The sequence below is a fragment of the Paracoccidioides brasiliensis genome (assembly GCF_000150735.1).
Source record: "Paracoccidioides brasiliensis Pb18 unplaced genomic scaffold supercont2.2, whole genome shotgun sequence".
Taxonomy (NCBI): Eukaryota; Fungi; Ascomycota; class Eurotiomycetes; order Onygenales; family Ajellomycetaceae; genus Paracoccidioides; species Paracoccidioides brasiliensis.
Window position 1 is genome coordinate 2,206,006 of NW_011371359.1, and position 252,168 is coordinate 2,458,173.

At 46.2% G+C, this 252,168-nt stretch overlaps 84 protein-coding genes, 3 non-coding genes and 1 pseudogene across 88 annotated transcripts; 40 read left to right on the top strand and 48 right to left on the bottom strand.

Moving 5' to 3' along the window:
• Positions 1-396: 396 nt before the first annotated feature.
• Positions 397-2,012, bottom strand: PADG_01886 (adenosylhomocysteinase; the record flags this gene model as incomplete). Its single annotated transcript, XM_010758810.1, has 5 exons — positions 397-839; positions 896-1,497; positions 1,570-1,696; positions 1,777-1,909; positions 1,974-2,012. The coding sequence occupies 5 exons, from the start codon at positions 2,010-2,012 to the stop codon at positions 397-399; spliced, it is 1,344 nt and encodes a 447-aa protein (XP_010757112.1).
• A 960-nt stretch (positions 2,013-2,972) lies between these two features.
• Positions 2,973-3,185, top strand: PADG_01887 (uncharacterized protein; the record flags this gene model as incomplete). Its single annotated transcript, XM_010758811.1, has 1 exon — positions 2,973-3,185. The coding sequence occupies one exon, from the start codon at positions 2,973-2,975 to the stop codon at positions 3,183-3,185; it is 213 nt and encodes a 70-aa protein (XP_010757113.1).
• Positions 3,186-4,823: 1,638 nt separating this feature from the next.
• Positions 4,824-5,949, top strand: PADG_01888 (uncharacterized protein; the record flags this gene model as incomplete). The annotated part of the gene is made up of 3 exons (XM_010759317.1): positions 4,824-4,884; positions 4,958-5,390; positions 5,457-5,949. The coding sequence occupies 3 exons, from the start codon at positions 4,824-4,826 to the stop codon at positions 5,947-5,949; spliced, it is 987 nt and encodes a 328-aa protein (XP_010757619.1).
• A 695-nt stretch (positions 5,950-6,644) lies between these two features.
• PADG_01889 (uncharacterized protein) lies at positions 6,645-7,901 on the top strand (the record flags this gene model as incomplete). Its single annotated transcript, XM_010759318.1, has 2 exons — positions 6,645-7,179; positions 7,267-7,901. 2 exons carry the CDS (start codon positions 6,645-6,647, stop codon positions 7,899-7,901), a joined length of 1,170 nt encoding a protein of 389 aa, XP_010757620.1.
• Positions 7,902-9,244: 1,343 nt separating this feature from the next.
• PADG_11336 lies at positions 9,245-9,315 on the bottom strand (annotated as a pseudogene). The gene has a single exon. The product of its transcript is annotated as a tRNA-OTHER (tRNA).
• Positions 9,316-10,723: 1,408 nt separating this feature from the next.
• PADG_11337 (uncharacterized protein) lies at positions 10,724-13,006 on the bottom strand (the record flags this gene model as incomplete). The annotated part of the gene is made up of 2 exons (XM_010759591.1): positions 10,724-10,838; positions 10,953-13,006. 2 exons carry the CDS (start codon positions 13,004-13,006, stop codon positions 10,724-10,726), a joined length of 2,169 nt encoding a protein of 722 aa, XP_010757893.1.
• Positions 13,007-13,017: 11 nt separating this feature from the next.
• Positions 13,018-15,399, bottom strand: PADG_11338 (uncharacterized protein; the record flags this gene model as incomplete). Its single annotated transcript, XM_010759592.1, has 1 exon — positions 13,018-15,399. One exon carries the CDS (start codon positions 15,397-15,399, stop codon positions 13,018-13,020), a length of 2,382 nt encoding a protein of 793 aa, XP_010757894.1.
• A 1,516-nt stretch (positions 15,400-16,915) lies between these two features.
• Positions 16,916-19,695, top strand: PADG_01891 (translation initiation factor RLI1; the record flags this gene model as incomplete). The annotated part of the gene is made up of 8 exons (XM_010758812.1): positions 16,916-16,935; positions 16,994-17,018; positions 17,124-17,135; positions 17,197-17,599; positions 17,671-17,832; positions 17,891-17,987; positions 18,043-19,114; positions 19,225-19,695. The coding sequence occupies 8 exons, from the start codon at positions 16,916-16,918 to the stop codon at positions 19,693-19,695; spliced, it is 2,262 nt and encodes a 753-aa protein (XP_010757114.1).
• Positions 19,696-20,697: 1,002 nt separating this feature from the next.
• On the bottom strand, positions 20,698-23,377 carry PADG_01892 (uncharacterized protein; the record flags this gene model as incomplete). Its single annotated transcript, XM_010758813.1, has 4 exons — positions 20,698-21,795; positions 21,861-22,941; positions 23,001-23,152; positions 23,225-23,377. The coding sequence occupies 4 exons, from the start codon at positions 23,375-23,377 to the stop codon at positions 20,698-20,700; spliced, it is 2,484 nt and encodes an 827-aa protein (XP_010757115.1).
• A 470-nt stretch (positions 23,378-23,847) lies between these two features.
• Positions 23,848-25,960, top strand: PADG_01893 (uncharacterized protein; the record flags this gene model as incomplete). Its single annotated transcript, XM_010759319.1, has 4 exons — positions 23,848-24,010; positions 24,097-24,381; positions 24,464-25,655; positions 25,795-25,960. The coding sequence occupies 4 exons, from the start codon at positions 23,848-23,850 to the stop codon at positions 25,958-25,960; spliced, it is 1,806 nt and encodes a 601-aa protein (XP_010757621.1).
• Positions 25,961-27,066: 1,106 nt separating this feature from the next.
• On the top strand, positions 27,067-28,047 carry PADG_01895 (uncharacterized protein; the record flags this gene model as incomplete). The annotated part of the gene is made up of 3 exons (XM_010758814.1): positions 27,067-27,225; positions 27,297-27,884; positions 27,976-28,047. The coding sequence occupies 3 exons, from the start codon at positions 27,067-27,069 to the stop codon at positions 28,045-28,047; spliced, it is 819 nt and encodes a 272-aa protein (XP_010757116.1).
• Positions 28,048-28,973: 926 nt separating this feature from the next.
• Positions 28,974-30,427, top strand: PADG_01896 (phosphoglycerate kinase; the record flags this gene model as incomplete). Its single annotated transcript, XM_010759320.1, has 3 exons — positions 28,974-29,039; positions 29,139-29,559; positions 29,661-30,427. The coding sequence occupies 3 exons, from the start codon at positions 28,974-28,976 to the stop codon at positions 30,425-30,427; spliced, it is 1,254 nt and encodes a 417-aa protein (XP_010757622.1).
• Positions 30,428-32,573: 2,146 nt separating this feature from the next.
• Positions 32,574-33,149, bottom strand: PADG_11339 (uncharacterized protein; the record flags this gene model as incomplete). The annotated part of the gene is made up of 2 exons (XM_010759593.1): positions 32,574-32,921; positions 32,979-33,149. The coding sequence occupies 2 exons, from the start codon at positions 33,147-33,149 to the stop codon at positions 32,574-32,576; spliced, it is 519 nt and encodes a 172-aa protein (XP_010757895.1).
• Positions 33,150-34,366: 1,217 nt separating this feature from the next.
• On the bottom strand, positions 34,367-35,376 carry PADG_01897 (uncharacterized protein; the record flags this gene model as incomplete). Its single annotated transcript, XM_010759321.1, has 2 exons — positions 34,367-35,006; positions 35,078-35,376. The coding sequence occupies 2 exons, from the start codon at positions 35,374-35,376 to the stop codon at positions 34,367-34,369; spliced, it is 939 nt and encodes a 312-aa protein (XP_010757623.1).
• A 978-nt stretch (positions 35,377-36,354) lies between these two features.
• On the top strand, positions 36,355-37,750 carry PADG_01898 (uncharacterized protein; the record flags this gene model as incomplete). The annotated part of the gene is made up of 4 exons (XM_010759322.1): positions 36,355-36,525; positions 36,609-36,717; positions 36,807-37,280; positions 37,395-37,750. The coding sequence occupies 4 exons, from the start codon at positions 36,355-36,357 to the stop codon at positions 37,748-37,750; spliced, it is 1,110 nt and encodes a 369-aa protein (XP_010757624.1).
• A 678-nt stretch (positions 37,751-38,428) lies between these two features.
• Positions 38,429-40,150, top strand: PADG_01899 (uncharacterized protein; the record flags this gene model as incomplete). The annotated part of the gene is made up of 1 exon (XM_010759323.1): positions 38,429-40,150. One exon carries the CDS (start codon positions 38,429-38,431, stop codon positions 40,148-40,150), a length of 1,722 nt encoding a protein of 573 aa, XP_010757625.1.
• An 877-nt stretch (positions 40,151-41,027) lies between these two features.
• On the bottom strand, positions 41,028-41,457 carry PADG_01900 (proteasome regulatory particle lid subunit SEM1; the record flags this gene model as incomplete). The annotated part of the gene is made up of 2 exons (XM_010759324.1): positions 41,028-41,173; positions 41,331-41,457. 2 exons carry the CDS (start codon positions 41,455-41,457, stop codon positions 41,028-41,030), a joined length of 273 nt encoding a protein of 90 aa, XP_010757626.1.
• Positions 41,458-42,514: 1,057 nt separating this feature from the next.
• PADG_01901 (uncharacterized protein) lies at positions 42,515-45,150 on the top strand (the record flags this gene model as incomplete). Its single annotated transcript, XM_010758815.1, has 6 exons — positions 42,515-42,563; positions 42,649-42,666; positions 42,741-42,817; positions 42,930-42,996; positions 43,064-44,181; positions 44,257-45,150. The coding sequence occupies 6 exons, from the start codon at positions 42,515-42,517 to the stop codon at positions 45,148-45,150; spliced, it is 2,223 nt and encodes a 740-aa protein (XP_010757117.1).
• A 696-nt stretch (positions 45,151-45,846) lies between these two features.
• PADG_01902 (uncharacterized protein) lies at positions 45,847-46,062 on the bottom strand (the record flags this gene model as incomplete). The annotated part of the gene is made up of 1 exon (XM_010758816.1): positions 45,847-46,062. The coding sequence occupies one exon, from the start codon at positions 46,060-46,062 to the stop codon at positions 45,847-45,849; it is 216 nt and encodes a 71-aa protein (XP_010757118.1).
• Positions 46,063-46,804: 742 nt separating this feature from the next.
• Positions 46,805-51,113, bottom strand: PADG_01903 (uncharacterized protein; the record flags this gene model as incomplete). The annotated part of the gene is made up of 3 exons (XM_010759325.1): positions 46,805-48,084; positions 48,159-50,297; positions 50,402-51,113. 3 exons carry the CDS (start codon positions 51,111-51,113, stop codon positions 46,805-46,807), a joined length of 4,131 nt encoding a protein of 1,376 aa, XP_010757627.1.
• An 824-nt stretch (positions 51,114-51,937) lies between these two features.
• On the bottom strand, positions 51,938-53,213 carry PADG_01904 (DNA repair protein rhp51; the record flags this gene model as incomplete). Its single annotated transcript, XM_010759326.1, has 4 exons — positions 51,938-52,749; positions 52,815-52,882; positions 52,969-53,048; positions 53,127-53,213. The coding sequence occupies 4 exons, from the start codon at positions 53,211-53,213 to the stop codon at positions 51,938-51,940; spliced, it is 1,047 nt and encodes a 348-aa protein (XP_010757628.1).
• A 698-nt stretch (positions 53,214-53,911) lies between these two features.
• On the bottom strand, positions 53,912-55,225 carry PADG_01905 (uncharacterized protein; the record flags this gene model as incomplete). Its single annotated transcript, XM_010759327.1, has 3 exons — positions 53,912-54,246; positions 54,336-54,966; positions 55,181-55,225. The coding sequence occupies 3 exons, from the start codon at positions 55,223-55,225 to the stop codon at positions 53,912-53,914; spliced, it is 1,011 nt and encodes a 336-aa protein (XP_010757629.1).
• Positions 55,226-57,778: 2,553 nt separating this feature from the next.
• On the top strand, positions 57,779-58,838 carry PADG_01907 (uncharacterized protein; the record flags this gene model as incomplete). The annotated part of the gene is made up of 4 exons (XM_010759328.1): positions 57,779-57,956; positions 58,049-58,077; positions 58,182-58,310; positions 58,401-58,838. 4 exons carry the CDS (start codon positions 57,779-57,781, stop codon positions 58,836-58,838), a joined length of 774 nt encoding a protein of 257 aa, XP_010757630.1.
• A 1,664-nt stretch (positions 58,839-60,502) lies between these two features.
• Positions 60,503-62,651, top strand: PADG_01908 (uncharacterized protein; the record flags this gene model as incomplete). Its single annotated transcript, XM_010759329.1, has 2 exons — positions 60,503-60,857; positions 60,931-62,651. 2 exons carry the CDS (start codon positions 60,503-60,505, stop codon positions 62,649-62,651), a joined length of 2,076 nt encoding a protein of 691 aa, XP_010757631.1.
• A 1,326-nt stretch (positions 62,652-63,977) lies between these two features.
• On the top strand, positions 63,978-67,119 carry PADG_01909 (uncharacterized protein; the record flags this gene model as incomplete). The annotated part of the gene is made up of 3 exons (XM_010758817.1): positions 63,978-64,970; positions 65,063-66,572; positions 66,644-67,119. The coding sequence occupies 3 exons, from the start codon at positions 63,978-63,980 to the stop codon at positions 67,117-67,119; spliced, it is 2,979 nt and encodes a 992-aa protein (XP_010757119.1).
• A 930-nt stretch (positions 67,120-68,049) lies between these two features.
• On the bottom strand, positions 68,050-68,141 carry PADG_11340. The gene has a single exon. It is a non-coding gene; the product is annotated as a tRNA-Leu (tRNA).
• A 1,179-nt stretch (positions 68,142-69,320) lies between these two features.
• On the bottom strand, positions 69,321-72,057 carry PADG_01910 (uncharacterized protein; the record flags this gene model as incomplete). The annotated part of the gene is made up of 8 exons (XM_010759330.1): positions 69,321-69,430; positions 69,536-69,725; positions 69,823-70,215; positions 70,302-70,675; positions 70,742-70,853; positions 70,919-71,140; positions 71,228-71,448; positions 71,544-72,057. 8 exons carry the CDS (start codon positions 72,055-72,057, stop codon positions 69,321-69,323), a joined length of 2,136 nt encoding a protein of 711 aa, XP_010757632.1.
• A 730-nt stretch (positions 72,058-72,787) lies between these two features.
• PADG_01911 (DNA-directed DNA polymerase IV) lies at positions 72,788-75,118 on the bottom strand (the record flags this gene model as incomplete). Its single annotated transcript, XM_010758818.1, has 4 exons — positions 72,788-73,957; positions 74,017-74,391; positions 74,447-74,619; positions 74,698-75,118. 4 exons carry the CDS (start codon positions 75,116-75,118, stop codon positions 72,788-72,790), a joined length of 2,139 nt encoding a protein of 712 aa, XP_010757120.1.
• Positions 75,119-75,450: 332 nt separating this feature from the next.
• Positions 75,451-76,580, top strand: PADG_01912 (uncharacterized protein; the record flags this gene model as incomplete). Its single annotated transcript, XM_010758819.1, has 2 exons — positions 75,451-75,818; positions 75,932-76,580. The coding sequence occupies 2 exons, from the start codon at positions 75,451-75,453 to the stop codon at positions 76,578-76,580; spliced, it is 1,017 nt and encodes a 338-aa protein (XP_010757121.1).
• A 249-nt stretch (positions 76,581-76,829) lies between these two features.
• Positions 76,830-77,695, bottom strand: PADG_01913 (uncharacterized protein; the record flags this gene model as incomplete). The annotated part of the gene is made up of 3 exons (XM_010758820.1): positions 76,830-77,333; positions 77,431-77,544; positions 77,633-77,695. The coding sequence occupies 3 exons, from the start codon at positions 77,693-77,695 to the stop codon at positions 76,830-76,832; spliced, it is 681 nt and encodes a 226-aa protein (XP_010757122.1).
• A 375-nt stretch (positions 77,696-78,070) lies between these two features.
• Positions 78,071-78,717, top strand: PADG_01914 (60S ribosomal protein L35; the record flags this gene model as incomplete). The annotated part of the gene is made up of 3 exons (XM_010758821.1): positions 78,071-78,073; positions 78,140-78,282; positions 78,483-78,717. 3 exons carry the CDS (start codon positions 78,071-78,073, stop codon positions 78,715-78,717), a joined length of 381 nt encoding a protein of 126 aa, XP_010757123.1.
• A 744-nt stretch (positions 78,718-79,461) lies between these two features.
• PADG_01915 (uncharacterized protein) lies at positions 79,462-82,850 on the bottom strand (the record flags this gene model as incomplete). The annotated part of the gene is made up of 10 exons (XM_010758822.1): positions 79,462-80,159; positions 80,230-80,352; positions 80,435-80,701; positions 80,767-80,877; positions 80,939-81,058; positions 81,126-81,345; positions 81,437-81,915; positions 81,992-82,235; positions 82,307-82,652; positions 82,705-82,850. 10 exons carry the CDS (start codon positions 82,848-82,850, stop codon positions 79,462-79,464), a joined length of 2,754 nt encoding a protein of 917 aa, XP_010757124.1.
• A 4,431-nt stretch (positions 82,851-87,281) lies between these two features.
• Positions 87,282-89,053, top strand: PADG_01916 (uncharacterized protein; the record flags this gene model as incomplete). Its single annotated transcript, XM_010759331.1, has 2 exons — positions 87,282-87,627; positions 87,684-89,053. 2 exons carry the CDS (start codon positions 87,282-87,284, stop codon positions 89,051-89,053), a joined length of 1,716 nt encoding a protein of 571 aa, XP_010757633.1.
• Positions 89,054-90,535: 1,482 nt separating this feature from the next.
• PADG_01917 (uncharacterized protein) lies at positions 90,536-91,742 on the bottom strand (the record flags this gene model as incomplete). Its single annotated transcript, XM_010759332.1, has 3 exons — positions 90,536-91,133; positions 91,276-91,409; positions 91,617-91,742. The coding sequence occupies 3 exons, from the start codon at positions 91,740-91,742 to the stop codon at positions 90,536-90,538; spliced, it is 858 nt and encodes a 285-aa protein (XP_010757634.1).
• An 829-nt stretch (positions 91,743-92,571) lies between these two features.
• On the bottom strand, positions 92,572-94,375 carry PADG_01918 (uncharacterized protein; the record flags this gene model as incomplete). The annotated part of the gene is made up of 3 exons (XM_010759333.1): positions 92,572-94,092; positions 94,205-94,299; positions 94,363-94,375. 3 exons carry the CDS (start codon positions 94,373-94,375, stop codon positions 92,572-92,574), a joined length of 1,629 nt encoding a protein of 542 aa, XP_010757635.1.
• Positions 94,376-94,834: 459 nt separating this feature from the next.
• PADG_01919 (uncharacterized protein) lies at positions 94,835-95,906 on the top strand (the record flags this gene model as incomplete). The annotated part of the gene is made up of 3 exons (XM_010758823.1): positions 94,835-94,937; positions 95,240-95,344; positions 95,428-95,906. 3 exons carry the CDS (start codon positions 94,835-94,837, stop codon positions 95,904-95,906), a joined length of 687 nt encoding a protein of 228 aa, XP_010757125.1.
• An 8,125-nt stretch (positions 95,907-104,031) lies between these two features.
• On the top strand, positions 104,032-106,326 carry PADG_01921 (uncharacterized protein; the record flags this gene model as incomplete). The annotated part of the gene is made up of 2 exons (XM_010759334.1): positions 104,032-104,367; positions 104,452-106,326. 2 exons carry the CDS (start codon positions 104,032-104,034, stop codon positions 106,324-106,326), a joined length of 2,211 nt encoding a protein of 736 aa, XP_010757636.1.
• Positions 106,327-108,499: 2,173 nt separating this feature from the next.
• Positions 108,500-111,013, bottom strand: PADG_01922 (uncharacterized protein; the record flags this gene model as incomplete). The annotated part of the gene is made up of 4 exons (XM_010758824.1): positions 108,500-109,464; positions 109,499-110,485; positions 110,568-110,720; positions 110,911-111,013. 4 exons carry the CDS (start codon positions 111,011-111,013, stop codon positions 108,500-108,502), a joined length of 2,208 nt encoding a protein of 735 aa, XP_010757126.1.
• A 356-nt stretch (positions 111,014-111,369) lies between these two features.
• Positions 111,370-114,256, bottom strand: PADG_11341 (uncharacterized protein; the record flags this gene model as incomplete). Its single annotated transcript, XM_010759594.1, has 3 exons — positions 111,370-111,912; positions 113,454-113,781; positions 114,177-114,256. 3 exons carry the CDS (start codon positions 114,254-114,256, stop codon positions 111,370-111,372), a joined length of 951 nt encoding a protein of 316 aa, XP_010757896.1.
• An 8,149-nt stretch (positions 114,257-122,405) lies between these two features.
• On the bottom strand, positions 122,406-125,753 carry PADG_01927 (uncharacterized protein; the record flags this gene model as incomplete). The annotated part of the gene is made up of 3 exons (XM_010759335.1): positions 122,406-124,499; positions 124,570-125,454; positions 125,598-125,753. 3 exons carry the CDS (start codon positions 125,751-125,753, stop codon positions 122,406-122,408), a joined length of 3,135 nt encoding a protein of 1,044 aa, XP_010757637.1.
• Positions 125,754-126,752: 999 nt separating this feature from the next.
• PADG_01928 (S-adenosylmethionine synthase) lies at positions 126,753-128,131 on the bottom strand (the record flags this gene model as incomplete). The annotated part of the gene is made up of 4 exons (XM_010759336.1): positions 126,753-127,718; positions 127,776-127,841; positions 127,923-127,980; positions 128,043-128,131. The coding sequence occupies 4 exons, from the start codon at positions 128,129-128,131 to the stop codon at positions 126,753-126,755; spliced, it is 1,179 nt and encodes a 392-aa protein (XP_010757638.1).
• Positions 128,132-128,792: 661 nt separating this feature from the next.
• PADG_01929 (uncharacterized protein) lies at positions 128,793-129,686 on the top strand (the record flags this gene model as incomplete). The annotated part of the gene is made up of 1 exon (XM_010759337.1): positions 128,793-129,686. The coding sequence occupies one exon, from the start codon at positions 128,793-128,795 to the stop codon at positions 129,684-129,686; it is 894 nt and encodes a 297-aa protein (XP_010757639.1).
• Positions 129,687-130,218: 532 nt separating this feature from the next.
• PADG_01930 (uncharacterized protein) lies at positions 130,219-130,809 on the bottom strand (the record flags this gene model as incomplete). Its single annotated transcript, XM_010759338.1, has 2 exons — positions 130,219-130,718; positions 130,794-130,809. 2 exons carry the CDS (start codon positions 130,807-130,809, stop codon positions 130,219-130,221), a joined length of 516 nt encoding a protein of 171 aa, XP_010757640.1.
• Positions 130,810-133,227: 2,418 nt separating this feature from the next.
• Positions 133,228-133,332, top strand: PADG_11342. The gene has a single exon. It is a non-coding gene; the product is annotated as a tRNA-Ser (tRNA).
• A 2,114-nt stretch (positions 133,333-135,446) lies between these two features.
• On the bottom strand, positions 135,447-138,486 carry PADG_01931 (uncharacterized protein; the record flags this gene model as incomplete). Its single annotated transcript, XM_010758825.1, has 4 exons — positions 135,447-135,534; positions 135,618-137,083; positions 137,151-138,042; positions 138,158-138,486. 4 exons carry the CDS (start codon positions 138,484-138,486, stop codon positions 135,447-135,449), a joined length of 2,775 nt encoding a protein of 924 aa, XP_010757127.1.
• Positions 138,487-138,925: 439 nt separating this feature from the next.
• Positions 138,926-139,207, top strand: PADG_01932 (uncharacterized protein; the record flags this gene model as incomplete). The annotated part of the gene is made up of 1 exon (XM_010758826.1): positions 138,926-139,207. One exon carries the CDS (start codon positions 138,926-138,928, stop codon positions 139,205-139,207), a length of 282 nt encoding a protein of 93 aa, XP_010757128.1.
• A 1,669-nt stretch (positions 139,208-140,876) lies between these two features.
• On the bottom strand, positions 140,877-142,479 carry PADG_01933 (H(+)-transporting V1 sector ATPase subunit H; the record flags this gene model as incomplete). Its single annotated transcript, XM_010759339.1, has 3 exons — positions 140,877-141,489; positions 141,567-142,092; positions 142,185-142,479. 3 exons carry the CDS (start codon positions 142,477-142,479, stop codon positions 140,877-140,879), a joined length of 1,434 nt encoding a protein of 477 aa, XP_010757641.1.
• A 749-nt stretch (positions 142,480-143,228) lies between these two features.
• Positions 143,229-145,970, top strand: PADG_01934 (uncharacterized protein; the record flags this gene model as incomplete). The annotated part of the gene is made up of 3 exons (XM_010758827.1): positions 143,229-143,433; positions 143,501-144,945; positions 145,008-145,970. 3 exons carry the CDS (start codon positions 143,229-143,231, stop codon positions 145,968-145,970), a joined length of 2,613 nt encoding a protein of 870 aa, XP_010757129.1.
• Positions 145,971-146,351: 381 nt separating this feature from the next.
• Positions 146,352-147,520, bottom strand: PADG_01935 (uncharacterized protein; the record flags this gene model as incomplete). The annotated part of the gene is made up of 6 exons (XM_010759340.1): positions 146,352-146,408; positions 146,495-146,824; positions 146,933-147,055; positions 147,149-147,277; positions 147,386-147,411; positions 147,463-147,520. 6 exons carry the CDS (start codon positions 147,518-147,520, stop codon positions 146,352-146,354), a joined length of 723 nt encoding a protein of 240 aa, XP_010757642.1.
• A 452-nt stretch (positions 147,521-147,972) lies between these two features.
• PADG_01936 (pre-mRNA-splicing factor prp46) lies at positions 147,973-149,337 on the top strand (the record flags this gene model as incomplete). Its single annotated transcript, XM_010759341.1, has 1 exon — positions 147,973-149,337. One exon carries the CDS (start codon positions 147,973-147,975, stop codon positions 149,335-149,337), a length of 1,365 nt encoding a protein of 454 aa, XP_010757643.1.
• Positions 149,338-149,683: 346 nt separating this feature from the next.
• On the bottom strand, positions 149,684-152,329 carry PADG_01937 (origin recognition complex subunit 1; the record flags this gene model as incomplete). The annotated part of the gene is made up of 3 exons (XM_010759342.1): positions 149,684-151,220; positions 151,283-151,410; positions 151,475-152,329. 3 exons carry the CDS (start codon positions 152,327-152,329, stop codon positions 149,684-149,686), a joined length of 2,520 nt encoding a protein of 839 aa, XP_010757644.1.
• A 550-nt stretch (positions 152,330-152,879) lies between these two features.
• Positions 152,880-154,485, top strand: PADG_01938 (uncharacterized protein; the record flags this gene model as incomplete). The annotated part of the gene is made up of 3 exons (XM_010758828.1): positions 152,880-153,582; positions 153,644-154,299; positions 154,390-154,485. The coding sequence occupies 3 exons, from the start codon at positions 152,880-152,882 to the stop codon at positions 154,483-154,485; spliced, it is 1,455 nt and encodes a 484-aa protein (XP_010757130.1).
• Positions 154,486-155,045: 560 nt separating this feature from the next.
• On the bottom strand, positions 155,046-155,445 carry PADG_01939 (uncharacterized protein; the record flags this gene model as incomplete). The annotated part of the gene is made up of 3 exons (XM_010758829.1): positions 155,046-155,156; positions 155,301-155,332; positions 155,433-155,445. 3 exons carry the CDS (start codon positions 155,443-155,445, stop codon positions 155,046-155,048), a joined length of 156 nt encoding a protein of 51 aa, XP_010757131.1.
• Positions 155,446-156,024: 579 nt separating this feature from the next.
• On the top strand, positions 156,025-157,552 carry PADG_01940 (uncharacterized protein; the record flags this gene model as incomplete). Its single annotated transcript, XM_010759343.1, has 4 exons — positions 156,025-156,463; positions 156,552-156,634; positions 156,720-157,198; positions 157,300-157,552. The coding sequence occupies 4 exons, from the start codon at positions 156,025-156,027 to the stop codon at positions 157,550-157,552; spliced, it is 1,254 nt and encodes a 417-aa protein (XP_010757645.1).
• A 1,017-nt stretch (positions 157,553-158,569) lies between these two features.
• On the top strand, positions 158,570-159,357 carry PADG_01941 (uncharacterized protein; the record flags this gene model as incomplete). The annotated part of the gene is made up of 2 exons (XM_010759344.1): positions 158,570-158,610; positions 158,682-159,357. The coding sequence occupies 2 exons, from the start codon at positions 158,570-158,572 to the stop codon at positions 159,355-159,357; spliced, it is 717 nt and encodes a 238-aa protein (XP_010757646.1).
• A 1,274-nt stretch (positions 159,358-160,631) lies between these two features.
• Positions 160,632-161,900, bottom strand: PADG_01942 (uncharacterized protein; the record flags this gene model as incomplete). Its single annotated transcript, XM_010759345.1, has 2 exons — positions 160,632-161,522; positions 161,763-161,900. 2 exons carry the CDS (start codon positions 161,898-161,900, stop codon positions 160,632-160,634), a joined length of 1,029 nt encoding a protein of 342 aa, XP_010757647.1.
• Positions 161,901-162,701: 801 nt separating this feature from the next.
• Positions 162,702-164,311, bottom strand: PADG_01943 (uncharacterized protein; the record flags this gene model as incomplete). Its single annotated transcript, XM_010758830.1, has 4 exons — positions 162,702-162,962; positions 163,045-163,569; positions 163,629-163,775; positions 163,841-164,311. The coding sequence occupies 4 exons, from the start codon at positions 164,309-164,311 to the stop codon at positions 162,702-162,704; spliced, it is 1,404 nt and encodes a 467-aa protein (XP_010757132.1).
• A 1,423-nt stretch (positions 164,312-165,734) lies between these two features.
• Positions 165,735-166,220, top strand: PADG_01944 (uncharacterized protein; the record flags this gene model as incomplete). The annotated part of the gene is made up of 1 exon (XM_010759346.1): positions 165,735-166,220. The coding sequence occupies one exon, from the start codon at positions 165,735-165,737 to the stop codon at positions 166,218-166,220; it is 486 nt and encodes a 161-aa protein (XP_010757648.1).
• Positions 166,221-166,598: 378 nt separating this feature from the next.
• PADG_01945 (protein SEY1) lies at positions 166,599-169,467 on the bottom strand (the record flags this gene model as incomplete). Its single annotated transcript, XM_010759347.1, has 4 exons — positions 166,599-166,912; positions 166,992-168,739; positions 168,827-169,285; positions 169,370-169,467. The coding sequence occupies 4 exons, from the start codon at positions 169,465-169,467 to the stop codon at positions 166,599-166,601; spliced, it is 2,619 nt and encodes an 872-aa protein (XP_010757649.1).
• Positions 169,468-169,784: 317 nt separating this feature from the next.
• On the bottom strand, positions 169,785-170,643 carry PADG_11343 (uncharacterized protein; the record flags this gene model as incomplete). Its single annotated transcript, XM_010759595.1, has 2 exons — positions 169,785-169,887; positions 170,354-170,643. 2 exons carry the CDS (start codon positions 170,641-170,643, stop codon positions 169,785-169,787), a joined length of 393 nt encoding a protein of 130 aa, XP_010757897.1.
• Positions 170,644-171,964: 1,321 nt separating this feature from the next.
• Positions 171,965-172,404, bottom strand: PADG_11344 (uncharacterized protein; the record flags this gene model as incomplete). Its single annotated transcript, XM_010759596.1, has 2 exons — positions 171,965-172,215; positions 172,323-172,404. 2 exons carry the CDS (start codon positions 172,402-172,404, stop codon positions 171,965-171,967), a joined length of 333 nt encoding a protein of 110 aa, XP_010757898.1.
• A 1,722-nt stretch (positions 172,405-174,126) lies between these two features.
• On the top strand, positions 174,127-174,507 carry PADG_11345 (uncharacterized protein; the record flags this gene model as incomplete). Its single annotated transcript, XM_010759597.1, has 1 exon — positions 174,127-174,507. One exon carries the CDS (start codon positions 174,127-174,129, stop codon positions 174,505-174,507), a length of 381 nt encoding a protein of 126 aa, XP_010757899.1.
• A 1,161-nt stretch (positions 174,508-175,668) lies between these two features.
• On the bottom strand, positions 175,669-177,424 carry PADG_01948 (uncharacterized protein; the record flags this gene model as incomplete). Its single annotated transcript, XM_010758831.1, has 5 exons — positions 175,669-175,735; positions 175,806-176,117; positions 176,234-176,734; positions 176,846-176,933; positions 177,106-177,424. 5 exons carry the CDS (start codon positions 177,422-177,424, stop codon positions 175,669-175,671), a joined length of 1,287 nt encoding a protein of 428 aa, XP_010757133.1.
• An 867-nt stretch (positions 177,425-178,291) lies between these two features.
• PADG_01949 (translation elongation factor Tu) lies at positions 178,292-179,886 on the bottom strand (the record flags this gene model as incomplete). Its single annotated transcript, XM_010759348.1, has 5 exons — positions 178,292-178,479; positions 178,547-179,226; positions 179,298-179,560; positions 179,630-179,658; positions 179,721-179,886. The coding sequence occupies 5 exons, from the start codon at positions 179,884-179,886 to the stop codon at positions 178,292-178,294; spliced, it is 1,326 nt and encodes a 441-aa protein (XP_010757650.1).
• A 416-nt stretch (positions 179,887-180,302) lies between these two features.
• Positions 180,303-181,115, bottom strand: PADG_01950 (uncharacterized protein; the record flags this gene model as incomplete). The annotated part of the gene is made up of 1 exon (XM_010759349.1): positions 180,303-181,115. One exon carries the CDS (start codon positions 181,113-181,115, stop codon positions 180,303-180,305), a length of 813 nt encoding a protein of 270 aa, XP_010757651.1.
• Positions 181,116-181,746: 631 nt separating this feature from the next.
• Positions 181,747-183,557, top strand: PADG_01951 (guanosine diphosphatase; the record flags this gene model as incomplete). The annotated part of the gene is made up of 2 exons (XM_010759350.1): positions 181,747-183,380; positions 183,500-183,557. 2 exons carry the CDS (start codon positions 181,747-181,749, stop codon positions 183,555-183,557), a joined length of 1,692 nt encoding a protein of 563 aa, XP_010757652.1.
• Positions 183,558-185,506: 1,949 nt separating this feature from the next.
• Positions 185,507-187,771, top strand: PADG_01952 (asparagine synthase (glutamine-hydrolyzing); the record flags this gene model as incomplete). The annotated part of the gene is made up of 3 exons (XM_010758832.1): positions 185,507-186,241; positions 186,295-186,550; positions 186,633-187,771. The coding sequence occupies 3 exons, from the start codon at positions 185,507-185,509 to the stop codon at positions 187,769-187,771; spliced, it is 2,130 nt and encodes a 709-aa protein (XP_010757134.1).
• A 450-nt stretch (positions 187,772-188,221) lies between these two features.
• On the bottom strand, positions 188,222-188,836 carry PADG_01953 (uncharacterized protein; the record flags this gene model as incomplete). The annotated part of the gene is made up of 2 exons (XM_010758833.1): positions 188,222-188,510; positions 188,610-188,836. The coding sequence occupies 2 exons, from the start codon at positions 188,834-188,836 to the stop codon at positions 188,222-188,224; spliced, it is 516 nt and encodes a 171-aa protein (XP_010757135.1).
• Positions 188,837-189,488: 652 nt separating this feature from the next.
• PADG_01954 (uncharacterized protein) lies at positions 189,489-190,290 on the top strand (the record flags this gene model as incomplete). Its single annotated transcript, XM_010758834.1, has 3 exons — positions 189,489-189,533; positions 189,606-190,079; positions 190,168-190,290. The coding sequence occupies 3 exons, from the start codon at positions 189,489-189,491 to the stop codon at positions 190,288-190,290; spliced, it is 642 nt and encodes a 213-aa protein (XP_010757136.1).
• Positions 190,291-192,996: 2,706 nt separating this feature from the next.
• On the top strand, positions 192,997-193,081 carry PADG_11346. Its single transcript has one exon. It is a non-coding gene; the product is annotated as a tRNA-Asp (tRNA).
• Positions 193,082-194,457: 1,376 nt separating this feature from the next.
• PADG_01957 (uncharacterized protein) lies at positions 194,458-195,390 on the bottom strand (the record flags this gene model as incomplete). Its single annotated transcript, XM_010759351.1, has 2 exons — positions 194,458-194,673; positions 194,815-195,390. 2 exons carry the CDS (start codon positions 195,388-195,390, stop codon positions 194,458-194,460), a joined length of 792 nt encoding a protein of 263 aa, XP_010757653.1.
• A 1,622-nt stretch (positions 195,391-197,012) lies between these two features.
• PADG_01958 (uncharacterized protein) lies at positions 197,013-197,846 on the top strand (the record flags this gene model as incomplete). Its single annotated transcript, XM_010759352.1, has 2 exons — positions 197,013-197,457; positions 197,596-197,846. The coding sequence occupies 2 exons, from the start codon at positions 197,013-197,015 to the stop codon at positions 197,844-197,846; spliced, it is 696 nt and encodes a 231-aa protein (XP_010757654.1).
• Positions 197,847-198,605: 759 nt separating this feature from the next.
• Positions 198,606-200,809, bottom strand: PADG_01959 (uncharacterized protein; the record flags this gene model as incomplete). The annotated part of the gene is made up of 2 exons (XM_010758835.1): positions 198,606-200,495; positions 200,606-200,809. 2 exons carry the CDS (start codon positions 200,807-200,809, stop codon positions 198,606-198,608), a joined length of 2,094 nt encoding a protein of 697 aa, XP_010757137.1.
• A 542-nt stretch (positions 200,810-201,351) lies between these two features.
• Positions 201,352-201,651, top strand: PADG_01960 (uncharacterized protein; the record flags this gene model as incomplete). Its single annotated transcript, XM_010758836.1, has 1 exon — positions 201,352-201,651. One exon carries the CDS (start codon positions 201,352-201,354, stop codon positions 201,649-201,651), a length of 300 nt encoding a protein of 99 aa, XP_010757138.1.
• Positions 201,652-202,266: 615 nt separating this feature from the next.
• PADG_01961 (Zn(2+) transporter ZRG17) lies at positions 202,267-203,737 on the bottom strand (the record flags this gene model as incomplete). Its single annotated transcript, XM_010758837.1, has 3 exons — positions 202,267-203,340; positions 203,405-203,502; positions 203,569-203,737. 3 exons carry the CDS (start codon positions 203,735-203,737, stop codon positions 202,267-202,269), a joined length of 1,341 nt encoding a protein of 446 aa, XP_010757139.1.
• Positions 203,738-204,236: 499 nt separating this feature from the next.
• Positions 204,237-206,720, top strand: PADG_01962 (ubiquitin-protein ligase TUL1; the record flags this gene model as incomplete). The annotated part of the gene is made up of 1 exon (XM_010758838.1): positions 204,237-206,720. One exon carries the CDS (start codon positions 204,237-204,239, stop codon positions 206,718-206,720), a length of 2,484 nt encoding a protein of 827 aa, XP_010757140.1.
• A 543-nt stretch (positions 206,721-207,263) lies between these two features.
• On the bottom strand, positions 207,264-208,089 carry PADG_01963 (glycine cleavage system H protein; the record flags this gene model as incomplete). Its single annotated transcript, XM_010759353.1, has 3 exons — positions 207,264-207,592; positions 207,788-207,850; positions 207,930-208,089. 3 exons carry the CDS (start codon positions 208,087-208,089, stop codon positions 207,264-207,266), a joined length of 552 nt encoding a protein of 183 aa, XP_010757655.1.
• Positions 208,090-208,834: 745 nt separating this feature from the next.
• PADG_01964 (ribosomal protein S6) lies at positions 208,835-209,324 on the top strand (the record flags this gene model as incomplete). Its single annotated transcript, XM_010758839.1, has 2 exons — positions 208,835-208,911; positions 208,973-209,324. The coding sequence occupies 2 exons, from the start codon at positions 208,835-208,837 to the stop codon at positions 209,322-209,324; spliced, it is 429 nt and encodes a 142-aa protein (XP_010757141.1).
• A 714-nt stretch (positions 209,325-210,038) lies between these two features.
• Positions 210,039-212,969, bottom strand: PADG_01965 (uncharacterized protein; the record flags this gene model as incomplete). The annotated part of the gene is made up of 3 exons (XM_010759354.1): positions 210,039-210,472; positions 210,562-212,583; positions 212,672-212,969. The coding sequence occupies 3 exons, from the start codon at positions 212,967-212,969 to the stop codon at positions 210,039-210,041; spliced, it is 2,754 nt and encodes a 917-aa protein (XP_010757656.1).
• Positions 212,970-213,941: 972 nt separating this feature from the next.
• PADG_01966 (glutamine amidotransferase subunit DUG3) lies at positions 213,942-215,508 on the top strand (the record flags this gene model as incomplete). Its single annotated transcript, XM_010759355.1, has 4 exons — positions 213,942-213,956; positions 214,109-214,204; positions 214,311-215,043; positions 215,174-215,508. 4 exons carry the CDS (start codon positions 213,942-213,944, stop codon positions 215,506-215,508), a joined length of 1,179 nt encoding a protein of 392 aa, XP_010757657.1.
• Positions 215,509-216,044: 536 nt separating this feature from the next.
• Positions 216,045-218,144, bottom strand: PADG_01967 (uncharacterized protein; the record flags this gene model as incomplete). Its single annotated transcript, XM_010758840.1, has 1 exon — positions 216,045-218,144. The coding sequence occupies one exon, from the start codon at positions 218,142-218,144 to the stop codon at positions 216,045-216,047; it is 2,100 nt and encodes a 699-aa protein (XP_010757142.1).
• A 2,278-nt stretch (positions 218,145-220,422) lies between these two features.
• PADG_11347 (uncharacterized protein) lies at positions 220,423-222,638 on the bottom strand (the record flags this gene model as incomplete). The annotated part of the gene is made up of 7 exons (XM_010759598.1): positions 220,423-220,598; positions 220,672-220,737; positions 220,856-221,003; positions 221,130-221,777; positions 221,857-221,952; positions 222,230-222,283; positions 222,333-222,638. 7 exons carry the CDS (start codon positions 222,636-222,638, stop codon positions 220,423-220,425), a joined length of 1,494 nt encoding a protein of 497 aa, XP_010757900.1.
• A 1,739-nt stretch (positions 222,639-224,377) lies between these two features.
• PADG_11348 (uncharacterized protein) lies at positions 224,378-224,809 on the bottom strand (the record flags this gene model as incomplete). Its single annotated transcript, XM_010759599.1, has 2 exons — positions 224,378-224,680; positions 224,786-224,809. The coding sequence occupies 2 exons, from the start codon at positions 224,807-224,809 to the stop codon at positions 224,378-224,380; spliced, it is 327 nt and encodes a 108-aa protein (XP_010757901.1).
• A 293-nt stretch (positions 224,810-225,102) lies between these two features.
• On the top strand, positions 225,103-226,593 carry PADG_01969 (uncharacterized protein; the record flags this gene model as incomplete). Its single annotated transcript, XM_010759356.1, has 3 exons — positions 225,103-225,174; positions 225,294-225,419; positions 225,511-226,593. 3 exons carry the CDS (start codon positions 225,103-225,105, stop codon positions 226,591-226,593), a joined length of 1,281 nt encoding a protein of 426 aa, XP_010757658.1.
• Positions 226,594-227,185: 592 nt separating this feature from the next.
• Positions 227,186-229,468, bottom strand: PADG_01970 (uncharacterized protein; the record flags this gene model as incomplete). Its single annotated transcript, XM_010758841.1, has 2 exons — positions 227,186-227,917; positions 227,990-229,468. The coding sequence occupies 2 exons, from the start codon at positions 229,466-229,468 to the stop codon at positions 227,186-227,188; spliced, it is 2,211 nt and encodes a 736-aa protein (XP_010757143.1).
• A 5,908-nt stretch (positions 229,469-235,376) lies between these two features.
• Positions 235,377-236,839, top strand: PADG_01973 (uncharacterized protein; the record flags this gene model as incomplete). The annotated part of the gene is made up of 2 exons (XM_010759357.1): positions 235,377-235,950; positions 236,031-236,839. The coding sequence occupies 2 exons, from the start codon at positions 235,377-235,379 to the stop codon at positions 236,837-236,839; spliced, it is 1,383 nt and encodes a 460-aa protein (XP_010757659.1).
• A 5,476-nt stretch (positions 236,840-242,315) lies between these two features.
• On the top strand, positions 242,316-243,482 carry PADG_01974 (chitin synthase export chaperone; the record flags this gene model as incomplete). Its single annotated transcript, XM_010759358.1, has 3 exons — positions 242,316-242,556; positions 242,640-243,211; positions 243,291-243,482. The coding sequence occupies 3 exons, from the start codon at positions 242,316-242,318 to the stop codon at positions 243,480-243,482; spliced, it is 1,005 nt and encodes a 334-aa protein (XP_010757660.1).
• Positions 243,483-244,382: 900 nt separating this feature from the next.
• PADG_01975 (uncharacterized protein) lies at positions 244,383-247,021 on the bottom strand (the record flags this gene model as incomplete). Its single annotated transcript, XM_010758842.1, has 4 exons — positions 244,383-245,634; positions 245,724-245,872; positions 246,038-246,265; positions 246,485-247,021. The coding sequence occupies 4 exons, from the start codon at positions 247,019-247,021 to the stop codon at positions 244,383-244,385; spliced, it is 2,166 nt and encodes a 721-aa protein (XP_010757144.1).
• Between the last annotated feature and the right edge of the window lie 5,147 nt (positions 247,022-252,168).

A 252,168-nucleotide genomic window follows, 5' to 3' on the forward strand; every position in this document is an offset into this window, starting at 1 on the left:
CAATCACCGCAAAAGAAACAGGCAAAACAAAAAGAAATATAGAAAGAACTTAAATATCTACCCAACACAGAAAAGTTTGATGCCAGTTAAAATCAGTAATGGAAAACCCCGAATTGACATCTATGTAATATTTCTGCCGTTGAAGGACAAAATGCTTTTGGTTTGTTCCCGGCACCAGATCTAAAGATGAATTAAAAATTGATCCTCCGTTTAAGTCATAACATCGTAGCCTCATGTTGAAAAGTCTATGTGTCATGCATCCGTACTCCAGCATTTGCGCAATTGTATATGCACTGAAAAATAGAAGAGGAAAGGTTTAATACCGGTAACTGCGGGGCAAACTTGTTAGAAAAGCGTTTTGGTGACAAAAGAATAGAAAGATAAAATTTGGGCAGCTTACATCTCAGCCTTATAAGGGCCATTAATCTCGAGACCCAGGTACTCAGCCTGCTTAGGGGTGAGTTTGGACAATTTGGCATTGACGTGGTCGAGATGCAACAGAGCAACTTGTTCATCGAGGACCTTGGGGAGAACGTAGACACCAATATCCCGCTTGCCACTAGTAATACCGAACTCGACGTACTTGTTGCCGAAAGCCGCATCCTGAGACTTGTAGAGCAAGATTTGGGCAAGGACTTGGTTCGAGAAGGAGCAGGACATGACAAAAGAAGAATGGCCAGTGGCACAGCCAAGGTTGACCAGGCGACCCTCAGCAAGGAGAATGATGTGACGTCCGTTGGGCATCAGGAAGCGGTCGACCTGAGGTTTGATGTTCTGGACGGACTTGGCGTTCGCCTTGAGCCACGCAACATCGATCTCGATATCGAAATGGCCAATATCTAGCTTCGAGTTAGAAAAATTTTATACACACTGTATCCAGACAAGGGACACTTACTGCAAACAATGGCGTCATCCTTCATGACGGAGAAGTGTTCGCCAGTGAGGATATCGCGGCAACCGGTGCTAGTAACAAAGATTTGGCCGATAGGGGCAGCCTCCTCCATGGTAGTGACCTGGTAGCCAGAAATAGCTGCCTGAAGGGCATTGATGGGGTCGATTTCGGTCACGATGACACGGGCACCCATGCTGTGCAGGGCCTGGGCACACCCCTTTCCAACATCACCAAAGCCAGCGACAACGGCAACCTTGCCAGCAATCATGACATCGGTGGCACGCTTGATGCCATCGACAAGAGATTCTCTGCACCCATAAAGGTTGTCGAACTTGGATTTAGTGACAGAGTCGTTGACATTGACAGCAGGAACAAGAAGCTCATTGTTCTTCAGCATCCGATACAGGTGGTGGACGCCGGTAGTGGTCTCCTCTGACACTCCATAGCAGTCCTTGAGCATCTCGGGATATTTCTTGTGCACAAGAGCAGTCAAGTCGCCACCGTCATCGAGAATGAGGTTAAGCTTCTTTCCATCCTTGAATGCCACCAACTGTTGTTCAAGGCACCAGGTGTACTCTTCTTCAGTCTCACCCTTCCACGCGAATCTGTATTTAATTACCTGGTCAGGGTCTGTTCACGGAATGTAGAACAAACGTTCTTGGAACTGGGGTACTTACACAGGGGTTCCTGATGCAGCAATGGCAGCGGCAGCGTGATCTTGAGTAGAGAAAATGTTGCAGCTCGACCAAGTGACTTCGGCACCAAGAGCTTTAAGAGTCTCGATCAAGACGGCGGTTTGAATGGCTGGAGGCCGAGTATCAGTCACAAAAGCCCCATCTACAGATCGCAATAAAAAATAAAAATAAAAATAAAAATATACGTACTCATATGAAGGCATCCGGCAATTCGGGCACCCGCCAATGGCTGGTCTTGGGCATATTTTGAACGAATGGCCATAAGACCTGGCATCTCAGCCTCAGCGAGCTCAATCTCCCGGCGGCCAAAGGCGGCCAGCGACTACGTAAATGGTGAGTACAATGGATCAATTATCCGTATCAGCAGCAGGGGGAAAACAACGTACGATGTCAGCGACTTTGAACTTGTGGGCTGGGGCACTCATGATGGCTGGGAAACGGACTGAAAATTGATGCGGGGTATGGTGGTCTACGCAGCAATCGGCAAGCAGTTAATTTGGAAATCCATTGACACCAAGTGTACCGAAGTTGGGAGCAAACAGATACGGGGAACATACAGACAGGTGCCGTAAGCAATAGATCTCGCAGAAAGACTTATGAGTGGGGAGAGAAAAGGTTTGAAGAGCGTACAGCACAAGTGATGAAATGAAGGTTGAATGGAAGCTGTTGCTTTTTTTTGGAGGGCTTCACTTTTGAGTTGTCCGGCTTTTCCCGCCAAGCGAACCGGGCCATCAATATTCCGGCTAAAGCACGGGGTTGAATGATAGTTAAAGAAAGACGCAGTACGGAGCAAACTACTTAGACAGGGCTTTATTCGTACCTTTTTCCATTCTATATACTCTATGAAAGCATCAAATTCGGGCTGGTCTCGGACTTAGCTCCCTACACTGATCTGCATGAATAAGAGAATAATGTTGCAGACTGTAACTAGGCCTCCGGAAGGTTATCAGATCGATAGATAGTTAGCCTAACCGTTGTTCATCCCGGTTGTCTTTTGATCTGCTTGGTTTTTGTATCTTTTGCGGAAACGATTTTCTAGAGCCCGTCGTGACCATCCCCATTACAGGCATGCCTTGCCCAGCTACGCCAACTGAGGTCCTGGAGCTGGGGAGGATTACGCTTATGCAACTTTCCATAACTATCCATCAAATGCATTTGCGAACGCAATAACGAATCTAACGAAACTTTAGGTATAGGGGCTCTCTGCGAAAAGTCGACAAATGAAGCCACGGGAAAATCAGGCTCTGAGAATAGTTGCTTGTGCCATGCTGAAGAGATATCATGAAGGAGATCATGTCTCATTTTCACCGGTATCGAAAGGCGACGGTGCAAAAATCATCACTTCAAGTGGTGGGATTAACGAGACGAATAACCCCCCTGGATAAATGGGTGCAGAATGGAGCTTCACACCTGCCACACTACATTCCAAGACTGGAGATGTTGATATCGATATCAAATTAGTATCCGACTGGGATCTGGCTTCAGTGGCCGTCCGGCCAGATCCCACGTTAAGCAAACTTGGTCTTGCTACCCAGTGTATCTCGCGGCTCGAACAGGATTTACTAGAGCGGCTAGCCAGGGCCGAGAAAGAGAAATGAGGACGACTCATGCGCACCAGCTAGGGAGCAGTAGCGTCTGAAATTCTGAGTGAAAACGACGGAGACGATAAATGGCCCCGTATTGGAAGAAGAGAGGGTTTGAAAGAGCACGCACAAACCACCCCCCCCCCCCCCCTTGGATTCTGGGGGGCTTATCGGGAGTTTACACTCGCGTGGATGAAGAGAAGTATACCGCATAGAACAAATTTTAGTTCATATGGATCGAAGAGGCATCGTGCAATTATTACACGGGCTTGACAAGGGCTTGCCATGTGGATATGGCTGCGGATCTGGAAGAATGAATTTTTCGCTAGTTTAACAATGCTGAAAACTGGTGTTGTAGTTGAAAGCCAAAACAGATAGACGAATCAGACGTTTAGAGACTATAACCAATGCTAAATGATAAAGGGAGTTCATGTTTTCCTGTAATGCCGAAACCTCCCTATTACATCACGTATTCTCACTTCAATGCTTAAGTACGGAGTATGTCACTATGCCATAGACAAGCGAACCAACGATTAATCCTCAAATCAAGAAGCTATCTATAAAAGAATCCAATCACACGCACCAATCAGGTAACCGGTTTGGCATTCAAGGCGAAACGAGGGCGTCAATTTGTAGCAGACCTAAAGTTTTAAAGCTGGCGATCACGGAATTAATTCAATGTCTGCAGGATTGATTAGTTACATTTGCTCCTAGATTCAGATGGCACGAGATCCTATGTAGAAACACAGTGGGACCATTGAACCCGCAGAATAACACCTCCAAGTAAGAAGATATCCCTGAATCCCAGCAAAAGTATCCCAGCACCCACTTCATGCAACCATCCTCAAGGTTGGACCCTGCGGATGACATAAATCCTGGAACCGAAATGATCAACCTTCACCAAGCCGTGGAGTCTGGGATCCAAAAGATCGCGAAATAGCCCGAATCCTGATATGGTTTGTATTCGTGACACCCATTTTTCCCTTAACAATGTCAAATTCCATCCTCGATTTTTATGCGTAAGCTGGAACAGAAATCAAGTCGTACAACATTCAGTCCATATGATCATTTTATTTATACCATCCATTGACTTGGTGGGGGTCATTCCTTCATTACACGCGCTAATTACCGGAACAATCACCAGCCCAAGAAAAGCCTATTTGAACCAGAAATCGCAATTCCGAGAACATGGATTATGATGCGTAAGATCAAGGAGACGCCGACTATAACTACCCAATTTCAACATAGTCAATTCCCAGCCGAACCGCCGGTAACGGGTATAATTTGCACATTGTTTGTTGCAGGCTGTCTAAATCCAGAAACTCTCTAGCAATCAAAATCGACTTAGCTTCTGTCTGAGCTGGGATTAAAAAGGACGGATTTTGTTTAACGGCGATACGACTATCTCCCAGGCGGCTGTTTGGGTGCTCGTGAGATGAACATAGGCACCCAGGCAAGAGACCCTAAGGTTGGAAGAATGTATATGTTGAATGTAAATTCTTCCAGATGTTGCTGTTCAGAAACCTGTGCCAAACTATCTAGATAACAGAGCTTCCAACCAAGCTTCAAAAAAACACAAACCACCACTCCACCATTTACATTCACCATTCACCATTCACAGTTCACAGTTCACAATTCACAATTTCCACAACCATGATGAAGCTGCCTACTCTGGCTGGGAAAGATGTTGGCCACACCGGCTACGGCCTCATGGGTAAGGACTCAAGCTCCTTGTACAGCATGGCTTTCGACAGCCTTTCGCTCATACGTTGGCGATCAAAAAACAGGGTTTACATGGCGTCAGGTACCAACTTCGGAGCCCCAATACACAGAGGCGATGAATACAGCTATCTCTCTCGGAGCCAATTTTTGGAACGGTGGTGAAATATATGGAACTCCGGAGCATAATTCTCTCCACATTCTTCGAAATTATTTTGCGAAACACCCAGAGGCTGCAGAGAAAGTTGTTCTTAGCATAAAAGGAGGAATGATAAAAGGGCAGCTCAAACCAGACGGTTCCGAGGAAAATCTCCGGCGGAGTGTAGATGATTGTTTATCGATCCTAGATGGTACAAAGGAGATAGATATTTTTGAATGTGCCCGACTGGATCCTAAGTACCCAGTCGAAGAAACCATTGGCCATCTCGCAAAAATGGTCAAGGAAGGAAAGTTTAAGGCTATCGGTCTAAGCGAGGTTGATGCAGAGACAATACGTCGCGCGTGAGTAGTCGTATACAGATGGACCCAGACCAAAACATCAACAGAACTGACCTCGGGAAATTACAGACACAAAGTCCACCCGATTGCGTCAGTCGAGGTTGAATTGTCCTTGTGGACTCCAGATATTCTCAAAAACGGAGTTGCTTCGACCTGTGCGGAGCTCGGGATACCCATTGTGGCCTACTCTCCGCTTGGCAGGGGTGCGCTGGCGGGTGGAGCGACTAAAGCCTCCGATCTTCCTGAAGGCGATATACGACGCAATTATCCAAGATTCCAAGATGAGGCTATGGCCACAAACATAATATTCATCGAAAATGTTAAATCCTTTGCTCAAAGGAAGGGCATAACAGCCGCTCAAGCTGCATTGAACTGGGAAAGGACGCTAAGCAACAGCAGCAACATGCCAACCATCATCCCGATACCTGGAGCCACCACCAAGGAGCGGGTGATGGAGAATATGCAAACGATGCCTTTGTTTTCCGCCGAAGAAATGAGAGAGATTGACGAGATGATTAGCGCAAGCACTATAATTGGAGGAAGATATCCTCCTGCCCACTAGTTCCATGTGAGCACATAAATGTCCATATAATTTTAATAGCATAGATAGATAGATAGATAGATAGATAGATAGATTTTCGGGTACGTTGCTCGAGAATTGTTATCTATTTTTCATGTTCACTTTCGCGCAAACCTACTGTGCTGCACTGTGGCAAGTCAGATAAACTTATACTAAAATACTTCAAAACTGCGAGAAGTAAATCAAGGGGTACGAAGTGGAGCAATCAGATCAAGTGTAGGAATTGTGTCAACAGCCAATTTCACAAGATAAATGGAAATTGTCAGTATTGCAGAATTCTCTTATTTCATCATTTGTAAATTTTAGAAACGCAAAGAAAAGTGCAAGATCATCTTACAAGAATGAGAACCCATGTATCCCGCCAGAATCCCGCCAGAAGTTCTGTCTAGGTGGCATTATTGTGACACACTGCTTCCAAACATCATCATCCAGGGAGGAGAATGACTTTAGGTCAAATGAACGGTGAAGTTGTTGCAAGATAAGTGGGAAATTGTTGAAAATTGAAGATTTTTATAACCAGAGTTAATACTTGATCATGTGACCTTGATTGCCATGAAGCTGCGCACCTCAACCATTCAACATCAAACATTCAGCCATCACAGATTGCGGTAATTCACAGGGGATATTTTGCTCTCTCACTGCTCAAAGATTGGATAACACAGACGTTGCCCCTAACAATGGCTGACTCCCCCGGCTCTCCTCTCTCCTCTCTTGCTTCTGATGAGTTCGCGGAGGACATGAAGTTCGAGGACCATCACTCACCAACTGTTTCGTCATCCCAAATGCCTCCTTCAAAACGTCGTCGAACTGGTATCGCATCATGGGATCGACATACACCCATCTCATCCATTCATGAAGATATCCCACCAGCATCTCCTACCGCTTCGATCTCATCCGATACCTCTGGTGAGCTGCCAAATTCACCTTTCACCCTGTCCCTAATAGGCGGTGGTGTAGAGGACGACTACAGCGGACAGGGACGGGATCAAGTCACTGTTTGCCAATGGGAAGGATGCAATGCGAATGATCTGGGAAATATGGATGCTCTTGTCAAACATATCCATGATGATCACATTGGATCTAGACAGAAAAAGTATCTATGCGAGTGGAGTGACTGTGCTAGGAAGGGCCAGACACATGCGAGTGGGTATGCATTGCGAGCGCATATGAGAAGCCATACAAAAGAGAAACCGTTCTATTGTACTTTACCCGGTAAGCTTTCTTTCGTCCTTGCGCCAGTAAGAAGATGTCAATACGAGATGCCAAGTTCATCCCACTAACAATCTTTCGTCAAAATAGAGTGCGATCGAAGCTTCACACGTTCAGACGCTCTTACAAAACACATGCGAACCGTTCATGAAACTGATGTCCTTCGCCCTACGGATGCTACTTCAAAAGGAGGTGCCAGCGCGACGACAACAGGCAACGCTAAACCAACCCGGATCAAACTAAAGCTCTCCCAACCCGCAAAGGAGGGTAGCCATGACGGAGACAAAAACGATATCACGAAAGAATCGGATCCGTCAACAATTCCCTATCTCGGTCCCGAATTAGGATTCGACGACCACGAACTTTCCCTTTCCCCGGAGCAGTTGTGTCATCTTCTATGTCGCCAGATCCACTGGGCGGAGCAAGAAGCTGCCCAGCTGAAACGTGACTGGGATATAATAGAACCTATTAGAAAGGAGTCATGGAGAGATAAAGAGTTAATTTTCGAAGACGTCATACATGCGGAACTTCGTGTGTTCAGGTCCGCTATATCTGCAGAGGATCTGGCTATTGCTCCAGGGAAGAATGGGGCCATGCCACTTAACGAAGCCTCGTTGTCGGTAATAGCGAGTAAAGGGACTGAGGTGTCGAGATCGAATGGTCCTCCAGACTCTATTAGGCCCGATACAAAAAATTCACAAGAAACAGGACCCGTTGAGGCTTGATTATTGCACTACTGGCAAATTATTTTTGTAATTTGTGAACCTTTTTTCCATTTTGTGTTTCATTTGTAATGAGAGATTTATCTGGTGAACAGGGTATGGGACACGGTTACTGAGCGAAACCTGAGCTTCTCTTTTTGATATTGCAAAGAACATTGGCATGCTTTCCTTTAACTTAATGTAAAATTATTCTTGTCTGACAATTTACTACCATTCCCACTTTGTACCCTTTTATCCTTCAAGTTCTCGGATCAAGCATGATCAATGCGAACAGTTATCTCCTTCACTTTTCATCCAACTTGACAAGCTTTGGATTGAAATAATTAAAACAATACTTAACTTCACCCAACCAGCATGATGAACTATACTCATGATCAAATAAGTATCAAACCATGACATTTCAGAAAAAGGGCTAGATCCCATCTAGTAAGGATGTTTGGCAACGGATCTACGGGGAAACGCCTGTGACAGTGAAAGAGTCGCATCTGGAATGGGTTTTCAAAGTAAGTGCAACAAGTCAACTGGCCCATCAAAAAAGATTGGTTTCCCCATGCGTAAATCTCATCTGTCTTGGAGATATTAACCTCAAGTAATTGAAGCAGCCCAACTCCAGTTCCGTAACCGAGGTTGACCAGAATGGTAAGGCTGCTTGTTGAAATGAGAGCCTCCATTTCAGAAATACGGTTCTTTAGAAGGAAGGATATCTTGCACAAACAAGCATTCATTGAGATTGAGCTTCATATGCTGGGCAAAGTTGGTAGTTCAACGGGCCAACCACACAAAGGATGGGCTTGTGTCGGAGTTCCGGCTTGAAGCCATGTAAAATGGATTCGCGAACCTCCGGTTCGAGAAAAGAGCAACACGAAATATCAATCACCCCTATTTAAATAACTGATGCCCCTGTCGACCGCTTGAAGTAGAGAGATGAGGAACATTTCTTCTCCAACCAAGAGAGCGGAAACTATCATTATAAAACCTCTATTATATAAAGACCCCGCACAATGTGTATGGATAAGCCCTGCTGCAACCCTAACACTATGGGAGATAGGGCAACCGCCTACCTCCTTGCTCTGAATCTTTTCGCCATTGCTCCTCACCACAGGCTCTCTCAGGATTACCGCTCATCATAGGTCCAAAAGGTTCATCTCCACTCAAGACGCACGTCAGGGATCTCAGATATGCTCGGCCCCATTTCCCTGGAGGCCGCAGGACTCTCGCCCCAAACTTGCCCAAACAAACTCGCTAACTGTTTGCCAACCCTGACACCCTCAAAAAGCTAGCAAAACTCGCTCAAGCAAAGCAAGCACAAAAGTGCCGCTTGCAAGAGTTGCTCCCAAGCGTCAAGGAGCATTTGCTGGGAATTGAGCCTAGGCTGGCGCGGCCACAACGTGACATCTTACCACTCGACCACACCGTCGATCTGTATAATTCGATAGCTCCACCTGCTTGGTAACCACCGTGCAGCCAACGTTGATAAAAGTAACTATATTTTGTGCTCTACTATTGATGTCAATCTGGTTACTTGAAGTTGGTGATGACGAGAAGAACCCTTACATTCTGTAGCATATTATCCATTCGCTGGTAGGACAACACGCAAAAGCCCTTGAAGGAGATTGCAATCATCTCAGAAAAAAGTAAAAAACCACGCGGACAAGTGGGCAATGATCAGGGAAAGGTGTATGAATTTGATATCTCAGTCTGCTTCTGCTCTCATCCAAACCGTGCGATATGTTCAGCTACCAAAACTCGTCAAGATCAGTATCGTTGGCTAGCTCTGACGACACCTCTTTTTGCTTCGTCAAAAAAGTGAGGATACGGATCCGAGAAACAACCAAGACCAACTTAAAAGAACGAGAAAGAATTCCATATTTGGCACAGTTCAACCATAGACTAAAGGTGAAAGGATCGCATCGTTGTTAATGGCATCCCTAATATTTTTTGAATTATCCGTCCCTGCCTCCCAAAGCAAGTCGAACCATTGTCGGGTTGAGAAGATTTGTTAGCTCCCTAACAAAACCCGGTGATCTGCCTTTCTCGCGTCAGCCCGCTAGACAATGACCCCACGAGAGATACGATCAGTGCAGAAAATTGTTGGAGACAAAACGATATAATCAGGATATATCTAGCGAAAAAAAAAGATGGTTCCATTGGTTGCGGGCAAAATTTTTGTAGGGCTGTCAAGAGATAAACAGTCCCTAGATGGCACGATTCTAACGTGCCGTAGTCACATATATCAAAAAAAAAAAAAAAAAAAAAAGGAAGGGAAAGAAAAGAAAAGAAAAAGAAAAAGAAAAAAGAAATAACAATGAAAGCATGTTGTATGAGACAGGAGACAATAATCTCATATGATAAAAATAATAAAATGAAGTACACCATAGTGAAAACTCGTGACGCAAAATCTCAAGTAAATATCCCACAATTGAAATGTCTCCTGTAGAGTTCCAATGAGATAGAAGTTAGAACGCCGTCGCCATGCAGGAACAAAAAGAAGAAAAATGGATGAAATAAAAATAAAGAGATGATAGATGATAGGATAGAAAATATAATCCGCAATACACAACTGCGACAAAACTCTACAGAACATAAAGGGACCGTATATGAGCCACGTGCTGCTATAAGACCACAAACTCCAGGCTGAGTAGATATATGCTGAAGAAGAGAAAACGCAAAGAGTAGAGTCGGAAACCAGACATCCTATCAAATAGTTGTTAACAGATAGATGCCCCAAGACAATCGCAAAAGTTGTCATTGACAGGGCTGCCCTGCTCCGCACATTTAAGCTTTGCAATATTGTTGACAAGCACTCGAGGTGCCTTGATCGTGGATTATTGACGTTGTTGGGCCGATTCACCGTTTTCAGCAGCGACAAGACGATCGAACATGTTAAGGAGAGCTGTTGCTGGAGTACCCTTGTTGGGCCAATAGGTCGCAGCGTATCCCCTATTGGAGCTCGTTAGTATGTGAATAAAAAACATATGTTGGATACAAGTGAGAAAAACGGGGATAGAGAAAGGAAAAACAGAAAATAAAGAAAGAAAGAAAGAAAAGACATACCACAACCGCTCCTCCAACGAGGCTGGTGCCTCTCTACCTTCCAAAGTGTCACGAATAAACTCTCCAATGAGACGCAGTAACCGGCGCAGCTCCCCTGCTCGATCAGTCTTGCTTGGGATGTTCTCCTTGGTGACCTGCGATACCCGCTTGAGATGCTCCCGGATAGGCTTGAATATAACCCTGAGCACGCCGTCATTGCTACTAAAGCCGCTTCCACCATGGTCGTTGCTATGGCGGTAACGATCTCTCTCATCCCGACTTCCCTTCATGCGAGGACGGTCAGACCTGTAACCGTCAGCAGCGGAGTTGTTGGTAAAATCAGCACTCTCTCGAGATCTGTGGTGAGCACGAGATCGTGATTTGTCCGAGTCTCGTGGCTTGCGGGGTAGGGAGGGTGCCGGGGACGCCGAGACACTCCCACTCGCATGACCCTTGGAATGCAACCCGTTCTTCTTGATATTGCGGTGATGGTTCTCTACGGCTCTCTTCGCTATCATGTTCGAACCATTGGTCATTTTGTCCTTCAAGACTGACAAGAGATAGTCTGCACGGCGGACCAGATGGACAGCTCCGGGAGACTTAGTTGCACCTTTCACACCACCGTTCATGCGTTCCGCTTTCCGGTCAACCCGATGTTCCTCGAGAAAAAACTTGTCGGCAAGGGCAAGATCGGGGTCATCGCGAATCTGAGCCCAGGCACCGTAGCCGTGGCGAGCGATGCCAATGCAAAGCATGCCATCTTCGCGAGCACCCCATGGGCATGTATAATCAGCACCTTTCGTAGCTTCTGGGATACGAAAGCTTTTAGGATCAGCAAGATCAGCAGTTGCATCTCTCAGGATACGCATTTCATTAGGTCTTTCCACAATCGTCTCTGCATTAAGCCGTTTCACACCTTGATGGTCGAAAAGAATCGCCTTCCTCTCTTTCTTGGTGAAACCCTTCCCTTCGCGCTCAAGGGCATTGAGTCGGTTATTCTCCTCCTTGAGAAGAGCATGTGCTTTCTCGATCACATCACTCAAAGCAGCTTTCACCACAGCTATATCCCGGCCAATAAGCCTAGCTTCGCGAATTAAATCGTCTTGCCGGTCATGAATGTCACCATATCGAAGATATGCACGGATAAGATGTCTATACTCCTTTTCGCTGAGTGGTCGACTGGGGTCTGGAGGAGGCGGTGCATCAGACACATCGTCAGCGTCAATGTTAACTTGCTCTCGTGCACGTCGCTTCGCCTGGCGCTCCTGTCGTCCATCCAATGGTTCTTTCCGTTTACGCGGCTGATTTCGCTCGATCTCTTGTGCCAGGAACTGCTCATGGGCCCGGCGTTCTTCCTCTGCTTTAATCTGCTCAAGCTCCTCCTTTGGAATGATCTGGTCCCAGGTAAGCTCATCCACTTTCACATCAACAAACTCAAAGGCTTTTAGGAACTCTTCTCCACCATCAGCCTCCATGCCTTCAGCTTGTTCTGTTTTGTGCTCTTCAGCGTTCTCCAGCACAGAGTCGATATCCAGCTCCTCCAGTTTCTTTTGGTTCCCAGATTGCTCAAACATACGCTGACCGCGACGCTTGAGAATGCGAGATATGTCGTCAGAAGAGGTGGGTTCGCTGATTTGGGCACCAGCACGGGCCATTTTGTCTTTGAGTTCAATCGCTTCTTTATCAGTAACTCCTCGCTGTATAGTAATGAATTCAAGCAGTAGCTTATTTCGCGCTCTTTCGAGGACCTCTTCTTCAACAGTGTCCTTGGACACAAGACGATACACGCTGACGGGCTTAGTCTGTCCTATTCTATGAGCGCGTGCCATTGCTTGCAGATCAGCTTGAGGGTTCCAATCTGAATCAAAGAGGACAACTGTATCGGCGGTCATGAGGTTAATTCCCAAGCCTCCCGCACGAGTGGAGAGGAGGAAAGCAAAATCATTGCTATCCGGAGCATTGAAGTGTTCGATAGAAAGGCGTCGGGGACCAGCAGCGATTGTGCCATCTAACCGTTGATAGGCGTAGCCACGTACATCCATGTAGTCGGCTAGGATGTCAAGCATCCGAACCATTTGGCTGAAAATCAAAACACGATGGCCATCCTTAATTTGGCCAAAAGTTGATCCAACAACATCATTTTGCCACTGCTCGTGATGATGGCACGCATCATTTCTTCACGGCCAGTCTTCCCCTCTAATATCCTAGACTCAGCGTTGGGAAACATAAACGGATGATTGCTGGCCTTCTTTAGCTCCATCATGATATTTAGCAAGGACTGCTTCTGGCCTTTACTTCCTTGGTTTAGAGCAGCGTAGTTTTTCGTCAGGATGTTTTTGTAGTATTCAAGTTGGACATCTGATAATTCGACTCGAATAATCTTCTCTGATTTCGGGGGCAGATCCGATTCGACCTTTGATTTAGTACGGCGAAGCATGTAGGGTTGAATGGATTTGGTAAGTTCCGCTAACTTCACACTGGCCGCTTCACAACTCAAGTCCATGTCATCGTCAATTTGGATGAGCCCGGGGTTTAAGAAATCCATCAAAGCAGAGAGTTCACCAAGGTTGTTCTGAACCGGGGTCCCAGTGATGAGCAGTCGACTAGGTGACTTGAATTCGACGAGCCTAGAGTAAAGTTGCGAATCCCGATTCTTGAGTCGATGAGCCTCATCCACAGCCATAAACTGCCACTTGATTTGACTGAGGAAGGTAGCGTCAACGAGAACGTATTCGTAAGTGGTCAAAAGGACATGGAACTTGGGCCGCCTAACATTCCCATCCATTAACAATTCATAATCCTTTATGATATTCCGAGAAACTTCGTTGCCATTGTAGACAACGTAGTTCAGATCAGGCGTCCAATTATCAAAGGTCTCCGCCCAGGAAGGCATTGTAGATAGCGGAACAACGACAATGAACGGTCCTTGCTGATTTCTAACATGCCGCAGCCAGCTTATAAAGGCAACCGTTTGGACAGTCTTCCCCAAGCCCATCTCATCAGCAAGGACCACATTTCGACCACGAACCCAGTTATACGCCATGAAGTTCACACCTTTGACTTGGAACTCCTTGAGTTCGCCGTTCATAACATAGCTTGGGGTGCCATGGATAGGCTCGAAGGGAGCTCGCGTTGCAGGGTTTGATTCCATTTTGTTTGATATAGGTGGATGGGAGCAGCGGTCAAGATAACGATCGATTTCCCGCTGAGCAATCTCGCTGACGAGGGACGCAGGTTCCCAAGTACAGGAGTCATAAAAGAGCCGTTTCCATTTGACGTAGTACTGCGTTTCACCATCGATCTCACGAGAACCGATGACACGTTCTGCTAGTTTATAATCTTCAATAGCATCCACATCACGTTCCCGGTCAAGGTTCCATTTCTCCTTTTCCTCGGGAATGACTTCAGGGTCCCTCATGTACTGTATGGCTTGGGACAAGGTTTTGCGGATGTAGTTCTCTAGCCGACGCACGCCCCTACAGCTGGCAAGAGATTCTACAGTCTCCCAAGTTGCATGATAGTGGGATTTCCCTTGCCATTTAATATAGAACTCACAGTCATGGCGACTCAGGTCGTGTCGTGTGATGTCAATGCCGTCCTTGAACCTATGGTTGAGCACGACGTCAATGCCAGGAGTTGTGTCATCGACTGCCGTAGCCCATTCACCTGGTGTCATCATCCCTGATTCATCTTCGAATTCATCGTCATCGTCATCTTCATTATAATTAGATACTCTATTCGCGCGTCTAGTAGAAAAGCGGATTTCGGCATGGGTGGGTATTAGGTTGTCGGCAGACTGAGCCAGTCGTCGACGTTTGGATTTTGAGGTTCTCCTACGCGAGCCTTGATATTCATCGCTATCGGAGTCAGACGCAGATTCTATTGATTGGGAGAGGGAGGGACGTTGTGATGAACGATTTGGGGTGCGTCGTCTCCGCTTTGAAGTGGGTGCAACAGCGTCAGAGTCGGAATCGGAAGTGGTATGGGCTGTCTGGCGCACAGATCTCGCACGGCTACTGCGACGCAACCCATATAAACTTGGATTATTTCTTATAAAGTCATCCTCGATTATGGGGGATTTTCGCTTTGTGCCCCTCTTCAGGTTATGGGTCGATGAGTTGGCCGAAATAGAAGCGAGATGCGCGCCAGAGGCGTCTTCGACAGCGGAATCAGCATCATTCTCACTCATGACCCTTTCAGAAACTGGAGAAGCTAGGCCATCGGTATAATTGTCATTATCCGATGAGTCGGAATTTATCTCCGCATTAAACTCCTCAGCGGGGTCATCGGACTCCGCATCCCCACTCTCAAGGTGCTCTGCGTCTTCATCGGAGGAGTGTTCCTCGTCAGCACTGGCTGCGGACATGTCGCTCACGTTACCGATGTTTGAGGAGGATTGATTATCATGTTTCTCGTTAATATCATTTGTGAGGGAGGACTGGTGGCCGTTGGGCAATGTAGACGGCATCGAGGCGGATGGGATCACCATGCTACAAGCTATGAGATTGAAAAGTCAGCATTGGGGAGCAATTAAGCCTGAAAATGCATTTTAAAGCATGGGACGAGCTACAGGACACATATGCGACTGGAGATACGAGTTGCAGAAGTTCTATAACTGGTAAGAGAGGGTAGCATATGTAGATTTGATGGAATGTATTGATTTTATAGATGGGTTGATGAAATAAGAATGAAGAAGAGATGGCGCGCAGCAAAAGCCAGAATAACGAGACAGCAAGAAGGGCAATCAATACTGTAACAATCACAGCATCGATTTCATCAACATAGCAAACAGCAGAAGGCCTCATCATCCAAACGAAGAGTGTCAAGGGGTAACAGGGTGGGTCGAGGATGGTAGATGGAGAAGTACACAAGCGAGCGGCGCGTGACGGGATTTAGTCGGCGGACAAAGGGAGAAAAGAGAAACTTACGATCCATAACTTGGTGGCCCCGAGGCAGAAATACGTAGCTAGCAATATGGAGGGAAAAAAGAGTGTGGGTGGGGGGTGAAAAAAGGGGGGAGTGGAAAGGGGAGGTTGCTGCATTGGAGTTCTGGTTGGAGAGAGTTTTTAGGAGGAGGGAAGAAACGAAGATGAACGAGCGAAGAGTTGGTGGTTGGCGGTTCCCAAGACTCAACAGCCGCTCCATTGCCAAGGCTTGGGTTTCGCAAAGGGTTTAGCGGCTGGACAAAGGCCGCACTGAGCACCGGGCCAATGACGCTAGGCTGATCTGGGTTTAGCGGAGGTCATTGCAAGCGACTTGGATGACTATGCCATTGGCACTCGGCTTATCGCCTCTGCCCGGTACAACGCACTATGATTGGTCAACTGCCGCGAATACTTATTAGTGTCACGTGAGAATATCTTCCCTTTCCGGTTAGAGGATTGAAACTTACAGAGGTACCACGCAATACGGAGGTGTATTATGGGATAATAATAGTTAAAATGTTTTTAAATCAAGGGTTATCTTTTTTATTTTATATTATATGTGAGGTACTCCCGTGAAAGTGTTCAATTATCGGTGGGTATCAGCAATGGCTGCTTGAGTGGCTGATAGATGGTTTCGCATGCCCCAGTGGCTCTCGGATGTCCAGCCAGTAGAATCCGCTGCATTTCTGCCTGACTAATTTCCAGGTTGGTTTGGCTCTGTTCGTCGCGTAGTCCGTACCGTACGGTAAAATATTTCCTGGCAGCCAAAAAAATGTCCCACTCGCACTTTTTGAGATCCCACAATTCCTCCTCTGTCCGCCAACTCCCTCCCTTCTATCTCTTGGGTCTCTCTCTCTCAGTTGACTCGATTCCTTTTTACTTGGCTTCTTTTCTTTTTCATATACATCCCCCGGTTGGTCCTCCTTGTGAGGCTTCACCTGCTATTTTGGACGGTTTTCAGCGCATATCTCTCGACGTCAAAGCAGGTGGAGGAACAACATCGTCTCCATATTTATTCCTCGACTCTTAACCACACTCGAAACATTCACTACCGTCATCATGTCTGACAAACTGACTAGGTTAGAATATAGCTGTCTATTTCATTATTTATTAAAATTACTGACTGTTGTCCTCCAGAATTGCCATCGTCAATAGTGACAAGGTGTGCAATGCACCTAACCATTCCCCTCAATTTTTTGACCCGAGAAGGGTATCGGGGATAAATATCACAACTACTGCTAATCAATATACTTTATGATTCATACAGTGCAAACCCAAGGTATTTCATATCCCTCCATTCATCTGTCTGCTCTAAACACTTCTCTAATATATCCCTTCAGAAATGCCGTCAGGAGTGCAAGAAGTCATGCCCAGTTGTTCGCACCGGCAAACTCTGCATCGAAGTCACCCCTGAATCAAAGATTGCTTTCATTTCGGAACGCCTATGTATAGGATGCGGTATCTGCCCAAAGAAATGCCCATTCGGTGCCATCCATATCATCAACTTACCCACCAACCTCGAGACCCAGGTCACCCATCGATACTCGGCAAATAGTTTCAAACTGCACAGGTTGCCTATGCCGCGGCCAGGACAGGTTTTGGGTTTGGTTGGGACCAACGGTATTGGCAAGAGCACTGCTCTCAAAATTCTCAGTGGAAAGCTGAAACCAAACTTGGGCCGATATGACAATCCCCCCGATTGGGAGGAGATCTTGAAGTACTTCCGTGGCTCAGAATTACAAAGTAGGACCATACCAAAAAGAAATATCCCTTTTCATTCCCTTTCAACCAAATGTTAACTGAAATTTCTCTAGACTACTTTACGAAAGTCCTTGAAGACGATTTGAAGGCCGTTGTCAAGCCGCAGTATGTCGATCAGATTCCCCGGGCAGTCAAGGGCCCAACCAAGGAGGTGGAGCTCCTTATCAAAGCACGCTCTCAGATGGACAATATGGACCATATTATGGAAGTCCTTGGTATGTGGTCATCTCTTTCATCTGTCGCATCACATCCACTAATGAGGTTATCCCATAGAACTCAATCAAGTTAAGGATAGAGATGTTGGGCTTCTTTCAGGAGGAGAGTTGCAGAGATTCGCCATCGCCCTTGTTTGTGTCCAGCAAGCTGATGTGTAAGGCCCCACCTCCATTCGTATATCTCCAACAGGAAGCTCACTTCGAGTTTAGGTACATGTTTGACGAGCCGTCATCCTACCTGGATGTCAAACAGCGTCTCAGCGCCGCCCGTATCATCAGAGAACTCCTACGTCCAGATGATTATGTCATCGTAGTTGAGCACGATTTGTCCGTTCTTGACTATCTGTCTGACTTCATTTGCGTTCTCTACGGTCGCCCTGCTGTCTACGGTGTTGTCACCCTACCTTCCTCCGTTCGTGAAGGTATTAACATTTTCTTGGATGGGCATATTCCCACGGAGAACTTGCGATTCCGTGAAGAGTCCCTTACATTCCGGATCGCGGAAGCTGGAGATGAATTCTTGGTCGACAAGGGAAGAGCATTTAGCTACCCGAAAATGGAGAAGACACTGGGTGGTTTCCATCTCTCTGTCGCCCCCGGTCAATTCACCGATTCTGAAATCATTGTCATGATGGGTGAAAACGGAACTGGAAAGACGACATTCTGCAAACTCCTTGCTGGTGCAGAGAAGCCAGATGGTCGCACAACTGTTCCTCCAATGAACATCAGCATGAAACCGCAGAAAATCACACCCAAATTCCAGGGCACCGTGCGCCAACTGTTCTTCAAGCGTATCAAAGCGGCTTTCCTGTCCCCTCAATTCCAGACTGACGTCTACAAGCCACTGAAGCTCGATGACTTCATTGACCAAGAAGTCCAAAACCTCTCTGGTGGTGAATTGCAGCGTGTCGCTATTGTTCTCGCACTCGGTATTCCCGCCGATATCTACTTGATCGATGAGCCTAGCGCCTACCTGGATTCTGAACAACGTATCGTGGCTGCCCGAGTCATCAAGCGTTTCATCATGCACACCAAGAAGACGGCTTTTATCGTCGAACACGACTTCATCATGGCAACTTATCTTGCTGACCGCGTCATCGTTTTTGACGGCAAGCCATCCGTGGATGCCCGAGCCAATACTCCAGAGTCCCTTTTGACCGGATGCAACAAGTTCTTGAAAAATCTGGATGTAACATTCCGCCGTGATCCAAACAGCTACCGTCCGCGAATTAACAAGCACCAGAGCCAGCTTGACCAGGAACAAAAGTTGAGTGGAAATTACGTAAGTTTTAACTATCTCCTCCCCCAAACAACCCCTCCACACTTTATTTGATTTCCACGACATTTTTGCATTTTACTAACTTCAATTCCAACGACAGTTCTTCCTGGAAGAAGAGAGTTGAAAAAGGTGTTCCACGAGATCATGACCGTGACGGTCCCCACAACCGACGCCATCGTATACGACACTTGGGTAAAAACGGCGTTGACGTGTTAGCATTTTCTGGCGTTAGCAAAGGCGCTGGAGGCTGTAAGGGGAAACGCAGCTCCGCGGGTCTCTCTGACGAAGACTCATCGGTTGGAGGCGACGACGACGATGAGGACGATCTGGAAGTTGGCATGGACGGCAGTTCGTTCTCCAGCCTTTTGTCCAGATCCTCCTGTGCGATGCATGTCCGTCTACTCCTGATTACGAAGCCGCGTCCCGTACCTTTCATTGCCCAATGCATTTGTTTAGGCCAATCTCAGTTTAATATTTTGTTACTTACTTATTCCCCTGACAAAATGGGTTGGCGTATTTGCATGCTTCGGTACAGGAAAAATAAATGGGTAGAACTGGGAATATGGACTTTAACGAAATTATGAACTTCTCGTATTTGATGAAAAGTTTTCCTCTTTTACGGACTCGACTGGACTTGGTATGTGCTACAAAGGAGGTTAATGGTCAAACAACATAAAATAAGACGACAAACTTGGCTGCCACTCAATACCCCGCGCCCACTTAGTTTACTAGAAGCAGCCTATTTTTATCTCATCGGTCTTTTTTTACATCCTTTGCAACACGATGCGAATATTGTTTGTATTTCCCTACGTGGTTTGTTTCCTATTCCAAGCTTGTTTTTAACTTCTTTGGCGTCTTGCCCTACCAACCCCCCCCCCCCCCCCTTCCATTGCTTTTTAAAGTCATCCCTTTGTCCACGTTCCTGAAGCTCAAACATCAGGGCATCCCCTTTACCCGCCAAAAAAACAAAAATATTCCGCGGTAGGATGGCGTTGTGGATTCTGGGAAGGGAAATGCTCCCTCAGCGGCCACGGAAACTGGTGACGACTGAAGATTCAAAAAATGCACTGTGGCAGCCTTCGAATTAGTTATATAACAGCTTGTGTCCATTGTTTTGCTTGATATAAAAACAAAATTGTCAAAGATATCAATGAAAAGAACTAATCTCAACCTTCGTTCACTTGACATATGTTTATACTCTGTAGAGCCATAAGGAAAATATGCAAAGTTTTCACAAGATATCCGTGTTATGTTTGGCATCCCCTCATCTTTCGGATTGTGGGGAATTGTAGATCTTGTTCTATAAGTTTTCTTTTAAAATAACCTCATTATGGGGCAGGGATCGCTTAACCTAGACAAAATTAAACCCAGGAAGCACAAGTTCAAATATCGCACGGCGACTAGGTGAATATCCCCACACCGTACCTTGACCCCTTCAACAAATAAAATATTACCTAGAAGAAACAATAATACATCCCATAACCTAGCTAAACAAAGCTAAATCGGTCCTCATATTCCATCAACTCAACCTACCCTGTCCCTGGAACGCCAATCACCATCACCTCACCACACCTACACCACCACAATCATTCCTCCTCAATCTCCCCCTCCTCACTGCCCGAATGAACCGCTCTCTCCTCCCTCACCACGTCTGTAACCTTATCCGGCGTCTTCTCACCCTCCCTCAACCTCTCCCTCTCCTTCTCCCTCCTCCCCCCATCCCCATCCCTCCTATACCTTTTCACCCCTCGAGTCCCCACACTCTCCGTCTCACTATCCCTCCTCTTCCTCCGCTCACTCGTAACCGTACCCGTAGTACTACGAGCCGTCTCCCCGATTCCCCCACCACCATAATCCAACTCATCCCGACTTCCCCTAGGATCCGCACGGGAGCGATACAGCCGCTCCCGCTCATCCTCCCTCTCACGCCTGTCACGCTCATAATGGCTAAGCAAATGACGGCTGCTGGGCCTATCTCGGTCGCGCTCCCGGTCGCGATCCCTCTCTCTCTCGCGTCCCCGGTCACGATCACGCTCACGCTCGCGCGATGGTGCGGGGGATAACCCGCTGGCTTTCCGGTAGGATCTCTCGCGATCAGCCTGCGCTTTTCGGCGGTCCGCTTCGTAGGCGTCTGGCTCTGGCGTGCGGCTGAGGCGGCTTGCTGTTGTCCCCCGTCGCTCGCCTCGGTACAAGTGACCATTGCGATAATTGTGATCGCGCTCACGGTCACGGTCAGAGCGATCGTAATGATCGCGACGGCTGTTGGTGCGCTCGCGGTCGCGCTCACGGTCTCTTTCGCGGTCACGATCTCGTTCAGCGTCTTCTTCCTTCTCCTTGAGACGGCGGATGACTTTATCAAAGGCAGTGCGGCGCAGGTCGTCCGTGTCGAGGGCGCGGTATTCCTCTGACTTCTCGACACGGGGTTTTACTTGCTCCCAGGTGTCGGAGGCGCGGATTGGAGGATCGAGATGTTTGATGCGGGATCGGAGCGCGTCAATGGCACGGCGCTGGTGGCGATCTGCAGCATGTTTCTCGTCTTCGGTGCGGCGAAGGACCTTTTCCCTGATGCGGTCGAAAATGAGTTGGAGTGTATCACGGTCGATTCCGGCGGTGCGTCGGTCAGCAGCCATGATTTCGTTGAATTCTTCATATGTAGTCTTTGGTGTAACCTCGTATCGTTTATCCTAGTCTTATGTTAGAGCTGGACTGCAGACAAAATAAATTATAGGCGTCAAGAAGGGGTTCCTACATCTAGAACATCCAACACATCATTTCTCGGGCCTCTCAGAGCTCTCTCCTCCTCTTCCACGATATCCCAGAAGAGATCCAAAGGCGTAGACCCTGGTTGGCCAAGCATTGTGATATATCGAGGATCATCCTGTATTAAGGGAAGAATATTCATCCATTTGCTGCCAGCTTTGATGTTCCCTTGCTTCCTCAACTCCTGCAGTAACTCAATGTACTGATCTCTATTCTTGCGCTCCCTCCTCGCCTTGTTAGTCTTCTGCTGCTGGCGGGCATCATTGAAATTGCGTTCAAGAGTTTTGATGTGGTTTTCGAAAGCAGTTAGAATATCTGATTTAGTCAGGGCTTTGAACTTATCATCATTCTTAACCCTTTCATTCGACTGTATAATCCCCTGCGCCTCTGCCCATCTGGTATACGGCTCCAGTTCCAAAGCCTTCAGAATATCCGCAAGGTCTTCCTTGGCCGTCTTCCGTGCCGCAATTTCCTTTTCGGCATTCTCTTTCTTAAGCTCGAGAACATACTCCTCGAAAAGCTGCCTCCTCTCGTTCTCATCACTGGTCGATCTAAAAATCGTCTCCCCTTCGATGATGGGTCGAATCGTCTTCCATCGCGAGTAGTGTTTGATTTCCGGATGGCTTCTTAGCATCGTACCAAAATCTGTGCGGAGTTTAGCCAGTCTCTCTTTGGCGCGATCCTTTTCCTGCATGCGAACCTCAACGGCATATTTCTCGAAAGCCGCCTTGCGGTCCCTTGGATCTCTCAGGGCGCGGAACTGAGGATCCTTGATAATCGACCGGATTGTCTGCTCCCATGTCCAGTCCGGTTGGACATTGCTGCGCCGTAGCAGCTTCATAAACGCAGCCTCGGCCTCCTCGAAGCTGGGGTATTCTGGTTCATTCTGCTCGGTTCTAACGGCGGATGAGGCTACCATACCATTTGTATCGGGTGCGCCAAACCCACCACGTCGATCTGGTGCGCTCCGGTCATGGTCGTCACGGTCACGGTCACGGTCACGATCACGATCACGATGTTGGTGATAGGTGGGAAATGCGGAGGTACCGCCAGCGACGAAGGTTGGGGCGCTAGAGTTTGCAATAGTTAGAGATGCAACATGGGGGGAAAACGAACAAACCGAACTTACGCAGGAGTAGGTCGTTGAGGAGGCTGCTGAGCAAGTGCAGCTTTGTAAACATCAGGCATCTCCCATGAACTCTGCTTGGTCTCCGTATTATACCAGTACTTTCGCCCGCCCTGCGCGGTATACTCTTTCCATGGTTGATTTGCCAAAGCGCGCTGTTCAAGGAGTGCATCATCAGCAACTGATGCTATTAGACATTTAATACGGGAGGATGATATCCAACTCACCTCTGCCGGAGTCATTAGCTCCAGTGGCTTTGTCCACTGGGTAGCCTTGGTCTGGACATTATAGTAGTAGACTCTACCGTCAGCATTCCTGGCTTCCTGCCACAGCGCTGGAGGAGGCGCTGGCATGCCATTGATGACATTCATGGCCGACATGGGTGAGCAACTATAGATCAGACCTGAACCTGCGCTGCCCTGTTAGTCACAATCTAATCTGTGGAATATTTAGCCTCAGCTGCATGAATTGTGTTCATGGATATAAATTTGCAGATGTTGAAGGCCGCTAAAACGAATTGAGATCGGGGTTGGCTGCATGCTGCTGACTAAACATCTTACCTCTGCCAGTTAACTAACTATAACTAATAAACTGAACCAAGTTAACTGGTTACTCAGAATACTGTCTTCCCCTCAATATTCTGCCTAAAGACTTACACGGTTAAAATGATGCTTTCATACACCCAGATACAGCTGCCCTGAAAGTCCAATATATTGGGTGAGTCGAGAATTGGATCAGGCGTTGACTTGGGCTGTGTTCTCTCGAACTGTTTTAGCCATGATTGTATGTGCTGTGCCATCTCATACACCAACTGTGCATGGTTTCTGCGTACACCTACCGTAATACAATTATGGCCCCAGAGGAATTCCTGCGCCGCGCAGTGCTGGATACAATAGTACCCTATGCCTCCGAAATCAATTTGGAGGAGGCCCTGGATTCCTCAATCCAGGAAGCCATTGACGAATCTTCATCCCTTCTACCTACAATCCGCCAGCGTTCCCTTCTCTTCTTTGGTATTCCTCAGTCCTATTCAAACCCTCCCTCTGCGGCAAAAGACATTGACGCAAGAATCTTACTTATTCTTAGATATACTGAATAGATGAGCTCCTCCCCGTATACATCGTTCTACGCCTTGCGAACTGCTCAGAGCATGCGTTGAAGACCCAGTTGCCGAGATTGACGGTCCAGTTGGAGGCTTTTGCGGTCAATGGAACTATTGTTGAAGATGGTAGCAAACGCAATGGCTCACAACAAATCAGGGACCTTATATTCTCTGGCACAGTGAGCGAGAGCGAAGATCCTCTGGTGGTTGTCAATGAGGTCGAGGGCGATGAGGATGTGGAAAACCATGTCTTTGTTATTTGGAAATTGGATACGTTTCTCAGTCAGTTGCCGCCAAATGGAGCCCAGGAATGAAGAAAATAGTATGAACATTGGAACTAATAGTTTTCCTTTTGTTGTTGAAGGCCGCCCTCGAGTTCGTCTCCAGCACCCATCTGTTGTGTTTAACGCATCTGCTATCCTGAGCCCGATCAATATATCGTCTCAACAACATGAAGATGAATACCTCCCAAGTGGCGTGCCGGGATCTGTCAATGTATTCCAGTCTCTATCGGCCATTTCTTCCCAAGGGCGAAGCAATCCACATCCCTTTCTTCCTGCCTCAAGGCTTCTGCGAGTGGTCCCAGCTACGCATGAAAAAAGATCAACATATCGCGTCCAACAAGTAACAGAACGCTCCATCCGTATCATACCCATTGCCAGCGCGAGAATCCGATATTCGCGGCTGAACACATACTCCAGCAAACCAACCACAATCGCCAGCCTCGACTTCGAAGTCACGCCCTTCACAAACTTCGACGTTATACTAGAAAAGATAGATCTAACCCTCCACAACGGCCAGGTAAAAAGCCTGACAAGAGACAGTGGCTATGCGGCCCCAGTAACCTGCCGCCCACGAGACGACATGACATTCATATATAAACTCACACCAGACCATGACATGTATGGCGCCTCAACAACCGCCGCATCCCCCTACGCCCTAGACATATCCCTGGCAGCCGTAATCCTCGTTTCCGAAACCTGCCGACCACGAATATCCATGCAATGGCGCACGAACGTCGACTTCTCCATACCCCTAAACCCAACCTACGGCACACCCAGCCAAGCCCTCCAGCGAAATAACGGCCCCGCCAGCCTCCCCATGACCCCCAGCCAAAGCGGCGAAGCACCCACGCCCAGCCGCACCACTAACACCAACTCCAGCAGCGCCGCCACCGCAGCAATGGCGATGACGAACCGACGATCCCCTTCGTCCTCCTCCTACCTCGCGACAGAGCTAGACGTGACGATTTCATTCTCAGGCCCGACGAGCGTGGAAGTCGGCAAGCCGTTCCTATGGAACGTGTTCATTGTCAACCGCTCACAGAAACAGAGGAAGTTTGCCATGGTTGCGCTCCCGCGGAGAAAGCGGGTGGATGTGCGCAGGTATATTGCGAGGCCGTCATCGTCGTCTGCATCTGGTGCTGGGGGTCGTCGGAGGGATGAGCAGCAGATTGCGGAGGCGGTGACAGATGAGAATATTGTGTATGCGATGCAGAAAAGTGCTATTCCGTATGAAACGGAGTTGATATGTTTGAGCCCGGATGTTAGAATGGGGTGAGGAACACCTGTTTTGCCCTTTTTTTCTTTCTTTCTTTTTTTTTTTTTTTTTTTCTATTTTCTTTCCTACTTTCCTGCCTATCTATGTTTAATGGCATTGGCTTATAATGAGATTAACTGAGCTGACAACAAGTAGCCCCCTTCTCCCTGGCACATGCCACTCGACAGAGCTCAAGCTTCTTCCGCTGATCGCAGGTGCGTTGCACGTTGAAGCTGTCAGGCTGGTGGATTTGACTACGAATGAGACGATGGATATAAGAGACCTGCCAGATATTGTAGCGTTTGATCGACAGGTTCAGTAATGCATGAGCTGTATATGCATACTACGGTACCTAGATAAATCTATACCCATTAAGTTTTAGAGTTTTCGAGTTCTTCCAGTTGACTTGCAAGTATTATCAAATCTGTTGTGCCTCTGCAAGAAGTTAAATATCCCCATAAAAGCTTGAGTGCCTTGTCACAAGGCTTTGATCGCTTCACGTAGTTATTTGTACGGGAGAACACACGAAAAATCTGTAGTAGACATGAATATTCAGGAAAATACAAGCAACCCATCATTTCTATTAAAGATACCTTGATCCAATATTATTTAGACATCAAAGATATCTATCAGGGTTGTGGCCACTGTACGCTCTATTTACGGGAATATTTAGAGTATTGTTTGTCAACATCGCTGTTTGGCTGTTGGGTCTCGGTTGGATTCAGTCCAAACTCTCACCTCAACCATCCAAACCTCACCATCCACCGCTAGAATCTCCCATCGCCCACCCATCCGTCGAAATCCCTTCATCAGCCTACCAAGCAATAAGTCAAACCCCTTCCTTACATCACCTCTCACGCTCGTACCTCGTTTATCGCCCGTCTATTGCTGCCTGGTCAACTTCCACCTCTCCGGTCCACTCAAAGCTTACCTGCCCAGCTCCGTTGCGTCATACAAAAAGCATATCCTGTCTTCCCAATCCCATCCCATCGTCATAATTATCTCGACAGTTCCTGGTAGAAATCAAGCGAAAATCTTTTCCTGTCTCTCTACCCGCCGCTTCATCATTTCCCCACTCTCTTATTTTTATATATCTCGACACCAGCAGGGGTTTTTTTTTCCCTTTTCTTTTTTCTTTTTTCTTTCTTTCTTTTTTTTTTTTTAAAATACCACTGAGCTCCTCTACATGATGCTCGACTCAGCTAGGCGGAAAGTGCATGATGATTTGAATAGTCGATATATATATGGTCGTGTGGTGAGTAAATTTTTTCTATGGAACCGGCAAACAAGAATTTGTCTTCACAAGGAGATTCATCTCCTCTACCCCTTCTTTCAAGAAACGGATACAGTTTCGTCCTGAGCTCTGGTTAACTGCGCTCCCGACATCGAATTTAGCCGCTCTTGCACACAATTATCTTCCTGGTTGAAATGGCGATAACAATGAGACTGGCAGCCAAGTTCAACTCTTACTATGCGGAGAAGCCAGGTAATATCCCAATTTCTGCTAGCAGTTGGGCCGTAATTTATGAGCTGTCTAAGCTGACAATATCGGGGCATCCAGTGTTGACCACTATGGTCACCAATGCCGTAAGCATCTCCATCTACCACCTTCATTCATTCCATACCGTCCGCTAACACGTTCCTGTGCATCTCCCCAGGTACTGGGCGGCATCGCAGACACAGTAGCCCAATCCATCTCCGCCGTACGGACACGCATGGCCGCCCGACGCCGCCAACGCACCTCCCAAAACAACGACCTAATCTCCATAGAAATACACGACCTACATAAAAAAAAGCCGCCCGTCGTTGGCGAGCTAAGTCACCACAGCAGCGGCAACGGCAACGGCAATGGCAACGGCAACGGCAACGTCAACGGCAACAGCAACGGCAGACACGTCACACCAGCACCGTTTGACTTTGAGCGGCTAACCCGCTTCATGACGTATGGGTTTTTCATGGCCCCGATCCAATTCCAGTGGTTTGGCTTTCTGGCGCGGACGTTTCCGATTACGAAGATGCATGCGACTGTGCCGGCGTTGAAGAGGGTGGCGATGGATCAGTTCATTTTTGCGCCGGTTGGGCTTGTGTGCTTCTTTACCTTCATGACTGTGGCGGAGGGAGGGGGACGACGAGCGATCGTGCGCAAGTTGCAGGATGTGTACACGCCGACGCTGAAGGCGAACTTCATGCTATGGCCTGCCGTGCAGATTCTCAATTTCCGTGTGATGCCTATCCAGTTTCAGATTGTAAGCTCCTCGTTTTGTATCCGCGCTCTCTGGCCCTGCTCCATCTCTACTTGTGAATACCACACTCTCTAACCGGCTTCTCTTTTAACAGCCATTTGTATCTTCCGTTGGAATAGCCTGGACGGCATACCTGTCCCTGACCAACTCTGCCGACGAGGAATAACGAGAAACAAATTTACAAGACAATGTGTTGCCTAAAACGTTGATTTTAGATGGAGAACAACAACCTAGAGTCATTTGGCTTTTTGCTTATTTGTCGCCACCGACTTGTGCAAATTGTTTGGGCCACAGCTGCATACCTTCTTACTGATTTCACAATGGTGGTGGTTTTCTTCTGTTTCCAACACGATATCGATTGTTCGCGTTGACAATTCATTCCGGAGTCCAGGCGGGTTTGCGGAAGCAGGGTTGTATTTTTAACCACTTCTTTCCCTAGGTCTTTCTCTCTTTATGTTTTCTGCGTCGAGATAGGTTGATTTCAGATCATTATTTGCGGGGTGGTAATGGTGCAGCGGATGGGATGTTTTAAGATCCGTTTCGGCTGGTTTCTATCGGGAGTGATCTACTGACGCAAATAAATAGCAATAGCTAACTAGTGAATTTTAGATGTTTAGTGTATAGTTAAAAGCAACATATGATTCATACAGCGCTCGAAAATAAATATCCAAATCCCAAAACAGCTATAAAGCATTGTCTAGTCCTCACTTATTATTCTGATAAATCTCCTTATAAAAACCCCTGTTAACTGGTTCCGTGCCTCCCGAACTGTTCCCAGCAGGTTGAAAAATGTTGGCCAGAATCCAATTGCCTCTATCCCCAACATCAGTCCAACCCGAAAGTAACCCCAAACCCCACCAATGACAGTAAACCCCCCCTCCAAATATTTATATAAACACAACAATAACCTGTATTTTCTTTAAAGATACATACTCACCTACCCATATCAATTATCTTTCCTCACTCCTGGTTCGTTGTTCTCTCCCTCTCTAATATATATCTTTAACTGAAGTATTAATTCCAATTGACTAAATAATTTACTCTTACCTAGTTGAATTGACCAGCCATACCATAGGCAGTTCTGCAGCCGCCATGTCTCTCTCCAACAAGCTATCCATTGCCGACGTCGACCTCAAAGACAAGAGGGTGTTGATCCGAGTATGTTACCTCTCACTATCCCTCTATGAACTGTACCGAACCATGAATACACAAACCCAGGCTAATCACCTACTCCCATAAATCAACATTGAGATACAGGTCGACTTCAACGTCCCCCTCGACGGCGACAAGAAAGTCGCAAACAACCAACGCATCGTCGGCGCCGTACCCACCATTAAATACGCCATCGACCATGGCGCCAAAGCCGTCGTCCTGATGTCCCACCTGGGCCGGCCGGACGGCAAGCCAAACCCCAAATTCAGCCTGAAACCCGTCGTGCCAGAGCTGGAGAAGCTACTGGGCGGCTCTGTCGTTTTCACAGATGACTGTGTTGGGAAGCAGGTCGAGGAGACTGTGAATAAGGCTAGTGGGGGCCAGGTGATTCTGCTGGAGAATTTGCGGTTCCATCCGGAAGAGGAGGGGAGTTATAAGGATGAGAACGGGAAGAAAGTGAAAGCTGATAAGGCCAAGGTGGAGGAGTTCCGGAAGCAGTTGACGACATTGGGAGATATTTACATCAGTAGGGTTCCCTTCATATCTACCCGCATACACAGGGTGTGAGAAACATATATATATATATACACGGTCGGGGAGAATATACGTTCGCTAACAATATCGCAGACGACGCCTTCGGCACGGCCCATCGAGCCCACAGCTCCATGGTCGGCATTAACCTCCCTCAAAAAGCAGCAGGTTTCCTCGTGAAAAAGGAGCTAGAATACTTTGCCAAAGCCCTCGAGAACCCCACACGGCCGTTCCTGGCCATCCTCGGTGGCTCCAAGGTATCCGATAAGATCCAGCTGATCGACAACTTACTCGATAAGGTCAACACGCTCATCATCTGCGGCGCGATGGCGTATACCTTCAAGAAGGTGCTGGACAACGTGAAGATTGGCAGCAGCCTGTTCGACGAGGCGGGCAGCAAGATCGTTCTAGATATCGTGACCAAGGCCAAGAAGAATAATATCAACATCGTCTTTCCTGTCGATCATCTTATTGCAGATAAGTTTGCGGCGGATGCGAATTCGGAGTATAAGACGGATGAAGAAGGGATTCCGGATGGGTGGTGGGGGTTGGACTTTGGGGAGAAGAGTATCAAGTTGTTTGAGGGCGCGATTGCAGAGGCCAAGACGATCCTCTGGAATGGGCCGCCTGGGGTGTTTGAGTTCGACAAATTTGCAGGCTCAACGAAGGCGATGTTGAATGCCTGTATTGAGGCTGTGAAGAAGGGGAAGATTGTCATTATTGGCGGTGGGGATACGGCGACGGTTGCGGCTAAGTATCATGCTGAGGATAAGTTGAGCCATGTATCGACTGGTGGAGGGGCATCGTTGGAGTTGTTGGAGGGGAAGGATTTGCCTGGTGTTAGCGCTTTGTCGAGTAAGTAAGACTTGTGTCCTGGGCACGGAGGGCTATTAGAAAATAAGTGTATAAAAAGCAGGTAGGTTACGTTGTTTTTACAATTGATTGGTGACTGGAGAGGATGACACTCAATTGATCTCCTTTTCTGCAGCTCAGGAGACCAGATGTCCACGGTGAAAACTGCTGAAACTGCAGATTGAGGATTCAGTTCATCAAATACCATTTACTTAATAACACAAAATGACAAAAAAATCCAATTTATTTTCTTCTTATCAATAAATGCATTGCAAGTGGCCTGCTCAAATCACGGTCAAAACCAGCCGGAGCCGTTGAGATAGGGCTGCGCAGAGAAATAGATTTTGCTTTGGAAAGGGGGAATCTTTCCCTGCGCTCAAACACAATAATCACCCTCAACCTTCAAAGAGGGCAGAGCTTTTGGTCGACAACAGATCTCATAGGTAGATGCAACTGAGCTGGAGGTGGATGGGGTAACTCTCAGCGATGCAACATCGATCTCCCTTGGGCAGTGTTTAAATCCAACAACTTCGCAATCTGGAGGTGATAATCCTCTTTAAACAGGTATCCAGCACATACGACCACGTGGAGTGGAAAACAGGGCTTCCCGTCCGCTCAGCCGTACTTAAGCCACTCTTCAAACGTTGGCAGATACGCATTTCTGCCAATTTTGCATCGCCGCCTCCAGGGTGATGGTCGCGCGAGAGCCAGCCAAATGTGGGTGAGTTGATTGATCTTGACTATCTTCTATACTGCTCATTCAAGAATGATGATCATGATCATCAATATGAGATTATGAAAGCATATCTTAGACTCAGTCTGTCACTCTTCTCAGACTCTGAAGCACAATTGAGTGCAGTGATAGAGACAAGTATCAATCATGATTTCAATAAGTGTCTCGACTACAAGGCATGACTTATTCTTATGATAAACATACCTAAACTCAACTAAGCGCTCAAAGAAGCATCCCATATTTAGCATGAAGTGGTCTAAATCTGAAGAGATGAAAGCTGTTGACATTCAGGCTGCCTTTTGAGACTTAGGGCCAAATCTCAGATGCCTTGAAATGGAACAAAGCATGGCACATCACAGGGATATCAATGCACTGCAGCACCTCTGCTCTGCTGCCATCGCAAAATTGGAATGAGACCCAGAAATGGTTGATATAAAGTTGAGAATTGCTGAGTTAATGAAAAGAATAGGCAAACAGCCCCAGGTCCATGATGATCTAAACCACCAGTGGGAGAGACTTTACAACATTTTCACATATTGAATCAAATGATTCATGAATTAGTTAATGTGTAACGTGTTTTGGATTAGTGAGTGTTGTGCTTGCTTGTGGATTCTGTTACTGTATGTGAATGATAATTAACAGAGACGAGAGAACAATGACGAATCAGACATCTTGTGCATGATTCCTCCAACAATGACCTACCATATATCAGGCACCAATGCGTGGAGGGGTGATTGGTGCCGGGTTTGATATTTGGGTATGTGACCTTCCCTGGCCATCTGACGGGGGGTGCAACATCAATGGTAAATTGCGGGATTCTTAAAATTTCCCCAACCCTCTCGACACAGAATTTAGCTCCACAACCCCAGACCCGTCCCGAATAATTACTCATAAGTTGGCAACATTTCTCTAATCATCTGCATAGGAGCCTCATTCAAAGGTGCACAATTGACTGTGTGAATAGGGCACGGCAATTTGAAACCAACAAGATCTTCGGTAATCCACAGCTCGAGTCAAGCCTTCTACGTCCATGATCCAATTTGTACCAGCAATTGACAAAGCAGACATAAAGAAGGATTCCCTCACGGTATCGTATGCGAATGAAAGGTATTAGCCACGAGAACAGACCATACAATGAGTACCAGCTCCAGCAGAAATGGTTGGTGCAATGCATCCGAATGCGGCCACTTGAACAACGTACATACGTACGAAACTTGTAGAGCTCTGAATTGCAGAACATAGTGGAAGCGCCGTCAAGTACGCCCTAACTACGATGGGGTACACTAGAGGATTTGCAAGAGGTGTCGCTCACATCCTGGAGGAAAGCCGGAGTTCTGGGGGCCATCCCCGAACCCTCAACCGGACAGAGTGGCTACCAGATCTCTGCTTGAAGGGATTTGGGGTCATGGCGAGTGTCCAGGGCGCTATATAATCTGGCCATGCCACTCTCCCAGTCTATCTCCTCGCTCATAGCATGCACTATTGTCATCATTTGACACATCCGCCTCTTCATCACTGTCATCCCCAAATTGTACCCAAGCGTCCCTGTATACTTTCTCGGGGGGAGTTCCTTCGCCGTTGACTGTAACCCATCGAAATATGTCAAGGGACGCCTCCCGAGATGCTTCTTGATTGAGTGATTTCTGATGGAACACTAGATCTGCTATCATATCCGTATCTATATTACTCTCCTCTGGAAAGCTGTCGCCAGCCGTACTTTCATAGCCTTGATCTTCAATGACTGTTCCATCCTCCAAAGTCCAGTTCCAGTGCTGGTACCCAAAGTTGTTGGCTCGAACAATTCAAATGAATGATAACACGAGACACACAGTTACGGACAGTAGTGTACCCAATCGGAGCCCATGGCGTAAACGGGCGGCTTTCATAATGTAGATCATCTTCGGTGGCTGTGATAGGTGTAAAAGACGCCACACATCTGCTCTCCGAACCTTGTCAGTCGATCCCTCACTGATATATGATCCTGAACCTGGGACATCCATGAAAGACTGTGGACAACCAGTCCACGGGAAAGCATTCGCATCAAGGGGTGGTCTCTACCCCTCGCCACTTGACAAAGAATTCTTGGTGTCAGCCCACTAGCAACAGCACCGAGCCAAAGTGTGAAAACCTGCGGTTGACGAAAGCTGCACATGATGCCCCTGATTTCCCCCCTTATTCCCTATATACCCCTCTCCATCTCCTCCACCATCTCCCTCCCGTCCCACTCCCCAACATCCAACGCAACCGAAAACCAACTATTTAATACAATTATACGCTGCAATCCTCGCCGTCAGCTCAACAATCTCCCACTCACCTAACACCCTTCCCACACCCACTTCCCAAACCCTGATTTCCCTCGTCATGAGTCCGTATAGATTCCTCCCGTGATAATATCCCTTCTCCTTCCCCTCCCCACTCAAAACCTCCACCTCCAACAACCCCATGTGCATTCCACTCATACACCGCCCCATTCGACACCGCAATGCGACAAATTAGCCAGTTCCATCAGCGACGGGGGGGGAGAATGGATGGAGAGGTTTGATTTTGGTTTGTAGTTGCGTTTTTTAAGGAGAGTTCAAGTGATCCGGGTGGTTGAAGAATGTAGTACCATAACATGTATATAATACCACGGAAGAGGATTCGGGATTGATATGTCTTTGTAGTAAATCACCTATGTATCATGGCATTTGTTTACAGCTAAAGGTGCTTCATTTTTTATTAGTTACTGGCTTTCTGATGACACCCTAATGGAGTTTCACGATTAATTCAGATATGTGAGAAACAAGACGAAACAGCTCCTAATGGTCAAATTTTCAGAATGGCGTTGACGTGATATATTAAAACAGAATAGGGGACATAATTTCGATAACCCATGCATCACTGCTGGACAAAGAAAATCACAAGAACATGAAGGGAAAATGTAGCTGAGGGACAAGGAGGTATTCACATATCACACAAGGAGTTAGAACTTAGAAGTGCCACTGGCACGAGAAAATACAAAAGAACCACCCAGAAGAAATCCCATTCCATGCCCACGCACAAAATAAAATAACAACAATAATAATCTCAGCCGTAGAAAGAAAAACATTATGAGCTAGGAAATGCCATGTATGTTTGAATAAATCACTGTTCAAAAAGAGACGAGAAAAAAAAAAAAAAAAGGGGGGGGGGGGCCAAGAATACATAGGCAAGGGATCGGGAGTGGAGGGAGGTAGTATTACAGATGAGAAATTGTCTTCATAGTATTCGGTGCAAGCCTGATATTGTACTCCAGCTCCAGTTCAGCCTTCGGATCACCCTTGAGCGGCTTGAAGTCCACAACCAGGTCATTCTTCACCGCAAACACCGTATCGCTGCTGAGATACTGATCATCCCGCGGGAAAATCTGCGTCGTAACGCTTTTATACTCCGGATGGCTAATCATGAGATGTATATGCGCTGGGCGGAATGGGTGTCTATCCAGCAGATCCAGCAGGACACCTGCTGGCCCATCGGTAGGTAGGGAGTAGGCGGTTGGATGAAGGATGTAGAGGTGGTAGAAGCCGTTGTTGTCTGTGCGGAACTTGCCGCGGAGGTTATTTGGCTCCTGGTTCTCTGGGTCCTGGAAGTCGTATTTGCCGTTCGAGGAGGCTTGCCAGATGTCGAAGATTGCGTTGGGGATTCCACGCTTTGTGACAAGGTCAGTGATGCGGCCGCGCATCAGGGAGACTTGCCCTGTGTGCGGGCTGCGGACGATGGTGTCGCCTATTTTGCGGAAGGGGGCGTGCGGGCTCCAGAAGGGGCCGAGGATGGAAGAGGAGGTGGGGGATTCGGCGCCGGATTCTAGGACGAGTTTGTGCGCGATTTCGTCGACAAGGCTGTATGGTTGTTAGATTGGTTCTGGGGATTTATGATACTACTGTAATCAAAATGTTTTCCACAAGCTCACGTTTCCAGCCCGATGACGTCACAAATGCGATGTCCTTCATTTCTTGTTGGAGTGCTGATTTGGCCAATGGTGTTGATGAAGTTTACGCCCATCAGCCACTCGTCGTTGGTGAGCTCGACTTCACGCGCGAAGTCGTGGATGTGGCGGATGAGAGAGCCCAGGACTTGTCTGGTTCTGGGGGCTGTTCTGGGACCCATGAGGTCGATCACGGCCTGTGTGAAATCCCGATCATATTTGTGCATACTGGCCCCGTTTGTCTTGACACCGCTTGTGCCAGCGCTGTTAGAAGCGGTGGCCATATTGTCAAATTCTGATAGGTACTAGGGGTAGGATTATCACTGGGAGAAACGAGATATCTGTTGGACAGATGAAGATTTTAAATGGAGAAAGCAGAAGAGAAAGAGGTTAGTTAGAGAAATGGAAAGAGAGAGAGAGAGAAAGAAAATAATAGCAGGGCTAGCAGCTGTTAATATATTTATTCTGGGATGGGCTTGATCTTTTTTTTTTCTCTCTCTCTTCAATGTTGCGTAGAGATAGTGACTATTACCAAAATCCTGGCCTCTTTCACCCGGCAGATCCATCGGGTGTTTGCAGAGGGGAGACCGATCCAACCAGTTTGCGGTGGATCCTCTTTGTCAGGGGATCTCTAAGGGTAAAAGAGAAGCAAGAAGAGGCCATAAGCCATCACAAAACTGGGTAGCAACTCTGTTAGTTAGCTCACTGTCTACTCGAACAACGGGGACAGCCACAAATCCCATCTCCTGACATCCTCATCGCCTTTCATCTTTCGTATTCCTCCGCTGTTGTCTGGTTTGAAGGTTGAATGAGGTTGAGTTTGGCGGCAGTAGCTAGCGCTGAGTCAGCACAACTACCGAGCGCATTTGCCGGGCCCTTATTCCCGACTCGACAGGTGGACAACAAAATTCTACGATTCTAGGATGGATACGCTTGGGAGTATCTTCGGCAAAGGGCTGCGGGTTGTGCGTTTGGCTCCATCCGGACCGTTTGGCCTTGGGAAAAGTCAGTGCGGTTTAACTAGTTAGTTAGTTAACTAACGGATGTGGGAGTCGTTTGATCTCGCCTTTGTCAACCCACCCCCCCCCCCCCCCCTCCGGTTTTGGGTGGTAGTTTCGCCTGCATTCAATCAAGAAAGTCAAAGTCAAGGAATGATGGGGAATCTCCTTCTAGGGTTTACTAGTCTTAAGCATTAATAGCTTAAGTTGATGTTGCTTCGATGATTTAATTGGATTGAATTTATTCCTGCGTATCTTCAAAACATGAAGCACCACTTAATGATTGGCACCTGGACACCACCAGGAAATATCTACACCGTTGAATTCGATGATGAAGCTCTGACGCTCAAATTGGCCAAGAAGACCAGCATTCCGGAAGATGAACCCATTTCGTGGCTGACCTTTGATGTGAGAGATTTCCAGCTCCTTAGCTACGTATATATATATATATATACATCGATATGTATGGCCTGTTTTGTTGCTGACCCCTTGTCGACGTAACACTGCTACATCTACAGCATGCGAAAAAGAACATATACGGCGCCTCCATAAAGAAATGGTCTTCGCACTCCGTTAAAAGCCCCGCAGATATCAGTCACTCTGTTTCGTATCCTTTAGCTGGTCACCGTATGTCCCCTGCTTGAAGCACTCTTGGGGAATTGGATATATACCGGAGAATAAAGATACACACTCATATCTTTTCTCTCCTCTTATAGCCCTAGCATCCAATGCCGATACAAATACCAGAGCCATCTTCATCCTCGCAGCAAAGAAACCCCCCTACAACGTCTACGGAAACCCTTTCTACAACTACGCAGGCTACGGCAATGTATTCAACGTGACTGCAGATGGGACACTCGGCAAAAATATACAAAACTACGAATATTACCCGCATTCGGGCGTGCATGGCATGGTGTTTGACCCTACAGAGACATATTTGTATTCCGCAGATATGGGCGCAAACAAGATCTGGACACATAAAAAGGACCAGGAGACCGGCAAGCTAATTCTGGTGGATAGCATCGAGGCACCTGGTCCTGGTGACCACCCACGCTGGGTGGAAATGCACCCCAGCGGCCAATATTTATATGCATTGATGGAAGCTGGGAACCGATTGGCGGAATACGTAATTGACCAGAAGACGCATACTCCGGTCTTTACGCATAAGATATACCCACTGATCCCACCAGGTACATTCCATCCCCACCGAAACAAAAAAAATAAAAAATAAAAAAAGAAGAAAGAAAGAAAGAAAGGAGGAAGGAAATGCAACAAAGTTTTACTTACCTCTACCTAAAATACAGGCGTCAACCCGTCTAAAAATTATCGCTCCGATGTTGTTTTCAAGAACCATAGCGGCTCGCACCTCTTCGCAACAGCGCGGTCCAACCACTTCGACGTGACCGGGTACATCAGTGCGTTCCGGCTAGGCTCCGCGGGAAACATTGAAAAGCAGCTATTCATCAATCCAACGCCGACAAGCGGTGGACATTCGAATGCAGTCAGCCCTTGCGATTTCAGTGACGAGTGGCTGGCTCTGACGGATGATCAGGAAGGGTGGGTGGAGATATATCGGTGGAAAGGGGAGTTTTTGGCGCGAGTGGCACATTTGGATATTCCAGAGCCAGGATTTGGGATGAATGCAATTTGGTATGATTAGAAGGGCGCAGGGATAGAATTTCGAATTGTCCTTTTCCTCGAATTTCGGGCAGTTGTTGTATGAGTGAGTAAAGTTATGAGAATATCTCGTAACACGTTCGACACACCGTTGAACTGCCCTCACGGTAATGACGTCATGGCGTATTATTTATGTTTGTTTTTAGTTTACAGGCTTACATCGACAACGCAGTCAAGGACTCAATTCCATATAATAAGTATATCACTGCCTTTACGTAACCAGAAATTATTGCGCCTCTCACCCCTCCCAGCCGTGCCCTCATCAAAATGACAATGTTGAGAGTTTCTTTGGCCGTTTCGTGGTGGAGTCCCACCTGATCAGCTCCGGCTCCCGCACTCGGCAACAAACTTCTCGGGCCAAAATCAGAGAGTTGTGTGATAGTTCATTTACTTGCAGCCTCAGAACCTATCTATACAAGATTGAGCATATGCATAGTTCTGCTATATCTGCAGATTCGCGATAATACGATCTCGATTTTAATTTCTTGGAGGAATTAACACTTACGTCCCACTCCACTTGTAGTTATACAAGAGCCTGGGGTTAAAAATCGAGAAACCTTGGAAGAAGTGAAAATATTATACAGCCATTCATTGCCCGTAACTGCACGAGTGCACCAACCCAGCTCTAATCATCTCGAATAAAACCAAATATCCAGGCACAATGGCACCCGGCCTGCTTTACGTAACAATGCAGCCGGGAGACAACCTCTCCCCAGCCCAATTCCACGACTGGTATAACAATGAGCACGGTCCTACCCGCCTCCGCCTCCCGTTTATCGAGAATGGCTTCCGCTTCCGTGCGACGGATGTCACAAGTGGCTCCTCTGGCTCAACCCCAGCGCTCCCCGAATGGCTCGCAATATACGATGTCGCGGATATTGCCGAGTTGAAGCGGGAGCAGTACCTGCGCCTGCGTCGCGATGATGTCAAGAGCCAGCGTGAGAAGGAGACTATGGCCAATATTACGATCGATAGGCGGCTTTACGATTTTGTGGAGAGCAAGCAGGTAGAAGGGTATGTACCGCTGGATGCATTGGAAGCGACACAGGCTGAGCTGGACGGGAGGGGCAAGAGAGTGCTCGTGACAATTATCCAGACCTTACACCCGGATAAGGAAGATGAGTTCAACAAATGGTATCGCGAAGAGCACATGCCACTCCTCTCCAAGGTGCCCGGGTGGCTTCGTACAAGACGCTTCTTGAGCTCTGTCAGCGAACCCACCGAGACGAGAGAGTACCTCTCTGTGCACGAGTACGTATCCCACGACGGCCCTGGTGGTCCGGAATTAACGGCCATAAACGCCACCCACTGGCGCGAACAGGTTATGACAAATGTAGTCAAGGGCCGCTCAAGACGCGTTTATGAACATTACTACACCTTCGGCGCTGCACCGCGGGATCTAGGTTCTCTCTCTTCAGAGGTTGTCACCCCCTTTACATCCCCAGACGGACTTACAAGAACACTGCCCGGCTCCCCATCACCCGCTTCTAGCCCTTCCTCATTCCCCGCCATAGAATCCTATATCACAACGTCGGACGGCGTAATCCTACCCTATCGCCTTGAAGGCTCCACCGACTCGCACGCCCCGCTCATTCTCCTCAGCAACAGCATCCTAACTCACTACGCAATCTGGGACGATTTCGTTACATGCTTCCTCTCCAAACCCGAAAACTGCCAGTACCGGATTCTCCGTTACCTGACCCGCGGCCGCTTGAGCAATAGCGGCGAGAAGCCTGTAACCCTCGATGTCCTCGCAGGAGATATAATCACTATCCTCGACACGTTGCGTGTTCCAAAAACCGCAGCGCTAATAGGCGTGAGTCTCGGGGGCGCAACGGTGTTGAACACTGCGCTCAAATACCCCGAGCGCACGGGGACTTTTATTGCCTGTGACACAAATGCAAAGAGTCCAGAGGGTAATAGGAAAGTGTGGGGTGAGCGAATTGCTATGGCAGAAGGCGAGGGGGCTGTGGCGGCGGAGACTGGTGAGCAGGTTGTTGGTGATCAGCTGGCAGACGCTACGGTTCGTAGGTGGTTTGTAAAGGAGAGTTATGATGGTGGGGAGATGGAGGGGAGGGCGAGAAGGGTCAAGGAGATAGTGAGGGGGAATAGTTTGGAGGGGTTTAAGAACGGGGTTGAGGTGCTGTATATGTATGATTTGGTAGACGAGATGGGAAAGAGTGAGAAGAGGGGCGCCTTTTTAGTTGGAGATGGAGACGGCGTGTTGCCTAAGACTATGAGGGAGATGGTTGGGATGATGGGGGCAGGGGCGGAGTTTTTGGTGGTGGAGGGGGCGGGGCATTTACCCATGGTGGAGAAGCCGGAGAGGTTTGAAAGGCTGGTGAGTGGGTTTTTGAAGAGAAATAGATTAGTTGCTAAATAGATGATGATGGTGGTGTGTATACAGAGAGCCAGACTTCTTTGGATGGTCGGTTTGGACAGTCGTATTACTGGGCACCAAGTGATACGATAGAATTTGCCTCAATTCAATTGCTTGTTGAAAGTTGAAGATGGCCCAAGGTTAAATTTCCAATAGATATAATTGAATAGAGCACCTGGACAGGTTAAGAAAGAATCTGCCCTCTGCTCCTGGACGGGTGCTCACATAAGAGGGGACAGGCCTGCAATGGAGAGCATGATGGATCTCCTTTTTGGGAGGCTGTTTTATGTAGCTTTTGATTACTTCATTGCCTCCCTTTCCAGTCCCCTGAGCCAATGTATCATGACACAATGCCAGGGAAACTTCTGTCAACTGTATGTGACAGAAGTCGTCTTCACAAAAGTCACCAATAAAAGTGAGAATGGCGCATTCTGACATTCACATCTGCAAGTCTGTTGGGTATATGTGTATGCAAGGAAATGCTTTCTTTCTCTTTTTGAATAAATCTTGCAAATTTGGAAAGACAAAAGACAACAATGAAAGGATTTCTAACATGTTTCAGCAGCAGTAACACTTAAAATTAAACAGCAGAGAAATTGAAAAGCTCAGACCCGTAAGAAAACAAAGAAGAAAGGAAAAAAAATGATAACCCCAGTGCTGGTTGTTTGAATTTTTCACATCAAATCACAACCAAATGTTCCCATCATAGTCAGTCAACAAAAAAAAAAAAGGGGTGGGAATCGACGAGGGCCAAGCTGAGGCAGCAATGCTAAATAGCTGCTACTATGACCTTTTCGCCGCTTCGACCTTTTTGAGCTCCTCCCTGCAACAAAAAAAAAAAAAGAAGAAGAAGTCAGCTTTGTAAGAATGTATGCAATAATCAGGAAAGAAAAGCGAGTCCGTACTTCAGCTGTTTTGAGAAATCATCGCTCTGATCATCGTCGTCCCAGCTCTCTTCCCAAAGGTGGTCTGAGGGCGAGACGCTAGCGCCTTCAGCTTCTTCATCTTCTTCTTCAGCAGGCCAATCTAAGTAAAAATAAGAATTGGGAGAAGCGATGTTAGTATCTGCACTAAAATCTGGGTAAAATTAAAGACAAATGGTTGGTTTTAGAAGGATGTATAATCTCTCTTGCTGCGGCGTCGGGTTGCAGGAGGGAATGCGGAGGGGAATGATGGGATATACCTTCCGCTGGGAAATCCTCAAACTCGTCATCTTCTTCTAGAGAAGTAGGCTTCTGCTGTTGCTTTTGGGCCGCGGCATCGGTTTGCTTTTCGGTTGTGGACTGTGTGGTTGTGGATTGGGCGGACATAGCTGGGAATTTGGGCGGATTTGGGATACAGCTTTTTCTTGGAAGGCAGTTAATTCTTAGGTCAGGTATCATAGGCTGCAAGTGTTCGAGAGTCAATTCAGGTAGATCCCAAGGTATCAGCAGGTTTGGAATATAACAACGATATGGAGCATATCCAGGTATCCAGATCTGCTCGGAGTCATCCATCTATGGAGGATGAGGAGGAGGATGAGGATGATGATGATGATGATGATAATACGCGGGGTGGAAGCAAACATGCCAAGCGTCCAAAGCCAACATTTGCTGCCAAGATTTAGGGTTTAGGGCTGGTATATATTACAGCCAGCTGATGCCACCGTACCGTACCATACCTATCATCCGCCAGCTCCGGCGACAGGGCGGCGTCTTGAAATATAAAAACTCCGGGTTCTTTCTGGTCTTTTCTCGGATTCGGTACGGAATATTATCCCATTGGAGTTTGGAAGGCAGCATGCAGATCTCCGGAACAGATATTTAACAGGGATAGAGGCAAAATTTGCACAGAATTAGGGTTGGTAAATTGTGCGCTTGGCAGGTAACTATCTGTATGATTGGTATCGACTCTGTAACTGACGCATGTAAGCTGCGGCGTTCTTCCTAAGGATACTTTGATAACTACGCCTGAATTTGGCTGTCTTCACCCAATTTATCGAAAAGTTTCTCTTCTCGTCTTTTTTAACTCGTTTTTTTGTTCAGTTTTCTTTTCTTCATCATCTTCTATTCCACTCATGCTTATGCGGGCGATGCTGATTCTTGATGTAGCCAGCAATCTGGTCACCTTGCGCTGTCCCCTGTTATGCTGGAGCTGCCGTGCGTGAGCTTAGACCTCTGTTGCCTGTTTAGCGCCCGTCCGCTTGGCTGCTGAGCTGAGGACTTTTTAATAAACCCATGAGATCTCAAATTCAAACTTGAATTTGCTCTGTTCTTTTTCTCCAATTGATCGACCGGTTTCCAAGATCGTCCAGCTTCGATTATCATCCTTTACATTGCAATTACGATGTTTAGAGTGGGAACATGGCTTTACAGCAAAGCGGCCCCCATGAGCGTATCAACGCAATCGCTCGATGCATTGGCTGAAGCGCGAGAGCGTGAGTGGCTGCAGCCCCTTGTACAGCTCCTCAGTATTACGGATTAGACGCTGATACCATTTGTTTTACGTCAATTGGCATGCAGTCGAGAGCGCTCTGGAAGGTATTACCAACCGCCCTTCACCCAGCCAAATCCAGCCCTTGAGATCGATGTGGGCTGACTTGGTGCTATTGCAGCAGCTACTTTTATCATGAATGATGATGTAGACCGCGCTGAAGAGGGCCTGAATAAAGGCGATTCCTCTTTTCATAAGGTGTGTATGCTAGTGTGGTAGTCCATGCGGTGTTGAGGATCAAAAAGGGACTCTCTTCTTTCTCTTAAAGCAGATAGTAATGGAATGAGTCGCTCCCTGTGACATTGCATAGCTTGGAAAAGGAATTGTTGCATTCGTGCGGGCGACGTTGGGTTTTGAGCAGGACATCATGCGTCTTGGTATGGCTACCTGTACCCATTTTTCCACTGATATCATCATCATATATTGACAATACATCCTCTGCAGCGGGCGAACTGCTAGCTGAGGCTGAAACGAGTGCATCAAACGATCAACATAAAGCTCAGCATAATTTAAATGCCCCCAACGCGTTCCGGTCGACAATTTATTCCCCTGGAACCGAATATGTCCTTTGTCGCAGCATGGCTCAGCTCATGGCTGCTCTTGTTGGAGTCCTGAATGAAAGTCTAACGGAGAGCATCAGGGCTTTTTACAAGCTCAGGAAAGCATATATCGCGCTGGATAGTATAATGCAGATGGAGGAGAAATATCTCCAGGCGGAATCTACAAGGAAAATGATGTCCTCAAATAGTTTGTTGTCAGCTAGCCACCCGCAACCAACTGAGCCATTACGGAGCGATAAACTCAAATCTACCGAAGTGAAACCTGATGGAATTTCTGAATCCCTCGAAAAGACCACGCTATCACCCGATGATACAAATAAGTCAATTTCGACTCAGGGGGACAAGAAAGAAATCAATGACGATATTGCGATGCCCTCCCATGCAGAAGCAGGACGTGTATCGACAGATTTTCCAGAGAAACTTTCATCTCCCGGACAGTATCTAAATCACGACCCCGATTCTGATATATTTACACACCCCGTGGATTCATTTGTGCATTCTGGAACAAACCTCTGCTTCGGCCTCCTGCTGCTTCTCATTTCGATGGTTCCACCAGCCTTTTCAAAATTGCTATATATTGTCGGCTTCCGTGGCGACAGAACTCGAGGTCTCCGGATGTTGTGGCAAGCTAGCAAATTTCACAACCTGAATGGCGCGATTGCAGGTTTGGCCTTGTTGGCTTATTACAATGGCTTCATTAGATATTGCGATATCATAGATGACTCTCAAACCGAAAGTGAAGAGTTTATCGAGGGCTACTCGGAGAAACGACTCACAACCCTATTGGCGAAAATGAGAATTCGATTTCCCCATAGCCGTCTTTGGCTTTTAGAGGAATCTCGGATGCATGGTGCGAATAGAAATTTAAACAGGGCCCTTGCGCTCTTATCTAGCGACACGAAGAGCCCGTTGAAGCAGGTTGAAGCATTATGTATGTTCGAAAAGAGCTTGACGGCTATGTACGTTCATCAATATGAATTATGCGCTGAATCGTTTATCAAGGTACGAATTCGAAGTCCTACAGTAATCGCACTTAACACTACGCTATTCTAACCCTCCTGGTGACATGTTATTTAGTGCGCTGAACTCAACTCATGGTCGCGAGCTCTGTATTATTATATTGCCGCATCCACCTATCTTGCTCTCTACCGGCAGAATGCACAGAAGTCCCCTTTGGTCGCCAAGGTATACGCCTCTAAAGCGGTTGATTTATATAAAATGGTACCCTCCCAAGCAGGTAAAAAGAAGTTTCTAGCCCGCCAACTTCCATTTGACGTTTTTGTGGCTCGGAAGCTTTCAAAATGGGAAGCACGCGCCAAGGAATGGAATGTTGATTTCATTGACGCAGTCGGCGTAGACCCAATTGAAGAAATGATATATTTTTGGAACGGTCACAGTCGCATGAACAAAGAGCAACTCGAAGATTCGCTGAGGCATTTAGAATGGTCAGAGAGCCCTCACAATAAACATTGGCACCGGGAGAGTATAGACGAGTTTGCCATCTTAGCTGTGCTCCGCGCTTCCATTTTCCGGGCGCTGGGCAGACACGACGAATCGAAGCAATTGTTACAATCCCAGATCCTCGTTCATGACAAGGCAGTATTCAAAGGCCATCTTAAAGATGACTGGACATGCCCAACTGCCCACTATGAAATGGCCGCAAATCTATGGATGGAGCGATTCTCATATCGGCCACTGAGCTCAACAACTGACGTCCCTGATGCCTCCTCACCCACAAACCTTTCGTCAACGCCATCAGCGCCAAGTTTGCTTTACACTAAACCCACAGACACAGACACAGCCTCAGGTGAAAACACGCAATCCTACGACCGATGCAAGGTCCGAGAGTGCAAAGAATGGATTGACAAGGTTGCGAAATGGGAAACATACGAACTCGACGCCAGAGTGGGGCTCAAAGTTACCATGGCTGAGGAAACGTTACGGAAATGGGAATCGGCCAATCCAAGCTAATGTAGATTTTGATTCTTTCTACCCTTTCAAGGCGTTTCTCCTCGTTCTTCTGGTGTGGTGTTTTTTCCCCATTTGCAGTCAAATACAGCTTGCCGCGGTCTCCAGGCATTTCCTCCTGTTTATATATACTTCTTTCCCGGCTTGCAGGCAAGAAATCTCGCCCACAGTTCAGAATTTCGGACCATACTCCCTATCTTCGGGTCCTGAAACCATCAGAACTTCCAAGCTCGTCTGCCAACCTAGGAGTTTCCTGGTAGGTTTTCATGGTCGTGTGACGTCAATATACAGGCATCCATAGATAGCTTGTTTAGGGTTCTCAGGCAGGATATGACGTTTAAATTCTCCGGAAATCTACCTCAGTGCGGATTAATGTATAAATAGTTAACTTGGCGCTGTCAAAAGTGAAATAACGGCGTCCCCTGGTGTATCCGTGATCAACTTTCTCTGGGAGGTAAGACCATTGTATTTGATTATGATTCTGACGCTCATTGCTCCAGTATTATATGTATCGTGCTTTATTTACAAATTAACGTGATAGTCGCGATGATGCAGTAAAACCCTGTTCCCTTTGACAAACATGGTATTCCCACCTGGCGGTGTCCTTTTCTATATATCCGTATTTCGCGTCCTACCGCTAGAACCCATCCTCCCCCGAGACTGGCCCTAACGCTCCTCCACCTTTTCCAGACATAATGTTCAAATGACGAACAAGCAGTTCAGGATGCTCGCGGGCAGAGAATTGCCTATAGTTCCTCGTATCCACATGCCTCTGTCAACCGAGAGTGAAGTGCCCAGGTCCCACGACGTCCCCTTCGAGCTCATCGGGGAAATCTGCAAGGGCGAACTTTGCTTAAGTCTGTCGACTTTGCTTTGGTGAATGTTGATAATGTAGAGCCTTGGAATAGTAGCCATTTTGCAATGATTGCTTGAAACATGGGATATATAAGATGCTTCTTGGTTTACACACCGTAGAAGCTGGGACGGAACGAAAAAAACTCCACCGAGATAGATTGAATCAGGATATTTCAACTTGTTAACGGACTTGGATGTAAAATGTTATATCTGCTACACAAGTTCGATCCATATACGTCCTCCCAGCTGCCTCCCTGTCATTTATAAAATACATATATGATGAGATTTTGAAGCTTAGTAATTCATCTTCCATTGACGAGTGATGTACGTCCGAAATACCAATCTATACTGCTTGTGAGTGATCACTTCTGTAAATGCCTCTCGTCGAGTTGTGGCATTAGTTAGGGCACTTGGGGCAGGGTCTACGATGCTTTGTTGATCTTAGTCTTGGTTGATCAATTGCATGGATGCAACCTGTTAGTGAAGATTTACGTCACTCCAACTTGGAACATTTCGTCATCCCTTCAACTGCTCGAATCCCATTAAGACCAATAATCCCCTTCGAATTGAGAGTAGGAGTTTCTTGATAGGAGTAACCACCTTTTAACCACAGACTGTAAAAGAAATACCGGTTTTCCATTCCATCTCGCGGATAGAGAAAAAAACAAGCAGAGGGGGATAACTAAGCGTAAGGTAAGCACAATATGACAGGGGTAATATACCGCCCACCATTGAAAGCAAGCTATCAAACAAACAAAAAAAAATGTAAACAGGCCCAAAGGGCGCAGAAGTAATACACGAGTTAGAGAGTATCCATCGCTTCCGTATTATTCACGTTATCATCATTCATATCGGTATCCATATTCTCTTCCGGGCCTGCAACAAATCCAAACTCCCAATCCCCATTCTCAATCCTGCTGACTCGATCCAACTCTGCTTGGTACTCTCTCCGCAGATCCTCTAACGTAACAATGACACGCTTGGGAAACTTGGTTTGCGGCAGCTGTTGCCGTTGCCCTGTAGAATGCTGAGATCCGGTGCTAAACTTTCTTTCGCCGGTGCCAAGACTTGAGCGAGGCGAATAGCTATGCCCCTTGACAGAAGTCGGGAGCGAAATAGAAGCCCGGTGCGATATGGTTGAGGTGTTAGAGTCCAAAATCACCGAGCTGTCCTCCACAGGACCAGCATTGCCAACGACACTACTGCTGCGTGGGCGAAAGCTGTTGCTTGGATCCTCAGCCTCAACGAGGATGTATGCCTCGCTCTTGTCCATGCAGGCGAGAAGGTTTATCAGAGATAGTAGCTCATTGCGCAAATTTTTACTCTCCACGTCATCGTCATCCACCTCCTGGAACTTCGGTGGTGCAACTTCTTCATATGCGTTTCGTCGGATCTTCAAAGTACGAGTGGAGTAGAAGCTGCGATCCCTTGCCTCACGCAGCCGCTGGACTGCTTGGTAAGTTACCTCTGCAGCTCCGCGAATGTCATTACGTGCGATGCGATAGGCTTGGAGAACACGCTGGTAATCTGGGATATCGCCCTTGCCTTGCCAAGGAGTTGCAGAGGGTAATGATTGGCCCTGTGATCGACCGTGTGTTGCTTGTTTCTTTGCTAGCGATAGGAGGACTTCGTCAATGTGAGATGCGAGGTTTGGTTGCAGTGAAATAGGGAAACGGAGGATCTTCTGGAGTCCCGCTGTGCCTGGTCCCGATGCCGCAAGGATAGTGGTGATTAAAGAGGTGAGGGCCGACTTTTGTAACGCAGAATCTGTATATCGGGAAAGGGCAGAGTAGGCTTCATCAAACCGACAGGTTTTCAAGGAAGCGTGGAAAAGACGTGAAAGCAGGTCAGTCCGCATATAAATATAATCAGATTCCGGATCATTCCTTCTCGGGTCAGATTCAAGAGCTTGAAGAGCATGACGTGCAAAATCGGCAACGTGAGCAAATGCCCTGGCCTTCTCAAAAAGAGAGAGTATGTGCTGGAAGTATCTTGGAAGCCCGTTATTGAAGCTGTTAACTGATATTATATCAAGAAGATTCGACGACATCTCATGCAGGTTGCCAACTGCTTTACCTTGTGCTGGATGGAAAAAGAAATTCGCGTCAGTCTGTATTTTTGCCTGGAAGCAAGCCAACGTTATAGAATGTACTTACAGAGAATATATGCTGCTTTCTGGAAATAAATAGCGGCAACATCAAACATAGACTTGGCTACATAAAACCGTCCTTTAACATATGTAGACCATGCAGTGTTTGGTTGAAAGCGCAAGAAATCAGATGCCAAGTCGATATTATCCGATGCCAGAAGGGCACATTGTATGAACACCAAAACATTCGGGAATGACACTTCACCTTGTCTCGTGATCCAGGACACAACATCGCGAACTTGTTGGGTGAGAGTAAATGTCTGAGGCACACCGAATGTCGATCGAGGTTTGATATGGAAAGCAAAGAGGTCCTCAAGAAGAGTCGACAATCTGTGCTCTTGTTTATTTGATCCTTTCTCCTTGGATAATACCGGTGACATCGCATTGCTCGTGCTTCCATGAGATGAATTTCCAGGCAACGGTCGAACGTTTGATCCTAGCCATACCATCATCTCATACTCCTTTAGTAGCTCAATCAGGTTTGCAAACAAATCCGTCCCATCGAAGAGCACGCCATCTTCTTGCGTCAATTCAGTCTCAACAAAAACAGTAAGCAGTAAAAGGTCATACAGCACTTCTCTGTTGAGCCGAATGGTCTCCAGAACACCCTGAACAGTTACCGCACGCCCAAAATCTGTAGACAAAAGTTCGGAGTCCTTTCCTGGAAACTCCAGCGGCATCGTATCGATGATGGAAAGAAAAAGCTCACTTGTGAGCGTCTCCAGCCCTATGGACGTTTCAATGCCAGCAAACATTTTATCAAACATATCATCAGTGATCAACTCCGCGAATTTACTCCGTGAATGAAATGCAGCAACTCTCTCTGGTGCTGAGAGAGAGGGTTCCGTGTAAAGCTCAGCATTCAACGCCATAGAACATGCATGGTTGAGTTCCGGTGTAAACTTCTTTCTAAACGATGAGGCAGCTTCAATAAGCCTAGCTAGCAGATCCGGCCGATCTCTCAACTCCTGATCCAAATTTCTATGATGAAAGGAGTCTTCCAGTGTTCTTCTGTGCTGTTTCAATGCATGGCCATCATTATGTACCAGCAGCTCAGTGCTGCTACATTCGCGAATAAGACAGCATCCATCCGAGAAAAGCAGCCATGGAAGATCAGTAAACGCATCATAGCTAAGGGAGATCGCCTCTCTTCGCCTTCTATTAAGATCATCCGCTATCTGCCAGAACTGTCGCCATTTGGTATCCGTTTCCCGTCTGTATTTCGAATAGTCTACCCCAGCTTCGCTGAATTTTCGCAAAGAAACCGATTCCAAAATTGTATAACAGAGCTGCTGTTGGAGAGGGATAGATTTTTTGTTAAAGCCACTTGCCGGCTTTATCTTCATAGCATCCTGATAGATAGCAAGAGAAGTCGCAAGGACTTCACGCGAGTATTTCCCAGGAAAGAAAAGATACTCCAGCCACTTCTCTGTGGGATCAGCAATGTCAGACGATAGGAAACTTGGTGGAAGTTCTTCGCCCGTAGTCTCCAATGCCATTCCTGTCCAATTGTGGCGCCATGCAGATTCCAGATTATCCAGATCAAAATGGAGGCTGTAAATCTGATAGAGGCTGTTATTCCTCCAAAGCACCCAGAGGACCATATGTCTTCCTTCTTCCATCGACTTTATTTGAAAATCTGCAATATTCCAAAACACGCTGCCAGAAGGGTCTGGATCTGCAGGTTTGAATCTACAATCGGGGAAAAGGTCCTCCACCTCCAGGTCCGATGTCAACGCACCCTTCACAGCCCAGAACTTGAACTGCCCATCATCCAGAGGCGAGTATGTGACAGCGTAATATGCTTCACCGTCCATAGCCCTCTCAGCATTAAACACACGAAGAAAGGCGGACTCGGTGGGATTTAGTGTCGTCGGAGCGGCGTCTTGTTGCTCAGCCGTCCGATTTAGCAGATCCCTCGATGCAACCAGTTTATGGCTTGCTAAATTCCAAATCTTCAGTGTATGGTTGAGACCCACAACGAACACAAAAGTCTGGTCAGAGGTTGTAGCAATAGCATTCGAAGTAGTCGGATCCAATGCTCGCCCATCGTAACGTATCTGCTGGTGACCATTCCATTTAACAAGGCCGCGAAATGAGGAACCCCAAGGTTTTTCATCAAAAGTGATCGTAGACCAGTGAGATCCTATAACATGAGTAAGAAGAATGAAATCAGCCAAAGGATCCCTAACCAAGCCCAGACAATACATGTAACTAGCTATCCCAGGGAAGAACAAAAACAATACATACCGTCATCTCCCACCTTCCTCGTCAACCTTAACAACGCCCCGCTATCCAGCGAAATGAACAACTCCTGAGGGTTACTCGCATGCAAGCGATGGGGATGCGCAAAAGACAACGGCGCCGGACAGCTCATTTTACACCAATCGGCCACATTCTCATCAATCGCCGCAACCCGTCGAAAGAACTCCGGCCGCAAACTAATCGTATACAACTGCCTATCCCTCGTAACCACAAACAAACTCAGCACCTCATGCCCCTCCGAATCAGCCATTGCAACGCCATGCGGTGTTATCCTTTCCTGAAACTCGAGCCGGAGTAACAGATTCACCTCCTGTAGATGGTTGTTCGCCGTCGTTGACGTCGTCACTTCATTCCCGCCCTTGGTCAAGTCCACAGGCCGTATCTCGAGAAATCGATCATCATCACCATCCTCGTCACCGCCCACAACTCGCCAGAGGAAGCTGCGTGGGTATGTTTTTCGCTGGCGAAAATAGACTGAGCCCTGGGTGGCTAGGTAGCGCTTTGCGAAAGCGTTTTCATCCTTTGCCACGTAGTCGAGGTGCGAAGAAGGAGTAATAGAAGGTAAGAGGGAAAATTTCGTACGTCGATGTGGCGGATTGCTGAGGCCTTGCGAGGAGGATGGGATGGGGATGTTGATGATCGAGGATGGCGCCGTTGGTCGGAAGTCGACCTTGGTCTCCTTGTATATTTTGAGCATGCTGAATATAAACAAAGAGACATGGATATTCCAATTGTAGGGGATAATTCCTAGCTGCCTATTGCTGTTTCTTGTGTTTCTTATAGGGGGCAAAGAGGGTGGATGTTCAGTCCAGTGTTCAGTGTCGTGATGTAGTTAATTGATGTTGCTGAATAAATATGCAGTGAGCGAAGCTGTTCGCAATAAAAACTAAGTTTGGTGGATCAAAGCTCCAACCCCAAGCAAATAATCAACGACGGGAGACACAGCAGCATACGAAGCACGCTTATATGAAAAAATCCGTACACTAATTGTAAATAGAGATGAGGATGAAACGCCAAGATACCTCTATAGAGCTAACAGGTGATATATGATCTCAGTTTTTTCCCACAAGGGCAAAAATCGCCTGGAAACGCCCCGCCCTTACGGAGTAAGTTACCTAGCATAGATTCTTTAACATGAAAAACAACAGTATATCGTTGACGAAGCTGCTACATTAACAACATTTGGATGAATTATTTTTCTTGTTATGAAAATACTTATACTAAATAAAACAATGTTCGTGATATGGTTAAAAAATGCTCTCTTGATGATATTTATCCGGTACCAATAGCCCCGGTTTGAGTTAAACAACAAACACCCATAATGAAATGAACATCAAAACCCTCTAACATAAGAATAACATCATCCCCCTCGCTACAACGCCGGGCTCTGGTAAACAATGCAATGGACAGATAAAAAGTGTGAGAGCAAAAAGTTTATAGAAAACATGCGAAAATCTTTCAAATGTAAAAACAAAAAAATAAAGAGAGAGAGAGAGAGAGAGACAATTAATGTTACCTTGATCAATCCTTCTCCAAATCCTTCGGACTCGGATCTCCGATCCCATCCTCACCAATTGCAAATAGACAGTCACTCTCAGGAAGACAGGGACTGTCATAAATCTTGCAGATCCTGGTCTCACCTCTACCCTTCTTCAAACTCAACCTCGTTGTGCTAGCGTGGGCAATGATATTGCCTCCAATCGGCTTCTTCGGGTCCGGGTTGAACATAGCACTTGGCCCACCATCCACCTGCGCAACGACTTGGTTGGTGATAACAACCGCAATGCCAAACTCATCAGCCAGACGTCGCAGTGCCCGCATGAACTTCGCAAGGTGGATCTGTCGATTCGACAGCTCGCCCCGCCCACTGAAGTCAGTCCGGTACAGTGCGGTAGCGGAGTCGACAATAAGCAGAGAAAATCGAGTTTCACACATCATCTGCGACGCTTGGTTAAGCAGCTGCAGTTGGTGGTCGGAGTTGTAGGCCCTGGCATAGGCGATGTTGTCGAGCACCTCTTCACCGACAAGTCCATAGCGCTGAGCGACGGATAGTAACCGGATTGGGCGGAATGTACCCTCAGTATCAATGTATAGACATTTCCCTTCCCCGCCACCCATGTCAAAGGGTAGTTGACAAGTTACAGCTAAAGTATGACAAATTTGACTTTTTCCCGTTCTGAACTCTCCGAAAATCTCAGTTATGGAGCCAGTTTCAATGCCTCCAGCAAGGAGAGTATCCAACTGCTTAGATCCTGTAGTTATACATATCAAGTCGGTTCGTCGAGCATGCATCTCTGTCGCAGTTGTGAAACCCATAGGCACGATTTTTGATGCTAATTACAATCAGTCAATGATAGAGAAATGAAACAGACAATCGAAGATATACAGCATCACATACCCTCCGCAAGGATCTTTGTTGCCTTCTGTTCAGATATACCCTTGATCTGTTCTAGCAACCGTTTAGGTCTGTTCAAAACGTATCACACATGACTATGAGTAAACGGAAAACCAATATATAACACATATACCAAGCACGCCAGGGATAATCTTACGTGTATGCAACCGACTCAATAGTGTGATACCCGCCCTCAATCACCAGCTTAATGTCCCGCGCAGTCAGGCCATTGACTCCCTATAAAACAAGCCCAACGTCAGTATTGAAGAGCAGCAAAGGACAAGGGCATCATGGAATCTGAGTCAGTAAACCCACTTCCAACGCAGACAGTGGTGTTGGTGCGCCCGGCCCCGTCAGCCCATTTTCCTCGTACTCGTTCTGGGTTTCGTCATCAACAGCCATAGTTGCGAGTTGACAGGTTATGGTGGAAGAGTCGAGAGGACTCAAGACGCGTCTCGTTAGCTTCAATCCAACCAGGACTTCAACTTCAACTTCAAGGGAAACCAAAATATCGCAGGTATCGTTTAAATATGCACAGCGAGGTTCTTGGCAGCAAGGATTCAGGTCGGAGATTAGATTTTGGTGGGTGTAGAGGGCGGGGAATTTGGTATCAATTGATGATATGTCGTTGACGTAGGGTTTGACGCGACGGGGTGGGTCGCGACTTCATGTGACTTTAATTTGTCATCAAAACCCAGCTTTTTTTTTTTTTTCTCTTATTTAGTTTAACACTAACTACTGACCGTCGCCTCCAAGTAAACAAATCCATTCATACTAATATGAATCCGCCTCCGTGACTCGTGAACGGAATGATTTTTATTTCTAATAAACAAGGAAGAAAAGAAATGTGGAAGAAAAAACAGAATAAAAAAAGATAATAACTAACGACCCTTTTTCCTGATATACAATGCTGCGCAAAGGAACACTTAGAACATACCACTTTTAGACAAAGACTCTATGGAATTGCCAAAGAAAAGAAAAATAAAGAAAAAAATAGATCTTTTCTCCTCTAGTTATACTCCATCCCAGACTACGTCCAGATTGGAAAAAAAGTAAAGGGGAACAAAAACAAGGTCACTCGAATATGTCCCATCCTGCATTCAAACAGCTTGGGCGAGAGGAACCTGGCTTATCTGGGTGACAATAGCTTCCGTACGGTCCTTTCCGTCATCCCTGTGCACCTCGACAAACCCACTGCGCGTAGCATTACCCAACTGCCCTGTCTCTGCAATACTAAGCTGTCTACGACTGTGAAGAGGCAACAAATCGCGATGTTGTTTGTCATCGACGATGCGGCAGTTCTCCGTCGGGTTCAAATGAGTTTGTTCGTAAGGTGGGCCGCTTGCTGATCGAAATTGCCCGTTTCCTGATGTGTTTTCGAAAATTCCCTCGGAATCGATGGACCGGGTGTGCAAATAGAGGTTATTTTCCGATGCTGTGATCAATCGTCAGCGTTTTTACTTCTTCCTCTTCCTTTCCAACTTTGAAATTACCTGGTTCAACAACTGGACGCCCACAACATACCTGTAGCAATAGGTGCAAAGTCCGACTCAGTGCCAAACACACTGCCGTTTTCAGCGTGGCGGGAATTCATACTGCTGTATCCGCTCTCGTGCTGACCAGCAGACTCCGTCCCCACTTCATCATATTCAGAGCATCCATTATTGTCACAATTCTGCGGGCCCTCCCGCTGCTGGTCATGTTTAGGATTTATTTCACTCTGCGCACGTCTCCCCTTCGTCCCTGAACTCGAAGCATTCGAATTTTGCCCACCAAAATGTGGAAAGGGAGAGCTGACAGAAACGGGCTTAGCACGAGCAAGTGTAGCGGCTTTTGGCGATAGGAGATTGGGCCCGTTTGAAAGAGGAGGAGGAGGAGGAACGATGATGATCGATTTAGACTCTGCACTTGCAGTTCTGCTGGCATCCGAATATGATACCCGTCTAGGTGTGCCAACAGGGGTATTATGGCTTGATATCCAAATTCCTTCTATCTCGATCCCGCTTTCTATCGCCCTGGACCCGAAGGGTATTTCTTCGCTACCCGCCTCGATCATTTCGGGTTTAGGTCTAGTTATGGCTGCGGCAGCAGTGAACTTTTTGAGCATTACGGAGTTGTAGATGTGCACGCCGCTACCATATATAAGCACAAGAACCTGTTATCCGGAAGAATATGTCAGAAAACGGTGTGTGCAGAAATGGTATTTCAGTTGCAGGAGGTGGGAGTAGTACTATAAGACATCCAAGGACCTGGATGAGTTTTTGTGGTTAGGACGGTTAGTGAAACGGTACTTCACATGCGGGATGGTTGCGCAATACACCCGCTGCGCTGCACGCGCGAATGAAACCATCGGGTTAGGGGCAACTCACAAAACACATTTTCGCCCACAGCGCCCATTCCACAAAAAACACCATGTTAAGACGCGTCTTTAGATGTAGTTGCGATACGCAAGGCCGTTGGTATTGATAAAAAAAAATGTTTTAGTTTGAGGTAAGTCTAGTCAGGGCGGAATATATTTGATCGGAGGATCTTAGGTAAAAGGGGGGTTGCTCTGGGAAGGACCTGATGAAGACGATAAATGAAACCACAGAGAGAATTAACGTGATACTGCGGAGGCCCATGGATATTGGCACTCTAGGGAATCCTTTTTATACGGACAAAAAGAGAAGAATCTATATGTATGGAAAGAGACTTAAAAAGTCGACAGAGAATTTTGAGACTGTCGATGTCTCTATCCAAGACGAAGTGCAACTACTCTTTTCCTCGTAGTCGTTACTTCCCCGGATCTATATCGAGGGTGATGAAGATAAACATCCAACATTGAAATGAGGATGAGGATCAGGATGAGGATGTTGAGGAAGAATGTATAGTGCATTCATGCACATCCAGACATGCACAATGAGAATGTGGTATAGAGGCCTTTTTTTGATATTCATGGTTTCGCGATGAGGTCTGCCATTTTGATATTCACTGAAATATAACTTTGCAAGCCAAATAATGAATATTGTATTGGTTCAGTTCAGGGATATATATGGAAAGTAAAAATAAAAAAGAAAAAAGAAAAAAGAAAAAGCATAGATGGAAAGAAATTACAAATCTCAATAAGATCATTTATCACTCAATGTCAACGGAAAAAAATTCCTTCCTCAGAAGGGGGAAAACACACAACATATACAATATTTAGAACATATCAAATCTCATAACTGCAACACATCTTGCAAATTTCATTGCAAGGTATGCTGCAGCAATCAAATCAAAAGTACGGAAATAGATCTTAAGCTAGTTTGTTGGAGGAGAACTATGCAGGTTAAACTGGCCATCATGGCCAGGGACAAAGGGTCTTCCAAGAAACATTGCCAACCACATCGTGCAGGACGTGGCAAAGAAACGACCATCAATCACCCTTGGCCATGGCGCATCCAATGGGTAAACAATGGGATCTAGCATGTCTGGATAAGACGGGTATACCTAGGTCGCAACGCTTGCTCTCTGTCCCAAATAAATATAATGGACAGCTGCTTGAAGCGGGTCAAAACGGGTTGCGGCATATATGAGATTGACTCTGCGCTTCCACAAACAATGAACGCTATTTTGCTCGCAGAGGGAAGTCAAATTGGGTCGAAGCTATTATCGCAAATATCAAATAAAGCTGTTGTTCTCTCCAGTCGCTGCACGGTGTTCGTTATGAAAATCCAGAGAGCGACGATGAGTCGATGATGGCTGACATTTGCGATCAAGGAATAATGAGCTCCCACTATGCATGCATAACCAAGTCATAACTAGTTAATGCAGCAGCTTATTCTCAGGAGAAACCCGAGGCCAGAAATCAGATCTCCAGGGAGCTTCCTTAGCCCCCCTCGACATACCCATAAAGTCCGCTGCATATATCACTCATGAGTCACGAACTTACGCCGGCTGACAAACGGTTGTGGTCGGCTTTTTAGAACAGCTGCATCTAACTATGTATATTCCGCAATCAGGCCCATCCTTCCATCAGTGATGGTGTTGACAGAACAAGTTCTGAGCCACGGTGATCCTGTCAATCATGCACGCGTCCCCCGGGTTAAACCCTGTCTCTGCAGGCCATGATAGGCAGAGCTGGGCGCATGGCAATTGGCCAAGAGGAAATATCCTTAAGCTAGCAACAGCATTTTTCACGAATTGAGAGCCAAGGCTGGTTGTGAAGGTGCAGATTTTATCTCCAGAGAATCACAGGATTAAATAGGAGAGATAAAATTCCTTGGACATATCATGTATATTTTGTTTTACCTTCACCACCGTCTGTCTGCATTGCTGCGTTGCAGAAACGGCTGGGTCGAACGTTAAATTGAGGGGGAAAGCTGACAATTCCACCCCGCAGCTCCAACCTAGGCTTCGAAGGGGGGTTCCAAGGTTCCAAGGCTTCCACGACACATCCACTGGGGCACCGCTAACTAAAATTAACTAACGTGTCCAGCCAACTTGAGCCAGGAGTTAATAACACAATTATATTGGATTGGAACGAATGCGAAATGCGAAATGCGAAATGCGAAATGCGAAGACGAAAATGGAGATAACGGGGTTAAAATATACGGGTTTGCCCCTGGTTCTATGCTCCATTGGTGGATTCAACCAGAGTTGAAAATCCGGTTTGCGAAATTGTATCTTAACCAGGGGACGAACCCCCCAAATGCCACCGATACAGAGATACCATATCGGAGTAGTTACTCCTGAGTTGAACCAAACCATTGAGTTAAACTCTGCTAATATTTAATCGTCCGTCAGCCCCCGGAGACCCTTTAATTCGATCATGTGAGCCCTATAGTTATCGATTAAATAGTTAATTAATCCAATCCCAAGGCCAACTCTATCTTTGGTATAGTTATTTACCATACATTCATTCCAGATATATGTTCGCAGCCTCTCCTTTTTAATAATTTACTCTGCCATTATAGCTTTGCACATCTGGTCCACTCGCTCTAATCATCATGTCCCCGTTCCGCAACCTCTTTCCCAAGCGCCCCCCCGCGGTGACCATTGAGCCAACCAGCGATGAAAACCCCTCGTTGCAGACCGCAACGGGCAATTCCCAAGCCACACCGCAACAATCTTCATTGAGTCTAATTCGCGGCAGAGAGGAACAACCCAATGAATACAAAATGAGCGGTAAGATATTGAAAATATGCTATATTGCATTCAATATATCATTCCAGCCGTTCGTCAACTGATGCTTATATAACTATCGCTTTTCTTTGCAGTTGTCAATGATAGCGGGGTCTATCTTCCGGTACGTACCGAAATATTCACTCCCTCCCAGTCAATGATATATATGTTCATGCCATTATAATAAGTTCATTCCAGTTGACAACATATTTTTTACATAAAAAATAGCCTTCTCCAACAGAGAAAAAGAGCTTCTGGCAAAGGTCTCCTTCCCAAAACAATATGAGAAACCTCGTGAATGAAAACGAACCCTTCTCAATATCTAGAGAGTCCTTCGACTCTTATCGTCGCTCATTTGTATGCTTACCCCCCTTGGCACAAATAAACAACCAAACGGGCGTTCTCTCCGAAACTCACTCACATCTAATTCCGCCATTATCACACCAGGACATCTCCGCCCACTCCACCATCAGTCCACCCAACACGAGCACCTCCCGCACCTCTCTCGACTCCCGCTACTCCCGCCTAAACACGCCCCGCTCAACAATCAACGGAAATACTTTTGACCCGCCCCCAAGGGCTGCAGACGAGGAACCAGAGCAATTTGTCGATGTCGGTCTAAATGAAGAGATCAAACCTAAAAAGAAGGGCTTTTTTGCTCGGTTGACGGACACAACCACTACTAATCATACCAATACGGCGGGAGAAGACACTTCATCGTCGCCTTCGCATAATAGCCGGCCAACTTCGTCAAATCTGGGACTAGGCTTCCATTTTCCAGGTAGGAAGTGGGAGCAGAATGCCGGTGCTGCCGCTAGTGCTGGTGGAATTCAGGCGGCGGAACTGGGGAATATAAATGTTCCTATTTCCGCTGATGTGGAATGAATGACAATGAAACGTTTTTGGTCATGGTAGGGATCGGCATTGGGGTTTCATTTGCGTTCTGACCAATCACCCTTTGATAACTAATGGCTTCCTCTGTTCTTTATTTAAGGGATTTGATGGTTTGTTCCTTGGACATATTTGTAGGTTTATCAATGCCCCACTGTGAATGGGTTGGGATTTTTGAACGGGCTCATGAGGAATAATTTTAATTCTCCTTGAGATATATATTTTGTTAATCTTATGTTGCACCTGGACGAACGACAGGTTTTTTTTTCTTTTTTCTTTTTTTTTTTTTGAATATTTCTTTAGATAGCGGTGTTATACCCAAACCTGTTGGCAACATGATATATGAATCTACTAATGTTAATAGATTATTTCAGCGCCGAATCCCTAGTTAGTTACCCCCTCCTTGGATGTAAATGCACCTTTCCAATTTTGTTCAGGTTGCATTGGTTGGGGGTTTGCCAGATGCAGATGATGAAACTCCTGTTTCTATCCTCCACCATAAATAACTGATGTTCAGTACAATATCACTGGCAACCCAATGAAGGTGGTGGCAATGAAAATAACTAATGCCAATACACCTGCACCTACCATAGATCTTTATGAGAGTGAAATTGAGCAGCTCATTGCGGAGACGGACACGTCCCACTTCGGCAATTCACTTCTGACATTCGCATAATAATTTGAAATCACTGGCCCCGAAGGGGGGGGAGCATCTATACCTAGCAAATGAACTTATGAGGAGACAGCTGTAGCTTTTTCAGAGCCGGTTAAAGGAAAGGAGCTGTTTCGCCAAGTACAAGATGCACAATGTCGCTATGATGCCAAAACACACCTAGCAGAAATGATAGCAATGCTAGGTCCTACCCCCACCACCCAAAGCTCGTCGCGGGATAGCATTCAGTTCTGGGTTTCAAATGGCCCGAGCCTTTAAAGGTCGAGGATGGCAAAACCTATGAGAGTGATTATTCGGCGGGTCCCTTTTTTGACGAAGATAGTATGGCTACCGAAAAACCTCACTGGAAAACAAGCATACGGCACCGAGAGCCAGGCCAATACTGATAGATATGTCAGCAAATTAACAGGGAAATTTTTGCATGAACATTTGATACCCAGTCGAAAGCTAGCGGATGCACTGTCTCTCTCGCTTTTATTGGAGGAGGAGAGAAAGTCTCTTGCCGGTTATTAAGAGGATGGGTGCTTGGATCCAGAGGGGAAAAAATAGCGAAAGAGCTGGTGAATCATCCATTTCTTGAATGGAAATAAGTAATTATAGTTAGGATGTGTTTCGTATGGGTAGTGATCATTCCAGATAGAGAGAAAAGATCACGCCAAAGAAACCACCTATTTAAAGGCTGTCAGCTGAGGATATACAGGGGAATCCAGACAGTGATAAGTGCGATTTACAGCTTCTTCACTTGCTCCAATGTCATAATGGTGCAGCTGATGTTTATTGTCAAGTTGTTAAGAGTTGTAGGATTTTGAGATCAATATTTATCCAAGGCTGGTTGCAAACTGCAAACAGAGCAAACACTCTCCTTGCGAAAACCCCAGCAAAAGTTAAAAAAAAAGATTTCTGAGCCCGTTGTGAAGAGCTTAACTCAGCAAACAACAACAGCTTTCCCCGTTACCCGCCCCAACTGGAAAGAGAAAAGAAAACCATGGTGGGCATTAAGCGGAGAGTTGATACTGCGGACGATCGTGGTGGCAAAAGGACAAAGGTCAAAGATGGAGGAAGAGTGAAAAAGAGCAAGGAGCCCGCGGAGATCAAGCCGAAGCCCAAGAAACAACCAACAATAGTTGAGACCAGTGACGACGACGACGACGATGATGATGATGATGATGATGATGATGAAGGAAGTTTTTCAGTGTCTGTCTCCTCCGGCGAAGAGGACGTAGGTATGGCAAACGCATCATCGGAAGATAAAGAAGATCAGAAATCAGCAATCCCATCGAAAATTAAGGATGATTCGAAACAAGTAAATGGAGCTGGGAATGGTGCTGCCCCTGCGAAAAGTATGTATATATTAAGCTCCCCCCTTCAGATATTATGTTGCATATGCACATCTAACATAATCAATCTTGGTAGGCGGAACCTCATCAAAAGAATCCCATGCAAAGCAAAAAGCACTCGCGCAGGAACGAAAAGCAGCAAAACCAAATTCCGATCTCATCGCCCGCTCCAAAAAGTTATGGGAGCGCCTGCGTCGCAAATCACACGTGCCCCTCGAAGAGAGAAAGAAACTCGTTGAAGAACTCTACTCCATCGTCACAGGTCGGGTGAAGGATTTCGTCTTTAAACATGATTCTGTCCGCGTCATTCAGACAGCGCTCAAATATGCCACCCCGCAGCAGCGCAAGGATATCGCTACAGAATTGAAAGGGGACTATCGCAGTTTGGCGGAGAGCAAGTATGCAAAATTCTTGATTGGCAAGTTACTGGTGCATGGCGATTCGGACATTAGGGATATGATTGTTCCGGAGTTTTATGGGCACGTTAAGCGGCTCATGCGGCACCCTGAAGCGTCGTGGATTATCGATGATATCTACAGAACCGTTGCAAGCACCGCGCAGAGGGCTATGCTACTCCGTGAGTGGTATGGGGCTGAGTTTGTGCTATTCAGAAACGTGGATGGTGCAGCGGAGACAGCGGATCTGGCCGAGATTATTGCGAGGAACCCGGAGAAGCGAGGACCCATCATGAAATATCTTCATGAATTTATCAATCACCTTATTCAGAAGAAGTTTACCGGGTTTACCATGTTGCATGATGCCATGCTCCAGTATTTCCTGAATGCAAAACCTGGCAGTGAGGAGGCGACAGAGCTTATCGAGCTCATCAAGGGCGATGAAGAGGGGGATCTCGTTAAGAATTTGGCTTTCACAAAGTCAGGTTCCAGATTAGTAGCCCTGTGCTTTGCGTATTCGAACGCAAAGGACAGGAAACTTTTGTTGAGAATGTACAGAGACACGATCAAGATGCTCGCCGGCGACATGCACGGACAAATAGTCCTCCTAACAGCTTACGAGGTTATCGATGACACAAAACTCTTATCAAAATCAATATTCCCGGAGCTCCTAAATCAAGGATCCAGCGAAGAAGCCAGGCACGAAGAACTTCTACACCAAGTCACAGACCTAACCGCCCGCATCCCCATCCTCTATCTATTCGCAGAGGACAAAACACGCTGGCTCGTCACAGACCCAGACCACAAGCAGATCCTCGATGAGGTTTTAACAGTTCGATCCGGGACCTCCAAAAAAGATCCAAACACCCGTCGCGAGGAACTAATCAAAGCCACCTCACCCACCCTGCTCGGATTCATTAAAGCCAGCGCAGACTCTCTGGTCGAATCCAGCTTTGGCTGTCAATTCATCACCGAAATCCTCTTCAGCGCCGACGGTGACAAATCAGCCGCACTCGCTGCCGTCGCATCCATCCCCACATCTAAACCTAAGGCCCTGGAGACGCCAGCTGCGGGGCGGATGCTCAAAGCACTCGTCCAGGGCGGCAGATTCAACAACAAGACCAAATGTGTTGTGAAAGTGCAGCCACCCCTCAACTTTCACGGTCTACTCTATGAGCATATTGCTAGCGATGTGATGGCATGGGTTAACGGGGCAAATCCGTTTGTGATTCTCGCTCTTGTCGAGGCGGAGGATTTTGAGAAGACGGATGAGTTGGTGAAAACGCTTAAGAAACAGAAGAAGGTGCTAACTGAGCTTGCAAACAAAGAGCCGGCGAAGAAGGGTGAGAAGAAGGGACCTGTTAGCAGTGCGGCGAAATTGTTGTTGGAGAAAGTTGGGTAGTTAAAGAGGTTGGTTTTTATGTAATGCAATTAGGTGGGAATATATTTTTTTTATATACCAGGCGCATTTGACCTTTTTAATTTATTTAATTTTTTTTTCCCCACCAAGCTTATAAGCTCTTATTTTCCTCAAATCTACTGGCAGGTTGCTAAGTTCGTTCCACACTTGTTTCTATTCTGGCCGGTTCGTAGGCACCCAGCAAATGTCCCAGCCTCAACCCAAATCGTGGAACTTTTTCTTCATTGTTGAGGCATTACTCTGCGTCAATTATTTTTCCCGCGTGGTTCTTGTGTCACACTTATCTTACCCAGTTTCAGTCTGACTGACAGTGTTACTTACCCCTTGTCATACCTGTTAAGTATTCTCTCTTTCTCCGCCCTGACGACAAAAAGATGTAGAATTTAAATGGTCCGAGGTAAAGTTTCAGGTTGCTCATCTCGAGCCATAAGAAGGCCCGTGTTGAACGGATAGAAAGGCAATCTTATTGTCTGTACTGTTTCGTTTAGGTGTATGGTATTCAGGGCTGAGTCTTTGACATAGTTATTGCATTGCACAGTGGTTTGGATGGGATAGACCGGTTTCAGGGACGATTAAACATTTAGTTATACAAGGACACGGAGCAACCTGTCAGCATTGTCGATGAAGTTCACTGCGGAATATACACCATATTCCATATCTTCACCCTTTGTAGATCTATATAAACATAAACATAAGTATATACTCCGCATTTGTGAGTGCAAAAATGTTTCAACCTGTTGATCCTTTTCTCCCCGAGGCTCAACTCTAGCCCAATCCGTTTGGGCCACTTTAACTGCTTCCATTTTCTTTTCTTTTCTTTTCTTTTTTTTTCTTTTTTTTTTTTTTTGCACATTCGACTGAACTTCAACATCCGACTCCAACTTCAGCCTTCAATATCCCCAATTCCGAGTTTTAAGTCAGTCCCGGAGACTACCTGCTCCGCTAAGGTTCCAATGCCATCATCTGCGTTCTTTGACACCGATTGACTATCCTGCATTCTCCCAGATAGTTACATCTTACATCTTAAATCTAGCTATTACTAGTCAATTAATTTTGGGCGCGAACTTTCGCTTCGCTTCCTCTACATCCAATGAACGTCCGGACGAATCAGTGTAGCCAGACATTCCCACGCTGACGCCCACTGTGGCATCAATTGGGACAGGAGAATTAAGTGCTGGGCCTGCAGCCCGGACTAAACGGAGTTTTCACTTCTGCACGATCAGGCAAAGGGATATATCAACTCGACCGGGTTGCTGCAGGCTCACCAACCCTTGCACCCCCTTGCCGCATCATAATTAATTAACAACCATGTCAATGTCAACAACATCTCGTCCTCCCTTTGCTGCAATCACCCCTTTTGACAGCCGACGGAGTTCCCCACCAAGCATCGCAGCTCCAGACAACAGCAATTACAACAAGCACCACAACTGCCGCGAAGACCCTTCTTCTCCTACCGCTAATGGTAATACTAATATCCCGGCTTCGTTCCCATCTCCCACATTGACAAACCCTGACATGATCCTCCCCTACGATGGGGAACGTGAATGCTCCACCCCTTCTCCTCCATTCCGTCCCCTCAAGCTTCCATCTCCGGAGCACTCCGGCTACCGTTGCAATTCTATCCAGGCCGATAATGGAATGCACGCCTCTTCGGGAATTGGCGTAGCTGTCTCCGCTATGGCCAATGCGCCCCATAACTGTCCCCAGAGAAACCCTCCCCCACGAAATAATTGGGTGTTTGCGGGGCATCGAGTTCGTCCACCGTTGTCAGATATTGGAGAGGAATCTCCCACACGGTCGAGATGGGGAGGAGATGATGATGCAGATACGGAGGTAAGCGATATGGTATTGGGCGGCTCACCGGTTCTAAAATCTCAATGGGGTAGTAGCAATGGCGAGCTAGGTAACGACAGGAAACGTGATGGCAATTGTGATCCTGAAGATTGCAGCGCTGAGGATGATGATGATGATGATGATGATGATGGAGCGAGTTGTAGTGCGTCCAGCTCGACAATCAGTGCGCCAAGTGAGATTCTGGACAAATGGGAAGAGTTTCGGACGGCTGGGGGTAGTCGTGCCAGTGTTACACATTCGAAGGATGCGACTGAGATGTGGAACAAGATTCACAGTCATGAAAGTGGCCGGGCCTCTCGGGATTTTGCTGGAATGGAGTCCGGGAAGAACACAGATGATATAGGGGCTATAAATGAGGACGACGGGGTAGCTGATGATGAAATATCCTCTACGATATTGAGCAAGGAAGCGGAGAGAATTCTCGAGAATGCGAAGAAGAAATTAACGGTTTGTCTTTCCTTGATCCCTAAAATGCTTCATTTCGTATTGGTTTTTTCTTAAGAGCTGAGGAAACTGATTTTTCATAATTTTTCATTCAGCATATGGAGGGTAATCTCAATCGAGCGCGTTCTTCATTGCGCATGACTCCGTCGCCATCTCCCCTACTGGGTGCATTTCCCCTGAGAACGCGCCAATCCACTGGTAACATGGGCAGATCATATTCTATAACTGAGAGACGGGCTCAAACTAGCCTTGCTGGAGCTCTGATGCGTCAGAGAGTCTCCCAGGACACGAGTACCAATGGCTTACATTCCAGAGGGCTGAGCGATGTGTCGATCCGATCCTCGCAAAGTAATGGGGGTAATAGAGATAATATGCAACCTCCAATTCGATCTTTCAGCGCACTTGGGTCAACCAATGCATCAGGTTTTGGTGCAAATGACATATCTCCCAAGAGTGATCGCTTCAAACTAGATCGATACGAACCAAAAGCCACTTTCAAATTCCCCGTGTCTACGGTCAACTCTGTTTCTGAAATTTCATCTGAACCCGTTGGCAACGACGTCTCACAAGCCAGTTATTCATCTTTAAAACCAGACTTACTCCCCACCAACGTCAACAATAGTAATCTTGAAGATGCACCTCCTGACAGTGAGAACTGCATTCCGAAAATTTCTTCAGTGGAGGAATTCAATGCTACGTATCCAGCTATTGTTCCGCCTCGTTCCCAGTCACAGCTCCAAGTTCGTGGCCTTCAGGACCAGATGCAAGACCTCAAAAGCAAGGTATCGACTCTGAAAGTGCAGGCACAAGAAGATACCCTTCGCCGACGGAGCCTTCAAAGTCTTCGCACTCCTAGCCCTTTTACAGCGGCAGAGCAGTGGTACACCACGGCCGGCGAGTACGTCGATATACATGGTAAGGGTACTGAGGGTGCCCGGACGGGACAAAATACCGAGAGTCATATTGAAGTTGCTGGTCAGCAGCATGGGGCTCCTGTCAACGCCGATTCATTTCCTGGTCCTGCCGCAGTGGCAGAATCAGCTACGCAGAGTACCTCGGATAGGGATCTGCAAGATGACCAGCAATCCACAATAGACAGTCTTTACGAGGATGCTGGTGAGGAATTCGCTTATGATGAGGATATTGACCGAGTTGCTCTCGCTGAGATTCTAAATGAACCCCTTGACAGCCCAATATCTTCGGATGGCGGGATGTATCAAGATTTTCCCACGATGCCTACTGTGTCCGAAACTACGAGGCATGAGGATCGCGAGGATGCCTTTGACTACGAGCATTTCTTTCTACATAGTGCGCTGGGTAACTATTCAAGAGATAAAGCCCGCCTGCGTAATCGAAGTGTTGACTCTACTGGATCCGTGGAAACTACAAGGCCGGCAAGCGAGACCACCGTTTACGTGGATTCATCTCCACAAAGAAGACAAGGCCACGTACGAAATAACAGCACCGATACTATATCCACGACAGCCACGTTTGCTACGGCAGCGGAGGGTGCCGACTCTCCCGATGAGGGCTATAGCGGCGATGAAATTAACGATGTTTTGTACGGGAATGGCAATGGCAGTGCGATGAAGTATTTTAATACCGGTATGTCCCTTATTCGATTTCCCCAAATGGACCTGATAATCATTACTAACGAACAACCTATGTAACAAAAGACAACCGGTACCGCCAGCAATTCCAAAGCTCCCGTGCAAGCGCCTGGAACACCATGGTCAGCAATGGCTCCTCCTCATCCCCGCCTCTCTCAGCGGCCTCCACCCCTCGCGACCCCAACAAAAGATTCAGCTACAAAAGCCACAACCGCCAACAGTCCCAGGAAGCCTCAACACGCGATGCAGCAGCCCAACTCCGTTCACCAACTGCTATGATCTCCTCACTAATATCTTCGGCCGTGGCCCGATATTATACTCCAGGGTCTGAAAAGGAATCCATAGTATTCGACTCGCAGCTCGGACCGGATGACACGAAACTGATGGAGACACTTTTTCAGAGCCTGGGCAAAGTGGCATTGCAGTTGCAGTTGTCGTCCAATGTCGATAGGCGATCCACCACTGATGAGAGGTCATCCATTCTCTTTCGGAGGAGGTTGGATGCAGCTAGACGGGTGTTGGAAGGGCAGCTGGACGTTTAGGTGGAAATATTAATATGCTTTCATTTTTCTCTTTTAAGCAAGCGACCGAAAAGGAGGCGCTGGAGTGTTTTTGTCTGCATTAACACTACTTTATCCTCTTCTCACTCCTTTCCTGCTTTTCTGACTACTTCTGTCTCCCTCTATCTCGTTTCATTTAGATATTCCCTCCTACGCTGCTCCTTTGGTTCTCATATTTGTGTCATACTAATGTGTTTTTCTAATTTTTTTTTTTTTATTTATTCTCATTCGAGATACCTCTAAATACGGCTGCTGCTTTTTATAGTGTGTAATCATTACACACTTCTCCCTCTTTTATTGGGTCTGCTGTTTTTACCTCTTTTTTCTTTCTTCCTGACTAGCACAGAATTATTTCGTCGCAGCCTCATTGTGCACCTCATGAAACCCACGATTTTATGTCCATTTGTCCATAAATGCCTAACATTTTCATTCAATCTTATACATCTCTCTCTCTCTCTCTCTCTCCCTGTGTGCGTGTGTGTGTCCGTCTTTCTGTAGCCTTATTGCGCCTGTTCTCTGCTGTGACCTGCAATAATATTAGAAGTTATCTACCCACTGAAGATATTCTCATTCCCACCCTTTCATTTACCTTTCTCATCTATATGTCTGTAGAGTATTCGGTGGCTGTTTGTTTCGCGGGCTTTAATTTTTGTTGTCTTGCGTTCTCCTCGGAACCAAATATATTTATTTCAGGAAGTACCTGAAAAAATAGATAAAAAAATAAATAAAATAAAAGACGGACCTACAATTAAGGGAACTAGTAACCTCAAATAGATAAATTATAGCTCTGATGTGTGAGTTAAGAAATAAAGGAAGGGAACAGAAGATTCATGCCTCAAATGAGAGCGAGATTAAAAGACGGAAACCCAAACGAGAAACGTAAAGCCTACGAAAAAGAGAATTATTTGGGAATGACCAGGCCGCGATTCGAACGCGGGAATCTCTCGAAATCAGGGATTTAAGCGAACCTAAACCTGACGCCATAACCACTCGGCCACCTGGCCCTTTATCAGTGGATAAGGTGAGGGGGTTTGCAGTCTTCTAACCAGTCCTGCTCAGTGATAACACATTTTCAGCTTGTTAATTGGAGTGGAACTGGGGGTTCTCAAAGAAAGTGAATAAAGAAAGCATCAAAATGGCACTCACCAAAATATCCAAGAAAGAGATAAGCAGACATTAGAACTGACTGTAACTGATAGATACACGTAAAGATGGAAGTTTGGGAAAGTCAGGGAAAGAAAACTTAAAAGTAATATTGTGTATTACCCCAGAGGCATCAACTTTTGCTAAAGGAGCCGTGTCCAGTTCAACATATGTACTGCATACAAGGTGAAAGCCCAACAAATACACAAACGAAGGAATATAGGACACTTGACTGGTCAGAACACCGCCGTTCGAAAGAGAGAGGAAATGGTCACCAAAGCGCCGCCTATGTTACCGCATTCTTCCTCCATTTTGTCCCATCCCGTCTTCTCACGCCTAACCCCACGCTGTCAATAAAGTAGAGAAACATTCTAGGGGAAAATGAAAGGAAATAGCCAAAACGAAGATATCTGCCGTGAAACCGTCATTATATAAACACGGAGGGTCAAAAACCAGTGGCATCCGCCTCCATAATTTCAGCTAAATTGTTACATACCACCTGTTGAAAAGAACGAAAATCAATGTCCAGGACATAAAAAGATTAAGAAAATATCAACAGCAAATTGCAAAGGGGGGAAAGTAGCCGGGGGGGGAAGGGGGGTTGGTTTCTTCAATAAAACTGAGGGTCAAAAGAAAACGAACAAGAAGGGGAAATGAAATAGTTCAAGACCCAGCATGCTCCGCAACCTTCTCTAAAAATGATAAAAATATAAAATAAAAATGAAAAAAATGACAATCAAGATCCTCCTATGGCTTACTCCTGTTATCCGTTTTCCCATTTATCCATTTCCGGTTCTCAAAATAAATCACAAGAACGAACTGCATGAAAGTAGAACAGCCAACAAGTACAAGGAAAAAAATAAATCAAGGGGGGAATACAAAGCATACAGGTCATTGACACATTAAAGCATTATCATCAACAAACCAACATAGAGGTACAGGGGAATGAGGAAAGGGGGGAAAAAGGAGGGTGAAGAAGTTAATGAAATTCAGCACAGGGCAATCTTGTCAAAAGAAAGACGAAGGGGGGTATATTATATTTATGAGAGCTTCTGGACTGGCTGGAACAGACGAGTACAATACAACAAGTCAAGGGAGCGAGGATTGGAGGGATCGAATTCTGCCTTTTGGCGTTCTTGGAAATATTGAACTAGATGGGATGATAGTTAGCCATGAAAAATAATATATATAAACAAAGTGGGGGATGAAACTAATTAAAAGCCATCACACAAAGGATAGAATAGAACCAACTTACTCGAAATGTTAATCGCGTCAAACCATCTGGTTACCCCTGCGTCGCGGTTGTGAGAGGCCCTTATGTTGCCTGTTTCAACCTCAACGATGCATTCTGGTGCAAGAGACCGCATGCGAAGATGAGTGTTGACTATATCAGCGAATCGATCGTCTTGGGCTGCGTAAACTGCCGGGCGGCTTTCAAGCGGCCACTGGACGATCATGTTAGCATTCAATCGACTTCCCAACAGTGAGAGACAAGAAGTAACCGCTCTGAGATGTTGTGTGCTGATTGGTGTTTCAACCTACTTTTAAATTACCTTGTTCACTACTATCCCAATTTTTGAACAACCATGTCATTCGCTCAACAGAGTTCATCAGTATGATAGCAGCGAGGAAGGTTTGGAAGTGGCCAGAGCTCTGCTTTTGCAGCAATCGCTGTTCGATTTTACCGAGAACGACTTTGCTAATTCGTCCGGCGAATCTCTCTGTCGCGGCACGCATTTGGGCGCAAATGAGATTGTACGAGTGTGGGGAAACTGTCTCATCGATGACGGTGCACGATTCGGTTGAGGTTGAGGATAATGGCTGGGTGGAAGAGGGTGGAAGAGTTGGGTTGAGGTATATTTTCCAATTCAACTCCGTGTCGACGAGGATCCTAGTTGCGATCCAAAGATCCAACACTCCCGCCAACAGCGAGTCCTGCTTTTTGGAGGTATTAAAGATACTATTCCCTCTTCTAACTGTTTAATAGAAATAGGAATGTTGAAAATGAAAATTCTACTTACAGCTTCGTTCTGACAAATTTCCCAAGCCATAGTAAGAGTTTGCTTTATGAAATTACACAGCTCAGATTCGAAATATTGTACCGTCATGGTCTTGATGTACATCTCAATCTTGGTAGATAGCTCGTCGGTATCACCATACAAGATATGTAAGTCCTGCTGGGCCTCAACCTTTGATTCTCCCTCGGAAGTCGATGCGGGGAGTGCTGGATCTACACTTGGCTGAGCCTCAGTTTGGCGCTGCAGGCCGCCGAAAGTGATGAACTTTGGAGGCTGGGAGTCGAAGTGGAAAATCTCAATTCTCCCCATACCATGGTCGAAAGGAAATTGATGTTTGATAGTGGTAATTTCATGATATGCGAGCGTTGTATGCAGACCTACCAAAATATATTGACTGTTAATGGCTTTTGTACATTATTTTGAATTTGGTGATGAGAACAGACCTGCAGAGTAAGCCGTCAATTGCGTCGGCAACCTATCTCGAATACAGCATACTGTCCATACTCGAGGGTTTTGAATTGCCCTGCATTGCTTGCAAGGGTCCTCCGAAGAGCACTGCTTAGATGTCAGCAAGTGCTTAGGTTTCCGAAACACATCTTCCGACAAGATGGAAGACTCACCGTTTTCTTCAGCATCCGACATCTAAGGCAAGCTCCCATTTTCCTAACTAATTGAACCTCCTTTCGACGCTCCTCTGTAAACTGTCCTCTTATTTTTGGTTTCGGCTTATTAATCTCTCCAAAAGCGTCTATGAACCCGGAGCTGGAATTCTGTGGGCTAGGATGGATGGCAATAGGGCGAGGATAAAACGTCGATTGATGAGTCTCGGAACCAAAATCCACCTGAACGTTTATTAGTTAGCTATGGGCATGCCTAAAACGAAACGCCCTAGCATAGATTCAACGGAGCTTGTAGGAGCCAAGACATACCTCGGTGTCCAGGGATAGACCGCCATCCTGCGGGACCATCTCATTGGCTGTTGCAGCAATTAAGGAGAGCTCTGATGAATGTCCAGGGTCCGGGGTATGTTCCGGAGCAAGGGAGAAATTGTTATTCAGAAACGACATCGGAGTTGGGGATTCTGCGACATTCGGTTCATAGTGAGTCGGTGGCGGAGAAGATTGCCCGAGGGCGGCACGGAGGTCGGCCTCTAACATACCCACATACATTTCACGTTAGCCACTGAAACAACAAAATTCAACACTTCCACAAGTTACCAACCAACGGAACCTTAGGGGGTTATACCAATATTTCCTTTCTCTATGTTGGGTGTTTCCAAAGCCGGATCTACCACAATAAGTTTGGATCCTGCAAGAACCTCTCCCGCAAGCTCGTCGTTGTTGTTGTTATTGCTGTTGTCAGGTTGCTTCCCATCAGAAGCACCGACTTGCCTCGAGGCCTCTGCCAGTACATTAAGCCCGTTGAGACCGCCAACTCCATTGAAAACCGTCTGCCTCGCCGCATATGGCAAGTTTCCGGATTTTACACGTCCAATGCGTCCATTAGCTGTTGATTTCTTCGTCCCATTTCCAGTTGCTTTCTCCGGGGACGCTTTCCAATGATGAAGCACCCGCTCTTTATCCGCAGCCGAAATTGCCTGGCAGGTTTTCACCAGATGACCAAGCAAGCTGTCAGCGCGGCCCTTGGGGAACTTCTGCCCGCAAGACTTGCAAGTATGCTCATAGCGATTGCTCGAGTCCATGAGCTTGGCCCCGCGATTAAAGAATTCGCGGACAATACAGTTTGGCCTGCGCCCCATTTTTGACGGGCGGGAGCACCACGGCTTGCTCTTCGCTAACAAGCAAAAAGGGCAGTGTCTGTTTGCACAAGGGGTTCGAGTAACAAGGGGATGGGGGTTGGCTTGTTGGCGAAAGTCGTTCTCACAGTACTAAATGGGTCTGTAGTATATACAAATCTGTGATTTTGACGCCAGTGTGCAGGAGTAAATTGAGGAGGAGAGACCTTAGAAACCGAACAACAAGCCGTAGAAAGATTTGATACAGAGACACTCCTTGTCAAAGGAAGTACAGAAGTGTTTGCAAACAACTCTTGATAGCTCTGAATAGGTGTATTGTGTTGTGGTATTGATACACAGAGAGCTACAAAAAAATGCTGGCAAAACCTTTGCGAGAGCGGAATATGTTGGCTCTATCCAGACCGCCTTGAGGAACGAACTGAACCGGCCTGATAAGACACCGGAAAATATCTTCTCCGGAGTGTATCACGTGGAAATACTTGGCGCGCTGAATCAGCCAGGAGGAACTCGGAACCTCGGAACTGCGGAAGGCAACAACGGCGGAAGAGCTGCTTGGCACAAGTTTTGGCTGGAGGTAAAGCTTAATATAGTCCGCGGATGGAACTGTATACGGAGTATGGGAGAAGAAGAGGACAACGGACCTCGAGAAGGGGAAATGAGGAGAATACAGAACCGCCAAAATCATTATCATATTGCGCATCACGCTCTGCAAATAGTTATTCAAACTGACTAGTTAGCAAATACGATGGTTGGGAGGACGGAACGGCACACCCAGGATCTCAAAGATTCTCTTCTCATCCCGGCTCTCAAGCAGATGTCCGCTGTGCACCTTGACTCTGTTCTCCCCCCGCTTTACATCCGCAAATAAACCCCGCTGATTTAAACACATCCCCTTCTTGCTTGCCAGCAACCTCAAACTCCGGTTGAAAATATCATTGCCAGTGAAGTAAATCAGAGCCGCCCCAATCTCATCCCCAGGCACAAAGAGAAAATCAATCCTGCGCCAGACAGGGTTTCCAGGTAAAGCGCATGCCCCATGCCACTTCGAACCCTGCCCCCGATGAGCCACTGCAAGACTTACCTGCAGGAAATTCTGCTTGAATAGCTCCGGGATAACTCTATCCGTCATCAACACGCAGATCTCGCTCTGCGAAGCGCCATCCTTGGTAATGAGAAGGTCTATATCTCCGCTGCTTGAAGCGCCGCGTCTATAGGAACCTCCTATGAAGACCTGCACAGCTGGATCCACATTGCAAATCGCCTCTTTTACAATAGCAACGTGTGCTTCGACCTCTGCGCGCGGAATTCGTTGCATGAAGTCGTCGTAATGCTCGATGCCAATGCGCTGGTTCTTCGTCAGGGATGCCTTGGATTTCAGATCCTCCAAGGATTGATAGCCCTTTTGGATCCATTTTGACGCCTGTGTGAAGCCGACCCCGTAGATATTTAAAAATTTGGAGAGAATCATATCCTGCGGCTCCATCTTGGCTTCTTCCAGTCGTCGAAGTCTGTTGGTCCAGACGATCTCTTCAATCTTACTCGCGAGTTGTTCGCCAATACATGGAATTGCAAGCGCTTGATCCTTTGTGACTATCTTATGTTTTTGCTTTCGCAAGGCACTAATGGCCCTTCGATAAGCAAGTGTACGCCACCGATCGGAAATGCGATTATAGTATTCCAACATCTGCTGCAAAATTTCAATCGTACGAGCATTTGGATTGTCCCGGTCTGTGTGTCCATCATGTTTGTGCAAACAACTGAAACTCTGCTGCCACTTCGGATCTCCAGCAGAGCTTCTCTTTTGTTTTGCGTCCTTTCGTTTGCTAGCTTCTGAATCCGAGCTTGAATGTGCTTCCGAATCGGAAAGCGGCTCTGCATCTTCCTCCTCCGATTCATCTAAAGGCTGGGGTTTTTTAGCGTATCTCGAAGACGAACAATAGAGACTATCTCGATTTCGCTTACCAGGCCATTTTCTGCTCTGGCTTGTTCAGTTACTTCATCTAGAATATCAGGTTCCCTCACAGAGGACTGCTCGACTACACGATCGTAATCATCTGGGCGGTGAGCATCGGGAGAAGTTGGTCGAAATGGAGTGTTGTGAGGTGCTTGACATATCGTTTGTGATGCAGCGGGAGTTTCCAGATTGTCCGCATGGAGAGCAGGCTTCAAATGTGGCGAATCATCCATTCCAGACTCGTCTGCCCTTAATGCCCTGGTACTCCTTTTACACCCCACGGGAGCTCCATTGACGTGGAAGCGAGTATGGCACGGATTCATGAGTGAACCAAATGTGATACACTCCGCCGGGTAGGATTCATTTACCAAAAACACGGAGGACTATAAAATGAGTGGTGAGTAAAACTAACTCATGGGACGAAACCAGGCAACCTACCGGCAACGCATCTCGCTTCAAATACTTTAATACATCACTGAAGGATATTGTCTTATCTACTACCACATGAGTCACCGTATCATTCCATGAGAGTAAACGGGAAGCTCCGAATTCAAGCGCCTTATTGATCCGCATGCGACGTGCAGGAGCGATGTCATCATTAGGAATGAAAACTGAGTTAAATGAACTGCGTTAGTGCCTCAAAAGCGTCATTTATCTCAACAGCAGGAAACATGTGAGGCGAAACTGACAAAACACCATATCCTTAAAGATTTGCTGGTGCTCCGGCCGGAGGCGAATCGTGGACTTTTGTCTTCTCTTCGCTGTCGATGACTTTCTAGAAACACCATCCACGGTTGATCGTCTCATTAGGGCCGCAGATCTCACGGGTGGCCTTCTGTCTGATGGCACAGCCGTAGGTACGATATCCTCCTGGCCATCACTGATTTTATGTCGTTTCAAGCTATGGCAATCTGAGAACATATTAAGTCTCCCCGGTCCTGGACTTCGTGATAGCGTTCGGTTGGGAGAATTTCTTTTCCTCGCTTGCCTCAGCAATACTGCAAGCTCATCAACATCCTGGGAGCTATCACTGTACCCGTCGAATTCATAGAGAGACTTGCAGAATGTTTCCTTGTCCGGTGAGTTTTCTGTGCCGTTTTCCTGCTTCATCTCGGTCTGTAGTGAAGCGGACCTCGATGCAGCTTGGTGACGTTTTTAGTGGTGTTAATAATGTAGAGGGCAAAATATTATCTATCCTGTAGTAAACAGTTAATTTAAATGTTACATCCAAAACAACAGTTGTATTAAGTAAAATATCAAATTGATATTTTGTCAACGTGAAGAAAACACGGTCAGTCAAAAGTCGGGACACGAACAGTGATCCGGGTCACGTGATCTACATCGTTTCCAACCTGGATTTGCATCATGAACCTCCGGCCATGATTTAACTCCGCCGGAAATGGACAATCGGGCACAAGAGATTGCGCTTGGGAATCTCAATCATGTCAAAACACTCCTCGTTCTTACTGTCCCTTAATTCATTCATTTCTCGTACATCCCGGGGTCTGCAACCACAACTCTATTCTCGCAGTGCGTCGACATCTTCGCCCGCACCACTCGGAGGGGGGCCTTCGGGACCTCACCGGGACGATAACCTTCCTCCCCCCACCAACAACAAGATTGAGACAGATCCATTAGCGGAAAACAAGAATATAATAGGAGAATTTACTCCGAAGCCACTCAATCGCCCTCTGGGTCTTCCTTATCCCCCACAACCAGGACAGAATACGGGTATCGATACGAGGACACTCCGCCAACGACGGGACGATTTTGTAGACTATGAAAAACATATTGAGAGACGGAAGGAACTGTAGAGAAACTACCCCATACGGAACCTTTTTGCAACTTTCCGATTGCTGGCAAAGAGTAAATAATATCAAAATTGCTAATATACTATCCCGCTTCGCGGGAACACAACTATAGGGCCCGACAAGCTGCCAAACCTTACTTTCGTGAATGGACAAATATGCGCTATCACAAGGGCAAAACCTTCATATCCAACACCCGCCTCTTCAAAGCCGATAAAGCCCTTTATTTCCCCAATATATACGGCCGCACACTCTCCCCTTCAACACCCATGCAGGACACCACCCCGATCCTTCGCAACAAGATATCCGTCGTGAGCATATTTTCCAGCCTCTGGGCTGAGCGCCAAGTCGCCACCTTTGTGAACCCGCAGAAAAACCCCACACTGCACCAGATTTTGAAAGAGTCGCCCAATGTGGCTCAGCGGGTTGAGATCAATTATGAAGACAATGCGGTGAAGGCGTGGCTGATACGCATGTTCATGTGGCGGATTAGGAAGAAGATGCCGCCGGAGCAGCATAATAGGTATTTTTTGGTTAGGAAAGGGTTGACAGAGAGCTTGAGGGAGAAGATTGGGATGATGAATAGTAAGGTTGGGTATGTTTATTTGCTGGACCAGGAGTGTAGGATTCGATGGGCTGGTAGTAGTATTGCGGCAGAGGAGGAGATGGAGTCTTTGAATAATGGGTTGCGGAAACTGATTGAGGACAGGAGGATATGGAAGGGTCTCAATGCCCTCTCACAAAAGACTGAAGGAAATGTGTAAAAGGTGTATACCCCAGTTTGGAAGAATGCATATGTATATAACAATCGCGTCAACTTGAAGGGTTGAAACTTACTTATATCCTTCGAAAAAAAAAAATTAACAAAAAAAACATATGCAAAATGAGCAAAAGGAATAAAAATACACGTCTGCTGATTAGTAGTTTCCCAAGTAAATGAATAACCCCGTCTCGTCCTAGCTCCGCCTGCAATAAAAAGGAAATAATAAAAAAAACTCTCAGGTTGTTGCATGTCACCTGAAATATAACACCAACAAGAAACAAATCCCAATAAATGCACCCAGAACAATCCCATCCCTCCTTCTCTTCGCGCCAATCTTATGTATCAACGAATTCATCCCGGGAACCTGGCTCGCGGCACCCACAATCCTTCGATTTATCCTGGCCAGTGACTCCCTCTGCAGACCAAAATTCTCATTCACTGCATACGCCTGGCTCAGCACACTATCCATCATATTGTGGCTGTTATCGAGACGCCCTCTCTCCTCTAACATGTACTCGGCTTCGGCATTGTTCTGGTTTGAGGAGCGGTATGCATCGATGTCTGACCGAACGTTGGAGAGTAGGTTGGCGCGGTCACGGGTTTCAGCGATGGCGGAGTTTAGGCGCTTGAGTTCATGTTGGTGGTCGCGGAGGATCTCACGGTGGCGGGAGAGGTTGTTCTGTTTTAGAGCGGAGGAGGTAAGGGCTGATTCGGAATCGAGGAGGCGGGCTAGTTGGGATATGAGGGCTTCGCGCTGTTATTTTCAGAAAATGTTAGAAATAACAGATGTTTGCGGTTGGATACGATAAGCCAACAGATGGGAATCAGGAAAGAGGTTTTAATATCCGTACCCGTTCTAGAATATCGTTGATTTGTGCTTCGGCTTTCCGTTCCTCGTCTGAAGGGGTTATTGACAGCTGGGTCATGGAGGCATATTGCGCATATGTGTGGAATAAAGATTCTGTCTACGATATATATTGTTAGTACACAACGGACACATTGGTAAGCCATCCCGTTTGGCCATAGAGTAGCTATAGAGATATATATCGTTACCTGAGTCTCAAGTGACCGAGCCTGCTGTCGCAACTGAGCCCATCCAGTCCCCGTTGACACCATTCTCTGTACCTCGAAAACACACTCTCGTTCACTTCAAGCAATTACAAATATATGCGCCGGAAATATCAAGAATCGGTCAGTACTTTCAAAATTAAAATCTCCCCATCATCGCCAGGCCATAGTTGTTCTTCTGCATATCGTAGTTGTCTCCACATACATATTTAATGATGCGATCTTGGAACCTTTGAAGTTTAAAGAACAACACCATCACGTGATAAATCTCGGACTCGCCTATTTTCCGGCTCCGCACATTCTCTCGAAATTAGCCCTAGTCCCACAACGAACGAACGAGCAAGACAACAATTTGACATCTTCAGTTCCAAGTCAACATACACCCAACCCGCCCTCCGCCCGACGTCACGACATTCCGCCATCATGGTATGTTTGAATCTGTATGCGTGATGGATACCGAGTTTATTGCTAATTCAGGGGAAACACTTTTAGTCGACAGCCAAGGTGAAGACCGGCCAACTCTGGGGCAAGAACAAGGAGGAGCTCACCAAACAGCTGGATGAGCTGAAGACTGAACTCGGCCAGCTCCGTGTGCAGAAAATCGCTGGAGGTGCCGCCTCCAAGCTCACCAGAATGTACGTTTTGTCTGGATATCTTGAAACAGGTCCGATTAGGCGAGTTTAAGGAAATGGAAGGAGAAAGAGCCTGTATTTGACCATGGAGAGGGACAGGGCAGAAAAGGAAAACAGGGGCAAAATGGAAGAGAAGAGGAATTACAAATTTTGGACAAAGGAAGATTAGCTGACAATAAATCATTTGGGGACGGTTTTTGCAGTCACGATCTGCGTAAGTCGATCGCCAAGGTCCTTACCATCATAAACGCCAACCAGCGCTCGCAACTGCGCCTTTTCTACAAGAACAAGAAATACCTTCCCCTCGACCTCAGGCCAAAGCAGACTCGTGCCATCCGAAGACGGTTGACGAAGCATGAAGCATCGTTGAAGACGGAGAGGCAGAAGAAGAAGATGGTGCATTTCCCTCAGCGGAAATATGCTGTGAAGGTACGATGATTTGACGACCCCTGGATATTTCAAGGGTGGGCTTCTGTATATTACATGTATGCGGAGGTTGTGCAGTTGAAATGCTAACAATGGGTTTCTTACAGGCATAGGTAAGATAATAGGATGCGGGAGGAGTTGGAGAGCGTTTTCTTGCTGGTTGAACTTGACGATATCATTTTTTTCTTCATATCGGTTGAGAAAATAAACAAATGTATCCTAGCTGATGCAATAGAGTTAGCAGCAGTTTCATGAAATTGTTGTTCTTACGGTTCAAATATGTTTAATCCCTTTAATCCTTCTATATCCTCTTCTCATAGAGCCTATGACACCTGAAGACCAGAAGTGGTTACAGATTTGATTGTCTTCTGTCACACCTTCCTACTGATTTCACAGGTCCCACGATTTCCTCAACGTCGATAATATTCTTTATTCCTTTATTCATGACCACCCCTCATCATGAAACATACAGAGACAACCCCTCGGACAAATTCCCTCTGGATCGATCCTGATTCTCAGAACTGTCTATATATTACGAACTCGTGAATAATCCGAATCCACTACGTGGATGCAGACCAGGACCATGAGATTCTAAACCAAATGGATCCCGATCAGATCTATTTAACGTCAACACTTAGCTATCATACACACAAAATAGCCCCGTTTTTTTTTACACCCATTTCCCTTTAATACATTATTGCTAAAAGAAAGACAAGCACAAAAGGAAAAGTCACACAACCAACGTACGAAACCACCCTACCTATATACCGGAAACGGCACCTGATTCAACCTCTCCACATTCTCCATCGCAAACAACCCCCCACAAACACACATCCTCAGCACCCCAATCTTCCCAATCCACCTATACATTCCAACCGATCTCGGCAACGAGACATCCTCCGAAATTTCGCAGCAGCGTACACATCTCCGCTTCGCCACAGACGCATCCAACAACCGCCCCACATTCCTCTTCAAAATATCCACATCATGCGTCCGCTTGAACAGCTCTGTCCTCTTATCATCCCCAATCCCCAACCAGCTATAATCATACAGTGCCAGTGCCATTCTGTCAACCTCCGGTCGAACTACCAGAGGCATCGTCTCCGTCAATATCGACATGATGACCGGCTGAAGGACCGACGGGATGCTGCACGTGATTAATAGTTCGCGTTCGGGGGCGTTTCGTTCCGCGTTGCTGAACCCCGCGGCTTGGTATGAGCGGGCGACGAGGCTGTCGATGTGCGCAAGCATCTTTTCACATACGTCAGGCTTTAGGGATGCTTGTTCGATGGCGTCGCTGATGCTGGCGAAAATCTGGTAGGATTCGCCGCTTAGATTGTTGGCGGCTTTGAAAGTGAGAGGAAAGCGATTGAGGTAGCGGAATATGTGGCGGAGAAAAGAACGCGGCACGCTAGAGAGGATTAGGACTAGGGAGAGGGACTCGTACGTTTTGCCTTTTTTTTGGGAGTTAGTGTTGGGAAATGAGGGGAGGGGAGGTCATAAGAATGCAATAACTTTACGAACTTGATAGAGAAAACGAGCTTCGATCGGTTGGGATGGTATCAGCGATTTCGAAAAGGTTGTCGACCAAGTATTTTGCAAGGTCAAGGATCCACTTGACATTTCCCAGAACCATGCGGAGTACCTCTTTGATGAATGTTAGGATGCTGTTATATTTTTCTTTTGGAGGGGAGCTTTATGCCTTGTATTGCAGCGGATGCCAACATACCAGGCTCACATGGAGTCGATTCTCTACCACTCTTGAGGTAGTGTGAAAAGGTTAAAATCAGTAGCATAATCTGCCGAATATTTAATATTATCCAAGGAACGGCGGATGTGAGAGCTCGTGGCTGGAATCGTGATCTGAACCCTAGAACGGCTTGCATGCTGAGCCCCTTTTGGATAGACTGGTTGTTTACCAATTTATCTTGCTCAGTAAAGTCGACGCTCATGAATAAAATTGAATAGACTTCTGTGACAAAAGACATTTGCGCATCTAGAATATAATAATAATTAGTAGGGGAACGGATTCTGGTCACCATGGGATTACAAAGTACTAACCAGGATTAAGCTGTCTTATGATCACTGAAAGTATATCGTCCGCACTGGTATCACTCCCACATGCTCTAACATACCCCAAAGCAAGTGCTGCTATTGCGCATGTGAATTTATCTTCGAAACAACGTCAGCTTACCAGCTTGACTCTCTCAAATGCATATCCAAGACAACGCACCGTTGTTATACATTCCATCTTCCATACCATACGAATGTTCCATGTACCGCAAATGCATCTGCCATTCCCCATCAAGAACCACCGCCAGGCAACCACTCGGTGAAAATGCGATGTGTAGGCCTTGCAGAAATATCAGCACAGAACTTTCGACAATTAATATTGATGTAATTGGTGGCTAGGCAAATACCTGACGCGTCAATTGGAAAAGTGAATCCAGCATTTGGCATACTCGTCACAACATTCACGTCTTCATTCTCATTGACGGGTCTCATGGTTTTAGCATCAAAAAACGATATGGAGCTATCATCGTATGTGATGATAACCACGCCGCCGGCTTCCATGTGGTCGATTGATACCACAAATCTGTCGAAATAGATGTCCTCTTGTCTCCTGAAGGCTATTTTAGACTAACAATGGGAGTTTAGTAAGAGGGAAAGAAAAGGCAATACAACAAGTTACTCTGTCAACACAAATCTTCGAATATGTTGGAAACCTCACCTTGGGGTTAGCAGCAATTTTGTTCGATGCAACATCGTCGAAGCTTGGGTGTAAGGTCTGAGCCATTGTGTCTAGCTGCCATCGGATAAGAACGCTCGAGGGCACAGAAGGATGTGGTTGACCAAGTTGACCATGAACGGGGATGGAAGCAAGAGCTAATACGCAGGGACCGGAAGCACTCTGTGCTCCTGGAAGAACCTGAGGTGCGGTTATTATCTCAAGATGAGTAACCCTGTAAACTGCCCCGTTGGCCGCTGAGAAATCTGATAAGTTTTCCATGTCGTGGACCGGCGGATGGAAAACGTCACTCAGAGTATCGGTCTTGGTGCGCAATATTTGGAAACTGGGAGTTGGAAATGGATTGGGCTGTCCACCCTGTTTAAGCGTTTGATCCCACTCTGGAGGATCCCATTTAACTTGAACACGGTAAAAACATATTTCCCTGCATTCTGAATGGGTCGCGATGGAAATCCCGCTTCCTATAAAGGCAAGTTTTCAGATCATGAGCTGGCGTTGTAGAAGTCATATATATTTTTCACCAAGGGAATATTTTACCTTCCGCTGGTGCCATGGCGGCATGCGTCAATATCCCATCTGAATACCCAATAGACGTCAATTCAGCGGATATCTCCGCCCATCTCATGTCTGGATTCTGGTAGATGATTTTAATGTGACCGGATTTGGTCACCAGGACCAGGCCAGACTTATTAACGGGATGCAGAGGCCCCAGAGGGCGCCTTCGATGTGCTGGATAGCTCCATCTATCATCCGTCCGTGTTGCCTTATGGAAGCCAAAGAGCTATCAAAGATAGAGGCAGTAAGATAAGTGAATGTATGAGGAATGTATAGGATAAAATGAAACGCACTTACCGGTCGGTTCACACTTAACCACATCAACCCAACAGGCTGGGCCCAATCATCATCAGGGTCTATGGATGCTTGCCGTGCGAAATTAATAGTATTCAGCGTCGTCAAAATCGTGACAATTGAGATGCGTCCAGAGCTATCCACGATGGCCAGTTCGGAGCCAGCCTCGTTCCAGAGAAGATGGGCTATGGTGTGGATGCCGTGGGGATCAGTGATCTGATTAATGGGGGCTTCATCACTCAATGTCCATTTGCCGTCATCTGGTCTACAATAGAGATATCGCAGATGGACTCTCTGACCGTCTTGTGAGACGTACGCAATTGCCCCAAGCTTTGACCATGCAACTTTTCTAGGTAGCGTTAGCAATGTTATTCGGGGAAAATGAGATAATATTAACATACTGACAACATCCCGAAAGCCGTAGCTCGTCGAGTCTTTGGGGTAGCCCTTTGATGGTAGGTGCTGTGGCTTCCAGCCCTAGCTCCAGGGAAGTTGGATCCCCAAAAAGATCATCAACATCAATACTGTCTTCCATGATCAATGGCATTCTGAGACTGTTTCCCCCTTAAACCCCCTTTCTCACGGTTACTTGCGTAAATGCGCAATACAGCTCTTGAAGCCTGAGTTCTGCAGCCCGCGCCGCATGGAGCTTGAATGGCACTATGCTGGAAATATTTGTGTCAGAACCGACGGACATATTGTAGTTCTACTAAATAATAGACCAACCATAGATATCATCTAAGGCTTCATAGCCGCCGCTGGGAGAACTTGTTGTGTCTATATATACTTGGCCCACCTTAACAACACAGGCACTTTGGGCCCGGACGGTTACCCGAAAACGGCAATTCTAAGCGGATGACTAAGATCTGATTAAATAACGTACCTCACCACCGAGCGGCGGATTCTCTCCGAAAATCATCAAATATTCAACATATTCAACAACCACACACTTACATATTTAAAATATTAACAAATTAAGACTATCTAGTAGTTGAATATATAGCTATTTATTAGGGCAACTGTGTATAGTATGTCCAATAGTCCCACAGCCGCTGCAGTGCAGTGGAGCTTGCTGGTGAAATATAGCTTCAATCTGAGCTTCAACCTGCATATCAAGCTGCTAAACACGCTCATGATCTTCCTGTATAGATAAAATAGTATTCTGACCTAGATTAGCATGTCTCCATGTCTTTTTCTTTGTTCTTTTGCTCATTCTCTGCTCATAGAATCTTGATTTCTTGATGAAGAAGAAGAATAGAACATCTATTTGATCTTATATATTCAATAATTGTGGTCTATTCATAATTTCTCTGAATAACTATATGTGGCCTCTCACTGTGCTCAGCTGCAGTAATGACTTTAGAGATTGTACAAATCATCATTGCAAAGTCAGTCTCATCAAAGTTTCAGATATTATCTTCATGAATTCTATATTTTTGAATAGCTTCATGTATCATCTCTAATCATTGTTTTATAATTTTTGGATTCTCCTGCTTCACCTGCTGATAGGATATATAGCAAGTATAGTGTGTATGTAGTTCAGAATGGTGTTGAATGAATCTAGATGTCCAGTTAACTCCAAGAATGGTAATAGAATCAAGAGTATTTACTTGAAGTAGAATCTATGCCATTCCACATAGAAACTTCAGTCAACTTGAAAAGCCTCACTTATCTGCATTCAGTAATTGCTTGCGAAGGGTTTCCTCTTCAATCTCTGTCAATATGTAACCATTTGTATGTGTCTCTGAGTATGATTTGATACCAGCAAGTCATTTGCACAGGGTAGTTTTAGGAACCTCATATATCTTTGAAGCTTTTATCTTTGATATAATTTTTTTGAATTTATACGAAGCAATGGCCAACTATATGTGAGATTCTTGAGATAAAGACATTTTGAAGAAAAAGTGTAAAGAAATGACGTGTTGAAGATAGTTGGGTTGAATATTTGATGATTTTCAGGGAGAATCCGCCGCTCGGTGAAGTATGTTAACTAACTAGCAATCGGTCACCGAGCGGATAAGGACACCAAGCGGATAGTCTCCCATCTCAAACTCGGTCAATTTGCGAAATTAAGCAACCCGCCAAGATAGAATTTCTCGTATAATTTATATAGATCTATTTCTTAAGGTCTATTGACAGGTTCTAGCAGTATGACCAACTATGTTACACTTGCTGCAGTGTGGTGGAGCTCACTTTCTAGGCAGCTGGTTCAGATTCTCTACCCCCTCTTGTACAGCTTGATCAATTGCATTTCTTTCTCAGCTATTGGAGCTTCATTTTGAGCTATAAATGTACAAGCTTGCTTCTTCTTACATTTTTTCTTTTCAACTGCAGCTTTTAGCTTCTTAATTTCCTTTGCTAAGATAGCAGCACTGCACATGGCCAGCTGGCATATCTTAGCCAGTACTCTCTCAATAACAGTCACTCATTCTCAATTTCCTGCTGGCCTGCCATGTTTCTCAGACTCAGTTATCATCTTGTCTGTTAATATAATTCTCATTTGAAAGACAGTCTCATCAAAGTTATAAATATCCTCATATACAATGTCATATCTCTCTATCATATTCTTCACCTGTTGAAACCACTCTTGTATGATCTTATGATCTTCACGTAAAGCTCACTCATAGTTGTATTTGCACGAGAATCTAGTCCTTAGTTCCTTGTAACATGTAATAAATCTTTGAACTTATTTTTCTCTCATAGTAGATTCAAACTCGGGCAGAAAGTAGTAAATCCGCTATATTTCATACATTTTCAATTCAAAGAGGCTGTCATGGCTCAGTCTAGAGTCAAGATGATAACAAGACAAAAGCTTCGATTCATCTATCTGCGACGAGAATATTAAACTGGGAATGTGGAATGATCGAGCAACTGAATATGAAGGAGTTGAGGTCGGAGCGGATCAACATTAATCCATATTCCAAGCAGCTGCGCCGTAACAGAGGCCCCATGAATATTATCCAGTTTTAAAGGCATTAATAGTTAATAATAGCCTTCCTTCTTAATTAGAAGCTTAATCTTTTGATTAGAGAGGAATATTGAATGATTTGAGAATGCAGATGATTTGAGGTGTGATGAATTATGTTATTTGATGCTTTTCAGAGAGAATCATTATGTTATCAACTATAGCAATTTAAAGTTTTCTGGACAACCATGGAAACACTACACTGTATTCAGCTAGGGGGCTTCTGGACAATTCTGTCTTGAATGTTTTTATCATCTACATATCCACACATTCATATACTGATAACAATATCTTGGATGCAAGAATACTGAAGTTTTGTTTAAAATAAATAATTTCTATTAATTGATGATTGATGTAATAAAAGTGTTAATTGAAATATATTTAAAGTATTTAATTTTTATATTATTCAAAGTTTTTGATAGAAGATAAACTCTTTATTATTCTTAAGTGTTAACATCAATTTAATAAAATGTAACTTTAATAGAATCTAGTTATTAGATCTTACAGAGCTCTTTGCAAATTATATACTTTACAAATAGTGTGAATTATTTAATTACTTCAGTTCTCTTTATATTAGATGATATAAAATTTTTAGCAAACTTTAAAATTTCATATTCAAATTTAATTTTAAATTTTTTTATTTTTAATACTTAATATATTTTTAAGAATAATTAAAGTATTTATGTTTATCATATATCTATATAATATTTATAATTATTTGATTTAATATTAGTAAATAATTAAAATATCTATCTACTATACTTTCAATATGAAATTATAATAATTTTATTAGATTCTTGATATATTATATTAATTAAAGATAATTATATGATTAAGTTTTTTATAATTTGTTAAATTTATTTAATATATTTAACTAATAGTTACATAAATTATTAAAATTGTATTATAATTTAATATCTAAATAAAAATTAAAATATAATAAAATAACTTTTATTTTAAAATTTTAAAAATAATTTAAAATAATTTTTTTATATATTTTAAATAATTTTTTTAAAGTTACTCTAAGTATATGCTTATATTAAGTTGAAAAAATAAATATATATCTAATTTTTAATATTTTCATTGAAGCTATAATTATTATTTAAAAGAAATTAAATTATTAACATCTAATAGATCTAAGTATCAGGAATACAAGCTGTGTCAAAGTGCATAATACCTGATAATAATGGACATGCCTAGCAACTAAGTTTGCCATGAGGATGCCTATATTGCAATAATACTGAGATAGATAGCCACATTTGCAACGTTTCTAATTTTGCAATTTCCCTCGGTTTGGGGATGCCGCGTCTTGTATTTTACAATACTCAAAACAGAACTCATTTCTCCCCTTCCCACGCCACTCCCTCCGCTCCTTGTGGAACAAATAGCCTACAGATGATAAAACATCAAACAAGAAGGATTTTCTCCAGAACACCATCAAAGACAAAATTGTCTGTAATTAGCTCAATAAAGCTTATGATCCAACCTGTAATAAAGTTCGCAGCTGGTTTGGCGGCTTCATCAACTTGTAGAAGATATATATCCTGGGGGGAAAGGTGAGAATAAAAGCCATTCACTAGATTTCTGTCAAACAGACCATCTTCCTCAGCTTTTCCATCCTCTACTATAACTGCATCTTGTCCTGTCCCGTCCCATCAGATGAACAACCCCTTGGTTGTTTTGGTTTTGTCTCTGTTGTTGGTCAAAATAAACCCTGGGCTGTGGCAGAATCGGGACTAGCGTCCCCGCCCAGCTGGCTGCTCTTCCCATGATCCAGTCCCCCCCCCTCGCTGAAACTCCACCTTCAGCATCTTCCCGACTTCAACCCTTCTTCCTCCTCTCTCTTCCTCTCTTTCTTCTCCCACAAGCACCATCAATGCCATCGATGCAGTGCCCATGGGACGGCCTGTCTTATATCTATGATTTAGCCTCCGGTCTTACCTCGCGATCTCATCATTCTCGTCTCCTTATACCCTTCGGTATCTTTCCACACAACACGTCGACACGCCCTCAATGGGGCGTGCTTTCGATCCATGGGGGGATTCTTCCGACCTCAGTTCCCCTCCAACTTCGCCATCCCCTCCTCCGGGCTTCCTCCCGACTCCTCCGCCTTCCCAAGGAAATTTCGAGCCCAATTCAGCTGATCCCCCTGCCCTGACACAAGATTGCGCGCCTCCAGCCAAAGAGAGGAGGAAAGTCGAGCCGAAGCCACGAATAACAAAACACCTCGACTTGTCCCTGCTCACCCAAGATTGCTCTTCAAGTCAGAACACTGAGCTAGGGCTTCTACTAAAAGCTCTCCAGAAAAAGCGCAAAATTGTCGTGATTGCTGGAGCGGGAATTTCAGTCTCTGCCGGCAGTGCGTATACTTCCGATAGAGTTTTTATATTCATTGCTGACACGAATCAACCACAGTCCCTGACTTTCGCTCTTCTCATGGCCTATTCAAGACACTAAAAAAGGATCACAAGCTGAAGGCCTCTGGGAAGCAGTTGTTTGATGCGTCTGTATATCGGGATAATTCAATGACTTCTTCATTCCACGACATGGTTCGCTCGTTATCTAGAATGGCAGCCTCTGCCAAGCCAACAGCTTTCCATCACCTTCTTGCTAGGCTCGCAAAGGACGGTCGCTTGATGCGATTATATACACAAAACGTGGACGGCATTGAGACGTCTTTACCCCCTTTGGCCACCGAAGTACCCCTGAGTGTTAAAGCGCCTTGGCCTCGCACAATTCAATTACATGGTGGACTTGAAAAGATGGTCTGTCAGAAATGCAGACATACGTCTGATTTTGAAGCGGAACTTTTCCAGGGTCCTGATCCACCCTTGTGCCGAAAATGTTGCGAGACTGACGAATTTCGCACAACCACCGGCCAGAGAAGCCATGGCGTTGGGAAGCTAAGACCAAGGATAGTTCTCTATAACGAACATAATCCTGATGAAGATGCTATTGGTTCAGTTGTTACAGCGGATTTACGCGCCAGGCCTGACGCCCTGATAGTTGTGGGCACTACTCTAAAGATCCCAGGAGTTCGACGAATCGTCAAGGAAATGTGCCAGGTTGTCCGCGGCCGAAAAGATGGAATCACCATGTGGATAAATCACGAACCTGTTCCAGTCGGAAGGGACTTTGAGAGTTGCTGGGATCTAGTCATCAAAGGCGACTGCGACGAAGTTGCACGACAAGCCAACTTGAAGCCCTGGGATGATGATAGCGATGATATTGTCCAGGAGTGCACAGCCTCAGACGTAGAACGGGTTAAACAGGAACAAGGCCCCTTCTTCGTTGTCGTTCATACGCCCAAGAAGGCTCAGAAGAACACTGGTATCCTCACACCATCTTCTAGTCAGGATGAAGCATTCGACCCCAAGGATAAACCGCCAATTCCCATCAACCTTGTTGCCAAACCGGCCAAGAAAAACATGACTCAATGGCTATCCGGGAAGGATAACATTAATCCAGGATGCAAACGCAAGAATCCCCCTACGAGCAAAGCCGGGCCTCCAAAGAACGCCAGAATGGCAAATCCTGCTCCGACAAAGAAAATCGATCAACAATTCCGCATTGGCAAATCGACTAAAGCCACCATCACTATTAAGAAGTCCATTAGCCCCATTGAAAGTGAACACTCAAAGCCTATGCTTGCGATATCTCCTGGCGCAGCCCGTAATAATGGTCCGATGTTTCCAGAGATTTCCGCTTCTCCTCCATGGAAGGACAAGGCCACGATTTCCCCATCTGGCACGCTCCCACCTGATCTTGAAAGGATGTTAAACTAAGCCACGAAGAGTAGCAAAAGAAAACTACCTGCTATGGGCCTCAGTATATCTGAGAGAAAGGGTTTTTTTATTTATTAATTTCCTTTTCAAGTTCTCTGGATTCCAAAAATATTCCTTTCTCCTCCCGCTAGTCCTTACCGTCGGCTACGAAACAATGATACCCAGATAGAATTTTAGGTGCCACTACTAACCCTCCTCGCTATATATTACCACGGCTTTTCTCGCAGTTGCTTCTGGACTGGGAGATGATGTAGCCTTGACGTTTAATTTTCATTGCCGTCGCATTGAAATATAATAGGAAGAATGGATGGATGGCGCGTTTCTGTATGTCGCTTGTTAATAATACTTTTTTCCGCCCATTATTCTCTTGTTCCTCAAATTTCATCCGAGAGATTCTTTTCTCTTTGCTTCGAAAAGAAATTCTCCAACTGGGTAAAAGTTTTCTTCTGCACCTACTTTTCTTTTATGTCAGGTCAATTGTGTTTCATGTTTGTTCGGAGGACAGTTTCCCTTATCTTTTTATACAGGGGAAAACAGGGGCGGTTCCTTTTCATTGTTCAAAGTACATACTCTGTAATATCAAGCAGTCAACCGCATAGGGGCACGTTTCTGCATTTGTATTTACATTTTCGAGTCTCTTTGGCCTCTTTGGTCTACTTCTTTGCTTTTTACGTGTTTAATTTTTCTTGTTCTCATTGTCGTTTGCAGGTGTTCGGTTATTAATGGGTGCAGGGAGTTTGTTTCGCCAAACCTGGGCCGAGTCGTGTGTAGGTAGGGTACATGCGCAAATATATTTATGTTTATTCATCTCCTGATGTATATTTGCTATGCGGACTATTCAGCTACCTCTCCTGTAGAGGCGGAGTCGCCTGTTTGTTCCTTGTTTGATTTCCCCAGGAGTTTACACCTTTTTTGCTCCTCGCTTTCTAATCGACCTCAATTTGTTCAGGAGGAGCCAAATGATCAGATCAAACTGTTCATCCTTCCCATCAACGGCAGGCAATTCAATAATTACATCCCCCTTATACCCATAGCAGTCTATGGCGATAAGGAGACTTTCATATCTCTATTTGAGCTTCATTGGTTCGCATTACGAGGCGGATGAAGAGACCAGGCCAGAGCCAAAACATTTACTCTGCTTCCACAGATAAACGGTCCGATCTTCACTGAAAGCCTGTATTTTGCATTGTGTGACATGTCAATCCATTATCATGACGACACTTATGATAAGAAACATAAAACCACAGAGGGAATGTAGCAAAACCATTCATTTCTCTGGCCACGCATGCGCGCTTTTATCCACATTTCCCGCTCAAATTTGATAATAAGAATACAGCATAAAACTCCACCCCTGAGAAGGTGGGTGGGGGACTGAAGAACAATAATAGCAAGACCAAAAACCGAGCTTCCGTTTAATACGAAGAAGAAAAAAAAGAAAAAGAAAAAGTAGGAGAATAATGCAGTCCTCCTCTTCATACCCAGTCACAGCTCATCACTATCACTTTCAAGCCCCGAATCCAGATCTGGATGCATCCCTCCCCTCCTCCTAGCCGTATCGCTCCCATCATCATAAATATCCACCTCATCCTCGTCCCGTCCACTAAGCTGCGTAGTCTCCTCTTCCTCCTCCTCTTCCTCCTCCTCCTCATCATCCAACACCTCCTCCTCATCTGGCCCATCCTCCTCTTCCATCTCCTCAGTCTCATCACCATCATCCTCTGCAGCCTGACTCTCCATCCCCTTCCCACCACCACCCTCCATCCTCGTTCTCCCAACAGCAACCTCACTCCTCTCTCCGTTCCTCTTCACCCGCTTGGCATCCGGTTCACCACCCTGCTCGCCATGCTCATCTGCAGCGGGACTCTTTGTTCCTTCCCCACTCTCAGAAACAGCAGTCGCCCCTGCTGCGCCGCTGCTAGCCTTGCGATCCTTCTTCCCAGTCCGTTTCTGCGCGTTGGCTTCGGTATAAACAGCAAGTTCGCGCTGGAGGCGTGGGACGAAGGCGTCGAACTCTATCTCAGAAAGGGCTGCGAAGACGTCTTGCGGGGTTACGGTTTTCTTAGAGGTTTCCTCGTTTGCGCTGGGGAGTGTGTAGATGGGTTAGTGAGGGGGTTCCGTAAATGGAACTTTTTCTGCGTATGGGAAAATTGGGAGGGGGAACAGGAACCGAAGTCTGAGATTCCTGTATCGGAGATGGGAAGTAGATAGCAATATGAACTCACTGTGATGAGAGATATGAGACGAATACGGTGGCCGCCTTGGTTATCGCTAACAGCGCATCTTTCTGTATTGAAGTATTTGGAGGCAAAACACCCTTGGCCAGTCGCTGTGTAAGGGTTCTCGGTAGAAGGTAGTCCTATGGATGACATATATTTACATATTAGGTTGTTCTTCAAAGATGAATCTCCTCCAACACTCCAACAGGTAAAGAAAAGTGCATATATGTGGGAAGTGGCGTTCTCATATCTCATTATTTGAATCCCCTCAAGTCAATGCACAACTACATGCGTACATGACACATTGATGCGGGACGGACGGAAAAAAGATATAGATAGTATCTCACCTCAACATTCACGCCTGTGTCAATGGGATCTGATCTAGGCACGGTTGCTCTTGAACCCTCCCCCAATGTATTTTGTTCTTCACCATGGCTGCCTCCCTCGACGGAGACCGTGGATTTCCGCGGCATCGTTGTGGGATGGCGAGGGCTTTGTAAGTATACAGTTCGTTGGAAAGGGTAAGGAAAATATGAATCTCCTTCTGCGCTGTTTATTGGCTCAAATAATACGGGGGACGTGCTTCTCTTTTGTTTCAATGGCGCGCGAGAGAAGTTATACACGTTTAAAGTGGGCTATCTGCGAGGCCGGAAGACGCGAAGAACTATACTCTCGGGTGTGTGAGGGGTTGGGATTGGGTTGGTTTTACTGTAGAGTAACGCGATTTTTTGAGTGCTTTCTCCTTTTCTTTTCGAGGGCGAAAAGCGAATAAAGAGTGGGAGAGGTGTGCGCGGGAAATGTAGGGGAAATTTATAATACGAATGTTCTTTGCTGCCGTTGCGTTGCGGAGAGTTTGGGTTTGTAAAGTCAAACTGGCGCAACTTCTTCAGTTTTGCGGAACCATCTATACCAATGTACAGAGCAGAGTATGTGTTAGCAACAATAAACAGACACAATTCAGGAATGTAGGAATACAAAATAAACGTTATGGCACTATTTACTCCTTTTATATTTTGCGTTAATTACAACGTCAATTCAACTTTTTCGTGAAATAAGACAAAGGTGATAGTTATCGGCCCATCCTCAGTGTAGCCATAGAAGAAAGGAAGCTGTAGCGAGTAGCTCTCAAAAGTAATTGTGTAAAGCAACTAGGTACATATTGTCGTATCTCAGTAAATAATATCATTAATGCTGTATCCCTGGAGACCCTCTAAGTAACTGAAAAATGCCACACACATGCGCCTTTTTGAATATCCTTCCAAGTCGTCAGAGAGAAAGCAGAAAACGAAAGCAAAACAGAGATTACTCCACAGACATTTCATCGCCCTGTGAGGTACCATCACCCCATAGTCCCTCGAGTTTAAACTCTTCTGCCCACTCCTTGACAATTTGCTTGGTATCCGTCCCCGTCGTTGCGTTCGCCGCGCTGGTTCCGCTTGCGCTGGGTAACGATGTTGTCCCTGGAATTACAGGAGCATCGACCCATCCCTGAATGCGCCCATTCCGCCAATCGGTAATCACGGTGGTTGCCGCACTGTTGATATTAGGGACACCACCTTTACCGAGCCGGCCCCGTTTTCGAGCAACTTGGATTAGAAAATCATTGACCTTGTCGCCATCGATGGGGAAATGTGGCGGAATGCCGTAGACATCCAGCAATTTCGAGAACAGGGTAGGGTTGGAGGAAAGTCGATTAAGAAGAAGACGGACGGCAGGGACAGGATCTGAGATTTGTTTGGGAGGGATGGCATTGAGGAGAACAAGGCGGGCCTCCTCGTTCATCTTCTTGGATGACTTTTTCCCATTATCTGCGTTCGGAAACACTATCCCCGGAGAGTCGATGAGCTTCAGCTTGCTGTCGAGCTTCACTTCTCTGAGGCTGGTAGTAACGCCGGCTTCTGCACCCACGGGACACGCCGTGGAGGAACCCTTATTCAGACGTGCGATAAGTGCATTGATCACGGAGGATTTGCCGACGTTGGGGTACCCAATGACACCAACTGATATTGATCGTTTCAGTTGCTTGCTATGAGCGTAAGACTTCAAGGCCTTAAATAGTGTCTCCGATGTGCCTTTCACAGTCAATTGCTTGTGGTCAAAACTGTGGGCATTCGGAGCACCGGTTGATGCTCTTAATGGCAGTGTAGGGAAGTATCTCTGAAGGTAGAGAATCCAGCCTTTCAACACATGGGGTGGGACGAGATCGATCTTGTTCAGGATCAAAATGAGTCGTTTAGATCCCCCATCTGCGGCCATAATTTCCCTTTCAACTTCCTTCGACCTTGTGCCTTCTGGGTCTCGAGCATCAAGGACGTATATTACAACATCCACCGCAGAGACAACTTGTTTAAATGCTTTGTCGAACGCCCGTCTGGAAGTCTCCTTCTGCGCTGACTTCTCAAACGTGGTATCCATAGAGACACCCGAAACAGCACCTCCATCCTCATCCTCATCCTCACTGTCGTCGTCCATCTCATCCTCATCCATCTCATCAACGTCTTGGCCTTCATACTCCGCCGCTCGCGCCCGAGCTGAAGCTAGCAATGCGGCCATAGGATTTGACTCGTCGACGCCCTCTTCCATATCATCGTCTGTCAAGTCATCACCCTCGCCCAAAACGACTTCATCATCATCCTCTAACTGCACATCTGGCAAATCTTCCATGTCTCCCTGGCGAGCCTTCCTCGCTTCCTCCCTTATCCGTCGATTTTCCTCTTCCCTCAAGCGCTTTTTTTCTTCAATCTCGTAAAGGATTCTGTCTTTGTAGGGAAATAAATTGGGAATTCCGGGATCCTTCTTCAATTTAGATCGCCATTCAGGATTCTAATAAATAATCGGGACAAGAAGGATTAGTAAATTGCATTTTATACGCAGATCCTATTTATATGTGTTAAGAGCAATCCATCCTGGATTTGTATATGTGTATATAACATACTTTTTTTGCCAATTTTCTTGCTTTCCTTTGCTTTGCTGCGCTCGCCTTCTCAATCTTATGGCGCAGGCGCACTGGCGTGCGCTTGGATTGCTTGCCTATATTAACAATAGAGTCAGCTTTAGATGCGTGAGCACAACAAAGAGAGTGACCTGCCATACCGAGCTTCACCATCTTGAAAAGCCTCTGCCTCCAAGACTAGACTCGGACGCAAGAAAATATTGTTAATGAAGGAAGAAGACGTAAATATTGCCTTCTCTCCTCCTCCAGTTCTTTGGCTCTTCAACCTCTTCATCTCCTTATTAGACTCCGACTTATCAAACATTTTTGTGCGGGTGGAGCAAAACCCGCGCCAAGACTTTCCAATGCCAAGATTGCATCTTGGGTATTTATTTATCCGAAATTCGAAAATCTAATGCTGACTAAGCAACAGCAACATCAAAATGCGGGGTGAAATCAGTAAAACAACTGTAACATCCATAAAAAATAAAAATTAAAAAAATTGGATAAGGGCGGGAAAAAATAGATCTGAGAAAATATTGTACGATAGCTATTTTAATTCTTTCGTCTTTATACAACCCTTCTTTCTTTTCTTTTAATAGCATACTTGCGGAAGGCTGTTTAGTTTTCAATATGGGTTCCTCCACCCTAGAGTCTTTCTCGGCGCCAACACAAGCCTATTCGTTTGATGGTCTCCTTTTTGATTTTGATGGGACCATTGTAGACTCGACAGAAGGTTAGCTTCTCCTTATTCCTTTATTTTGAGCCAGAGTGAAACTTGTTTTTGTCCAGTTTACTGAAGCTTAGTGGCTTGGCTCATCTAGCAATCGTCAAGCATTGGCACAGGTTCGTTCTCCGTACATTCTGTTGATATCGCTGTTATATCACCGCTTCAACCCATATATATATACGTGTATTCTGGATATACTGTAGATACATGTGGATGGCGGGAAAGTATTCTCCTGTGGCCTCAGGATCAAGGGGGGGGGCGCGCTTGAAGAAGTTCGTCCGTGCTAAGTATTAACAAATATAGATTAGGTTCCGAATTGAACTTAGACCCCGAAACGATTCTAAAGACATCCCACGGGCGAAGAAGTATAGATGTCCTGAAAATCATTGCTCCACATAAAGCCAACTGGGAATGTAAGTAGGAAATAAGAGATAGGAGACTCAACGGACCACCACCACACATCTAACCCTATTTCCTGACTAAATGTATTATCCAGACGTCAGTTACATTGAAGGGCAGATTCCTAAAGACTACGGCAAAAATGCTGTGGAAACACCAGGCGCACGAAAGCTTCTGAAAGATTTAGACGATGCCAACGCCCCCTGGGCTGTGGTTACTTCAGGAACCAGGGCCCTCGTCACTGGGTGGCTGGACGTCATGAAACTCGCACTACCCAAGTACATGGTTGTCGCTGAGGACGTGGAAGTAGGCAAACCAGACCCAAGATGTTACTTGATGGGCCGCTCGCACCTTGGTCTAGGAGACGGAGCTGAAATGCTGGTGATTGAAGATGCAGCTTCGGGTATCAGGGCTGGCAAAGCGGCGGGATTCAAGGTTCTGGCGCTGACGACGACCCATAAAGTTGATGAGCTGAAAGAGGCTGGGGCAGATTGGATCGTTCAGGATCTGCGAAGTGTTACACTAAAGGGCTTCAATGGAAAGGTGGTGATTGAGATCTCAAATGCTTTGCAGTAATCTCCTTTCCCTCTCGCACTGGCATGAGGAAATGTAACCTTCGTGTCTATTTTCCTTTTCCAGAAAGAGGATGGATGCTGCATAGAAGGAGGATGGACTGATGTCTCGTGGTGTGGATGGTCAGATTTGAAATATGTAATTGTGTCTCCACATGGGATTGTTTCCATCTTGGACGCACAAGGGGCTATATCTCTTTTTAACTTTTAATTTTGAATTGACTCCACCAATCTATGGTATTGATCATCATGCAGTTCTCGGGCTCCCGCAGCAATTGGGGACTAGACGGTATACCACATTCTTCCAATGCTGCTGTTACTAACTGTTGTCTCTTCTTTCCCCCCTATTCCATCTTACCCACGCAGTCATTTCCAGACTCCATAGGAGCACAAATAATTTTGGTCGATCACACGAGACGGAAGACCTTGAGATAGACAGACCGGTTGCCAATACCGAATGCCGTTGCTGCTGTTACATCTGACTTCTATCCCTTCATCCCTTGAATCTATGCAAGCTTCAATCACGTTCTCATTCTCGGATGTCCTGTCGTGCTATGTATCCATCTCCGTTGAATCTGCACCGGGTTATTGCCGGCAGACATTTGAAACGATACAGTGTTTATTTCCTTCAGGTCGAAAAATAGAAAACTAACTGCGACACAATTTCCGGTTCCTGATTCTAAAAGTCGCAGCATTTTCGGAAGCAGCTGGCGATTAAATATCAAATGAAAGACATTGGTTATAGACAATGCGTAGTTCACTCGAGATTTCCACAAAGGATAATGTCTCTCGACACTGTGCTCTACAATGCCAGATCATACATCATCGACATAGAAATTGGAACGAGGGTGTGACCCAAAGACATCTCTAGATCAGCAGGCCAAAATCCCTTATAGAAAGCCTCCATATTTGCGGGTGTTACAGGTGTGGAGAAACCTCACTGGCCTGCACAATTCGGGGCCATGGTTAACTGCAGTAATCCTTTTCCCAAGTGTTTGAGGTTTAAGAGCGGACCTCAGGGGAAACGAAACTATATTCAATTTTTCGCAAAAAATTTAACTCACTGTTCAGCAGACCATCATTCTCCAGACACCACTCCTCAACTCCGGCGGGCAATTAATTACCTAGGTTCCCAGATGTACGAAGCATTTGAGCCATACGAATGCATGCATTCAAGCTCAACCATTCATAGTTTTTCTGAAAAGAAAAACAAAAGGAGGGGATGGACTGGAAAATGGGGAAGCAACCAAATTCAATCCAACATAATACTGCATTTGTGGGACCCTTAAGGCTGAACCCATACACCTCAGTTCCTCTGTTGACGGCAAGTCCAGTCCCCTTCTTCCACAACAATTCGTACAACGTTATTGCCTATGCGAAAACTATGGGGCAATAATGTCAGTCATTTACTAACTCCCATTGCAACAAAATCATCAATCCCCTTTTTTGGTTCTAAGAGCAGTTTGCAGATGAAAACGTTAAAAGACTGCGCTATTATTGCGGTCTTCTGATTCCAGGTGCTGGCTTTGCTCAGGTGTCCGATATACTAACGGAAAAACCAGGGAAGACTCTTCTATTGACTAGCGACGGTGATGCACAGAGAGAGCCCCCACGCAGTCAAGTCTCAGGAGTGTAATGCAGAGGGTCGCCATGACATGCGACAAGGGCCTTACCCTTCATCAACCAGGACGCGACGCCATGAAACGAAGAAATTGACTGGTGATCGAGATTCGGTCAGTAAAATTTATCCATGTAAGTCGATATTAATATCTGCTACATTCCTGCAATATCGAGATGTCCCTAAACAACTTCAACGGGTCCGGGATGCAAAATTACCCTTGCCCATGCTAAACAGTGCAGGGATAGGGCCATGGACACAATTGGACCTGTGCTCTCGGGAAGTAATCTGTTCTAAATTTGAGTTTTTGTCCACGAGGGTCAGAGGGTGGGACGTGGGACCAGGGGAGGGATGACGGCTTGCATGGGTTAGCGAGGTTGGAAATTTCAATCTCTCATATATATATATATATATATGCGTGTTTATTATTACCCATTTGCAACTGTTCAGGCAAGCCACCGGGCGTGGGATGAAATCGATTGTGAAAAACCTGCTGGTCCAGCCATCTTATTATTATTGTAAATAAGCTGGAGAGATTTCTCTGGATGACGCCATTATTGAGTGTTCTGCAAGGTAGCGGATGACAACGAAAAGGAGCTCCTAACAAGGCTTGTTACGATAATAACGATGATATTTCCATCTTCGAAGTCCTTTCCGTACGATAAGGGCCATGTGCCCAGCGATGGGGGAGTCTGCACCTTACCATATTATTCACTAGAAATAGAAACCCGCTAGACTGAAGCCGCAGGAGCAGTTTCAAAGATGAATCACTCCTGGGCAGTTGAGCTTTCAGCAATAATAAGAAAATATGTGCAATATTCATCCTGCCATCTCTGGTATCAAAGTCCAGGCTAAAGTTTGCCCACTGTCCCGGTGTGATGGTCACCAATGAGTCGAAAGAAGATGTAATCCAGAGGGGGTTAGGCGCCCCCCGGGAACGTCGAGGCTTAGTTTAAGGAGTCGGACAAGGGCCATCCACGATTTTCCTAGGAGTGGTAACTATGTGCGGCAACGTGCGGGTTGAGCAGGTTGCGATCGACATTGTCAACTACTCTTGAAACGCTGAAAATTTCAAGAGACGTCGACAGGGAAGACTTTCCAGGTCAGGGATGACGCGGTACATCCACCGTAAGTGTAATTATGTAGATCCATGCGGTTTTGTTCAGTGGATGGATAAATGAATTTTCTCCCCTTGGCTGAGAGACAGGAGACTTTCTGAATATTGAAACGAGGCCGGTGTAGGTGAGACTTTTCGCATGCTGCATACGGTTTTGATAGAACTGGTTTCTGATGGTATGGATCAAAAAAAAAAAAAAAAAAAAAAAAAAAAAAAAAAAACTCAACTGAAGTCTTACCTGAGGAACAAGTGCATCCATGCCCATTGTATGGAATAGCATTTGACGTTGGCAGCAACACGTCGTCATTGACCGACCTAACTACGGAGGAGAAGTATAAATCGGCGATGAGCTTCCCTTGCCAGGTTGCCAACGAGACCATTTCTTACGGGCGGAATGAAGCTCGTCTTGGACCGCTCTTTACTCCGTAGTTGTCCGGAACATGCGTGAACCTCATCAGGTATTTCTGTTTCAATGTTTGGCGTTCTCCCCAATCATACAAAACGCGCACGTCATAAGTTAGCTGAACTTTCAGAATTATATAGTTTTAAACTGTATAATGTTTTTAACCCTGAAAAGGGTTGTCGTCAGCATATCTGCCGCGTGGCTAAACGCGTCCAGGCCCAATATCCTCACAGGTCATACAGAACCCAAGAAGTCGAACGGCATGGCTATTGATGGCAGACACAGCCTCCATGCATGTCACAACTGGGTAGCATCGACTTCATGCCATTTTTTGGGTTTGGTCACGTCTTCCCGCACTTATGCGGTATGATTTGATAAAAAAAAAAATTTAAAAAAAAAAAAATCATGCAAACCAAAATAGCTGATGTGGGCAGAAGGTGACAGGTTTTATTCTTTTCTTTCCGTGTCATTTCATCTTGTTGTTTTGTGACTTTCATTTTTTCATATAAACCCCCCCTTGTAAACAAACCCCAAGGGCAGCTTTATACCCGTTAATAATTCTCCATATCTGTAAACTAGTTGGTTGGAAAAGCGGGAAGAAGCGAGAAAAAGAACCCAAAAAGAAATTTCGTATGAATAATCCCATGCTAGCTATTATTGCAGCCGTTGAGCCTCGAGTTCAGTAATTGGTTTAAAACCGAGTTGTCATTTTCTCAACATCAGCAGTTGAATGGCATGAAGGCGCTCAAGTAATATCATTGGATTCGCATTTTCCTGCATCTGTGCATCTTCCGCGTTAGGCAAGTGGACTAAGTTAAGATAGGCTTTTCGCCGTTCGGAAGAATAATTTAGTTAAGAAAGAAAACCACTAGGCGCGAGGTTTATCTCAAGTTTTTGGTAGCTTTTGCTCCTTTTGAAGAGGCGTGGAGGATCTGCTGCTAAGGTGCCCTTGTCAGAGTCAAGAGGACAAAAGCTAATCCATGTCTTGGAAGCTAAGTGGTGGATTTCAAATGATCCCGCCGGCGTCACGCACCATGGGGCTAAAGACGAAGAGAAAAGAAAAAGAAAAAAAGCAAAAAAAAAAAAAGAGAAAACTTCCAATGTTTGTGGTTTTGACCGTTACAGGCTGTGGATACGAGTGCGTATTGGTATTTCTGGTACAGTAATTCAAACCCTCACCAACGATACCCCCGAAGGTCCTCTTCCGAACTTCCAAAGCGGAGGGATGAGATTGGAGGAATTCGTCGGCTGTTGCTGGCTCCGGATATCGGTTGTAGAAAGGGATCATTCGGTCAGGTATATATATGTGTTGTATGTGCTGCACAGTCCATCATCATTATTCGTCCAGAAAGGAAGAGCGTTTCGAGCAACAACTGTGCTCGGGAGCAAGACATCAAACAGTCTGAAGAAGAGTGAGGGCTGTTATCAAGTCTACGGAGTTCCCGTGACAAAAAATAATAGTGGCGTCTTTCATGGCCCGACTGACCCTTGCAGCATTATGCTGAATCCTGATGCTGTCCGCCAATTCCAAGCTACCACTAAAGTGATACACACAGGAGACGCACAACGTGATTGTTTGCCGAAAAGATTCCTGATGGACATGCCAGTGCGATCGCGTGTGAATGTGCACAACCATCCTGCATACCTGGCAGGCAAGACGGAGGACTCGTGAGAAAATATTTCTCGCACACCATTGCCACCAATTGGTATGATTATTTTTTTGAGAGAATATTCACTTGCTGGATGCTTGAAATTGCCCAATGCCCTGAATCCCTGAATGTGCTTTACCTCAAAATAATCGGTGTGACAGATGGCGTTAAGCATACCCATGTCTTGAAGGAGTACAGATCCAGAAGACTCACGGTTCCATTTCAAAATTCTTCGTTTTTTCTCCCAGGGTTGGATCATTTGGAGCGCATGACTGTATTGCGTGGAAAGTACCTCGGAGGTTCTGTCCGGAGCCCGGATTGCTTCGCTTTGACAGGCTAGAATTCGAATGTTTCAAATCATGATAACTTAAGTTTTATATGTCCCATCGATGTTACCAGGTCCTACACAGTCGGAAAAGCTCTCCATGTTGAAGCTCGTTTGTGTTTAATTTTTTGAGGTCTGGAGGGGAGGCTGGTTGAATGTGCTTGTGTACGGTGTTTGGATTGATTTGTCCCTTTCTTCCTTTTTTTACGCTTGATGGTTTTGGTGAGGTGTCCACATGCCGAGAAAAATCCATCAGTAAAATTTACCCCATCATCACGCTTCACCTGTATTGGATTCGGTGCCTGTTGGGTGGTTGGTTGGTTGGTTGTTGTTGTTGTTGAAGGGGGCAATCTACATCAGGGATAGCGGTAAATTAGGCTTCGTGGCTGGCAATTGGACTTGTCTCTGATTGAAGGGGACGGGGGCAACTTCATTTGGGAACCTTCAGCCAGCCTTGAAATCTCAACGGGTCTGTAGGCCCGTAAGGTGGCGGTCGGGATGGACCAAGAACAACTAATAGCTAGCCAATAAGAAATGCAATACACGTCCAACTGCCATAAATTCGAAGGGGTGTACGGAGTTTGAACCAGGATTACGACAAAACTGACAGAATTGGAGTGGGCACCCTTTTTTTTTCTTTTGGTTCCGTTTCCAAATTGGGACGGAAAATCCAAGAAACGGTAGAACGCGGCGGATTGCGGATTTTGGGTTGGTCAATTTTCCCCTCTTGCAGATGCATGACACGCGTCTAACGCAGGAACGGGGCTCTGTTGGATGCTCTGTTCACAGGAGTCGCTATTGGCGAGTCGCAGAAAAGACAACAGATGAAGAAGATCTTCGGAGCTGTCATACATAGGTATTTCGGTGTTGTCGAGCTGTTCAACTGAAGATTGTTCGGGAGAAAATTTTCAGGAAAAAGGCTTCTTTACGATTATGAGTTCCTTGGTGCGTCTCTTGTTCAGGGGTCGATAACTATATGAAGAGGAATTGAACCCGATTGAGAGCCTGGAAGGTCTAGTGAAAAAGGACCCCAAAGTGGACCAAGGAAGTTTCGGGTAAGATACAGCTCGCGACCTCCTGGGACCCAGACCCAGTAGTGGTAAAAAGAGGAGGTAAGAGAAAAGAGAAAAAGCTGTGTTGTTGTCGTCGTCAATTGATACTCTCTCTCGGCTCAAACCCATTTGTCCTTGTGCTAGCACTCTTCTTGTCGCCTCTGGTCCTTTTGACTCCTTGTTACCTAGCTAAGGTTGGACCGTTGGTTGTAAGAGAATCAGCGCTTGGCATGACGAATACCGCGTCATCTTTCAAAGCTCTGATGCCCAAAAGCTCCCAGTCTATTACTTACCCCGTACAGGACATGGTACGGAGGATTATCATACGCAGCTTAAGCTCACGGAAAATAGGGGCAGCCAGACCCTAGAAGGGTCACATGAACTTTGAGTTTGTGCCGGGCGGCAGCCTCTTGGAAGTTGGGACCGGGAAGCGCTGTCACTCAAACAGGAGAGAGTCTTTGAGGTCAAGTAATCTTGGCCTTTCTCATGAGCCTTGCGTGGGCCGCCGATCTAAACATTGCGTGGGGGACTAAGCCAGACTATGTCCAAAGACAGGGAACGTTTCCCATGTGCAGGATATGTGCTTGCGCATCTCTGTCTCAAGATGGACGGATACTTCAGAACCAATAGCATCCTTGAACTTAGAGATCTTATGTGCATGCATTCGATCAGGGCAAAAAAGCGTACAGGATGTTTCCGACAAACCTGGCTCCCACGATTCGAGATTCAGTAGCGGCTTTCATCGCAGGGGACCATGCTGGACAGCCATCAGACCTATCAGATGACCCTGAAACTGGCGAGATATTCATCCATAGATTCCTAATCTACCCTATATCCACATACGGAAGCAGAAGAGTCTCTTAACAGGGTTCTTTGCAAGCAGCGCTCTGCCGCAGAGGGTAGCTAGCTAGTTGACTCGTGTTGGGGCATAGTGCTAGTCTTTGAGAAGCTAGCCCGGGCTACCTTCAACCACGGTGAACCAGCTGCTCCTCCGTCCTGTAACAGTCCAATCCTCAAGTCACAGGTAACAGTAGCGCATGGAGCCCCATTGATCGACAGGCTCGAGACTTTCTGCGTGCGTGGAGGCTGCTGTAATTTATCTGTCGACGTTTTACCGCCATCGCATCCCACAAACACCTGCATCCATCCAGCCATACAGTCCTAAACAGCACCTATCCTACGGGTTACAGCCGCAGTACCTGTGTGCCCTGGTCAATTGACCTGGCTGGTACCCGCCTTATCTGCCACTGTTGCACACAAGCATTTGTGACCCAGGAGTACCCTGTCACACTGGGGAATGTCCCTTGTCGTGCACTGTTACATACGGTCTGATCGCATACACAGCCCATACAGATGGGCCCACGCCAATCAAGAACCGTACCGTCCAGCCGGCCGCCAATAATGCATCATCCTTGCGGACCTTGTACCGTACTGTACTGTACTGTACCGTACTGTACTGGGCCTTGACCCTCTCCGCCTTTTATTTACTTTCAAACATCGTCGTCTTCTTCTTTCTCCGTCTAATCACACTTATTCAACTCTCTCATTCTCATGTTCTCTCATTCTCTCATTTCTCATTCTCTTGCCCACACTCATTGGTTTTTATATCTGTTTTTCTCTGTCTCTCCGTCTATCCTTAATTCATTGCTTTAACATTTTTTCATTGTCACTCATTTACTGCTTTAATCTAGTCCCACTGCATGCCACGCCCATCGTAGCCCTACGTCTCACATCCAACCTCTTGTCACTCCTTTGTATCAGCAATATATTTCCTGTCCACCGCACCACTACAGACCTCCATCACGGCATATTCTCTCTATCACCCACCTCCTCATCAACATTCCCCGCTCCTCCGATGAGATAGGCCTCCTTCCACGGCTGCCTGCAGTGCAGCAATCCGATCCTCTGTCATCTTTAGCTGCGGTCACATCGAATCTCTGTTTCTATATTCACCCATTGAGCATCATGAGCTACCTCCCCCACCCTTTTCCTTTTGGAGGGCCTCCTGCAATTCCCGTCGAACAAACCGTTGGCTTAGAAGTCCTAATCGGGCACCCTCATTTGGGCCATTATGTGAATTCTTTTATACTTCCTCATGACCCATTTGACATAGTGGATTATTGTCCCTCCAAGCCTGCCAGTATTGAAGAATATGAGTACACAGAAAACCTATCACGTCCTCGACTGACAAAGGAACAAGTTGATACGCTCGAGGCCCAGTTTCAGACCCATCCGAAACCGAATAGCAACGTCAAGCGTCAATTAGCCACTCAAACAAATCTCTCTCTGCCTAGAGTTGCTGTATGGGACTATATATAACCCCATTTCTTTCCATTTCCTTGGTTGTGGCGAACTGTAAGGTTGACTAACTTTGTATGGTTGTAGAATTGGTTTCAAAACCGACGTGCGAAGGCAAAGCAACAGAAGAGGCAAGAAGAATTTGAGAGAACACAAGCAAGTGAGAACGGTGAACAGTGGGAAAGTAACGAGACCTCTCGGCAAGAAGGGGGCCTAGAAGCACAACCAGAACGTCCTGAATTGATTTCAACCCCTACCCAGGACCAACTTCCCATCTCGTCATCTGCAAGTCCCCCTAGCCAACCACACACTTCTACGACTCAGTCTGAATGCTCCGTGTCAGTCGAGAAAGCAGTGAACGAAAATATGTCTGCAAATGCCCAATTCTACAAATCCGAGCATAACGCCGGTGCAAACAAAGCCTTAGAATCCAATATGATGCATCATTCTTCTCAGCCTCGTTTGAAGAATGAAGCTGTTGGCACAGCCACCTCTGGCATCCCTGAATGGAATGGACACGAAGACGATTGCAATTCTGTTTTTTTGGCTTCACCGCAAAGTGGGGGAAACAGCTTTGATTTTACTCATGTGATTAGGCAGCAATTAACCCCAAATGACAACCCCTTCGAGATCCGCATTCACGAAAGTCCCCAATTCCCCGCCTTCCATTTCAATCACGAGCCCGATGGATGGGGATGTCATGGCGTGCCGAACTTGATGGGAAGGCAGCATGATGCTCAAGATCTGGGCGATGATTTTCAACCTTTGCCGTTTCATGGGCTTCAATCTCCGCTATTTCCTGGTGAACAACGACGAGGGTCTTATTCTTCAGAGCATTCCGACCTCACGGATATTCCGTTCCACCCTGAAATAAATAACGATCTTGAAGCATCTCCCGAAAACATTTCTCAGCTGAGCCTGGCCCAGTTGCACCACCACCAAGTTGAACCTTGCGCCAATTGGCGGTATCCGGAGAAAGAAGTTGATCTTGCTGCTCGACGAAAACGACCTCGACTGGCCGCTATCGGTACCTCCGCCATATCCCGTTTATATGTACCCTCATCAATGTCTCCCACCGCTATGATTCAGGGTATGGGGGCTGGGCATATACTTCGACATGCAAAATCCACCCAGAACCTTAGCCCCAGTCGCAATTCTCGCTATCCAGGGATTCGAAACACTGCCGCTGCCCGCCGCTCCCCTCTTGGTATAACAAGTTTTGCGGAAGCTAACCGTTTCAACCCGACGAATGCGACGGATATGATGTCAGCAGTACCCGGCCTGGTAACAACCGCTTTGGCTCCGCCTACTCCGTTAACGCCAGAAGATTTCCAAACCCTTCTTCCGCCAACCCCTAGTGACAATCAATACTGCGTTTCGCCAACGGACGAGATGGGTTGCACAAGGTTCTTTCCCATATCTCAACCCATGCAGGTACATCTCGAATCCCCTCCTGCCACACCACTAAATTTAAGTGTCCTCTCGCAGGTACAATATCAGCAGATGGGTATTTCAATGCCTGCTGCGGCTTCTCAGCGTACAACTTTCCAGGAGTACACACTCTCTGTTCCAACCAATCCGATGAGCACTAGCCTTTGGCATGGCCCTTCTTCGATGTCGTCCCCGGAGACCTTCCAAATGCAGCAGCCAACAATCCATATGCCCCAGCCAACCCACATTTCTCCCATTGCCTATGGAAATTCTTTGGATTCGGGAAACCCTTCCTTTGTCGATGGTATGGCAAGCCAAAGTGCATCGCCGCAATGCACTATTAAAAGTTGCAGTACCCCACCATCATGTCCCGAGGGATCTACCTCTGGTCCCCATAAAGTAACCGAATTTCTCATTCAGGAGTTCCCACAACAGCAGGAAGCACATAGGCGCGCAGCCCAGCAGCTTCCCCCACAGCGACCCATGAACTATACATTCTCCAACCACACACCAAATGACTTTTACGCTTGATTCCTCCTCTCTAGAAGTTAGCTTCGCTATCACAAGATCAAGGAATGGACAGCTCTCTCTATTCCCCCACTCCCCCTTCCCACATGCCAAACGTTGGTTTGGTCAGCGCTTTACGATTTCTACGCATCCCATATATAATTCTAATAGCTTTTGTCTCAGCTCTCCTTAGCCTGATATTGCTTTAATTCTAAATCTATTGTTAGCTCATTTTTTCTTTTTAATATATCTTAACTATACCCAACTTCAGCTGATTTGAAACGGTTTTCTCTCTTTTCTTGCGAACTTCTATTAAGAGAGGGAGAATTTTTGCCTCAATATACTTTTCTTCTTTCATCTTATCACCTTGCCATGCCTTTCCTTCTTCCATTTTATCATGCACATATATTTTTATATACGCCTTTTAACTTTCTTCCCCCACCGTTTGTCGCAGTGGAGCCTGTCGATCTTTTCTCCCCCCCGGAAGAACTAAACTTGGCCATGGTGCCATCATGGCCACCGCCGCTTATTCCCCGAAAGCGTTTCATCTTATTCTTCATCTTCCTGAAGCCTTGTCTTAGGTTCTAGGTTTTATCCCCTTTTAATTCTCTGCATTTTTTCCCTTTTTCCCCCGCACCCTTTTCTAATTGTTCTATTCTGTTGTTTCCTATTTCCTCCTTAAAAACCATTTACGTATTTTTAATTTTTTTGCATGTTTTCAGCTTTTCTCCAATATTTTCCTCTCCTGCTATGTTATAATTACACTCCCAAGTTTAAATAAGCCTAATATAATATTAACTAACTATTCTTAATTTATTGATAAGGTTTCACCTTGACGTTATGGTTTGCTTTACAGTTACATATACTGATAAGTGTTAGAACTAAATATGTTTATGTATGCGATCTTGAAGTGGATTTCTTCTTTCAGTTGTCTTGTGGCTTCCTCATATCAGCGAGCGCTGAATCATATCGAGGTCTTCGGACTGGAGAAAGCTTCTGCCGGATGAGAACAAGGACGTTTACGGACTGGATATATTATCTCATTGGAAAAAGTTAAGTATGCATGCTCTATGGTCAACCTCTTTTCAAAATGCACTTGTCAATACCTGTTCACTTTTGCTGGAAAAATTTTTTTTTTTTTCAGTAAATATTGCAAACAGATGCAAATATAGATGAAGAATGTGTGAAATGTTAAACAACTTTTCACTAAGTTCAAGACAGTCCAATTATTTCATATTGTTTGAGTAAAGCAGTAGAGCAGGTATCCAGTAATGATAATGTTATAAGTTATAAGAAGAAACAAGAAGAAAAGGGGGAAAATGTATATATCCAAAAAGAAAAGGAAAACAGAACAGATCATATACCAGCACAAAAAAAAAAGAAAAAAGAAAATTAAAGTAATACACTAATACCAGTAGATATTCATCAAGGAAGCAAAGAGGGGAGAAAAAAGAGAAATGGTAGCAATTTCAATCGTAACTTAGCAATGTAGGCCACAAAGATATAGCATTCACATGTAGAGTTAGAAGGAAACAACTTATACATTTTTTCATGTAGAAAGAAAAGCCAACTTCATGAGCCAAAAGGGGAGGAGTTTTAAGGGCACGTAAAGGGCCCCAAGGAGGGGTTTCCAATCAACAGAAGGTGATGAGAGATAAAAGGGAAGAAGACATGTTTTGAAAAAGGAATAAGAAGAGGGGATGATGAGTAAAATAACAGTATTAAAGTGGAAGTAGTACACGTTTTGTAGAAAAGATAATAAAAGGCGGGCATGGTAAATTTGTTTAACAAACAGTACATAAACAAGGAATAGGAACAGGGAACAAAAAAAAGTTAAGGTTACATGATGACATCTATACTCAGTAGCATTTTTATCACGTAAGAGGTATCATTTTCAAACCCCAAGTAGGATTTTGGGAAATAAACGTTCTGAGGTGAGAAACGGGTATTATAAAAAAGTGTAAATAAAATAAGCCGCGGACTAGGTAAGAATGGCAAAATGCAACATAGAAGAAGAGGGGGGGAGGGGGGGGGGGGAAATAAATAAATAGACAAATAAGAGGAATACAGAAGAAACCAGCCGCAATATATAAAAATGGAAGAACGAGCAAGTAATCACACGAGCAACTGAGGATTCCAAATTCATTTCAAAACCAAACATCAACTCCGCCTTACGAACCCCTTCACAATCCCCTTCTTAATACGTCGACGGCCATCCACTAGGCGGTTGCCCCGGCTGCTGCTGGCCACCAGGCTGCAACGGCCCTCCCGCCGTCGTACTAGGCCATCCCGGCAACGGTGCGCTGGTCCCCATGCCCATCCCCAGCACTGACGGTTGCTGGTGGGGGCCGGACATAAACTGCTGCGAGCCAGCAGGGCCTTGAGACGATGGGTACATGGCGCGCGCGGCTGCCATATTAGAATATGCTTGTGCCGTCGAGACGCCCGGGTAGCCCATGGCTGCAAGATTTTGTTGTTGCTGCTGTTGCTGCTGCTGCTGCTGCTGTTGTTGTTGTTGTTGCTGCTGCTGCTGCTGTTGGGATGATGGTTGAGGCTGTGAGTGGAGCTGCGAAGGTGTAGGGCGATGCTGGTGGCGCGGAGACTGGGAATGGTGGTGGGGTTGGGTGTTCTGTAGGTGGGGTGAGGGAGATTGTTGCTGTTGCTGTTGCGGATGAATTTGTGGGGTGTACTGTGACATGCTGAGTGTATGGGAGGTGGAGAGGGGAGATGGTTGTAGCTGTGGCGGTGGTTGACCCCACAGCTGTTGACCCTGGGAGTACGAGTATGGCGAACCCTGACTTGAGCCGGCAGAGGTGAGGGAGATGGTGGACGAGCGATGCTGGAGCTGATCAGGGCGCATTCCTTGAGGCATTCCGCGCAGCGGGGATTGAGATATGGGAGTTTGCTGATAAGCGGGCTGGGAATAGGATTGTTGGGGAGTCATCATTTGCGGATGAGCCAGGACGTTCGAGTGCTGATTGGGAGCAAGCATACTGGATGTTAATTGCGGTGATTGTAGCGGTTGAGGAACACCTGGGGTTGGGTCTACCTGAGTGGCTGGTGATTGGCTGGAGACAGGGGTGTCTCGTTTTTTATTCCAGTGTTCATCCAAGCCTTTCGCACGATAACCTCGTTGTTGATTTAAAATTTTGCTGAAATCAGCTGTATGCGAAGCATGGTTCATTAATTCCCGCACTGCTGCTAGGTTGAGTACGGTCGTGGAATGGCTGCCCAGTAGGTTCTTGTCTGGGTCGAGGTATGCTATTAAACTCTCTCATCCGTGGGTCATCTGCTGGCGCCAAGTGTATCATGGGAAGCGGTGTCAAATTCGCCGGATGCGGAGGCATGTCGGGTGGCATGCCGTCGATATGAGGGCCGTTGCTGTATATGATATCGCTCTTACCCAAGTTTGGTATCAGTCCAGCATTTGCAGCTTCCGCCGCCGCCGCAGCAGCATCTCTAGCCTTGGCCGCTCCAGGTCGTTTCTCACCCGCCATATCTTCCTCAGTGAAGCCCTGCTTTCGCGCCTTGCTTTCCCAGTAGTCATCCCGAACACGTCGTCCATCAACAATCACTCTGCTCCCAAACTGACGGAACATGGACCTCGCCGTTACAATCGCGATCTGTCGAGAGCGATAGGAGTACGGCAAAATGTCCTGCTGGATCAAGGAATCCTTCTCCGCTTGGCTCGCAATAATTTTGTAGAGTGATCTGTTTTTGTTGAATAGAAGATAAGAATCTCGATATCCTAGCACTCTAGCGCATTCTGTGGCCAGCATGAATAGTTTCTTTCCGCGGTTTGGTACACAAAATGTCCTGCACTTGTATTTGCGCTTGTCCTGTGGGTATCCCAACGCGTCGACCTTTTTCTCACCACTCTCATCAAACTCCTTCGGTATGTATTCATCACACTCCTCCCCTAGCTGGTCAGTGGTGTGATCTCTGACGGTGGGAAGCGCCTTGATGAGTGACTTTGTGGGTGTTGTTTTGGGGGTTGGGGAAGTCTGTGGGGCGGCCGTAGTATGTTGTAGAATAGGTTGAGGAGGGAGAATGGAACTATGTGACTGGGAAGGGGATTGTTTGGGTCTTTGTGACGGTGGAAGAGCCGCGAGATTTGTGGATGACACGACTTTTGGCGTCTTGGGTGGGCGCCCTCGCTTGCGACGACCATGATCATCTGGCACTGCACAAATTAGGTATGAAAAAAAAAAAAAAAAAAATCAAGTGTGAGGCACGACAGCATGCGAGAAAAGAAGATAGCATACCATCCTCCATTTCACCTTCCGCAGGCTGATTGCTATACTGATCTGTCGATCTGCTTCGTTTTGTCCCTCTTGGACTTGTGCTGGGGTTGATATTGGCACTGGTTGTGGTGGAGGGGATGGAAGGCGCAGCAGGAGAAGTCTGTGGAAGAGTGACTGCCAGTGAAGGTTAGTATCATATTGAAAATAGGCATGCGACCGAAGTGATCATGATATCAGATAAAGAGTCAAATGAAAAGGAAACGACATCCCCAACGCCACAGGATATCCGCGACGAGGCGAAGAACAGAGGCAGGGAGCGAAAGGAGTGAAAATTGCGACAACGGTGGAAAGGGGGGGTTATTACCAGGAGTATTTAAGGCAGCAGGGTTGATGGTACCGGAGCCATCGATAAGATCGGAACCCATGCCGTTCATCGGAGTGGAAACGGGATGTTGGGTGGAATACATGGTGCGCGACAGGGAGGGGGGTTGATTGGTTTGAAGCAATGTAAGGCAGGGTGTTGCAGAGGAATGGGCCAAGGATCGACGGGGAACGAAAGAAAGTCAAGAAGTGTTTGGGTGGATAACCGAAAAAGCGCAACAGCGATAGCGGTGGGGTCAGACAGCCGCGACGGCGGGGAGGTGGTCTGAGAGTACCTAGGTAGGTGGGGAATGGGGAGGAAAGAGGGGATTTTGAAAACAACGAATGAAGTGAAGGACGGGACGGGACGGGACGGGGTATTGGGAGGGTGGGAAGGGGAAGGGGATATATGGTGGCTGCGAGAACGAGGGTACAGAGTCAATAAAGCTGGTGGGAGGATTAGCTAGGGGTGGGTGAGTGTATTTTGTTGTTGGTGGCGGGTGATGTGTTGGCGCAGTACAGGATGCAACCGCAGGCGAAGATCCCTACGCTCAACGGTGCGTGCGCGGTTGCAGAGGAGCTGCACGGGCGGGCTCAGCTGCGTGCTCGAAGGCAGCAGCAGCAGCAGCGGCAGCGGCAGCGGCAGCGGGAGGTGACGGGAAAATACCGTCAGGAGCGTATAAGCGACAACAGAGACGGTGGAGACGGATAGAGAGACGACATGTGGGGGAAGGGGAGTCGTGGATGGAGTTGGCTGAAGGGTTGTTGAGCGGCGTAGGTTGGATCGGCCGTTGAAGTTGACGGCTTGAAGGTTGACCAAAGGTTGAAGCAAAACGATGACGATGTATTGGGAGGGTATTGGCGGGTACGGGCTGGTATAGGCTGGGTAAGCTGGTTGACAAGACAAGGACTTGGCACAGCGTTGGCACCGGCAGTGCACAGGAAAGCGGACGTATGCGCGGGTATGAGCCGCGTACGGTAAGCGTAAGGTACGGTTACGGTACGGCTGGGCAGATTTAGCAGGTCAGCTGAGCTTGCGGCTCTTCTGGGTCCGCGCGGAAGCTGAGTCAGCAGCAGGTTGCTACGTAACTGCCCCTAAACAGCGCCGAGTTGGGAATTGGTGAGGGCAACGGGCAAGAATGACAAAGAGGGACGTGTGTAAATAGACAATAGAGATGGAGAAGAGGGATAAGCGTGTTATGTTGAGATAGATGGATGGATGGATGGATTGAGGCTGTGGAGTGTGAATGTAATCGGAGCATGTATGGTATGGAAGTAGAGCGTGATCTGTATATGTGGCTCTCATATGTATGGATGGCCCGATCAGCCCGGGACTTATTCTGGAGTCAAGTCTCCCCTTGTCTTTCCTTTCGTCTCTGGTTGGTCGTCTTCTTCTTCCTTTTATTAGAGCTTTAATGTTCTATGCACCAGTTCTCCATCTGGTCCTTTTCTTCCCTCTTTCTCCCTTCGTTCCTTAATAGTTGGATTCTAGCTTCCACCCTTTATCTCTTGATAATGACTTTGGTGTCTTTCTTCATCAACTGAAGCAATGACTGTAAGCGTCCCTCTTCTGCAAACACCAACAAATTGCAAAGGTGATGAATAGGGCTGCGTCTCGGAACCGGCAGAACAATCCTAATTGAGCAGGACAGCGGACAAGGATCCTCGGAAGAAAAGTCTCCAGCGTGGTGGTTTATAGGCTAGGAAGCGGTGAGAGGATATGAGGAAGCGTGAGAGAGGAACGGAGTCTGTCGGAAGACAGTTTAAAAATAAAATAAAATAAAATAAAATAAAATAAAATAAAATAAAATAAAATAAAATAAAATAAAATAAAAATAAAAATAAAAATAAAAATAAAAATATATAAATAAATAAAAATAAAAATATATAAATAAATAAACAAACAAACAAAAAAAATAAATAAAAATTAAAGTAAGTCAAAAAAAAAAAAAAAAAAAAAAAAAAAAAAGGCTGCGAGACCGCAAGCAGACGCGGCTATTGGTGGGCCGCTGAGCCTGAGCCTTGAGGTAGGTCACTGGAACAAAGCGGACGGAACCGACTTGTGTGTGTTGCGAGATCACTGGGTCAACGGGGTCAACTGCGGGGCGGCAGGTGGAGGGGCCAAACGTCTGGTTTGTTGATTCCAGGGAAAAGCGGACGTAGGCTCGCGGTGGGAGGAGGGAAAACAGGGAGGGGGAGGGAAGGGAAAAAGTCAAACGGGAACCCAAAAAAGGAGGGGTCAAAAGGCTTAAGAGGACGCGGGTGTCTTGGAAGAGACGAAGGTTGGAAGTAATAATGCTCCAGTTTTATTGCAGGCAGGGAGGGGGACTCGGCCTTTTAACTGGCTGATTTGCCTGGTGCGTTTTCAGTTTTCTGGACTTTTTGCTTTTTTCTGTTTCCTGGAGAACAACCAGAGTTCGCAGCAGTTTTCTCAAGCCCAAGAAGCGCTTGGGGTATGGCGATCGTTCGTCTCTCAGTCTATTTACCCTGAAAATATGTGGCAACAGACAGTCTCTCTCTCATAATACTACATCTTAACATACGAACGGGAATCAGAGCCTGAGGCTGGAAGCTTCGGTTTTCCTGACGGTCCTGGTAACAAAACGGTGGCCGATATCCACGATGATTGGAGGAACCGACTGAGCTAAATTTTGGCTTCAGTTCAAGTTTCCAGCGGGAGCAACGGGAAAAGAGAGGTTGATTTCGACGATTGTCAGATGATTCGATAGCATTTGCTTTCTGGCTGGCATCGAGGAGGAGTTGCTCCTCTTGCTGCAATAGCTGATATACATTGACAAGTAGGGGGTTCCGCAGTTCCCAGCTTCTGAAGGCCAGGCTCGCGCCGCTCACTCGGGATTCCCACAACTCCCTCGAACTGGACAGAAAAAAACTCTGTACATCATCAGTAAATTCGCATGCAAGCGTCCAAGAGCTTGAACCCTGTTTTTTTCGGAACTTGTGACAATTGGAAACCCTTTTCTTTCTTTCTTTTTTTTTTTTTTTTTTTTCTTTTAAACTTTGCCTTTCTTTTTAACCTGTCCTAGCTTTTTCTCGAATACGTTACTTAAACACATAGTTACAACCTCCCGAAGCTCCCATTCTTGTTTAGCCTTCTTCCAACCATTGTCCTATCACCGATCGTCGTGCTTGGATTTCCCATCATGCATGATGTTTTCCCGATACAGTATGTCGTGAAAGTGGCCGATGAATGACGCTCCCGCTGCTGCTAGTCTATGAAACCTGTGATTACATGGCGCATATCTATTGTACCGCCCTGCCTGGGCTGGGAGACCGGAGGCTTGGGGGGACGGGTCAGGCGAAGAGTCGTCGTGTTGGCGAGGACTGCACATCGCCCTAAGCCCATCAGTGCTTGTTATTTATTTATTTATTTATTTATTCTTTTATTTATTCTTTTATTTATTTATTTATCTATTTATCTATTCTATTTTCCTGCCCTTTCCCCCCCCCTCCCTTGTGCCACACGTAGATGAACACACCCTTGCAGCCTTACATACATACGTGCATTGGTCATGGCTGACCCGGTGATCGTGACGGATCGCTTTGTTAGGGGTAAGGGTTTGGGAGGACGACTGTGCCGGCGCCCCCGGGGGGGGGAAAGGGGGGGCAAGGGGGGCAGTGTTCGCCAGAGGACGAGCGCAAATATGAAGGGGTATCCCTGACGCTGAAGGTTCTTCCACAAAAAAGCCAAAAAAAAAAAAAAGAAAGAAAGAAAGAAAGAAAAGAAAAGAAAAGAAAACAAAGCACCCTGCCGCGCCGCCCTAGCCTTTCATCCTGCAAGATTTATACCGTACAAGGGCCCGATTAGAACACATCATTGTACTCCTGTTACTGTACCTCCCCGTCCCATATCGTCAGGTCTGTGTGCGCATGGACCGAGTACGCGCGGGGCGACAAGAGTGAGAGGTTTTCCCCATAGTTTTATCTTTGCGATTTCCTTCGAAACACAGGAGTAGTCAGTCTTTCGCTTCTCTCCGCATAATCAATCGTGTTTTGGAAGCGCCCAGATTGAGCTGCATGCATGCTAACTACTTCCCCTAATGAGGGTAATTCAGGCTTTTCCGTGGCCTGGCCAATCATAGCACGATCGCATTTCGGTCGCGAAGATGCTCGCGCCATTCCTAACCTCTAAAGCCGTGATAAAATAGCGACAGCACACATTTCCGCTACTTACTCTCTCCTCCACCAAGCAAAACTTCCCAGGTGTCCCAGCACCCGCCGCCCAAGGAATTCAAGCCAAAGTTAACCCGCAAAAGCCAAAATGCAGATGGGCCCCGTCTAAGCCTGACAAGGCGTTGGGCGCCCAAAACGCCGCCCCCCCCCCCCCCCCTGAACGGTGAATCATGGCCTGTGGGATTGTGCCGTCCCCCCAATCATGGACTCTTGGGGGCATGTTTCCTCTGTATCATATCTGAATTCCGACTAAATTTCAGTATTTTTATTGGTTTTACCCTTCGTTATTTCTTCTTCTCTTCTTCTTCTTCTTCTTTTTTTTTCTTCTTTTTTTTCTTCTTTTTTTTTCTTGACTGAAGTGAAAAGCTCAAAACTAGGTGTGGTGATCCGAATGAAAAGAGGTATAAAACAATCTTCTAGGTGCAAAGGGAATATCCGTCAAACGCGGGGATTTTTCATTTTCCTTTTGTCTCCAGGAACTTTTTAAATCGGGCTGTCCGTGTAGAGATGGCCAAGAGTTTTCAATCTAGCCACTTGCGGTTTTTCCGCGGACGAGCGAATAGAAAACTTAGAGAGGGAATTTATGAACTGCATGGACTTGCTCTATATGAGGTAAGAAAACGCATCCGGAAAAGAAAGAAAAAAACTGGACCGGGGTTAGCAGCGGAGCTAAAAAAGCATTAGACAGGAAGAGATCTCTGATATCATCTTGTTCTTCACCATTCCAGTTCCTAGTTGATATCGGTGAATATGAAAAAAACTGAATATTGGAACCGAAACAGTTCTGACATGATGTGGTGGAATATCCGTCTGATAACGGAGTACGGAGCAAAATTAATTGTTGATTAGTCGAAAGAGTTCCTTGCTCTTTATTCTAAACTATGGAGCTGTGAACTTAGTCATATTTGAGTTTGTGCTGTGCCACGATGAGATGATAGAAGGAAAAAAAAAAATCGGAGATCGGACGATTCGCTCTTGGTGATACATCGTATACCACCACGGAGCACATTTTACGGAATATGCTCTCCGGAGGGTAATAATATACGAACGAAGGCAGCACAAGCAAAAAGGGCCCCTTGTGCCATTGCAAGCTGATTTCCTTTCGATTTTTTTCCTTGATAAATCTCGATCCGTACGAATAACCATCACGGCGTGGAGTTCAGTGGTTGCTGCCGTAACTCGTTGAGATGAGAGGTTCAGGGGGAGGTTGTTTGTCTGCCTTGTGCTGTGTTTCAACTTGACTCGACTCGACTCTATTTGAAACTCCGGCCTGGGAGGGCTTAGTTATGCACCGCGAGTGGCTCTGAGTATTAGGAGATCTACTCCCGCTCCCGAGTAGTTCATGTGTGTCCTCCCTAAGATGCTTGGGTGCTGGGTTTGGAACATGTGTGCGGCGGTCTCTAAAGCACGGAGATTATGCGTGACAGAGCCATTGACGAAGTTCATCCACCTCTCCCGGTAGGTCGGACGATAATAATCTCGAAAGGGATACAGCAATAGTGTGTCACCTGTCACTGCATTCGATTTATGTAGGTACGGAGTGACATGAGGACGAGGAGCGCGAGGAGACAGGCTTTCAATGCCACTAGGGGAGCCGGGTCCATGTACCATTTTTTGAGGGTTTTGGTTCCTGAACACGCAGATAAGAAAGGATTGATTGCACAGGGGAAATGAGTGGTGAAATCGATATTGGTACGCTGTCGAATGAGATATTTTACAGTTGAAGATGTTCTGTTTCTTTTGTATTTATCTCCTCTCACAGTGGGAAAAATGTTTGAAAGAGAAATTATACAAGCGGGCATCTTCGCCATCATGTTTGACCCCATGTCCCTCATCCCTCCAGGAATGAGAGTTAAGCATAAACCAGTCTTCCCCGGCCCCCGGCCCCCCGTTCCCATGGTCGGTTTGCTGACCAGGTGCCTTCTTTTAACCTGGAAGCCCTTCTCCAAAGCTTCCAGTTCTCGAGACAATAGGTGCATCAGGCAAACAGAAGAAACTATAACCCTATGTTTTAATCAGGCATTTATACCCTCATCTGACCATTGTCTGGACGGTTCTATTTCTCCTTTCGGCGTATTGATAGCACAGAACCTCGGAGTCGTTTCAGTTCGGTCCCTTTCACAATTTGCCATGGAACAGCTGGGTGGGTTTGTCAATCTGATCTTATGTGACTATTTTAAGGATCATTTGCTGTGCGACCTGTGTTTTCGTTCAAGAATTTTATATCAATTACTCTCAGCGACGACGACAATTCTCCGCATAGGACTGAGGAGTTTGGGCTCTGCCATTAAACGTTGTCACTATTTCAACATACATATGCTCACTCTGCATTCTGCAATTTATTCGCCTTATATGCAAGATTAATAGGGCCCTCCTGACAAAAACTCTGTTCCTCCTTCATGCAGTGACATATTGCCTCGACACCACGAATGGTACGAAGGGTGACCGGTAAGCTAGTTATATCAGAGACTTGGATTGCCACGGATAATTGGCCTTTGAATGACAGTATGGACAGCAAAAGACACCGGCAGCACTTCTATTTGCATATATGATAAAAGCAACGAGAAATAACCGAACAAAGCCACTAGGAGTGTATTCCTCCCGGCCCTTAATTCCTCATTTTCCTTAGATACTTCAAGCTTAGCCTCCATGGACCTCAGGAGGAAGCACACGACCTTCCTTTTAAGGTTTGCTATAGTTTGCGCTACATGGGTCATGGGATTCAGAAAATGAGACCCGCTGAATTTTAGTTGACAAGCGAATGACACAGTATTGCTTTCTCTCTGACGATTTGTGAGATAGTGGAATTTTAGGGTGAGTCATTTTTGCGTATTCAGGCGAGAGCGGACCTATATCAGAGTCTCGGATGGAAACTCTGTAGTTTGTGCGATGCGTGTTGTTGCCAGGGGCATGTAGACCGTGTTTCAGTAGCAGTCGGCAATGGAGAATGCACTATTAAATATATTTTATCGTAGCGTTTTATGGAACTGCTGTCATATTCAGAGGTAAATGGTTTGCGTCCCGCCAGGCAAATTGGTACATATATCTAGATATACGAATGGTGTATTAATATTTCAGAATATGAAAATGGAAACATACCTTCGAAAGTGAAAATTGAAAATTTCAGAAAGAGCGCTTGATAATAGGCAATTGATAGTCTTTCGAGCTTGAGAGAGATCCCTTCAGTGAAGTAAAGCCAATATGCTGGATAACCAGCGCGCTTGACAACTCAAGGTAACGAATTGATGCTCTCCAATGTAGGGAAAGTTGACAATTTAGCGTGATTGCCGACGAGCAAGCCGATTCTTATTTTCCTTTCCTAAGGGCGGCTATGTGGCTCCCACTCTTCGACTTCAAATTCGTATTTTGATAGTTGGGCAAGCTTTTGACTGCAAGGTTGCTGCCTATCTTGCATAAATTTAAAATTTCCCACAGCTACCTTTTCACCTGCACTGTTTGGTGTCTCATGAAAACAGTTGGAGAATTGTCACAGGTGGAGACTGAAACTGGTTTGAACGGCTAGGACAAGCTTTCCCATAGTTTCTTATCAGATGCGAAATTGCATCCAATATGAGTCTCGGGAGAGGGGATTCTTGGGGAGCGGGAACTCCCGCAGGCTTGACACTCTATGGTTAAAAGAATTCAGCAGCGAATCCCCTTCACCTTGACTTCCCTGCCATGTTTCCACGTTGTGACAGGAAACCAGTGTGCGAAGAATCATCCACAGTTAGGCCGAAACTAAGAGCTTTTGTCGTTTGAATTTTGAGCTGCGACACGATGCTCTGGTTTCCTTCCTGATACCAATTTGGGACTTCTGCATGATTATTTTAACACATTATCGTCCAGCTCATTTGACAGATGTGTATCTGGATATGGGGACATACATGGAAAAGAAAGTCTTCTGTTCTCAACCAACGGCATGCCCACCATAGATCAGTCATAATCATTTCATTTTCACATTTGCCTTAGGTGTAATGGAGAGAGGGAGAAGTTGAAGGGTAGATTGTGACACGCCCTGAACCCGATGCAGGTTGAGCACGTAATGTCAGGGGCGTCGCGGCTGATTTTCTCCTACCACCTTCTCCTTCTCCTTATGTGGCCTGTTACATCCTCGATGTGACGGATGGAACAGAAGGACAATGAAGCCCGAGGTAGAACACAGAAACGTAATTAATATAACTAACGAAAGCCAAAAGTAATGATTTAAGAAATGTCTGGTATCTCCATTTCGTATTGCGGGATCGGATTCCGGATTCAATAGCAATCTCCAAGGGGGAGATTAATTTTTAAAGTTATGCCAATCGCAGAGATTGCTACCCAAAGGGAGCCACGAAGGAATAGATAAGCCAAAAGCTTCCCTCCATGAGCGCTATTAGAAAGACTTCTAAATGGACCAATCCAAAAGAAGTGGTATATCCGCACTGGATCGGTGCCACTTGTGAAAGTTCACTTGTTCTCAAAATAGCGCGCACACTTCCAAATAATGTCAGGTATTCAGCTTTCGCCGTGGTTTTCCGCTCCACCTAGGGGCCGGGTATACTTGAAATAGTGGATCAGAGCAGGGAAGACAGCTTATATTCTGGGATTTCCATGTCTTACAGGAAGAGAGATAGCTTTTCATTCTTGGAAAAGAATCATGAGCAACATTAACAGCACAAATTTTCATTAAAGCAGCAGTGATTTGACATACAAATGAGGTATTATCTTCCAATGTCACAATTCAGTGTGAATTTTTGCAATTCAACCGTAACTAGGAGTTCAGTGATTGAATTGTTAACCACTCAGAATTGATGTAGTAGCTTGAGAAGCTCTCAGTAACTCAGCCACTGTATATGACTTGACACTGTGATGATATCCCCTAGGCACTCTCTGAGATTTAGTATGCACAATGAACAAACTGGAGATGATGCAATAATAGAGAAGGGACCAAAGGTCCATTAGATTGCCTAGGCTCTGCAAAATCAAAATAATCAATAAGGACACAGAATCAACTGAAGATTTTTGATTAGTTCAACTTGAGTCTTATCTATCCTGAGCCAGCAGTCCATTTGCAGAACTCTTTATATGAAAAGAAGAGAGAAATGTGATTTGCATTTAAGAATTCTAGCCTTTTAGTAGGATATTCAAGACACACTATCTATTGTGCAGTAAAATATTTTCCATATATAGCAATAAAGAATCTGTTCACACCAGGCAGAAATGAATGGCAATGTCAATATACCAGATAAGTAGGAACTAGAACTTGATTTCCAGACTACAGTCTACTATTGATACATTTTACAAAAGATTTGACCAAGTCAGCAAAGTTGACTTGATGTGAATTTCCTGGAGGTTTTCATGCTGTCTGATCATTTAATAGTCATCATTTTCAATGTCATTATACCAAGGAAATCAACATGTATCTGGATAACTATGTAGTTAGCAAGCTGCTTAAAAAGCTAGTGATACATATATACATACATGGATTCAGATAAGCAAGCCTTTAATAAATAATATTACTGATTTAAAAGATGTTTTTATTGCAGTTCTTGTTCAACATCTAGAGCTGCTTTCTTCACTTCTTCAATAAAGAAAACATAAAATTTATTTAATGATTGCAGTGAAAATCAAATTCACAATTGATATAATTTATCTGTTTTCAAAGACTTCATACTTCATAGTTGTCAATTATATCATATCTCTGATGTTTGAAAATCTTCAAAGATTGAATTCATTTGAACATCAAGCAGCATCATGTGCTCTGAATAACTCTCAACCTACCATTCTATCACCACATGCCTTAAATATTAGAGTGGTAGCCCTCATAGATTTCAAGTACCTCAGTTAAGGTTTTGACTGAAAATAGTCTAAAACAGAGCTTCTTTAATATCTATATTGATCATTTTTTTTTAACACAAAGCTTATGACATCAAATGAGAACAGAAGATGTGCATTGAAGACTTCATGAAAAGCTTCTCATCTCTTTACTTTCTAATTTAAAAATCAGCAATGAAAGCATGAAACTTTATACTGAAATCACTGAAAGTTCACAGGAACTCAAATAGATGAGCACTTGATATGCTCAATTCAATAATCAACTGACTGAAGTTAACTTTTTTATTGTTTAAAGTACAGATCATATCAAATCAAATCTCTTATTTCATTCAGATTTCTGAGATTAAAGAGAAGAGTAATAGCTGTTTTCAAAAGAACAGTAGCAGCAATAGAGAAAACTCTGGAGAGTGTTGAAGCACCAGCTGTTAGAGAAAGAGAAATAAACATATATGAGAAAGAAAGAGACAAATTCCTCTCAAAAAACTTTACTCAGTTGCTATTGCAAAAAGTGAAAGAAGCAGTGAGATTTTTCAATCAATAGATGAAGAAATTAGATGATGCAGATTCAAGAGCTTGCCTTCAGTAAAATTTTTAAAATCTGCAAAGATGAAATGACTTGTCAAGTTCAGTGAGTCAGTGTTGACAAGAACAAGTCAATAAGAGTAATATTCATAATAATTAACTATTCTTAATGACTCAAAATAGAAAGTATAAAGTTAACTGACCCATGATAGAATCCCACACTTCATTCACAGCCCCAGGTTCAAAGGCCCACAATGGAGCATTCAGGAGATTGTTAAAGCTTAATTTAGTGCAAATTTTAAAGATCACTGTAAATGTCATCAGCAAGCAGAGAATCTCTAGAAATCATACTTATTCACTGTAGAAAACATGACACTTGAAGTTTCCAAAACAAGAGGAATTGAGTCCCCACATCTTATCAAGTAAAGCTCATACAACTAAAACTCTTAGGATAATGAAGACTTCTTTCATGGCAACTGAGCAGCAAGTTTTGTTTACTCCAAGAGCTGGTTTCATAAGAATTCAAAAACTACTGTAAAACACTCTTCATCATCTTGAATTTGTATATATATATATAATCCATAAATTCATAATTTACTCTCTATATCTATGCCACCATTATTCAATCTTAAAGAAAAAAAGAAAGAAGGAAAAAAAGAAAAATAGAAGACGCAATATGCGAAACAAAAACACAAACACAAGCTAACTCCAAACACAAACTCCAAACACAAACTCCAAACCCTTGACTTTATCCGGAGTACTCTAACCACCTCTCTCCCGAAGAACATAGAGGAAAATTTAATAATTAATAATTAATAATTAATTAATTAATTAATTAATAATTACGACGACATGCGAGGGAAAGAGAAAACCACTTCACAAAACTCCAACTCCAACTCTAGTCATTGAGAAAAGAGAGTGAAAAAAAAAACGAAGAGAGAGAGAGAGAGAGAGAGTCAAGGTAATGCAAGGTCATAAATCATCATCTTCATCATTCCAGCCTAATTGGTCGTAGATAGACTTCTCCGGCGTCGCGTCTACCGTGAAAAAATTCATTTTGGCAGTAGGATTCAGACCAGAGTCGTGTCGTGTACCTGAAAATGTGGGTTTGGATCCAGTACCGCTTCTGATCTTTATAGGCGTTGTGAAAATTATCGGTTGCTGCTGTCTATTATGATAGCGGGCGAAAGCAGGTGTTTTATTTAATGGAGGTAGATAGGAGGATCTAGGGCGGGGCGGGGTCTCTTGGATTGATGAGGTCGAAATATTCATAGGGACACTGGGGTTTTTACTATGATGGTCATTGTTATTGTTGTCATAGTCGTAGTCATTGCCACTGTGGACAAGGTTAGGAAATGATTTAGTTTTCCGCAGTACAGTCGGGGACATTTCTGCAGGCGCAAATGATCGTTTCGTTTCCGGTAGCTTGGGGACCTTGAATAAAATGCTAGATTGCTTAGGGACTGGAGTTGAGTCGAAGTCATCGTCGGCAATACCGCCATTCGAGAGACGGGAGGGCCGTGATACCATTCTCGTGGGCGTTTCGTGGACAAAATCCTGAGGTGCTCGCCGCGAAGAGAGAGGCCGTCTTTCAGAGAGATGGCTAGGGCGCGATGAAGAGGATGGGATAACTTGAATATCGTTGCTTAACGCCAATGAAGCGGTGGTTTCCTCGTTTGACGAAGTCAGCCCCTTGGGCATACGGATTAAGTTGCCCCCACCACTAATACAGTCTCTTTTCTTCAAGCCTTTAGGGGTAGCCATAACCTGCACCCCTTGGCCATTCGGGATCCGTACAGGATTCTTCGATTTCCTAGAGCTGCCAGTGGATACCCGCTTTTCCGCCGCCTCCACAAAATCTTTCGCGACGAGTTCCCTGTTGGGTTTTCTCAGCGCCATAATAGCCGCATCTAGCTCCCTTTTCTGATCCAGAAGCGAATTCATCTTCTTCAGTTTCATCTCGTGCTGCTTAGCAACAGCGTCAAGGTCAACTTCGCGATTATCCACACGTTTCGGCTTCTGGATTCCGCCACGTGCGCCGGAAATCAGAGACAATAGTGGTGGTTCGCTGACCTCACGTTTTAATCCGGGTATGCTTGGGCCACTGCTGGAACGTGAGAGTGATGGCGCCCTGCTCTTTGATGAAGCTAGTTTTTCATCAGTCAGCACACGTTGTAGGGTACGCTGCTGTGATCTTCGGCTACGAGTTCTCTTTACTGAAGCTCCAGGCTGTACTGTTCTTCCGGATTTTGAGTGAGAGATCGCAACAGGGCGAGACGGCGAAATTGCAACAGGTCCGCCCAGCTTGCGACTAATGGCTTTGCATTGATCTGGGAGACGACCAGCATAAAATGGAATGATGACTTCTGTGCAAAAATCTCGAAGTTTATCGTTTTCGGCAGACTTCCCTGTGGTTTCCTTTTTACCAGTGCTGCTAGATGATTCCGTGTGCAGGAGGTCGCCGAAGCTCACAGCATGCCAGATACATAGCCTGTCAACTAGCAACTCAAGTAACACATTCAAATCCTGCTGTTTTTCTGCGTTGGTTTTCTTCGCGGCCTGGATGACCCGTGTCTCTGTCGAAGATGACCCCTCACAAGATTTGCCGGCAGAAGCTTCCAAGTATATCGTCTCGAGTATCAATAGAACCTGCAATTGTGTTTCACGCATTCGTAAATCGCCGATTAACCGTTTCATTTCCTCCTTCCTCGACGACTCACGAGGAACAGAAGCTTCTGAAAAACTCCTGTTCTTCCACCACTTCATAATAAAACCGGTTTCCTCTGGATATAGTCCATTTTTCCCAATTTTTGCCTTCTTACCTCTACGTTTCCTTAGTGTGGTTGTGTTCACTGGACCTTCATCATCCGACATTCCTATAGGAATATTTTGTATCGCTTCTGGAAGAGAGTCCTTGTACTTGATATCCACCTTTTTCACAGGGAGTATGCACTCCCGATAGAAACTCGACAGATATATGGGTTTCAAGGAAGATTCCTTGCTCGAAGACTGGAAAAGAGCACGAGCGCGAGAAAGAGGTCCCTTCGCAAAATATGCCACGGAAGTCTAGAGAAAATGAGTATATATTGATATCGCGGAACATCAGGAATATGGGGGGGGGGGTTGGAACACACACCTTCGAAATATATAATGCCTCAAGATATTGAGACCTAAGAATATCAAGGAGCTCTCGAGGAGATTGATTAACTTCTGGCTGCGCAGATTCGCATGAAGGAAAACCAGCCTCTGAAGCCTGTAGGTCGATTGGGGTAGCGGTTCCCAACGTCAACAAAGGATCTGCCAACTGGCTGCTATGCTGCGCATCTGCTTCCACAACGCTGATGTCCCCCAAATCAAGCTGCTCGTCATGTGCACTGTCAAGCTCAGCAATCGAACTCACACCACTTGTTTCAGGACTGAGAGTTGGAACCGATTTCTCTTTACAAGGCCCAGACTCAAAAGCAAGAGACACCTTCGCCGCCTTTCGTTTATCCCAGACTCCGGAATCAACAGGATCAAAAATCTTTGCCTTCTCCAACCAATCCCACTCACCCTTATCATCAACAATAATATCCTCCTCCTTGGAGCCTTGCAAGAAAGCGCAACTGCCCACCCCATTCTCATTCCGCAATCCTTTCGCCGCAACCATCAAATCCCCCTCCACCACCCAGCTCCCCAGCGCGCAGACAGCATATATCCCTCGCTTAACCCTCTCCACGACATAAAATTCCTCACGCACACCAGCATTCCTCGCGACTCGAGATCGTGGAGCGGTACCCTCAGATCCAACCAGCCGTGCTGCCAGAACAACGGGCTCGAGTCTTCGCTGTTCCTGTCGTTGCTGCTGCTGAAGATCTTGTTCTAGTGTTGGAATGTTGGAGACAAATAATCTGCCAGATTGTATGCGTTGAGAGGAACGCGGGCATGGATCGAGCCATGAGAGTGGGAGCCTTGATCGGGGGATGAGGGCAAGTGGAACTAAGATGAGATGGGTTTCTGATAATTGGGAAGAACCGTGGGGCTATCCGTTGGTGAAGGTATGTTAGCTATGTATTTGGTATGTGAAAGTAGCTAGAGAATATAGCGAACTCGTAACTCAGAATGTCCGGGATTATTATTAATGTGGGTGTTAAAGGGGGAAGGAAAGTAGCTGTGAAGACATACTCTGATAGTAAATGCAGAGCAAAAAGTATTCTTTGTAATATCGGATTCATGGGATATTTTTCTCCGTTTCCATGACTGTGGTGGTAAACCCTTTAACTCGTTTAATAGAGTCGAGGATGCCGATTCAAGGACGGCAGGTCGAGAATGAGATGCCATCCATTCAATATCGACGCGACGGAATAAGCATAATGTTATATCTTACATGGACAAAATTGGTTATATAAAAAGAATGAAGGGGAGGGGGAATAGAATAAAAGAACATAGCATACACACACATACGATATTGAATTGGAGGAGTTGAACTGTTAGGCTCTGCTATATTATCTATGACTGAAGTATTTGTCGCGTGTCGGAAGGCGTCGGCCCATTTCCCGACACGGTCACGTGGCTGACGAGATGCGGGACGAAGGCACGGGGAAAGCTTCCATGCGCAACCACTCTTTATAGCACTCTTTGCAGAGCACTTTACTACACTTACTATTTACACAGGTTCCCTAATGGTAAGGTTACAGTAGTGGAAAAAGTGGATAAAAGTGATATATCTTCTGCTTCGTAATTGGCACATTTAATTACGAGACATCGTTGCCTACTTGTGTAGGTATGTACGTTCAGCTCGTGTAGTGTAGAATTGAGTACATGTGCAGTTCGTTTCCACTCAGAAACAGTGTGCCATACCGATATGGTCTTCCTTCATTCCAGTGAGCATTAACACTCAAAAGCTGGACCCTAAGCCCCATCCATTAAGACAAAATGAGACATGTGGAAAACTACCACAAATATTAAGGACGAAAAAAGAGGTTGTGGAAAAAGCCTGTCCCCTCTCTATATCCTTGCCCGATGGAGAAAAAGATGTTGAAAACTTTTTGCTCTGCAAACGCCCTGGAAATGAATCGTGAAATCAAAGTCATGAAATTAGTATCATATGTTGAATTGTTCTTCCAGAACCCTTTAGTTGAGGAGGTTCAAACATGCATGTAGATCGAAAAAGGAAAAAGGAGAATAGAAGGTGTGAGAAGAAAATGGAAACAATTCGAACACTAGAAACACCCTTTCGTGTAGTCTATACCGGGAGCTTTGAGTTGTTGGAAACAAAGCAAAAAATCGTCACAGTCGTGAGACGTAGTGTCGTTTTGAAATGATGGAATGGAGAGACATCTAGAATTTGAGGGTCTTGGGCTTCTCCCACGAAAAGCTCTGGTTAGTGAAGTGGCCGTACTTGGCGGTTTGAAAGTAGATGGGCTTCGCCAAATCGAGCTCCTTCACAATGACACCAGGGCGGAGATCGAAGTTGTTGCGGATGATCTGGACCAATTCGCTTTGCGACTTTGATGAAGTGCCATAAGTTTCGACGAATATGGAGAGGGGTTCAGCGATACCAATGGCGTAGGAAAGCTGGACGAGGGCACGGCGGGCAAGGCCTGCGCTAACGAGGGACTTGGCAATCCATCGCGCAACGTAGGCGGCAGAGCGATCAACCTTGGAGTAGTCCTTGCCGGAGAAGGCACCACCACCGTGGGCACCCCATCCACCGTAGGTGTCGACGATGATCTTCCGGCCTGTGAGACCAGCGTCACCCTGAGGGCCACCGATAATGAAAAGACCGGATGGTTGAATATGATAGACAGTGCGGTCGTCGAGGAGGTTGGAGGGAATAACTTTCTTGATGATTTTTTCGAGGAGTTCCTTTCGCAATTCTTCAGTGGTGATGTCTTCACTGTGTTGAGTGCTCATGACGATAGTATCAACTCGGAAGGGTTTGACTGCGCCATTGTCATGCGCATACTCGATGGTGACTTGGGTCTTGGTGTCAGGTCGCAGCCAAGGAAGGGTCCCGTCTACGCGGGCATCCCTCAAAGCTTTGTTAAGCTTGTGAGCCAGCAACAGGGTCAAAGGCAACAACTCAGGGGTTTCATCGGTAGCATATCCAAACATGATACCCTGGTCACCAGCTCCAAGCTTCTCCAGAGCCTCATCGTAGTGAAGGCCCTGGGCAATATCTGGCGATTGTTGTTCAATGGCAACGAGGACGTTGCAGGTCTTGTAGTCGAATCCCTTGGAGGAGTCATCGTAGCCAATGTCTTTGATGGCATTTCGGATAATCTTCTGGTAGTCGAGGTGGGCCTTGGTAGTGATTTCACCGAAAACCATAATCATACATAAACCGGATTGTTAGGATACGCGAAGCCCAGTACAAATGATGAAATAATGGAACCTACCAGTTTTGGTGGCGGTTTCACAAGCAACCTGGCCATTCATGTTAGAATTGAAACACAAACTTCCTCCGATGTCTTATCTTCGGAGGGGCAGAAGGATTCCGCAATTTACCTTGGAGAGAGGATCCTCAGCGAGACAGGCATCGAGGACAGCGTCAGATACTTGGTCGCTACGAAAGGATTATTAATTAATTCATCTCTACAAGACTAACTTTAAACGGAGCATACTCACGCAATCTTATCAGGGTGGCCTTCGCCCACAGCTTCTGAGGTGAACAGGAAAGTCCCCTGTTGTGGGGCGCCGTCCTGAATGCTGCCCATTGTGGACTCGAGAGAGGGGGAATCGGAGGATTGCGGAGGCTAAATGTAAATAAAAGGGACAGGCGACAAGAGAAAAATAGGTAATGGTCGATGCAGGAGGATATTGAGATAATGAGGAGGGAATGAGGAGGGAATGAAGATAAATATTTATATGGAGAAGAGGAGTTGGTTAAAAAAAAAGGAGTGTTGGTTTGAAGAAAAGCGAGACGAGAAAATCCAAAATTTGGGCAAAAAACACCAAAGGCGGCGGGGAACCGGCTGATCGTAGTGCCAGGGCACTGGGCTAGACCCAATTGAGAGTGGCGGCAGTCATCGCAACATCGCCGCTTTAGGACAGCGGTGGACAGCGACAGAATTGTCTTTTCATGGGTCTTGCGGAAAAAACAGTTTTCAAGAATTGACTGAAGAGATAATGGGAAGAACACTTTCTATGCAGCGTTTCAGAGGAGATGACGTCGGAGATTAGGATGATTGCTATAGCTCATGCTTTAGGATTGATTTTAAGAGCGGCTCTGACACCATGATAGCCTCTGACACCCACAACGCCTAGATCCGCCTGCACTACTCAGCAGCTCAACGCCTCCTCACGATCCATCCGCAATATATCACATATATAACCTCATACACAATACCTAAATAGATATCACCACCACTTTCCGCCATGTCGAAATTTGGCGTCCTCGTCATGGGCCCAGCGGGCGCCGGCAAAACCACCTTCTGCACCGCCCTCATCCAACACCTCCAAAACAACCGTCGAAGTTCTTTCTACGTCAACCTCGACCCGGCCGCTGAAACCTTCACTTTCGAACCAGACCTCGATATCCGTGAACTAATCACCGTAGAAGATGTAATGGAAGAGCTTGGTCTGGGCCCCAATGGCGGATTAATGTACTGCTTCGAATTCCTCCTGCAGAACCTCGATTTCTTAACGGAGGCTCTCGACCCGCTCAGCGACGAATATCTAATCATCTTCGACATGCCCGGCCAGATTGAGCTATATACACACATCCCGCTACTTCCTTCGTTAATACAGCATTTGTCCCGTGCGGGGCCGCTGAATATTTCTCTTTGCGCTGCGTATCTGTTAGAGAGCACATTTGTTGTTGATCGCGCCAAGTTCTTCGCAGGCGCATTAAGCGCAATGTCTGCGATGATCATGTTGGAGATGCCGCATGTGAATATCTTGAGCAAGATGGATCAGGTTAAGGGGGTGATTGGGAAAAGGGAGTTGAAGCGCTTCACAACTGTGGACGTGCACCTACTAGACGAAGAGAACCAAGGCGGCGGGGGACGTGTGGATGATGAAGGAACTGCACACGCACCGGAGGACCCCTTGTCTACAAATGCACTGTTGAGTGGGAGTTCCTTTAAACGACTTAATCGAGCTGTTGGTCAGCTGATAGATGATTTCAGCATGGTGTCGTTTTTAAAATTGGATGTTCAAGACGAGGATAGCATTGGTAGCGTGCTGAGCTATATCGATGATGCGATACAGTTCCATGAAGCGCAGGAACCGAGGGAGCCAGCTGATGAGCAGGAGGTGGATATGGAGTGAAGAAGGATGGCTTGAATGTGACGAGTAAAACAGATCGACCAATGTTTGCCAGTCCTGTCTACCGGGGTTTTGCGGGTTTGTGCTCTCGCAACCTCTGGACAATCAAATTATATACCCTTCTGATATTACCTAACAGCGCCAGGCATCCTTTTACCGCCTTTGGGAGCAAGGATGGTATCCATATCAAAAGATGATCCGGCGATGCAAGGTACCTTCCCAGCATCTGTGCGCAACCAAGCAGAGTATTCGATACAATGGATTTCAGCTTGGAAATATATTAATACCAACCTGTGAATGATTACTCTGCCAAGAAAACCTATTTATAATAACATCGAGAGTATAGTTAACTACCTGCAACTTTGATTGCAGACTCGCAAAATCCAATCAATCAGCCAAGCAAATGAATAGGCAAACATAGAACTGGAGTGGCCAAACAATGAAATGTTCTAACAACCCCAGCTCAATCAGGAGTATAATAAAAATTTTAAACATGTATATGTATATATAGAAACCCTAATAATACCCATCAAATTCAAATCCAACTCGTTCGCTTCCTCCCCTGCTCCCGTCGCGTCCGCCAGTATATCGGCGACGCACCATCCGCCCCTGCCGGCTTCCCATCCCAACTGCTGGCCACAAACTCCTCAATAAACCCCTCAAGCACACCTAGTAGCCATCCCACATCCCTCGACGCCTTCTCAAACCCAACAACATACACGTAATACCCGCCACCAAGTATCGAACCCCAGAACACGAGCCGGAACAACAGTACGACCCAGAATGCGATGATGCGACGGGCGTAATCGAGGATCCTGAGCGAGAGGTAGAGGATAACGCAGAGGATGAGGACTGAGGGGAGGTCTGGTGGGGAGTTTATGAGGGTGTATAGTGGGGAGATGACGTAGGGTTGTAGATATTCTTGTTGCACGATGTGGAAGTGTGTGTTGAATGTGCTGTAGTATGAGAGGGCTTGCAGGGAGACCGAGGGGGGGATGTATTTGCTGGCGTTTTGGAGGACAGGGATGATGTATTCTGTATTAATTGAGAAATCATATAAGTTTCCAGTTATCTAAGTCTGCAAGAAATGTGATGGGGTGTCAAACATACCATGCACCGCTTCCATGATAAAAACAAGCAAAAACAAAGGGGGCTAGAGGGCCTTTATGAGCGGTTATCCCCAAAGAAAAGGCAGATGCGCAAGGAAGTCCGCGCAGTCGCCGGTTGCGGGATATGAATCACAGTGACGCAAATGGTGACATGGATGAAGTTTTAAGTCAAAAATGCAAGAATCACGAGGACGATATTTATAAGCAACAGAGACCTGTAAAACACGAAAGGCAATTTAAATGGAAATGCAAAAAGTCTTGTTCCTTTTTGGGTGAAAAGAAACGCGGCTTTGCTGTCAAACAGTGCAAACAACTAAAAGCGCAGCGCCCTTGTCACACCATTCCCATTTAGGAAATACCTAAACATTGCCAGGGGTTCTGACATGTTATTAGTACGGAGTAACGTATTTTCACATGTTAACTAAAAACTCCAACTTAGCAACCTCGAAATGGACTTTGCTTGGCTCTTCACCATATGGTCCCAGACAACCAACGTAGAGGTGCAAGCTCTGTCTTGATGTGACACTTTGTTTATATAAAACATGGTAAGAAGCAGCCGCCACAGTTCATCAGTACTCCTTCTGTTACATTTCTTTATATATCTGTTTATATCTATGCATGTCTATTTTCTATATACTTAAATTCAACGCGATATCTATATAAAAAGGGCTTAGCTTACAACCAATTTGACATCTCGAGAGTAGCTAAGAGTCACACTTACAAGACGGCACCTATATAGAGGGAAGAAAGCCTCCATCAGAGCAGAGCCTCTTTAGGATCTGCTGGGTGCCAGTTCCGGATTGCACAGCTGCTTGAGGAACAGAAATCGGTGTTATCAGTTGAAAGCAAGTAATCATCATTATCCATCTTAACCAGCTCCCAACCGTGAAAGGGTGGCTTTCATATAGTTTCCACCTTGACAATGTCAGATGCTTTGCTGGAGGATACTACACTCTTGTGGAAGCGATTGACTTTACGTTAAGTCGTAAATGGAGATTGCATGAAAATAATCTCACAAGACGAGAAGCTCTCTCTCGGCTCCAGATAACAACGACTGGCCACAGGTACCTATCATATAGGTTGAACTCACCTTTTGAAGATGCTTATGTGTCTGCAACAACAATTAGCTTTTTGTGCATATATTATCAGAATGATGGTAAGATTTAGACAATGGAGTTGGTTTACATGAAAAGTCCCACAGTAAGACTAAAGGAGAAGATAATATGGATTTGGAGGAATATTTCATAATAATTCCGACGTAGCCAGATGGATGAAAAGACAAGTAGTGAGGACATGTATACAGTTCCCTATTAAATTCCCAACGTCAGGTCAAGGGAAAGCGGCCGGCTGATGGTCGAGGAGTGATACTAGTAAATGGAAACACAAAACTCAACAACAACACCCATATACCACCATGGTTGTGGCTAATATAAGAAATACGATTTCTTCACCTCAATGATAGAATAGCCCATCGGGTTAGTAAAGGGCACTGTTTCGATCCATAGGGAAGAAAGGATTCCCACCCTGCAGTGTGAGTATTGTATATCCAATTGAATGGATAATGGCTTGGATTGTAGCAACCCTTGCAATTGCGTTATGGAACGAGTTAAACGTCAGGAAACTCCAATGCGCAATACCTCTGGCTATACTCCACCACCCTCAAATCACGAATATAATCACAGTATAATATTAATTCGGCTGACTTCTCGTCAACTCCGGCGGAACATTGTTCTAGGGATACAAAATTATTTTCCACCGCATAATTGTGAACAACTGACGAGAGAACAGTGCAAAGCGTGCAATCGAAGTTGGCGGCCAAATACTTGATCGTCTGCCTTATTCAGTAGAGAGAGAAAGCAAGGGAAGAGTCAACTACTGTGAGGAGGAGGATGATGATGCGCGACTTAACGGGTGTCCATATGTAAAGTGAGAAACTTGATGGAATGACCTTAGCTCCAGAGATTATTTCCTATCGCCCTCCGCCTCAACGGTTGAACTAATTTATGATGAAGACAAAAATGAGAGATGACTTTACTACTAATTAACCAGAAAGGATGGGTTGGATTGGATATAACACCCCATCAAGAAAAACACGGTTAACACTGCCCCACCCCTGCATGCTTGCTGATTACCGTCCTGGTTCGCCGGGAGTGAGTAGTGACAAACAGCGTGGTACAAGCTGCACAGTGTGCCATTTCATTGACTCAATCCTAATGAGTAGTTAGAATGTACGGAGTACGTAATACCTGATATGAGTATGGGAATATGAATATCCGTATATATATTCACGAGAGCTCATTTGATCTAGAGCACTGAATAACCAAATGTTTTTGAACTGAAATAAATGATAGCAAGAACCGAGTCCATTACGTGTATGGTAAATTGGACTAACCGAACAAAACACCTCACCGGGCGACGTCCCTTCATCAACACAAGGCACTATGGCGGAGTGGTTAACGCGATGCCCTGCTATTAATTCTTCATAAGAACATAGTGAGGCATTTCCTTCGGGAGCGCAGGTTCGAATCCTGCTGGTGTCGGATTTCAGAGCCGGTTGCTATTGTCCTTTAACCTTTTGCTGTTTGTAAGTGTTTCTTTTGCCCAACCCAGTCAACAATTTCTGTATCAAAAGTGGTAGTCCCTCCTCCTTTTCAGACGCTCATATCTTGATTTCTGTAATTAGCTTTTCAGCTTCTGTTGGTTCAGGGCGAACTTGTCATGCTGATCTTGTCCTCGTCTCTTTGTCTCCTAGCCTTCCGACAAGAAACACTTCCGCGTGAAAGCCCTACAAATCATCATCATGGGTACAATTCGGCCATTACTCGTCGTGATACGGTGACGACCTCGGGAGTGTGATGGATTCTAGGTTGAATCCTTATTGCTGGATGCGGTGGACGTGTTTTAGCTCCAATCGCCAAATTGCCACGATCCGTAGAAATTACGCGGACTTCAAACTTCACCTCAAGTGAATTTCCAAGTGTTTCTTTTTGTCGTGATGCTGTCCTAACACAGGATCAAGGAGGTATTTGTTGGACGTCTGAGTGGTTGTATTGGTAGTATGCAGTGTGCCGTGCGCTAGTCTGTAACAGGAAGCCTAGGCTCCAACGTTCCCTCGTGAAGTTCTCGTGTCATTTCCGCGGTTCGTGGCAATTTGGCGATTGGAGCCAAACACGTCCACCGCATCCACCACCGGACGCGTTTTCAATGAGGACCCTCCCTGAGGCCCTCAAGGGAGTTAGGACTTGGGGAAATGATTTTGATAAAAATTGATCTTCTTCTATTTGCCTCCCAGCTCTTATTGAGGAGGAACATGCATATTCGCCAGAGTACTCGTGCGCTTGACTGTCTTCAAACCTTTACATCGTCATGCGAAACCAAGAAGACGGTGCGGGCGCTGAGAAGTGGTATAATAGAAAGAAAACAAAGTTGCAAAAATGCTCCAGGAAATAGCTAATTGAGACTAAATTCCCAGAGGAGGGATAAACAAAAGTTTCAAGAAATCCGCCCGCCGTCCATGTGAAGCCCAACGAAGGGGGAAAAATTATTGTCTCCAAGATGAAGAGTATAGTACACCAATGCCCATAAAAGACCAACCTGAGGAACGCAGAATAGAAGTGGAAAAGAAACCACCCAAATCCCCCATGCTATTTAAACATGCAAGTTTAAAAAAAAAGTTAAAAGTACACACAACCCTCCAAGAAAAAATCATGGGGGAAAATTAAAATCACAAAGCTGGACCAAGTTATGTGACAAGTCAAAAAAAAAAAAAAAAAAAAAAAATGGCAGCTTTTGCCTTAAACAAATGGATGCGCAGTATTTTCGCTGAAGACAGAAAAGGCAATAGATTCCCGTCCACGACAACTAAAAAAAGTAACGCCTGGGCTAATGCGAGCAAGAATGCAAATGTCAACAGAAAAGAGGGCGTAAAAGAAACGTTGTCGAGGTTAAAAAGCGAAAGGTTGGAAGTTTCGGGCAGAGATGATAAGAATAAACTTAGACAAACTGCAAAAGGATTACAAAACTTATATACTCTGTACAGAAGCGCTGGATGTTGTGTGCATGCATATATGTATGTGTATGTGGGTGAATGCGATATGTAATGGATGCCATGTTGGATACTGAACTGTATGTGTATGAAAGGTTCAATCAAAAATTAAAAAATCAATTAGCAATACGCAATTTCTCTCCGTCGGGGATTGGTATTCGATTGATAGAAGATGGCAGATGAGCATCGCGGGATGCCGACAGCTGCTACCAGTTGGATGTGTAATTGCGAAACCTCATAGAAACTAGAATTGGTCGAGTTTGGTTCGACGCAACTGGATGCAGAGTGTGTCCCAGTATATTTGTAGAGGAGCAAGTTTTATTTAACCACAGTTGTATAGTGTAGCGGTTAGCACGCCAGATTCAGATTTCTGGAGACCTGGATTCACAGTACGATCTACCGTAAAGCATATAAACCAAAATTGATTGGCTCTCCCTTATATGATGAGGTGGACAAGACAGTTTTGTTTATTGCCGGGTGAATGTTTTTGCGAGGCGGGGTGTAGTGTATAGAATGACATGTATCATGTACAGGAATCATCGCATAAAGTCAAGCGGAAGCCGTGATTCGGAAGGCCATAGTTGAGTAATTAAAAAAAACGGGAGAAGATCATTCTGCCGAGACCGGGTTTCTATTGTTTTCACGTTCGGCTTGAATTTGAGCCTGAAGCTTGCGTGTCTGACGGAATGCCTCGTCTCTGTTTGAAATGAAAAAAAGGGAGTGTGGATTAGTATAAGAAATAGATGGAAAACGGCAAAAATAAAACTGGGTGATGCATACCTATCAAATTGCAACTCAGCAACTTCGATTTGTGCCTGATTCATACGGCTAACAACAGTTTCCATCTCCAACTCAGCATCACGTAGAGCTTTCTCAAGCTCCTTTACACGGGCTTCGACAGCTTCCATCTTAATCGCTTGGTTCAGCGACATTCCTTCTCCACTTGTTGTCATCGTAAGACGCGGGGATCGTGAACCGGAAAAGGGAGAGCTGGGCATCATCGGGGAGAGCAGTACGGGACTCCTGACGCCATTCCTTGCGCGCCGAAGTTGGGCGTTGTGGTTTTGCCGTAGGGTTTCGATTTCCAACTCGTGTTTTGCAACCTCTTCTTCGGAGGCTTGCTGGGCCATCATCAGAGCGTCTTCAAGGAACTTGAGGCGGGTTTGCATCTCGTTGATCCGGTTAGCAGAGACGTTTTGTTCGCGCTCTCCTTTGTCAATTGCTTCCCAGAGACGATGTTTCAATGCACTGTTAGTCGCCAATTGCTGCTGGACTTGAAGGCCAAGTGTATTGTCCGGGTCTTGGGAATATGAGCTGTCAGCTTGTAGCTGTTTGTAAGCATCTTCCAGTGAAGAGCTGGATGCGGTGAAATCCGCCAGATCGTTTTTAGCTGCACTAGGGACAAGGATATCGTGTTCCCGCAGGAGCGCACGGAGCGAACCAGTCTCCTGCTCAGCACGGTCCAGGTCCATTTTCAAACCGGCCAGTCCTTTCTCACACCTCCATTTTTGTTCCAGAGCCTCATCAGCCCGATGTCTGAGCAAGTTGATTTCTTCTCGTAGATTTATAACATCCCTTTCATAGCCGAGTCTCCGTGGAGAGCCTGATTGTCGAGCACGGTCAAGTTCTGCTTCTAGCATTCGGATTCGCTTCTTGTATTGTTGGGCTTCCCAATTCTGGCGTTGAAGGAGGCTCTTGACAGTTTGATGGAGAGCGTCCCGTTGTAATTCGACATCTTTCATCCGATCTACCAATGATTCTTTCAAGTCCCGCTCCTTAACAATCATCGAGGCCGGGCGAGAGCTGGGTTTGGAAATGGATCCCGATCGTCCTAAACCAGCCAATCTCGATCCTATGCGCGCAAGAGAATTTGATCTCGACAGGCTGCCCCTTCTCGTCACCGACTCCTCGTCCTCTTCAACTATCGATCTGATGCGTGTTTGTTGTTGTTGTTGTTGCAAATCTAACTGTATTTTCCTCGACTGATATAATGTATTATTTTCCGTGCGCAGAACTTGTGTATCTTTATTCATTTTTGCTTTAAGTTGCGGGACGATATAATCTCGAAGTTGGTCCCGTTCGTTTCGAAGCTGTTCAAGTTCAACTCGCATAGCCGTCAGCAAGTCCTCAAAGTTGTCTTTCAACTGTCTTTCCTCAGATAAACGCCGTCGAGTGTCTTCCAAGGCAGTCTCCAGTTCTTTTGTTTTGGAGCTAATATTTGATGCATCCACTCTCTCGCGACGTAGCTAGACCGGAAGGAGTCAGTTATGCAACACACGCAATTAATAAATATAGAGACTTTATCCATCATACCTGATCCACTTGACCCTCTAGAATTCGCACATGAGACTCAAAAGCTATCCGACGAGATCGTTCTTCCTGCCACTTTTGCGATAAATCAACCTTTAGCCGGGCTCGCTCCTGCTCCAAAGTTCTCTTCATTCTATAGAAATCTTCCGTTTTGTTCCCGTCCACGTCACCGAGGGGGTATTTTACAGAACTGGTTCCAGAGTCGGAGAAGTAATCGCTCGTGCGGCGATTTTGTTCAGATCCAACACCGGCTTCCAGCTGTAACCTCTCAACCATAATCTCCAACTCCATCTCACGTCTGATAGAGCCTGCCAACTCGGAACTGATCTCGCGCAACTCATGTTCCATCTCCATCAATTTTCCATCCATTTCCTGCTCCACGATGGACATTGCCCTATCGGGCATTCTGGAACCAGATGCACCATACGAATCCTGGGAGGGGTAGCGTGAGGAGATAGAGGATTGGAAAACTGAGCCATTCAATGGAGATGGAAGGGATGAGGGCCCCGAATCGGAAATTTCGGTGCTGCTCGATTCCGCTCCAGGGGAAGACGTGGTTTTCCAACCGAAAAATGATGTGATTTTGTTTCCTGGTGTCTTTGGCTGGTTTCTGTATTCGGTTAAGTTGGACATTGTTCCTGCTGAATCCACCTGAAGCGGTGGACGCGTCTGTGATGGAAGATGTAAAGTCATGATGACCGAACGTTTGTGCTCCGTGCTCTTATGGGAATCCTGGGCAGGGGTGGGAGACACGGGAGGGACTAGGGGCTTGCTGACAACGCGGGACCGAACGGAATGCTCGAGCTGGCTTCCATTCGCGCATTCGAAAACACCGTCCCTTTGTTGGTCGAGAGTGTTCGAAGAGGAAAGGACAGGAGATTGCCCGTGAGGGAACCTTCAGGTTAAGCACAAGGGATCAGGAAGAGTGTTAATTGAATTTAAATAATGTAACTAGAACTAAAGCCAATAAGGAGGCCGGAGATATGCAATCAATGAGACTGTCAACGTACCGATCGAGATCCCTAACTACGAGTCTAGGAGAAGATTCCTTCTGGGAAATGGGCGACGAGGGAACGGGCTGGTCGTTCAAACTATTACTATTATCGGAGGGAGGAAGGTTCGGGCCCAGGTGCGAGGAAAAGGCGGGGAGAAGTTTCCTGTGGAAAAGAGCAGCAACAATGGGTCGTTTGCCTGAAAGAACGGGTTGGAGTGAGAAAGGAGGAACTTTCTGGCGTTGTTGGAGCAAAGTCGACTGGCCAGAAGACGGATCTGAAAGTAGGAAAACACTATTATTATTTTGGTTGGCGGAAGCGCTCGACGGAGGTGGACAGATAGACATAATTAACTAATAGTCAATGTTTTCTGAGGATGATTAACCAGTCAAAAGCGTTGACGATGTCCCTTAGGCCGCAACGCAGAGGAAGATGCATGGACGAATGAGGATCTATTGGCGCCAATCACTGCAGGGAACAACGTACGCCAGTGCAGTCATATCAGGGGGGGGGGGTTCCAAAGATCATTGGCCCAGAGAGAACACACCACTGCAAGGGCTGTTGGTAAGAGTGATTGATTAGTTAGAGTAACGATTTGCTCGAAGGCGCCAAAGACTTGCATTCCCCTTATATCGTCTGGCGTGTAGTCTGGTGGGCTAGTGGATAGTGGAATCGCGAAAAGAAAAAAAAAAAAAATTAAACTCTAGCGACTTCTGCACTGCTCCATAGGAACCATTAAGCCGCGTTAAAAGGCGGAGGCGTGCTCCAAACTGGAACCAAGGGGAAATGTCTCGAGTGGACCACTCAGCGGGGCAGCTGGCTGGCTGCAAGGCACGGCAAAAGTGGGTCACCCTTGAGGGTGAGACGAGGAATTGTGGACCCCTTGGTGTGGCGTCTAGTGGAGAGGACAGACAAGACAGCAGCCCAAAGCTTAAGGTTCACCAGGCGAAGCTCCAACAAAGTGGAGTATTCCACTCCGCAGATGGAATGGAACGAATGGAACCGTGGAAGACACAAAGAGAATGCACAAAATCGAACACAGATCCTCCTGTATATGATGTAATCTGAATCCAGGGGAACGGAAAGGAACCGTTCTACGTACCGCTGAAGGATAACGATCGTGATTGATGACAGGGAGCGGAGTTGTCGACTTGTTACACAACATTTGCATGAAAGATCTAGGGTGACAGGATCGTTCTATTTTGGGGACAGTTGCAAAGAATCCGGTTCCCCGCAGGTTGATGGGTGTGGAAGCTTTAACGCGGTGGATGCTGGTGAGTATCAATTTGGGGTTGAAAGAATACAATGCCATTTTTGAAGCCTGCGGTCACTAACTCGGCCGGTTGGGCTAGCAACCTCATTCCGCGTTCTCTTGTATATCTCAAGAAGAATTACAATTTTACATCTCCTGTGAATGCGTCATATTCCCCCTTCGTACTGCTCTGGTGATTCACTCCTCTACGGAAGTATAAACTTACAGATATCAAAAACTCCCCCCTTTAACTATGCTTTAAATCTCCCTACGCGCCCGCTTTTGAACTTTAGCCGGCTACCATCAGCCAATGAGCAGAGAGGCATTCAGAGGCAAACTCCCCAGATCCATGGCTCGGAAATATCCTCATTCCTTCACAGTAAGACATAACATACATGCAACAGGGGGCAATGGGCGGAAGGATGTGAGAAACAAAATGAGCAACCTATGATTCTCCGTATATCAGCACTTCGCTAAAACACAATCCTCTGGAGTTCTTCTTAGTTTGACTTTCTGGTTTGAAACAGAAGAGCAGCATCGGGGGGGCAACAAGGAACTAGCTTGATATATATATATATATATATATACATACTTTGTGCCAGGAATCAATATCCTTTTCCTTCTCAGATTGCCACTTGCTGATCTTTACCCCAATTCTGCCACTATTATGATCATCGGGAGACATCCTTCGGCTTACGCGGTAGTTACTCGCATACGCCAGCAGATGATCCATGTCCCTGGAAGGGCCGCTTTTTCCATTGGCAATTCATTCATGGGAAGTGCTCCTCTCGAGTCTAATTGACTCCCGGTTTTACGGATCCATTGCAACCTTTCTCCAGTCTCCGAAGCTCAGGGGAAACTGCTGGATCGGAAGATTTAAGTTAAATTCATTGGTGAGACACAAAACTATACATTTTTTGTTAACCAATCATCACCGAGCCGGTCTCCCCAGCACCTGTGCCGATGTTTTGCGGCGCGTCTGTCTTGAACTTTGTTAGCTTGCATTGCGGAGAGCTGAATATATCTATCTGCGCACCACTCCTCTTGTCAATAACTACAGTTCCCAGCAAAGCAAGATCCTCTAAAAACTGTACACATCTGCTTCGAGATTCTCCTCGACAAATTTGATGTAGCAAGATGCTTTTTCTCGTAACAGAATCCAGTATAAGTTAGCTTTTTGTCATGCAGCATGCATGCACAATCCATACTCTATCTGTGCCTGGTTATATGTATGTTGTATGTTGAAACGCGAAATCCCAATATTAAAACATATCCAAAGACAGGGCCAATGGTCAAAGGCTTGCGAAGGAGAGGGGGGGAAGCACAAAAATATAAATACGAAAAAGAGAGCCCCGAGGTGGACTTTTATCCTTCACAAGCAAGTATCACCATCTCCCATCCTCCACAATGAAGTGCCTCTATTAAATTAGGTAAACCAAATGAACCGTATATAATCGAAACAATAAAGAAAAGAAATACACCATTCTATCTGTCAAAAGAATACCTCAACCACTCCCCAACCGCCTTCAAACTCTCCCACCTAACCGTCTCATCCGGATCAGCCATCAACTCCATCACCCTTGTCTTGAGCCCCAGTCTCTCTAGCTGCTGTCGTCTCTCTGGCAACTCCTTCACCAGACAACCCACATCGTTACACGCAATAGCCAAAACCTGTTTATCTGCCTCCCAGTTCTTCGACAATATCTCAGCCAGCTTCTTGGGGAGCTGCCCGCGGTCTTCGTCGAGGATGCGGCGTGCATTCTCCCGCCAGAAGGTTGCGCTGCGGTGCGGTGGGGACCAGCGGAGATGGCCCGTTTGCACCTCTGCGGCGTATTCGTCAAAGGTTGTCTGCGTCTTCGTGTACTCCTCCAGCATGCCTATGAGGGCGTTGAGGTCCTCGAGTAAATCTGGATCTGTCAAGTGGCGGCTGCTGAGATTACTGAGGAGAGCTGGGAGGCGGAGAAATACGGCGATTGGTAGGAGAATCATGCGGTTGGCGGAGAGGAGATTGTAGAGGGTTGAGAGGAGGAGGCGAGTTGTCTTTTCCTTTGGCGAAAGGCGGAGTAGTTGGGTGTATAGAGTCAGGATATCTTGTTCACTGCAAGAGGGTATCAGTACAGTGCATATGACTGATATATAGGGGTGGGTGTATTAGCTGGGACTAAGGTATCGTACGATTCAAGTTCCTCACCAACTAAGCTTCCCTCGAAGCTCAACTGCCAGATCACGAGGAGGATGTGATATAAGAGCTGTAGCCCCACTCCTCCACCAATACCTGACTCGATGTTGCGTGTGCTTGACGATCCACCTAGTGTGGATGAACCATTATCCTTTGATCCCGCAGCGGCCCTGAGTACGTCCATCAGTGGTTCAATAGTTGCTTCCTTCTGACTCCAAAAGACCTCTCTTGATCGCTTAGTTCTCAGCAATGCTGAATATTGCTGAACGCCAATATCCTGTAACCCCGTATCTTGGCTTTTCGTCAGTGTTGCGAGGTATGAGTAGAGTCGAGGAAGCGCTTCTGAATCGGGTAACGTAGTTTTCGAATTTGACATCAGAGAGGTTGACACAAGGCTTGTCAAGAAAGCTGACGCGAGGAGGGGTATGGGGTCCTCTGGGTTCGAGGAGTGCTGCAGGAGAGGTAGGTAATGTCGGTAACGGTCTGGTTCTTGGACCAAGGCGGACGCTAAAGCGGGGACATCTATGATGGTTGTCAGAACCTGTGGCCTTTTCATGCTCCAAGCACCGCCTGCTAGAGGACTGTTCTGCTGAATAATGATTGGAATTCAATACCATTGATCAGGTCCGCCGCCAGGACCAGAATGTATTGTACTATATCCGTCCGTCTCGACGCTGCCTCCAGTATGCTCTTCCCACCACTGCCTCCGACAAGCAGAGTTGTATAAGCCTTCAAATCATTCTGGACTGTTTTCTGTCGTGGCTCCCTGCGCACCTTGTCGACGGCTTTGATGCGCTTGAGCTGGTCTTCGGTGATGTTCCCAGCTCGAACAGCGCCCTCCCAAGGTATGGGCCGGGCACGGATGTTGCTCTGCAGGGAACTAAGATATGTAGGCAGGTCCAAAGACATCGTCACTGGGAAGTATTAGGATGTGTGGACGATGTCTTGTAGGCCGAGACGTGACACCATTGGCAATGTGAAGGAGAGGGTGCAGAGGGCAGAGGGAAGCCAGCAGTCTCCTTTTCAAGCTGGTGTTCTGCTGACCAGGAACGGTGCAGGTGATGGCAGTGGAGGTTGGTAGCAGTAGTTGTTGATTATCGTCCGTAGTTTCGTTCGTCCGTAGTGAATCAAGTATGTCGTCTAAAGTATGTAGTTGTCTGCTGTTGTTACCACCTACGCTAAGGCCGGTTGTGCCAAGACTCACCAGCTGTTGTTGAACCAACGGGATTGCGCAACCTTCAATAACTTGAGGACACTGCTCAGCCCTCTTTCATGTCCCTGAGATTTGGCGGAACGGCGCTGTTCTTCTTTGTATTATTCATCATTATATCTACGGTCTGCTCAATACCCACATTAACCTTGGGGGTGTTCTGATCTCCTCCCAGGCTTCCGTGCCGCGAACTTAAATAACTACGCCTCTACCTAGTTATCTATCCTGGCGCTTTCTGTCGTTTTCTGTGGCTGACTGGTGTGGTGTGACCTACATAACCTGCATGTAGCAGCAGCAGCCCTTGCTATTATTATATTTATTAGACCACCTCACGAGAATACACCAGACCGGCTTACTTGGATACTCCCCCGCTCAATGACAGTGCTATGGGACGAACGCGGGCTTGGGAGCTAGCTTTGAAGATATTCTGTGGACCGAACAATACATCATGTCGGCAAACCCTCAGCCTCCGAAGAAGTCGGGATGGGGAGGCTTTCTCCAGCAGGCGATTGCAGGAGTCGAATCCAGACTAGACACGATTCTGGCGGACCAAGAGGAGGAACATGTAGCTAAAGAGGCAGATAAAGGCAATCAGCAGCCTGAGCAACCAGCACTACAGGCTGGGATGTCATTCGCGAAGCCTGTCCCCCCTGGTATGCGAAACCTCTACTCCATCTATGCTGGGTGTGCTTCCTTGTAGATAGACTAACCTACCCACAGCACACTCCAGAAGCTCATCGATTGCGAAAACGAATGACCGTCTTCAAGAAAGTCTGGCCCGGGTAATGGCTAAACGAGAGGTCGCCACTGGAAGCCCCGTATCGACACTTGGAGTCTCTTCCCGCGCTGAAAGCCCTCTCTTTAGGGTCGATGGTCGAACGAGTCTGGATAGCGTCTCTGCTGGGGTAGATTCCCGTGCTGTGAAAGATGATACTGCATCAATTTCGTCTTCTGCTCCGCGTTCGAGCCAAGATATCCATTCATTCCCGCGGAAGTCTAAAGAGATTCAATCGGATTCATCTGGGAAGCCTAACGGTCGTGGTATAGAGGATGACAGACGAGAAACTAGGCACTCAGTGGATGGAGATACCGACTCTTCAGCAGCCTCAGAAAGACATATCCATGCGATCGGAATGACCGGAATGACCGAAGGAACAACAACTTCTACGTCAGACTATGAAGAAGCTATGGCGCAAATGAAAGCGAACCATGAAGCCTCAGAGCTCCAATGGCAGGAAGAACTGCATGCATATGTGGAAAGGATAGATGCTTTGCAATCAAAATTAAAATATCTGGCAAAGGAGGCTGCAGAGTCAGCTAAAAATGCTGCAGCATCCGCAGGCGCCGGGACTCTTGAGAAAAAGCTTCTTGAAAAAGACGAGCAAATTGCTAACTTAATGGAGGAGGGCCAGAAACTTTCAAAGACCGAACTGGACCATCGAGCAACCATTAAGAAATTGCGCCAAAATATTGCAGAGAGCGTGAAGTCTCAGGCAGACACTAAAAGGAAGTTTGAGAAAATGGAAAAGGACCTTGCAAATGCAGAGGATAGAGCAAGTCGCGCAGAGTCTGCTGAGCGGAAGGCGACAGAAAAACTCAATTTTAAATCCAAGATTGAAAAAGAACTTGAAGCAGTTACCGCAGAACTCAATGTATCTAATTCAACAATAGCGGACCTGAAGGGCCAGTTAGCAAAGTCTGCGTCTAGAGCTGAAGCAGCAGAACGGAAAGCCAAATTGGAGTCTGCAGAGTCTGAAAAACGTCAGGTGGCCGAACTCAAGGATGACCTCTCCAGTGCAAAAATAGAGCGAGAGATAAGCGAAGAAAAGCTCCGAAGGGAAATCAGGGATTTGAAAGAAGGTATTGAGAGGGAAAAGGAACGAGCGCGAATCCTCGAAATCGAACTTCGCAGCGAGCAGTCTGTGCTTGAAAGCAAAATGGAGAGCCTACGGTCTCGGGCGGAGGAAGTTTCGTCAAGCGCTATCGGAGATGCCCATGCAAAGCTTCTTCGCCAGATTGAAACTCTGCAAACTCAGTACGCTGTTGCCAGCGAGAATTGGCAGGGGATAAAAAGTTCACTGCTGGCACGCTTAACCACTGTCGAGAAGGAGCGTGATGATATTGCCCGGAGAGAAGGGGACTTGCGGAGGAAAGTCCGTGAAGGGGTATGATCAATTAACTCTCCCATGGTCATTAATTAACAAAACCACTAACCGTAATTAAATAGAGCCTCAAAGCCAAGAGAGTGGAAGGAGAGCTGGAAACTTCCCGAGTAGCCATCCAAGATATGGAGAGGACTCTCGAGGAGTTAAAACAGGAGATCCAGAGTCTGACACAGAAACTCGAGAAAACAGAGAACGAGCTTCTAAACACCAAACAAGACCTCACGAAGCAGAAGGAGGTTGCCGAATTAACTTTATCACAACGGCTTGAGGAGGAGAGAGCAAGATGGCAAGAGCTCGCCCGACCGCCGTCATCAACTTTCCGTCAACAACCCGGAAACGGATCACCCGTCACCTTCAACCGGAAATCAATGATCGGCCTGGAACCCACGGGACCTATTTCCGACCGGGCCCCAAGCCACAGATCGTCCTCAATTCTCCCAATCACATTCTCTGAGCTCGCCACCCCATCCCGCCAAAACTCCATCTCATCCCAAAACTCAAACCCACAATCCCATAAACCACCATCCCATGAATTGTCAATCACACCCGGCGATCTCACGCACACACACCCATACGAACAGGAAGAATATTTCAACGGCATGGGAACCCCAGCCACACCATCAGCGCACGAAACCAGCCCGCACCATCTCCGCAGCATCAACGATTTCATCTCCGTCTCCACCGTCGCCGCTGGCCCGTCTGTGCAACTAGTTGAGCGCATGAGCAACACGATCCGCCGTCTGGAAAGTGAAAGAGCCGCCTCCAAGGATGAGTTAGCACGACTAACGGCCCAGCGCGATGAGGCACGAGAGGAAGTTGTGGAGTTGATGCGGGAAGTGGAAGAGAAGAGGAAGGGGGATCAGCGGATACAGGAGCTGGAGAGCACGGTTGAGCAACTTGACCAGCGGTATCAGACTACGTTGGAGATGTTGGGGGAGAAGAGTGAGTTGGTTGAGGAGCTGAAGGCGGATATTGCGGATTTGAAGAAGATTTATAGGGAGTTGGTTGATAGTACTATGAAGTGAGAAAAGGAGAGGGGGGGTGGGGGGGGGGGATAATATTTAATTTTATGGTTTCAAATATACAGGTGATAGCCTCTATAAATGTATGTATATAGAATGGTGTATTTATTAGTGTATTTATTGAAGTGTGGCTGGACCTCTCGCGTTCCTTGTGGTGTGGAAATAACTATGTTGCCTTACCCCTTTCCAATGAGAAATCGAAATCTAGTAGTACATGAACATTCATATATATAATATTAGGTGGGACATGTCATGACATAAACATTGTTAGGGAGAAGGTGTATTGCAATCTTCTATAGTCGTAAACATTATGAAACCAGCCTGGGGAATCGTTTCCTTTAAAGGGTTTGTATGCATAGTACAAACATCCGTATGTACAAGATATTATACGGAAAGCTCAATACCTTCCCGTTGGGCACATTCAAGTATATATTTCCGCACCTAGAGAGAAATACTCCCCCAAAACATTAGCCTCAGCATACTAGACAAGTTATGGAAATCCGGAGGAAAGATTGGGGAGCAAATACCTTCGAGTCAGGCGCCAGCTCAATCGCCAATTTTTCATTATTGTCTCGTTTATCTACCTCCGCACCAGCTCGCAACAACACAAGAGCTGCCTCCGCATGTCCCTCTGCAACAGCGTGATGTAATGCAGTCGCACCATCTATGTCCGTCGTATTCAGCGGGCTTTTGCCCTCTTCAATAAGCATATTTAAGATAGGAATTGATCCAATGGCGGCAGCGCGGTGCAGGGCCAACTGACCACGGTTATCCTTTACTCTGGCGCTGCATTTGTGCGATAGCAGTAGGCGGACGGTGGATACATTGTTTTTTGAGGTTGCGAAGTGGATGGCGTTCTGTATTTGGTGATTTAATTGGGAGAAATATCAGAGTTAGTGAGAGCTGTGAATATGAACAGAATAACAATAGCATTGTCTGGAGAAACCAGCTTCGAATAGACTAACCTGTCCAGCGGTACTTTTGATATTAACATCAGCCTCTTTCTGGAGCAGGAGTTCAATAATCGGGTCTCCTTCTTCGTTTTTTAAGCTCGCGGCGATCATGAGTGGGGTCCATCCAGATGCGTCCTAATATAATGTTTTCCATTTAGTCCTCATTTGCAAATGCGCCTTATTAAAGGAAATTTTGTAATCAATCTTTCGAGAGGTAGAGTGACGGACCGTTTCATCGGGATCAAACTTGTCTGTTGCCACGAGCAGCTCAACCAGTGGAAGGTGGTGGTATGCTACCGCCCAGTGGATGGGGAGACGGCCATCGGGGTCTTTTAGCAATGCTAGTTTGGGATTTGCCTGGATAGTTGAGTGAGATTTAATAATTAGCCTTGTGATTTTCTGGAAGATATGCTAGGCTAAGGGGCCATATTTGTGCATCAGCGGAGGAACATATTTGCAGCTCACATGGAGAAGAGACTCGACAACGGATGCTAGATCTTGTCAACATAGCAATTGGTAAGTTGAAGGTAGAGATCACATACTCTGCCCTTGCCGGACAGCCTCATGAATAGCGTATTTGGCCTTGTAATCAGGATCCATGGTGTTATAGAGAATAGATATAGCGGGTATACCAGATATGTTTTTGGCGGTTGAATGATATTATATGCGGGCAACAGCAAATGCCCACTTGGTTGCGGGGAGGGAGAGGGGTTAGTCAGGAAATGGCCCAAGCTCGGCCCAGCGTCGTCGACGAAGAGAAATCAAATTAACTAACTAGTGAAGACCCGACAATCATCAAACAAACCTCAAAAACGACCTACCAACAACCTCCATGACGCTGTACGATTCCGCCATATTCCATCTCAGTGAAATAATAAATAATATATTATCCGGATTCCCTCAATCTGCGCACTTGAATTTGTCCTGAGAATTTCGCACGCTCACTACGCACGCGCAAGCGTCAAAGAACACCTATCCAGCCCAACAATTCCTCCACTCGCTTGACCAGATATCACAGATATTAATCGCGTCCTAAGACGCTGTCGAAAGCTATGGAGGCTACTTTAGCACCTCCTCCACCTGATCAGGTGGTTCGAAATTCCGCAAAGCGGACCCGCGATCTGTTCGGTGCAGATTACTTTTTGCCGTCGGGATTCACGAAACCTGGCGAGTCCATAGGAGTGTCATATCGGCGGAAGACAGAGTACTATGACGTGCAAACACTCCCTCCCGCCCTTGCTGAAAAGCAGGCAAAAGCCGTCGCGGGAAGAACGAAACGAAGGAATGGTGCTGCGACTGGGACTGGGACCGCGGTGGGTGCTGGGTCTTCAACGGCCCTGGTGAAATCTTCGCCAGCAGGTGGCACGCAACAATCTGGTGGAGAAAATATGCCTACAAGTCTTGTAAGGCGGCCAATGGTGTCTCAACAGCCAAAACCAGAATGGCACGCACCTTGGAAACTTATGCGGGTGATATCAGGACACTTGGGATGGGTCCGCAGTTTGACAGTGGAACCTAATAATCAGTGGTTTGCAAGTGGTGCGGGAGATAGAACGATCAAAATCTGGGATCTGGCATCTGGTAGCCTTCGATTGACCCTCACTGGCCACATATCTACTGTGAGAGGGTTGGCTGTTTCTCCTCGACATCCATATCTTTTCTCATGCGGTGAGGATAAGATGGTCAAATGCTGGGATCTAGAAACGAACAAGGTCATCCGCCACTACCACGGCCATCTAAGTGGAGTCTACACACTCGATTTACATCCTACCTTGGACGTTCTCGTAACGGGAGGGCGAGATGCTGTAGCAAGAGTCTGGGACATGCGAACGCGAAGCAACATCCACGTTCTTTCAGGACACAGAACAACCGTGTCAGATCTGAAATGTCAAGAAGCCGACCCACAAGTCATCACCGCCTCCCTCGACTCAACTGTACGGCTATGGGATCTCGCCTCAGGCAAGACCATGAACGTCCTTACGCACCACAAGAAAGGCGTTCGTGCCCTTGCAGTCCATCCAAAGGAATTCACATTTGCCAGCGCCAGCGCAGGAAGCATCAAACAGTGGAAATGCCCCGAAGGTGCCTTCATGCAAAATTTTGATGGGCACAATGCTATCATCAACAATCTGGCGGTGAATGAGGATAACGTATTATTTTCCGGGGGTGATAATGGCTCCATGTCTTTCTGGGACTGGAAGACGGGCCATCGATTCCAGTCTCTGGACACGACAGCTCAACCTGGCTCGCTGGATGCTGAAGCTGGTATTATGGCCGCTACGTTTGACCGTACGGGCTTGCGGTTGCTTGTTGGGGAGGCGGATAAAACTATCAAGATCTGGAAGCCGGATGATGAGGCTACGGAGGAGACACATCCGTTGGTTTGGAAGCCGACATTGGGGAGACAAAAATACTAAAAAACAGTTCCTTTATATATTCCTTAGGATATTTCCTTTTCCTTCGAAAATGCGCCTTATTACAATTCTTTGTAGTCATGCATTTATTTGGCGTTAAGAAAAATATTCGGATAGCTTTTTGTGGTTGAGATATACGATTTCAGAGAAATCTAAGTTTTGTCAACTCTGGTTTGACTTCTTCCAAGTAGATGCATATCCTGCACAAATCTATCACAAAAGGTTGAACAGATATAACTAGCTCCGTCTTTACTTACAATATCACGTACAGTAAACCTTTACACCACAAACTTACCGTACAATTTCTATTATCCCGTGCTATGTAGAGAAAAGCCGTAAGAGCTGTTGTTCACTGCTCAAAACCCAACCCCAACATCTTCGCCTCCACATCCTCCCGAAAAGCAGCCCTCACATCGTCAGACGTAATCCTTAACCTCACTTTCCCACTCCTATCCCCTCCCCCCAACGTATATCCCATCCCAGAACCACCTCCCTTAGCTCCCAACTCCCCCTCCAGCACCAAAATACCAGAATTCATCAATTCCACCGCCGCAAACCGCATCGCGCAAACGCGCGATCTGCGCGCATCGCTTCCTTTCTGAAGTAAAAACTCCTTCAGGTTGTTGCTGGTGGCGCCTGCGACTGCGACTGCGGCATCGGCTATCCGCTTTGCTTCATCGAGAATGTCACCGAAGGTGGATTCCGGGATGCCGGTTCGGCGGATGCAGGCTAATAGGGCTGCGAGGAATACTTTGCCTGCCAATGGGAGACAGCGGAGGGATTGTTGTAGAGGGGTAGAGGTTGCTTCTTGTATTGCCTGTTTGATGGTTGCGATGGTGACGCGCGGGAGGGGTTCTGATTCATCCTCTGTGATTCGCGGTAGCTTGCCAGTGCCAGTGGCTGTAGAGGTGGTGCGGTTACCCGCTGCACGGTTTCGGCGTGATGCACTTTTGCTTGGTGAGGGGGAAAGGCAGCTGGTATCCATATCATCCATGTCAATCCCGTTTTGGTTAGAGAGCATTGCTTTCATTTTAACTTTTGCTGCTGTTTCGCTGGCTTGTTCTGCGATTTCCACTGCTCTGCGACATATATCCAGGGCACGTCGTGCGTCTCCACTAACTGCTGCTACTTTCCGGCTTGCAAATTGCACGGCGTCTGGGTCAACAATGTTTCCGGGCACGTTACTAAGGCGAGATCCAATGATTTCCATTAGTTCTCGGTGTTTGTAACCAGAAAATGTAATTCGTGTCAAGTCTAGGCGACTTGATATCTTATTGCTGAGAGTTCTTTCGGGCAAGTCCATAGTATTGGCTACAGCTAACACAATCAGATGGGAGTATCGTAACGCTGGCCAGTTGAAAAAATTGTACATAACAGATTGGTTTTTAGTAACGAGCTGGTCTAGCTCGTCCATTAAAACAACACATGGCACTCGACGGGGAGACGGATGGGAAAACTCCCTTTCCAGAAGGTCGAGTGCATGAGAGGGTGACACTCGATCACCCTTCAAAGCCTCCCAGAGTAGGGAGTAGGACTGGTGTGGGTCTGTAACCTTCATGCCGTTAATCTCAACAAAGACGAAATCATCCAATTCTTCTGAGAGTACCGATGAATTAAGTTGAGCTATCACCTCTCGGACAGTGGCTGTTTTCCCAGTACCAGGAGGGCCAGATATGTAAATACACGTTCCGGTGCCGTCGGTGATAGCAACGCGCAGACAATTATATACTGTGTTAAATTCGTTGTCCCGACAAGGAAGGGAAGTTGGGACGCTTGAAACGTGCAGAAGGTTGCGTGCTTGTCGATATGGGGAAGAAGTAAAATGGGAGATATCTAGGATCCGAGTTCCTAATGGGGTAAATTCCACGGCTTTCTTGACAACAATCCTATACGCGCCGTTAGAATGAAAATGCATAATAATACTAACATAAACCATGCGATCATGTACCTTCTATGAGTCGGGGTGGAGAGAACTTTTTGGTGTCGTCGACATTGTGGTGTCCCTGCAACGGAAACAGTTCTCTGTCGTTTTTTAGGGGTGCTCGGCGTTCCAACTTCTTCCTTGACATTTGCGTACTTTATATTCAACGCCATTAGTACCAATTTAAACATAAAAGAGAGGGAGCCGGACAGTACTCACTTCGTCATCCACCTCCTTTCTCTTTCGAGATCTCTTGAGACCAGACTTGATGAAATCGATGAGTCGAAACACACCTTCCTCAGTCCCATTGTAGATATCTTCCCATAAAAATTCCTTTGTATATTTTCCTTGAAGCTGATTGACCCCCCTTCGGCAAATGATACACTTGTTATACTCTGCCAGTGCGGCTCTGCCTTTGGGCGGGACCCCATTCGGATATCGCCGTTCAAAAGCACCTCTAGATAGGACGGTTGCTTTCCCATCTATTGACGTCAATGGATTAACATTAAAATCTATGGTTATGTACTGTTCGTTAGGCAGCGCATCAGGGCGCTTCTTGTTCTTCGTTGACATAAATTCGTCGGGCGATGCAAACCACATGATATTGGCGCTTTTGACCGTCTGCCCAGCATGGACACCGTCATCATCTTCGTCATCATCTTCGTCTTCGTCCTCTTGTTGCTTTTCTTCCAAAAACTCGCAGATTATACCTGCCCAATCCTTCCCAGGTTCTGGTGATTTTAACAACACGGCTTCGCCCAGCCTGCACTCAAATGACCCCATCTTTGCCCCTATGATTTTTTTAGTCACAGCTTTTCTCTGTGGCCGTCGTGGGGATTTGCGTTTTGTAGGTGACACACAGTCAAGCTCATCATCAGAGCCATTTAAATCAGAGTCATTGCTTGCAGTTGGCTCTGTTTCATATATCCACTCCCACGGATGATCCTCATATCCAAGCTCGTCATCGGAGTCTTCGCGGAAAATCCCCCCTTTCGTCAACCATTGCTTAGCTCGCTCCTCAAGTCGATTTTTTTTGTCTTTTCGTGTTTCTCTTTTGCCATTAATGGGAGCCATAGTTCAATGCATGCCCCTCTGATATCAATATCTGGACTGTGTTTTTGTTCAGTGCTTTTAGCTGTGTTTAACAAATTTCGTCAAGACTCGGCCCCTTTCGCGACGCGTCTGTCGTGCATCTGATTGGCTGAGAATTTTGAAGTGCCATTATTACCAGATTAGGTTTAGCTTAGTTACGTGGGCACCAACTTGTCACGTGGTAAGGCTCAACTCAGCTCAAGAAAAACAATCATCAACCAACCAGCAAACCATCCACGGATAACCAGCTTTCCTTTTGGCGACAGCGGGACTTAGGAGGGTGAGATTTGACTATGGTAACTGCTGGACACGGTTGACCCTCTGCATCTCGTTGATCTATTTCTCGATTCATATTTTTTCACGACGCGCTCAACGTTACCAGATGATCATACTAGCCGTTCTTTTTCAAGTTTATAATGCGACTTGCCCCCTGAAATTTCTACCCCTCTAGTCTCGCAACCTGTGTTACGCTGGGAGCTTCTTCAAAATATCGCAGCACCTGTGTTTGTTCCCTGGGTCACACTCGGTCATTATGTCGCTCTTTGGTCAGCCTGCACAGCAGCCCCAGTCAACGGGACTGTTTGGATCAACATTCGGGACAAACCAACCTCAACAGACCGGGAGTCTGTTTGGAGAGCAGCAGACCAGTCAACAACCGAAACCTCAAGGAAGCTTGTTTGGCTCTCTAGAGCAGCAGCAGCAGCAGGAACAACAACCTCAACAGGGGACAAGTAGTCTTTTTGGGATGAGCACTCAACAGCAGCAAGAGCCGCAGCAACAAACAAGCGGGCTTTTTGGCGGTTCACAGCAACAAAGTCAACAAAGTCCGGGTGGGTTGTTTTCTGGATTTGGCTCCGGTACTCAAACGCAGCCGCAACAAGGATGTGGTTTGTTTTCCGGACTTGGATCTTCGACTACGCAACAACAGCCTCAGAGTGGTAGTCTTTTTGGCAGCTCTGCTGCTCAACAGCAGCCATCTCAGCAGCAGCAGCAGCAGCAAGGCAGTGGCCTCTTTTCAGGCTTCGGTCAGAACACTCCGCAGCCACAGCAGTTACAGCAGTCACAGGCACAACAGGGTGGTGGCTTCTTTTCGGGATTCGGATCAACTATTCAACAACCACAGCAGCCCTTTGGAGCAACCCTCGTTGCTGGAGGACAACAGGCGCCACCGCAGCTGGGACAATCTCAGCAGACTGGACCTACTTTATGGACTCCGGGGCAAGGGATGACTGGAGGTATGTACTTGTATTCATCCTCACTGAAGATATTATATACATATCTGACCTTTTCATTTAGTTCATCGCACGGTGCCAATGCAAATGAGTATTTTGATGGATAAGTGGCAGCCCACTTGTCGAAACTCTCCGTTTCGCACCCACCTCTACAATAATGTTGGGGAAGATAATGCGCCCTTTTTCCAACCTGGCGCCAATGATGATGAAACAAAATGGGAGGACGCACTACGGAAGAGACCAAGTCCAGGATACGTCCCAGTCCTCGTCCAAGGATTCTGGGAGCTTGGAAACCGGGCGCAGAAACAGAAGGGTTTCCTAACAATGATGCAAAGTCGTCTTCATGAGATTAATAACGCTCTCACCGAGCTGCTATCCAGACACGACCTAAAAATCTCTGTTAAAATTGCAGCTTGCCGGCGAAAACATATAGTTCTTAGTCAGAGATGTCTTGCTCTTGCCGGTAAAACGCAAGTATTGAGGAACCGCGGGTACGTAATGGACGAAACGGAGGAGGAGTTACAGAAGAAACTTCGTCAACTGGAGCGCTCCGTGTTTGATCCATCCCTAAATGGCTGCGCCGAGGAGATCTGGGCTAGAATGCTGGCAATCCGGGAACGATCAAAGCGCCTGCAATTGGAGATGGAGAGAACTGGTCAGGATGCTGCGCGGCAGGTCGATGATGGTTTGGATGAGACTGCTCTTAAAACAGCGAAGAAAGTAGGTTTCCCGAAGGATTGCTAACTTAGCTTTCTATGTTCTTCTTCTTCTTCTCTCTTTTTATTTTTACTTGGCTAACGAAAGGCCCAGATTCTGGACGACTATGCTTCACAAATCCGACATCTAAATAAGGAACTTGCTGCCGCCCAGAAAGATTTTGAGCTACTACACGGATCTTCGACGTGAGCTGGGCGCGTGGAATCTAAGACTGAATTGGATTGTTGCCCATTCAATATCAACATCAATTGCACGAAACGCTTTCTTTATCCCTTTCTTTTCTTTCCGAGTTCGGGGTATCAAACGGCATTAACGGAAATACCAGCGTGTTTCAGAACAAAAATCGAAAGAAGTTTCTCCTAATGAATTCAATATATATTTCTTTTCTTTTGCTGGATGCTATTATTGTACAGTACGGATACACACAAGACTATTTAAATCTCATTAATCTCCCCACAAAATGTTCGGAATATGCTCTCCGCACTGATTCGAAGGGGTAAATCTAATGCCTCCTCGTTGTATTACTCCTTTCCAACTGCTGGTGTCTTTTTGCTACTTATACATTGCCGATCGTATATCCAAATGCAAATGCAAATTCTACAACCCAACATCGTGTATCATAGTTTCCAAATAGAAGTTATATAACTCAGAAAAGTTGCTTGACGAAATCGATCGCTAACGGAGCTGAGGGAAGAAAGACCCAACATCAGCCTTATTATCTTCAAAATAGTTATAGAGAATAGTTTGTCCTAGATGATGGGACATTGGACCATGCCGGCCCAATCCAACTTACAGAGATAGAGCAGAATACTGCCGGTAATGACCGCCTTTATTGTTTGAGCTGCCTCCTTCTCTCCAGCCTAGATTCAGTATAGGATCCATGAGTTAGTTGTCAGCAATAGACTTGCGGTACATCGCTCATTAACTTGGGGCTCGTTAATTCCAGGTTCGATATCGGGGAAGGGATTGCAGGGTAGCAATTGAGCCGGGAAAAAAGAACGGACCTTGACCTCAGCCTCTGAGAGCTGCGGGGGACCTGTATAAGGCGTTGTCAATAGTTTCCGTGTTATATATGCGGGCAGAGGTGAACGGGGACCAAAGGTGCGTAGGCAGAGCGCAGTATCTGTTCAACTCACCTGGCATGAACATGTTTAAAGGATAGTCGAGCAGAGACAGGACTCCGTAATGGGGTTATAAGATATTTAAGATCAAGAACAAAAAAAAAAAAAAAGGCTCCGATTGCGAAGTGCCCTTTTAGACTTGAAGGATAGAATTGCGGAGTGAGGAGAGTGGAAATAAATATCTAACTGTAGGGTGAAGGTAACGGATAAATCCCAGATGTTTTAAATAACTTCTATATATTTTGCTGCAACGCACGGGCCACTTTCCCTTTGCCGTGTGAACTAAATACAATAACTAAATAATATCGGGCTCTCCCATCGCTGAACTCCCAAGACCCGCCACCAGATACATCTTGATATCCATTCACTTTCAACCCACCCCTTTTCTTACATTCACAGCTTCTAATATATCTCAGCGGACCACGCTTCCCTTTACCTAACCTCCTTTATACCCCGCCTATTCCTCTCTTTGCCTTTTTGACTTGCAAAGTTTTCTTTCCCCTACCCGACAAAGTCTCGACAAACTGAACTTCGAACGTAACAGTCTTCAAAATACCCTCTCTTGTTATCAGAATCGCACAGGCCTGCTTGGGCGTGAGCTGCCAGCATGTCTGCCTCACCTGAGCCTGCCACAGAGTCTCCCATCGTGGACAAGGAGAATGAAGACTCCCAAAACGTCCCGGACGTTGACCTGTCCGACGACGAGTCTCTCCTTTCAGACGTTGACGATGCGCAGTTCGAAGACTTTGACGCAGCTAATGTCTCCATCGACGAACGCCCTGCTATTGCGATAGATGAGGAGAATTTAAAACTTATCGGACGACATAAGCGCGCCCGCAATGAAGATGAGGAGGAGGCGCGAAAGAAGAAAAGAAAGGAGGGGCGGAGGGAGAAGAAGATTCGTCGGAAACAGGATAACGATGATCGGTTTAGTGGTGGGGAGGAGGCTGAAGGGAAACGGGCGAGGAAGCGGAGGGAAGGGGGTGAGAGGAGGAGTAGGAAGGTTGAGGAGGAGGTTAATGAGGAAGAGTTGGACCCTGCTACGCGTATGTATTTCTTCTTATATATTTGGACGGGAGGCTGTGATTGGAGATTCAGAGCTGACTGGGGAGCTTTACCCCTTATTCTTAACAGGCCGTCGACGTGCCCTTGATCGTATGATGGACGAGCAGCTTAAGAAACCAACCAAACGTCGCCATCGGAGAGCAGATGGGATTGTATGTCAAACTACGCCTTCGACAGAGATGGAGATGTAAAGAATAAAAGGGAAAAAAAAAAAAAAAATTGCTAATTTTCCTGCAGGATCTGGCCGACCTGGCTGATGCGGAAATCGAAGATGTGCGACGACGCATGACGGATGCTGCGAGACTGGACAGCATAGCTCGAAAAGAGAACCGACCGGCCATGCACAAACTGAAGATGCTTCCGGAAGTTGTTTCACTCCTTAACCGCAACCAGTATATCAACAGCCTTGTCGACCCCGAAATCAATCTTCTGGAAGCTGTGAAATTCTTCCTCGAACCATTGGACGACGGCTCCCTGCCAGCATACAATATCCAGCGCGATCTCCTTGCGGCATTGGGGAGACTCCCCATCAACAAAGAGACGCTCATAGCAAGTGGTATTGGCAAAGTCATTGTATTTTATACCAAGAGCAAGCAACCAGAGATTGGGATTAAACGCCAAGCAGAACGCCTTCTCGCAGAATGGACTCGACCCATTTTGCAACGGAGTGATGACTATTCCAAGCGAGTCTACGAAGAAGCCGATTTCGATCCTAGGTACGTTATAACATCTACCCCCCCAGTCACACGATCTCCTTTTCCTCACTGGTATATTCTATTCCCAAACATGAGTTTTCATCTCACTGATACTCTTGTAGTCAACTTGCTGCTCGCAACCAGGGAATATCGGTCCAGGCTACCGCTGCAGAGGCTCGTGCGCGAGAGCTTCTACCCCCCCGTCTGGCTAATCGCGCGCGTGCTGAAGGTGGACATACTTCCTACACTATCGTCCCGCGTTCGACTATGGTCCAAGAGAGTAAATTTGCTCGGCCGCTGGGTTCCAGTGGAGAGGATCGTTTCAGACGGATGAAAGCGAGACAGGCGGCAGCGGCAAAGGCGTCGAAGAGGTGATGAATAGACAGGGATTTGAGGAGCTCCTAAGAAATTAGCTAAGGCAACGTTGGGTTCTCTGCTCGTTCGAGCTGTTGAACCGGCGGAACTGTCTTTAAGCCTTTTTTTTTTTAAGCCTTCTTCTCATTTTTTATATTTTATTTTTTTTTGCTTTTGTATTTTCTTTCCTTTACGCCTTTATTTTCTTTTACTTCGCCCATATTTTTTTTTCCCACCTTCAATATGTACCTTACCACCAGTCTCTATTTTCTTTATCATTTTTTCGGTTGAAATCAGAGGTTTGGTGGCGTTGCGGGCAATATTCGACTAGCATATCGACCGTCTCGGCGCGGGGGGGGGGGGGGGGGGGTTCAACATTGGAGTAGATAAATAACTGTTATAACTCTTCGGCAACCAACAGTGTTCGCTGTTTTGTTGTAGCCCGTAGTTAACATGATGGGGTCAGCAACAATAAAAACACTCTACATCCAATCAACAATCGATGTTGAATTCCAAATCATTCCCTGCCTTGTGCTCTGTCGCTGCAAATAGGGGCAAAACACCCGCGGAGAACTCGGAAAAAGCACCCACTTAGCATGAGGTACCTCCCGGAGTAGGGAATTCCCGCAGAAAGACAAGTCACATAGCCCCGACAGACTTTTCGTCAGGATCTCAAATCCCGAAAGGCAAGCTATTTAACAAGCTCAACCATCCGCAATAAATGTAACCGTCGTCAAAAACATCACGGTTTAACCACGCCTCGCCTCTCTTCCTCAAATATTCTACTTAGGCGGAGATCACGTTTTTAGCTCTGGTTATTATTTGATTTCCAGTTCTGCTTTTTTTGTTATTTAATATAAATAAACAACTTAGTTAAACCACCGCAGAACAACACCCAACCTTGTCCATTACCAACCAGTGGCTGGACAATTTTACGGCATCGGACTGTGATATTCCCCTTTATTCCTTTTCCTCCCCGAAAGACAGCGAAGTCTGTCTCTACATTTTGCCCACGAAAATCATCGCAAGCAATTCACCATGAAGCTTCTCACAAAGGAAGAGGAGGATGCTCACTACAGGTACACCCGATCCCTCCCGATGTCTCATGTAAAAGTCGGCAGTTCATAATTAACCCCGCTCAAAACAACAGCGCCGTCCTTCGAGGTGGCACCCTGGGCACCGTCACCGGTCTCATAGGAGGTGCTGCCGCCGTCCTGGCCGCATCCAAGCGTTTCCCAACCATCCAGAACCTTACTCTGCCCATGAAAGCCTTCCTCGTCACATCCTCCGGCACCTTCGTTGGCATCATTGCTGCTGACCACGCCTCCCGCTCCTATGAAGCCTCCACGCACAGTGAACATCAGTTTCTCGGCGAGCGGGAGGCTCGTCTGCGCCAGGAAGAGCTGGCATCCATGTCCGCAACAGAACGCATGTGGGACTTCATCCGCAAGGAGAAATATAAGCTCATCACCGTGTCTTGGGTGGCTAGTATGGTAGCATCGTGGATGCTGGTTAGCAGGAATCCCACTTTGACTAAGGGGCAGAAGATTGTGCAGGCTCGTGTGTATGCGCAGGGCCTGACAGTGGCCGTCATGGCGGGCACGGCTGCTATGGAGATCAGTGATCAGCGAAAAGGGAGGGGGCTGCTGGATAAGATGAAGGAGAAGCAGGCGAAGACGAAAGAGGAGGAGGAGGAGAAGAAGAAGAAGAAGCGGAAGGAGCGGTATCAGGGGGAGGAATTGTGGAAGGATATGGTTGATGCTGAGGAAGAGAGGATGAAGGCGAGAGATGTTAAAAAGCAGGAGAAGTTGAACGCAGAGAAATAAGTCTATCTATATATAAAAGGAGGACTGACTCTTTGCGCGCTGAATTTCTCGCTTGCAGGGCATGAGCCGGCTTTCATTTTACTTTGTCAGGACGCTGGAGGAAATTACTCACGTCTAATCCGTCCAGGATATCATGCCCGACGATTAGCGCAGGACGGTCTTGTGGCCTATCGGGAACAAACAACGATGCTCGAAGGACATTTCGATTCCCTCTCCAGCAGCCCAAATGTCGAAAACATGGATTCGTTTCACCAACGACGACAGCAAACCGATCCTCATGACCGAGCAGAACAGGCGGAAAAGAAATGAAATAAAAACAAAAAAAAAAAAAAAAACCTCCCATACACCGACGACTCTCAACTCAACCCCCCATACTCCGACATATTTTGTTATCCTTTTGTTTTCCTTTGTAAAACCAGTTACATTTGGGATGGAAATGGCGGTTTTCTTTTTTTTTTTTTTTTTTTCTTTTTCTCTTTCTTTTTTGTTTTCGTCTCTCACGTTTTCCGTAAAGTTATTTCCGTATGTATATTTTTCCCCCTCAGTCTTCTTCTCTCTTGTTTCCTTAGCTTTCCCCTGTCATTGAAGCATGGCCTGGCGCATATTTGAATTGTATATATGCAGTGTTTGAGCCGCTCTTACTCTTCCCTTATCGGTTGCCCTTGTTACTCCTGGCTCATCAAACGTTCAGTAAATATCTGAAGTAAGAGACATGATTGCTTGCTCCGTTTTGAGACAATTGTCATCTAGGACTTTCCATATCATCTCCCTTCTTCATACTTGGCTCCCGGAATGACCGGGGAACTTCAGCGGGAAGCTTCATCGCTTGTGTGATTGTATGTTTTCGCGGTCTGCAAGTTGGCCGCGTAATGAATATGTATTGAATTTCTTCCAAAATCTAAAAACATGAAACAAATTGGGTATCTAGGCACAGAGGGTGTGGAGTAAAGCCTAGGTGCTGGGTGGATTGCTTGCAAGTAACTGGAAACCTCTATGTGAGATATAAAAATCTAGAAAAAGAGGTATCAAGGACTCTTACGTGAAATAGTTTGCAGAGTAAACAAGAAGGGGTATTGAAGATGAATGATAATGACCAACACAAACACTCAAGCTAAGAAATAAAAAAATAAAAATAAAAAAACTAACACCAATCCTGTAGGCACAGAAGAATCATCAAACTTCATGAGAGAAGAAAAACCCCCCTACATCCTCCCCCGCCCAAAAAAAAAAAAAAAAAAAAAAAACCAGCATAACTCATGACGTCTGGTGCAGCCCTACAACTCTGCTCCCTGGAGAAGCTTCGCATCAAGTCCAATAAACGCCTTGACAAAATCTAGACCCTTCAATCTCTGCTCCTCAATCCGTTCCCAAGTCCACTCCTGAACCCAGGTGTTCTCGTTATCTCTCCTCTTATTTTCCAAGACAGCTTGGCTCAGGTCTGTGCTGTCTGTGAGGGTCATAACTTCACGAACAAGACTCTCATCTAGGCCTTCGCCAGAATTGATAGCTTCTCCGTTCGCGGGAGTGTCAGTTGTCAACGGGATCCCAGAACCACTTGGCGTGCCGTTCGACGAGTCCGCGCCGTCCAGGCGAACCGGCATCAATCCCCCAGCCTGGAAAACTTTTGCCGGCTTCACAGTCAAGCGTCCTTTCTTGATGACATACTGGCTGACCCCGATCGCGAGAATGGTCTTTTTCTCTCCAGTGCGTTTTGTGGGGCGGAGGAAGTAGGTAATAACATACAGCCATTTATCGTCCCAGCCAGAGAGTCGACTTTGCATGTCATATCGTTCATAAGGAGCGATTTCCTTTTTGAAACTGCAGTAGACGGATCCGAGCATAACGGCCAGTCTGCCGGGGTACTTCTTCTTCCCATTGCTATCAACTTCTTTCTCGAGCTCACGTCGGCAGAGTTCCATACCGGGAGTGACTAGGTTTGTGACCAAGGCTGTGCGAGCAATGTCAAGGTCTGAAAAGTATGTGCTGTTGGACTTATGCATGTTGTAATCCATTTCGAGGAGTGGTGTATGAGTTACAATGGTGACAGGGGTAAAGAGGGGATGGTGGCCCACATGGCCCTTTTTCTTGTGGAATATCTCCACGAGCTTGGGATGGCTATGGCGGTGGAAATTGATTCTCTTTAAGAGGTGAAAGAAAACGCGTGCCTATACATTGAGTAAATTAGATGCTTGTTATAGATTCAGCGAGTGATGATTGATATTGTGCATCCATATTATTTGTCTTAAATCACAACTCTGATATGACATTAAGTTCAGCAGAAGTCATGACAATCCTTATCAGAGTGCATACATCAAAAGCATAGTTATAGAAAGGGATTATTGAACCAAAAGACAACCCAAGCCACCAAGAAAGAGACAAATAAGGAAGAAAAGGGTTGTTCATACATGCCACACAAGAGGTAAAGACTTGAGATTCAGCACAGCAAGCAGTAAAGCCAAGTTTTTCCATGACAGCTGCCGCCTCAACCAACTGAATATACCATTTGCCTTCAGGGCTCCGCTGAGGCTTGAAGGATAAGCCATGGCTACCTTCTGTCTTTATGCCGGCTTATCTAGCCCCTGCACATAACATCGATTAGCTTAAAACCCTTCAGGCGAACTAGTCCTGCATTAGTTTTAGTTTCTCTTACCTGCTATTCCACTATCTTTATATCTGACGGAGAAAACAAGAACTGTAGATATTTAATCGAAGAACTTGATATGCTCTAAGACGGACATATGCAACTGGAGGAGAAGTTCAAATACTTGGAAGGGCACCAATGATCTCGATATCAAAGTCTCTTGATGAACAACAAGGAACAAGGAGGGAGGATGTGAAGGAAAATACATTCAAAACCAAAGATGAAAACTAAAAGACTAAGAAGAATAGATAAATGTTTTTGAACCCATAGTCACCACATGCCAGTTTAACACAGGTTTTTTTTCAAAGTAGACGAGCATGAAAGATAAGAAGTTCCAGTCTGCCGCGGTGATAGATAGGTTGAAATAAATAACGAAACGGACTACACAGAACATGTGACTTGAACCGAGGTTCCAAAGGCTGCCTTCCACCTTACCTCAACATGAGATATTCCCATGAAAAATCCACTTGAGCCTTTGCAAACATTTCCCATGGCACTTCGTCAGGGCAAAAATCAAAATAATTCTCTATTTCTTTCCGCCGGCTCTGCGGGGACTAGTGGATCTTTTGTTTAATGGATGTGTTTTATTGAAGCATCCTGCCTCCAGGCAAATGTTCCCTTGTTTAACCCCTTAAAAATAATAGTGTTCGCATGGTTTAAGCTTATCTTTGGGTTTTGCGAACCGGGGTTCAAAAGCATTTTCTTATGGATATGTTTTGCCCGGAATTCGATTGCCTATGCTATCATTGAACATAAGGGGAAAGGGGAGATCCACCCTCGTCCATTTCCGACCTGACCATGTCTCCTCATTTGGGTTTACTCCCGCAGACTCCAAGGCCTTGGAATAGTTCTCTACCTCAGACAAGACTCTGAGGATATTTTCCCCTGCAAACTTTCGAACCTGCTCTTCTGTTGCACCGCGTTCGAGAAGGACCTTGACGAGCTGCGGGAATTTGGATACATTCTGTTGAATTGGATACCCTAGTCAGAACGGGATGAAAATCGGTCCGGACTGGGGAAAGAACAGAACGAGGCCATTTTCATACCTCAAGGCCAATAGGAACATCGCCCATTCCGTCAAAATCAGAGCCCACCCCAACGTGGTCCCAGGCTGAGAGTTCCGCCACATGGAAAATGTGATCAGCCGCCTTGTGAATATCTACTGAAGACGGATTCTTGACATCGAGGAACATGGGGACAAAAGTCACCATGACAATACCACCGTTCTTGGCCACACGGCGCAAGATGTCATCTGGTACATTTCTGACATGTTGTGAGAGAGCATAGGCCGATGAATGAGAAAAAATGACAGGTGCTTTGGTCTCTGCCAGTACGTCGGCCATCAGCTTAATAGATGCGTGAGAGAGGTCAATCAGCATGCCCAGGCGATTCATCTCTCGCACAAATTCGCTTCCGAATTGGGTCAGCCCTTTATCCTCGCCACCAGCGGCAACAGTTGATGCTGCTGTCCCAAAAGCATTGTCACAGTTATGGGTTATTGTGACATAACGGACCCCTAGATCGTACATCTGTCGAAGAACGCCAAGAGAGTTCCCAAGTTGGTGTCCTCCCTGGGTGAAAACTTTAGTCTGACGATATATAACCGTGAGATTCTATGTCATTTCCTTACCTCCATGCCCATAAAGCTGGCAATCTTTCCGCTCCTGAAAGCTCGCCTAGCACAAGCTACGGTTCTGCAAAGTTGGAGGTCATCGGGATATTTTTCTGCTAGTCGCTGTGCGATATCGATTTGCTCTAATGTGTCTCTGATAGTCCACTGCATGCGAATCAGCATATTCCCAATTTCCCTCTGTAATAAAATATACAGCATAGACAACGTACCGTTGGATCATCAATCTGCGTTTTGCTATCTTCGGGACACTCTGCATACACGCTCCAGAACTGACCTCCAACTTTTCCCTCCCGCATCTTTTCGAGATCCGTATGGCTCAGAAGACCAGATTCAAACGTAAATCTCTCACTATATATCTTGTTCTTTGTTTCTATGCGGATCAGATAGGGCAAATCGTTGTGCCCATCGATTATCGGCGAAGTTTCCAGAATGCGATTCGCCCTTTTCAAAAAATCTGAGGGATCCATAGTGCGTTCGTAGAGGCGCGAAGGGCGTCCAGTGTTGTCTGCCAATGTGACTGCAAGCATAGCAAGTACTCCGACAAATATATACCATCTTTGTTGACATCTTGGGTACTGTATTGGGATTCTAGGCGTGAACTTGGGTATTCCAAGCCCCCGCGAATGAGATACCGACTTCCGAAGTGCTCGACCCTTGTCCTTGGATGGGGAAGAAGACATGGCTTTAATGCTCTGCTATCAGCTAAGAAACTACAAAATATCGCAAGGTAGCTAATTATTATGTTTCCCGCTGCTCCTGTTATTATGAGATGTGGAGTCGTCTTCGAGTCGTCAGCGTGTTTTATAGACCATATGCCTGAGGCGATGTATGTCGTTGCGAGCGGAGCTGAATGCGATTTCCCGCTATGATCGTCGCACGGCGTTCTGAAACATCGGCATCGACCTTCCCTATGAGTTATGCTTTTGGAAGATAGTGGTAGTATCCTATCATTTCCCTCGTGTTTTATCCCCATTCCTCCGTAATCAATCTGATATCGAGTCACAACCTCTCCCTGTTCGGGTGACAAGTTAAAGAGGGGTAGAGTCATGTTTAAAGAGCTGTATTAGGTACAGAATGTGTTACGCAAATATATGTATTTTGCCGATCTGCAGTGTTAACAACTTAGCGAAATACTTTTGCTTGTCGCAACCACGTTCGAGCCAAAAATTCCATCCGCTTAGTATAAAGTAAACCTTTGTACGTCCACCCCCCCCCCCCCCCCCCCCTTCCCCGCCATCGCCTAAACAAAATGGATGTTAAGTACACCAAATAATTGCATGGCTGCATCAATGAAGCAGCGAATACATCCGATATCAGTAAATTGGGGTGTTTACACAGGTGTATGGCTGTATGACGTTGTAGCTGCCTTGGGTACGCAGAATTGGGCTTCCTCCCGAAAACCAATCAGCACAGTTGTATGGAGACCAATTAATTCTGGGGGAATAACCCCCAGAAGCGTAGATGAATAAAATGAATTGCTGCTCATTGGAAGTCACGGTTTCTACTGCGTATATTTCTCAATCAAGGTTTGGGAAGCATCAAGAGGAAAAAGGAGGTTCAAATAATAAGGTTTTGCGCTATATGAATTAAAATCAAGCTTAAAATTTGTTTTAAGCTTCAAGGGGCCACGAGTCCAACATCAATTCTTGTGTATGAGGACAATAATATCAAATTGGGCGTTTTGTTGAGATAGTTTACGCCTGTTTGCATGAACGGAGGAACATCCCTTGGAGGTTTGATTAAGCCCACTCACTCATGGACCTTGGTGGTTAAGTTACATCCGCTGAGCATCATCACCATTATTAGTCTTACTTTGGATTGGCGGCTTTGAGGTCGTATCGGCTCACGTCATGGTCTATGATGTGTGGGGCATGGATATTTGCTAACATGGGATGACAATTGTCCATGCTCCCTTTTTTTCTTTTTCTTTTTTCTTCTCATATCTTCACCAGCCAGCATTTCATTGTTTCATTGTTTCATTTGACAAGCCATCTCCTGTTTTTAAAAAAGGTGGATAGGATATCCATCCCTGTCATTGGGTGATTCTCTTCCGCCAACAACAGAAACATCCTTTCGTTCTCTTCGCCGATATTAATACTATCGATGTCCTTCAACACCGACCCTGCAAACCTGGCTCCCTCAGGGGAACCTACGCCCACACCCTCCCGTCCCATCCACCCTGACTATCACCTGCGCGATGGCTACCCTAACATCCCCGAATACCTTGGCCTCCGCAGAACGCCAAACCTATCCCACAAGACAGAGGAACAGGCCATCCTGGCTCTCCCTGGCAGCTGGTTCGGTTGCTGCGTCGTACACACCGAGACTAATACCACAGTCGGGATGGGCAGGATCGTTGGTGATGGCGGCTGGTACTTTCATATCGTAGATATGGTGGTGGCAGCGGAGCACCAGCGAAAGGGACTTGGAGATGTAGTTCTTGCGAGGCTGCTGGAGAGGATCAGAGAGGTTGCGCCTCCAGGGGCGTGGGTTTCGCTCTTGGCTGATCCGCCGGGTAGGAAGTTATATGCTAAACATGGCTTTAAGGAGACGGCGCCTCATTCGATCGGGATGGCGCTAGATCTTTAGTTTTAGGGTATATGGTGCAAGCGGACGGCGTTGTTGTTTGGATGGATCCTATTTGTTCATTAGAATGGAATATTTTCCGGGTTCTATCAAAATAGACAGTAGAAGTTTCTATACTGATATTGTTATTCTAATCGCTCAGCCTTAAAACTAAACAAGAGAAATGAATCAAACCAGAAGCAAAAACACAGAATTCGAGACGTTAAATCAACCCCCAAAAAGAATCAAGCAGGAGTAAGGGACGTCAGCATAAATCTCCAAATGGGGCAAAAGTGTATCGATTGCATACAAGAGTTTCTTTCATTGAGGGAAGCGGGTAAAATGATTCATGAGATCAGGGCAGGTGATATGAGGCCATTTTGTGAAAGCGTTTTCTTATAATTAAAAATCATCGTCGTCGTCTGCATCATCGATATGGGATCTATTATTCTGGAACCCTCCAGCAGACTTCCGATTCTTCATGTTCGACATATCATATTCTTCCGCATTTCTACCCTTAGACATAGCCATTGCCTGGAGTCCAGTGTCCGATGCCTCCAGAAATTCGCGGAGACGTGTTTTCCCCTCCATCAAAGCCTGCTGAGATGCAGCCTCTGTCATTTTGATAATAGGGCCCCAGAGGTTTAACTGATAGGTAACGTATGCGGTAACGGCGCACACGAAGAGGAGAAGAAAGTATGCAGGGTTGCGGAGCACTAGATTTGAAGGGACGGAGTTAGTCCAGGTGTTTACAAATAAGCAGCAATTGTACTAGAAATAATTAAAGGCACTCACCAGCTACGATTTCATTCCAGCCAAGGGCAAGGAGCAAGCCATAAAAGTATAGTGGCACCTGAGTTATGCCTCCAATTGCACTTCTCTTCGCTTCAACATAAACGCCATCCGCAGTTTTCTTGAAACGGACTGTTAAGTCCTGTTTTTTGGCTTCGCCGATCATAGTCATTTCTTCCTCTAGACTTTTGCCCTCATCTTCATCAACCCCACCAATTGGTGTGAGATCCTCTTCATCGGCTGGTGTCGCGGAGCTGGGCGTGTGCCCAATCCACTTGTCTAGTGGGGGAGGTGCATTTGTCTCTGCAAGACGGAAGCGGGAGAGGAGAGGAATAAGAGTGAGTGTTGATTCTCTTGCTCGCGTATAAATACTTTCAATGTCATCATTAGGGCGCCAGATTCTAGGAACGCCAGCGTCATCGTATCGAAACTTATCCTCGAAGTTCTCGCGCAGTTTTAAGAGTATATTGCCTTCCATCATCTCTTCATCAATTTTGGCACGTAGAACTCCCCAAGATTTCCTTCTTAATCTCCACAGGCCGACATCTACTTCGTCTATGCTGGCGTCGAAGCTGCTGGCTCGCTCCGTGAATCTCCTTTCAGCATCAAGAACGGTGTCTACAAAGAGAGTCCACACTCGATCCCAAAGGCTTTTCTCGGAAGGTTTGTCACCAAATTCCGGTGCACCAGAGCCACCCCTCCCTGACCCAATAGCGTTAAACTCTAGATCAATGGATTCCCCTAGTCGTGACCTCACCCATCGCCCAACTCTTGTTGCCAACCGTCGCATTTCATCTCTCCGGAGCTGTCCACCGATGTTTTCTAGGTCTTTTTGGTATAACGATAACTCTTGTTGGTAATTGCTCCACTGCGTGTCCTCAACAACCGCAGCTCGAGCTTCCTTTTCAAATTTTTCAATCGCTAGTTTCCTCTCCTTCGTCACTATTTCGGCAAAATCGTAGCTGGCACCTCTCTTCTGGCCGGCTTTGACTGCAGCAGTGACTGACTCGGTGAATTCTTGTATGCCGGACCTATGCGCTGCACTAAGCTGACCGAGGAAAAGCGCTTTCAACCGAGAGTCAATCTTGTCTTGGAGCTCCGACTTTTTCATTTGATAGACACGCTTGTGGTACCGACTGGCCTCCGTGTCAAAATTTTTCACGCTCTTCATACGCGCATTACACATAGCTGAACCCAACCCACCAAGAACCTGAGGGTTACCCGCCTGAACGGCTTCAGCTTGCTTCGCTTCGAATGGGCTTATGGCCTCATCAAACGCAACTAAGACTTCACGCGAAATCTCGTCACAGCGGAACTGAGCAAGGAGCTCTTGTTGAGTAGGCAGATCCAGATCCTTGTTGTTCACAATCTGATCCCAAATACCTTCTGCATACACAGCAAAACCATCCGCAGGGATTCTTCGATGGTATTCAGGAAGGAATATGCCTCCTTCTATCGAACCAGTTCCTTTCGCATCGGTTTTGTTGGGGTCGCGATGGCCATCGCAGAATCGAGTGCTAAGTTTCCGTACCTCATCAACGAATTTTTCAGGTTGGAAATTCTTATGAGGAAGCCCAGCGAATGCGAAATCAAAGTAGTCGGTGATAGAGGAATTCTCCAAACCAGCAGGCTTCGAGAGAGAGTTCCATATCCGGTTAAGATCTTGTAGTAAAGTGTTTTGTAGGTTCTGAAGCGGAGTAGTTCCTAGAAAATCGCGAATAACGAAGAAGAGGAGAGATCGAGGGTTTGATCTATTGAATAAAGTGTCAGTTCAATCAACTACGAAACACTTATGCATGGGTTAGTCCAAGCTGGACTGAGAGAGGAGTTCAATGCACCTCTTATCTTTCAAGAATAGCTCTAGGTTGACCTCAAACACCGTCTTTAACAATCCCATATTGGCCCCTTGATATAGGCCAACTTGGTGTTCCCAGATATTGACAATAAGGACCTCACTGGTGGCCAGGGCAAACAGAGCGCTTTTCCGTTCAAAATCTTGATCTTCTCCCCTCTCTCTGCCGTCTGTTCCCTCAACATCCATAACAAGGATATTATCTGCCATCTTGGTCTGATTATCCTGCCCTTTGTCGGATTTGAGTCGTTTGTTTTTGGACAGCCAGATTCCCTTTGTTGTCTGCCGTCGTTCCGTCTCCGACATCACACTGAAATGGGTCCCGAAGAGGCTGTTCAGCAACGTGGATTTGCCAGTTGACTGAGATCCAAAGACGGAGATGAGGTGGTAGTTAAATCCTGCCGGAGTGACATTTTCGTAGGAGAGATAGTTGGATAGATTTGGACTGTGATCGCACACGACTTATTAGTATAGAATAGCCTTTGGGATATGCCCAAGCAAACAAAAGTTTACAAGTAAAAAGGCATACTTGAACTCCTTTTCCTCATCTATCACCTGCACCCCATGCTCATAGTTCTTCGCATCCAGTACATCGCCGACGCCCGCAAAATGTCCGTTTGCAACCATTTTCGCCAGCGGTTCTTTTTAATCAACTTTCCCGCAAGTCCTTTTCCCACCAAACCTCGATAACAAGGCCTAACCTAGTGTTGACCCTTTCTTCCCAATCCTAAGGAATGACTTCCGCAGGGTATGCAACGTGGCGAAGTTGGGAAGATAGAGGGACATAAAAGGTGGCTCGATAGACGAGAGTCTCGAAACCAGCCACTTCTCAATGCCGTAACCAAGAAGACCTCATGGGATTAGCAATGGTGTATTTATGTTTCTATGCTTTGAAGATAAACAGTTGTGGGTTTTTTGGTTCCGGCGCTTCACAACCCCCTGAACTAAATACCACTTCCTCCCTCTGCCGTAACGACGGCAGCCGAGTAACGTTGACGTTGGAGGTATAGCGCCTCCAGTTTCCCGACAACGGCTAGGGGTGGCGAGCTACAGGAAACAACAATAAAAATATTTTGGTCCACTTGGTGGTGACAGATGAAGCCCAGGACAGTTTTAACACGATGATGTTTATTCCGTCTGCTCGAGATGCAAGACATGAAGTTGGCACCGGAATCGATTTGGCTCGTGCGTTTGCCAAGACCTGTGAGTTGACTGTTTACTACTCCATGCCCCTTTACTCTGAGCGATGTATAAAATTTACATCTCTCAGCCCTTGACCATCCTACATCTTTGCTGTCTCTTAGGATTTTGATTATTTAATACTAGGTGCATGGATGTCTTGAAGCAGATACTTAACTCAAGTTGACTTACTCTCATCTGACCGAGTCACGGTGGATATTGCTTTTTTATTCATGTGACATGATCAAATTATCCATGAATACCGTTGTTTATAGGCATCATAAGCTGTTGAATAGAACAAATAGTTCGCTACATTGTAGGGATATCGAGCTACCGATGTCCATGAGAGTTCAACGATGGTTTATTCTTCACCCTCCCAGGCCAGATTTTATCTAGCTGGATCACCAGCGTTGCATTTCCTATGCAATACGCCGAACCTTGATCATCTACCATTTTTTTTTCAGCTCGCCGACAAGGACGACGAATTCTCTCTTTTTCTGCAGAGTCCTCAAACGATCGGATAAGGGGGATGCCCAGCCGAGGAGCCAGGTTGCTCCCATGATATGGGGGCGGTATTCGGCCAGGCTGAGAGGCTGTTGTTCCTGCTAAAGAGCAAGCAGTCATCAATGGAAAGGCTAATGAAGAGGAAGAGTTCCTGGGTCAAAATATGTGATCTGCTGTGGAAGCTTGGCTATGCTGGAAAGTAACATTTATCTAATTGTATAACTGTGCGAGGGGAAATTATTAGGCATTGGGCATGGTCAGTTGATGAGATAGTGAGCTCACCTGTCCCGGTCTTGCAACTGATGTCATGTAGGCACTTTGAAGGTGGCTATAAAACTAAATCAAAGTAGGGTGTTTTTTTGGTCCTGCGCACCTCTGTCAGAGAATGGTGTTTCGTTAGACCACAAAAAGGTCAACCTCAAATGGGCTTTCCGTCTGACAGTTCCCCTCCCTTTGCAGAAAAGAGTGACTAGTTGGATGCCGTTATTTGAACCCTTAATTAAAGCTATCGATGTTTGACAGAGAGGATGAAACAAAGATACATCATAAATGATCTCAGACAAATAAAGGTATTTCTGATCAACTGTCAATCAGCATACATCTTTAAGAATAATAGTATCAGAAAGTACTTACATTTGCATGAGATTGGGATACTTTTTATAAACTTATAACTGAATTTTCAAAGACAAAACTTACTGTTAAGATCATGCTAAATAACACTCTTAGAATTTTAAATTACAGAGTGAGAATAACACTGTTCCAGTTCAATGTGAAAAAATTCAACAGATTATAAAGATAGATCTGCATTTGCTGCAGTTTAAATCAGAATTTCTTCTTCTATGTTCACAAAATAATCTTGTGAAGTGAAGATATATTCTTTACATACATTGAGATCTTCATTTTCTTCTGTATATTCAGTTTATGTTTCTTGATCAGTTGATGAAGACTGTTTCATAACAATCAGTCTTATTTTAATGTCTGATGAAAAGTAAAACTTATCTTTCACACCAGTTGCATCAGCTGTTCATTGATCTTGATATTAGTGATACTCTCATAGTGGCGCAGAAAGTTCTTTCAGTCATCATTCAGAAAGCTCAACTTGTTTATTCTCTTCAGTCAATGACTACTCTTTCTCAATTACAGCTTGTAATACCAGTTGAAAAATAGATACAGATTATGTCAATCTGCAGTGTGAAGAGTGTTGACTGAATTCTGTCACTTGAGATCTGTGAACAGCTTCATCTTCTTTCTGCAGCATCTGAAGATGATTCTCTGTCAGTCTTGAACCAGAGAGGTCGAGGTTCAAAGAGAGGAAGAGAGAAACTGACTACTGCCAGTGATCCTTCATATGAATGATGGGAAGCTTGGCGCCAGTGGTGTGTAGTCATCATCCTCATCCCCCGACAATATCCCATCATCTGTATCATCGTTGTCATCAGTATCATTGGGTGGTTGTGTTCTTCTGGGTTACTGGTGTGCTGGGTTTGTAGTGCAGCTGTTGACGCTTGGGTTTGCTCCTACGTCTGTCGCGAGACGCATCAAAATCAGGCTCAGTCAGCTTCGTCTCGTATGCCCGATCGGACTCGCTGTTCACATCCAAGCGGGAAGACCCGTCAGCCGTGTTATCATTGTTGCCATATGTTATCTGATTTTGATGATGCTTTGTAATGTTTACATTGTTGTGTTGAGGTTCTAAGTGAGGATTGTTGATGAAGGAGTGAGGAAGGGAGCAGCGATGCTGGCAGGAGTGGAGAGGAGACTAGCAGTCGCATTTTGCTATGCAAATGGGGCACGCTCACTAGGTGTGCGGGCAGAGATATCCTCTCGAAGTAGAAACGGTGGTGGGGATGAAATGAAGGAGCAGGTATGCCCTCCAGGCATCAGAGAGGCTGTTGGCCCTCATTTTATCGAGCCATGATGAATTAGCAGGTGAGCAGGGTGAGCAGGGTGACGGAACGGAGGTCAAAATAGAGCTTTCATTTCTGATGCCATGAATAAAAAAAACTATGGCCATGGAAAGAAACCAGAAGGGGTGATGATAGCCGGGCGCGAGTGCCGAGCAGTCGCTGGTTGCCCGATCCATCAGGCGATCACGTGCGCACGGCGGTTTAGTGCGTGGTTTGGCTGGGCGATGCGGCTGAAAATGGCTTGAAAACAGGCCCCCAGAGCAGAACAAAATGTTATAATTAACAGTCAGTAACAATTTTTATCTAACTAACGTAATCCGCCCAAGCGAGCGGGACACTAAATTAAAAAACACATTAATTTAGCAACCCCCCTATATTCAACGCGTCGTAATGCCTCTAATTCGCAAAAGAAATCCAATAAACTCTATAGAGATAGAGGGAAGAATCAAACTTGCTGTTGCTTCTTTAAAAAAAAAAAAAAAGGAAAAAGGAAAATATTACATCAATTCATGAAGCTGCACATTTATTTTTGCCGTTCTGAGGTCAACTCTACACTTCTGACTGACTGGACGCCTTTCCCGCGTGACTGAATTTGAAGAGAAATCACTTTGTTAATTGGATTCTCAAGCTAGGGAAGCAAGGATTGTCCCCCTTGGCTGGCATTTGTTGAGAATATGGCGAATTATCTTCTTTTGAAATGAGATTCCACCTCATGCCCACTACAAGTTGGCAAGAATTGGGTTTCAAATCTAGTCAAGTGCTGTCCTGGGCTCCAAAGCTGGTATACAAGACATTACAATCATGATCAAGCCAAATGTGAAGATATCAAGGTTATTCAAGAGTGGTTTGATGTTCTAAACAAAGACTCTTACTGAGTATGGATTCTACGCGAGGATATCGACAACTTTGATGAGACTGAATTGACAATGGACTTTGTGCAGGTACAATAGTCATCTTCAGCAGTGGGTGCTCTGGCCGGCCGAAGCTTCTACAGCCTGGAAATCACAAATGGGTTACTGTTATCGAGTGTGTCAACGCATCTGGCTGGGCTCTTCCTCCACACACATTATTCTCAAGTGTCAGAACATGCAAGAAGGCTGGTTTGACAGGCTTCCAGATGGCTGGAGACTTGATGTTAGCACCAATGGCTGGACTACAGATGAGATTGAACACAATTGGCTTACAAAGATCTTCATTCCAATTGCAAATCAACAGAAACAGGGTGTCAAAGCCCTACTTATACTGGACGGTCACGGCAGTCATCCTACTACACCTGAATTTGATGATCTATGTGGTCAGAATAATATTATTCCTCTCTGTATGCCGACACACTCTTCACATCTTCTCCAGTGTTTGGATGTGAGTGATTTTGCAGTGCTGAAGCGAGCTTATGATGGACTGGTCGAACAATGAATGCGTCTTGAGTTCAACTCAATCAAGGTATTTCTTGGAGGCTTATCCGAAGGCAAGAGCTGAGGCTTTTAAATCTCAGAATATCCAAAGTGGCTTTATGACAACTGGAATTGATTCATTCAATTCAGATTAGAGTTATTCAGCTGCTTGATATTCAGCCCAAAACTCCTACCCCTTCAGGAAGCCGGTCAGGCACATCTCAGTCATTCTTACTTTCACAAACCCCTACAACTACCCCAGCAATTGCATCGAGAGGCAAGTAGAATCAAAGATCTCTTTGATCATGAGCTTCCAAACCCACCCGAAGGCTTTTATGGAGTGGTTTGATCGAATTATCCGGGCTAGTGAATATAGCATGGCCAACATGATTCTCATGAAGAGACAATATCAGGATTTATTTGACGTGAATGAAAAAGAGAAGCAAAAAGAAGAAGATCTAGATGAAGAATCATTTCTCAGAGAGGAATTACACAGGAAGAAGCTCTGGAGCTCATTAAACAGTCCAACCCTCCACCAAATCCTTCAGTTGAACCCCAAATCGAACAGCCTCCAAGGACCCGAACGTTCAGCTACTCAGCCCTGCCAAGGAGCGCCACAATGGTATAGCAATTTTGCAACTATCGGACATACACAGCGGAAATGTCCTAATCCTAGTGTAATTTAATTTTTAAATAATAACTATTTGGTGATGATAATTTGAGTTTAAAATTGTCACCCGCGCCCCGCTCGCTTGGAATGTCCCACTCGCTTGGAATGTCCCACTCGCTTAGAGTATCCCACTCGGTGGATTACGTTATTATATTAAATTTATTTGATGCATTTTGATTATAAACTACTAATATTAAGTTTAATGATTTATCTTTAAACTTTAAGCTAGTTAACTATGTAAAGAAAAATTACTAATATACTTATTAAAATAAAAATTTAGTTAAACTTCTTAGTTATAATTTCTTCAATAACTCAATTAGTTATAATATAAGTATAAATAGTTAGTTATGATAACTATCAAATATTAAAATCCTTAAATTTATTCAATTGACATAGAGCTTAGTTAATTCCATAAGTTTTTTATGCATCAGTCTTTGAAAAGTAAGACTATTATTAATCAAAGCATTTCCCGAAGACAAACAGGTAAAGAAGGATTCTTAATTTATGTTTATATTGAATCAGATGACTGTTACTTCTTACAGACACTCTGACCTTATTTAAGAAGTGATTATCTAATGAAATTGCAAGGTAACAGACGTGTTAGTTACTGAATACAGCCTTAGCACAACTTCCTACATACAAGGAACAAATTAATTAGGGAAAGAAATTCAAAAGAGTGGAAGTCGCAAGAGTGAAGGAGTGTGCAATCATAAGCTTAAGGGCGGAAGAAAGGACAACCTGATCGTAAGATTAGTGAGCGAAACCACTGGGGCGGAAGAGGGATGGCCTGATCATAAGATTATAGTTAGCGTGAAAGTTTGATTACGAAATGACATAATAATCAGACATCAACCTGTTACTTCGCTTGTCAAATACTGAGACATATTGCTTTGAACCTGTAGTAACTTAATAATTCAATTTAACTGGCTGTTGAGTGGAAGCAATTCAGATTAAAATTTTGAAGAATATTCTGTTCAAAGATTTGCTGTACAATTCAATTGAGTGTTCAGCTTCTGAATTTTTTTTTCCTCAGAAAGCTCTGAGATGAAGTCTTGCATGAACGTATATATCATCAGATCAATGTACTTTTCAGAACTTGCTGAGGGTAACAATTGAGATAGTTTTTTCATAAGTAAATTCATCAAACAAAATAGAAATGAAATGAAAACAAATCGGCTTAAAGAGAGTCAAATAGTTCATTCATAATCCTTGTGACAATCTTTTCTTCAATAACTGCACCAAATCTAAACAACTCTGTTAGCAAATAAACAAATAAATAAATAAACGTATGAATAAAAATATATTGACACGTACCCATAACACCGCACATTACCTATCAAATCTTTGCCCAATTTGCGCACATGTTCCGGCTTAAGCTTATGGAAGTGCTGATGCTGCTTAACCCGCATCCAGATCTGGACCGGCGTGAGCTCGCCATCCAGATGCAGGGACGAGGAGAGGCTGAATAGTCGATCAAGTTCTTTTGCAGGAATCTGCCACGAGGTGTAGTCATTTAGAAGGGGAGGGGCTCCGGTGAGCATGGGTGCTAGTACGGTCATTGCGTGGCCGGTTGCTTCTTCGAAGTAGTCGGGAACGTGGACGTGGTACAAGCAACATCGTTCCATGCTGCGTAGTTTGTGCAACATGCATGGTTAGCTACCGCGGGGCAAAAAAGGAAAGACAAGAAATATGAAATTGAAAGGAAAGGAAAGGGAGGAACTGGATATATAAGGGAAGCTTACAATAGCACGAAATCTACCCCGACTTGGGTCGCATCAAGGCCGTATGGATGAGTAAGTACCTGGGTAGGCTGAGGAGAGGTCCTGGGATTGAATTCGGCGGGTGGTGATAGATATTGTTGGATGATTTCTGGGGGAGTTGGAGAGGTCCTATCAACGACCACCGAAACTATCGGGTGTATCCCATCAGGCCCATCGGGGACGCCAAACCCGCGCGGAAACACCGCCAACGGGTGAGCAGGATCATCATTCATTGATACCTGAAGCCGTTGTCCATAACCCGGGCTACCGATAACGGAGACAGTGGCCATGGGGTTATGGGACATCCACAGCTTTTCCAATCCAGGAAGAGGTATCCCATGGTCAAGCATGATGTCCCTGAGGATGCTATTTTCCTCGACTACCTGATAGGTCTCGGTTTGAACTGATGTAGTTTCATCGCGAAGACGAAGAAGCTCCTGTTCAAGAGACTTTATGTATTTCTCCTTCCTCTCGCGATAGTTCCTGAACAATTTGTATATCTGTCAGCATTTCCGGCGGGTTGGTTACCCACATATGTTCTATATAAAAGAGGAGCACGGGCCACCCAGCGGAATCACTATGAAGTAAACTTACCGCTGCGCCCGCCTGACCTGTTCCCGTCGTCGAGAGTGGGCGGATTTTGCTTGGTCGTCTTGTTCATTGGGTGCTTCCCCCGCCGGTTCTATAAACATCCACTTAGCAAGGGAAATAACGAAGACATTAAACCTTATCTTCGAAGAAGTATGTTTTCATAGAGCTGAAGATAGGGTTGGCTCATTATTTCAGGGAACGCGTGGGAACGCTGGGAAAGCAAAACAGATGGCAATAATAGTGATGACAATTGGTTATCTCACTTTCCGACGGCGTCCGAAGGCTCCAATAAGGGTATAGGGGGCCACCGTCGAAATCAGAAATGGATGGGGAGAGATATTCATGCCAGGCAGGGAATAAATCTGACGCAAGCCAATAGAGACTCGCAGAACTATTCGAGAAGAAGCATGGGTACGTAAACTGGACAGGTTCCTCCAACCCCCCTTGACTGCAGTCTGCATATCTCTCACCTTCACTATCATCAAAGAGCTTGTCGTCGCCTCCTTGCCGGAGGGCCTCGAGAACAGCATGGTAGGGATTGGGCGGGCCACACAGGTGGTTGTTCGCCAGGGGATCAGACATTTATTGACAAATCTTTTCACGCAGTAGTTATCCATAGATTACTACATGGGTTCCAAAGCCCGTTGCATGTATTGAGATTAAAATGTTTCCTCATCATCAGCAGCTTGACCATGATGGGGTTGTCGCTTGTTGGGGCTAGTGTGGCGGATTTTACCCAAGAGATCTTGATTATTGATTCCAAATCTCGCGATGATTTAAGCTCACTGGCCGAAAAATAGAGTTCTTAGTCGAGTTTGTGATGATCTAGATCAATGGAGATTGTTCAAACCAGAGCGGCTTCCTTCTGTCGGATATATATTCTCGAACTTTCGTCACATGTCAGAAACCTGTCTACATGTGAATTTCGTTTTCTGTCTTTGTTTATGTGTTGTTTCCTGGTAGTCTCTGGGAGAAGCGATACATATGTTCGATTGACCAGTCCGTTTTGAACACCACCACCGGATTGGAAGCTTTGCATTGTGACATACCATCAACTGGAGGCCCCAGCGAAACGGATGATTTCTGAAGAGAGTGGCTGAAAACAGAGTTTCACGTGGGGCAGTCAGAAAAGCAGTAGCAATAATTATATTGCGTAGGACAAGCCTATAAGGAGGGAGTCGAGAGAGGCCAGCCATATCGTTGTTGTCTACGATGGATGAACACAACACTCTGAGAGATTATAAATAAAAATACAAAATATAAAAAAGAAGGCAAGGATAGAAGCAATCTAATGAAACACACTAGTTGGAAATAAAGAGAAACTATACACATGTTGACTCCAGAGATGTTGAGTTTTGCCGGCCGTTCTTTTCCCAAAATCCTCGCTTTACATAGATGTCAAAAAAGTTCATGAAGCTAACACAATGCTGTACCGCGTAGATTATCGATCTATTCCTCGAGGACACGGGTTACGAGCCCAGTAGCGACAGTCCGGCCTCCCTCACGAATATTGAATCGCTGTCCAGCCTCAGCGGCCACCGGGCGGTGTGACTTCAGGACCATTTCAACATTGTCACCGGGCATGACCATTTTGGCTTCGTCGTCTCCATCAGGCCAGCTGAGTTCAGCAGCCTCGTCTGTGTCAATTAGTTAATGGGAGGATCGGGCTATGCATATAGGAATATAGTGAAAGAATGAACGTACCAGCTGTGCGGATGAACATTTGAGGACGATAGTTCTGACCGAAGCCAGTGCGGCGACCACCCTCAGCCTCGGTCAGAACGTACATCGACACCAAGAATCTGTCATGTGCTTTGACGCTTCCGGGAACTGCAACGACCATACCACGGCGGATATCCTCACGCTTGACACCGCGCAACAAGAGGCCGGAGTTGTCCCCGGCTCTGGACTCGTCGCAAGACTTCTTGAAGGTTTCGATATCAGTCACCTTGGTCAGGATTGTGGGAACACCGCCGCCAATAATTTCAACTTCGGAGTCCTTCTTGAGGATACCACGCTCAACGCGGCCGGAGGCAACGGTTCCTCGTCCAGAGATAGAGAACACCTCCTCAATGGACATCAGGAAGGGCTTGTCGGTATCACGCTGTGGCGTAGGGATCCAAGTATCCACAGCCTCGAGTAATTCATCAATTTTCTGCTCTCCCAACTCGGGCTGACGGCCCTCCATAGCACAGAGCGCAGAACCAAAGATGATAGGTGTCTTCTCACCCTCGAACCCATAGGTGGTCAAGAGCTCTCTCATCTCCAATTCGACAAGCTCCAACATCTCCTTATCCTCTACAGCATCGACCTTGTTGACGAAAACAACGATTTTCTGAACACCGACTTGTCTGGCAAGAAGCAGATGCTCGCGTGTTTGGGGCCTGATACCAAACATCAGCACAATCTTTTCTATTTTCTTTAGATTTTTTCACCAGTCTTGCAAAATCCCTACATTTGGCCGTCAGAGGCAGCAACAACGACGATAGCACCATCCATGTTCGCAGCACCAGTAATCATGTTCTTGATATAATCAGCGTGTCCGGGGCAGTCGACGTGGGCGTAATGTCGTTTGTCGGTCGAATATTCGATGTGAGAGGTAGAGATGGTGATACCACGCTTCCGCTCCTCAGGAGCCTTATCAATCGCCCCATATTCCAGGAAGTTTGCCAATCCCTTCTCCGCTTGACGTTTGGTGATGGCGGCCGTCAATGTAGTCTGTTGCCGGGTTTCATGAGGTTAGAATACGAATAGTAAAGGAAATAAATTGACATGTAGAAATCGAACCTTTCCGTGATCGACATGGCCAATGGTACCTGTATATTATTAGAACTGATTAGAGATTCACGGCAAAACCCCAAAAATGAAGATTACCCACCGACGTTAACGTGAGGCTTCGTTCTCTCGAAAACGGTCGCCATGCCTCTGAAGGCTATGCGGTCTTGAAGGAGGACATGGTGAATCGGGTTGACACCTCGGGGTCTTTGCAGAGCAAGCCTGCTAGTCTGCAGCAGGGCCTTGACCGATCTTGAAATATTAGACATCTTGACAGTCCTTCAATGGAGCAGTTTTCGTGTAATTTGACAAGAATCTATGAACAGTCGCTGTCAGCTCGAAATACTTTTTGTTGGATCAAAAAGTTGAATCCAAAAGTTTTCAGTTACTGGTGATTAGTCATCACAGCCTCAGCCAATAGCGTGTGGTTGCAAGCAGACAGTTTGACAATCCCCAACAGCCAAAAGTCTGGTATGACGAGAAGGAGAATGGGGATTCCGTGGATTCAATGGATTTAATGTATCCAGCATTTTACATCCGTTATAAAGTTGGGTAATTTTGGCGTATTTCTTATAGTTGGCTCAAGCGGCGTCAAACCCGTGCTTATGCTGTCCAGCCGTTGTGAGCTATTGAATATTCTATTAAACAAAATAATATACAACGTCTCTGTCCCTCCGAGAGACCATCACGGCTTCTTCAACTTCTTAGCATATATCGTAAGCCGTCCCAGCAGGGTCCCCTCCATCTTCTTAGTCTCCACAGCGCCCATCTCTGCAAGTTGCTCTTTTATTGTTTTAACAAGCTCACGAGCCTTTTCTGGGGTCGGAAGCTTCTTTTTCCTCCGATCCTTCTGCAGCAATATGAATTCAACCTTCTTTCCCTTCTCAATATATGTCTCAACCATCTTCATTCGATGCGAAAGGTCGTGGCCATCAATGCCCCAGTTCAGCTCGACCTGTTTGAGCGCGTGGTTTGGGTCTTTGGGGGTTTTTGATTTTGCTTGTAATTTTTGCTGCAGTAGTCCTTTGCTAGTAATCTTGCAAATGGCTGGGCGCTCAGCGGTTTCGGGGGCGACTTGGAGAAGGATGTTTACGAAACGGTCGAAAGTGCGCAATGCGGCGGCAACTGACATCGGCTCCCCGAGCGATCCATCCTCGTTCACAATCTGCACTCTCTGTGCGCGAATGTTCTCGTCTTTTATGAGTCCATTGTAGTAGTCCTTGACACTTTTGCCACCTGTGCTGCCCTTGTTGTCCCCCCGTGGTCCGTATTTTTCTTGAAGATTGACTGGTTCGGGTCGCCTAAGCATTTGGGTCTCCGGTCTCGAAGCGACAGGTTGTGGCCGCGCGGGCTGGAAGCGATAGCATCTTGTTTGCCTCCACACTATCAGACGTTCCGCAAATAGTATAGATTGTGACTCTATTGACGACAGGAGTATTTCGCGAAGAGTCTGCGGAATTCCGACAAGAGCTCGAACATGATTCATGGTCTTTGCCATCAAGGGGTATGCCGTCCCACGAAGGTGGGTTGATGGGAGGTTGAATTGCGATTACACCCTTTAGGTAGAACAAGGACCCTGCGACCAGAAAAAAAAAATATTAGACATGAAAATACGCCCACAAAAAAAGAGAAACCGAAAAAACTATCCTGCCTTACCAGCCACTTCCCACTACTCCCAAGGAAAGCTGTAGGTAACTTTTAGTCCTCCCTATTACTCACATCCATGGGAATGAATATCTATGCATGGTTCAACCTAAGTAGTTACTCTGCACAGTCGCGTGGAAGTCCAAACCAACCCAAAAAATTTAAGCTTGGTTCAGCCACATCTTGGCAACTTCATATCTCTCCATATCGCACTTTTTCTTCTTCATCCCCGTCAACCCCCTTTTTCATCACCAACATCCAGGTGCTTGTGTGCTGCATGTCAACTATTCATCTGGTGCTCATTCATCTCTGTCTTAGCGCTCTTCCTGGTGGAGTGCTTGTGATCAGACTGAATCTATGACCTACTTTCAGGTCTACCGCTCGTTAAACTTGTTCCTCTTTGCATCCCTACCAGACTTCGGCAGCATTTTCCCTCCCTTGTTTCTGCTGATTCCATTCTCGAAGTGTGATTCACATTCGCTCTCATGCCAACTGGAGTAAATTCTCGTAATCGTGTTGGAATTTGGTCCTATTTGCCCTTCGGCTCAAGCCCTAGGCGCCGTTCCGTCTCCATCCCGTTGAAGTCTGTCCGCGATCCATTCGAGAAGGCTGATAGGCATTCGCGGGATCCATTTCGGAGTACCACAACCCTGACGTTCCGGAACATATTCATGGTTTTCACCATGACCCAAAGTCAGAGAACTAGGTATTTTAAGACGTGGGGGATTATTGCAATTTTATTGCTCTTTCTTTACGTCCTGCTCCCGTCACGTTCCTCGGTCCCCGCGACGATCAACACCCCCGTTTCCTCCACAAAATGCACGAAGCCATATGATTCTTCAAAGCCCCTGATACAATACGCGTTGATGATCGATGCCGGAAGTACTGGCTCCCGAATTCACGTATACCGGTTTAACAATTGTGGGCCCACACCAGAACTTGAAAATGAGGACTTCAAGATGACTGAGAAGAAGAAAGGTGGTGCAGGGTTAAGTGCTTATGCAAATGACCCAGTGGCAGCTGCAAAGAGCTTGGATCCATTGATGGAGGTTGCGCTGACATCGGTCCCGAGAGAGTATCAGGCCTGCTCCCCAGTGGCAGTAAAGGCGACTGCGGGTCTGAGATTTCTAGGCCAGGAAACTAGCGATAAGATCTTGGAGGCGGTGAGGGATCGCCTAGAAACAGTATACCCATTCCCCGTCGTTTCGAAGGAACGAGGTGGTATTGAAATAATGGATGGCAAATATGAAGGAGTCTACGCTTGGATCACCACCAACTATCTGCTTGGAAACATCGGCACAAAGGAGCGCATCCCGACTGCTGCAGTTTTTGATCTTGGAGGAGGATCGACCCAAATTGTCTTCGAGCCCACATTCAAGAGCGTGAATGGAGCAGCGCCAGAACAATTGGCCGAAGGTGCTCACAAATTTTCTCTGAGTTTCGGAGGCCGAGACTTCGCCCTATACCAACACTCCCACCTGGGATACGGACTCATGAAGGCGAGAGAAACAATCCACCAAGCCGTCGTGGAGGCTAAACACGAATCTAACCCTAATGATCAAAGCTGGCTTTCTAAGCCACTGGTGAATCCATGCCTCAGCGCTGGGATGAATCTGAAGGTGAACGTAACTCTCGGGGAGAGCCACCCTCTCGGTAAGGTCGTCGAGGTCAATATGACAGGGCCAAAAGACATACCTTCCGCCGCCCAATGTCGAGGAATTGCAGACAAAATTCTGAAGAAAGATATGGAATGCAAATTGGCTCCCTGCTCCTTCAACGGTGTTCATCAGCCCCCTCTCCAGAAGACTTTCGCCCAGGAAGATCTGTATATCATGTCATATTTCTATGACCGCACAGCTCCTCTCGGGATGCCGGAATCTTTCACGCTACGAGACTTACAAGACTTGACATCTACTGTTTGCTCGGGATATGGTAGCTGGGGTGTTTTTGAGAGTATCAAGGACGCCCTCAGTGAGCTTCTGGACCGTCCGGAACACTGTTTGGATCTTTCATTCATGCTATCTCTTCTACACACCGGATACGATCTTCCTCTTTCTCGCCAAGTTAAAATTGCGAAGCAAATCAAAGGCAACGAGCTTGGTTGGTGCTTGGGTGCAAGGTACGCCAAAGTTTTACTCACACTTCTTCTATACACCCCTGGTTGCTTCACTTTCCCCTCTCTTTTCATTCCTCCTTTAAACCAGCTATTGCACAACCCTAGCTAACATGGTGGAATAGTTTGCCCCTTCTCAATAAGGAATCAGGCTGGCAGTGCCGTGTCAAGGAGGTGTCATAAATTTCATCAATAGATTTAGACATTATACGATTATAATGAACTTTCCCCCTCTTCTCACACAACCCACACCATCTCTTCTATTATAAATTTTGCTTCTGTCCACTTTCAGTGGGCCTTTGTGACATGATAATGTTCTGAAGAATAATCTTTCCTTTTCCCCTTTCTGCCATCCCCTGTTTTTAGTTTGATTCTGAATGAACCATATCGAATCGTTTCTGTATCTTGCACCTTGAGGCGTGGATGTTTGCTGGGATTCGGTCATAATTTGGGGTTTTCTTTCTGTGAATTGTTTCCTTTTTGCTTCGTGCCTTTTCACTTGGCATCTTACATGTACTAACATTTCAATTCCGTTTGAACTTGTTGGGTTGGAAGTATATATCCTGTTGCAGCTTCGAGCATTTCTTTTCATATATTATGTAATAGTTAATATTTACATTTATGGGGGGCATATCTCCTTTTTACTTCTAACGGGGGCAGAACTTGAAGCCTATTCCCATGTTTTAAGTTCAAGTTCAGGTTCAAGATAAATGGCAGCAGGGAAACCAACCTACAGCGACCAGATCCAGACTAACTACCACAGAAAGATTTGAAACCAAGTGTCTCGGTACAGTAAGCATCAATTTTTAACTGCGCCGGACTGTCCTGTGATTTTATATCAGACACTAATCACCGATTTACTATTTCAGAACTACTTAGTCTAGTCAGAAGGGTGGGCATCCCAAGTCGGAATTATTAACCCCGTTCGAAGTTTTCAATTATTCAAGAAAGATAGATTGGCACCGTCAGCACCAGCTTGAAGCTGCCATATCAGCTTTGATTCGTCTATCTTCTCAGTCACAACCAGAGGGATTACTTCGCTTCCTTATCTGTCCGCACGACGTAACTTTCTCGATCAGCTGCGCAAAGCTATGTGAGCTGAAATGTAACATGGGGGACAGCATATGTTTGCACTTATTCGGGACGCTAAGTATGATCCTGCTGATAAAAACATAAAGGATGATGCGTGTATTACATTTCTAGCCATGCGCATCACCAACATGGAACCTCGCAGCTGAAAGGGATGCTAGCAGACATAAGAAACACAAGCAAAAGCGTATATTTGTCAGTGGAGGGGCAGGTAACTAGCGCCTCATTCATTGTCATTGGTAGGGTGGCTTACGACGTTCGATTCAGGATGATCTTTGAACGTGTCTTTTTTCGATGGCTAATTCTCTTCTCCAGAGCATATTACTCGGCTTTATGCAATCAAGGATCATGGATAGTGTTACATATAACATGGATCCTTTTGAGTACATCCCTGTCTTCTTCTCTGTATGTAAGCTTCGATGCTATGAGGTCAGCCGGGTAACATCCCGAAGCTTATGAATGCTCAGGCCTTCCATGTATAAACTCTAACCACAACGCTATTCAATCCTTCTTTTGAGCTGACGTGACATAAAAAAGCAAATACTCTCAAGTTCTGTACAACCACGTTCACACATCCCGTCCAAAATATAGTTAGCCGTTGTGTAGCGGGCTCAAATCGGGTATCGGGATCCCGGACGTTCGTGGTATCGCACTTTATTATTCACTTCCACAAATGACAACGTACTTTGCCAAAGGGGACACTTATCGGACATTTCAAACAGTTGAATGACACCTCGGCTATACCAACGACAAAGCATGTGCCTGTTGACTGCTCAATAGCGGCAACCCGGCCAGTGAGGACGCATATATCTCCGAAAGATGAAGCTGTCGTGCGTCGTCGATTCATGTTGTACTATATATATGTGTTCGGTCCATTGAAACACCCACTCCCCGCATTGATTTGTGTCACTTGCGGAGTAGAAAGCCACATTAATCTTTTCATTATTATCATTATCTTTGGAAAATTCTCATCCAAGTTTTGTTTTATCGAGGGTATCAGTATAAAGCAGAAATATCACATCCATCCAGAAGAAGTTTACAAAATGTGTGGCATTACGGCAAGTATTGCCTTACCCATGGTTTGTCTCAATGGGACTCCCACCGACTACGTCGAAAACCCGGATGATCCATCACTCGTTGACAAACTTCGAGCCTCTATTGAGAAGATAAATTACCGTGGGCCGGACGAGTCGGGTATCTGGGTCAACTCCGATGGCAGTGTTGGTCTTGGCCATTGCCGTCTTTCCATCAATGATCTCTCACCCTCTGGCTCCCAACCTCTTTCAAGTGACGATGGACAAATCCACGCTGTTGTCAATGGCGAGCTCTACGACTATGACCGCTTGCGAGTGTTATGTTCTGTCGTCCACGGCTATGAATTCCATGGCGAAAGTGACAGCGAGCTAGTCTTAGCACTCTATAAAATTTATGGAGCTCCTAAGTTTCTCAAGCACCTGCGTGGCGAATTCGCATTTGTTCTCTATGACGGTCGCGAGGGACACAACAAAGTGATCGCAGTGAGAGATAGGTTTGGTATCAAGCCGCTGTTTTGGACGATCGTTGGCAATAGAATTCTACTTGCAGCTGAGGCGAAGGCATTTTTGCCTTTGGGATGGAAGCCGGAGTGGGATATTGGGTCTATTATAGAATGCGGTTGGATGGCTGATGACAGAACCCTATTCAAAGGCGTGAGCAAATTGCGTCCAGGACACTTGATGGAAATCTCTGAGAAGGGAATTGAGATTCAGAAGTACTGGGATGCGGAATATGCAGACAAGGTAAAAAGATTTTGTGTCGAACATGGCCAATTAATGATGCTGACAATATGCAGACCAAAGTAGACCCTCGAACCATCGATGAGATGATAATCGGTGTCCGTGAACGACTCGTCGAATCAATTCGATTGCGACTCCGCGCCGACGTTCCTGTTGGCGTATATCTCTCAGGTGGCATCGACTCATCTGCTGTGGCGGGAATTGTGACACAGCTTGCAAGAAAATATCACGTCAAAATCGGCAACCAAAAAGCAACCCGAGTGGCGTGTTTTAGTGTACAGTTTCCAGAGAAGTCTGGCTTTAATGAATCAAGTAAGGAAGAAATATGAACAAATCAGAGAGTAAAGGAAGGCACCTATCAATTTTATTTTACTGCTGACACACATCCACATAGATATTGCCGATCGGACGGCCAAATGGCTGGGGGTCGAAGCAATTAAAATGAACGTTGACGAGGCCACATTGGCAAAGCATTTTGCAGACGCATCATATCACTGTGAGCACGACAACCACGATCTCAACTACGTAGCCAAGTTTGCACTGTCCACACTCCCACAAGAGAATGGAGTGAAGGTTGTCTTGACAGGTGAAGGTTCCGATGAGATCTTTGCCGGATACCCATATTTCCCACAGGACTACCTCCTGGAACCGGACCTATCACAGCCAGACTCTCCGCTTGTTCCATCCAGTGAGCTGCGAGAGGATCTGCAAAAGGATGCTGTGGCCGGATTGAGGAACCTTTTCCGTATAGTTGGAGCTGGCCAGTATGGTTCGGATGAGGATGAGCAATTTCTTGCAGATGCAAATGGCACAACAATTTCTAACGCCCTAAAGTTCTCGCAGCCACCCGCAGAGATCTTTGAATCATGGATGCATGAAACCAACATGGTATTTGACAGTAGGGCAGCACTTATGGCGTCCCAGTCACCCGAAGTCCTGGCCAAGATCCGCTCTAGCTGGCATCCGCTGCACACGTCACTCTACCTCTGGAGCAAAAGTTCCCTACCCAACGTTCTCCTTTCGTCTCTGGGGGACCGCACGGAAATGGCCCACAGCGTTGAAGGGCGTACGCCATTCCTTGACCACCATCTTGTTGAATATGTCAACGGCCTTCCCCCCAGCGTCAAGATTGCGTATGCGCCTGAAGCTCTAAACGGTCAGGACCAGGGGCCACTTTGGAAGCTGGCTGGCAGGGCGCTACAGGCGATGACTGAGAAATGGATCCTCCGTGAAGCTGTTCGACCGTATATTACGGACGAGTTGTACCAGAGGAAAAAGTTCCCGTTCTTGGCGCCATCACGGTGGCCCGAACAAGGCCCATTGCACCTCATGTTTGAAAAGCTTTTGACACGCGAAGCGGTTGAAAGTCTGGGTTTTGTAGACTACGATGTAGTCCAGGAAATGCTGGGGCGAGCATTTGGTGCCAATGAGGATAGCAAAGCGTTCCGCACGGTGTTGTGCGTCGGTTCGTGGGTGATCCTGGGACAACGCCTTGGCGTCAAGAAAGCGGAAAAAGCGGACTACATTCGCTAGGAAGATTTGTGACCGTTTTGAGAGAAGTATTTTAACCAAGCTTTGCGCTAATTGAATAAGCTAATTAGATTTAAACCAATGAAAGCCCGTATAATACTCTCTAACCCCTGAATGTTAATCTGTTAAAACACCGAGAGAGAGAGAGAGAGAGAGAGAGAGAGAGAGAGAGAGAGTATTATTAACTATTTTGCCCACCGGTGACCAAATGACTTCCCATAATGCTCCGTATTGGAAAATAAAAAGGTGACCGCGAATGAAAACGAGGCTCGAACAACGCCATCTAATGCAAGCCGCCCGCAAACTACATGCCTGAAAAGTCTCTTTCCAAGTCCAGCTGGAGACTCCAATTGAAAAAATATGTGCATAATTCACTCAAACAACCTTGGTATGATAAATTCCCCCCCCCCCCCCCCCCCCCCGGGGGAAATAAACTAACCATCCGCTGCTGATTCAGTTCCACCCAATAACCCCTTCTGCCACTCTCATTCCCGTCGCATCAACAATCGACATTCGCCGCCCTATCACACCCGTCTCACAGGAGTCAAGTCGTAGCACCTGTGTGCGGCTGCGTCCATGTTCACTGCTGTGATGATGACCAGTGACGAGAGTCATACTTGCCTGGGCCGTCGCTGGCTGTGAATTTCCAAATCCTCTAAGTGGTGTTAGATTTCGCAGTGGGAAGCGGTGAAAGGGAGGGAGTGCGTCACGGGATTTGGAGGGAGTTAGGTCGCCATCCGGGCTGGGGGAAGAGGTTGGTGTTAGTCACTGTATGGGTGTAACTATGCATATGCATCGATCGGCCATGGGTAACTAAAAGATGCGTTATTAAATTACTAACTGGATCTCAACCCAATATGCTCGGATGGCTTCGATGTGGGACCGTTGATCCTGCTCTTGCTCCCCCTGTTTTACTACTGGCTTGCTGATGTACATATGGATGACTCCGGTTCCGGCCGCCGTATGATTTTCATGCAAAGTGACCCGATAGCCGGCTGTGGAGCTGTTGCTTCCAGATTTGCTTCCAGATTTGCCCTCTACCGTGGTTATGGGGTGAAGGAATGCCATGGCACCTCCACGGCTGGTCCTTGAGGAAAATTCGTTGCACATATTTCTCTCTGCTCTCGTATAGGAGTGCTAAATAGAAAAACATTTAACGACCGGATGATGAAATGAATGAATGTACGAATGAATGAATGAATGAATGAATGAATGAATGAAGATGCATAAATTTGTCGTGTTCGCAGTCAAGTTGAATGCGAGAATTCCTTGATCAAGAGACTTGATCATTTCCGGTAGCTCAGAGGGCAGGACATGGGATGATTTACTAGAGAGTATATATACACCTCGATTTCTCCCCCTGCCCTTTCTCTAGGGGAACTACTACATTTTAAAAGGGAACTGCCGTAGGAAGGGGGTCTGTTGTATATTAAGAAGATTTGAGCAAATTTCCGAACTCTATCTCAGATCAATGGGGCGGAGTGGGAGCAGAGGATCCATTCATGCGACGATGATTTATAAGCTTGGCGGGTAATGGTTACGTCCTTCTGTACGGCTTTTGTAGTGACAATCTTGCTTGCTCTCCTCGAGCAATGGTATTGTATATAGTTTGTCCAAGATGTTATGCCATTGCTCAAAGTATTTCATCCATCGGCCCATCAATAGTTTTAGGCGGGGCTCCTCCAGGTTCTACAGAAACATATCGACTGCACAGCCAACAATGAGCCAAACATTCTCGCTTCCCAGCCTACCATACGCCTACAATGTAAGGATCTTTCCCTCCGCATGCTTGCCCTTTCCAGCTGAACAAAATGCCCAAACTCTTCTCCGACTTTAGGCCCTTGAACCCGCCATTTCGGCGCAGATCTTGGAGCTTCATCATGCCAAGCACCACAACACGTATGTGACAAACCTCAACAAGGCCCTTCAAGATCAGGCTGCTGCGGCAAAGGAGGGTAATCTCCCGGTCCAAGTCAATCTGCAACCGATCATTAATTTCAATGCTGGCGGCCATATCAACCACTCACTCTACTGGGTAAGCCTCGCACCCACCGGAGCTCCAGAGACGAAGATTGAGGCCGCGCCAAAATTATGGGAAGCTATTCGGAAGCAGTGGGGAGACGAGAGTGCATTCCGTCGCAAATTCAACGAGGCCCTATTGGGCATTCGGGGCAGTGGATGGGGATGGCTGGTTCGCCAGGGGAACCAAGGACCGTTGGCTATTACCACGACGCAGGATCAGGATATCGTTGGCAAGGACCGGATACCTATTTTTGTAGTAGACATGTGGGAACATGCGTATTATTTGCAGGTAAGGCCGCCTTTTTTGGAGACCACTCTCCGCCGTTGCCGGCTCCGCTTTCATGCTGACATCGATATTGTTCCGTTTGCGCATGTAGTACCTGAACGGGAAAGCCGCCTATGTCGAGAACGTGTGGTCAATCATCAACTGGAAAACTGCAGAGGATAGATATCTTGGAGGAAGTGCCGATGCCTTCAAATTCCTCAAGGCGGCAATGTAGTTGACATGGCGGTAATCGAACGTGGGCGATATTCTTTTTTTGATATCTGGTTGCAACGCATTGGCATTAGCATTGTTGATGGGGGAAGAGGAAGTGAAACAGACTTCGATCGGAGAATATGTGGAAATCTTACCTTAGCCCTTTTGGAGTACAAGAAAAGCAGGAAATAAACTAATGATACAAGCAGGGTATACACTCTATAACAACAACAATAACAATATAAAAAAATAAAAATAAAAATAAAAAAAAAAGTTAAAAAAATCGCACCTTTCGGACAAGTCGAACTCGCTTCCACGCAGTTGAGCGGGCAAAAAGGGCGCAAAAAGCGAAGTCAAGCCAAGAAGCCTGAAATGGTATATACGACATGCATTATTGTAGCTTACTTCGCTGGAGGATGATGTCGAGAAGATCATTTTAACAGCCGAAAGAGATTAAACATGAACTAACTATTGGTTGGTTGGTTTGGTTGGTTGGTTATTCATCCACAGCAGCGATGGAATGCCTCTATACCGCTTCCAGCTCTGGAAAATCTTGCCAGCGCCTTTTCACATTGGGCCATAGTTAAATAAGTAGTGAGCTACGCCAAGCGGAGTGTAACCAACCACCTAATCGCTAACAAAACAACTGGCTGTAGTAGTAGCTTATGAATGTCTCCCTGCAGAGAATTGGGAGATGGAGGGCCACGACTGGCTCTCCTCTCCTGAACCACGGAGTTTGATAGAGTCCTTGCTGGATAGTCAGGCCACCCGCTGGAGTGTCTCAGCGGTCAGACTCTCTTTTGAAAAGCAAATAACTATATCTTGAGAGAAGTTGGGCCGGGACTCCAGGTGTGTTCCAACTACACGTTATTCGAATTCGTATGCAACCTCAGCTGAGCTCTCTGTTAACTAGTTACAGTTCTCGCCAACTGTCTATCAATTCAGCACAAAGCTCTCAGGCCATGGTAAGCCTCCCCCGAGAGCAATCACTTGTTATCTCAAGCATATCTCACCCCCGATCTAGCTATTCTTGGTTGCTTTGTTGTTGGGGATGCTGCAGATCCAGGAAGCAGCACCGTATTTTCTTTCACGTCGACGTCGATGCCAGATGGTTTCAGCAGACAACAAACACATTGTCACATTTTCTCTTTATCTTGGAAGATAAAAAGATCAAGAAATGTTGGGGCCTGTTCTCTTTTTGCCCCTTCAATGATTGGATTGGACATTTTCCTTCTAGCAAAAATGTTTATTTCGTCCAGTTGAAGCGCATCCACCGCCAGTCGGGGATAGAGACATTTGTATACAGGCGAGATGGAGGCTCCTGTTGTGTCACTCGTACGTCGTTCGAGACAGCTTCGGACCGCAACGTCAAATTCGCGCGCATAGTGCCTCCTTGTTTATTCGTAGATTCGTAATTGTCGAAAGGCGTATTACCGCATGCCAATGATTGGCTTTGGTGGATTTCAAATTTGCTAGAGTGCGATAAATTCTTCTTTGTTTGGATATGCTCGAGGTCTCCATATATATATATATATATATATTTCTCCACCCTCCGCTGCCACGCAAAGACGCCCAAGAAACGTCTGATAATGTCTGGCTCTTGTCTACGTAGGCTTTTGAGGCTGTGCGAGAGGCCTCTTATGTAGCCTTTTATTAAAGTGCCATCTTGGGAAGCCCAACTTAAAAAGGTATGACACCATCTGTTTCAAAGAGACATGCTCCTGCTCCTGCTTACAATTTATGATAAGCATCTTGTATAAACACAACCTAGTTACCCACCCCAGAGCGTGACGTGACCTTGGAACCGCTGTTTATATGAGATCAATGACTCTCGAGAATAGAATTCCACAGAAGCTTCCATTGTTAATGAAGAATTTGCTGAGCCTCCACAAATACTCTTCACTATCTTTACCATGGATTGAGGCAACAAAATACATTGGCGGATATAGTTTGATCGGGGTCAATCGTAACATTTTGCTTAGTTGTTCAATCCTGCTTCAATTTTTTAGTTTTCGATGGGTGAAAAGGCCCAATAATTGTTCTACTCTGCGCTAAGGACCCAATGATTTCTTCCCTTCGTTACCGACAGATCTATGTCGCATTTTCAGACGCATTATAGGTTTTCTCTTGCCGTGTTTCATGCGAGCTTACGTCTATGATGCTTTGATCCTGACTGGACTCCGCTTGTACGGCTCCACGCTTTTAATGACTGTGTACAGATTGCCATTGGGATGAGGTTAGTTACCCCGCAGAACCTGTGCCGCAGAACAATCACATTGGATTCCTTGAAGTGGCCAGTCGGAAGGTTTCCTCCCGTGCATCCGATATTGACATGGAATACGAAGGGTTGGTCAATCCGGCAGCGGGGATTTCCAATCTATCATGGGTTGATAGTGGTTGTATCCAACCAGACCACATTAGTTAATCTTGATCGTGATGTGAGCACACTGGTCACCTTGGTGAAACAACATGAAAAAAAGAAAAACGAGAAATTCTCCCATGTTTTCAACCAAAATAAAAAAAAATGTCAGAGTCTAAATCGCTTCCCTTGATTGATCTCCTGCCTGAGAAATGCTTTCCTAAGCAATGCTTCATTTCATGTAGACGTAGTTCCTAGGGATTTGTCGGAGTTCATTAGGGGTTAAGATTAGGGGTTGTTTAGGTAAAGCTGATTAGTTACCAGGTTACTAGAAATAAAACAGTGGCACATTCTCCTCATCAGAAACTGTCCTCGATGGTCTAGTGGTCATGATTTCCGCTTGTCATTAACATTTCAAGCGCGGGAGACCAGGGTTCGATTCCCTGTCGGGGAGTGTTTTTTTTTCTTTCTTTCTTTTACTTTCCCAACAACTGGTTGCTATAACTACTTAAACATCTCCTGCTCAGATGGATTTGACTTATTTCCCCTCTATGTCCTTAATCTGACGTTAAAGTTTATGGTAGGCATGTTGGAACCATACCTACATTCAGATTTTATACATTAAACGAGTAAACAGAAAAAAAAAAAGGAAAAAAAAAAGAGCAGGAGAATCCAGTAAAGGGCAAGTAAATAAAACAACAATAATAAATTGTCTAACAAAAAATTTGCTTATACGTCAACTTTTCGTCCTCAACTAAATACCACAGAAACGTAAAAGCCCTAGCCTTGCCAACTCCCCAAGCCGGGTGGGCACGTTGGCTCGTGCTTGTTGAAAGAGTGCGGAGGATATCGATGGCATATGTGAATACCTCCAAAATTGCCATTTTGACAGGTATCTCAAGAGGTCCCAGATTTCCTTGATTTCCATCGGGTTTCCTCCCAAGCTTTCAACTTTCCTTTCTTCTTTTCATTTCTCTGGGGAGCCGGGACTTTTCGTTCGCTCTATATACAGAAACAATACCTGTACCGAAAAAGGGGATGGGCGCTGTCGAGAGGGAGAAGCGGGGGAATGGAATAGTTCCGTCTGTTCGCCGGAAAAGAGTGCTTACCAGACATCCGATCCAGCCAGGAAAAGTATGACTCTCGTTGATGCTGCCACTGAGGAAATGTGGAGATAACGAGGAATACCCACAAAGCTTGGGACGTCCCTTGGCATTTTGGAATTCCGCCCCAAGGAAGACTTCCGCGCTTTTCCAAATACTAAATAAATAAATAGAATTAAAAATAAAAATTGCGACGTTTTCGAGTCACTGGTTTCCAGCACCTATATAAAAGGAAAGAATGATAACATGCATGCATATTCAAAATTCGGTGCCAATCAATGGTCAACAAAAAATGACAAGTCCATTACACAACGCCATGTCATGTATGGTGGTGAATGGGGGTTTTGCAGCACGCTGCTACGAGACATGGTGGAACGCAAGGATTGTGCCGAATCAGGCCAAAGGGTCTCAGGTATTGGAACATTGAACGAAGCAAGGAGATAAGAGAGCCAGCGATCTCCAATATTATTCAACCCCCACGCTCTGTAGGATTTCCCGCAGTACATTAGGAGAACATAGGGGTATAGAGTAGCTTCAAAGTTAGCAATGTTAATCAACGGACGATAAACAGTTTCAAATACAATATTGTCACGGCCAAATCGTTTGGACAAGAGCTGAGATCCCAGGCCAAACGGAGACAGGATTATAGTCGCTGTCAAATGACAGAACCGTTGGGCTATAAAAGCCAAAGATGACTCGTTTGTCGTGCGCAGAATAGAACAAATTATCAGGACGGAAGCTCTTCTATGGTTGGCCGTTTCATATCAGGTTTGTTCCGCATGAGTTTGTTCAATACATTCGTGTCATTTCGTGGCTTTGGTTGATGTTCCCTCGAGGATCGTGAGTTGTTGTCTCCATCAGTTGATACGGTGCTTTCACTGTCGGTGTTGGTATCGGAGGTAGTGGCATCTGCTTGCTCTTCCAGAACACCTAGGCCAAGGTTCTTTAAGAGATATGAGAGCGTTAGCGGAGCTTCAGCAATAACTCCACATTTTACACGACTTGGGAAGAGGAGATATCCATAAGAGCTGGAAGAAAACATAGTAATATAGCAATAGCAGGTGGTGATTGAAAGAACACACACCATCTCGATATACTCGCCGTCAACCTCAGCATCCTCATTGTGATCAAGCTCCACACGAGCAACGTTTCCCGCAGCAATCTCTTTTTCCAAGTCTTTGTTTGCAGCTTTCAATTCAGGGAGAAAGGAAGCCAGTTTATTTCGCAGTGAGGAATTATTTAATTGACGTATTGTCGGTTTGGAGCGAGGCCCGAGTCGTGGAAGGGAAACGATGTTGCTGGCTGTGGATCTATTTACGTTGCCATGGCTTTCTGATTCAGAATCACGACCTGTGAAGGACGAGGATGACGTAGATGATACGGATTCCCCGTCAGAAGAGGTTTCATCATTGGATTGTTCTCGGATCGGAGCGTGATGCCGATGGGTTAAAGCTTGAAGGACGGTCCCGTCACCATCACCTTCACCACTAGAATCGCTGCCCCAACTGAACTCATCGCACGAGGTAACATTTGTGGAATCACAGTTTGTAGAAGTTATTTCGAATTTAGATCGTTTTGGCCGGGAGCCTCCTCCTTCATCATGCTCATGCTCGTCCTCAAAGGACCGCTTCTTAGTCGGTGTAGCAACACCGCTAGCCATTATTGGTGGGCGGGTCTAGAGATCAAAGGTATAGAGTCATGGGAAATCTTATTGTTGATTTTGAACTGCAGTAGCAGCAAAGGAGTTCGATTTTGTATTATCAATAGAGGTTTATGTTTATCATAAAAGGCACGTGAAGATAACAGATAACTAACTAGTTTAACTTAAGTTACACAACAGCAAACCCTAAACCCTAATTACAACGAGCCCAAAGCAGTAATTCTTGACGTTTGGAATTTGATCGAGTTTCTCAGCCAGGGTTAAATCTCCTTTCACCTCTTGTTTCTCGGAGTTTCACAAAGATTGGATCTGATGGGTGCTAGCGTTTATGATTCGCCAGCTAATGCTACAGCCTAAGCATCCCGTCACACCAAACACGCCCCTCGATTCGGCCTCGCAGGCGCATCACGTGGGGCTTCCGGGACCGTAGAGAATCCAGCAACAGGCAGAACATGTTCAGGATCTTTGCAATCCTTTTGATAACGGACTGCAACTTGCTGAATTTCCACAAATCAATGCAACCGTTGAGCTGATCAGGGTGTTTGGTGCCTCCCCCCGTCTTTGGATGTGGGCTGCTTACCACAACGGCTCCTTGAAAAATCAGTCTCTAGCTCGGTAGCGACCGATAGGCGCACTGCTTTTGAGGACTCGAAGAAAGGTAGTTATATGACTCCTGTTTCTTGTGCTGTTTTCAAGACAGAGCGCGAAATTACCTTCAGGCCCCCGTTATGTTAGGGAATCTCCTTCGAAGTTTTAAGTATTTTCTGCTTTAGTAACTCTCTGTTTATTTCTTTGATAACTAGCTGTATGAAATTTGTTGACAGATCACTCCATCTTCTTCTACAGAGTTACCTAGTTAAATATCTCATCTCTTTCTTGGAACCTTTGCTGCCTTCCGCCTCGCTGCGAAACAGATAGTTTCGGTGGACAGACCACAAGTTTTACCCTGAGCCCACTCATTTTTCCATTACTTTGTGACGAGTATATCATGTTTATTACTCAATCATGCTCTTGAGCGTCAATTGCGTCCCGTTTGATATTTTGATATTTCTTTCATCACTCCTTCAAACCCGACCAAAAGTCTAGGTTAAAGCGGTTGTACAATTCCTTTGTTTACGACGGAATCGTCACCTACGTACCCTTTTCGGCCGGTCCTTATTTGTCGCTTTGAATTATTTATTTGGATACTGTCGAGATATGTTGCATTAACATGCCCTTCACTTACAGAGGATTAGGATCTCTCGAATATCATTGATAAAGCAATACATCCCCCCACACGTCACAAGCTGGTCCTTCCGGTCCTGTTTGACACAATATCGGGTTTCGAAAACCCAGAGCATAATAAACCAGCTACTACCCCGGCTAATTTTGGGAGAGAAACGTGAACCCAGTTTTTTGCCCTTTTTGTTTTCGCTAGGAGATTATCTGGGTCTTTTACATTAAATATTGTCGTGGCTCCCAGAGCGAGCGGTCCCTGAACTACAATCGCCCTGTTATTCTTCTTCTTCTCTCTTAACTTCAGTTCAACCAATCCGGCATCTCTTTTGATCGCAAAAAGTGACAAGGTACAAAACCAAAAAAGAAGAGTGTCTGTGATCTTTGCTCTGTTTTCCCCTGCCAAAATGAACATCCCCAAAAACTTAGGTACCAACGCAGAGCCGGTGGCGAAGGATGGAAGTAGCTTAGCCCCCCCTATATCCCGAAAGACCCTGCACCAGAAAATCCTAGGAAAGCTACGGCCACTGCCCTTCCAGTACCACTGGACAGTCTGGTACGAGAAACACTCAAAATCGGTAAATTACGACGAGAGATTATTTGTTCTTCACGAAGACGTCGCGGATATTGGTACTTTTTACCGAGTTTACAATAATTACCCCTGGGATAAAGTGAAGCTGCGAGACACAGTTCATATTTTCCGCAAGGGCACCAAACCTGTATGGGAGGATCCAGAGAACCTCAAAGGCGGGTGCTGGACATTCCGAGTGCCGAAAGTGAAAAGCCAGGCGTTTTTCCATGAAATTGCGATCCTCTGCATGGCTAATGAGTTCCAAGCTGCGCTTGAAGCCGGTACGTATCAAAGCACCTCCATTCCTGTTCCCTCCATTTGTGATCTATTATAGTGCATCCTCCCGTATAAGAAATCGAGATGAAAGAAAGGAACAGAGGACCTTCTCCCCAAAAAATCCATATCCTGACAAAGTATAGAGCACGATCACGTTCTCGGAGTCTCCACCTCCGTGCGATTTAATTCGCATCTAATCTCCATATGGAACAAGTCCGGATCGAATTCCAAAGCCATCAAAGCACTCGAAGATACAATCATAGAACGGCTATCCCCAGATCTAAGGCCGTCATCCACACAGTCGTACTTTTACAAACGCCACGACGAGCACGAGGGCTACAAAGCTGCGCTAGAGACACAGGATGGCTCCACGGGCAATAGCGTCTTAAGATAAGACGGAGTCATGGTAGGAAAGGGATCTCGTTATTATTGATTCGTGGGGCCAATATGATCTGAAATGTGGAGGGCTTAGATGAATGTACGTGGGAGGGGTATTGATGAAATTTTTATTTTTATTGTTACTTAAACCAACTTTAGTTTTCTCTTCTTTATTATGCCATTTAAGAGGGCTGTATATATGTCTAAACAGATGATGATTTTCCTTATCTGGGCTCTCGACAATGATTAGAAACTCCGTTGCCTCTCTCTTCTCCTTTTATTATTCGGCTCCTGCTTCCTGGCTTTATCCTCTCGTTGAAGAACAACAGGGGCATTATTGTTTCACAGTATCGAATAAATGAAATCAGAACTCTTGGAGTTTCTTTTCCTCCGGGCTCCCTTGCTTTTTCCGTATCATATCCCCTATGGAGTTGGCCGGTATTTATGGAGCTTGCTAAGCTAGGCAGTTCCTTGTTAAATTTCACTTCCCCACTCCGTTCCATATACTTCCATATTCACTCTGCTGGCTTCAAATATTTTAGGGCAACATAATAATGTAAACGACAGCTGTTGTTAGACACAGCGTTGTTATGATGAAGAGTTAAAAGCTCTGGCGTCCCCTTTATCCCAATAACCATACACGTCCACTCGAAGAGTCAAAAACACATGGAAAAAACAATATCTCCGTCAGTCCCCCATCCCCGTCCCCATCTCTAAGCAGTAACCATAATCCATACACGAATATTATACAAAAGAAGCAAAGTTTAACGCATTATTACCTGCTCCGGCTCCTCCGCCTACTTGACCTCCGATCATCCTTGTCGGCAATGGCCGTAGCGCTAGCACTACCAGAACCTCCAGGAATGTATCGATCAACTTCATGAAATTTAGGCCGGTCATCTATATCTCGGTAACGGTCCCGATCACGATCTCTATCACGGTCCCGATCCCGATCCCGATCCCAATCACGATCACGATCACGATCCCGGTCCCGGTCCCGGTCCCGGTCTCGGTCTCGGTCTCGGTCACGATCTGGTGTCCTCGCACGTCGTCTCGTTGGTGTTCGACTACGGTTGCTAGTAGGAGGTACATAGCGATCAATATCGGGTGGACTTCGAGACCTGGATCGACAGTCAGGGCGAGAATAAGACTTATCCCTTTCCCTATCCTTGTCCCTATCCCGGTCCCTATCCCGGTCCCGGTCCCGTCCCCGTTCCCGATCTCCAGGAGTCCGATGAGCAGTGCGGGAGCGGCTGCGGGAACGGGATTGTGAGTGCCGTCGACGCCTAGTTGACCGAGATCGAGTACGGCCTCGTGAGTAATCCCTGGGGCGATAGCGACGTTCATCCCTATCTCGATCCCTATCCCTATCCCTTTCTCGTTCGCCACTTCGTGCAAGGGATTTGCTACGGCTCCTACTGCGATGTCTACTTCTTCCACGAGTGCGAGAAAGTTCATCTCGATCCGATTTACCCCGGGTTGAAGGTCTGTACAGATCCATTTCACGATCCCTGTCGTCATATCGTGAGGAGCGTCGTGTTCTGGACCTGCTACGATCATCACGCCGTCGATCCCGGTCTCGGTCTCGGTCACGGTCACGGTCACGGTCACGGTCGCGATCTCTATCCCTTTCACGACGATCCTCGTTTACGTTACGTATAAGTTTAGAAGGTTCAGAGGCTGGAGTCAATTCATTTTTCAGTCGAGACGGCACGACACGTGTGCGGGTCTGATCCGCGCGAGGAGGCTTCAGATCTGTTACTGAAGGCTGGCGTGAACGTTGTTGTTGTGGCTGTTGTGGCTGCTGTGGCTGCTGTTGCTGCAGAGCTTGTGCATTTTCAAGCGCTTCAGCTTGCTCAAAGTCGAACTCTGGTTTCTGGCGCGATTTTTCAGCCAACTCTTTCCCTTCTTTCAGGAGTAGCTCCAACGCTGCGTCTTCCAATGATTTCTCGTCAACGATCACAGGTGTAGGCTCTTTTGGGGTCATGGAACGGTGTCGGGAATGTCGAGGTGATGATTCGACCCTATTTCTATCTCTCACACGATCACGGTCTCTCTCACGGTCTCTCTCACGATCCTCTTCTCTTTCCTTCTCCCGCTCTCGCCTTCTTCGATCGTAACGCTCCTCTCTCTCCTTTTCCCTCTGCTCCTCCAAAAGGCGCCTCTCTTCCCGAAGCTTTTCTCTTTCTGCCCGGCGCTTCTCTTCCAGCTCCAGCTTCTTTTTCCGTTCCTCTTCTTCCCTCTGTTTCTCAAGCTCACGTTGTTGCCGTAGCTCTTCAGCCTTGGCCTTAGCCATCTCCAATTCAAGCTGTTTCTGCTTCTCAAGTTCTCTCAGCCATATTAACTCTCTTTCCTGCCGCTTAATCTTGACTTCGCGTTCGTAGTGTTCGTTTGTCCTACTACCCCTCTCCTCCTCAAGAGCAGCCGCTTCTTCGCCAACTTCTTGTCGCCTGATACTGCGTAGGGAGTCAAGGATATAGTCCAAATGGCTAGAGGATATCGCATCGATAGCACTTTCAACGTTCTTATAAAGGTCACTGCGATCGACGGCACCCTCTATCAGAGTTGCTGCTTTTCCTCTTTCACGCGACAAAAGGGAGGGATCACGGTCAATTTCAGATTCAGCCATTTCAATCAAAGATGATGTAAGAGAATTTTTGGCTTCCTGTAGGCAAGGGAATATGTAGGAGTTAGCTGTATGTTTAGACATTTGAAAACCTCCTTGGATGCAGTAGAGAGATATGGAGTGGCGTGCAAAGGGATCGAGATGCTCACACTCTCACTAAATTCAGCCCATATCTTCTTTCGAACCGAGTCGAAACCACCTTTTTTCTTAAACGCATAGAGAAGGCCATCGATCGTCGTTCGCTGTGCAGCGGATAAAGGCAGATCTGACGTTTTGAACTTCTTGCGCTGTAGACTTTCGAGGTCGATTGCTGGTCGCTTGACGCCAGTCATCTCAACATCTGAGCCTGCCATGATGGCTTGCCCATACAAAGACGGTATCCAGATATCCACCGGAGAGCTCTCACATGACCAAATTGTGATTAGCTCCCCGCTCTCATAAACACTTCCCGCGTGTTGTCGTAAATAAACTTGTGGTTGGTGAATATCGCGAAATGTGAACGATGGTTGGTAATCGCTGCTCGGCAGAAAGATTTTCCTGTTGCCGAACTTCAACATCAAACATTCGTCACTTTAACCCGCGACAAGAAACATTCTGAAGGACAATTGTCTTCTTCTAACAAGACACCTGCTACACAGTCTCTGTGAGGTCAATTCTTCGATCCTAAGACGCGAGGGGCACGTCTACCACTGGAACCTGTCCACGGAATAACCCGTCTCAGTGTCCCCGATTCCCGCGCCCGGCATTCGCCACAAATATTCACCATGCCTCTTCACAAAGTATTGTTCTGGAGCGGCTTCGGTATGGCATTCCCTTCATTGTAGCACGAATCCAGCTGCTTCGTGATTCATCTATGAATGCATGAATTTTACGAAGACAACAGTTTCCATTTTCTATGTCGTTTGTTGGAATAGTCATTGACCTCCTTAAACATGCTAATTGGGCGCTTACAGGCATTGCCGTCCGCTTCTGGCAGCTTGGTATCGAAATGCGTCCTTTATTCCAAAAGCAAACGCTATGGGTGTATCCTTTATTCGCCACCGTTGGAGGTAGCTTCGGATATTGGCTCGAGGGCGTTGATAAACGACAGCTGGCCATCCTGGCGGAGCGAAAACAGAGTTTATTGGAAAAGCGGCAACGGAGAGCAGAGAGAGAGGCTGCGGACGAGAGTAATGGTTTTGCAACCGCATCGTGAGCAATTGAAAGAATGACTACTTATATCTCGAATCTGACTGTGTGATACGGGGCGACGAGGTTCGAATCGACTGTAATAAATAAAAGGTTCTGGGTATTCCTTTGGGTGACACAAGAGGAACGGAAGATGGCGGATGTTTAAAATATTTCTATTTGATTTACTATCATGGAGGAGTCTTTCATCAGCATCACTTTTTACAATAAACAGCGCCTTCATCCGCCATCTGCAGGGAACGACCTAGATTTGTGGATTGTATTGTACATGATAAGCAATAAGGAAAAATTAAAGTCATTTAAAACCAATTCAAACCTCTATAAAATTCTTTAATTTCTTGTTCCAGAGGTATCCTTTATGCATTTGTATTTGGCTCAGTTTAGACTACTTCGGGTTGCTACAATTGCAAGTAGGCGGTTATTAGGCCACACATGAGAACTAGGGTCAACGATCCTCAGCTGCAAGGAGCAATAACAAATATGTCTGAATACTAGAGTAAACACAGAATAGGAGAAAAAGTGAGGACAGCTCAAACAAGACATTTCAGACAATGTCGTTGTCGTTAGATTTCGACTACATCAAAGGGTATATAGTAAAAAATAAATTAGGGCGACGGTGCTCTCAACTCTGTCCAACATTAAACTGCAAAGAGACCTCCCATTTCTGACCACCCGTGCCGTATCCACCACCTAGGCGATTTCTTATCATGCTGACTGTTCTCTCTCGCAGCTTGGCTAAGCTTTCGTCAGAGCCAGCCACTCGCAGCTTAATGCATGCTATGCACAAGCCGTAGTGAACCTGCCAAAATCTTGCCTCTTCAATTTCAATCACCGCAGGGTAGGTGGATATATCTCTCAGAACAGAAGAAGTCCCAGAACCGGAATAAGACATCAGAAGCATGGATCCAAGTGCCATTACCAAACGAACACCCAAAACGCACATGGAGATGGCAACAGTGAGCGAGAGGACTCGGTCCAACCAAAGATATAGCTGAATCGATAAGAGCGGCAGCAGGAGAAGAAGAGATGAACATGAAAGAGTTAGAAAATGCGCCGGGTTACTAAGGATGGAGGGCAACGATTCGATGTAGGCAAACTGCATAGCCTTGCCAATCCTTGCGTGGTTCTTGAGCGCAATTGCAGATATCAACGTAGCTAGTACAGCTAGCAAAGCTGTGATATCGACAGTGCCTGGCGAAACTCGTCCGTTAGAGTGGGTTTTGTGCGCTTTATGGCCTGCTGAATTTTCCAGCAAATGTTGTACCATGTGTGAGATGAGGTCCCCTCCCATAAAAAACAGCAGAACGGACAGAGCAAATCCTGCAACGACTTCTGCACGTTCAAGGCCAAAAGGATGACGAATACTGGACCGCTTCCAGACCTCGAAGTTTCCTAGAACGTCGACGATGACGCAGAGCATGGCACCCAGGGAGTCGAAGAGTATAAGATGTGAGAGTCCCGTCATTGTCATAGAGCCATGGGCAGTCCCTAGCGTGTATCCAGCTACAGCCATGTGGCATACACTCCACCAAAACCGGATTCTCTGGTCGGTGGACATGCTCCCGAGGCATTCTCTCCATGTTGGAATAGGCAGAGAATTCGGTAAAGGCATTGGAGACCTTGGTGGGGGTTCGAGGAATATCTGGTGCGATACGCTGCTATGTTTGTATTTATGTCCACGTCTCTGGCCCATGTTCTTATCAATGTAATCGGTCAGCTATTAAATTTGGGTTGCAGCTGTCAGGGGGTTGATGTCATACCGATTTTATAACAGGGCTCTTCGCAAGGGTGGTAGTTTTGAAATTAAAAGGCCCTTGCATGTCTTCGGATGACCCATTCGTCGTATTCCGGGACGGATCTGGGGGATACACATAGATTGGTAACAAGCATTAACGAATATCCGCGGGGGCATATCAAGCAATACCTAGGGTCCCGGACGCAGCGAAGCTGTCTACCATTGGAGACAAAGTATCTCTGTCGCGAAAGGTGTCCATTGACCGCACTACCATAAACCCCTCTGGATCTGACAAAGGGTCATCCGTAGGTGGTGTAGGAGTTCGAGGAGGAACAGGCAGCGGCAATGTGTCTGCCATGATTGACTGTATATCACCCTCTAGGCAATCTAGCAATAAATGGAGGGTGGAGGGTTGGTTATTCACAAGACTGCGGATTTCGGAAGTATCTTGTTAGCAAAACCTTCTTAAACAGAAGGGAGAAAGCCATAGGATACATTATCCCCTACCTCCATTTGACAGGTAAAGTCTGTATGTCAATCAAATTGTTTTGCAATGTCTTGTTTCTTGTTCTTGTCTCTTCAGATGGTTAACTGCTTATATATGCATCCCATGTATGTTGTTCATGTCTACGCCAAAAAGGGAGTGTTTATTTAAATAAATAGGGCTTCCGCCATTCTTGGCCGCCTTTTCCATTGCTGCCAACCACAACGTCGAAACCGTCGTAACATCTCTGCAACGCTAGCCCTCAACACGACGCAAAAGGCAAATTAGTCAACATCAGCCAGACCCTTCTGGTAATGGACTCTATACTTGGATGCGGTTGAGCTTCTATGGCTCAACTTTCTGCAGTTAGTTCATGGAAACCCGCCGCGCCCTTCTCTTCTTCGTCCTTTTGTTCTTCCTGCTGTCTGCACCGGAATCACGCCCGCCAACCATCGGCTTCGAGCGGGAGCACCGCCAGCAGAAAACAGAGGAGCGGACACTGTCACTCCTCAATAGCTCGAGATATGGCGACTTGGACAACGCTTCGGATCGATGGCTTCCTCTAGGAGGCTTGACCAAGGGTGATGGCTATGCATGGGGTTTGCTCCCAGTCGTTAAGGAGCGCACCAGAGACCAACTATACTCTATCCTCCAACGTTCTGGCCTTCTTGATCAACAACCGATTGGATGGCGAACACGACCACTTCGGTCAGATCTTAATTCCTCGGAACTTCATATTCCCGTATACCATAATGTGACCGGCAAGATTCGGGGTGACTGGGTGCGCTGGCGGGGTGCTGAGACTGAAAAGCGCCCGCAGTTAAACACTACGGCTATCATGCTGAGACATGATTATTTCACTCGTGAATTTGCTCATAATATAACTGCGGACCATGGGACTCTTTTGATTGACTTACAAGAGGAGGATGGGAAGGGCATGGCCTTGGCTGATGCCCGTGCAAGAGAAATCAGAGCAGATATGACACTGTATACTGACGAGTCGCTGGGGGATAGTCATTTCATACGGCTATTCGGAGTGCATTTTCCGTCGTCAGGTGGGATTATTCTTAGCACCACCAGCGAAAAGTTCGCAGGGCTGTTAGCGCTGCCTCAATTCGCTCTTACCAACGATACATTTGAGCTCTCTCGTCAGTTGCTGAATATGTCACTCACCGAAACTTTGGCGGAGAAGAAAACCGGCTCTGTAGATTATTTGCCCTGGTCATCTCTCCCTCATGGGCCAAGCACAGTGACATTTGCCGCGCCAAGGTGCGAATATATTGTGTATCTTCAGCAACATCCAGTAGTGATAGATGGTCAAATTGCCCAGCAACCTGTGCTGAAACTGATCGAAGACGAACTACGCTTCCCAGCAGGTGCTCCAGTACCCTCTCCACCATTGATGACTATGTCTCTGACGCTATTCTCTCCTGACTGCGGATTCGTGCTGGAAAACAAGGGATCACCATCTTACTCTCCGTCGGACGGACTGTACCTCTCCGGACCAAAACAGGAGCAATACAGGAAACATGCGGGACGTCTAGTTGTGATCATGGCAGCCGTTCTATGCTCACAGATCTCCCTACTGATAAGACAGATGAAGGAAGCATCAACGCCATCTACCAGGAGCCGTGTCAGTTTCTATACGATTGCCATGATGTCTATGGGTGATGCTCTTTTCGGTTCATTTATCCTGATGCAGTTATATGAAGAAGCCCCGTTCCTGCTTCTCACTGCGACTACATTTTTGGCACTCTTCTCCGTCAGCTTCCTAGCGATGAAGTTTCAGATTGAAGTGTGGGCAGTTCAAGCCCCCGAGAGAAGGGACGCCGATCGATCATCATCTACCCGAGGTGGCGCAGCCGGGCCACAACAATCACTTCCAGTTTCAGCAACAACCAGTCGCCCAGTGGATACAGGTGCCACACCCATCATCATCCTACCACCAGACCAGGATGAGTCCCCAGAAGCAACTGCGGATCCTCCCACAACCCAAACAACCAGTGACTCAGCTGCTAACGATACGGGAGCCATGTACTCACGATTCTATTTCCTCCTCTTTGTCCTCCTCTTCTTCTCATCGTGGGCATTATTCTGGCCAACACGCTTGAGTCGCATGTACGGCCAGCTCATATCCTTCCTCTACCTTTCCTTCTGGATCCCACAGATCCACCGTAACGTAATGCGAAACTGCCGTAAGGCACTTACCTATGAATTCGTCGTTGGCCAAAGCGTCATCCGACTATTCCCCTTCCTCTATTTCTACGCCATCCCCGGCAACGTTCTATTCATCAAACCAGATCCCCTATTCATCCTCTCCATAACAGCATGGGTGTGGCTGCAAACAATCACCCTCGCAGCACAGGACCTGCTTGGCCCGCGCTTTTTCGTCCCCCACGGCTGGGCGCCGCCAGCGTACGACTACCACCCGATTCTCCGAGACACCTCTTCTTCTGGGTCTAGCGAAGATATCGAAGCCGGAGGCACATTGCCAATCGGCTACCTGCGTGGTGACGAGGGTAATGCAGCAGTTCCCAGCAGCGTCACTAGGGACGATGGCAAGCAGGGTAGCGCGAACGACAGCAGCGGCAAGGATAAGGATAAGGATCGCAAGAACAGGCTTTTCGACTGTGCCATATGCATGCAGGATATTAGCGTGCCTGTCCTCACTGCTCCCAGCGGTGTTGGGGCGGGCGTTGCGCCCTCCAGTGTTGCGGAGGGTGCAGCGAATCTGCTTAGTCGACGTGCTTATATGGTTACGCCGTGCCGACATATATTTCATAGTACGTGCTTGGAGAGCTGGATGCGGTTGAGGCTGCAGTGCCCTATTTGTCGGGAGAATTTGCCGCCGATTTAGAATCTATATAGTTTTGGAAACGCTTGTCGAGTAAGCTGTCCGTCTTTTGGGTTTGGGTTTGGGTTGTTATGGGTGTACTGCTACGTATATGTTTTTTTGTTCTGTTCTATTTGGTTGGATGCATGTTGTAAATATTCGGTTGGGATTGATATTGGTGTTCATTGCATTGAACTTTGTACAGGTAGTTTCATGAGATAGACATATTTTTAATTCGTAAGGTTATATGCTTGCTTCAGAACAGCATCTGCTGTTGTGGTATCTATCCATGCGAAATTCAATACAGTCCTCTGACAACCCATATAGGATCGATGTATAACCCCCTCGCCTTTCAAAGCTTTAATACAACAACACGTGCAAATATTAACAATGAATAAAGAGTTCTTATATCACAACACCTTTGACATGTTGAAACGTCAGCAAATAAGCAGGCATACATTCATACATATCTAGAAGAACAATAGGTCAAATATTAACAGTCACCCCAAACAACTGCTTCAGATCCCAATTCCTCAACCAAACCACTTCAACCCCCCGCAACCCCTTCTACCCATCAACCTTCTGCTCCTCCAACTTAGCCTGATATTTCTTCTTATCCATCAACTTCTCCAACTCCGTCTCATCCACAACCTTAATCTTCGCAAACCACCCCTGCTCCTCGGGACTCTTATTGATGATCTTAGGCGACTCTTCCAGCTTCGTGTTGACCTCTATGACCGTTCCCGACAAGGGGGACATGATATCCGACGCGGACTTGACAGACTCGACGGCACCGATGGTCTCGCCAGCGTCGACCTCCAAGTCGACGGCTGGTAGCTCTGCATAAATGACTTCACCTAGGGCGTTGGCGGCATATTCCGTTATACCGATTGTGGCTGGGTAATTTTTTTTGTTGGGATTAGTAATTTGCGATGTTGTTTGCGGGGAGGGAAGAATTGGGGGTGTAAGAGGGCAATTGAATTGGGGTATTTAAAATTGTATTTCAAGCAGTTAAATATCCAAATTGTTCAACAAAGTCCGGAATGCAAATCCAAGAAACACATATATGAAAAGAAAATATTGTGTCTAACCTGTTGTTCCATCCTCAGATAGCTCTACCCATTCATGCTGCTCAGTATACTTCTTCGCTTGCCCTGATAAAACCGGACAGAGTCAGCCACCGACCCACGTCCCAATGGTACCTCTATATAAGCCTGATACGTTTTAACCTACACAGGGAGCTCCGCGAGAATGCCCTTCTGGAATCCCGGAATGCCGGGCGAAAATTATATGCGTAGGAAGCAGTGCGCAGAGCTGGGGAGGAGACTCTCGGAAAAGAGGCACGTAGCCCACATCGGAGGGGATTCAGGATGCGAATGGTGGCAGCAGACATTATGGGCAGGAATTAACCAGCTATTACCGTAGACCGGCTGATATGGGAGTGCAGCAAGCAACTGGTCAATGTGTGAACAGGAGAGTCCAGGCTGATATAAAGAACGTCGCAGTATCTCCTCCGTATAGTCGTCTAGTCAATGTCAAATATCGAAGTCGGCGTCGAGTGTCAGTTGCTGGCAATTTGTGGGCGGAGAGATGTAAGTAATGTATGATACAGTGGTACCTGTGAATTCCCTTGATAACAGCGGGAAAACGCGCCGGTTTTTGTATCGTGTTGTACCGGAGGCATATCCTATTAACCGCTAGTCCTGAAAAAGACTAGACGCTTGGCATTATCAAACACTCCGAAAAAAAGCTTCGACACCAAGAAAAAAGACACAGCTATTTTCAGCCATATATACCGATATACAAATATACGACAATTGAACTCATTAGAAATACCTTCACCACAAGTTAAAGCCCCCAGCCAAACCTTCTCTTATCTCCTGCTTTGTGGCGGGACAGCTAGAGGGGATGTTGTACGAGTTGATTGCTGTGGTATGCTCTATATTTTCCGCCCTCTCCCTTCTTCCTACGCAATCCTCTATATCAGGCAATTCTTTATATCAAACTAACCTACATTGCAACAGGTCCGGCCGGGCAGCCTCCAGGAGGTTCGAGAGTATGTATATATGGATTCCGCCTTACCCCAGCAGCCAATGTCTTCTTGATAATTCTCCCATCCGAACAACTGTCATCTCTATATGACGAGGGGCCCGACTTGGGATATTCGACCCCCTAAAAATCAGAGACCCGAAACCCAAGATCAATCTCTTGCTTTGTACAGAAAAGAAAAAGCAAACAAACTATTCTAACTGACCCAAACCCCTTTCCTCCATCAGAATCGCCCGCGTAACCGGCCTCCAAATCCTCTACGGCGGTGGCGTAATCCGCGGCCTGACAAACTGGGGCCCCTTCCGCCTCCCCCGCCCCACCACAAAACATCAAACAAAATACGCAACTGGCTACCACTTCATAATGCGCTTTGACTCGTCGTCGGCTGTGCAGAAATCCGTGCGCAGAACGCTGGGTCTCGATCCGCGCATGATTCGCTTCTCCGTGGTGAAGTTGGGTGAGAAGTTGGAGGATATTAAGGATGTCGGGGGCACTGTGGAGTGGAATCAGAGTAGGCAGTTGATTGGGGATGAGTTGGGGGTTAAGGTACCTCTGTCGAGTGTGCGGAGGTTGGAGTGAGTGGAGGGAGCGGATGATGGGGGTTGTGGTGGGTTTACGCGCTTGGTTCTGGCGTATGCATATGGGAAGGGAGGGCGTTTTTTGATTTTGTACTGATATATTAACAAACTGAGCTGTTTATGGGATTATTTTTATAAGGATTTTCTGTATTATTAGATAAATTGGACGTTTTTTCATTAGTTTTCGCTCTGTTTTTATTAAAGTTCATAACTGAACCCTCTTGGTGTGATGATAACTAGACTGTAAATAGAATCGAAAGGACTGGCAATTTGCATCATAAACACAAGAAAAAGAATCTACAACATGTATTTAAACTGAAGGTGACTTTTCAGATGAGTACATACATCATCTGAAGTGAAGAGAAAAGTGAAAGTGGGAAATAAGAGGCATTTCATCTAGATGATACATAAAAGCAGGTGAAATAGGCACCATTCATTAGGTAGAACACAGTCATGATGGATGCACGATACAAGATGTGTACGAAGAGTTTTCAAAACATGACAAAGAAAAAAGTAAAACCCACATCAACATCCCTCCTAATTTCGACGCCAGTCCAATCTGAATATCCTGGTATATTATATAAAAGATAGAGAAGGAGGAGGAGGAGGGGGGAAGGTGAACAGGAAGGCCGGAAGCAGTGTAGTAAACGTAAAGAATAATGAGAAGAGGGTCAAACAAAAAACCGCGGGAAAAAAGAAATTTAATGAATCTCCATTAGAACAACCTCCATCCCTTCGACCTCTCCTTCCCCGGTCCCACCTGATGCACGGCCGCCTTACTCCGACCTTCCAACTGTCTCAAACTTTCAATCTTCTCAAGGACCAACTCAAGCATCTCCTTCTTCTGAATAACATCCAGATGCCTGCGGATGCGCGGGTCCTCTCGCGCGAAACGCTCGATTTCCGAAGCAGACAAGTGCCGGCCCAGTCGCAGATCGAGCTCGCGGGGGAAGTTGTAGTAGAATTCCGAGAGGAGCTCCACGTTTAGGAAGAGAACGGCAGTGGCGGTTAGTTTGTCGGCGACGACGTCGAGGAAGACTTCGGGACAGTAGTATTTGTTTCTTTTTGTGGAGCATTGTTTGGAGCGGATGGCCAGGAGGCGCATTTTTAGGAGATCGGCGCGGTCGCGGAGGAAGACGGCTTCGCGACCTGGTGGGGTTGGGGATTAGATGGATGTCTCGGGAACAAGATGACGAAACAAATTCGATGTCGAGGTTGAGGGAGGGGAAACTACTAACCTTTCTGCAGCAATGCAGCGCTGAATCCGCCCGCACCACCCGAACCATCTCCCTCGATCGTTGTATCTCCTTTCCGCACCTTGTCAATAAAACCCATAACATCCTTCAACTTCCGCTTTCCTATATCATCTTCCACATGCTTTAAGGCATGACCGCAAGCCTTCAACTCTTCTTTTAACACATTCCCAATATTTTCTCTCCCCTTAACCCATTCCAGATCATCAACTTCGATTTCGAATTTGTACGGCTTAATGCAATTCTCAACTTGATCGCTCGTGCTGAAAAACCGGTCATTGAGGATACTGGATGTAGCATCTGCTATTTCCTTCTGCGCATATGGGTGAGCGGCAAACGTCGAGGAAGCGATGAGGTCATCAACATGGTTTTGTAGCGCATTTGCTACAGTTGTCGTTGCTAGACGGCCGATGCCTAGTTTTGTCAGGGCGGATGAGGACGCGTCTAGTTTCCGATGCCAATATAGAGATTCAGGATCTGCTCTTGGGAGATCAGAGAGAGGATCTGGTTCGGGGACCGGTGGGGAAAGGTCATCAACAGGTTTATTCCAATATCTCTGCGCGAGGATATCTAGCACACGCTGGTCGAGTTCGTTCTTCAGTAACTCGCGAACCTGAGGACGGCCAAAATTTTCACTAAACTCTTTAAATGAGTGCTTGAAACTGTCCAAGCTCTCTGCGAGATAGGACTCAGCGCTCAATGGGCGGTCGTTGTACTGGACTTTGAACTCGTAAGTGGCTTCTTCGAGCTCCTGGATGATAGCATCGCGAGTTCCGGCGAGGCTTGCTGCCATGGATTGCTCCAAAGTATGCATCAGCTTCTTTCGCAGAGTGGTAGTTCCAACGGAGAGTTCAGACTCCGCACCAAACTCCTTGGGATGACTGTTGAAAAAAGCGTTTTCATTTTTGATAATCGCGTTCGTAAGGTTTCCACTTCCTCGGGAGAATAGCCCGGCTGTATGAGGGATTCTAGAAACAACGCCTACATAACCTAGTCGGAGAGGATATTTCCTATCAGCAAGAATACTTGCTCCTCTCTCTGGATCAACCAGGTCCATCTTGGTGATGACGCCAATAGTTCGTTCTCCACGGGGATCAACTCGTCGTGAAGCTCTGAGAGCAGTGGAATTGGCCAAGTCCACATCCGCTGCAGAAATAGCGAGGATGATATTAGGAGCCTGGATGTACTTGTCGCACAGATCGGAAATCTTTTGTTTCAGCTCTGGAGGCTGGTCACGGCCAGCAACCTGGATATAGCCGGGAAGATCGATGAGGGAAAGATCGGGGATGTGGGGAGAGGAAATAGATAACTGAATCGGATCATCCGAGATGCAATCCTTTTCCGAAACCGCAAGATTGAGATCCGTCAACGTGCGTTGAATCTGACTGAAATCGGTAATCTTCCCAAGTCCAAGAGCCGGGAACTCACCATACTCATCCTGAGAATTTGGCGTATTCACCAGAGTCAGTTCAATAGGCCGTCTTGTTACCATGTTCGATCCCTTGGGCAGGAACTCGTGGCCAACAATCGCCTCTAAAACAGAACTTTTCCCAGACGACTGGGATCCTATCACCACAATCGATGGCAAAGTCAACGCGTTAGACTGGCCAACTCGCTGTAACATATTTCTAATCTCGATCATTTTCCTCGTCAATATCATCATCTGGTCGTCGATCGCATTCTTCCTTTCGGTAGCCAAGCTATCGTCGGAGTCATGGTCCAGTGCGGCGCCCGCTGCGACGCCAGCCACGGCAGCCGCACCGGCCTTGCTCTCCTTCGGGGAGCCACCTCCGCCTCCCGAGGAACCTCCACCCCCGGATTCCGCCTGTTCGTTTAACCAGAGGATCTTCTGCGCCCACTCTGGCAATTCAACGCCGGCTTTTGTCCGTTGCCACCCCCGATTCGTCTGTTCAGCGACATCCTGGATATTGTGGAAGATGCCTAGTGCCACTCCGCTCGCAGTTTCGCCCGCTTGTTTAACAATATCTAGGGCATAATTCCCGGCCTCTGTAAACAAGCAAAGAGTTTCCGTAGTCAGCATCCAACAGCCTAACATCTCAACAATAGAGCCGGATAAACCAGGGAACAAACATACGGGCGGCCTGGTACTGTATATAGGCCAGACCAGCAACCATGGCACCGCCAAACATCGCCGGTATCCTCGCAAACTTCAGAGCCAACTTGGGGAGCACACGGGCGAAGGAGATGGTTCGCGCGACGGGGACATTGTGAATCCAATTGGCGCGGAGTTGCCACAGCATGCCGCGGAGACCCACCGCGCCCTGCGAGCGTAGCAGACCGCCGGTCCTCGTTCCGACATTGTGCAGTTGGCGAGCCAGAAGGCTTCTCCTGGCCAGCACGGCGGCGCCGTGGGAGAAGAGTCTCCCGCTCATCGTGCTTTCGTCATGTACTTGTTGTACCTAGTGGTGGAAATCGACACATCGGTTGGGTTTGGTTGCGCAATACCTGGATCGACAGCAAGGAAACGTCCGTCGGATAGGTTCCAGTAACGTCTGCAGATGAGAGGATGGGGCTGAAACAACAGATCTTTTACTTCGTGGAATGGATGGCGCAAGAGTCTTTGATTTCTGACGAGGTCAGCCGCAGGAACCACGCTAGTTCGGCAGATGTTTACGCTTTACTTAATCGGACCCACAGACACAAACTCTCAACATGCAGATAGTCATCAACCATTTGTCTTTTTTTTTTTTTTTTTTTTTAAAAAAAAATTTATTTATTTATTTTTATTTTTTGGTTTTTAATTTTTAAATTTCTCTCTTCAAACTGCGCAACAGCACGCACAATACGGAGTACATCGCACGTCGATCCATTTCCAGTTCACGTGCTAGTTGAATCGCCGTGTCGACCTGCTAATCACGTGACATCGCGACATTGGTCACGTGGGATCTAGCGATCAACAGCGAAATCTGACTCGAAACAACAAACCCCCGGAAAGAAAAAAAAAGCCCAGAAGTATATAACATGCGTCGTTCGACATGAGTTTGCTTCGTCCTTCCTTTACTTTATTTCTCTTTGCTCCTTTTGCTTTGCTCTGCTTGTTCTGCCTGTGATACCCCTTTCCGCTTCTTGAGATTCCCTCCAAGCTCCCTCCAAGCTTGCTCCAAGCTAATTATCCCTAAAATATCTCTTAAATATCTCCTCACCTCTCTGCATATCTATAACTTGGAAAGCTCTCTCGCTTCAGCCGGAAATCAATTATCACCTTTTGGTTAGGAATATACCTACCACGGCTGCGACCACCTTACACCCCTAAGACCGGCCTTTCTTTTTCGCAGACCGCCCTTACGCCCATCTAGACGGCTCCTCCCGCTTGCCACCAGCTTCCGCTCGCGAGAGCTCCCAATATGTGTCGATTTCTTGTACGCATGCCCCCTTTATTAGATACCTATCTTCTCCTCTTTGCTGCAGAAGATATATGCACACATTCCAATTCAAGGCCTGATCTTGAATTCCCCGCCTGCTTCATATCTGGTCTCGAACCAGAGGCTAACCTCATCTACCCTACACCCAGGTATACAAAGGAAGAAACGATATCCTCCTCAGCAAGCTCATAACAGAACCAAGCCATTCCATCCTAACCCAATCCTATGACTCCCGCCTGAGACTAGTAAGTCACCCATCTTCTGCAGTCTCTCAAAACACCCACCAAAAGAAGAACAACAAGTCGGGAAGCCAATATATCTCCTTATCTTAACACTTTCCCCCTCCCACAGGACACCCGCCGCCCCGTGAACGGTGACGGCTTCGGCGTAGGCTTCTACACCGCCCCTGCCCTGGGCCCAGACCCATGCATCTTCACCTCCACCCTCCCCGCCTGGAATTGCGAGAACCTCGAACGCCTCGCCTCTAAAACAACCTCGTCCCTCGTCTTCGCGCACGTGCGCGCCACAACCGAAGGCGCCCTGGCCGACAACAACTGCCACCCCTTCCAGCACAACACGCTCATGTGGATGCACAATGGCAATCTGGGCGGGTGGAAGCATATCAAGCGGCAGCTGGCTGATTCGCTGGCTGACAAGTGGTATCTGGGCGTCAAAGGAGGGACAGATAGCGAGTGGGCATTCGCCCTGTTTTTGGATCTGATGGAGAAGGAAGGGCGGGTTGATCCCAGCTCGGCGCCCGAGGGGGGCTTTGGGCACGCGCTGCTCAGGGAAGTTATGGGCAAGACGATTCGGAGGATTAACGAGTTTATTGCGGCGATTCCGGAGGGGTGTGGGGTTATGGATGTTGAGAGGAGGAGTTTGCTGAATTTTGCGGTTACGGATGGGCATACTGTTGTGTGTACGAGGTATGTTAGTAGTAAGACCGATGAGGCGGCGAGTTTGTATTTTTCGTCTGGGACAAAGTGGAAGGAGGGTCGGACCAAGGGGCATTTCAAGATGGAGAGGCATGATAAGGGGGCCGATATTGTGTTGGTGGCTAGTGAGCCATTGACATTTGAGAGACGTGAGTATTCTTCCTCCACAGCACCCCTCCCCCCCTCCTCCTATTAAATCTCTATATTATTTCCTATGTCTTTTATTATCATTACACAAAGTGAATACGCTAACCTTCCATTTTCCACCAATCTATACAGATAACTGGGTCACCGTTCCCACCAACTCAATGCTCACAATCCACAAGCAAAACGTCCTTATCCACCCGATCATTGACGAATTCTACGACGATGACCCAAACCATGACCGCTCCGCCGGATTCGCCGTCTCCAAGGGCCTCGTCAGCAAAGCACCGGGTACCACGGTGGTTCCGGACAGTAACCTCTCCAAGAGTCCGCCTATATCAGCAGCTTTTACTCCTGCTGATACGCCCGGTTTGATCCCGAGAAGGGGCACGCAGGGCCCTAATAATAATGACGGTCCCATGTTGGATGAATTGGACCAGAAGATCAGACCGGTTCAGCTTCGAGCTTGATTTGGAAGGGTTTTTTTTTTTTGGTGTCAGCTGGATCTTCCTTTTTCGCAGGTGCTCTGCGACTTGGTAGCTTTATTGGTGGTGTTCTTTTCGGGTCATAAATCATTATGGTAGCGATGGTGACAAGTGAGAGGAAAAAATTGATTATTGGAAAGTGTGGTCGTCAGGCAGGGTAGCGTAAGGAATCATCTTGGGATTATTCCACAGCTTGGTCTTTATTTCTTTTTCTTTTTCTTTTTTCTTTTTCTTTTTTTTTCTTTTTTTTTTTTTTTTTGATTATGGCTTTTGGGCATTGCTTGTCGCTTCTTTGCCTTTTCGGTTCTTTTTTCGGACTGCAGAAGTTAGTATCCCTTAGAATAGCCCTTCCGCAATAGCGGGTTCGGTGCAACTTCGCACAGACACATCCTCTCCGTAGTTGTTGGATGGCGGGCAAGTTCTCCACACAAGAGGCCAATAAACCACAAACCCAACAACAGCCAACAAGCTCAAAAAAACCCCCCAGTAGAAAAATGCAACGAAGAGAAATAGAGTAGAACCTAATCCTCCCCGGAAATATTCGCATGCCGAAAATACTTCATCCCCACCCACGCCACAACCACCCACACCCACGCCATAACGGCCGTCAAAATGATAAGTGCCGGATAATATCCCACAATCGGCAGCGTGGCATCATCCTCCAGCTCTGGCGGCGCATACGGCGTCTCCCCGACATCCCACGCCCAGCTCCAGACACCGAGACAACTGCCCATCCCCACCACGAACACCAGCCACGTCACCAGCAGGATGATCCACCCCCACCACTCCGTCTCCGCGTAGTCCCACGACGTCGCCGTCTCCAGAGCAGAAGCGGCGGGGTAGTCCGGGGAGATGGCAGATACGGCAGCGGCTGTTGGGGATTTTTCTGAGGCCACGGGGCTGCTGATAGGGACGCCGGAGGTATCTGTGCATGAGAGGGGGGATTTGACGCGGTGGGAGACGATGCGGGAGCGGATGGTTGCGGTGGTTGCGGTGGTTGCGAGCATGTTTGCGGTGGAGGGGGGATTCATGAGGAGGAGTTTTGCGCTGGGGGTGGGGGGAAAGTAGGCGTTGGAGCTGGAGAAGGGGGTGGGAGTTTTGTGGAGATTACGACGTGGTCCTGGGGCTAGGTTGAAACTGCTGGACGCTGAGGTTGTGGTGGTTGTTGTGGCTGTGGTTGTGGTGGTTATGTTGGTCTCGGTGCTGACGTTGCTGGAGAGGCGGGTGAGAAGGGTTTCCGGAGGGCTTTGGCGTGGGGTGGAGCGGAAGTGGAGCTTGTTCCCGTTCTCGTTGTCGTTGCCGTTCTCGTCCGCGTCCACATCGGCGTCCGCGTCAGCTTCAGCGTCAGCGTCAGCTTCAGCGTCAGCATCAGCGCCAGCATCAGTGTCGACGTTGTCGTCCTCGTCGTCTCTGGTCGTGTCGGAGTGCGTGGCGCCGGAGTGCGGCTGCCGGGATTGTATCTGTAGATTGCTCTTGCTAACCCATGTTCGGGATGGCGGGGGCGGAACCGGCGGCGGAGAAGGAGCAGCAGCGCTGACACCGGGCGGTGAGCGCCCGTGCAAGGCCAAGGCCAAGCCGGAGCCGCTCGGCGGGTCGTGGCTCCTCTGCCGCGGGTTCGTGCCTGCCCGCCCGAGCTCACCGCCGTCACGGTCCAGCGTGGCAGGAGAGGGGGGCGGAAAGCGCAGTTGACCCGCCGGACTTTCCCTTCCACTTCCATCTCGCTGAGTCATTTCCCCGTCAGCAGCAAGTAAACCCGTATTGCTCCCCCCTTCCGCTTGTCCCCGACTATCCCCCAGAGCAGCAGCAGTAGAAGTAGCAGCAGAAGCAGCAGCAGCAGCAGCAGCAGCAGCAGCAGCAGTAGTAGTAGTAGTAGTAGCAGCAGTAGTAGTATCGACAACCCTCCCCGCCCCCGGAGAAACAGAGCCCCCCCGACCCCATCCTCCAATCGTCTCCTTCTCTCTCTTCTCCCTCTTCTCCCTCCCCTCCTTCCCCTCCATCCTCAACGCCGTCGTCCCCAACAACGTCGACTTCCTCAACGACCTTTTCCTCCTCTGCGATTTGCGCCGCTGCTGCTGCAGCGCGGTAGCCAGAGCTCCTCCACGTCCCGCTTCAATCCCAATCTCTCCTCCACCCCCACTTCCGAACCCGTCAACACCATTATTATACTCATTATTATTCCCATCACCCGTTCCAGACCTCCCATCGTGTCCTCCCTCCTCGTCGCCCTCGTCCGGGACTTTATTGTGGCTCTGGCTCTGGCTCTGGCTCTGGCTCTGGCTCTGGCTCACGTTCGCAGCGCCACCGCGCGAAAATGATAAACGCGAAAGGAGAGAGGTGGATATATCGCGCTTGAGGCTCGTGCTTGCGCTGCTGCTGCTGCTGCTTCTGCTGCTTCTGAGACTACCAGCGCTGCTGTGGTTGCGGCTGTGGCTGTTGCCGTTGCAGTTGCCGTTGCCGATGTTGGTAATGTCTGTGCCATCTGAACGGCTTCGCAGCAGGGGTACCGGGCGTTTTAGGGATTTCGAGGTGGACGGGGACGGGGACCGGGACCGGGACCGGCCGGTGGTCGCGGTCGCGGTCGCGGTCGCGGTCACAGTCGCAGTCGCAGTCGCATTTTCCATGAGGATGGTATGGGCAGAAGATGAGAGTTTGATTTCTGATGAATCTTCTTCCCTTTTGCGCGTGTGCACGCGCACGGGGGTTGTAAAAGTCCAACGCGGGATCACTGGTTGCGACGTTGGTTCTGCGATCGACGTAGGCAGTCCAGTGTATGCAGCAGCTAGGGTCAACGAGGCGGGTGGGTGGTATTAGATTATGGATACAGAATAGATGCGATAAACACAGATGTAATAAAATAAAATAAAGTGAATAGATCAAAAGGCCCCCGTGCCAGACGTGGCGGTGATTTGGGTGGGATGGATAGATAGATAGATATGCTTTGCAATGTGAAGTGTGCTGCTTGCTGTTGGGGAGGGAAAAGAACGGCGGAAGTCTGCTGTGGCTTCGGCAGTAGCTCAGGAAGCTCAATGCGGTGTGTATCCACAGCGGGGCTTCCCCCTGCGGCTCCCGAACGAAACCATTCCACTAAACAATTCAGTGTGGAGTAGCTAACAACCACAAAATGAAGGAATATCGACGTCCTTCATGATCTATCTTTGTGAATGCACTTCTAATTGCTGTAGCAGAAAGGGAAAGATTTTGGAAGGTTGAATTACAACCTCCCTTCGTATGAAGTATGGTCTACAAGAAACTGAAAGTGATTACACAAAGGACTCAGACCAAGAACCCTGAACAAAAGAAACTTTCTCCAGAGAAGAAATCGGACATCCGTAATACATACACTTCATAGTTAGAATTCATCATAATCACAACAAATCCTATTATTACGACAGGAACGAAGGAAGAAGAACATCATGCCGCAGTGGTATATGCAACCCGTCAAAGCAGATGGATGTGCTTTTACAAGAAGAGAAAGGCTGCCAAAATTGTTCAGGAAAACAACACTCAACTTCTCATGGATTGCATTCAATTAAAAATAAATAAATACAAATTTGACTGGTTAACTAAGGTATATATATATAAATGAAGATAATGAGAGAGGAAAAGAGGAAAATACCCCGGAAAAAAAAAATTAAATATCAGCAAGAACTGACTAGCCCCAAATGGGCATCAATGCTACGAAAAAAAATACGAAAGACGCTGATTCTCAAGAAGACAGCAATGGTAATGCAGGTATTGCGAAAGAGAGAGTAGGGGAATGCGCTGGTAGGCAGGACTGCATTGGCCGAAGAGGGATATCAGATCAGGTGCTGTGGGATGAGAACAAAAAGAGAATGACACAAGCACACAGACACAAAGAAGAGAGAGAGAGAGAGAGAGAGAGAGAGAGAGTTTCAGCAAGACTTTGAATGGATATTTGGTTAAAATTTATTTGAGAAATAAGAGAGCAAAAAAGAAAGTTCTCTTAGCAAAAACAGACAAGAGCATTGCAGAAAATATATTTATAAAAAAAGAGAGAGGGGGAAAAAAAAAAGGGAAAGAAGAAAACCGTGGGGTATTTAGTTTGACTTTCAATTTAGAGAAACAAGAAACGGAGAGGAGGAAATATCATAAAGGCTTCATTTAGAAGGGAACGGACGAGGTCGGAGGAAGTTAGAGGGGTCGAGGGAAGCGGGAGGAGGGAGATACGCTGTTGACTTTTAAGTTGACGAAGATGAAGCAAAACAAAAAAAACAGAAAGAAGGATATTAAAGAAAGAAAAAGATTAAAAGGAAAAAAAAGGAAAAAAAGACAAGACAAGGCAAGAAAAGACTTCGAAGGCCATTTTGGTTAATTTTTTAGGTAAAGTAAGGACAATTTTGGGGGGGTTGGAAATGGAGATGGCGTTAAAATAAATCAGAATTGCACAAGCACAGAGCACAGAGCAGAGAGTAGACGATTGAGAAACACAAATTCAAACACAGAACAAAAACAGACGATAGACCGTAAACCAGTAGATGAGAGACAAACAGATAAAGAGAAACAACAGGACAAGAAATATATGGGAGATCGTGGACGGAACGCGGTGGGGAATTGGAACGGGGAACGAGGTAGTAGATGAGGTAAATAGATAAAGCAGGCATGTAGGGTAGACGATGGAAACAAGGAACCTAGAAACTAGAAACTATTCACCGAATCCCGGGTGCGTGTTGCGCGTTGATTCCTTGGGACGATAGATTGGAACAGAAATCAAAGAGACACCTGTTTTGGAACCTTGAGCTTTGGGGAGTGGGGTGGAAAGGCAAGGGGGGAGGAGGGGGTTAGGTATGTATAACATCAAACGAAAAATGACACAGAGGGGTATCCAGGAACATCAACCTCCCTCACACCTCCCCCATCTTAACCCATTACCGTCACCTCTCATCCCTGATAACCCCCAAACCCATTCCCAAAGCCCCCACCCCCACCTACACCTACACCTACACCTCCACCCCCAACTACACCCCCATTAGGCCCGCCAGGCTGACCACCCCAACCAGCTTGCCCCTGCCCCCCTTGTCCACCACGACCATGGCCCCCATAACCACCCTGACCACCTACCCCGACACCCCCGCCAACATTAACACCGCCCGCCGGGAAGCTGCTGACCGTACGCTGCACCGGGCATACCAGGCCCACCGAAGGGGGCGGATTGTTGGTCCCAGCCGCGTGAGGAGGGGGAGGGGACGGCACCGCCTGGTGGTTGGGTGCGTTAGCTCGTGTGCTGGATTGTGGGTTGAGGCGGGAGAGGAGGGGCTGGGAAAGCAGGGAAGGGCTGTGGGGCAAGGGGAGATGGGGAGCACTAACTACCTACCTTGGGGAGTCATAGGACCGCTCGGCCCGCTATATTGCGGGAAATAAGGCGAGGTATTGGAGTTGAAGGTTGGCGTGCCGGCCTGCTGCTGCTGTTGCTGAGGCGAGTATCCTTCAAACTGCCCTGTTGGCGGGCGGTCCTTTCCCCACTGTTTTATATAAGATGAATGATTTGTTAAAATGTAGTTCGTTTTGATATTTGTGTTGTGTTGTGTTATTTTTTTATTTTTGGCATGATTAGCGTACAAGGGGAAAGGGGGGGTTTATAAACTTACGCTACACTTCAACGGGCGTCCATTAACGTTATACCCGCTCAACTGACAAATAGCCATCGCGGCATTCTCGTGCGTATCCATCTTCACAAAAGCAAACCCGCGATCAGCCTGGAAGCGCGTCTCAACAACGTAACCGAAATTCTGAAACAAAGGCACAAGGTCATTTTGCGTCGTGTACGGCGTAAGGTTGCCAACGTAGCAAGTGGTCTGCCACTGCGGCGTTTGCGCAACAACCATATCATAACTTTGCACTCCATGTGTGGGAAAATGATGGTGCCCGAAGGGAGTGGTGGGCGTCATACCCATCGCAGCCATAGCCTGCTGCTGCGAGATGGACGGTTGACCCTTTTGGTTGGCCCAGTTGCAGCGTATGGCGCGGGATCCCAGCCACTCGCCGTCCATGGAGCTGAGAGCTTTCTCTGCATCAGAACGTTCACGGAAGGCGACGAAGCCATAGCCACGCGAGCGGCCGGTTTTCATATCCCACATGACACGAGCCTCGGAAACGGAGCCAAACGCTGAGAAGGCTTGGAGAAGGACTTCATCGTTTACTTCGTTAGAGAGATCGCCTACGAAGATGTGGAAGTGGTTTGATGTGTCCTCTTTGTTGTTGCTGTTGGATTGGTAGGCCCAGTTGACGCGAATTTCCTGTTGGAGAGGGTGGGGTTTTAGAGAGCGAATGTCATAATTCTGTTTTGAAGGGAGAAAGATCGATTCGATCACTTACGGATTGGTGCACACGGCGTCCATTGAGGGTAGCCATAGCTCGTTCAGCGGCACCAGGATCGTCGTACTCAACGAAACCGTAGTTCAATCCCTTGCTCTGTAGAGAAGAATATTGTTAGTAAGTCCAGTTTCTGGTTTGTAAAAAAGAGAAGAAAAAAAAAAGGATAAATTGATGATGGTGATGGTGGTGGAATGGAAAGTAGAAGGGAAAGAAGGATAGAAAATGACGAGAGGGAAAACATTAGGAGACGACATTGAAAGCACAGGTGGAACACAAAAAGCGGAAATAGGCAATGTTAGCGAGAATCCAGTGAAAGGCACACGGGAGGCGAGAGAGAATCCAGTGACAGCCGTTTCGTTGTGTAGCTGCTTACATTCTTGTCGGGAATGATCTTGACACTCTGCACGTGCCCGGTGGTCTCAAAGATCTGTCTCAAGATGTCTTCGGTGACGCGAGGGTCAAGACCACCCACGTACAGGGCGCGCTTGTTTGGTTCCGGAGCCGCACGACGCACAAAGCCACCTGCGGAAGTAGGTGACATCATATTGCCTGACATTGGGGGAGGTGATCGCAGTGGGAATCGGGTTGGTGTTCTGAGGGATGACGACTGGAGCAAGAGGTGGAGGAGGCATGTGGGAGGGATTGCCACCCTGACTGTTGTTGCTGCCCTGGGACCCATCGAATTGCTGTTGTTGCTGCTGCTGTTGACCTGGGGCACCTGCAGAGGGTTGGGGAGGGGGAGGGAGAGTGGAAGAAGTGGTGGGTGGGGCGTTTTCAGCCATTGCGTAGAAGGCAGGAAAAGAGAAGTGGGATGGATGGATGAATGGATATATTTCGCGCAAGAGAAGATATCGAATGGAAAGGCTGCTAACTCTGACAACAAAGATTATACAAGCAGGCTCGACGACACGATTGCGAAGGATGAAAGGCGGATGAAAGATGTAGTGGGCTTGACTGTTTTTGTTTCTTTGGTCAGTTCATAGAGCAAAGCTGTGATAGATGGAGGAGCGGTGTGAATAAGTGTGAACAATGTGAATGAAAGAAGGAGGATTGTCACTTAAGAAGCTTGAAGGGGGAAAAGGGTGTGATCCAATGGAACCCGATGTGTCAGGACAGGCGGACGTGGGGAGAGAGATACGTACAGGAGAATTGAAACTGAACCAGGTTTGAATCAAGGGAAGACAGATAGTCGAAACTGTAGAATGTTGAAAACGGTGGGTATTCTTGAAGAAGGATCGAAAAAAGTTGAAGTAGATTATTCTCGATTGTGTACCTGGTGCAAGCAATTCAAGGTGACAGTAAAAAGAAGAAAAGAAAAAGGAGGAGGGTATAATTATTCTTCTTTCCTTTTTTCCTTTTTTTTTTCTTTTTCTTGAGTGGTGGTGGTTGTTGCTGCTGCTGTGTGATAAAAACTTTCTCTTCTTCTGCCCTTTTTCTTATGATCCCTGATGCACTCACACGGACTCGTTACCGGCTAAACACGCAAGGAGACACTTCCTAAGAAATAGTAGGGACAAGAGGGGAAAAAACGAAGAGAGGTTGGGAATCGGAAGACGAGAGACACGAGATGAAAAGTACTCAAAAATGCCGACGCCTTTGATATTCCGATGAGATTGATGAATGGAGGGAAGGAGAGGTTGGCAAGGTTGGGGTGGAGATGAGGGACAGATGGAGGGATCGAAAGTGAGGAGTGGGTGTGGGAGTGGGAATAGAGGAGAAAGGGAAAAAAAGAAGCAAAAAAGCTCTGACGTACGAGGGGACACAAGAACAGAGAACAGACAGGATAGAAGAGAGAGGAGAGAGAGAAGAGAGAAAAGGAAGAGAGAAGAAAGAGAAAGAGAGAGAGTGAGAGAGTGAGAGAGAGAGAGTGAGTGAGAGAGAGATAGAGATGAGAGAGAGAGATGAGAGAGAGATGAGTGAGAGAGAGAGAGAGAGAGAGAGAGAGAGAGAGAAAGAGAGAGAGAGAGAAGAAAACACGAACAGGAACAGGAACAGGAACAGGAACAAGGAACAGAAGAAGAAGAAGAAGAAGATGAAGTGAAAAACGAGATAGAGAACAAAGAAGAGAACCAGCAGGAAAACGGAAGATGAGGATGAGGAGAATGAGGAGGAGGAGATTGAGGAAAAGGCGGAGAGAAGAGAGACGAGAGACGAGACAAGAAGGGGGCGAGGCGAGGGGAGCACGAGCACTTGCCTACAGCTACACACTACACACTACACACTGCACACTACACACTACACACTACACACTACACACTACACTACACACACTACACTATGCACTACACTACACACGCACACACACACACACACACACACTACACACTACACACTACACACTGCACTATGCACTACGCACTACGCACACTACACACACCCACACAACCACACAGCCCTCCACACAGTCGTGGACACACAGTGAACACACAGTGGACACACAGTTGGACACACCACAGACTCCCTCCATCCACACACCTCCACACAGCAAGCAACCTGGCAGATGTGACGGGTCTAAGCCTCATCAGGCTAGCCCCCTGCCGCTTTGGGGGCCCAGTTTTTGCGGGTTGCGCCTTGGCATTTTCTGGGCATTCCCCGGCCGGGGACCAGCGCTTGACCACATCCGGTCTAGCGCCTCAGCTGCAAGGCTGGAGGTTACTTTCTTCAGCTTCGTACCTTCAATCTCTTTCTGCCACGCTCGAGCTGGAGTCGGTATGAGGACACCACCGCGGAAAGGGGGCAGCGTCAGCAAATTAGATATATGGGTGATGGAGGAACCTGTGAACGGCAGAAGGGCAAGAAGGGCACTTGGGTAGGGTACATATTTCTACTACAATAATATCAACTCTACTCCGATACCAACCTGTCCCAAGCTTAGAATCTCGCCAAGTCTGCTGACATAATGGATTCCCTTGGCTTAACTAGTCCATACTCTCGCGGTACAGCTTCTTCCCATGTACAATATACACTACTCCAAGAGAGAGTCAATCTGATATCTTACCTCTCTCTTCACCTTACCCAAAAGAACCTCTTGGAAACCCGGCCAGGGTGCAATCCTCAATTCTCACGCCTTGCTGATTCCTCTCTGACCCATCCCTGAGCTCTTCTTGTGCTGGAGGCAGAAAGCTCCAATCACCCCAAATAGCCCAACCATCATCACATACAGGGTCCCGTCTCCAACTCCCTCTACCTCAACTCCTACCTAAGAACTGCCCAAACCAGTCAATCCCTTTCCAAAACCCGCCCATCATGTCGACAATATCCCCCTCCCAGTCCCGTGAGGAGTCCCTGGACACCTTAACAGCCACGGTGAACCAGATGGTATGTCTGAGTCTGTCTCTTCTTCTTTTTCTTCTTCTTTTTCTTCTTCTTCTTCTCCTCATATTTTCACTCAGCGTACACGCACGGTAAGAGACCCAAAACTAACAACAAATCCCCAGCTAATCGAAACTGCCCGCTTCTTCCGCGCATCCGGCTCCACACGCGCCCGCGTGTACCTGAAACATAACCTCCCGGTAACCTACGACCAGTTCCAGAAGGCATTGGATAATCTGTCTGAACAGATTGTACGTATGGCATTTCTGCCTTCTTATGAATATAGTTCATTTTTGCGGATTACGGAAGAAAAGCTAACCGTGCAAAATCACATTTATCCAGTTCATCGCCAAAGCCTTCCTGGAACGGGACTACGATGCAGCTGTGCAGCGGAAGGAAGCGGCCCGGAGTTCGAAGAATGCTATTTCTGGAGAGGATGGGGCAAAGGATGGGGCGGTGAAGAATAGCAATGGCCGCGGTAATGGGCAAGGAGCAACGGAGGCTGTGGGCTCGTCTCAGGCACATGCAGGGCCATCTGGACAGTTTACTACGGATACACAACAACAACAACAACTCCAACAACCATTGTCGAACGGATCGAATACGGGGAATGATAATCTATCACTAGATGCATCTGCGCCTGCATCTACGCCGACGCAAGCTGCGCATACTGTTAATTTCGACTCCCTGTTTCCCGCTTCGGACTCTAATAATAACAACGCCAATGATGATGATGACGATAATCTTAATAACAATAATAACATCACCTCTACTTCGACTGCGAATCCCAACGCCAACGCCTTCGACATCTCCCATACTGCCCCTGATACCATCAATACAAATACAAATACAAATACGACAGGCAGGGACATAAACACACTCACCTCCCTTCTGCCCGGACTGGAAAGCTACGCCAGTGCCGCGGGCGATGAGTTTGGGTTTGAGATGGGCGGGGTCCAGAATGAGGGGGATGGTAGCAGTGGGAATGGTGCTGGTGGGAATGCGGATGGGAACGGTAGCGCGAACGCTAACGCTAATGCCAATGCCAACGCCAATGCTAACGCTAAAGTATCTGGACCTGGCACTGAGACAGCGAATGTGAGGATGGGAATGGGAATGAATGCGGGTATGAATATGGATATGGATATGGGTATGAATATGATGAATATGGGGGTGGGGATGAATGGTGGGAATTTGCATATGGATGAGCAGCATCAGCAAGGGATGGGGATGGGAATGGGCATGGGAATGGGGATGGGCATGGGCATGGGGGAGTCGAGTTTTGAGGATTTATTTGTTGGGGCTGGCGCTGATGGAGGTGGTGGGGTGGGCGAGGGTCATGGGCATGGTGGGCATGGGGAGCATGGGGAGGATTTGTTGGGGGATATGGAGATTGGGGAGTTGGATGATTCGTGGTTTAAGTGAGATTTTATTTATTTATTTATTTACTTTTTTTTTTGCATAATAAGATGCTGCTACATGAGGGGATGAGTTTTAGACTTTAGAATTTTAAGAGCTGTGGGATGGAAGTTAAGATTGGATGGTCTTCCTTTGTATGTGTGTGTGATAACTGGGTTTATAGGATATGAAACTCAAATCTGCATCTAATATTATATCAATGAATAACTTAAACAAGCCATCTCAACACATATAGCCCCTTTACCGGCTGATAAGGAAACCAGAATTGGGGAGCGAGAATTTTTAAGCCATTTTTTTTTTTTAAAAAAAAAAAAATAAAAAGTATTCCATTCCAAAAATGCAGCCAAAGTCTCTTGACAAGATGTTGAACATAATTAGTTGTAGTGGTAACTAGCGCCCAAAGAAACAATCCAAAAATGCAAAATGCTAATGCTAAAACAAATGCTTAGACAGATCCCATCTATATTTATCCACTCAATAGCCAACCCAAAGATCAAAAAAATAAATATAAAAATAATAATTAAAAAAACAAAAAACATAATAGTATTAATAATAATACACCACACCCTCCGCTTCCCCTCTGCACAAAACTACCCCTTTACCCACTCCCTTCCCTCCCGTCCACCTCTCCACCATCCCCAACTCTAACCCACTCCCTCGGCACATCCATACTGCGATGCACCCTCCCTCCAGGCGTCAATGGCACATTCATCAACGACCTCCCCCGCATGCCCTCCTCATACTCCCGCTCCGCAACCTGCAGCCGCTCAAAGTAATCATCCAGCCCTGCACGCGGGTCATCGTCGGGGACTATGGAGGTATAATCTGGCGGCGGGGTAGGGAGGGGTGGAGGTGGTGGGGGCAGTTCTTCGAAGGAGGGCGGGCCGAAGGACGGGGCGCGGAGGAGGTGGATGGGACGTGGTGGTTCAGGGGAGATGTGCGCTGCTGGTGGGCGGGTGGGTATGATGAAGGAGGAGGAGGGGGTGGAGGTGCTGGTGCTGGTGCTGGTGCTGGTGCTGGTGCTGGTGCTGGCGCAGTCGATGTCAGAAACGTGAGGGACGTTTCGCGTTGAGGGGGGCATGTTGCTGGTGTTGTTTCGGGTGCTGTCGTAATCCCTCGTGGCGAGTTTGCAGCCGCAGTACATGTTTTGGGATTGGGGTTGGCATAAATACTGAGCTGTGGGTTCGCATGGGGAGGAATAGGCTGGTAGGTAGAGATTTGATTGTGCAGCGAGGCAGGACATGATGTGAAGTGGGGAGTCGATGGAGATTTCGAAATGGCGCCGTTTGGAAGGGTCCTTTTCGTCTGGGCGGGAGAGGCGGAGGACGATCTGTGGATTTCCCTGTTGGCTGAATTTTCTGGGATGCTTGAGGTATGTACATATATAGGTAATTAAACTTACTTTGATCCAATGGTTTATTTGTAGTTGCTCATGTGTAGTGTCAAAATGTAACGCGCGGCTGGTGTCCTTCTTCTTCAACTCGCCACAGGTAGGAAGCTGCACGCTGAACTCCATCTCTGTCGGGCCCACCCCAAAGTCCGTTTCCAGATCCCCCAGCAGATTCGAACTCCGGGGATTTACATACTCTATCCCCTCAGCTGCCTGTCTTCGAGCATCGTGCGCAACACCTCCACCAGCAGTTACTCTGCAAACACTGCCAGGGAATGTACTTGAGCTTCGCGCAGCCGCACGCTTCTCGAAAAGTAGAACCTTCTTGCTCGCCTCAAGTCTATGATACTCCTTGTTATTGGTCACAACCTGTGTGCTTTCCGTTATATAAACCTTGATGCGATGGCACGACACCTTCGCCAGGGGTGTAAATTTAAAGGCAATTGGCACCTGTGAGCCAAGCGGGAAAGATTTGCCAGAAATGATGATATCATAGTGTAATTGGTCATCCCATGTCCGCGAAATGGCGATGGGCTCGACATGCTCCAGGGAGCCTTCGGCAGGCGTACGAATAAAAGGGACCTCCCTGTGCCCAAGGAGATTGGGGCGGAATGCTCCCGATCGTTCAACGCTTGCCTCTAATGCGTACCTTACCCAGCCCGCGCTCGAATTGATAGTTTCGGAATACCGCGAGGAGATCGGAAGCTCAAAATTGTACCAGTAGTCACCGGGATGGAAGAGCTTGTAGCCTCTCGATGCTACACTTGGTCCACCGTGAGAGGTTTCGCCTTTGCCAAAACTCCGTGAATAATTCGCTCGGAGAGATAAACGTTTGACATCCTTTGGAGAGCTCGCTAGAGATGTCTGACTGCATTTTGGAAGCAAATCGATTGCAAACGACAACTCCTTCGTCGACACCGCTGCCGTCTTCAACTGCGCATAGTCCGCCCCATTGCTGTATTCCGCATCAGGGAGTTGCGCATTGAATAACATCCATGTATGATTTATTATTACATGTTGCTCGTGGAACTGGTTTTTCTTGTATGGTAAGCCTAGGATAAGAGAATTAGCCTCGATCTCCAAGAGGTGTTTTTCAAGATATGGCAAATGATATGTACCCTCGGGCCAGTATGTCTGCCCCAATCCCTTAAAATTCAAAGATATCTTTTTAATCTTTGCGGACTTTGATAAACTTAAACGTAATGTCCCTCTAAGAATCGAAGTCTTCCTGGTGTCCGTATCATTACGGTCAAATCCCTCAAGGAACAGTACCGGTTCAGCCAGAGATATCGAAACGGTAATTCCGTTTGACGATGCGACTACTTTCTCATGTCGTGGTAGTGTAGAGTTAGGCAGCTGTGCATCGTGAATACATGGTGTATTGCTCCTGTCCACTGGCGATACCGGACGGCTCCGTGAGGTTCGGTACGATGAGGATTCCGATCTCCGTGACTCCGAAACATCTGCCACTGGCACCCGATGTAACAACATATCCCATGCCCTGCGGGAATGGATATTAAAGATGGTCTGCTACCGTGAGACTTCCGGTTTATAGTAAGAGGGTCTTGAAGGGTTTCTTGAGATAGAGGCGGTCGTATGCGGGAAGAGTCAAAAGAAACGTTTCGTATTATCACGAGGTCGCGCCAGAGTAGCTATTTACAGCAATAAACCTTTAATGTACACATGGAATGGTGGCGATGACGCCGGCTGGTATTATCGCGGTTGAAACTACCCGTGGAATACACCTGATAGAGAAATATCTCCAAGAAACGAGCGTGGCTTTAACGAAAGGAGAAAAGCTACAGAAAACGTCAGATATAATAACTAACAACCGTATAGACAATCCAACGTTTTGCCAAAAGAGCCAATCAGCATCGAAAAGGGCCGTGTCGAATGATGTGAGAGCAGAGTTGCATATAAGATTCGGGCAGAATTGCTGCCCCGTGGTAATATAAACCGACTGAATAAGAAGGATTATCAATCAATAATTTGGAAAGGAAAGGGGATTTTTATCTACCCTTGTGTATCTGGAGAAAAATTCTTGCTGTCTGTTTTCCAACGTCTCTCGGTCGACTGGAAACTCTGCTGCAAATGCGCCACAGGGGAATAAGGCGCAGTATTATCACAAGTCTGGGTAGTCGAACGGGAACCTGCCACCAGCGAAAATTCACGGCGGAGACGTGAAGCTTTAAAGAAAAAATGAGATTGTGTTTTGGGCGAAGGAGATTATACGATGGTGATGGAGGTGAACAGGTAAAAGTCATTATTGTTGTTGCCCACGTTTAACTGCAGTGAGCGGGCTTCTCTGCTTATGATGACTCGGGAGCCACGGGTACGGAGATCCTGCAGGTGGATGCCAACCGAGTGGCTGGTTTACACATGAACCTTGTTTAAATAGTTTGACTGGGAACTTACTCACTCATCAGTAAGTGAAGCGCTGTGGCTAAGTCCAATGTTCGACGGGGCAATCAGGGCTAAGACGGCTGATCTAGGCCCTTTCATCTTGAGTTTACCAGCAAATCTACGCCTCAGTTGGCTTTTATCCCACGGCATTGACACTTCGGACGTTCCAAGGTTTCTCCTCTCTTTCTTATCCTATAATTGACTCAAACCGGTAATAGAGAAAAGTAAGGTAGGTCGTTAACAAACCGGGACGGGAGTTTGAACAATTCCTGCTTGGTTATGCGTTCTCTGATTCCGTTTGAATCCATGGTTCGGTAGCCTTGTACTGTGTACATGCACACACATACGCTGGCATCTGGCAAGCTAATAGCTCATTTCCCATCTCTTTTGCAGCAAGCTAGTCGCCAGGCAGTGTCAAGCTGTCCGCAGGTTCCCACGCGGATCTGTTGCAATGACCGCATTTTTTACGTCCAATACCTGTGGCTGTTTCACAATACATGCATCTGTGGCTCGGGACTTCTCTTGGGTGTTTTTTTCTGTGCCGTGATTCTCATCAACAAGTTGATCAATCATTGCTTGAACAGGTTAAGATCTGCGGTAAGCTTTTTCATAGCTATTGCCCATCACCGCTTTAAACCAAGACCAGCCAGCGAGTTGGATCAGATAACTAATCGTCATCCCTCTGCGCATCAGTTCGTTGTTATTGATCGGCCAACGCTTTGATGTCGTTGGTTCTCAGGAACAGGCTAAAGAAAATGTGATTGCAAATAGTTACTGTCGGGCTTGACAACTCCAGTGTGAAAACAGGGCCTGGCAGCCATTTCGTCCCGCAAGTGGGGCTCATTGTCGTCCTCAATAACGTGAGATATTTTAAACAACCAGGCGGATTATCAGGCGTCTGAAAGAATACGAATAGAAGTGGGTCGGTCAGATTGCTACACTGTTCATAGCTAACATAATCTAAATCTAACAACTAACTAGTTAACTAAACTGTGAATAAACAAGAACTATTTATCTGTCTAACATTTACTGAAAATATGACTATTTCATATTTTTAAAATTAAAATTATCTTAATTATAAGCTTATTAAATTAGTATTTATATATATTTTAAATTAAATTATTAAATATAGAAATGAAAACTTATATATATTATAATTAATACTTTAAAAAATATTAATACTTTAAATATAAATATAATATAAAACTGAAATTTTATTAATCTAATTTAAAAATTAATTTTTAAATAAATAAAAAACTAAATTTATAAAAATAATAATTTTAATAATAATAACAACAATATAATTAATTAAATATATATATATATATAATTTTATAAATTTTATAAACTATAAAATTTTTTAATTAATAATAATTTTAAAACTAAAGTTTGAAGTTTGAGAATTTTTATATGTAATTTTTACTTTATTATATAGTTTTATCATAGTTTAACTTTTATTCAAATTATTTCTTAAACAATTTGTTAGTTATATTATACTTAATAAGTTAATTAAAATATCATCAATTTTCAACTTAGCTGTAATTGCGATGTCAACGGATATAAAATAAGACTGAAGCCATTAAATTTACAAGATAAAGCATTAAACTTTAAACTGTACGTGATCTGCCTCCGTACGCCCGTGATTCGCATCGCCCGAATCTATCCGACTGCATGTCTCTGCACAAAGTTACGCTTCGAATCCTGCTCGCATTCCTACATATATAAATAGGGGCTTGATTTCCTCTTCCTTGTATTAAAAGGGAAGATAAATAGATTTTTATCTTATGTAAGCTTGATATATAGTTATTAATTGTTAGCTGTCCTTGACCAGTCGTGATGCTCCGCCTGCTGCATGTGATATACCTAGCTAACCTAACTCCCTCTCAGCTGATTGCAGAGAAGGACACGGGTGACTTGACTGCTCTGCTGATAGATGACAAGCTCCTTCCAGAGTGCTATTTGAAAATGATGCATGACTCAAAGACAGATTCTTAATAATGAATACACATCTTGAGTCTCTAAAGCTGCTTGATCACATTGAACGGAAATGAGTTAAGTATCTAAACTGCCTTCTTCTAGGTGTAATATCTATCTAGTTTCTCAGGTGCTATGCAGATTCTGCGCCTGTATCAAGCAGAACTTCTAGAAAATGTATCAATGAATGAATGTAAAGATGCTATATGCTTTTTCCTCTAAGTATTGGAATCAATATCATCAAAAGTTAAAAGATGATATCAGAGACTTAAATATCAGATAAATATATATTGAACAAGCATGGTGTCACAAGAATATGGTTGCCTTGGCAGAACCTAAAGTCACGTGATCAAACCTCACTCTTTAAACTCTGTGTGGTAGCCAAGGTTCCCTATTACGGACTAGCGCCCCCGATACAACCCGATGAGATATCGGACCCTCATCACGTGATATATCACCGTATGTTACTCGTTCTCCGTAGGTTAAGCAACCTTTGCAATCGATCAGGCTTGCCATTCGGTCACTAGAAAGGTCTACCAGAGGATTCATCATGTATATAAAGACGCTCATTACCCTTGGGATGAAGAGCCTATCTTCTTGATCACTATCAAATAACATTCCAAGTTTCATGCAAAGAGTCTAATTTACTCTATATCCACTGTTTTAACCATAGGTTTAGGCTCCCTTCAGGATACCCCTATATCACCTTTATAACTCCCGAGGACATTCGAGCTATAAACCACCGCCGTAGCCATTGTTACTGAAGAGGTCAATATCCCTATTACGTTACTGTTGTGGTTGTGGCAACTAGCCTTCCGGATGCTGTGTCACGACCCCTAAACAGTCCTTTTACTGCAGCATTCATTAGTACATGACAAAGCTGCTACTTTATCTTGGTCGATATTCAAAACTCCCAATGGAGTTTACAAATGTCGATGTAACCGAGATCATCTCTCCCAGGAGTGGTTAGCGAAACGGGACTATTGCATGATATTCTTGCTGGTTCTCCGAGGCAAGACCTGTGTCATGAAAGTGGTGGGGTAGACTCCTGGAGACCTCCGCCCGTGGCACCGGCGTGCATATCAGACGAATGGTCTTGGATTCGATGTCATTCGGAGAATCCTCTCCATCGCTCTCCAAGTCCACGAGGATCCGTTGCTCTGTTAAAAGCTATCAGAAGCACAGCTCCAGAGTCAATGAAAGAGAGAAGCGTTCTAACTTACCTTGGCTGGTGTTTGACCTTGGCAACTCCGTTAAACTGTACGGGTGTTGGCCAGAGAAACCACCAAGCCTGGTGGTGCACACGAAGCTTCCAGTCCAGACTCGCGACTCCCCCAGCACCGTATTGCTATCGGGGAGAGGGAGGTGATTTTCTGAGGTGATGATTGATCGGGCTTCTGGGAGGGTTTATCACTTGAGGCTTCCCTTCAGGGCCTGGGGTCTGGCGCAGTTGAACTCAAGAATTAAGATTGAATAAATGCAAGATAGCATATTCAGCGGAGAACTCCAGCTGGGTGAAGCGCGGATCTCCAGCGGCTATTTGTTATAAATGATGACGAATATCGCTCACGTCTCTTCGTTCGGTGAACCTCGGAGGCTAGCTACGCTACAGTTATACGAGCTATCTAGATCACGTGAAGTAGGCGCTAACAATTGAATCTAACGATTCGTTGAACCAACAAGCCTTGGAAAATAGGTGCAACTTCAAATCACTTCAGCCCAAAGTAGCAGCAGTTCTTCTCATGGAACCCCAGGCCGGATTGAAATGCATCGAATGATTGAAGAACGCTGGCGACGTGGATGAGGGTTTCAAGTATCAAGAATATAAAGCCGATGTCTTGAAGCCATACTCTCTTTAAAACATGAACCGTTTGAGAGTTTCGCTCCTAACGCTCGCTTCAGGCTTTGGGAATTCCGGGACACTCGTCCGACTTGAAGCCATGTAACTGAAACTCCTGAGCGGAAAGAGGTGATGGATAAATATCTGATGATTGACCGAACCGTTTTCCCATTGGCTAATTAAAATTCCCCACCAAAGGAAAAATACATCTTTCCACTCCAACTCTCCAAATTTTCTCTGGCATAGTCTCAATTCCTGACTCCAGATTCTTCCCCCTTTGCAATTCTCAGAACAAATCGTGGTTTACATTTCAGAGCTATCCGTGGAAGCCGTTGAAACCTCCTCAAGCTGAGCCAGAGGAGAAAGCTGCTCCGTCCCTATATCGGAGCGTAGTTCTCCAATCGAAAGAGGTCTAGCCTCCTCTTGAGAAGTCGACAAAAAGCTGGTCGTTAGAAGGTCGCCTTGCCGTCACTTGAGGACCACATGCGGTGTGTAGCAAGACCTCCCTGCCCATGGCCAAGGACGTTGTTCTAACATGTACCAATGATTGGATTTTAATGAACCCCTTGTTTTTGGTCTACCCATTTCGAAGCCCGTGTTGTTTGACTACCAAATTCTTCCTCCACCATTTTTCTTTTCTGACACCTAGCATTGATTTAGTCTGACTATACCTGAGCAAGGAGAAGACATTTGATCATGTCTGCCTGCACAGTAAACTGTTGTTGAATCGTTTTCCTCATTAACCATGTTCTATCCTGTTTCTCGGCCTTCTGCATTTCTTTATCTGTTATCCCTTGGGTCTTTTCCTTGTTTGCCTGTTTGCTCATCAACATATATTAGTTCCTAGAAAGCTTGGGAATAACAACAATCGTTCTGCCACTCCGGGGACGAGGTGAAGAGGGATATACGACACTGAAGTAACCGATCAGCTTCAACGAGCAACTATGTATTAAGTCAAATGTTCTTTTATTTTGTTTCCAAAGGATTGCGTTTATCTAACTGCATTCACACGCTTATCATCCCATATAAATTCCAGTCTCCAGTTGGTCTGTCTATACCCAATATTTTTTTGGCTGGTCTGAGGAACACCTTGTATGTTGATTTCTGATTCGTTATGCCCTTCGAAAGACACCTGCTTTTTCTGTCTAATCGAAAGAACTAAGGTTTGCGAATGGCACAACGATGTCTCCTACCCTCGAACGTATAAGAAGTTTAACAGAGGACGCCGCTAGCCAAGGGAATATGCTGCGACGAAATGCGTATTCTCAGCTTAAATCACTCAGTAGAATTCGGCATTCCGCATCTCAGAAAAGGGAAACTGCCGGAATCCGACCGCGGCATGAATATAAGAGCTATTTTGCATACCTAGATTCTAGATCGTTGAATCGCTCTAAGCATCCGCATCCCAGAAAGAGATCGGAGGATTATCAGGAGGATACTGAATCCAAGAGCGACAGCGAGGGAAGAGATGGTGATGCCACTAGTGATGGTGAGAGTGTCAGTGAGAGCGTAGATGAGGAGGAGGAGGAGGAGGGAGGAGAAGATGAAGAACCCGAACTCACAGGACCCAGTGCCTCACTACCGGCAGGGGGCCCGGATTCCCCTAGGGTTTTAGGCACTGGGACCTCTCCAACAGAATCCGTGGACTCCGGAACTGGGGCCTCCTCTACCGGAATCTCAGCAAACCTGTCGTCTTCGAATGCTGGTTTACCTAAGAACCCGGCACATCTAGCGGTCCTAATTACAGGGATAATAGGTAAGCTTAGCAAAACTCGTGGTTGGATTCCCTAAAATTCGAATTGCTTGAAATCTAACATTATGCTTCTGTACGATCAGTTGCCGTCGTTTTCTTCTTGTTTGTGGTGGCTTGCATGATGGTGCGATCTAAAAAGCGACAAAAGCCTGGAGGTCTTTATAGTAGATACCAAGATCTGCGTCGAAAAGCTGGGGTAGGCCCACAGCCAAACGCTGTCAGTGGAAGCGATAAAACCATCCAACTCGAAAAGGGTAACATGATGCCAACCGTTCCATCATACTGGGATCCAGTGTCCAGTTTTTCCAAACCATTCATCCAGTTGGAATGGCGCAACACCCAGAAGAGCTGTTCTTCTGTGTTACGTAGGGTTGTCACTGGAGCAAAATCCAGCATCCCCCATATCAAAGCCAGGCCTAAATCTCTGGTGTTAAGAGGCCCAGACTTCAATTCTGCGTTTCCCAAGGCGGTGGCCGGCTACGATGAAATTCAACCTCTAGCAAAGGTACACACTACCGATTCCAACAAGTCTTCGACACTTCTTGCGCAGGGCCAAGAAAATGGGGAAGTCCAGATCACTCTGCCATGTATATCTAAGTTCTCGTGGACAACTACTCCATCGACAAACACAATACCCTCTACATATTTATCCCAGACTCCACGAAATCCATTTATAATTGATGAGAACGATGCTGCAACCACATACACAGATGATACCGAGCCTCCGCGCTTTAGGAGCACGACGAGCTGGGTACAGCAACAGCAGATCAAGAACCAACAACATGCCCAGTCAAACCCTTATAGACCTAAACCACCGCCTAATGGTACTGAATATTCTGGATTGGAAAACCCAAGACCTCCCAGCGGGGCTCTAATAGGCGTTGCGATTTAACGAACAATGTTAGAAACTGGATGCTTTTGTCTTGAAAGGAGAGTGGTTCTGGACGTGTTTCCTGGAACCCCCCGATTACCTATATCTTGAAAGTTCACCTATTATTTAGGGTGGGATTGGCTGAACCATTCTCTTTTTACACCTGCAAAACATTGTTCACAGGGGTTTTCGCCTGTTTCCAACCAGATGATCTGTGTGTCTCTCAAAACGAAAATGTCCTTTCGTAAACTCCAGGCTCAGCAAATCAATACAAGATTTCCCAAGTTCTTGCGGTTCCATTTTTGTTCCTCTTCCTTGTTTTTCTCTTGAAATATTCCTATTTCTGATTCTGTTCTATTCTCAAATTCTACATCAGAGTGAACGGTGTTCTTTACTCATGTGTTGTTTGTTTTCCTTTTTGCCCCTGCTGGATGGTATATATGGTGGATATGGTGGATATAAACAGGATGGCATGGAAATATGTGAGATGCACTACTGTACTGGCAAACGGGAAATATGTGTTCGGAGTGTTTCTCTGGTCCCTTTGCTCAAATTCAGAGTCTGCGCATTATTTACAATCCCTAGGCGTTCTTCATACTTGGCTTTGTATTCTGTCCATCAGACATCTCTTCAAACATAACATGAAGTCTCAAGCAGTGTCCCTGACAATCTGCTTGCAAGTAAGGTTACGAAGCACTCAACCTCAGGCATAAATCACGGTTCAGTGATCATACTGATAGAAATTATCCTCCTGCGATAATGAATTAATTGGCTGGCGGGGCAGGAAACGAAATTGAAAAATTGAACATTTTCAGTTGAATAACACAAGTTATTGAGAAGCAAGAATAGCAACAATTGACTACAAAGGGTACTGAAGGATGTAAGGGATGGTCAGTTAAATAGGCACCTGGTTTGAGTGGTGTCTAGTTAAATATCTTCTGGAGATCCGAGGACATCATCCACTGATTTAAACCCATCTAGGTAACCAACCAGTTAAAAAGGTTCGCCAACCTCGCCCACCCCACCCACGAGAGGCTGCTTGTCTGTCCAGCAAATTCACAATTCGAAATTCGAAATTGGGAATGTACTACAATTTGTAAGATCCAGGTAACTACTGTACTGGATGGGTATCGACTACATGCAATGCTTAATTTAACCCCTGATTTTGAATGAGGGTACAAACATTAATAACATCAATAATGAGATCAAAAAGAATCATATCGGTGGACACAAATAAACAGATGCTGTTTGCTGAATAAAAATGGGTGCGCATTCAAGTAGTATAATTGATAAAGATTTATGGTTCGTCTCAACATCAGGCCAGTTTATTTGATTAAGAAACGGAATAGTTGTATGCATCGAAGCAGAGATACACACCCAACAAAAGCTTGATATCATACATGTAAATGTACAAGATAAACGTCACTTTGGTCGTAAAACAGATTCAATTGCACTGAATTCGAGTCAAAATATACGGCATGTATCATTCCTCTTATACTGCTCGGTCAGTAGTAGAAGTAATAATGCTACTTGTTTTCCTACACAATGCCTGCTTCGATGAAACCACAAAATAGACCTACAAAGAGTAAGCGGGTTTATGACTCTGGAATCTTTCCTTTCGCCTTCGTATCACGTCAATTACCTGGCGGCATATCAGTGGGGATAAACTGACGTAGTCAACTTGGTCAATCTAAACCGGGTCAACATGTCAAGATTTCGGTTTCTGACCTCACTGCGTAAGTTATGAGATCGCCATAACAGAGTAAGCTATGACACCTGCAGAGAGCCACATGGAAAGAATAAAGAATCCATGGATGTCAAACTCACATATACTAATAGGAGAAGCCGCTTATGTATTCATGACCTAAAAGGTGAAAACCACTCCTGTAAACTAGGTTTTGTCTCGTTGGGGCACTGTAATATGTATCCCATTTCGCGGCATAAAAGGCGAAAACACCCATGAATGGTGCACTCCAATAACACGAAGATATGGAAGGGGAATCGTCATTCGAAATCGCTTGTGTTGAATTTGTGGCCCGTGAAGCACAATAGAGTGGAGCATTCAGTATTTACCACGAACCCTCTTAAACAGAGGTCTTGCTAGGATTCACTGGATTCTCGCTTGGGATTCTCTTCTGGAGCGGAAAACAAGGTGATTCACGCAAGGGGAGGTATAAGAGTTAGCCATACCGAAATAGATTGTTCCTCTCCTAGGATTTTGAGAGATGTGACTTTCATTTATTGCAACTGGATTAGCTGAGTTACCAGGTAGTGGCCGCATCTCAAATGCTGCAGGAATGGCTAACGAATAACAACAATTTACTGTAGCATTTGAAGAGATCCTTTAGTCGCGTGCTGAATACGGAGGTTTCAGGAGTAATGCTTTAGCCACTTGAGAACCCTGGTGTTCGGGCTCGGGAGTTCGTTCTTGAGCTGAGCAAACAGAGTCCGGATAGTCGCGGCAAAATTACCGGATGTTAAGACAAGGATGCCTGGGGAGAATTTCAAGCGTGAAGGTTGCGTGGCCAGTGCATTCAGGTAGCATGGAAAGGCTAACATAGCATGAACATTAGGTGATATTGGCATCTTATAGACAGGGGGGAGAGGCCCCAAAGCTCTGAGAACAAATCAAGACTCAAGGGGAATGTATAGAACATGTACCTGTAATAATCATGCCCATGTATGTTAGAGTCTCTGACGCCCTTATCCGGTGACACTTTGAATCTGAAACTTTGACAGAGAGATGCCTGTAGTCACGACTTAAGGAAGGCCAACAACCCACAGCAAAAACCGCAATCTCCGCCAAACTACACTGAGAAAGCCCTTGCACAATTGAGAGAAAATCCAAATCTCAGTGAGGAACCACAGCGAACTTTGTAGTCTATGGCACTCCACAGCTTATATCCAACGAAAAGAAAACTGAAAACAATACGGCCAGCGTCTCCTCAGAGATCCCTGCTTCGAAGAATAATATCAGCCCTTGCAATGCGGGTGTAAGAAGGCTAGGGATGAAAGAACTCGTAACGCAGAGTGATGAAACGTATAGGCGTTTTTCGCGTTGCATCATGCGGAACAAGAATGAGGGAAGACGGAAACGGGGGAGGGAGAGGAAAACGGATAGAGTCTGGGGGGACGGGGTATTACCCGGGAGATACATTGTTGCAACGTGAAGAACACGTTTATTTCCATGACTGAGGAGAGGATTGACGGCCAAAACAGTCCAGATAAAAATTAACTGCTAGCGTTTGCAAACTCGACATTGCCCTATTACCACGATAAATCTTTCGTGGGGGCTATATTCACATCGCGCCTCGCCGGTGTCATCGGTTGAGATACGGAAAAAGTGGTTTCCTGGATCCCGACAGAAGCTGTAGATATAAAAGTTTTTGAAATAGTTGCACATTCCAACGGTTTATATAAGGATGATGAAGACTTTCACATGGGTAATCGAGATTGGAGACGGAGTGTCAGCGTGATTTCAGCAAACTGTAAGCTTTCTGGAAAAGTATCTGCTCAAAGAACATTGCCGTACATGAGATTTTGGGGAGAAAGTGATGGCCTGGCCGTAAAATAGCTGGGTGCAGGATATCCTCCAGAAGTGAGCATTCAAAGGGACAGCCTTCCCCTTTTGTAGTCTCCTATAAGAACTTAGTATAAAAAAGATACACTTGGCTAACCTTCAGGGTGGCCCCCAGATTTCCTATTGGCAGTAAATGACGAAACAATCGTCAAGGATTGGCCAAGATAAACTTGATAAATAAAAATAGAGTAGATACCATGCTAAGCAAGGCTATCTGAAGTTTCTAGAAAAAGAAAAATATCATGACCGGGTCGATCAAGGGGCGGGGTTGGCGGCTGATCGATAACGACCGATAAATGACTCGCGATCCCGGAATGTCATGAGCGCCACGCGAAAAAGGAAAAAAAAAACCCCGTTTATTTGTACATTACACAGAAAGAAACGGCAACTAGGAGAATCGCGGACCGGAAGCATAACTTAGTAGGTTCCAGGCATCAAACAAAGCTCCTCAACAGAGATGACCTGTTCTGCGTTCTCTCAACCGTCAAGGGCGTGGAGACTCTCGGAGGCTTCGAGGAAATAAACTTTACATGAAAAACATCTAGACGCGTATTCAAAACATGCAAGCTTGCGCAAAGCCTTGGTGATGGTCCCGCACTGCAACAGTATTGCAAATCGAAGGTGCGATAGTTTGAAGAATTTGAGATGTCCGTTTAGCAGGGCAGCAACATGGGAAGATAGCCGAAGCGGTCATGTCACTATTTTGACATAGAGTAAACATTAGATTATTATGCAAACAACAAATTTTTACGCGTCAGTACACAGACCTCTCTCCACCTTCGCTTAGAATGGTCAATACGTACTATGATTGGATGGAAGACCCCATGATGCTTGATTAGCGGTTGACTCCAGAAGAATGAAGAATGCAAATTGGGCGCTTCATGCTAGGTAGGTCTGAGCGCAGAGAAGGAATCCGACCACCCCTTCAATTCGACCTCATCACCAATAACAATGATATGATTGATCAAGGAGCTCAAAATTAACTAACAAACAAGTCTGGGTCCTCAAAATATCACCAATTATATACAAACTAGGATCAACTGTCGTCAGAGCCGAAACAAAATCCGGTGCTAGCTGGTTCAATTTATTCTAATTTGAAACGCCACGGTTTGTGGGGAGAATCGTTCAAAGTTTTGCGCATGATATTTTTAGCAGTAATCGACTTGCTAGGAGAGCCTGCAGCGTCACAGATGTTCCCCATTTCTTGGAAGTCCTTGGGAAATGAGCTCGCATTGACATCCCACGCCTGGCATGACCATGCTGACAATTGAGAGACCAACCAGCACAACTCCCATACTCGAAGAAAATGGGCAACCGTCGGGGGCATCAGCAACTTTACTAGAATTGATGCTGAGACGGGTTAACTCCTCTGATCTTCTGGAAGGAAATCTTTGGGTGGTTCAATGCTGATGACGATCAAAAAATAAGATGGGCTGGCTCTCTTTTGCCCCCAAGGAACCTACATGGTTTTACTGTCGGAGTTTTGTTTTTCCGGAAAAGGGGTCAGGTTAGACTACAGCAACGCTAGTTCTCATCTGGAATAGCGCGAACCCTGATGGGTTACATGGACAAACCTCGCTAACCCTATCCCGTTAGCCACAAACATTTGTCAGCGGTCTCACTATCCGCCCAAAATAGCAATGTTTAACGTCAAACCAGCCCCCCAACCTATACCACAATTCTCCATCCCGACGCTCGTTAACCAACGTTGTTCCCGTTTTCGCCAGGGCAGATCCGACGCAGGTCCGTAATCCCAGGCGCAATGATCTTTTGAATCTGACTGTCGCTACTGTACACATTCTTCTTCCTATTTATCGTGTTATCTTCAAGCTTGTCGCTCTCTACCCCGGATATATACCCCACACCAAATTCGTTCCGCGACGTGTGACCCATCGAACCCAGCGCTCTCGATGCACAATGGGCTTCGGTGATCTTGAATTCATTTGCCGCAAGGCAGCCCTCCCGCTATGCTCTGTGGTCGGCCCCCCTTCGACAGTGACAAGCGGCTCCCGCGGCATTCTGGCCAACTGTTACGCGAGGAATATCGAGGTTGCGAACACCATCATTTTTCAAGGGGCTGCAGATGTCGCGCATATCGCTGCATTGGCAATGACGGTGATTATGGTAATTCATGTGCGGTCGAAATTTACTGCTGTCGGTATGTATTGAAACCGCCCAAGAAGGGAGGAAATTGGATACGATAACGACAGAGTGATAACACGAGGTTGGTTGTGTTTCTAGGTCGAAAGGAGATCACGACATTCTTTTACATATATATGGCATTAACAATGTGCTCTCTGGTCCTTGATTCCGGTGTCATTCCTCCTGGAAATACCGTCTTCCCGTACTTTGCAGCCCTCCAGAATGGTTTTTCGTCGGCCCTCTGTACATGTTTACTTGTCAATGGTTTTGTGGGATTTCAAATCTACGAAGATGGAACGACACTCTCTGTTTGGCTGCTTCGACTATCATCCCTTGGGATGTTTGGCATCTCCTTCATTATCTCACTTTTAACTTTCATGGGATGGGCAGGTCTCTCACCGTCGAATACGGTTGGGCTGTTTGTGATCCTCTACATTGTGAATGCAATCTGCCTCATCGTATATGTAGTGATGCAGATTATCCTCGTCGTCAATACTTTGCAGGATCGCTGGCCACTGGGTCAAATTGCCTCTGGCGTGTTCTTCTTCATTATCGGCCAGGTGATACTGTACGTGTTCAGCGAAACCATCTGTGAACAAGTCCAACATTATCTCGATGGCGTATTCTTTGCAACCCTTTGCAACTTACTAGCAGTTATGATGGTATACAAGGTGCGCTACTTTGCCCTTTTTCTCCCCCCCTTTTTTTTTTGCTTTATCGCCACGGAACCTGTTTCTAACTTTAGTGTAGTATTGGGACTCCATCACCAAAGAGGATCTTGAATTTTCAGTTGGCGTCAAACAGAACAACTGGGAAGTTAAGGAGCTTTTGCCCGAAGACGAGAGAAGAGCCACAGTTTACCACGACACCAACTCTGATTATGCAAGCAGCATGTACCACCAGCGAAATTCCACTTATGGCACCGGCCACACCAGTTATTAAACTCCCCCACCTGATGACAAGCATTTGTTTTAACATATATTCATATGTACACTTTTTTAACTCTGGTTCTCTTCTCTAGCGTTATATCTTTTATTGCTGTTTGCATTGTCATTCTGTTTTACATTCCAAATATTTTCTGATTCACATGACCTTGTAACGCTTGGAGTTCTTTTCACTTCTCTCTATTTTACCCCGGGATACAGTTGGCTGGCACCTTTATTTCTAAGTTTTGTTCCAAAACAAAAGTCCCTACCTCTCCACCTGCAGCCCTCAGTTTACTAAATTTTGTTTATATTCCTTTGTCGATTTATCAGCGACGCAGAATACCTCCAGTTTGTTTAACATTTTACTCTTACGACATATGCGTTTAATAACCTCCTATCTTCTCTTTTATGCTCTTCTGTATTGCCCCAGTTGCGCTTTGTATAAATTCAATAACATATTATTTGCTTCACGGCAATTCCAAGTCAGATTTAGGGCATCCATGTAAAAAACATACATAGATATTAGGGAATTCTTCAAAATCTCCAGGCTCAAAATCTTCTTTCAGCATCGTGTCATCCCCGTCTTCTCTGACATCGTTGACAAAGCATCATAAAACAGAATTCGACAGGCGAGGGGGATCTCAATCTTACATGGCATTGGGCATTTCATTTGTCATCACCGGTACCGGGCATCTTTACTGCCAATAGTCGTTGCCGAAGTCATTGTAAAAGTAGGGTACAAAACGAGCGAAGAAGCATAGCAGCATTTTCTGATAAGTGAAGGACAGAAATTAAAAAAATAAAAAAAAAACAGTTTTATTATTTCTTTCAGAAGCAAAGAACAGCTCAACTCCTTGTGGATTCAATAAAAATATACCTCAGTAGGGATAACGCAGAACTTCACCAGATAACCATTCTAATCCACAAGAACAACATCATCATCAGCATCCGTAAATCCCCGCCCTTTTTCACCGCCGGAATTTGATTCATCGCCACAGCTGGCTCGATCGGTACTACTACTACTACCACCACCACCACCACCACCACCGCTGGTACGACTAGCATTCAAGTACCAACCTCGATCGATCCATCGAACGAGCAGCTCGCTGGCCTGCTGCGCTAGGTCATAGAAAGACGGATTTTCCCTGGGAGAAAACATGCTCATGTGCGCCTTCGTTTCATCGGTTGCCTTATCATTTATGGCTTTGATCCATTGGATCCCACATGTCTCGCTGCAGGTGACCTTGTCATCATCGGCTTTATGGTCACTCTCGTCAACATCAGCCGGGATGTTGCAGAATGTCCGCAGTTTTGAGCGCAATATATACCGACTTAGGGGGAAGGTCGGAGAAGGCTTGTTGATGCCGCTGTTTGCTGGAACGGCCACTGCGCCCTGCCCCAAACACGTATAAAACTCTCCGCAACCGATTCCTCGCTCCTGCTGCAGCTTCTCGATCGACCAGATACGTCGCCGCAGCTCGTCAGGGCGCGTGAGGCACCCTACAAACTCTAGATGCGAGGTTGCCCAGCTCCAGCCTCCCAAAAATTTGTCGCGTTGGGAGTAGAGTGCAGCGGCTCCGCCGGCCGCAACAGCCCCTGCTGCTCCCGCGTACATAGCGTAGCGACCCCAGCGCTGCCAGGACGGTGTCGCGGCAGCATCATCTGTAGGAGATGTCATGCTAGAAGCATTCGTTGTAGGGGGGAGGTCTGGGAGAGAAGACTTGGTGTTTTCATTGGTTGTCGGGGAGCTTCCGGCCTTAGTCTCCCCTTTCTTCGCCCCTCCCCAACCAAACACACCAGCTACTTCTGAAATCGCCCCATAGGCAGCGGTGGCTGTTTTATAGTGATTTTCAGCGGTGTAGGAGACAACTCCCGGCGCGATGCCGAGAAACGGGGTATCAAATGCAAGTAAACCTTGGATGTGGGGAAACATGAAGGTGTTGGGTTCTACGGACTTGCCCTCAGTCGTCGTCGACGACGACGACGTCCTCGAGGATGAAAGATTTGATGGCGTGGGTAAAAGTTGCTCAGATGCTAGGAGGAGAAGGGTCTCCGCTCCAACAATCCCGCCCATCGAATGGCCAATCAAGATGACATGCACGGATGGATCGACGGTGGGCGAAGGGGCTTCATTGGCGACTTCTATATCGATAACAACATTTTGGAGCCTGAATACAAGCAAATGTCAGATAAGACCTTCCAGGCCCCTGTAGGGATATTGCAGGCCTCGGATCTCGTCCTTTTCGACGGAACACACCATTCTCGAAATTTCGCTACGCATTCAGTCAAGTCACCCTTCGTCTCGTACTTGGGGTATACAACCGACGTGGCCTCGACATCTGGAAGCGCATGGCTGACAAGAGTGCGCAAATGGGCAGGAAAGCTTCCAAACGTATCGTCACCGCCCTATCAGTTGTGCGGTTAATATCATCAGACTTTTCGAAATTCGCCGCAATGCGGGGGATTGTTATGTATGGTATGTGGGCACGAAACTGGGCCTCTGTTGGGTGGGAAAGTGGCGCACCTTGAAACCGTGGATAAACACCAAAAGAAGGGTCCTCTTCATGATACCGTGGAGCCCGTAACATATTCTTCATGATGGGAAGATCTCAAGCGAGGCAGGGCATTGCTGTCGAGAGGCAATTCCATGGAATCGTAGTTGGTTTTGTAGTTCGAGATTTTTTCCAATGTTGGCGTCATCGACATCAGCTGCTTCACCTTGCTCCACGCGAGGATTGGAGGCAGATCACGTGGTGCGGGCTCCTCGTAGGGCTGATATTCAGCAACCATCAAAGTCATCTGTCCCATGTACCATCAGTCATACAGAGTATTGTTGAATTTTAACACAAGTTATACAGAAAGCTCTCAAAAGTCAGTCACTAAATCGATAGAGCAATTGTTATCACTGTTGAATTTGAAAACGCCAGATAGCTGTCTAATTACCGAAGGGGGACGGCATCTAAATACAGGATCTTACTAGATCCAGCAGAGGCAAAGATCTAACATAACTGGGCAAACGTCTAACAAAATCAAATCTCTACGTTTATGCGTAGCTGTGCTCAAGTCTTGGAATATGAGGGCCTTATTAAACCGTCCTGAATCATCGTCGGATCCCCAGCTCTGACCCTGGAAGAGTCCGCGATTCTCGCCAGACCGGCTTGTTTGTGTTTCCAGGGAAAACCATTTTTGGCGAGATTCTTCACTGGGAGCATCCCAATCTATCATTCTCAACGCTGGACCATGTGTGTGTGAACAACGACTTAGACTCGCGATGTTGGTAAATGTGCCCGACCATATCGTGAGCCCAAGCAATGACAGATAGCGAAATGCGGTCACTCTGGTAGCACAGACATAGAGATTATCATATTCTCCCGCTTCAACAGCTTTTCGAATTTCTTCCAATGTGCCCGCATCTGCTTCGTCTTCTAGACCAGGTAGTCCTAGAAGCCGATAGAACTGCAACTGGCGATGTCGGTCCTTGTGGTTCTGAGCATCCACCGAATCATTATACTTGTCCATAACGACTTTTCTGGACTCAACGCCAGCAAAATGCATTTCTTCGGTTCTTCAGCATTCCATGATGGCCTGTCCAAGCCAGGTGCAAGTGGATTGTCCTCTATCCTTTTTTCTCCTCCAGGACGACCTTGTTCGTCGCTGCATGTCTCCAGGTTTGCTGATGCTGGAAATTGTGCTCTTGTTCTGCTCAAACAAGACAATAGGTTAAACCCTTTTGAACATGGCGCACGGTAAATATAAACGGGGGGGGGGGGGGTAATCATCGAAACCTGGGAGTGAACGAGCCTGCGATGTTCTGATGCTATGGTAAGTGCTTGGTCAACTTCTTTTCTATAGTTATGAGCAGGAACCAAGTATTCTGTCAGGTATTTAGGGCAAGCAGTATACGTAGAAGTTGGGAATTGATTTGTATTATACTTAGATGCTTCCCTTGCCTGGCTCCTGGCTCCTGGTCGAACAATGTCTCATTACCCACAATTGAGAACCTTGTGTTTCCAGGCAATTTAAAATATATCAAACGAGTTTTATGGTTTTACCTTACCAAGCAGCACAGCCTAGCCTCCAACAAAAAAGAACTATTTAACATCATATCAGGTGCAGGGAAAGAACTCCTCAAGCATGCACATAGATGTAAGACGAACCCCGTCCCGACTTGTCCTAGATGTAGCATCAACCAGACTGCATAAACATGCGCTTCCATGAACAGCTTTGAAAATTGTGTGGCGTCATCAGCGCCCGGAACCGTTCAAACTGAAAATTTCTCTCTATTGCCATTCCCATGATCATCATAACCTTTACCTGAAGCGCCCCCATGCCCACCCAAACTCTCGAGAGGCCATTCCATTTTTGACAAACGGACACGCCGGCGGCACTATGGGTGCAGTTCGAGGTTCCTCATTACTGATTCTGTCGCCGGCAGTCTGCGCAGGGCTGTTCGTGGGTGGGCTGGACATGTTTTAGAGGAACTCAGAACTCATTCTACTACGGCTGAAGCATGCAGATGAGGCATGTGAAATGTACGATGAAGATCTATCACTGATTAATTCAATCGCCCTCAAAATATAGGAGCAAACTCTCACAATGTTACAAGTACGTTAATCTTCGTTGCAGGATCAGAAGAAAAAGGTGAGGTCTTATGTGCAAAACCTGGGAAGAAGTTCCGAATAACGCACGCAGAATAGAGAATGCTGCTTTCATTCAACCGCGCATATCAGAAGCATATGCTGCTATGGCAGACTGCAAGAATTGCCGGACTCAAAGTTATTGTACTTTCCGGTGACAGCCAGATTTGTGGGAAAATTTGGAGATCTCCATAGTACCGAGGATTGGGCAAATTGCCACTGGTCCAGCGATTTGCCCACCTTTCTCCCTAGCTTCCCCAGTAAAATTTTTAAACAAGTTCATGGTTTCCTTCAATTAAAAGTCTCCTTCATGTTCAGATAACCGTAATTCGGCTTTGGTCCCCGATGCCAGCGAGTCAACTGGGCTGCAGACCCCCCTTCAAAGCACAGAGGACTGGCAAAACTAGGCCGTTCTCGGGAAACCTTAAAAAAGGGAGGTTGGATTTTCTGTCCGCACCAAGCAATCAGCGAGCGGGTGGGCTGCAGCTCTCTGCCCAGGCTCCAAACATCGGGGGGGGGGGGGGGGGGTTGTTCACGTGCGCCCCCTCCTTCTGCAACTCCGCAACGCTTGCTGCACATCATGGAACAGACACTTCTACTTGGTAGACATACTTTTGGCAGGATATTATTGCCTGGTTCTGCGATAAGATCGGAGAGGATGCAGTGCCGCTACTGGTGCTTTTCTCTATATCGCAGTATAAAATAATAAAATAATATATATAAAATAAATAAATATAAATATAAATATAAATATAAATATAAATATAAATATAAATATAAAATTCATATGTCTTCTTGCTTTGCTCCACCAGCCCGCTATGGGAAAGGAGCTGAAATCAAATAGAATGGCGATGGTTGATATCTGATTCCACCGCATGTAGCATGTAGCGCATTGCGATCCGACCTTGGGGGAATGGCCAATTTTAGATCCCGGGGTCCCCCCCCAATACCCTCAACCAATTTTAATCCACCTTTCCTTGTTCAAGGAAAGGGGGCCTTATGGGCCCACCCCCCCCCCCCCCCCCCCGAGGCGGAATGAGGCTATTTATTTGCCGACGTCAGTTAAATACCACCACAGGGAAGATTCAGTTCCTTGGCTAGGATCGAATCCTGGCAGCCTGTTTCCTTGATGATATGCATCTTGTTCAGTAGCCGTTTCGTTCAGACTCTCGGAGGCTGGGACCTTGCGAAGTCGGATAACTTTCAGAGGATGCAAGCCTATCCCGTCTTTTGAGTAACACTAACTAAACATCCAAGGAAAAGAACCCCCGAGATAGCCTGTGTGTTCTTCCTCCTCTCATGGTACCGATGGTGGGTAATGACCACGCAAAATCTCCAATCCTAGCCTTCCGGTGATACGTTGGGCTTCAAGAAACATCTCAACTTCGAACTGAGGAATGCCCCCAAGGACGATTGAAAGAAATCATTGTCCGTACACCCCGTTCCAGACGAAAGACCCGAAACCAAGACCGCGTCTCCTCAGTCGTTACCAATACCAAAATGTTTCGTTTCGGGTGAGTCAGTCAGTTTTTCCGGTCATTCTGTGACCCAATTGACGACACACCTTCTTCCTTCCCTGGAAATAAAATAAAATATGAGGTAAAATTAAGGGAATAAATCTGGGTCACGTACCGAGTTGAGCCCTAACTACCCACGGTCGGTTCCAAACGCGCCTCCGATGATACGTGTCCTAGACAACGACAATCCCAACGTCCCCAGCCCGGTATAATCTCTCAGATGTTTGGAACTGTGAGGCATATTGAGATCAGAATGGGAAGAATGCATAATGTGCTGGAACGTTCTGGATATTTAAAATTCTGCATAACTTTATGAATATTTTCCCTAGACTGGAATGAGGGATTGAGGGATTTTATATAATCATCTCTGATCTCAAGATCAGATAGATACTGGGATGAGATGTAGGGGTGATGTTGTCGTTGCTTCAAACTGAACAATCTCTGATTCTTATACCTAGGTAATCAAGCTCCCTAACATGATCAATGTATTCACGTGTGTCTCACACGTTTCTCTCTCTCTATCCACGCTGTGTGCACCTTAGGTGCAACGGCACATCCATACCCACGTTTGGCAGAAACACCCGCGGGGATGTTGTTGTTACATCCACACACATTCCATCCATCGCATCTATGAGCTGTTGGATCTATGGAATTTGTTCTACGTATACGGTCCTTCAGAGTTGCTGATGGAGTCCTGCTTTGGAACCAAGACACAACCACCACACACAATCCAACAGATTGATTGATTGGTATAAGGACGGACATTTTGGCGTCTGACACCTGTCTTCATTGGGCAAGGCTGAGGTTTTGCCACCTGCTCAACCATTAAATTAAACTTCTACGGCTCTTTGATCTTGTCAGGTAGGAGGGTAGTTAGTTATCAGGTGACCCTTATGGAATTGTCCTCGTCCTGAAAGTTCCAGTCAAGGATAGGACTGATTACTGGCGAAGGGGGGGTCCTTTTTTGCCAGTTTACCCTAGTTAACAAGATCTAGGCTCTATTTTCATTTGATGTGGAAGCATATTTTCTTCAGCTGCAATTTGCTTTCCCCCAACTCTGACATCACAGACACTGCTGATTAGCACTAGTTGACCAGAGAGAGAGGCGGGACAGGGGGGACACTCTAGAACTCGACTTGTGACAATAGATATCCACACCAAAGTCATAGTTGGAATTCTTCAGGCAAACGCCATGTAACAAGTTAGTTAGTTATAGTTTACGTATTCTATGATCAAGCAATGGCGTAAGTTGCAATGCGCAACGGAGGGGAGAAATCCAGAATTCCGCATTGACGGGACATTCGCTCCTTTTTCCGCGGTAAGGATAATATGGCTTCAAATTATATGCCGAGATAGTAGTAATTGTTGCTGCTACCTAGGTATTAGACCATTTCGTTGCATTATTGGGGGAACCGACACAGAGATTGATCTACCTACCCTGCAAAAAAGAGCATTTCCGAAGAGAATCCGCTCCCTCTGCTTTCCGCCCATCCGCCGCCGGGCTTGTATGTTGACCAACAAACAAAAATGACACCTTTCAATTATCCTTTCCAAACGCCCCTTGCACACAGGCGGGTAAAAGATAAACCCAACGAAAACGACAGAGAGGATGGCAAAACGGCCCAGCCCATTCTCAGAAGGACCTGATTTTCAAGAACTTTGCCGACGCACACTCTCCAATATTTTTATTTATTTTTATTTATTTATTATTTATTTTTATTTATTTTTATTTATTATTATTTATTATTTTTATTTATTATTATTTATTATTATTTATTATTAATAATTTTTAATATTTTCCTTCTCAATTGGGTTTGAGACACAAAATGATATAAAATGATCAGATGATCAGGTCGCAATGGTCGTTGTGACATCACCACTAACCATCGTATGTAACCATTAGTTAAACTAACTATCACAGAAATCTGATAGCTCGCGCTTCATCCTATTCCACGGTCGGTTACATTGGGGAAGCAGAAGTACAGCTGCAAAAACACCACCGAGCGGAACACGTGTTAAAATGAAGGATGTGATTGATGGCCCAACAGTTAAGATTTTATTAATAACAGTGAATGGGAAACTTAGGAAAAATTGTTGAATGGGAGAAATGTTGACAACGTCGCGATGAGTGATTAACTATTAACACATCTATGAGACGTAACCAACATATGGCTAGATTAAAGAGTAATTAATATACCGAGAAACCACCTTCTATCATTATATCGCAACAATGAATAGAAAATATAGTGTATGGAAGGGAAACTTAGTAAGAAAAAAGACTAGGTTTCGAAGGTCTTCGGAGCGCGGTTTAAAATCATGTAGTGTGGCAAAAGCCCCTGAAAGGCTCAAGAAGAAACTTGCTTGACATGCAATACAGCTGCAAGAGGTTCCTTTGTAAAAAGGAGAAACCACCACAATGGAATATGACGTTAGGAAGACAATTGTTGTATAAAGGTAACAGCAATATGCCCGCCAGCCAAATTGGTAGAAGTAGAAACAAAATCACAGTCCCTCCGAAAGTGTCCTCTCATGCATGGGCCTCGCTCTA